The 288,358-nt window shown below is 41.7% G+C and overlaps 7 protein-coding genes and 6 long non-coding RNA genes across 17 annotated transcripts in view; 3 read left to right on the top strand and 10 right to left on the bottom strand.

Annotated features, from left to right (window-relative positions):
• The window catches only part of LOC116495002, a 17,191-nt gene extending 2,528 nt beyond the window's left edge, over positions 1-14,663 (bottom strand). For both annotated transcript variants that reach the window (XR_004253911.1, XR_004253910.1), the window contains exon 1: positions 14,622-14,663. This is a non-coding gene — a long non-coding RNA (uncharacterized LOC116495002). The remainder of the gene's footprint in view (positions 1-14,621) is intronic.
• On the bottom strand, positions 5,424-7,456 carry LOC116495003. Of its 2 annotated transcripts, XR_004253913.1 has the most exons (4): positions 6,228-7,456; positions 6,013-6,062; positions 5,863-5,913; positions 5,424-5,623 (listed from the first exon to the last, which is right to left on the bottom strand). It is a non-coding gene; the product is annotated as an uncharacterized LOC116495003 (long non-coding RNA). The 2 variants fall into 2 exon arrangements; XR_004253914.1 differs by lacking the exon at positions 5,863-5,913.
• Positions 11,958-12,833, bottom strand: LOC116495004. The gene is made up of 3 exons (XR_004253915.1): positions 12,763-12,833; positions 12,166-12,231; positions 11,958-12,077 (listed from the first exon to the last, which is right to left on the bottom strand). It is a non-coding gene; the product is annotated as an uncharacterized LOC116495004 (long non-coding RNA).
• A 4,749-nt stretch (positions 14,664-19,412) lies between the features above and the next one.
• LOC116495031 lies at positions 19,413-20,707 on the bottom strand. The gene is made up of 2 exons (XR_004253919.1): positions 20,166-20,707; positions 19,413-19,694 (listed from the first exon to the last, which is right to left on the bottom strand). It is a non-coding gene; the product is annotated as an uncharacterized LOC116495031 (long non-coding RNA).
• A 9,427-nt stretch (positions 20,708-30,134) lies between these two features.
• Positions 30,135-31,630, bottom strand: LOC116494910. Its single transcript, XR_004253903.1, has 2 exons — positions 31,397-31,630; positions 30,135-31,199 (listed from the first exon to the last, which is right to left on the bottom strand). It is a non-coding gene; the product is annotated as an uncharacterized LOC116494910 (long non-coding RNA).
• A 3,154-nt stretch (positions 31,631-34,784) lies between these two features.
• EGR1 (early growth response 1) lies at positions 34,785-37,646 on the bottom strand. The gene is made up of 2 exons (XM_032197045.1): positions 37,406-37,646; positions 34,785-37,080 (listed from the first exon to the last, which is right to left on the bottom strand). The coding sequence occupies exons 1-2, from the start codon at positions 37,638-37,640 to the stop codon at positions 35,783-35,785; spliced, it is 1,533 nt and encodes a 510-aa protein (XP_032052936.1). The 5' UTR covers positions 37,641-37,646; the 3' UTR covers positions 34,785-35,782.
• Positions 37,647-42,439: 4,793 nt separating this feature from the next.
• Positions 42,440-45,946, bottom strand: LOC116494909. Its single transcript, XR_004253902.1, has 2 exons — positions 44,359-45,946; positions 42,440-43,007 (listed from the first exon to the last, which is right to left on the bottom strand). It is a non-coding gene; the product is annotated as an uncharacterized LOC116494909 (long non-coding RNA).
• A 23,403-nt stretch (positions 45,947-69,349) lies between these two features.
• REEP2 (receptor accessory protein 2) lies at positions 69,350-84,562 on the bottom strand. The gene is made up of 8 exons (XM_032196873.1): positions 84,443-84,562; positions 84,064-84,136; positions 77,953-78,029; positions 76,211-76,331; positions 75,547-75,660; positions 74,989-75,136; positions 74,539-74,696; positions 69,350-71,556 (listed from the first exon to the last, which is right to left on the bottom strand). The coding sequence occupies exons 1-8, from the start codon at positions 84,472-84,474 to the stop codon at positions 71,482-71,484; spliced, it is 798 nt and encodes a 265-aa protein (XP_032052764.1). The 5' UTR covers positions 84,475-84,562; the 3' UTR covers positions 69,350-71,481.
• A 5,765-nt stretch (positions 84,563-90,327) lies between these two features.
• On the bottom strand, positions 90,328-143,502 carry KDM3B (lysine demethylase 3B). Its single transcript, XM_032196780.1, has 24 exons — positions 143,332-143,502; positions 132,018-132,185; positions 130,520-130,633; positions 129,933-130,038; positions 128,291-128,415; positions 126,878-126,946; positions 125,356-125,934; positions 120,350-121,595; positions 119,492-119,693; positions 117,890-118,104; positions 116,690-116,842; positions 114,562-114,669; positions 114,346-114,473; positions 112,920-113,199; positions 111,694-111,950; positions 110,091-110,357; positions 101,487-101,658; positions 98,650-98,740; positions 98,434-98,564; positions 96,652-96,771; positions 96,031-96,170; positions 94,428-94,604; positions 93,781-93,915; positions 90,328-91,674 (listed from the first exon to the last, which is right to left on the bottom strand). The coding sequence occupies exons 1-24, from the start codon at positions 143,500-143,502 to the stop codon at positions 91,594-91,596; spliced, it is 5,235 nt and encodes a 1,744-aa protein (XP_032052671.1). The 3' UTR covers positions 90,328-91,593.
• Positions 143,503-149,152: 5,650 nt separating this feature from the next.
• Positions 149,153-158,001, bottom strand: LOC116494706 (C-terminal-binding protein 2). 2 transcript variants are annotated; one of them, XM_032196739.1, is made up of 9 exons: positions 157,867-158,001; positions 157,145-157,299; positions 156,909-157,053; positions 154,437-154,643; positions 153,587-153,801; positions 152,683-152,813; positions 152,423-152,550; positions 151,713-151,833; positions 149,153-150,720 (listed from the first exon to the last, which is right to left on the bottom strand). In XM_032196739.1, the coding sequence occupies exons 1-9, from the start codon at positions 157,913-157,915 to the stop codon at positions 150,549-150,551; spliced, it is 1,323 nt and encodes a 440-aa protein (XP_032052630.1). In that variant the 5' UTR covers positions 157,916-158,001; the 3' UTR covers positions 149,153-150,548. The 2 variants fall into 2 exon arrangements, with proteins under 2 accessions (XP_032052630.1, XP_032052631.1); XM_032196740.1 differs by lacking the exon at positions 157,867-158,001 and adding an exon at positions 157,578-157,596.
• Positions 158,002-171,912: 13,911 nt separating this feature from the next.
• GFRA3 (GDNF family receptor alpha 3) lies at positions 171,913-180,775 on the top strand. Its single transcript, XM_032196753.1, has 8 exons — positions 171,913-171,999; positions 175,598-175,873; positions 176,576-176,668; positions 177,082-177,427; positions 177,506-177,615; positions 178,721-178,855; positions 179,653-179,783; positions 180,091-180,775. Exons 1-8 carry the CDS (start codon positions 171,957-171,959, stop codon positions 180,223-180,225), a joined length of 1,269 nt encoding a protein of 422 aa, XP_032052644.1. The 5' UTR covers positions 171,913-171,956; the 3' UTR covers positions 180,226-180,775.
• Positions 180,776-207,063: 26,288 nt separating this feature from the next.
• CDC23 (cell division cycle 23) lies at positions 207,064-220,242 on the top strand. The gene is made up of 16 exons (XM_032196812.1): positions 207,064-207,179; positions 207,259-207,331; positions 208,998-209,135; positions 209,430-209,472; positions 209,833-209,938; positions 210,024-210,156; positions 211,744-211,921; positions 212,015-212,112; positions 212,346-212,427; positions 213,003-213,156; positions 213,309-213,428; positions 214,310-214,385; positions 214,687-214,748; positions 215,584-215,662; positions 215,757-215,876; positions 216,707-220,242. The coding sequence occupies exons 1-16, from the start codon at positions 207,064-207,066 to the stop codon at positions 216,875-216,877; spliced, it is 1,749 nt and encodes a 582-aa protein (XP_032052703.1). The 3' UTR covers positions 216,878-220,242.
• A 1,931-nt stretch (positions 220,243-222,173) lies between these two features.
• On the top strand, positions 222,174-271,768 carry JAKMIP2 (janus kinase and microtubule interacting protein 2). Of its 2 annotated transcripts, none has more exons than XM_032196811.1 (22): positions 222,174-222,263; positions 238,761-239,030; positions 240,889-241,386; positions 242,786-242,995; positions 243,898-243,996; positions 245,955-246,101; positions 247,888-248,028; positions 249,117-249,173; positions 251,274-251,393; positions 251,851-251,979; positions 252,967-253,050; positions 253,337-253,399; positions 254,969-255,067; positions 256,220-256,318; positions 256,652-256,705; positions 257,600-257,665; positions 258,557-258,625; positions 259,670-259,747; positions 260,658-260,861; positions 261,934-261,999; positions 263,557-263,629; positions 269,122-271,768. In XM_032196811.1, exons 2-21 carry the CDS (start codon positions 238,902-238,904, stop codon positions 263,605-263,607), a joined length of 2,463 nt encoding a protein of 820 aa, XP_032052702.1. In that variant the 5' UTR covers positions 222,174-222,263; positions 238,761-238,901; the 3' UTR covers positions 263,608-263,629; positions 269,122-271,768. The 2 variants fall into 2 exon arrangements, with proteins under 2 accessions (XP_032052702.1, XP_032052701.1); XM_032196810.1 differs by lacking the exon at positions 222,174-222,263 and adding an exon at positions 222,799-222,929.
• Positions 271,769-288,358: the final 16,590 nt, after the last annotated feature.

The raw sequence follows: 288,358 nt of genomic DNA, 5'->3' as shown, positions 1-288,358 counted from the left end.
CCATGCTTTTGCTACAGCTTTTAATATTGAAATAACAACACGACCAGTCAAGTAACTGGAACTTTTTCAAATGGAATTACGTCAAACACGTTCATTATCACTTGCAAAAACAGAGAACCGGCAATCACTAGCATGCCAGAGTGTTGTCGACGGAAGGAAGACAGGGACACTCAATATGAGTGATCAGCAAGCTTCGATTTATTGGATAGCTCAGATGCCTTTTATTCCTTAACATATAATTAGCTCATACATATTACAAAAGTTAAGCTCATGATTGGTCCCCCTACGTCCTTATCTTATCAGCTTCTTCCTCATCCTTTCGACCGAAATAACACAGTCGGTACTTTCCCAAACCGCCAACGGATATTGTGTCCTTGTGTCTGATTGGCTCAGACAAGTTGTGTGCGATGTTTGTCCAACTCGTGAAGATTCAGCTGTTTTATGTCTACGTGACCTATCTCAGTTAACCATCCCTCTACAATTCCCCCGTTTTTATTTTGGACTACTAATACCTTTTCTGTGACTTGTTCAAGCTTCTTAGTTAAGCAACCAAAAACTATTCGCGCAGCTATTTTTATCAATATAACTATAAGCAGAAAGCGAAATCCCTCTTTGATTAGACTCACTAACCAGTTAGACAGACCCCCAAAGATGGACTGCGACCAATTGTCAAGCCAACTAGGTTGTACTGTAATTTTCTTTGTGTGCTCCATCAACCATTTCAACTGGTCATGAATCCATCGACCATGATCTGAAAGATTGAAACAACACATTCCTTCAAAATCTTCACATCCATGTCCTTGCGCTAAAAGCAAAAAATCAATTGCAGCCCTATTTTGTAACACAACATGCCTAAGACTATCCATATCTTGTGCCATTTCAGTAATAATTTCAGTTGTTACATTTGATTGCTTAACAGCCCAACAAGCAAGCTTATTAATGCTAGCCAAAGCATGTGCAGTTCCCACTGCTGGAACTAATGAAGCAAATATTCTCTCAGCAGCGCCCCATAATTCTACACCATCGTCACAGTCAGAACCTAAAGTCTTAAGAGCTCGTTTGGATCTCTGCGACAAGCTCTGGTTCCGGAGACTGTGTAAGTCCGGGGCGAACAATGTGAGTCGCCCTAGATAACATGGACCCCCAAACGCGTTGGCAGGTATTCCTTGCCATGCACGATCCCCGCAAATCAAAAACATGCCAGGTGGCAGAGCCTTTGCAGTGTCATTATTCCACATCGGATTGTTATTAGATTTTGCTTCAGCTCCCAAAGCCCCCAGTCCTTGACTCCATACTTGTGAAATATGATTTTGCTCGACCGATCGCAACTAGTCCTGCTAGTTGCTTACAATCGACTCCCCGTTTTTCTAAAAAGCACTGTAATGAATCTAGGGCTACTTCGTCCTTCATTTTCCTATGATTTTTTTGCCGGCACTAATTTCCTATGATTTCAGCCTGCACTATGGCAACCTGCACTATGGCAATAAGCACGCTCTCACTAACACAGTACATAGCACGCTCGCACACACACAGCACAATTGCACACCCAGAGGCCTCTGGCACATCTCAATCTCAATCATACCACAACCTCAATCATACCACAAGAATATAATTTAGAATGATAAGCAAACAATACGTGCGGCCAATATAATTTAGAATCATAACCAAACAAACAAGTATTGTCTCTCATTGTGTTCCTCGTGAAGTGACTTGCAACACTTGGTTTTAAAACCTTACCCTTACACAAATACTTTCAACACAAAATACCTGGACATTTAAGAATAACACATACAATTATTAACACTCCAGTTAGTATCCCTCCAGCAGCTGAAAACATACTGTTTGTCTGCAGCTTCAGGAGATCTTTGCTCCTGTGGTGAGCAGCTGAGAGTGGAGTCCCCTCCGAGCAAAAACGCTCAGGGTGCACCTAGGGGCGTCCACGCCGCAGCCGATCCCCGCAGCCGAGCAGTGTCTCCTCAAGTCTGCCGGTGGTCATTTGGCAGTGTAATCTGCATCTCTGCACTCCTGCCCCGCAATAGAGCTAAGTCGTCATTACTAATCCATAGAATGTGGCAACCCCACGGAATCTTATCCAGAAACATAGTTATAACACCGATCTGGGGACGAATAGTCTTTTTTGCATTGCAAGATAAACCTCTTATAAAATGAATGCCAGAGAGAAGCAGCACAGCCGCCGCTGCTTCCATGGTTACGTCAGACAGTCTGCAGGGTCCTGATGTCCACCCCTCTGCTCTGTGCCGACTCGCGACACGGTGAGGGTCGGCTGCCGTTGTCCACTGATGCCTCTGGTCTACTGTAGCAACTCGATCTCAGATGTCCCACATCGCACCGCGATTACTTCAATTTCCCGCGTCCCTCCGCAATTCCTTTTTCTGCGTCCCTCCGCAATTCCTTTTTACAGTCTATACCCTGCGTGCTCCGCTTTTCTGAAAAGTACTTGAGCAGATCATACGTCGCTTGTCTCTCCATACCATTGTTTACGTCAGCGCTGTTGCAGCCTTTGCAAGACCTCGGCGACGTGTGGCCGGCAGGACCCTCTATAGGTGCTCCCGGGTGCAAGGATTCAGCATTTTCGTCCCTTCCACCTCCTGAGCTGCATAGCAGGACCGGTTTCCTTCCCTTATTACATCGATCCGTGGCTCGCAGGTTCACCGCCAGTGGGGTCCCTGTTCAGGCGCCATTTGTTGTCGACGGAAGGAAGACAGGGACACTCAATATGAGTGATATGATCAGCAAGCTTCGATTTATTGGATAGCTCAGACGCCTTTTATTCCTTAACATATAATTAGCTCATACATATTACAAAAGTTAAGCTCATGATTGGTCCCCCTACGTCCTTATCTTATCAGCTTCTTCCTCATCCTTTCGACCGAAATAACACAGTCGGTACTTTCCCAAACCGCCAACGGATATTGTGTCCTTGTGTCTGATTGGCTCAGACAAGTTGTGTGCGATGTTTGTCCAACTCGTAAAGATTCAGCTATTTTACGTCTACGTGACCTATCTCAGTTAACCATCCCTCTACAAAGGAGGTAATACCCACCTCCTGCACAACGCTGACTACTACTGATGCAACATACAGTTGTGCAATACCTCTCTGTTCCCAACTCCTTTATCTCACCTGCTCAGTAGCTCCAACTGAGAAAATGGGCCCGGGCGGCGCCGCGCCGAAATGGGCCCGGGCGGCGCCGCGCCGAAATGGGCCCGGGCGGCGCCGCGCCGAAATGGGCCCGGGCGGCGCCGCGCCGAAATGGGCCCGGGCGGCGCCGCGCCGAAATGGGCCCGGGCGGCGCCGCGCCGAAATGGGCCCGGGCGGCGCCGCGCCGAAATGGGCCCGGGCGGCGCCGCGCCGAAATGGGCCCGGGCGGCGCCGCGCCGAAATGGGCCCGGGCGGCGCCGCGCCGAAATGGGCCCGGGCGGCGCCGCGCCGAAATGGGCCCGGGCGGCGCCGCGCCGAAATGGGCCCGGGCGGCGCCGCGCCGAAATGGGCCCGGGCGGCGCCGCGCCGAAATGGGCCCGGGCGGCGCCGCGCCGAAATGGGCCCGGGCGGCGCCGCGCCGAAATGGGCCCGGGCGGCGCCGCGCCGAAATGGGCCCGGGCGGCGCCGCGCCGAAATGGGCCCGGGCGGCGCCGCGCCGAAATGGGCCCGGGCGGCGCCGCGCCGAAATGGGCCCGGGCGGCGCCGCGCCGAAATGGGCCCGGGCGGCGCCGCGCCGAAATGGGCCCGGGCGGCGCCGCGCCGAAATGGGCCCGGGCGGCGCCGCGCCGAAATGGGCCCGGGCGGCGCCGCGCCGAAATGGGCCCGGGCGGCGCCGCGCCGAAATGGGCCCGGGCGGCGCCGCGCCGAAATGGGCCCGGGCGGCGCCGCGCCGAAATGGGCCCGGGCGGCGCCGCGCCGAAATGGGCCCGGGCGGCGCCGCGCCGAAATGGGCCCGGGCGGCGCCGCGCCGAAATGGGCCCGGGCGGCGCCGCGCCGAAATGGGCCCGGGCGGCGCCGCGCCGAAATGGGCCCGGGCGGCGCCGCGCCGAAATGGGCCCCAACAGACTTATTCTTTAGACATGAAGAAGGTGAGCCTGCTCACCCTCTAGGCACTACTGCACTCATGCGGTCAAGAAACTGTACCCCACGGTTTCCGAAAAACAACGTACCTGGCAACCCCTCATAAAAGGACTTCTAATATGTGAATTCCAAGCACTTAAAGCTTAGAAGGCTGCAAGATACAAAGACTTAACAGACAGCAAACACACAGGCAAAAGCTCCAGAAATGTAACAAACCGCCCCTAAACCTGAAACAGAATACCCCTTACATGCCCACTGCTGCCATTTTCAGATACACGCTCACACAGGAAGCCTCCATGATACATTTCTCCTAAACCCTGCTCCATCACTTTGCCACCAAGGTTGTGACTTCGATAAGATTTGACATATAGGCAAAGACTCTCAAAAAGCCCTGTAATTCTGCAAAAATCATAAGGGACCCAGAACCACAAAGCAAACACACAAAATAACATCGCCATACTATCCGTAACACTGCGGTAACAATTACTCACCTGAGGAAGAGCTGCATGCAATACAGGCACCTACTACTAGATTGCTTTATTATGACAGATCCTACCAGTTGCCACCTCGAAAAGATAGGAGTACCAGTTTCTACTTGAAAATGCATCAGTCCATAGACTCTGACCCACCTAAAGAACCCTGCAACTGACTGAAGGAAAAACAAATCACTTACCTCAAAGAGCAGCCCAAGTAGAAAGAACTCTCTGATGACATACCTGCAACTCAGTTACTATTAGGTCCAACCTGGAACCTGAAGCCAATCACCTGGGAAAGTGCAGGGGGAAAGCACAAAAAAAGCAGAAAGAGGAGGAGCAGCAGCTGTGGTTTTATTAACTTACTTATAAGGCTTAGCTCAACAGCATGCAGAGGGCACACAGGAGAACTGGGGTGTTTCTAGAAGAAACAATCCCCATGCTTTCGCTGCAGCTTTGAATGTTAGAAGGACATTACCACCAAGCAAGTAACTGGAGCTTTTCCTGCTGGAATTACCTCAAACTTTTATTTATGTAGAAAGAAAAATCTAGGAGCAGAATAGATTACATGCCAAAAAAAAAGTCAATTCCATTCCACTCACAGGAAAAATAACTTACTTCAGCAGGCTATCTGGGAACTAAAAGGCTATGCTGATGGGTCAAAACACACTACAGGACACTGGGGCCGGGCCCTCCGCTGCACCCACTTAAAATCCATCCCTACACTCACCAAGGTGCAACCCCAACCCAAACACAGACGCAGCATTTCAGCTTCAACACAGTTTTCAGAACTGATAGAAAGGACGCCTCATCCTCAGGGAGGAATGCTCAAGCTACACAGGACGGGGCTTCGGGCACCTCTTTGCCTACCAAAGAAGACAGCCATCAGCACCTGCTTTGTTCCGATTCTAAAGACTAACATCACAGCCCACATTGCCTGGGACACCTGATAAACAGAAGAGAAAGCAGCCATACCCTTTTCAAGCCATCCCTGCACGTGTCGCTCCTCGATGATCTGCAACCTCTTCTCAAATCCTCAACCGCTTCTGTGGAGAGCCTGCCATGGCACCTGCAAAGCAAGATGGATACCCTTCGCAGTCACCTCGTGCTACTTGGCAGTTCTGCTCCAATCCAGCTCACAAACAGCCCGCCCTTCTCATGCTGCTCTTCAGAGTGCAGCTTGGCCCCACTCAGCCTGTGTGAGACACCTGTGAAACAAAAAGAAAAGCATAGGCTGAAGCAGCATCCAAAGACACAGCACAGCTAGGACAGTTACTCTCATCTGCTCCCTTACCTCTGCTCCCTCACCTGCCCTCGAGGCAGGTGCTTCCATCTGCTCTTAGGCCAGCTACAACACCCCTGAAATATAAACAGGATTTTTACTGTATTTTGTGCAGTTAAGTAACTGCAGTGACAACTGCACCCCTAAAGTACCTGCTACATCTGTTCATCGCTCACCTTGCCGAAAGCAGCTATGCTCAAGTCCCGCATTGTACACTGTGTTGCAGCTTTAACATATGAAAACAGTCACAAGATAATCATTCAGCGGCCAGCATTAGAACCCATCCCTCAACAACACAAGGAACCCCCTTTACAATATTATCATTTCTAAACAGCAGCCCCCTTGCCTCAGCACCTCAGAAGTAGATCAAGCCAGTCACCGAGTTGCCTACCAAGTGCTGGACAGTTCCAGAAGGAGCTCTTTCCTATGACAGGTTCCTCCTAAGTTTTACACTGCACTGGGGGACAGGAAAGAAATAAAAATAAAAATTTCAAAACCCCATATCTGCAAGCTTTCACTATTCGACAGACCTTTTCAAGCACACAATTCAAGCACTATGCAAGCAGCTGCTCGCAAGCAGCTCAACTCTCCTCCCCCCCCCACATCTGCCAAACACCACAGAGATGACTGTGCCAGCTGCCCTTCAGTACGTGCCCAGAGGCAGACCAGATGTCTTTGCCAAAACACTCCAGACAACGTATTAGTACACCCATGCACTACCACGTTAGCTGTCATCACTAACTGCCAGGCAGGACAGCTCCAGACCAAACACATACACACACAGCCACGCCACAAACACTACAAACAAAACACACAACACAAGGTGCAAGAAAAAGTGACCCCCAGAGGGAAGCCCTACGGCAACAGCAAGTCAGAATAGGTGCTCTGCACCAGACCCCAGGAGAGACTCAAATGTCATGACACACGACTGGAAGCAACTGCCAGAACTGGGATGATGGAGGCCTAAAAAGCCTGCCTTCAGGACAACAGACCAGAAGGATGGGGAGCGAAAACCCCATAAGACAATGCTTAGGAAATCAATTCCCAAGCAAGAGCTCCTGATGCGGCCCAGATGACTTCTGCAAGAGTGAGGATGGAAACAGATGCGATCTCAAACAGAATATGATGCACGAGACCTGAAACAGACCTGCTCTTTAAGCAGCGACTGCAAGACAAGAAGTGCTCAGATCAGAGCTATAATGACAAAACAAGCATTGAGGCCCTTCAGCACCGCTACCAAGTCGCCTGTCTAGTCAGTCCAGTGCAAAAAGCTAGGAGGATATCAAGACCCGAGAAGCACAGAACAGACATTGCAGAAGCAACACAAGACAGACGAACTGAAGAAAACTGTCCTGCCTGGCGCACGCACTCACGCTACAAAATAATCCCGCCTCTTCTATTAGGCTGGTGACCCAGCCACAAGCAGCCTGAACGTGACCCAGCCTGAACCACCCTCACCGTGGCACCAAGTCTAGTCAGCCAGCTGGTTCCACGCTGCTCTGACTGCCAGCGCCCATTAGCCACCCCAGATATGCAAATACCAGGTGCCCCCCAACTTAGCTCTCAGGTTGCTGCATGGTAAATTCCCTCCGCTTCAAGAAACGCACAGGCACTGATTGTCATCTTAGGCAACTGCCAGGCTCATCATCAGCTGCAAAAACAGAGTAACAGCATTCACTAACACGCCAGCCATGATGCCCCACCTGCTCCACAATGCTGACTACTACTGATGCAACATACAATTGTGCTCACCTCTTCCTCTCCAAATCCAAGCTCCAACAGTGCAGCCAGTGTCATCCACACCACCTGGGAAAACAAAGGGATTAAATGATTGTCGCATTCACAACAAATCACCCAATGGTGGTTTTTTGTTGTTGTTTTTTGTGTGTGGTTTTGTTTGTTTTTGTTTTTGATATCTGCTTTAGCTCAAAAGCATGCAGAGTGCAAACAAGAGAACTGGGGTGTTTCTAGAAGCAACCATCCCCATGCTTCTGCTGCAGCTTTGAATATTAAAAGGACAATACAGCCCAGCAAATAACTGGAACTTTCTTAACTGGAAATAGCTCAAACTTTTTTTTTTTTGTACGTAGAAAGAAAAATCCAGGTGCAGAACAGATTATACACCAAAACAATCAAACACCTGCCACACTGCTCCTCTATCCCAAACAGCTTCACCTCGGACCCTCACAGGGAAACACCTGAGCGTCTTCCCTTCGCTTCGGATAAGGGATGACCAGGCTGAAAACACAAACCTTCCCTCAGTGCTTCGTGACATGAGGATTTCCCTTCCCTGTCCATGACTGCACAAAGCACTTGCAAAGACAGGAGAAAAGCACACTCTGAGGCACCTCACAGCCACAGCGTACCTGCTTGTGGTGGTTTTACCGTGCTGGGCAGCTAAACCCCACAACCGCTCTCTCACTCCCCCTCTTTTAGATGAGGAGGGGGAGAAGTAAAGCAAAGAACAACTCACGGGTTGAGATAAGGATAATTTAATTAAAGGGAAATAATAATAATAATTAAAGATTATTATGAACTAAACAATTTAACTAAAGGAAAATAAAAAGGGAAAAGTGAAAAGGGAGGGGGAAAGGGAAAAAATAAAAAGAAGGGAGGAAAACAAACAAATAAAATAAATGAAGGCTATATGAAAGTGCAGAGGAAAGAAATTACTCTCTACTTCCCACAAATGAGTGATGATTGACCACGTCCTTGAAGCAGGGCCTCAATGCACGTAGCCGGGGTTCGAGAGGAGGACCGATGTTTTCCCAACGAGAGCCCACCCCTCCCCTCCTCTTCCTGTCTCCACTTTTATTGCTGAGTATGACATTACATGGTATGGAATATCCCTTTGATTGGTTTAGGTCAGCAGCCCTAGTGATGTTTCTCTCCTCACTTTTTGCCCACCCCCTAGGAGGGTTAGAGAAAGGCCCAATGCTGTGCCACTGCAGCTCAGCAGTAGACACAACACTGGTGTAATACCACTGCTGTTCCAGCTATAAGCGCAGAGTATGGCACTGTAAGGGCTGCTGCCAGGAAAGTTAACATTCCAGCCAGACCCAGTACACTGCTGCAATACCTCTCTCTTCCCAGCTCCTTTACTTCAGTTGCTCAACAGCTCTAACTGAGACTCTTTGCTCACAGCACCACAGCAAACTCTGCCCAGGCCACACAACACACACTACACAAGCTACATTGCTTAACACACACAAGCTAGAATGTTCCCGCCCAACAATCAGTCACATCGCACAGGAAGGCTGCCGCACACTCCGAGAAACCAAACCTACCAGTCCTGAGCAGCTCCCCACCTCCTCCTGCCAACCACGCTCAGCACACACACTATTTGCCCCTCAGAAAAACAAGAAGTTAGAACATACACACACAGAAAAAACAACTGAGTTCCACAAATGCCAAAAAGACACGCACACAGAGCAGCCCCGGCAGGGGTAATCACAGACTTACCCTGTGCAGAGGAAAGAGCAGACTGATACAACCCTGCTCAGTCTCTTGGTAATGCTGCATCTACGCTGCCAAGCCATATGTAGCATGTAATCAAGCTGGCGTAACTCTCCAGGGAACTAAAACAAGTGGTTTTATACCTCTAGAGATTAAATAATATCTCAAAAACAGGAGCATATGCCACCATCCCAAAAAAAAGTGAGCCAGCAGCCTCTACTAAATATCCCTCTATTTCAAGCACTTAGAGATCTAGAATTCCAACCACTTAGAAATCCAGAAATTCATAGACACCAGCCTGCCTAAAGAACCCTGCAACTGACTGAAGGAAAAACAAAGCACTGACCCCAAAGAGCAGCCCAGGCAGAAGGAGCACTCTGATGCCATGCCTAGGGCTCATATACCTTTTGGCCCCGCCCAGCACCCAAACCAAATCACCTGGGAAAGGGGAGGGGCAAAGCACAACAAAGTAGGAAGAGAGCAAGAAAAGCAGCTGGGTTTTTTTTCTTTCTTTTTTAAAATCAACTTTATCTCAAAAGCAGAGAGCAGACAACATATCTCTGGTGAATCTAGAAGCAAAAATCCCCTTTGCTTTTTCTGCAGGTTTTAATAATGGATTTACAATATCATCAAGCTAATACCTCTCTGTTCCCAACTCCTTTATCTCACCTGCTCAGTAGCTCCAACTGAGAAAATGGGCCCGGGCGGCGCCGCGCCGAAATGGGCCCGGGCGGCGCCGCGCCGAAATGGGCCCGGGCGGCGCCGCGCCGAAATGGGCCCGGGCGGCGCCGCGCCGAAATGGGCCCGGGCGGCGCCGCGCCGAAATGGGCCCGGGCGGCGCCGCGCCGAAATGGGCCCGGGCGGCGCCGCGCCGAAATGGGCCCGGGCGGCGCCGCGCCGAAATGGGCCCGGGCGGCGCCGCGCCGAAATGGGCCCGGGCGGCGCCGCGCCGAAATGGGCCCGGGCGGCGCCGCGCCGAAATGGGCCCGGGCGGCGCCGCGCCGAAATGGGCCCGGGCGGCGCCGCGCCGAAATGGGCCCGGGCGGCGCCGCGCCGAAATGGGCCCGGGCGGCGCCGCGCCGAAATGGGCCCGGGCGGCGCCGCGCCGAAATGGGCCCGGGCGGCGCCGCGCCGAAATGGGCCCGGGCGGCGCCGCGCCGAAATGGGCCCGGGCGGCGCCGCGCCGAAATGGGCCCGGGCGGCGCCGCGCCGAAATGGGCCCGGGCGGCGCCGCGCCGAAATGGGCCCGGGCGGCGCCGCGCCGAAATGGGCCCGGGCGGCGCCGCGCCGAAATGGGCCCGGGCGGCGCCGCGCCGAAATGGGCCCGGGCGGCGCCGCGCCGAAATGGGCCCGGGCGGCGCCGCGCCGAAATGGGCCCGGGCGGCGCCGCGCCGAAATGGGCCCGGGCGGCGCCGCGCCGAAATGGGCCCGGGCGGCGCCGCGCCGAAATGGGCCCGGGCGGCGCCGCGCCGAAATGGGCCCGGGCGGCGCCGCGCCGAAATGGGCCCGGGCGGCGCCGCGCCGAAATGGGCCCGGGCGGCGCCGCGCCGAAATGGGCCCGGGCGGCGCCGCGCCGAAATGGGCCCGGGCGGCGCCGCGCCGAAATGGGCCCGGGCGGCGCCGCGCCGAAATGGGCCCGGGCGGCGCCGCGCCGAAATGGGCCCGGGCGGCGCCGCGCCGAAATGGGCCCGGGCGGCGCCGCGCCGAAATGGGCCCGGGCGGCGCCGCGCCGAAATGGGCCCGGGCGGCGCCGCGCCGAAATGGGCCCGGGCGGCGCCGCGCCGAAATGGGCCCGGGCGGCGCCGCGCCGAAATGGGCCCGGGCGGCGCCGCGCCGAAATGGGCCCGGGCGGCGCCGCGCCGAAATGGGCCCGGGCGGCGCCGCGCCGAAATGGGCCCGGGCGGCGCCGCGCCGAAATGGGCCCGGGCGGCGCCGCGCCGAAATGGGCCCGGGCGGCGCCGCGCCGAAATGGGCCCGGGCGGCGCCGCGCCGAAATGGGCCCGGGCGGCGCCGCGCCGAAATGGGCCCGGGCGGCGCCGCGCCGAAATGGGCCCGGGCGGCGCCGCGCCGAAATGGGCCCGGGCGGCGCCGCGCCGAAATGGGCCCGGGCGGCGCCGCGCCGAAATGGGCCCGGGCGGCGCCGCGCCGAAATGGGCCCGGGCGGCGCCGCGCCGAAATGGGCCCGGGCGGCGCCGCGCCGAAATGGGCCCGGGCGGCGCCGCGCCGAAATGGGCCCGGGCGGCGCCGCGCCGAAATGGGCCCGGGCGGCGCCGCGCCGAAATGGGCCCGGGCGGCGCCGCGCCGAAATGGGCCCGGGCGGCGCCGCGCCGAAATGGGCCCGGGCGGCGCCGCGCCGAAATGGGCCCGGGCGGCGCCGCGCCGAAATGGGCCCGGGCGGCGCCGCGCCGAAATGGGCCCGGGCGGCGCCGCGCCGAAATGGGCCCGGGCGGCGCCGCGCCGAAATGGGCCCGGGCGGCGCCGCGCCGAAATGGGCCCGGGCGGCGCCGCGCCGAAATGGGCCCGGGCGGCGCCGCGCCGAAATGGGCCCGGGCGGCGCCGCGCCGAAATGGGCCCGGGCGGCGCCACCCTCACAGTGGCACCAAGTCTAGTCAGCCGGCTGGCTTCATGCTGCTCTGACTGCCAGCGCCCATTAGCCACCCCAGATATGCAAATACCAGGTGCCCCCCAACTTAGCTCTCAGGTTGCTGAATGGTAAAGTCCCTCCGCTTCAAGAAATGCACAGGCACTGATTGTCATCTTAGTCAATTGCCAGACTCATCATTAGCTGCAAAAACAGAGTAACAGCATTCACTAGGACACCGGCCCCATTGCTCACCTGCTCCTCAATGCTGACCACTACTGATGCAACATACGATTGTGCTCACGTGTTCCTCTCTGAGTCCAAGCTCTAACAGTGCAGCCAGTATCATCCACACCACCTGGGAAAACAAAGGGATTAAATGATCATTGCGTTCACAACAAGTAAGCCAATGCTGTGGGTTTTTTTTTGTTGTTGTTGTTTTTTGTGTGTGTTTCCTGTATTTTTTTTTTTAAATCTGCTATAGCTCAACAGCATGCAGAGTGCAAACAAGAGAACTGGGGTGTATCTAGAAGCAACAATCCCCATGCTTTTGCTGCAGCTTTTAATATTAAAAGGACAATACGACCCAGCAAATAACTGGAACTTGCTTAACTGAAATTAGCTCAAACTTTTATTTACATTGAAAGAAAAATCTAGGAGCAGAACAGATTATACACCAACAAAATTAATTCCATTCCATCCCCCAAAAAAAAATCACATACTCTCATCCCCTCCTGTACCTCAGCCGCTTGCCTGCCCCACGTGGCAGAGGCTTCCATCTGTTCTCTTTACCCACTTATAGCACCTTTAGAAAGCAAACTGGAATTTTACTCTATTGGATGTAGGAAAATAACTGCAGTGACAACCGCACCCCAAAAATAACAGCTACCTCTGCTCATCATGCACCAGAGTTACTCCAGAGGCAGCTCGGGTCAGTACGTCCTGCACTGCACACTGCTTTTCAGCCTCAACAAAGGAAAAACACAGGCAGAGGATAAACATTCAGCTGCCAGCAGTAGCACCCATCCCTCAACAACAAAAGGGACCCCATCTTGAGTTTCATCCTTTCAAAACAGCAGGCCACTTGCCTCTGTACCTGCAAATTAGGTCCAAGCTTGAAAGGAGCGGCCAGCATCACCCACACCACCTGGGAACACAAAAGGACAAAATGACCACTCTTCTTGCGAGCACACACCTGCCACACTGCTCCTCTATCCCAAACAGCTTCACCTCAGACCCTCACAGGGAAACACCTGAGCGCCTTCCCTTCGCTTCGGATAAGGGATGACCAGGCTGAAAACACTCACCTTCCCTCAGAGCTTCGTGACATGAGGATTTCCCTTCCCTGTCCACTACTGCACAAAGCACCTGTAGAGACAAGAGAAACACACACACTGAGGCACCTCACAGCCACAGCGTACCTGCTGCAATACCTCTCTCTTCCCAGCTCCGGTACTTCAGCTGCTCAACAGCTCTAACTCAGATTCTTCGCTCACAGCGCCACAGCAAACTCTGCCCGGGCCACACAACACACACTACACAAGCTACAATGGCTAAGACACACAAACTGGAACATTCCTGCCCAACAATCAGTCGCATCGCACAGGAAGGCTGCCGCACACTCTGAGAAACCAAACCTACCAGTCCTGAGCAGCTCCCCACCTCCTCCTGCCAACCACGCTCAGCACACACACTATTTGCCCCTCAAAAAAAACAAAAACTTAGAACATACACAAACACAAAAAAACAACTGAGATCCATATATACCAAGAAGACGTGCACGCACAGCAGCCCCGGCAGGGGTAATCACAGACTTACCCTGTGCAGAGGAAAGAGCAGACTGATACAACCCTGCTCAGGCTCTTGGTAATGCTGCATCTACACTGCCAAGCCACATGTAGCATGAAATGAAGCTGGTTTTAGTCCTCTGGAAAATTACACAAGTAGGTTTATACATCTAGAGATTAAAATATAGCTCAAGAACAGAAGAGTATCCCACCATCCAAAAAAAAAAAAAAAAAAGTGAGCCAGCAACCTCTACTAAATATCCCTCTACTAAGTGAATTCCAAGCACTTAGAAATCCAGAAATGCATAGACCCCAGCCTGCCTAAAGAACCCTGCAACTGACTGAAGGAAAAAAAAACACTTACCCCAAAGAGCAGCCCAGGCAGAAGGAGCACTCTGATGTCATGCCTGGGGCTCATATAGCATTTGGCCCCGCCCAATATCCAAACCCTATCACCTGGAAAAGGGGAGGGACAAAGCACAAGGAAGTAGGAGCAGAGCAGGAGCAGCAGTCGCTTTTTTTTTGTTGTTGTTGTTTCTTTGTTTTTTTTTTTTAAATCTGCTTTACCTGAACAACATGCAGAGAGCAGACAAGAGACCTGGGGTGTTTCTAGAAGCAACAATCCCCATGCTTTTGCTGCAGCTTTTAATATTGAAAGGACAATACGACCCAGCAAGTAACTGGAACTTTCTTAAATGGAATTAGCTCAAACTGTTATTTACATTGAAAGAAAAATCTAGGAGCAGAACAGATTATACACCAACAAAATTAATTCCATTCCAACCCCAGAAAAAAAATCACATACTCTCATCCCCTCCTGTACCTCAGCTGCTTGCCTACACTAATTGACCCTCAAAAAAAAAAAGGAACATGCATACACACAAAGAAAATAACTGAGCTCCACAAAATCCAAAGAGACATGCACACACACAAGCCTCGGCAGGGGTAATCACAGACTTACCCTTTGCAGATGAAAGAGGTGACTCTGATACAACCCTGCTTAGGCTCTTGATAATGCTGCATCTACACTGCCAAGCTACACGTAGCATGAAATGAAGCTGTTTTTAGTCCTCTGGTGAGTTACACAAGTGGGTTTATACATCTAGAGATTAAAATATAGCTCAAAAACAGAAGAGTATCCCACCAACACAAAAAAACAGTGAGCCAGCAGCCCCTACTAAACATCCCTCTACTAAGTGAATTCCAAGCACTTAAAATCCAGAAATCCATAGACTCCAGCCTGCCTAAACAACCCTGCAACTGACTGAAGAAAAAACAAAGGACTTACCCCAAAGAGCAGCCCAGGCAGAATGAGCTCTCTGATGGCATGCCTGGGGCTCATATAGCATTTAGCCCCGCCCAGCACCCAAACCCAATCACCTGGGAAAGGGGAGGGGCAAAGCACAAGAAAGTAGGAAGAGATCAAAAGAGGCAGCTGTGTTTTGTCCCGAGAACTACATTTCCCGGTATGCTCCGGGCACCCAACATGGCCTCCCGGAAGTTCGGAGTCCAAGAACTACATTTCCCGGTATGCTCCGGGCACCCAACATGGCCTCCCGGAAGTTCGGAGTCCCAGAACTACAATTCCCGGTATGCTTCAGGCACCCAACATGGCCTCCCGGAAGTTCAGAGTCCGAGAACTACATCTCCCGGTATGCTCTGGGCACCCAACATGGCCTCCCGGAAGTTAGGAGTCCCAGAACTTCATTTCCCAGCATGCTCTGGGTACCCAACATGGCCTCCAGGAAGTTCAGAGTCCCAGAACTACGTCTCCCGGCATGCTCTGGGCAGTCAACATGGCCTACCGGAAGCCTGTTGCCGGAAAACTACACCTACCAGAATTCCCTGGACAGCCAACACGGCCAATCAGAGGCCGAGTTTTCGAGAACTACATTTAGCAGCACTCACTGTAACCCTAGCCCTTACCGCCCTTACACAAAAAAGCCTCAAGCCCTAACCCTAAAAATCCTGGAAACCCCTACAGACCTAACCCAAACTATTTACCACACTAAACCCCTGAAGATCTATGCCTAAAACCTTTAACCCAATAAATTAAGATGCTCAAATCCCAAACCCAAAAAATAGGAGGCTCAAATCCCAAGCCCTCTTCCAAAAAAGAAAAAGAAAAATCAAGGAAAAAAAATCAAGCAAAACAAAAACAGCAAAAGGGGTAGATCTGGTGGCATCTGCCCTGTAACCCTGCAAAAATCACGAGGGACCTAGAACAACAAAGCAAACACACAAAATAACATTGACATCCTATCCATAAATGTGCTATAACAATTAATCACCTCCAAAGAGCCTCAAGCAATAAATGCACATACTACTAGATCGGTTTCCTCTAACAGATTATACCAGACTCTGACCCACCAAAAGAACCCTGCATGTAGCTAACAGAAGAATAAACAAAGCACTGACCCCAAAGAACAGCCCAGGCAGAAGGAGCTCTCTGATAGCATGCCTAGGGCTCGTGTAACATTTGGCCCCGCCCAGCACCCAAACCCAATCACCTGGGAAAGAGGAAGGGGCAAACCACAAGAAAGAGAGCAGGAGCAGCAGCAGCTGTGTTCTTTTATTTATTTTTTTATTTGCTTTTTTTGTGCCTATCCCTAGTTTACAGCATGCAGAGTGCAGACAAAAGAACTGGGGTGTTTCTAGAAGCAAAATTTACCGTATTTATCCCTCAGCTTTGAACATAGAAAGGACCATACCGCCAAGAAAGTAAATGAAATATTTTCCACGGGAATTAGCTCAAACCTTAGAGTTAGGTAAGAGGTTGGACTCAATGATCCTGAGGTCTCTTAAAACCTAGAAGATCTGTGATTCTGTGTGATTTACATATGAAGAAAAATCTAGGAGCGTAGGAAATTACACATCAAAAAAAACAACGACGTAATAAGCAACGCGCATGCAGGGCCCCACGGCCGCCTGCAGTACTCGTTTTCCGCCAGCAAGTGGCGGCAGAGGGCGCCACCGCGCATGCGCAGCCCCCGGCCGCATGCAGTACTCGTTTCCCACCAGCAGGTGGCGGCAGAGGGCGTCACCGCGCATGCGCGGCCCCCGGCCGCCTGCAGTACTCGTTTTCCATCAGCAGGTGGCGGCAGAGGGCGCCCGCGGGCGCCACCACGCCAACGCGCATGCGCGGCCCCCGGCCGCCTGCAGTACTCGATTTCCATCAGCAGGTGGCGGCAGAGGGCGCCCGCGGGCGCCACCGCGCATGTGCAGCCCCCGGCCGCATGCAGTACTCGTTTTCCATCAGCAGGTGGCGGCAGAGGGCGCCCGCTGGCGCCACCACGCCACCGCGCATGCGCGGCCCCCGGCCGCCTGCAGTACTCTTTTCCCACCAGCAGGTGGCGGCAGATGGCGCCACCGCGCATGCGCGGCCCCCGGCCGCATGCAGTACTCGTTTTCCATCAGCAGGTGGCGGCAGAGGGCGCCCGCTGGCGCCACCACGCCACCGCGCATGCGCGGCCCCCGGCCGCCTGCAGTACTCGTTTTCCATCAGCAGGTGGCGGCAGAGGGCGCCCGCTGGCGCCACCACGCCACCGCGCATGCGCGGCCACCGGCCGCCTGCAGTACTCGGTTCCCACCAGCAGGTGGCGGCAGAGGGCGCCACCGCGCATGCGCGGCCTCCGGCTGCCTGCAGTGCTCGTTTCCCACCAGCAGGTGACGGCAGAGGGCGCCCGCTGGCGCCACCGCGCATGCGCGGCCCCCGGCAGCCTGCAGTATTCGTATTCCATCAGCAGGTGGCGGCAGAGGGCGCCAAAGCTCATGCGCGGCCCCCGGCCGCCTGCAGTACTCGTTTCCCACCAGCAGGTGGCGGCAGAGGGCGCCCGCGGGCGCCACCGCGCATGTGCAGCCCCCGGCCGCATGCAGTACTCGTTTTCCATCAGCAGGTGGCGGCAGAGGGCGCCCGTCGGCGCCACCGCGCACGCGCGCCCCCTGGCCGCCTGCAGTACTGGCTTTCCACCAGCAGGTGGCGGCAGAGGGCGCCCGTGGGAGGGCTTGCCAGGCGGATCACAGCTCGCCTACTGTGCCATTCGGAGCTTGTGGCTGTATTTTTTCCAACGTATTTGCTACCCACACCCCGCGGGGCAGCTTGTCTTACAAAGAATTCTCTCTGTTAATATTCTCTTTAAGGCGGGCACGAAGCATCCACTGCTCTTCTAAGCAAGCAACCTTCCTTCTGTGCTCCCTTCGGGATGCAGGACTTCGTGCACTCAGATTTATTCCACTCATTTTTCTTCGCCTTTTCATTGGCACAGTCTCGAAGGACGCCTGGCTTTCTTCTCACAGACTCGCGTCCGTTTCAGTGTAAGGCATCTTTTCCCTCCGCTGTTCAAATTCAAATTACCCAGATAAAACAATAGCGAGGTAAGAGAGAACTGTCTGAGTTAAAATCACCATCTTTCTGTAACTAATTTAGCAGACAGCTGTACCACATCAGAGGAGGAGGTTTAGATGCTAACCAGGTCACAGGCCCTGCTCAGGCACATCACGGTCAAGTGAGTGCCCCCAGAATCACTAAAGAAACTTAAGTAAGAATCTACTAGAAGAAAGCTGTCTCCTCTTACCACCACCTATTTAAGAGAGAGCGTAGTACAGGCAGTTCTACACGCATAAAACCACATACACACAGTATACCTGACCCAAGTAAATTCCCTCTTAGAAGTCCACCATTAAGCAAAAGAGGCGTATTGTGGTGACATACAGCTGCCGTGTAATGATCCTGAAGGGATGAATCGCCCTATGTATTCCAAGGTACTACTGTGGTTTGTTTTTTTTTGTTTTGTTTTTTTTTTTTTTTCCCCAAGTACGTTCAACGGTACAGATAAGTACGTTCCCGCTAAGAAAAAGAGTTCAGAATTGTTTATAACGAGTTCGTTCCACGTGTCACTTTCTCACTTAACGTAGTAATAAAGATATGCTGCTGCTTTTGGATTTCATTTCCTTCTTGAATCTCACTGGTGTAATTCCAATGGTCAAACAACCTCTTCCAGAAAGACCAGCCCACTGCTTCACAGGAGAAGGAAAAGATGTCTCACACACGCTGGCTAGTACTAAAAAGAGTAATAGGAAGAGAAGTTCAGGCCATCAACGTAAGTTTGTTTCCCTGCCTCTTCTGCTGGCTGGTCAAGTGGAATCCTCAGGACAGCCCCAGTACCTTGTGAAGAGCTTGTTAACGCCAGCACAACTTCAACCTGTCTTTTAAAAGAAAGCTGTTAAAGGAGCAGGAGACTGTTTTTAAATGAGAACAACCGAAAATAAAATTATCTGAAGAGCCACTTACTACTGGTATATTACCGTTTAAAAGGAAAATATTAATTACGTGCAGGTGCTCCAGTCTTCGTTGCATTTTCTGTGATTCACAACATTACCTTTGAACAAAAGAGGAACGGAAGGGAGGATATTAACTCAGGTAACCAAGGATTTGGTAAGCTGGAACTTGGTGTCTTTAACACTTTAGCCTTGGAGCAAAAATGTACACCCTGTACAGGCTGAGCTGACTGATGAGGCAGGTGCTCCAGGGTACGTGCTACCGGGAGGTAAGTAACAAACACATTCCGCAGCTATTACCAGAAGTGGGGTTTCAGGATATGCAGACTGGTTTCACAAAAAATATTAGCGGTCTGTTGGTGACAGACAATTCGAGGAATTCAGCGCTGCCCATTACAGACTCCTCAGATCAGCACTTAACGAGAATTAATAAAACGGTTTATTTTTTATATATATATATATATATATATATATATATATATATATACACATATACACACACACACACACCTATGTTCAAAAAAATGTATACAGTTAAAATATCAAATTAGTGATCCGGTAACAACACTGTTCATAAACAATCTCTTTTGTATGAACATTAAAATAAATGCACACTTTTAAAAGCATTTCTTTTTAGTGCTTCCAAAGCACAGCGTGTGCCAAGGCAAGGCCACCTGAAGAATCTCCGTCCTCCTCACGGGATGAAAGAGAACTGAAGTCAGGGACCTGGGAAGCCTCAGGTGCGCTTTCATAATGTCTGCAGATAAAAACAGAAGAGAGTCTGAGGTAGATTGGTTAGTAACCACCAAGTGGTAACAGTCACAGGGCTGTCTTTAGCTTTCATTAACACAACAGCAGTTTCTTTACTCTCGATCTACGCTGAATCTCAAGTTTAAAGGCATGGCTAGCAGTTCTCAGGAACAAGACCCTCGTCTCTGTGCTGGCAACATGCAATATTACCAGTGCAGGTGTTTCTGGGAGTTTTTTTTGGTTGGTTGGTTGGTTTTTTATTGGGGGGGGGGGACAACAGATGGGATCTCTCCACAATGCAGACACTGTGTGCATTTGACAGTGCCCCATTTTAGTGCGATCCACTGCCTATTGCACGTAAAACGGCTAATGACAGTATTCAAGTGAGTAAATTCTCACCACCTGCAGGAGGGGCAGCAATGGTTATTTTTTTCAGCCTGTTGAGCAAAGATCACCCTCCACAGGAAAAAAGCCACACCTTTCATAGCACGTCCTTAAGGTTACAGCCCAGCTTCTGCCGATAGAGGTTCGTAAAGTTAAAGCTCTGCTGCTTCTTCTCAGACTCTGACAGTAAGATCACTTGACCGCCAGGATGGCGAGGGCAACAGCTACGTCCTCTTCCACTCTTCTGCGGCACAGCAAACTCATTCCCGGTCCGTATTCCTCTGGCTGGTACACTATTATCTACCGTTCACCTGATTAACTCTGTTGGGTAGGCTGTTGAACTCTAGCTCCTCTAGCGTTCTCTCTAAGTGCTGTATTAAGACACGATTTTTAAACCTAGGGAAGTAATTTCATTTCTTCTTCCAAAAACAGCAGTTAAATAACTCAGTATTATTTTGCCACGACAAACAGTATTAGCAGAGGCTCTCTGTTTCCAGCATGGAAGAGCTTCCCTCATTTCTGACATCAGAATGGCAAATTTAATTTGATACAGCCACCTTTCCCCAACCCACGCAAATTCTGGGTCTTTCTTCCATAACCACCCGTATCTTTCTATTTCACACATCAGCTCTAGGTAACAACCATTTACTTCAGAAAATACAACGGCAGTTTGACCACTAAAACTGTAATAATTTAAGTATGTCAAAACAAAATACTTGTTTTGGAAAAGATTGAGATTTGCTATCATGAACAACGTTAGCGTTTAACTCTGAATCATTCATATCTATACAAACCTTGCTCCTTCCCTTATAGCAAATTCAATGAAATACTTCTGAATTTCCATTGGTCCTTGTACGTACCTCCTCAAGAAGAGAGATTTTTTCACGATCTTAAAGAAGAGATCCAAACAGATATTAGAAACAGATCTTGTAAATGCATTTTCAATAAATCTTAACAGCCAAAGGAAAAATAACAAAGCCTAGAGTTTCCTCTTTCTGCATACAGTAATGCACATAAGAAAAAAGCCAGCATACCAATAATTCGAAGTGATATCGATTAGCTGATATTCAAATGTAGCGCTGAATTTTGTTCTCTTAAAAGAGCAGTATCTAGAAACACCTGCCCTTGGAAAATGCAGTCTAGGTTTAATCAGCAGAGAAGCCTTGTATCTCCACGAACACACTGCCATGATTAGCAGTTAATAGAAACAAAGGGATACCAAGCCATGTTTCAACCCAGAGCTGTCATTTTTGAAAGCAGAGGTTTAAGATAACTACTCTAAAAAAAAAAAGTAATAATAAAAAAAACGCCACTCAACAAGGGCCCATGATTTTTGTTTTTACTGATTTTGCACTGCTCGTCCCATTTTCTTAGCTATCCTCCTTATTTTGGGACAGCGGAACCTTCCCTTTATTTTCTTACCATACACCCTGCTGCTATGCTACTGCGAATAAACACCTTCTATTGCAAAAGCACAACTCTGTTTCTCACAACTACTCTCCCCTCTTCTTTTCTTACTCCTATTGTTTTTTCACCTTTTCGCATCTCCCACCCTTAAGTTTTTCCAACATTAGGGCACACTATTTTTCTTTGGACATCTCAGGGAATGACAAATACACAATGCCATTATTATTATAACAACAAATAGTTATTTGAGCCAATTCCCTTCAGGTAACCACGAAGTTAGTTTCTCCCATTTCCTAAATCCCCAGGAAGCATCCTTTTCAGCTGCTCTATGTAGGATCTTTTTTTTTCCCCAACATTTTTGAGATCAGTCACCTTTGTCCCGTTTGATCTACATGTGTACAGCAACTAGCATTAATTACAAACATTAATTGCATGCTCCTCCTTGTGAGGCTGGTAATAAATCTAGTACCATTTGAACCCCTCCCCCTTTCTTCTTCTCCCATTTCCAGGGAGCGTTCTGCAAACACTCTAATTCTGTGCAATTCAATTCCTTTTACTCATTAATTCAATAAGAACTCTTCTAAGGAGAAGTCAAAGGTTTACAATAGTTAGTTTTAACAGTTTCGACCTTAAAAGTCTTTGTTAAGGCAGTCTCTCAGGTATTACGGTTCACCAATGCTTTTACCCAGGTATAAGGTTGGTCCAGCCTTTTTCAGCCACTCTTACTGTCGTTTCAGTACTCAGGAGCACTCGGAACAGTCTGTCCCACTCAGGTTACAGCTTCTATTCGCTCAATGTTCATATCAGAACCCAACCTCCTGCTCGGAATGGATGCATTGGGGCTTCAAGGATGGGGTTTGAGCTAATGATCCACAGGTCCCAAGAGAGGACAAAGAAGACGACAGCCCAAGCGCATGGCTCTTAAGAAAAGCATGTGGTGTCTCAAATTGAGGTAATTCATTCCCTTCGTCCAGGTACAGCAATCCAAGTAACGTTTCATACAGTGAAACTCCCTCCCACATCTTTTCTTGGTGCAGTTTGGATTTGGAGAAGTGCTGAAGGTAAGCACTTTTTCGTCCAGGGGAGCCGAGTTTCCAGAACTTAGTCAATTTCTTCTTTACTGTCTGATCCGCTCCACCCTTCCAGAAGAGGAAGGACGTGAAGGAGTGTGAAATTTCCACTTAATTCCTGGAGTCTACGTTAGCCCTTGTACTATTTGTGGCGCAAAGAGACTTCCTTGATTGGAGTCAGTATTTTCAGTGACTCCGTAACTGAGAATCATCTGTTCCAGAATTACCTTGGCTACCATGCTCACAGTAGCAGATACCGAAGAGAAAGCTTCCACCCACCCTGACAAGTGATCAACCAAGAATAATTAAGTATTTAAACCTACCTATTCTAAGGAGTTCTGTAAAACCCACCTGTGCACTTTGGAAGGGTTGAATTCCTGGTTAACACCCCGCTTCAGGCTGACTGTGGATAATTTTCCTATTTACTTTTTGACGTACTACACAATTCCTGCATAGCCTACTTGTTTAGCCGAAGTATATATATTCCTACACATACACATTTCTGTAGCACAGCGTCACACATTCCTTGAATTCCCCGATGGCTCTCTGGAAGTAAAACATTAATATAAAACTAATATTTGCCTTTTCCGATCCACATTTCTTCCACCGGACTTCCTTCAGGTGCTGCAAAGACCTGTATAAGACCAAGTGTTCTAAGAGGTACAAAACAATTTTTTTCTCAGATGCACCCAGATGGTACACACAAACACGCAGATGGAGAATAAAAGCACTATTTGTCTTATCTAGCTTAATTGGAGAGGGATGTGCATCCCAGGCTCCAAGGTACAGTTAAGGTTATTTAGTGTTGCTTTGTGCCTTTCTCAAATATCAGAAGCTAGCTTGACTCCTAAAAAGCTTCTTGAAAATAGAAGTGACATTTGCTTTCCTCCAGTGTCTGGGCACTTCTAGTCTCCTTGTCAAGAATGGCCTCACAATGCCATCTCTCTCAGCACCTGTGGGTGCATTCCATCAGGGCCCAAGTGACCAGTTTGCTTAAGTATTCCTTGTTTGGATCTTCTTTCAAGAAAAAAAGTCCTTGCTCTACATTGCCTCCTGGTCTCCATCTGGAACCTGGGATTCCTCTCTTGTTGCCACTCCTGTTGGTAAAGATTAAGGCAAAGAAGATGTTCAGTATTTCAGCCTTCTCCATTTTCTGTGTCACTTGGTCCCCCATCTCATTCAGCAGTGGGACCCCCCCCCCCCCCTTTTTTTTTTTTGTCTTCCTTTTGTAACTGATGAACTTACAGAAGCCCTTCTTGTCTTCAACCTGGCCAAGCACATCCACCTTAGCTAGGAAATAAAACAGCTTACTACCCATTGAAAATTCAGACGGGAATTTTGAAGAAGGAAAATACTCGAAATTAAAAATAGTACATATACATACATATATATTAATCCAAAAGCCTTAGTCTCAGTTTCCTTAATTAAAGTAGTAAAGTGAAGGAACCCTAACTGCGTAAATAGATATGATAGTATTCATGCTCATGACTAGGGATACAGTTACAAGGTCACCTAAGAATTGTTAACATAGATATTTCCTAATAAGAACATCCAAGTTGCTTTTGTTTCTAAACATAAGGTGGCAGCATAGGGACACTAGTATCTGAAGCCTATTAGCATCACCACAAAGAAAGATAAACACCTGTTAGACAACTGCTCTCTCTAAAGCTGAGAAATTTTATCAAGAAATCTCTAAAGCTTGTACAAAAGAACTTTGAGCATAATTCTTTCATCTAATACCACTTGACTAAGCCTATCTTCAAGAGCAACCATAAGCTACCATCTTCCTAGAGGAAAAACACAAAGTCCCTGCCACAGCAAAATGGGAAAGAGATGTGGCGTTTACTTTCCAGTCATTGCAGACAGATACCCAGACTTTCAAGTCCATGAACTGATGGCACACATTAGTATAACTTTCCTTCTTCTCTGCTTAGAATCACAATACTCCCTGTTACAGGAGGCATAAAAAATATGACTTCTTCTGTCTAGCATTCCTTCTTCAGAAAATGAAGCATTTTCCCTGCTTCTGAACATGTCTCCTTCAGACAGAAGGAGTTTCTAAAACCCACCTTGCAATAACACTGTGTATTTCTATTGGAACCTATATGCACTTACACTATGCCGAATTCTGCTTAAGCAAAAGAACATTATTGGGTAGATCCAGATGCATAATAGCAAAATAGTAAAATCTGTAGCTAGCTAAAAGAAGGAGACATTCAGTATTAAATACCTTTTCTTATTTACTTTACTCATTCTGGGTAGAACTAGTTTTGTGATCAGCCCTCTTCTCTGTAGCATATTCTTTCTTAAGCACTATTTTATAAACCACCCACTTTCTCTAAGACTTATGGGAAAAACCTTAGCTGTGTTGACAAACTTCCATTATCATAGCTTAATAATCCAAATGACTATGATGCAAGACAGACAGATGCATGTGCAACAGCAAAATGGTTTATTACGACTCTCAATATCATCCCCATCACCATTAGCTGGCAGAGGGATCCCCAGTCTATTGTACCAAGGGCTGTTGGATTACAAACCCCAGGGGCACTAAACACAGACAGTGCAGGTTTCCCAGGAAAAAGTCTGTGTCTTGAGGCCAAGGAACTCAGGAAGACTATTCAGTGACACCTTCAGTGTCAACTTGAGCTGGCAACACCTGTGCTGTGAAAAAGGGAAAAGTCCACAGACAAAAAAATGCAAGGCTCATGACAGGGAACAGTTCTGGGGCAGATCCTCCTCAGAAGGTAAAGGCTTTGTCACTGAGGATTACACCTGAGGATGGATGCTATCCTAAGGGAGATTTAGGCTCTAGTGATTTGCAACGTGTTTATCAGCAATGTGACTCCCTAGGATTATGACTTGCCAACCAAGTGCAGGAAATAGGAACCAAGGAAGAGTTGGGCAGACTTTCTAGAAGTGCAAGGAAAGATGCACAAGGTACATCTGTGGTGATATGAAGGACACAGAGAAGAAAAAAAAGTCTTTGGAAAGGAAGCTTGCACTTAAAAAAAATGTCAGGGGTGACTTAGTCTTCAATTTTTTATTTAGACCAAAGCCTCCATGACAGTTTTATTTTTTTAATGTTCCCACCGCCACACAAAGGAACACTGAGGCAGAGTGACCATGCATAGCTAGAAAAAATGGTACAAGGTAGAAGGATTGAAAATCACTAGAAACTACAGGCATCTTTAAAAATAGAAGGATCCTATACCATAGGGATACCCTTTATAATAGACCACATGCAATGAAACTGCTGATGTTTAATTTTTTATTTTTTTTTAAAAAGACAAATTTAACCTAAAAATTGTAGAAAAAACAACAACCCCGTGGTCTGGGGTAATGCGTACCACAAGGATAAAGATGTAAAGCCTTTACATTTTCCTAAGTAAAGCACAGAACTGCATTCGAAGCACAAGAACAGTTTAAGAGCCCTGCAACAGACCCCTCCAAACAAACAAACAACGTATCTACTACAGTGGGTCATAGCTCAAAAAGAGAGTTAAACTTCCTTACCTTTACATAAAGACAAAGTAATGGTGCAGCTAAAAAAGTAAAAACATTTTCTATTGACAGGAAAACATTTAAAGATGTCACATCAGATATCGTGTTTTATTACCTGTTAGGAAGGGCTGAGAACAGATCAAAAATAAATATTTGGATTATGGTTTGAAGGGATGATATCTCTTCGGAAGTGGAAGTTACGCTGAAAAGCATGAAATGGAAGCAGTAACAAACTGTCATATTAAAACACAATAAAGCAGTCCAGAAATACAGCCTGGGGAAAACAACTTGCAGACAGCAAGAGAACTGAAACTCCTTTTTCTCAGTGTTGTGGTTTAACCCGGCCGGCAGCTAAGCACCACACATCAGTTCGCTCACCCTCCCCCCTCCATTTCTCAGACGGGGGAGAGAAACAGGAAAATGAAGCCTGTGGGCTGAGGTAACAACAGCTTATTAAGAAAGGAAAATAATAATAATAATTAATAATAATAATAGTACTAATAATAATAACGTGTACAAAACAAGTGATGCACAATGCAATTGCTCACCACCCGCTGACCGATGCCCAGCCTATCCCCGAGCAGCCGCCCCCCCACCCTGGCTAGCCACCCCTGTATATTGTTCAGCATGACCCCAGACAGGATGGAATACCGCTTTGGCCAGTTTGGGTCAGCTGTCCTGGGTCTGTCCCCTCCCAGCTCCTGCTGCACCCCCAGCCTGCCTGCTGGCAGGACAGAGCGAGAAGCTGAGACGTCCTTGGCTTGGTGTAAGCGCTGCTCTGCAACAACTAAAACATCAGTGTGTTATCAGCACTCTTCTCATCCTAAGCCAAAACATAGCACCCTACCAGCTACTAGGAGGAAAGTTAACTCTATACTAGCTGAAACCAGGACACTCAGCCATATCAGGAACTGTGAGACTGTCAGAGAATTTGTAAGAGCAGCTGATGTTTAAAACAAAAGAAGGGCACCAAAAAAAGTTAATTTTGTACTCATTTTATTTCAGACAAACTTGGAAAAGTTCCTGTGCCAAAAAATTACCTTTAAAATATTATGTAATACAACTCCCATATACCAAAGTTTCTGTAGGATAATTACAGAAGGGATTAAGTCAACAGAATGAGTAACAATAAATCACTAGACCATATCATAACCCCTCAAATGTGCAATTGAAAAAGCATAATAGCTGCGATGTTTTACCTCAGTACCAGGGGACTGCAAGTTAACATACATGACAAATTTTTATACATGTTTCAGAAAGCATCAGTCCAACTTCTATTTCCAGGTATGCTAGTAGAAGCAATTCTGAAAGTCAAAATTAGCGTGTATGTGTGTGACAAATTTATGTCTGACAAATGCTTTAGAATTATTTGGAAGAATCAATGGGCACGTGGACATGTGAAATTCACCTGATGTACTATATCTGGATTTCCATAAACTGTTCTGTACAGACCTTGCCAAAGGTATGAGATGACAGGAACAGCTCTCCTCCAGAGAAGCAACTTACTAAAAAGCTGAAAGAACAGTAATAAATGTTCAGTTTCAGTTAGGCAAAAATCACCAACAGAGATCTCTGTCCAGCACTAAGAAACAATATTTAATGAGTATTTGAAAAAGCCAGATGAATACTGAGATGGCAGATTTCTGACAATGCTTTTGTTCTGAGCAGTTGTTTAGTAATAATAATAATAATAATAATAATAATAATAATGCTCCCATAGAGTACCTACAAGAGATAACAATGTTGTGGAAACAGACAAGGAAGTTGCAGATGATTTTCAATGTAGGTAATACAACAAACAAACAAGTCAGGGGTTGGGGGTGCAAATTTTTAATATTATACATCATATGATGGTCTCCAAGAGAACTGTTATCACCCAAAAAGATCTTAACAATAAGTAAGACTAAAAGGTCAGCTCACTGCTCAAAAGCCAGACATGACGTTTAGAAATATTCGGCAAATAATGAAGAAAAATAGGAGAAAAAAAAAATATATACCACAATAAATCTACGTTCATCCTGCATCGCAGAATCACATAACCAGAGTGGTTGAAGTTAGAAGGCACTTCTGGAGGTCATCTGGTACAAACCCCTGCTCAGGCAGGAAACATTTTGAATATGATGGACAGTGCAGGCCTCTACTCCTCAGAAACAATAAAAGAGAATAACACAAAGTACAGAAAACAATGGATGATATGAGGTACAAACCACCTGGTGTACAAAACAGATTCTGCTTCTTCAACCACAGAGAGTGCAAAGAAGGGAAGGAGACAGTTCTGTAGCTGTCGTGGAAATGGTATTATTCACCATCTTCTACAATAAAAGCCTTAACAGCCATCAAATTCAGTTACAAAATAGCAAGTTTAAACACCCACACACCTCTCTCTTCGTGCAGCACATGGATACACTAAAATTCACTTTCCCACCAAATATTGTGAACATTATAATTTTGTCTAGCTTCACAAATCACGTGGACAGAAGTAGATGTGCAAAGACATGGGTTCATGAAACGTGTTACCCACAGGTCTCAACTGCTGGAAGAGTACTCCAAGACTACATCTTACAGTGGACCAGAGACTGGATTCTTTTGATCAAGTACAAGACTTCTTAATAAACGGCACCAACATTTGCTTACTTCTTAACTACTGTATTTTAATTCAGATGCATTTTTTAACATAATAAATAAATAATAAAAATACAAAATAAAAATCAGCATGTGTTCATTTTATGTCATGATCTCTGGCATGTTAAAACTACAGTTGCAACCTCTCAGGTGGCCTGATTTTGTCCACAAAATGCCCTTCTCCTTAGGGCAAAATGCCAGATGTGCAGACAGTTTTTGCCTTTAAATTCAATACCTCATTGCTGCTTTCTAGCCTTTTGAATACACATGGAGTTCCTTATAATCCTCAGGCTTATTTACACAAAAAGAATTTAAGAATCATGGCAATGACCTTTAATCACTAGAACCTTCAGATCAAAATGCTGGTGCTGTGCATTTTCTTAAGATTTGTCAGATTTCCACATATATATAAATATACTTTCATGTCCAGTTCTCCAGCTAACTAGGTAAGAAATCTCTCTCAATCTATTATGAGAACTACTGCTGACATTTTATTCTAGGAATTTTTTAGCAAGATTTACTCATTGAGCCTGTCCCTTTACTTCCTTATGCTCCAACATTCTTCCAGGTATTCCAAGGACAAATGCAGTCAGAACTGTTAGAAGTGCTAGAATTACACTCATTCACTGCAGAGCATTTGTTTTCCAGAATTTACTCACATTTCTTTCACTGACACCTACGTTTTAGTAAGGTACATTAACAGTATCTTGAGGGTTCCCTGAGGCTGCCATAACTGCAATTACTGTATACACCAAAGTGCCTATATACATATACAGGCACCAAACCTGGAAGCATAGTTCCATTTCATAAACTCAGCTCATAGAATGCCACGCATTTGAACACACCAGACAGCTCAGTGACTTAGTACACAGCTGGGCACATAAGCTACCTGAGAGCTACCAATATCTGTTTTATCAAAGGAGTACAGCAATTGGGATAGACACATTTTTGATGTTAATTATGTAACATGTTTTGAAGAATCTCTATAACCATCCCTAACGGAATTTGCTGGATTGAAGAATTGCCCTTGTCAGATAACAAGTAATGTTCAGTCTGCTTAAGAGTTGTAACTGAGCCTGCTTAAGAGTTGTAATTGCATCTTTACAGGAGTCTAAAGGCTTTCAACCTTTTCAAGATCAAATTAAACCTTTGTCTCCCTGCCCTGACTCTGATGTCTGAAAGCCTATTTGTGACGAGTAGTTTTCTTGTTACAGACAAATCACAGTAGCCAGGCTACATGGCTAAATCAGGTCATAGAACTCAGGTCAAACTTACAGCGGACATTGGATAGCAGAACTTATAGCCACTGACATTTTTACTCATAGTGTCATTGTGTATCATCATTTGTGTTCAGAGGGACAAAAAGTAGTATGAAAAGATTACAAAAATTAAAAAAGCACAAATATAAGCCTATTTATTGATTTAAAAAAAAAAAAAAAAAAAAAGTTCCAGAAGCATGCTTTATTGATTCTTTTTATAGTTAAGGAAATGAAATGTGCATGTTAAGAATAATACTGCCTAACCATCTGTCATTTTCATTACGGCAGTGTCAAAGGACAAAATCAAAGCCCAAAGAACACTAGATACTAGGCATATACATTGTCTTCTGTTCTTTAACAGGAGTAAGTTTCTTTAGTCAAGATCATAAATCATTAGCCTGTAAGTCAAGCCTGTGCTTTTAAAAACAAAGACATTTTGATTATAGCAGAACAACTTAACTATTGACAAAGTTCTTGTTCATTTGCTACAGTTCGTATATTATCATCCTAGAGCCTCAGAGTACTTTAAAACACACAGCCTTCCCTCTAGGTGTAACCAGCACTATGGCTACATGCAGATAACATACACATGTAAAAACATGCAACGTATAGCTCAAGAATCACGTATCTAAACCCTCTTCATAAGTATTTTTTACCTACACACACATAGCTTTTGAGAATTCTGGTCTACTGGGCCACAAATAGAAAACTTTTGAAAGAAACAGATACTTATATCAAAAGTCAACCAACATAGCCTTACAGCCCTCAGTTACAGTTCTTCATGAGCCAACCTTGGACCACTTCACCTGTCTTTAGTCAAACTCAACAATGGTGAAGGTGTGTTTGTGGGCAGCTCTCCTAAGGGTGCCTTCTGCAGCTCAGATCACTTCAGTCCATGGATGTCAGGTTAGAGTCTAAAAAGTTATTTGCCTTGGGGGTTACTTAAGATCTTTCTCAGATCCTCGGTGTTCCAGACATGGACCAGTGAAAGCTGCCGAGGAAAGAACGGCCCATGATCACATAGCTCTTCACTCCAAAATCTCTTCTTCAAGCTCTCTATTCTCCCTGCTAAGTCTCATCTGTTCTGTCAGCCAAGGCCCATGGTTAAGAGCAACTCACAGCTGCAACAGAAACAGCTTTAACAATCGTATTTCACCAACAGGGATTCTCTAGTAGCATTCCCAGGACATAACAGGGCACGCAGCATATCACAGGAGGGAGTTGGGTTCTTTAAAATTGCCATAGCTGATTTTCTTCCCTTTATTTCTAAAAGGAAATGAATGGATCAGTTTTTCTTCTATAAACATTCCAGGGCCGAGTAGTGTAATTAAAGAGCAAACCAACCATGCGGGCAAGCATTGCCTGCACTTCCCCAAGCAAAGAGCGGCTTATGGAAAAGCTCTACAGACGAAAAACACGGGCACAGGACTCTTCCGTATTCCCCGGGTTAAACTGCATCCTACCTATTTCTGAGGCGTGCAGGCAGAGCGACTCACTCCCTATTAAAGAAACCGCAGCAGCAGCCGGCAGCGAGGGAAGGCAGAGGCCTGCCCTCCAAAGGTCGCAGGGAGCACAGCCATTCAGACGGCAGCGCACAGCCGCAGCTCCTTTGGGCCGCGCCGCGAGCGGGCGTCCGCAGTGCGACCTGAGGGCCCCGGACCCGCCACAGGAGCCCGCGTGGAGCAGACGCTGCCCGGGCCCGCAGCCGCCAGACGAGCAGCCCGCGGCCAGGGCCGGGCGGGGCGGGGCGGGGCCCGGCCCGAGCGAGAGACCCGCCGCGGCGCCCCAGGGGCGGGGCCGTTCCGAGGCGGCCCGGCGGCCCCCGGAAGCTCCGCGGTGCGGCCCCAAGAGGGCGTGAGCAGGAAAAGCCTTTTTTGGGCCTCGGAAGCGCCTTAAAAGGCCCGGAGGAAACGCCAAATATGGTGGCCCGGTTCCGGCCGCCGCGAGAGTAGTGTTTCCGCTCGGCCTTGGCAGCCTCGCGGCCGCGTGACACGGCCCAACCCGCCGCCGGCGCGCTCCCGGCGCTGCGGCTCCGCCTCCCGGCCCGGCCCGGCCCGGCCCCGGCGGCGCGGCAGCACGGCCGCGGATCCGCGAGCAGCCGCGGAGGGGCCGCGCGGTGCCGTGCGGTGCCGTCCGAGGGCAGCTGGGCTGCTGCCAGCAGTGACGCACGTCTTTTCCTGTCGGTGGTGGTCAGATCCGAAGCTATGCTTTAAATCACAAACAGCTGAGGTTTAAATCAGCCGAATGGATTTTCTGCCATCAACTGGAAAAGCAAGAGGGCGTTTGTTGTCCCCAGGGTGCTTCATGCACAGCTCTGGGCCTTACCAGCGTCGGAGGGGGTGGGTTCCCCAGCCGCTGGCAACACCTGCGGTTTCCTGGTGTCCAACCTCCTTGAGACGCCCATCTAGCAGTGCTGTGGCCTCCTCGAAGGAAGCTTCTCCTGCTCCTAATTAGCAGACGGAGCACACTTCTTAAGAATCAGAAATACTGTCTTTTTCAGAACACCATAAATCAGTAAGACCTCACAGAAAACATACCGAAACTCTGAAATCTACTTTCATTTTGGGGGATAAAGGCCTCAAAAAGAGCAGGAGCAAAAGACCATGCATATTCTTCCCTTTATGTTATACATACGGATGGACAATGTAAAGCAAAAGTTGCAGCAATTTAGACCAAATGCCAGAGCTTAAATTATGAGCACTTTCTAAGCAGTTACACCGAAGGGTATCAGCATGAAAGAGATCCTGGCTGGCGTATGTCAATTTTTTTTAACAAAATACAGTGTTTTGTTGTTGTTTTCTAAAACAGCGACGCCATTGTACCAGGGAGCTTCCTGCAATTAGATGCAATTCAGACAAGTGACACCCCAATTAGACGGGAAGTGTCATCTGCCAGTTCACAGGCAGGATACAGTGCATGTTTACTGTTCCCTCAGGACACTGCTGGCTTGCACCACTTGACTATACTGCTTTCCGAGTTAGGGTTAGCATGAGGCCAATGGTAACCTTACATACCCTCCTCAGTGCCTCTGAGCATCCCGTCCCTGTGACTGGACACTGCTATATGGGGTTAGTGGCTGTGGTTAGTGTCCACATCTGTGGGAGGCCAGAATTCTTTCAGCTAAGGGATGCCTGCAGCACTCTCAAGAAAATGCCTAAGGCTGAGGGGGAAGGAGGGGACGACACAGCAGATTGGGGCAGATTTCTGGAGGTGTCGTCAAGTTGAAAGGATCTACCATCACAAAGTGGAGAAAGCATGGGGTCAAGGGGGACTAAGATTTCTTCCAACTAGAGAGGAGACTTGCAGACCCCTCCTTCTCCCTTGCACCATGCCTTGGCACCTGCAAGCTATTCCTGCTTGTAGTCGTGTCCACCAGGATATCATGGTCATGGTCTGCTGCTAGAGGGGTTCTTTTGGCTTTCATAACCTTGCAACACTGCCTGACTCAAGGCACTTTGCATAAAACACAGCAAAGAGCAAAAGAGCAGCTATCTTCTTTGCTGCCTTTTTAGGCTTGTTGATTACCATCAGTGCCCATTTCTGAATGAAGTGCTCTGGAGAACCTGAGTCACACTCAGGCTCATCGGACACTGCTTGAGAGCCTGCCTGGTCAGTTTTTTAGCACAATCTTAATTCCAGCAGGCTAGATCAGGAGTTAACAAAACAGCAACACCAGAGCCAAGCTGTGCCCATGGATCAAAAGGGCTGACTTCAACTGTTTAGGAATTGGAGTTGGGAGAAAGTTTTGTATTGAGATTTATATAATGTTTTCTTCCTTCTTAGAAGCATCACATTCAAAAGCACTTCTTCACCATCTCATCTCATATAAACGAGTTTCTCCAGCCTCTGACATGGGTTACATGCTCAGACAGTGTGAAGTCCTACATTCTCCCCAGTCAGTCAGCCTAGGCAGCAGACTCTTGAAATGAAAAGAGCTAATGCTTTTCTCTGAAAAGGCACAGAAAACCACACAAACTGGAGGGCCAACTGCAAGGTCACTGTTAGCAGCTCCCAGCCTGCACCCAGCACTGCAGGCACAAACCAACACAGAGACAGAGCGGCACAGGCCCTTCCTCACAGCTTGTTCCAACCCGCTGAGGAGAGTCATACCTGAGAGAAGACGGACTGGGATATACCAACTATTCTGCTTTCAGGTACCTTCAAGAGCTGCTTCCATTTGCCAGGGGTGGTCTGTATCCCCCAAAAAGAAGAACTAGGTGAAGGTGCTTCAGAAGGTTGCCCTTCCTAATCAGTAGGCTGAATTTTGGCAAACAGTAGGGCATGAAATGTCCTACAGAGACTGCTTACCAGTTCACATTATGTCAGGTATGTTCATTAAGGCCTGTATTTGCATCGCAGCTCCTCATGACTATAAATATTAGTAGTTTGTAGAGAAACCACCAGGAAAGACTGGCACTGGAACCCTCTTTTGTACCTGAACTGCCACTTCTCACAACAGCAAACTCCTTTGAATTCACTACATAGAGAGTTCACACACACTCTAAAATGTATTTTAAACCACTAAGTAAGGAGGCCTGTAAATGCTAAAACATTTGTTCTAAAGGATATCCAGCAAGTGTACTTTTACAGCCTATGTTGTTTAACTTATGTGAGGAACTTATAACAGTCCTCAGCTGTTCAGAGCTACCTCACATTGCTAGACATTTGGACTGATCTTATTTTCAATAGAGAAACTACTTTATTACCTTGCCTTTCCTCTCTTAGCACCCAGAAGGCTTTCTGACTATCTATGAGCACGTAGTTGAGATCTAAATTTTGAACCTGCAGCTGGTTGCTGCAGCACACTCTTCCTGTGTAGCAGCTTAAAGGAAAATATGAAAGCTTCCATGATTTATATTTATTTATTTATTTTTTCTGAAGGGTATTGTACACCAAATATCCCATTGGCAGGAAAGCGCATTCAATGTGTTTAGAAGCCAAACAGTCACTTTCATTTTAACAAACACAATTACAAAGTAAAAATAAAACACAAAATAATGAACCACATGTTCATAACATACAAAAATTGCTGCCTACTCAGTAGGTAACTACAACATTCCAACTCCTGAATATATATATATTTATAAATTTACATTCTTGTAACAAAAATAGACTTTGAGAGTTTTTTGTTTTTTGTTTTTTGTTTTTTTCCCCCTTACATTCTGTCTCCCAGGGCATTCTCGTCCTCCCCTCCCCACCCATTCCCTGCTCTCCCTTACATTCTTTGCGTAGCATCCCTTTCACTTTAAGGCAAGATGCAAAGCATCCATTCACACAAATGCATGACGTCAGCAAGGCTTCACAAAAAGGCACCAAGACTTGTAACTCTAAAAACAAAACTTCTGCCACATGTGAGTGTCTCATCAGGTGATTTTTACATAGCATCACTCTTACATGCTCAAATACAGTAAGTGCTGTTCCCAAAGAAGTTTTAAATTCATTACAGCATTGTCACTAAAATAGAGTCAACATTTACAAAATATGGCCCTGCAAACTCCAAATAATACAATATGGATATGCAAAGATTTTTCACATCAATAGTACCTAAAGGAAAGCAAAACCATGGCACATGTACAAGTTACATCAGCTATGTACTTAATCAAAGGTCCCTTCTTCCTAATAAAATACTATTGTTTACGGGGAAAATTATACTGAACTTATATCCACAGTCCATGCAAATTAAGTCATTCAACAGAGGTGGAAAACTTAAACAGCAGTTGTTTCAGGCAGCTGAAGTTTGAAGAAATGGTAGATAGCCTTGCAACATATAGGGTTGGAGGAGTAATTGGAGACTCCATGTCTCCTAGTACCAATGGAAGAGGTAAATGCTCCTGCTCCAGAAGGTGATCTCAGCAAATCTCAATTGTCCTTGGAGAAAAGGTTGATGTCATGTCTGAAAGAGCTGATGTCACCTGAGAGCTGAAATTATTGGTGATCCCTGGAGATGGGAAGGAAGTGGCCACTTGGGTCTGAAAAGTGACAGTGCCAGAGGGGTAAGTGGTTGCTATAGATGGAGATGGGAATGTTGTGTGTGCAGGGGAGGGATAGGAAGATGGGGCAGGGGAAGAATACACTGTGCGCACTGGTGAGGGGTAAGTGGTGGCAATGGAGGAAGGGTAGGATGTAGCCACAGAGGATGAGTAGGCAGCAACTGGAGAAGTAGTTGAGACCGGAGCTGCCTTTTCCACTTTCTTGTCCTTCTGCCTAAGGTGGATTTTAGTGTGTCTCTTCCTCTCGTCACTTCTGGCAAACTTTCTGCCACAAATGTCACAGGCAAATGGCTTCTCTCCTGTGTGCGTGCGGATGTGAGTGGTCAAGTGATCGCTCCTGCTGAAGTTCCGCATGCAAATGCGGCACTGGAAAGGTTTCTGTCCTGTATGGATGCGAATATGACGAGTTAGCTCATCAGACCGTGAAAACCTTCGGTCACAGGACTCCACTGGGCAGGCATAGGGCCGTTCATGAGGAGGTGTCTTGCTGGGGCGGTTGGGGTATTTCCTCATTCTGCTGGGCTTGATCAGCTGGGACTGATAGTTAGTGTTAAGGGTCTTCAACTCTTGGGAGCCAGTCTGTGTGGCAAATGCCTTGATAGTGGACAGCGGCGTGAGGGAAGGCTGCTGTGCTCTGTTCTCAAGGGCTGGAAAGGGCTTCTGATCAGCTGGGATAAGGCTGAGCTCACCCTGTTGCTGAGGGAACAGGTAATCCGGAATCATTGGCACCTGAAAGTTGGTTTTAGCAGTTGGATAAGCTGGAGGTGGATACTGCATGGGAGCTCCAGAGGGGTTGGGAAAGGACTGGGTCTGCGGTTCAGGAAAAATGTCAGAGCTAGAATTGGGAAAAGTTGGTGCAGCTGAATAAATTGGACTGTTCTCGCTGGCTTGGACAGAACAGCTCAGAGGGGGGCTCTGTGAGGAGGAGGAGGGTGATGATGAAGAAGGTGTTGAGGTGGGAGGTGCATTGGCCATGCCCACCAGCCCACTGACAAGGCTGAAGAGAGGTTCTGGCCATAAGGTGTTGCTACTGTTGGGGGCTGGCTCTAGGGAGAAGCGCCCCGTGTAGGTTATTGGTGGCAGCCGCGTTGTTTGGTTGGGGTAACTCGTTTCTGGCAGGGTTTTCTCATTGTTCAGGGAGATCTCAGGAAAAGTGTCTGAAAAGAGAAGGGTGGCGATTACTTCCAGCAGCCACTGCAGCTCCGGAGCTGTTGCGAGCGCTTTGCAAGCTATCCCCACGCAGTGCAGCCCCAGATCCTTGCTTCTGGTTAATTAATAATTGAGTGCAACATATTGCAGCGCCGCTGGCAGGTCTCCAGCAGCAGCGAGCCCAGAGCCGCTGACGCACACAGGAGAATCCCCCCGCGCAGCCGCCGGGACCGGGGCGCCGCTGCATCGCGGAGCCCCCGCGGGAGCTGCTGTCCCCGCGGCTGACCGAGACCGCCCCTCCGCCCCCCTCCAAGGCGAGGCCAGCGCTCTTACCTGCCGCGAGATGCTCGAAGTGTTGCTCTCCGGGCTCCCCGGCCGCGGCGAAGCCCGCGCTCTCGGGCGCCCCGGGGGGCGCGAGGAATTGCGGGCCCCCGCCGCTGAGCAGCATCATCTCCTCCAACTTGGGATAGTGACTGTCCATGGCGGGGGGCGAGTGCGGGAAGGCGCCGAAGGGCTCGGAAATCTGCAGCGGGGGCAGGAGCTGCATCTCCGCCTTGGCCGCAGCCATGAGGGCGCCGGGCTCGGGCTCTGACGGGTGGCGCCGCCGCCGCGGGCCCGGCGGACGGGCCGGCTGCGGCGAGGCGGCCGTTGCCTGCTGCCTGCCCTGCGCCGCGGTCGCCCCGGCGCTGCCCGCTGGAAGCGCTCGACTCCCCGCCCGCCCGCCCGGGGCTCCCCCCGGCTCTGCCCGCTGGAAGCGCCCGGCTCCCCGCCCGCCCCGGAGCCTCCTCTATATATCGGGTCCCACCGGCCGCGGCCCGCCCCGGCCCTGACGTACATGGCCATATATGGAAAGCAGGAAGCCCTAATATGGATGCGGGCCGGAGGACCCCGCCTAGCGTCAGCGCCTGGCACCGGGGAAAGCCGGGCAGCGGGGACCCCGCCCGCCCCGGCCTGGGAGCCCCGCGCCCGCCCCGACCCTGTCCCCCGCCGCGGGCAGGACCGTCGCAGCGCCGCCGCAGCGTCTCCGGCCCAGGGGCGAGCGGTGCCCGGCCCCCGCCCGCCCCGGCCAGCCCGCCGGAAGCCTCCGCTGCACCTTCCATATTAGGAAACAGCCTTATAAGTCTCGGTTCCGGCGGAGGCATCCCGCTCCTTATTTGGCGATTCCGGCCCCGGCTGCGGGAATCGGGGGGGCGGGCTCGGGGAGCCCGGACGCGGGGCCCAGGTTGCCGCCAGGACGCGCGCGCGCCCGCCCGCCCCCGTGCCGCGAGAGCGCGCGGCTTCGTCGCCGGGCGGGCGGGCGGCACCGAGATCGCGGGGAACACCCGGGTGGCTACAGCCCCGCCGGCGGCGGCGGCATCGCGGGCAGAACGGCCCCCCCCCCCCCCCCCGCTCGCGCTACCCGCCTCCACCCCCGTGCCCGCGGAGGGGCCGCGTGCCGGCAGCTCCGCAGCCGCGGATGCGGGGGAGTTTCCCGGGCGCTGGCAGCGCGCCCCGGGTGGGGGCTGCCTGCTCCCGGAAAAGGGAATCTCTGGGACTCCGGAGCTCTGCCGGGGGAGTCTTACTCCGCCCGCTCCCGCCGACAGCGGCGGAGCTCTCCCCACCGCACCAGACCGGGGCAGACCCAGGCGCTCCGCGCCGCCCGCACGCGACGGAGAGCGGGGCATTGCTAAAATCAGAGCCCTGGGCACCGCACGGCCGTAGCCCCCGCTGGCTCGGCTGCGACGGAAAGTGACACTGCTCGGGACGCTGCTCTCGCACCCTGAGGGTTGCCCCTTAGCGCGGCCGCAGCTCCTGCTTGCCCCGCGGGCTACTCTCACACCGGCTCCGCGCGGGACCGCCGGCCACCTCCGGAGGGGCCGAGAGCTCCGTCTCCCTGCCCGAGGCGGCACATACAGCGCGGAAACACCGCAGACGACTTCCCCGGGCGGCGGGGAGCCTCCCGCCCTATAAATAGGCGCTCGACACGGCCGCCACTCCGCCCCGCCCCGCCGCCAGCGCGCCGCGGCGCGGGGCTCCCCTGGCGCTGGGCCAGGCGGCAGCGACGACGCAGTGCGGCCGCAGTGCGCGTGCGCGGCCGCCGCCGCCGTGCCGGGGGTTTCCCCGCAGTGCGCGGCACCGTGCCGGCCGGCAGCGAGGCGTCCCCGCACGGCCCCTGCAGCCCCGCGCTCCGCCTGTGCCGAGTCCGGGATGCCGCCCGCGTGACCGCCCCTGCCCGGCTGCGGCGGGGAGCTGTCCGGAGCGCCGCCTCGCTGCCGTCCGTGGCCCCGGTCTCTTGCCGCGGACAGCGCTCGCTTTGCCGCAGAGGTGGAGGGGAACAGCAGGTGCCGTGGTGCCCGTTCGCGGCGCGGACTCCCGGCCGGTCCCACTCGCGAGCGCTCGCTCGGGGCACGGCCCGCGTCCGGCGGGAGCGCGCAGCGCTGCCCGCAGCCTCCACCGGCGCTGCGTTGGGACAGCTGCCCGCCCGGCGCGAAGGTCAGCCACGCGCTTCGGGAGCCGGGCAGTCCGCCGTTGCCACGGGAAGGCGCTCGTATAACTCAGTGCTAGGCGCTGCTGTCTTCCTGATTTCTATTCAAGCTGCGAGCAACAGCAGGGCTCTGTCTGCCCATTTTCATAGAAACTTCACACCTTCCTCATGTACTGTTTTAACCGAGTTGCTGTATTTTGGGTCATGTCTTGTCAGTAACAGCGTGCAGTGCTTCCCGCACGGGTGCATTTCCACCCTCGAATCAGCTACGGGTTGCAGTCACACAGTGCCTCCAGGAAAGATGTGGAAAGCTCCTTCTCATCTGCAGCCTCTGCTACTCAATGGTAGCTAATATGCATTTGTTACTGACCCTCCAGGGAGAGAAATCACATTGTTTTTCAAATGTTAGTACACTAGGCCAAAAACATCTGATTCATTGATTCTCATTTTTTTTGAATAAATTCAAATATCTGCTGCAGGTTTTGATTACTCCTATACATAATGATTACAGCTGGTCTCTGTTTTCTGCCAGCCTATTGCATTTTGAAGCCCTGTTAGGAAGGATCATTCTAATGCTATAGGCCTGCTATAGAATCAAAAAATCACTGAGGTTGGAAGGGACATCTGTAGATCATCTAGTTCAACTAGTCCCCTCAAAACATTTTGCTTTGAGCAGGCTGCCTCTGGATGTTGTCCAATTGGATTTTAAATATCTCCAAAGATGTAATCTCCATAACTGCTGGGCAACCTGCTCAACTGTTCAGTCATCCTTATAGAGGAAAGAAAAGAAATTAAGAAATTAGACAGGGAGGGAGGGAGGGAGGAAGGGAGGGAGGAAGGAAGGAAACATTTTTCTTATGTTTAAAAAGAATTTCTTTTGGTTTGCGCCCACTTCCTATTGTCACTAGATACTACTGAGAAGAGTCTGGATCCATCTTCTGTACACCTTCTTGTAGGATATTTATGCACACTGATGACAGTCTCCCCTGAGCGTTCTCTCTTCCAGGCTAAAATGCCCTAGGTCTCTCAGTTTCTCCTATATGACAGTCCTATAATTGCTCCAGTTATATAACTGTTAAAGGCCCTTTGCTGAACTTGCTCCACTATGTCCATATCTGTCTTGTTCTGGGGAAGAGACCTGTTTCAGAGCTGCAGAGTGGTGTAACTAGCTTGAGCTGCACATAAATTATAGTAATAAAGACCATTTTGCAAAGTCCCCTACCATTCTGGTGAGGCTTCTTGGCTTCACTGAAGTACTGGAAAGGCAGCCACATTTTGGCCAATTACTGGGATGTATGACCTCAAGTGTGCATACTGAGCTAGGAAATCACTTGTTGACTTTCACACACTGGGACAGACAATACTTGCTTCTCCAAACACATGTTCTGTGTTCCATTTTCTTTTTCTCAGTAATAATAATAATAATAATAATAATAATAATAATAATAATAATAATAATAATAATAATAATAAAAAAAAGCAGGTCTATAGAAACTGTATTAAGAAAATTGGATATTTATAACTGAACAACAAGATTTAGTTCAGCCCAGTCAGCTACTCAATAGAGTGAGGAATGTTGTGGTGAGACCGATTAGAAGCTGTGAATGAAAGCTGTTGTAGTAAGCAGAACCATTATCTATTACAATAACATAATATCTGCACTTCTTTTTCCAGGTACCTCCAAATAATTTGTTACTACAAATCAGTATTTTAAACTTTTTTTTTTTAAAAGCACTATTTTAATAAATTCTTAACAACTCGCTTAACAATAGTAGAAGCACAAAACTGTATGATTTTATCACAGTCACAATTTTATTTGAGAATTTAATAATTTTGGTTGCAATTTTCTAATGAGTAAACACATGCAATACTCTGAATATCCCTGAAAGTCAACCATCATTAAATGTGCTTGCTGTCTCTTGTTGTATTTCCACAACAGACATGCTATTCCAGAGTGAGGGAGGAATGCAATGGGGTGAGGAAAAGAGAAGAGGGAATGGGATATTAAGTGTCATGAATAAGCCATCCATCTCAACTCAACAGAATAGGCAGTCTCTGCTTCAAGTTTACAGAACATCATAGAACAAGTTTACGGAACCTACACTAACATTTCTCTCTCTCTCTCTCTCTCTCTCTCTCTCTCTCTCTTTTTTTAATCTGATATTGTAATACTAGTGTTACTTTCTGTTTTCTGAATCATAGGTATTTTTTTCAGCTTAATTTCTTTTCTGCAATTGGACAGAAATTATTGGTAATATACATATACAAATACTCCTGTGGTAGTAGCATCAGTCAGTTTGACAGGTTACAAATCTCCACTTAATAATAAAATTTACTGAAAGGTTCAAGTTATTTCTATATACTTGTTCAATCACTTGTCTTCTGTTCTGTTAATTTCAAACACAATGAGTAGTAGAACTTAAGCTTTTCTTCAAATACCATGGTTTGGTTTGACTCCTCAATGACTTGCTAATATTGCAGAATACTCTTTCCTTCTTTCCCTCTTTTCTTTTTTTCCCTTCTCTTTCAAGACCAGAAAAAACTGTATTTCAACTACTGTCTGGTTCCCAGTTACAGAATTTCACTCAAAAAACTGGCATATGTTAGGCTCAATATTCCATTTTAGCTGAAGTACATCACTCAGAAAATCATCTTTTTATCCAAAATCTGAAATCTTGAAGAGATGGGAAATCTAGTGCTTTCTTTTTTTTACCTTATTTCAACAGCCATTTATATCAATGCAATTCTAATTTAAGAATTCTAATAAGAATCAAAACAAAGTAACAAAAAAGAAATTGATTCTCTAATTTACATAATCCATCTTTAGATATAATATTTAATTTTTTTTTCTGATCTTTCATTTTATGTCAGAAAGAACCTGTCAGAACTACTCTCTCTCTCTCTTTTTTTTTTTTTTTTCCCAATTAAAATGTCTTGCATATTGTAATCTAGTTACAATAAGCCACCCAAAGCAGGTTGTCCAGGACCATGTCCAGACAGATTCTGAGTACCTTCACGGAGGGAGCTGCCACAACCATGCTGGGCAATGCATGCCAGTTCTCTGTCACCTGCACTGTAAAGAAGTGCTTCCTGATGTTCAGGCAGAGCTTCCTGTATTTCCTTTTTGTGCCCACAGCATCTTGTCCTGTCACCGGGCACTACTGAAAAGAGCCTGGCTCCATCCTTATTGCAACCTCCAATCATGTATTTACATACATTTATGAGATCCCCTGAGCCTTCTCTCGTCCAGGCTTAACAGTTCCGGCTCTCTCAGCCTGTATCATGATCGAGCAAAGATTATCAAGTGGCTTCACAATGACTTTTGGACTCGATGATCTTGAGGTCTCTTCCAACCTAGAAATTCTGTGATCTACCAGCTCCAGCGGGTAAATTACTTGTTTCCCCTTGGCACAACAAGGCACTTCATCTGCGCAACAGGACTCTTCACCTATAGGGTACATTATCTTATGCCTTTAAAATAAAAATATATAAGAAATTAAACCTTTGTTAATTTGATACTTTTAATACTGGCTATATGAACCATGAGCCAGTGGTTTTGATAGTACTGTGGCTCAGTGGTAGTACCTGATGTTGATTTAAGAGAGAGACCAAACAAACAGTGTCCTTCCTGTCTACAAGCACTACATCAAACAAAATGTCTATTGCAATATGATGCACAGCACCTGCATGACTGCACAGCAGTTCATATGATTACACAATTTGTATCACAGCAGTACCTGTCCATGAATACAGTTTTCCATTTTTTTAATTACTGGCAATATAAGACCTCCTAACTGTGACAGCATCTTATATTTCTGCATATTTTTAATTTTTAATGCATAGATATATAATCTTTTTGGTGGATATAAATTAGTTGATATGAATCTTGAGTTTCAGTTTGCCTACTTGCTTAGTAGAAGCTCATACAGACTTATTTTCAGCTGTTATGTAACTTTCAGTATTTTATTTATTTATTTACATCAAAACCACTTGTTATATTGTTGTGCTAGTAAAAACATCACAGTCCTTTTAAAATGTTTCTATATAACTAGTTACTTCCAGGTCTTGCCTACTTGTGCTATGACTAAATGTAAAGTGGAAGCTGTTTCTGTTTGCACTGTCTATAACTGAGTTTGACTTCCAGTGCCAAAAAATGTTAATAAACTTTCCTATATTTCAAATTTGCCTAGTGTTCTAACATACATTTTGCTTTAATTAGATGCACTTTTCACTTTACCCACAAACATAGTTTTTGTGTGGAATGCACATGCACTTTTGGCAAAATTCATTCATTTTCTTTCTTTAACAGACCTTATTTTTCCTGAATATGACAACAGTGACCATAATTTCTCAGGATCTTTCACTAGTTGTTCAAATACACATGCCTTGATTTTCTTCATCCCAACCCTCCAAATACGTCATCCTGTTCCCTCTTCTGTTTCTCCCTGCACTGTTTTTAATAGTCCAGACTGTAAAACAAGTTTATATAGATATTCCCTTTAACAAGTTTTATTATTTTCTATTTATCATGTTGTATTATACTATATGCTTGAAGAGTTACAAACAGGAGGGAGAATTCCAGCTTTGTAAACAAATGCTGTAGAGTTGTTTCTCCCCTCCTATTCTCCAGAAGCAAACTATCTGATTTAAAAATCTGCTATATTTTTATGTATTGCGCTGTAGGATCTTTTACAAATACTTTAATTTTATTTAACATTCTTTTTCTTTCTGTGCAGTTAATTTCACTACAAAGTCTATTGCTTTGAGATGGAGGCCCAGAGGGAAGGAATATAAATGTAATTTAAGATCTAAAAATACTTACATGTAAGCATCCTTTCTAGTCCTATGAACAGCGAGATAGATTTTATCAGCACTTTTTGAATGCATACCTTTGCTCTAAGGACTGGGGTGGACGTCCTTGTGTTTGCTGCAAAATTCCTACCCTGTTCCGGCACGTGACTCTCCTTCGTTTTGTAAACAGGCCTGAAATTCATTACACACATCCTTTGTAGTGGTATTATCTAACCGCAAGAGGGAACTCTACCCTGTGATTGTTTCAGGACCTGGGCGTGGTCTACCAGATTAGCTAAAGAAAGGGTTTTGTAAGATTTAGTTTACTTGCTTGTTTTATTTATTTATTTATCCATCCATTGATCTCAGATATTATATATGAGCAAAAAGGTGACAGCACATATTTTTTTTTTTTCTCAGAAATCTAAGAAGTCTGAGCGTTTTTCCTCCAAGCTTTGATGCTTTAATTTAAACAAATCCTTAAAAATATTTAATTTGGGATGCATGACTTAATGGACTTCAAAAGCCTATAAAACCTGAATCGTTGCAAAAAAAGAGTTGCTACACACTACTTGAAGTAACCTCCCCCTCCCATCCCCAAGGATGTCTCTGCTCTGATAAATTCTCATCTCCAATTTCAATAATTTGACTGAGGTTGCTAAGAGATTATGCTTATCTTTGTTCACTGTTAACACTGATACAAATGGTATTAGGTCTACCTATGGTATCAGGATGAGTAAGAGTATTACCCATATATAAGTCTCTCCTCTATGATCTCTGCAGAATTATTACATGAAAAATATTACCAAAAGTAGAGTTAAGTAGATGAAGAAAGCCAAACCAGGTAACAGTTGTGAACATGGTAAGATTCAACACAAATGAAGAAGACAGATGCCTCTAGAAGTTTACATAAGAAACATAAAATTTATATGTGATTTTGAGCTGCAATATAAAAATTAACTGAATTGCAGATGGTCTATCTAGTGGGGCAGGAGGCATGAGCCATATGCAAATGCTCGTTTAAAGATGCTGAGTCCTAGAAACCATGTTCAGGATACTACTGAATTGTAATTTTGTTCCTAATTTATCCTTCCTATATCTTAAGAACGCTAAATTCACATCTACCACTCAGAAAGGGCAATGTAGATAAATGAGCTAGATCCCAAAGTGTTCAGCCTATCAAAGGAAGTAGTACTACTTATTGCTGAACTTGAATGACTGTGGATTAGTGTAGTTGACAGTAAAGACTATGTAACAACAAGGTAGCAAGAGTATGCAGCATCTGATAAAAAACTATTCTGTCAAGCAAACAAACAATCAAAGGAACAAAATGTTTTCTAATCTCATATCTGCAGAGTGGAAAGCTATGTTCATGGACAGGTACTGCTGTGATATGAACATGGGGCTGTGCAGTCATGCAGGTGCTGTGCATCATATTGCAATGGACATTTTGTTTGATGTAGTGCTTGTAGACAGGAAGGACACTGTTTGTTTGGTCTTTCTCTTAAATCAACATCAGGTACTAACACTGAACCACAGCACTATCAAAACCACTGGCTCATGGCCAGTATTAAAATAAATAAATAATCCTTTGATAGTTTATTTATTTATTTTAAAGGCATAAGATAATGTACCCTATAGGTGAAGAGTCCTGTTGGGCAGATGAAGGGCCTTGTTGTGCCAAGGGGAAACAAGTAATTTACCTGTAGGAGCTGGACTTCCATGTCTACCTTGGGATTATGACTGATTTTAGTTGGTATTAGCAAGCAGAAATCAGAAATATTCAGGAATATAATTGGAGTTTCAAAAAGCAGGAATAATTTCCTGGTAATAAAGAAAATAGCTTGTAAAATTTATGAGGAGGCAAAGTTTAAACACACACACACAAAATAATGAAAATGAAAAGTTATTTCAAAGATGTTTACCAGATAGAAAAAAGTAATCAATAATACAAAAGGACTACTGTGGCTAAAAGCTCCTACCACTTAAGAAATGATATGAAATCACTGTTAAGAATAATAATAAAAGGAGAAAAGAAATAGATTTTTGTTAACGCATAGTGACATATTTGTCAGAAGAAAAAATACAGCTAAGTAAATAAATTCTGAGCCTGTAGGAGAAGATTATCAAGACAATTTTAAATATACCAGTGTAAAAGATAGCCCGCTCCTGGTATAGCTCTAACAGTAGCTGAAGTTAATAAGTTATTAATATAATGAATATGTTTGCTGTGAATTTATAAAGAAGCATGTTGAAGTACTTGTTTCTCAGAGCATGATGCAGTACTTTTTAGGCTACTAGAAAGAAGGAAAGTTGATAGGAAACAGGTATTATGAATACTTTTTTTGCTTAAAAAAAAAAAAAAAAAAAAAAAAAAGTCACAGGCACCTTGCAAGCAAGACTCTTATAACAAATGGCTAATGCATCTGCAGCTATGACACATTTTAGAATATAAGAGAAATCCCAGCCAGGATATACAACAATGTCATTCAGTATTTGCAAAGGACAAGCAAGATGACCCAGCTAGTACATCATAAAACCTCAGCAAGGTAATGCAAAAAACCATTTCATCTAGTAAAAGATGAAATGCTGGAAATACAATGAATACCAGTCAGTAGGATTTAGTTGAAATTGAGTTTGACAAACAATTTTATTTTTTTTTTATAATGAGACTTCAAAGTACAGTTAACAATAATACAATATTAATGCAAGCAACGTGTACATACGTAAGTCCATAGGCCCTGATGGGAGTGCTGAGGGAACTGGTAGATGTCATTGTGAAGCCAATCTTGATAATCTTTGCTCGATCATGATACAGGCTGAGAGAGCCGGAACTGTTAAGCCTGGACGAGAGAAGGCTCAGGGGATCTCATAAATGTATGTAAACACATGATTGGAGGTTGCAATAAGGATGGAGCCAGGCTCTTTTCAGTAGTGCCCGGTGACAGGACAAGATGCTGTGGGCACAAAAAGGAAATACAGGAAGCTCTGCCTGAACATCATCAGGAAGCACTTCTTTACAGTGCAGGTGACAGAGAACTGGCACGCATTGCCCAGCATAGTTGTGGCAGCTCCCTCTGTGGAGCATGGGAGACTTAGAATCTGTCTGGACATGGTCCTGGTTGGTTGGCCCTGCTTTAGCAAGAACAGAATTGGACCAGAAGACTTCCAGAGGCCCTTCCAACCTCCCCCATTCTGTGATTCTGTCACAATAATGATCTAGATCTTTCTAGAGAGGTTCTCTAACAATCAGTAGTAGACCTGATGCTATTTAATGATGGTGCCATTTAACATCTTCATTAATGATGTAGATTATTTGGCATCGTGTACCCTTAGTTAATTTGCAAATGACACAAAACTGTGGGGAGTAGTTGATTATCTAGACACATCTTGACAGGCTAGAGAGGTGGGCTGTCCCAAATATCCCAGTATAGAAAATATCTTTCTCTCTCATATATCTTAAATGTTTTGAATGAGCGTTCACCACCCGTCCCTATGTTAACTTTTAAGGAAGAAATAGAATTTGGCTTTTCGGTATTATATCTTTAATTGGCAGATATATTTCCACTGCTGCCACCCAGTTTGCTAAGTGCTAATGTATGCATTGCTGCAGTCACCTGGGTGACTAATAGCTATACTGAAACCACCTATAGACCTGCACTAGAATAGATACATCCTTAAGTACAAATCTGTACTTCTAGTGGTCCCGTTGTCATTGTAAGTAACTGTCAGAAACTCAGTAAGCTACAGACTCTTCTCTCCCCTAGTTTCAATATAGTTTGTTTTACTCCTAATTGTAACTTAGAAACGTGCAAGCCTCGCATTTATTTTACTCAGTTTTCTAGATAAGGGGATCATACTTTTTCATTTGTAACCCATTCCTCAAATGTCTGTTTGCACCTTTAAAAAAATACAGAATAGAACACTCTGAAGACAAAAACAAATAAACAAAAAACACCACCAAACTCTAACAAAATAACAACAAAACCCTCCTTAGGAAGCAAGCTGTACCAAAACTAAGCTTACATTTCCTATGAGTGTCAAAGTTGCTTCTGGTTTAGTATCCATGGAAACCTGCTCTCCCATCCTGCTGCAGGAATTAATTGAAGATCCCAACCACTTGTTCAGGGAATCACCATGATATTAATTCACATCACAATCCCCTTTATTATCTCAAATAATCTTTTGTGCTTTATATCAGAACAAAAGGTTAATTTGCTTTCACCAACTTAAACAACAAAGGGCCATCTAACTCTTTCACCTTCTCAAAATGGGGTACACTGCATAGAGGCTATGTGTTTTCATCTTGGAAAATGGTGATTTTGAAAGGAGCTTGGCCACAGTGTTGATATCAGGAGATGTCACAGTTGGGAGTGCTCTATGCAAAATTCCTTCCCATTTTTGTGCATTAAGCACTGTTTTTCACCTATGCCACCAGCTTGGTACTAACTCAGGGAAAAAGTTGCCACCCTTCAGTATCAGGACATACCTTCCTCTACAACAGTGATTCTGTCCTATAATGATAATGTGCAAAGCTACCAAGAGAAGAGACGAAGGTGGACTTATGTTAGGAGTATTGTTTCTAGACTTTTCTTTGAAGGTTTTTCATTAATTACAAACATAAGTGTGTCATGTTCCCAATTGCTTTGTTCCAGGATCATCCATCTCTAGGCATCTACCTTTGAACTTTCATTTCTTTTGCTTTCATTTCCTGCTTATTTCCCTAATTGCTGTCCCTACTCCCTGTATTTCTCCCTAGCCTCCAAATAATATTTTCTACCCTACTTTTCTTCTCAGACATCGATTTTCCCCCATTTTCATCTTTCTGATACTTTGTATTTAGCAGCTGCTCTTTTTGTAACCATGACAACCCTATCATGATGTCAGCAAAGGATCTCACTGCTACCTGAGGAAATGAATCTCATTAAATGCAAGTTAAGCTGCTTGAGCTGACGTTTACTGTTCTGTACCCAGGGGAAGAGTTTTGTTTGGAGGCTCTTGGCTCTCAGTTAAAACTTAGAAAGGAGCGATTTGTTACACTGACCAGTATACAGAGCCTTTTTCCACCTCTAGTTCATGCTACTGAGATACAGTCCCTCATACAGATATGCACTGTCCAAATAACATCATTGCAAGAAAGATGGCAGGGATATTATAGACTGACCATACAGTCCTTGGTTAGATCCAAGGATAGATCCATGCTGTGTTGACCTCTTACACAGACGTATATCCAATACACAGGATGCATGTTACAGAGCTGGAAAAGGACAGCAAAGGACAATGCTCATGTGATCCAATAAAAAATAAAAAGAGACCTGGTAAAAGGAAGAAGTTTTAACGGAATAATTTTTTTGTGCATTTGATCTAGACTCTCTGCTTGTAGTGACTGTGGGTACATTGCACTTAGGGAATAAATTTAGTATAAAGTGCTGTTTATTTGTATAGAACCGATTCACCATAATGATGTCTTCAATAGCGCTGACTTCACCACCCATATCATCTGTCACAAAAATTAAAAAGGACTGTAATTCCCTTTACTCTTCTGATAAGAATAAATTTTAATACTAATTGCAAGCATATGACTTTCAGAGACTTAGAATACATTATGCTCAACTACATATCATATTGGAGCTGAAAGCAGTATACATTCTGTACAATTCCCCTCACTAACAATATTCATAATTTTGCATTTCTTAATTTAATGACTTTTTTTTTTTTAATAGCTGAAATAAATACTGGTTGCAATCAATTCATTTGACCTTTTCCCCACCATGGGTAGAAACTTCAAAGTTCCTCAAAGACATTGAGAAAAGAATTTTCTGAGCCTAGAAACCTCATCCTCATGGCTCCTCTCTGAAGAAAATTGTACAGGCACATTTAGGACCCGAAGGATATCAGTCTTGCACCTGTAGAGTTCCTTTAGTTGGTAGTCCTGTAGAGCAAGGTCACTATCAGCAAGGTGGAACCAGGGTTAGTTTGGGGGGATAGAAAAAGGAAAAAGCCTGAATAATTCATTATGTGGTTATGGAATACAGAAATTGAGAATCAAGAGGATTTTTTATGTTTATTTTTCCCCCGAAATCCTTTAGATCAAAGAAAACTTGTAAACAAATTTACAGTTTATGGAAGCCTCTCCAGCAATTTGAGGTAAGCCTAGAATTTTCATGGCAGAATGGCAGGCTCAGAAAGAAATACTAAATAGCTTAAAGTACATTTTGCTTGTATGGTTTCCTATTTCCTCATTTCCTCTGATAGAAAAGGCATAACTAAGAGGTGAACACATGTTAAGTGTACAGGCAGGCATGCACGAACAACCTGAACATCTTTCTCTCAAACGTGGTGGTTTGAACGTGACAAACCTGGACAAAAATGCAGATGCTTCCACTAAGAACTTCTGAACTATCATGACCAATGAACATTGCTGGGTTCTCTTTGATGTGACAGTCCACAGACCTACTGTAGTCAGACAATCACAGAATCAATTGTTTAGGTTGGAAGAGACCTCAAGATCATCGAGTTCAACCTCCGACCTAACACTAACCAGTTCTCCACTAAACCATATCGCTAAGTTCAACATCTAAACATGTTTTAAAGACCTCCAGGGATGGTGACTCCACCACTTCCTTGGGCAGCCTATTCCAATGCCTCACAACCCTCTCAGTAAAGAAATTCTTCCTAATATCCCACCTAAAACACCCCTGGTGCAACATTAGCCCGTTCCCCCTCGTCCTGTCACCAGGCACATGGGAGAATAGACCAACTCCCACCTCACTACAGCCTCCTTTAATGTGTTTATAAAGAGCAATAAGATCCTCCCTGAGCCTCCTCTTCTCCAGGCCGAACAAACCCAGTTCCCTCAGCTGCTCCTCATACGACTTGTTCTCCAGGCCCCTCACCAGCTTTGTCGCCCTTCTCTGGACTCGCTTGAGCACTTTGATGTTCCTCTTGTAGTGAGGGGCCCAAAACTGAACACAGTACTCAAGGTGCGGCCTCACCAGAGCCGAGTACAGGGGGACAATCACATCCCTAGACCTGCTGGCCACACTGCTTCTTATACAAGTCAGGATGCCGTTGGCCTTCTTGGCCACCTGAGCACACTGCTGGCTCATGTTCAGCCGACTGTCCACCAATACTCCCAGGTCCTTCTCCATCTGGCAGCTTTCCAACCACTCATCTCCCAGCCTGTAGCTCTGCTTGTTCCTGTTCCTCTCAGTGAATGAAAGGCAAGAAATACTGCTTGCATTAGAGAAGCAGCTTTATTCCACAGGCATTGTGATTATAATCATTATCTTAGACCACAAGGACCAGTATTTTAAGGGAAAATAATTTTCCCTTCAAGATAGAATTAAAAATTACACATTGTGTTGTATTGTTAATTACCACCAAGACTGAGGATCCCACCTGTGATTAACCAGTCTTCCATGTCATGGATGCTCAGGGTACAATCTCCCAGCCCCATTTTTTACATGGGGACTTTAAGAAGAAACAAAATGACAATCTTTCTCCATTATAACAGAAACTTCAAACCAATATCTTCAAATCTGAAATCCCAATAAGAAACTTCTGCTGCTACTGCATACTGCACATAGCATTCTGGCTCATTTCCTATGAGAAATTACACTTCTTGAATGTAAATCAGATATTGCCATAACCCCTTCTTATTTCTACGTTCATTTGCATTTCTTTGTTGCTCTTAAGAGCAACAAATAGATTGTTTCTCTAGAAACTATAGGCTAGTTCCAGTTCAGGTGCTCTATTTACCTGTATTTATCAGGTAGGTCAGATAACATTATCATTGAAGTTCCTTCTGGCTCTCAGATGTTTTATAAACAGACTTCACACTCCATCCTGCCTCCTCCTTTTTGCCTCTATAGGCTTCCATTTTTTTGCTTCTCTACAACCTTTTAGCACTGCTAAAAGGCTAGCTAGACACCTCAGTAAATAATTTGCTTTTGCTTGGAAATATTTTGGTGTAGCAAAGCGTAATACCACAGGTCTACCAAAGCTATGTAAGATTTTTTTCTATATCACCATGGAGAGTTTCCCTCCCCTCCCCATGAGCTTATTTCTCTATATATTTACAGTGCTGTAAAGCAAAAGAGCAGTTGTAATATCAAAGGGAACAGCATCTGAAAAGGGACAGGAGCAGCAATGATTCCTTGGGCACTGATCTAACCTAAATCTGAGTGTTACCGTGTCTCTATTTCCCTTCCCCTCCCCTCTTGTTTTGCCAAATGAAGTGTTATTTTGCTGGGCATTTCTTAGTCTCATATTCATCCTCCTTTTCTGAAGAAACAAACATCTAGTATTTTCAGTATTTTGCATGGGTTTTAAAAAAAAATCTTTGGGACCTTCAATGTAGAAAGGGCTCAAGCTGATTCCAAATTCCTCTAAAGCACAAAGGAATGCTGCCAATTTTCTTCTGCTTGTAAACATGTTTTCCACACTACACAACTCCAGCAAAAGCCACTGAAGTGACAAAAATCACATTTTCCAGTCTACGAAGCACAAAATCTTTGTTTCTGCTTTTACATCTTTTTTTTTTTTTTTTTTTTTTCTTTTTTTGAAAGGCAACTTCAAGAGTTTAATGCATTGGAGGGGAAGGTGAGGAGGACTTTTGTAGTCCTTAAAAAAGGGAAATACAGAATAGGTCTGGATTCAAAAACACTTTTATTAGGGATATAGCTAGTAATCCAATGAAAGTTGTCAAATTTGGGATAAATCCTCAGATTTCGTTACTAATGAAGGTTAGGATACAATAAGTGTTTCAGAATATATATGCTAGTACCTGCTTTCATTCATCAGACTGAAAAGTTTATCCCCAAAACCATTATCTCATAAAATGACAAAATGAACTGTGATCATAAAACAATCAGCTGAAAATTAGTAGTTTCCATTTCAGTTTTCTTGCTGAGAAAAGTATTTAAATGAAAGGGTTTACAGAAAATAGAAGTGTGTCAATAGTCGGCATTTTAAACTCTGGAAATGTAGCACGTTTCTCCTCCCCTATTATAGGGAAGGAAGCAGGTCCCTGCCTGCCATTTCTGTTTTTTTTTCTATGCTGCTGTTTTTAAATTTGTCAAAGTTTTGTCTTGTGAAGATTCAGGGGAAAAAAAAAAAAAAAGGAAAAAAAAAAAAGAGAGAGAATAATATAGTACAGGCAGGAACACAATTAATATAAACTGTGCTACATATTAATGGAAAATATAAATGTTTTCCTATCTTTCAGAAAGATTTAAAAATATCTCTAGCAAAGGTTTTTATATTTTACTCATATGGGATCATACATTTAATTATATGTAACATTTAACTGACATTTATTTTCAAGCTCATTTTCTTGCAAATCTTTAAAATATACCTGTCTTTGCATATTTGCACTTGGCAATGTAAACACTTCCTCAGTTAACTCTAGATCTATTCTCAAAACCAAAAAAGCAGGTAACTACTTTCAAGCACAGCTACTTTGAGTTAAATTTGAACCTGTAGCAGTCCTAAATGCTATTCTTAGTTAACAGAGGCAATCATTACCTCTTGATTTTAACATATTCTAAATTCTCCAGATATTTTACTTTATAAAAAATGATTTGCTAAATATTCCCCAAAGCTGTTTCTGCTAATAAAATATGCTTTCCTTTACATTCAGTATGGTTTCATGTAGGTTTTTGTCTCTTCAGATAGCAACATATTACTCTTTGATAGCACAAGACTTTCAAATTCATCTGTGAACTGCTTTGGGGAACCTTCAGAGAACACTGGATGCAACATCCGTCTCCAATACATAACGATATGGTTAGTGTTGCCTAGTGCTAAATTTAAGCTGTACTGAAATAGTATGTCTATATTCTTCAGTAGCATAGGGAATTTATTATAATTGTGTAAGAGTGTTTCAGATTAATATTAGTCTTGCAGTTAAAAAATAAATCCTTATTTCATATTGCATATGCAGAGCACAGTATAGGCAAACGGACTGATTGACCCACCTGACTCCCTGACTCCCCCCCCCCCCCTTTTTTTTTTTTTTTTGAAAAAAAAAAGATAAAGAGATCTGGGGAACTACAGGCCAGTCATTCTCATCACTGTGCCTGGCAAAATCATGGAACAGATCTTCCTGGAAACTGAGCTAAAGTACACTGAGAACAGAGAGATGATTGGTGACATGAAGCCAACATAGCTTCACTAAAGACAAAGCAACGCTATGGAGAAGGATTTAAGGGTGCTGGTGGATGAAAAACTGAGTATGAGCCAGCAGTGTGCACCTGCAGACCAGAAAGCCAACCACCTGAACTGCATCAAAAGCATGACCAGCAGGTTGAGGGAGGTGATTATCCCTCTCTACTCTGCTCTTGTGAGTCATTAATGACCCATGAAAAGGGTCGTTATCTTTTCTTTCTTGTCATTGTTGCCTTGGTCTCTTTCCAAAGGTTTAAGTCAAGGAAAAATGTTATTTTGGTTATTTTAGCATATGTAGATTAGCCCTATACCTTTAAAGTTTCCACTTTGTCTTTTTACAACTGCAATAGAAGTAGCATTGTTTACCACTTTATCAGGACCAAGTTGAAGTCAGACAATCCAGAGCTCCACCCACTGAAGTGATAGCGAAGTTGTATCTGTGCAATTTGGAAAGCAAGCAATAAAGCGTTTAATTTTTGAAAACCAGACAATTGTAATTGTCCACTGTAATTATAAAGCTGGTGAAAGGAAGATTCAAGACACTTTGCCATTACGGAAAAAACTGCTAGAGATATCTTTCTGATACTTTTGATTTACAAGTTGTTATTGTCTGAGGCAAGAAAGATTCATAGCATAGGACACTGTAGCTACACTGTATCAAAACTATATTGAATATTTGTCCTGAAATTTCCCATTCACCTCAGTTAACACTCTGCCATTTCTGCTTCCTGGTGGGGTGTGGGACAGAAAACAGTATTCTGCTCTCTGACATAATCTTCAGGAAATGGCCAGACTGCTGTCACTTGTGGTGACCTCATAGTTCCCTTGTACTTGCTCTTGCTTGAATCTTTAAGTCCTTTGGGAAAATACTACATTATGTACTTGTGGAGTATGAAGGTTATGCAGTTACGTGTATGTTGGTTATGCCTCTGTGGATTCCTAAATGCTCACTGGGCCTGCTTTTTCTGGAACTGCAGCAACTACATGTAGGTAATATTGCTTCTTGAACTCCTGTAATTTGCTGGTGAGTAGGGAAGGGAGTGAAGAGGAGTGATTGCTTTACTTGGGATTTTTTTACTTTATTATTTGCCATAATTTTTTCACCTATGAATAATCATGTATGCCATAAAAACTAATCAAATATTTAAATTGAAATCTGAAAACCCCTTCAATTTTAGATGTTTTTCAGTAATTAATTCCATAGGTTAGCAAGTACAACATTTTAAAACTCCAGTGTTTTAGGAACAACCTCTGGCTGTTGCAACAAAAGGAGCTAAATTCACTTTTTCTTATTTCCAGGTAAAGAGGAATTCATTTGCATATTATATGAGTTTAATAGCATCTCCCTTTGTATTTTTTAAGTAATAGCACAGGATGAAATGCAATGTGGCTCTACAGCATTCACTCTGTTAATTTTCATATTTGCATTTCCCAAAACTTTTTTATAGCTATTCAACTTTTTTTTTTTAATAGCATATAAACAGCATTTTTATTATTGTTATTTTCCTTTCAATAACATTTAAATTGCTTTGAAAATTTAATGTTATAGACAATTTAGCTACCTGATCTCCATCTCTTCCTTTTAGCAGGTTATTGCTCAAGATTGATCTATGTTGAAAATTTCAAAATAAAACATAGGTCTTGTTTCAAAGAAAATTTTAAGGAAAAATGACCTTTGGTATTAAAAGCGAAATCAATGCCTAAATCTATAATAAGTTAAAAAAACAGCGTCTGTATAGAACAGGTCTTACAGATGTGAGAATAGTGGTAGACTTACATGTACATGTTTTACTGAGTCCAACTTGTAAAAGCTGAGGAAAGAACTGTGATTGTAATACAACTAAAACACACTACAAACAAATCACCAGAGGCAAGGCTTCTCTCGTCCCCATGGCTGAAATAACTTAAATCCAGATTGTATTCTTATCTTAATCCTGGGTTTGCTTGAACAGTCCCATCACTGGATGCTAACAGTTTTGATCCCAAGCTGAGCAAGAACTCTAGAATCAACCTGTCTGGAAGTAGGAGCTTATTGCTGCTTCCTGATTAATATGCCAGAAGGCCTGCGTGACATTTCTACAGAATGCCTCTGTGCTCTTGGGACTTGATGATTCAGTGCAGAGCTGCTGGGAAATTCTACAAAACTTCAGCCCGCCTCACTTCTCAAATGGTCTCCTTTCACCAGTCTGTCAAGCTAAACTAAAAATAATTACTTTGTGTGCAATAATAAGGGGAAGGATGAAAATTTTGCAGCACAGCATGTGCTGTGCAGCTCACTAGAAAGTGGAAACTGCATTTTCAAAGGGCAGCATGAAATGTATCACCCATGGTTAATATTTTTTTTTCCTACAGTTATAAAAAAATAATTTTAAAGTAGTTGCAACCCTTACAAATTTTGATGAGCAACACCCAAGCTAAAGGAGCATGCAATTAAGATCTCTGCCAGGTCAGTTTGATGAAATTTGTTCCTTCTGATAGTCCTGTGAAAGAACAGAGATCAAGGAAAGACTGTATTTAAAACAGTAACAGGTAAAACACATATGAAAGAACTGGAAGTCTCATTAGGACTATAAGAACACAGATTAATTTTGTTCTTCAAAATACTGCACGATTTGGGAAACTAGCCTGAATCAATCACCACAAAGTAAGTGGTATTCAGTTGAAAAGACCAACATGAAACATCTCATCATACCTCCCCACTAACCTGTTCTGTGCATACGTGATTCTGCTACAAGTCAGTCATCTTCCAATTAACAGTAAAACAGAATAGGGACAAAGACAAAACACATAATGGGATCTCCGGGTAAGCAGCAAAGACCATACAAACATTCTTCCCAAATGAGATTTATTATTATTATTATTATTACTTCTAAACAACAGATATAAACATATTTATTAAAGTAACTAGAGTGGAGAGGAGCCAAAGTCATTTGCCTGTGTTGAACGCAGAGAAGAAACTGACAGCATCTACTGCAGGGAAAAGGCCAGCAGTATCCTCAAAGAGACTGTGGAAGACATGGTACTTTTGTTTAAATTTTAGTCACAGAGCAAGCACCTACCACATTAAAGTAAAATTTCTGGAAATACTGGGATAAATGCATTTTATGCATACTTGACATGATATGGAATTATATACTTTAAGATCCTTCACAGTCAATTTCAAAAGGAAAGTAACAGAGCAATACTTATTTTTATGGAGAACTTTTATCACATTTAATTGTGTCTAAGAAAATTAAAAATCTGGATATAGCACTTATGTTGAGAAAGACCTACAAATATAAGAGAAGTGTGGTCGAAAAATTATCGAGTAGAATACCTTAAAAACCTAAAACATTTCAGAGTCATTAGTGAATCATATATCAAATCCACAAATAATGTGGGCTGAGATGCAGCGTAAAAGCTGTTGAACATAGGTACAAAAAACAAGGAAATCTACTATATCTAACAGCTAAATTCATTTTGATTTCAGGCATGCAGGATCACATCAGAGAGCTAAAGGAAAATCAAGGCAAGAATTGAATTGTAACAAGCAAAAAGAAAAAAAAAAAAAAAGTTGAAAGTACTGTTCTCACTAGAAGAAATAATGTTTTTAATGACATGGAAAGAACAGCAAAAAACTGTTAAATCCATATTTGACATGCGTCACAGCAGCAACAAAAGATCACTGTATGTGGTTTTCCTTCGCATAATCTCACACACAAGGAAATGGGCATTCTACTTTTAAGGAGACTGTGTTTGTTACTGAACAGTTCTGCACAAAAAAGGATTCAGTCAGAATCCTCAAAATTCAAATGAGATTTTATGAGAAGACATTTAAAAGACTAGTTATATAAAGCTTAGTAAAATACCATCTTCTATATCCACAAATTCATCTGAGATGCATGGCTCCCCAGTACTACAAGAATAAGAGTGTTAATCTAGGATTAAATGAATATTTAATCTAACCTATATATTCAATTATTTCCTTCTTCTTCTACTTTGAGTAGTTCTAAACAGGCCAGCTGCTGTTTGTTTGTTATTCATAGTTTCTGTTTGTGCTTAACAACTTCCTTTGAGTTGCTTATTCAGGGTGGGTGTTTTCTTCTACCACAGACATGAATATGTGTGCAATGACTTTCCTCAACTAATGTATGTCCCTCTTAATCATTTACTTGATTTCACCTACATGCTGATTGGTAACACCTTTCCCTGCTTCTGGCTTTTGCTCTTTTGCTGCATGGAAATTTACCATAAATCCTGGCATACAGGTTAGCTCATTTTTTGAAAATGAACTGAATTACCTTGATGGGACAGTTTCTCCTACTTCACTGCTAGAACATATTTTTTAATTAATTCTGTAGAAATAAATTAAAGTTATGATTTTTTTTTTCTCTCCTGCAAGCTGAGTACTGGCAGCTTTTGCAGTGTTGTTAACTATGATGATGGCAGAAGCTCCATAGCAACAACATATTTGCATTCCTACAGGAATCATATTGCTCCTCTACCGTCTATCAGAAAAAGCATTTTAATATGTATAATCACAGTTATTTAGTTTATGTACTGAAGGATTTATTCTCATTAAGATATTAAAGTTTTAACTAAAAAGCTGTGTTTGTTTCAGATTTCACTGTTTCAGCTTTATTTGAGCTTAGAACAGTATTTCTCTGATGCTAATTGGAAGTTTTGACCTCCTTCACCTTCATTTCACTAACACACAAACATGCACAAGAACTGCTTTGATGGCTTAAACAGGTATTCCCTGAAACAATTCTTCATCTCTTCTGCAGAATTTCTGATTCTTTTCTTTATATGTACCCATTTCAAAAGGGCCTTTACTCATTTAGTGCAATCCAAGAAAACCTCATGAAGCGCACACAACCAAACCAAACGAGAAAAAGCAGCCAAATGGCCAGACACAATTATATGAAACATAACAATTAATACATTGAATATATACATTTAAGGCTGAAAAGAGAACATGTATATATTCTTATACCCCTGATAATACCACTTATAACCAGTGGATTAAGAACTTCTAAAATGAAACTTAGCCTTTCATTTGTCATCACCTGTAGCATGGTCCAGTACAACGGTCTGGTTTTACATGTCAAATCAAATGGCAGAAGCACAAGTACATCATACTCAATTCCCTTCATTTATTTGTGTCCTTGCTTTCACATTGATCTCTTGCATAGCCAAGTGACATTAGTAATTCAGAAAATTCTAATAGTTTCTTGATACTTGTAAGCAGACAGATTATCCCCTCTCCATCAAGTAGAAAAGAGCATGCCTGCTCAGGACAGGTATTTGTACTCTCACCAGGTTGAACATTCCTGACCAGATGATAATCTCTGGGATCCATAAAGATTACTTCCATTTCTGTGCTAGCAGAATAAGATGCCTTCCAATCATCTCTAAACTGTTACCTACAACTCTGAAGTTCAGTAGTGCTTTACGTTTGAGCCCACAAGCGCAGAAGAGAACACAGAAATTCAAGAGCTACCAGTGTTCAAACAAATACAGTAGACGGAATGCAATTCAGAATCCAAACCAGTGCAGCTCATTAACTGCATCTGTAATCATTGTGTATAGGTCATGGTGTTATACCATATTTAAGTGTACACCGAATACATGAATAATCCACTTGTTCTCTGGGAGAAGTGTGGATATGAAATGTCACAGACACAAAGAGCAAAATAAACAATTTTGCATATGCCCAGAAATAGAGACAAACACCACCTATTTATTGCATACACATTTCAGCTTCTAGATGATAGGGTTGGGAATGTCAACTCTGAGCTGACTAAAACAGAAGCAGCAGCAAATTTGCCTCCTTCGTGAAGATATCCATGCAGGCAGAAGGCTAGTAGGTCTGACGTTAATAATACAGTCAAGGAAAAAACAACAGCAAGAAGGGAAAGGATCCACTTACACACAGTCCCAAAGAAAACGTGTATGTGTTGGAGGTATAGGGGAGCAGGCTGGCTGAATTTCAGCTGAAAATGAGACTTGGTTACTGCTGTTATTAAGTTCCAGCTGCAGACCACAGTCCCTCAGCTCAAAACCTCAGTACTACCCAAAGTGTCAAGTAGAAAGATGCCAGTAGAACCCTGATAACCGAATTCCTCTCTTATCCCAGTCACTATAACTACTAGCCCTGTCTGCCCACTTTATACACTACCACGGCTGGTAGAGGACAAATTATTCATTTCACATACCTTCTGTGCCTGTTTTTGTTTGTTTGTTTGTTTTTAGCACCACAGGCATTTCAGTAAGTTGGTTGAGTTCTTGCCACCTGTACTGTAGGACTGCAACTTCCTCACCAGTCTAATATTTCATACGTAGGTGTTCAAACTATGTAGTGTTTGACTAATAATTCATGCTTCTGCACAGGCTCTGCACATAATATTCACCACTCTCTAACTTTGTACATAAGAATGCCCCCCAAGTCCCTCCTGAAGTTATTTGCAGTTGCAATGTAGGTGGGTCTCTTAGCCCAAGTAATCAAGCAATAGTACTTGATTCTACTGTGGGCAAAAAGGCCACTCAACACATATAGTTATGTTTTGAACCCAAGTCCTCAGTTAACAGATGGAAAGTGGACACAATTATTGACAGGCAACTTATAAATGAGGAAACAAAGCCAGGACAAACTGGATTGTTAAGAATTGCCTTGATTTTTAGATGGCAGAAATAGTACAGCTTTATATCAATTTTCATATCTTCATTCAACAATGGAGAAGGCATAAAACTAAACACAAATGAAGGGCACGGAGATAAATTAAAACAATTTAGGGCAACAGTTTGAGAACATAACAAAACATAAGCCTTTTAAAGAAAATATCCACAAGCATAAGAAGAAATCAAGGGTAGAGAAAAAAGATACTACGTAAGCTTAGTAGCAAAGAACAAAAAGTCATACCTGCAATTCATAAATCTATAACCTATTCTAATAACAGGCAGAGATTTCAATTAATATTTCCCCAAACATTTATTAAAACATTTGTCTAACAATGACACCATATACTTGTACTCAGTTATGCTTGGAACACCAATATCAATAAGCAAGATTCAAAACTTAGCCTTTGATGCCGCCTTTTTGTCTTGTCAGCTACAACAGTCTCCAGAAAATTGATACAGCCAGAACAAATACAATATAACGAGCTGTTGTGAAGGCTCAACAGAAGGGGTTCAGCTGTTCTGAACCCCAAGAGAAGTGCTGAGTTGACAGATTCATGACCCTTATGCCAGAGAGGGGGACTTGGCTGGGAAAGCTGTTTCTATTGGAATAACCAAATGGTCACCTAGTTGCCACCCCGTGGAATGAAAGCACAACTACAAATGAAAAAACTTGTACCATGCTCTGTGAGGAGAAGGAAGGAAAACAACAGGTCCTGTGAAATAGGAAAAGTAAGTGAAAGCAAAAGAGAAAGATATCGAGAATATAATAGATGATTTTCTTTAATATATATATAATATATATATATTTTTTTTTTAAACAAGAGAAAATTTCTTAAAAAAGCAAAAAACCAAACAAACAAAAAACAAACAAACAAACAAACTTGAAAGAGTCCAGGTAACAGAGTAAGCACAACACAAGACTCTGATGCCTTACAGTTGCTACATTTAAGTCATTGTACTGCAACATGTAAGCAAACTTTTCACAACTTTACAAAAAATTAATGATGGAATTCAAACATCAGTGCCTTCCCCCAAAACCAAGAAACCAGGCATTAAACACCACAATGCCTTAAAGCACAGGTAAAAAGATAACAATGTCAGGAACAGGTTTTTCCAACATGTACCATTTCCACACTGCCTGCTGGCCATCACATGGAGTGAGCAGTACCAGAGGCAGAAAACTGAACTAGAAGAACCAATTCAGTTTGGCTGGACATCCCCCCCTCTCCCCTCCCCTTTTCCAGAGTAATGGCCTTAGATCACCATAGTGACTCTGCTGATTAGCTACAGTATTCCTGGGGCAAATACAGAAGTAAGAACAGCTGACTTTTACAAAAGTTGGCTTTTAAATTAAACTTGGATTCTATTTATTTCAGGCTCTTCACAATTAGTGAGTGATAACTGCAATGCTATAATTTCCATTCAGTTTCCAGACTCGCCAACAATACCTAGGAAAAAGAGAAAGCTTGAAAAACTCTGATTTGCCTTTGACTAAACTCATATCCAGTACATTTTCCTATAAAAGTTACACTGAGTGTTGCTAGTATAGAGTATTTAAATTATCTCTATGCTGGCATAGAAAGCCACTTGCTACATACAAGATTTAGTCATGAGAGCCCATTCTCACTTCCTTCAATAATATATTAATATTTATTGTAAACAGTCTTTAAATTGTTACAGCTTTCTCCAATGCTATACAGGCTCTTGGGGTCTGCACTGCTTCAAGGCAATTCATAATACATAGCTGAAACTTAGCACTGGCCTGAAGGCACTACATCATTTAACTCTGATCTTATGATGGAAAAATCAAACAGAAACATACCAAATTTATGTTACATGTTTGACAACAAGAAGTCTTTAACCATGATGTTCTAACCTTTTCCTCTTTCCTACAGTAACTTCCTGATGTCTTTGACCTTTCTTCAGCAGACGAGACCTCTTTCTTAATATCACAAGGAATTGCAGGCAGTCTTGATATGTACCTAGGATTTCTATATATTTCGAGATGGAATATCAAACATCCTATATACCTCCTGCTTCTTCCTGTACAACCCACTGGTGTATAAGCCATTGGGAGCAGTTATGTGGCATCTGCAAACTTGCTGAGGGTACACTCTGCCCCATCATCCAGATCATTAAGGAGGAAATTATTAGAACTGGACCCAGTATTGTCCCTAGGATACTCCACTTGTTACTTGCCTCCAACTAGATTTTGTACCGATTGCCATCCTCTGGGCTTGGTCACTCAGCCAGTTTTCAATCCACCTCACCATCTGCTGATCCAGGTCATTGTACATCAGCTTTTCTATGAGGATCTTAAGGGAGACACTGCCAAAATCCCTCGTATTCATAAGATCCTATGTGGTTAATAAATAAAAAAGTCAGTATTTTCCCTGAAATACTTGCACTATCAGTTAGGTCGTTGTCTTAAAAGAAAAAAGTCTATCAATTCTTCAGAGTACTACCTCTCTCTGTTGCCATGGTCACAAGTTACCATAGTAACCATTAGATTCATCTGTATTTTTAGATTAAAGTTGGTTCTATTTTCACAGAACATAGATCCAATTGATAGAAACAACGCATTCTTACCAGGAAATTCTACAGGAAATACTACAGAATTCGAAGTACAATTTAAGGCAACACTACTGAAATATGCACACACAAAAATTGTTTAATTGCAAAAGCAGCAAAATTAGCCACAAACACTACCATTTACAGGGCTGCTTCATGAAGCTAGAAAATCGTTTGGACAGACATTGAAAAGATTTTAAGGCAATTATTCTCTAATGGTGTTGGCTCACTAAGCCACACTAGAAAATATTTAAATTGAAAAGCCCAGTAAGCTTAAATGGCCTTTTTGAATAGGGGCTAACTGCAGTAATACTTTATATTTCTCCACTAGAGCCCCGTTTGTTGGTTTGTGTTTGTTTTTGAAGTTTTCCTCCTCTCTGTCTTTCTAAGTGAGATGTTCACTCTCAAACAGAGGAAATATAAACATTCAACCAGTCACAATTCACCTATTATCAGACAAGTCTCTGCTCTCTCACTTTCAGTCATTTTTATGTTGTATTATACCCTCTGGTGGACAAAAAGCAATTCACAACTGTGAATTAAGTACCTTTAGATCAGCACTATGCTAACTGGAACTTCGTCATGAAAATGTTGAATCAGAAACAAGCATTATTATGTAGTCTTTAGTTTGTGCACTTCAAGGAAGGTCTTTCAGCCACCTTTGCCTGGCTAGATCTGACTCAGCTTCTCCACGTTCTCTCATTCAACCAATGTTAGCTCATACATAGCTTGGCATGCCATTTAGATGTGAATTCAAAATAGAAGTTTAATGTATCACTATGTGACAATCACTACATTTCAGAAGTAATATAAACAGAGGAATCACAAGTGAGGAGTCCATCAGCTCAGTGCTTTCCCCAAAAGACAGCAGCATGAATACAAAATTAGATTTGAGGATCTGTACAGTTTATTTCTAATTTTAGAAAGCCATCAAAAAATTTCAACTTTCTTTCTGGTAAGTCACTAAGCATCACTTAAGATAAAAACTTAGTTTTCTTAACTATAAAACTTACATAACCTGTAAAATCTGGAACTATGTGAAGCAATTGTAGTATAGGTTATCAAAGAAAGACAATACATACATTGCTGACAATTTTTCCATTTATTAACTGAATCCTGCTATTTTTTGTTGTTTTACTGATTGTAAACTGACTAGTTTAATTCCCTATTGAAAATCCTTGCAGACTTTTGTTATCATTCTTCAGGGTAAGCTGCTACAGTTCTCTTAGTTTTATCTTTACACAATCACTTTTCTGACTTTGTAATATTCCAATAGAATCCTCTATTCCTATGCTTTCCTACTGAGATGTAGCATTAACTCAAGATTCCTGCTAAGGCTTGGCAGCATAGCATCGTGGGTGCAGACGTGCACTGTGAACAGAAGTTTGCTTTACAGCACTCTGCAGCATTGCCTACACCCCTGCTCCTGAAAGCTCTAAGAATCACTTGACATCAACTAGTGTGAGCAAGAAATTAAAAGTATTCTCTCAGCTAAGTCCTCTCTGATCTCCTTTTGGCTAGACTCCTCTTGTGTTCCACAAAATTTGATCTATTTTTGACATTTTTGCTCTGCTTGCACTGGGAATTTTTGAAAATTTAGAGTTGAAAGCATTTGCATTATAATGAAAACTGGTCTACAATATTCACACACTTAGAAATCAAGTGCACGTACAGGCAAGACACTATTCAAAAAGGTGATATTCAGTAAAATAGTAACTTCATCTGGCAAGATATTGTTAAATAACTAAACATCTATTTGAAAGAGGTGGTTGTACTAGCTTTCATTCACGCATGAAAGCCAGTAATTTGATAGGGAGTAATCATTCTGTTCTTACAGTCCTGACAGCTTTCTCTAGAAAGTTTTAACACAGAATTAAGTTGTGCATCCTTTAGTCTAACTTACCTCCTCTGAAGCGTGTCACCTAGGTAGCAAAAAATCTTTAGTGCTCATTTATGTATTTCTGATACCCATTAACAGGAATATAGATACTACAAACCAGTTACACTTGTCAATTCTTCTACATGGTAAGGCAAAAACCCTCATTACGTTGTACAAGTTAGAAGCAAATAAGATAAAAAAAAAATACATAAGCAAAAGTTCTTTTTACTGTATATTTCACTCCATTTTTCAATGCATTTTGAACACACACAAACACACAATTTGCATGCCAAAGGGGCGTTTCCAACAAAGCTCCAAGAAAAATACTCACCTCCCACTCCTGGCAGTATAGGCATGCTTTAGACCCATCTCCTGTGTGGCAATACAATATTTTGTCCAAACTCTGGATAGTAAGCAGAAAGCTCATCTTCCCCTACTGTTCCCAAAGCAATAAAAATATGTAGAAAGACTGTTGTTGGTTTTTGTTTGTTTTTGTTTGGTTGGATGAATATGTGGAGGGGAGTGTTTCTTTAGAGATAATGAAATTGTCCATCTTGTTTGAACCCATATAGTGTAGGTACCTATACATGGCTTATTTACGTGGAAGTGTCAGGCTAATCTTCTTGGACAAGAAACAAGGTAAATCAGCAGGTTGAATTCTGCTGCAGGTTGACTACTTCATGCTGGTACTAACTTATCTGAACCCAAGCAATTACTCCTACAATACTGCAACGAATCATACTCTGACAGTACTGCCTATGGTTATATGCTTGTCATTCAGCTCAGCTGGCCTCCTGCAAAGACAATGACTAAATTTCCCATCTTTAATGAGTCAGTATAGCAATGCATTTTGACTGTTTCTGCAGATATTTTTGATACAGTCTCAGTTGCATATTATAGAAGCCTCAGGCTCAGTCATTAGGAGTACATTCATTTTTGCAGCCCTCCACTAACGTTACCTCTAATGTTATTTGGTTAAATGCAGAATGCTCCTGTCCAAAGGGTGTGTGGTGCAGTAAGCCTATTTAAAGTGAGAATGTGCTGCAAGAGAAGGCAGATACATCACACTATGCTACTGGTAACAGTTGCTCTTAAAAGTTTTGTTGTTTTTTTTTTTTGTTGTTGTTGTTTGTTTGTTTGTTTTTTAAATGTCTCCATAGTAGGCAAAATGGAGGTAGTCCTCTGCTTAATAAAAGAAAACATAAGAAATATAGCCAGGTAATGAAAGGATAGGAGCTGAGAAACAGAGCAAGGAGGTAATGGTTTACTTGCAAAGGGGTTATAGAAAATGTTTTAGGAGAAGCAGCACCTTGAAATGTAAATTTACCTGCAACACTGCAGGAAAAACTGTTTGCCACTGTTTCTCTTCATTTCATATTATTTTGATTCCTTGCATTAGCAGTTCTGGCATTGAGCGTTGGGATTCTACAGATAACTGGCATATGAGTGTAACAAAGTCCAGCATTTAGTTCATCCAAAAATGCAGACTTTGTGCGTGCATCCAACTTCACAGATTTATCTGTCCCCTGGAGCTCCCTGCTGGTGCTTCCTCAGCATAACACATCTATTAGAAAATGCTGTGAGACGCCTAGTTCATCAGATCCTCCCCACAGATCAGCTGACCACTGAGGAAAAATTCAAACTTTATTGTTCTGAAGTGATGAAAGGTCCAAGAATAAGTGCATGTAGGTCAAGCCCAGTTTAGAAAGGTAAGACAGAGACAGAAGTTCCGTAAAAGAAAAACCAAGCTCTAATCTGTAGGGTGCAGAGTTCAAGTATAGCTTGAGGCTCAGAAAAAGTCAAGAGTATTTCCTGGACAACTTTGTACTGTACATAGCCCGTTTTCCACCCTACCCTGTCTCACAGGACAAGTTCTTAGCTCCTGTGGAAATTTACTGTCTTCATTTACCATTAAAAGCAATTGTTCTCAAAAGGTACTCTGCACACCTCTTTAGATCTCTTCTGAAGCCTACAGGCTTCAAAACAAAACCTAGAAATAACATAAAACTGAGTTATGTTTACAGCATCTTCTAATAGTGCCAAAATCAAGATGAAAGGTAACCAGGAATCCTTTTTCCTCAGTTAACACTAAAGCACAGCCCCATACAGTACAGCGTATGTATTTATACATATACCAGGTCTTAAACATTACATTCAATAGGCTCCAGACCACACATAACAGAACTCCTGGGCAACCAGCACTAGGTAGCCCTGCTTGAGTAGAACAATGGGACCAGATGAGCTGCAGAGATCGTCTTCCAACCTCAAACGTTCTATGAAATCACATAGCTTCAGAATATCTTTCCACACATTTGGCTTTACACGGCAACTCAGAGAGCAGCACAAGATGATTCAGCCTGGTGGCAAGTTACAAATTCATAATGGGTCAAGCAAGGAAGTCTATAATACTGAACAGTTACAAAGAGCAATGTGATTCAGCATCTCCCCAGGAAGTTGCAGAGTCATGTGGCAATACAATGTCCCCATCAGAAAGAAGGCCATTTTTTTTCCCCCTTTTTCCAGATTTGTGTCTTAGGCAATAACCCATACTTTCCAGCATTGCATGCAGTTTTGGAAGACAGATAGGAAAACAGCTCAATTCAACAGCTGTTCTCAAGCATACCTTGCCACTTCACAGTTAACAAACAAGTCTCCTCAACACAATGCTCTGTGCAGCCAGAGAACCAGCAGTGTGTTCTATAATCATTTCACTTTCCTCCTAAGGCACGTATCTCCTGCTGATTAAGATGGCAAAGGAGAAGTAAAACTCAAAAGTATTGATTTCAATACTTTTGAAATTCAATACTTTTGAAATTCAGGGTTCTGTAGAAATCTTTCTGTGTTTCTATTTGTGCCTGGGCATATTAGGAAAGGGGTATAAATGCTTACTGAACACAGTGGGTTCTACTGCTAGGTATGGATTTAGCCATTTGCTTCACTGCACAATCAAGCTCATAGAAAATACTAGATGGAAACTACATTCCAGCATTTCCTGCTGAAAACACAGAACAGCTGATAGAAGCATTTTACCAAAACAGCACATTCAGCATTCTCATTATCAAGAGAATTTCTATGCAAGACCATGCCATCCAAAGCAGAACTACATCTAGGAACTCACTGAGAGATCACATGGGTGGTGGCAGATTTGCAGAGGCTTTGATTAAGCAGAGCAAAATATAACGGTCACATTTGTACTAGAAGAAAATCATGTCCATACTAAGACATTTTCTTGCTCTAGGTAAGTTCTGCTGCCTGACATCATCAGCTTCATATCACCCTTAATGGAGTCCATAACTACTCCAGACTCTCTTATAACAAAAGTCATTTAATTTCCCTGTACAAGAAGTCAGGGCAAGACTGATCCATTCTTACCCACAGGCTAATGACATCAAGCATCAATGCTGAGTAAAAGATACTTAGTACAGGGTCTAGTTCAGGAGAACAAAGGCAAATCAAAATCCCAAAATTGAGTCTTCAGAAATTCTTCTTATGCTTCAAAGCAGGAGGAGTTCCTGCAAATGAACTGATTCTAGAAAGCATTCTGGAAAGTCACTGTATGAAAATTGAGTAATCCAAGACTATCACAGTACACGCACAAAGAAAAGGCAGGAAGATCAGTATAAGGACAGACTAACCCATCCTTGGCCTCCAAATCAAGCCCCTCACAATGAATTAGATAATTAATTTGCTACAGAGATTTTTAGTTTAAAAAAAAAAAAAAAAAAAAAAAAAAAAAGTCCAGAAATGTGGTCACGGAAGTACTTAGTGTATAAAGAAATAAAGAATAATGGTTTTGTCTTGTTCAATACAGTAAAGTCTAGTAAGCAGTTTCTCACAACTGAATCTTTCACATATTCAGCAAAGATCTTTGTTCCTCATGGAGAGAGGAATTTCCATTGGAAACAGGAAGAATTCTTGCTTTGGTACATGCCTTTGCATGTACTAGCAAGACATGTATACAATGATTGTTAATGAACTAAAAAAAATTACAAAACTTTTTTTTTGTTTGTTTTAAACACAAATCTCAAAGTCAGATCAAAGGTTTTCTACTGGATCCTGGGTAAGGACTTGTGGATACTTTAGGACAAGTATTTCTGATATGGTTGGTCAAGATTTAAAATTTTAAAAGCTACAAATAAAAGTAAAAACAACTTAATTTGTTTCCACCCAAAAATGAAATAATTCATAAGTTTGCCACCAAGACAATGGGAAACAATACAAATTTCAGTCCCAGTCTTAAACATTATAAAGTTTTGAAGTATGACTCTTTAGGACAGAAATATTTGTGAAATCTTACTTGCAGTAGGGCTTCTATACATTGTCAACAAAATACTCAGCTTTGTGAAAAACCCACTGCAATGCTGTCAGAACTGTAATAGCAAGAGACATGAGAAAACATGAGTGTCTGCACCTAGAGCTGTAGTTTCAGTAAAGATTAAAACCACCAAGTATTCATTCCAACAGTCATGTCCATAAGGGTACTCCCGCACTAAAAGTTTCCACAACAAGAACTCTACTTGTTTCGCATGGGTGTGCATACAAGGGATCTCCCCTTACCAATACTCAATGGATTAGAATCTATGGCATGCATGAAAATTTCCTCTGCAGTTTCACTCCCACAATACATATTCCACATACAATGTGCTTCTGTCCCAAATGTTGCATATTGCTCAGGTCTCAGGGCATTGATAAACAAGGCTAATGGTCACACAGAGAAAATATGTGCAAGGGCTGGAGTAGGACAAAGCAAGAAGATTGATAAAGTACAATAGTGTTCACTGGTCCCTGCAATTTATAATCCATAAATGTAATCCTAGAACTAGTGAAGTTCATACATCAGGCTCAGTTCCTGTGCCCTGAGGAATGGATCTCCTAAAGCTAAGAGACAAGGGCTTCTGAAATTCTCAAGTACACTTGCAGACTAATGAACCAGATTTTCCCCAGAAATCTTCTAGAATGAAAGAATTTGTCTGTATTAAAAAGCACCATGATGACATGGAGTTACACAATTAAATGGCAAAGTAACGCTCTCCCTGCCTTTACCCACTACACAGGACTCCTCTCACTGTCGTGCTATTACAGGAATCAAAGTAAACAACAGAACCTGAAATAAAAAGCAGCTTCAAAAGCAACCAAAATCTTATGGATGAGCAACTTTCCTTCTCAATAGTTACTTCCGCTGGATATCTCTATCTACTCTTTCACATGTGCATATAACAGCACATTTTCTTCATAACTCAGCTTTTCAATTTCCTCAATTAACCTTCCAGAAAAAAATAAAATAAAACCCAATCTCTTCATTTTCCAGTACTAGGAACTAGAATCTGGCACACTCCTCCCATGAGCCAGTCCTTTATGTTCAAAAGCACTCAACAGTCACCTTCTGAAAGGGGAAGGACATAACAGCTATGGTCCATTTTTAAAAAGGGTGAATTGTTGTGGGCACTTCCAACAACACACAGCTGCAGAAGGATACTCAGAGCAAGATAAGATATTCTAGGGAACCACCCACCTCTGTGGAACTCCATTGTCTATTTTTCCAGCTTCTGTTCAACAGGTGTCTCTAACCCTAGCCTGTTCTCCCAATAAAGATTCTTCGCAACTAGGATTATACAGAGGGAATTCCAAAGCAACAGGTTATGTACAGACATAGTGTTCCCTCCAAGAGAGGAATGAAAAGGAGAAAATTCCTGAGGATTTGTATCCTCTGATCCATGTTCTGAATCCCAGCCTCCCCCTTGCCTTGGAATGAGCTCTACTAAGCAGCATCTGTTATGTACATCAATCTCAGCTCCCTTCCTTTGGAAGAGTTTCCACTCAAAAGTGACAGGCAAATCCTAGGACAGAGATAGGTGCTGGGGAGGGGAGGTCTCCTTAGGATGACTCGCCAGAAGCAAGAGATCCTGCAGCTTTCTTCCTAGGGCGGGCTTTCACACTTTTTACTGGAAGCTGAGGAGAAAGAAATAGAGGCATTTTATGTTAGTTTACTGTAGCACCTAAATGTCAAACAGAAAGAGATAAGGATGCAAAGTGAAAATAGGACAAAACAACTACAACACAATGACCCTATTTCTGTCCCTCATCATTTCAAAGAGGCTATTTAAAAACTCCATTTGTTTTTAGTTAACAAACAAATCACGCTGAGCATATCCTTCAAATAGCAACCTGTAGTGGGTTTACGTGGCAAGGTTTTGGTAGTGGGGGGACCATAGGGGTGGCTTCTGTGAGAAGAATCCGGAAACTGCCCCATGTTAGATAAGGGCCCCGCCACTGGCCAGAGCCGAGCCAATAAGCAATGCTGTTTGTGCCTCTTTGAGAGCATATTTAAGAAAGGGGAAAAAAAAATGCTGCTCAACAGCAGCTGGGAGAGAGAGGAATTAGAAACTGCCTTGCAGACACCAAGGTCAGTGAAGAAAGAGGGCAGAAGGTGCTCCAGGTGCTGGAGCAGAAGTTCCCCTGAAGCCTGGGGAGAGGACCATAGTGGAGCAGGCTGTCCCCCTGCAGCCCATGGTGTACCATGGTGGAGCAGATTTCCATGCTGTAGCCTGTGGAGGAAAACACGGTGGAGCAGGTGGATCTTCTCTGAAGAAGGCTGTGGCCTGTGGAGGACCCCTCCCAGAGCAGTTTCTAGGCTGGACCTGTGGCCTGTGGAGAGGAGCCCACACAGGACTAGGTGACCTGGCAGGAGCTGCCACCCATTGGGGACCCATGTTGGAGCAGTTTGCTCCTGACGGATGGACCCTGTGGTACAGACCCGTATCTGGAGCAGTTTTTGAAGAGCTGCTGCCTGTGGGAAGCCCATGCAGAATCAGTTCAGGAAAGACTGCATTCCGTAGGAGACCCCACATTGGAGCAGGGGAAGAGAGTGAACATGAAGGACTGGCGAAGACAAAGTGCTATAGACTGACCACAACCCTCCTTCCCCCGTTCCCCTGTGCCACTCAGGGAGAGGAGGTGGAAAGAGGGTGGATGGAGGGAAGGTGTTTTTGGTTTCTTTCCTTTGTTTCTCACTTCCCTAGCTTGCTAGTAAAATTTATTGCCTATTACTATCTCCCTCCTCTGAGTCTCTCAACCCTTAAGCCCTTTGCGTCATATATTTCTATATTCACAATAATCAGCATAGAGTCTTTACTGCCTTTTCAGAATTGTGTCACTTAAATTCCTCTCTAGGAAGCTTGGAATAAAATTTTATTCCTCTTGCCTCCCTGCCCCTGTCTACTACGCTACAAAAGGAAGAAGGGTCAACACAAAAGTAACTTCAGGGGATTTAAAAGAGATCTAGGCTGATTTTGAACGCATCTTTAGACATACATGTTACAAAGAGTACCTATTCATATACAAAAGTGTCCTGGATGCTGTAAAATCAGATTAACAGTATGAATTAACATGATGCTCTGAGCAAGCACTCTCCTCCAAATTATTTAATGTTTAGCCTGAAAAGCTCTACAATGTGATTTGTTAATACACCACTATATTAAATAAAAATTACATGTAAATAAAATCAGGAGTCCAAGTTGAACCAAGAAAAGAGAATCCCTACTTCTCAAAATGGAGAAGCACTTTATCATTTATAAATCAAACCAGACGAAATGTTGAAGTAAGACTCAAAAACTAGAAGGCACTGTCTCAAAAAGCATATTCTACAAAACACACCAACAGCTGAAAAATATCATTAATCTACCATAGCTCTTGGACACTATGTAATTTATTTTCATGTATAGTTTGTTTTAATATCGAGAATACAGACAATTCATGACAATCTGAATTGCTGTAAATATCTTGGATCAGCACATGGCCATGTGGTGTGGATAAACTCAACAATGACTAGTTATCTCTGGAGCCCCCAGCACAAGAATGATGTTGATCTATTAGAGTGGGTCCAAAGGAGTGCCACAAAGCTGATCAGATGTCTGAAGCACCTCTCCTACCAAGAAAGGCTGAGAGAGCTAGGACTGTTCAGCCTACAGAAGAGAAGGTTCCAGGGTAACCTCATTGCAACCTTTCAGTACTTAACGTGGATTTATAAAAGTCCACAAATGGAGAGCGACTCTTTGCTCAATCAGATAATGACAGGACGAGGGGGGATGGTTTTAAACTAAAAGAGGGAAGATTTAGATTAGAGGGTAGCAGGAAATTCTTCACTCAGAGGGTGGTGAGGCACTGGAACAGGTTGCCCAGAGAAGCTGTGGATGCCCCATCCCTGGAGGTGTTCAAGACCAGGTTGGATGGGGCCCTGAGCAATCTGATCTAGTGGGTGGCATCCCTGCCTATGGCAGGGGGGTTGGAACTAGATGATCTTTGAGGTCCCTTCCAATCCAAGCCATTCTGTGATTCTATGATCTAAACCTCAAGATGATGAAAACCTACAGAGGAGAAGAAAGGAGAACGTGCAGATAAATTTCTTCAAATCTAACATGCAGAACAGTAGAAAGGCTTAAGAGGGAACAGAACAGCTGAATTTTAGATGAGGAGAAAGTTGCTGTTACAGGGATAAAGGTCACATAAATGTTATATACTGTATATATAATATATACATATATATAGTATTATATACTGTAACAGACAAGAGGGAGAATCATAGAATCATTAAGGTTAGACCTCCAAGATCATCTGGTCCAACCATCCAAAGGATTGGAGGGTAGAGCCAACAGTAGACATTAAAAATACCTAATGCCCCCACCCTTAAACACAAACCTAAATGAAAGCAAAGCTAGGACATGGCTTATGACAGAGGCTTACAGACAAAAACACAAAAGCAAGAGACCAGTATAGCATATAGACAGCAAGTCCTTTGATATAGGACTCCAGCAGTAAACGGTCCAACAACATTTACATAAACAGCTTTTAAACACACAAAATACGAAGCCAGAGCCTTCTGACAAAATTCACAAATCAGTACCTGTGCTGGAAATAACTTACACACCAGCTTACCTCAGCTTTTGTCATCTTCTTGGTAGCTTTGAGGCTTTGAGTACGTTTTGGCAGTTTGTCTCCTGCATCTTCATCTGATGGGTCTGTTCTGGTTTCTGTCAAGGTTCCATTAGACCTCTGTGCCAAACTGCTCTCCTCTCCTGAGGAGTAACAGGAAGCTAAGGAGTAAGAAAGTTTTTTCAAATACTTTTGAAAAGACACATCTAGATCTAAAATGTTCCATCCTTAAGGGCCACATAGAAGGGAGACATCAACAGTATTTACGCATAATCCAAGAAATCCATATGTTAGTATATGGGAAAGGACTGGGAAAACAATACAACTTCTCCCTGATAATTTGCAATCTTGTAGTCCTTCTGAGACCCCTGCATGAAGCCCAGGGAACCCTTCCTCGCCTGCTGGGTAACCATGCAAGGCCTCAAACAGTGGCCCAGCAGGGGTGTTCTGTACCTGAATCCTCAATGGTTTCAAGGAGACTTGCTCCAGGGGGTTGCAGCTGTGGCTCATGGCTTCGCAAATGGACGGTATCTTCATCCCGGATAAGAGTGAGATCCTGCATGCTGAAACTTCGTAGCTTCTCAGACAAAACTCCTTGGCCCTAAGAGGACATAAGAATTATGGTGAAGGACACTTCACGCTCACCCAGATCATCCCACATGGGATCATTCAGAAGACAGAAGGTGCCCCATTCCTCACTAGGGTACTCTATAAAAAATAAAAATAAAAAAGCAACACCCACCACAGAGAGAAGGGAAAAAAGAAAAGTATGCTCCCAAGACCAACACAAAAGAGGCTAGAGCAAAACCCATTCTCCCTTCACTTTCCATAAATCAAAGGATTAACTACAAACAAACTGAAGGAAAGGTAAAGTATATCATTCTGAACAGGCACCAGCATCCCTAACAGACCCATATCACTAATTGCTGGTACACAAAACTAAACTATTGGGGAATTCCTGAATGTTACAGAAGGTTAGATTGTGTTTGTAGTGCACAGGTGTTGCATTACCTTTGCAGCTGCAGTAACTGCTGCATTGGCAGCCAGGTTTAACCCTCTCTTGCCAACTCGCATCATGGTTTCATAGCTCTTGTCACGAGCCTGAGTAATGTATTCATCAATTTCCTAGAAAGGCAGTGTGGAACACAGCATTTAGCTTCTAGTTACAAACATGCTCAAAATCTCCCCCACTATCACCTTTAAAACCCATAGCTCATAAGGACACCTTTTTTTCCAGGCTGTCAGCACAAGCTGTGCTGCATTTTCTCTGCTACTTAGAGAATGCTTGCAAATGCAACCTTAAATTAAAGAATGTTTTCTCCAAATTGCAACAATTGAAATGAAGCAGTTGCTTATACTGAGAATGTGAAAAACACAGCCTGACTACAGAACGTGCTGCTACTATCATGATTCAAAGAACTTAATTACTGATAGTGACAATAAAGGCTAAAGATACTGAGTTAAGCAAACATACTAAGCATTAGGCAAGATAGTGGCTACATTACAGTCTGTGGTCGGCTGTACACAGCCCTCGTTGTCAGAGACATTATCATTCTATACCCACTAATGTCAGCACAATCATGATTCATGCATTTTAATTTTCATTGTAGCATAACTGAATCAGAATTCAGTCAACTTCCAGACAGATCAGTCTCTTCCAACAATAAGTGAGTACCTTCTCCTTATTGGAGAGCGTTGGGTGCACAAACTTCCTGTAGAGGACACTGGAGCCCTTGGTGTAAGGGGAGAGCAGCCAAATCACAAATGCGATTTTCAACTCAAAATAAAAAGGAAACCTGAGAGAAAGAGAGAAGGAGAGAGAGAGAGAAAGAGAGAGAGAGAAAGAGAACGAGAACTAGAATCAAGATCAGCACAGAGACAGAGATAACCATTAGAGAGCAGCACAGGCAAAAAGAGTAAAGAGAAGGTAAGGACTCAGAAACATAAACGAATCAATATATCAGGTCAGAATAGCACAATCCTCTCTGGAATCCTAGAACATACCTTCTTTGAGTCTCATTTAGTCTTTCATCCATAGCCATGAAAACTCCATAAACAGGGCATCTCTCAGCCCTGCAAACACACCAAATTAAAATCTGACAGCTACTCTCACCATTCTTAAGTTTGTTCAAAGACTATCCACTGGATAATAACATTACAGCCATTTCCCTCTCTTTTTCCAAAGTTTTCAATTAAATATCTCAAGAGAGCTCTCAAGTTGCTGCTAAGGCTGATAGCTAAGAGCAGGCAGCATGCAAGTCTTTCATTGCTATCCCTTACACAGTGAAGTCTCTGGGAAGGGAGAGTAGTAGAGACTCCAATAAGCAAATGTAAACTTTCTGATGCCTGTTAGTACTAAGAGACTTCTGTTTTCAGTGGTTCACTTTTAAGTAGGTGAATGAGCCAAAGCTCTTGTACTTTTTAGATCCTGACTCTTCAATTTTATTTTCAGGAATAGGCAAAATAGCTGAGCACTTATGTAAGGTACACGCAACAATTTCATGTTTCTTTAAAAGATGCAACTCTGACTAGACTGTATTCTTTCAGAGATGCGTGCAAATCACAAACATTAAAGCAATGAAGAAACTGACCAAAAATTAAAGCATAGAAGAAACCCTGTTCTAATGGAACAGCTAAAGACACATAATGACAATTTGTCATTGCTGAAGGCCTCCATTTGATTATTGCCAAGTGTGACACAGCTCTGAGAGAATTAAAATCTGTTTTACCCCAACCCAACCCACATCCAGCAGTTGAAGACATTTTCATCATGCAAAACACCACTCAGAGCAGAGATGTATTTGATCTGCTCCTCTGTACAACGGGCTTGCAAAGCAAAACAGGTCATAGAATTATAGAATATTCAAGTTGGAAGAGACTCACAAGAATCATAAAGTCCAACTCCTGGGTCCCTAAAGGACCACACAATAAATAAAGAAATAGATAATGCGTCTGAGAGTGTTGTCCAAACACTTCCTGATCTCTGACAGGCTCGGTGCCATGACCACTTCCCTAGGGAGCCTCATTCCAGTGCCTAACCACCCTCTCAATGAAGAACATTTTCCTGATATCCAGCCTGAACCTCCCCTGGTCCTTTACCATCTTTTTAAAATGTCTTTTAGATCATCATTTCTCAAACCTCTTTACCTAATAGCTTGTCAAAAATATATGCTATGAATGGATGAAGACCCTCTGACAGAGCCTGTGTACCTACATGTATCTTAACTGTCTGAAAGCACAGAATATGAACCAGTTTAGACAGCAGCTTAGACCTACAGTGTCTATAAACCCATAGACTCTCCATGGGCATAAAAACTCCTAAATGAGAGAGCTTATCCTTAGGAACCTACATGACCTTAAAAACATTAAAAAAAAAAACAAACAAACAAAAAACCCACGCACCAGCATGGTACTCACCAAGAAAGAACAATGTCTGTGAGTGTTTCTGCAGTGGTGAAAAAGGCAAACACAATCCAGTACATCATCCACTTCACCTGCAAAAGAGCAGTCACTCAGTAGACATCCATCAGAAACAAGAAAAATAGCAAAACAGCTTCTCAAAAATGACTCATCATTTTCACACACTGAGATGAAGTCAGCAAAAAGAAGGCATAGATAATCAGCATTAGAGAGGGTCACATATGAAATGTTACATTATAGTTTAGGGAAATATGTAAGATTAATATACTCTAAATATATAAATATAGCAATCATCAGCTCAATGTCCGGGTGGAGACCAGTGATGAGTGGTGTCCCTCAGGGGTGTGTACCGGGACTAGTATTATTTAACACCTTTGTCAGCAAACATGAACAGTGCGATTGAGTGCACCCTCTGTGAGTTTGCGTATGACACCATGGTGAGTGGCGCTGTTGACATGCTGGAAGGAAGGGCCGCGATCCAGAGGAACCTGGGCAGGCTTGAGAGGTGGGCCTGTGCAAACAAGACAAAGTTCAAGAAGGCCAAATGCAAGGTTCTGCACTTGGGTCAGGGCTACCCCAAACATGAATACATGCCAGACAATGAGTGGATTGAGAGCAGTGTTGCGGAGAAGGATTTAAGGGTACTGGTGGATGAAAAACAGAGTATGAGTCGGCAGTATGCACCTGCAGCCCAGAAAGCCAACCACCTGAGCTGCATCAAAAGAAGCATGACCAGTGGGTTGAGGGAGGTGATTATCCCTCGCTTGTGAGACACTACCGCGTTCAGCTCTGGGGTGACCAGCACAAGGACATAGACCTGTCAGCGTGGGTCCAGGGGAGGGCCACAAAAATGATCAAGGGGCTGGAGCACCTCTCCTACAAAGACACGCTGAGGGAGGTGGGGTTGTTGTCTGGAGAAGAAAAGCCTCTGGGGAGACCTTATAAGCAGCCTTCCAGTACCTAAAAGGGGCCCACAGGAAAGATTCTTTATCAGGGAGTGCTGTGATGGGAAGGACAAGGGGTAATGACTTTAAGCTAAAAGAGGGTAGGTTTAGATTAGGTGTTAGGAGAAAAGTCTTCACTCAGAAGGTGGTGAGGCATTGGAACAGGTTGCCCAGAGAAGCTGTGGATGCCCCATCCCTGGAGGTGTTCAAGGCCAGGTTGGATGGGGCCCTGGGCAAACTGATCTAGTGTGTGCCACCCCTGCCTATGGAAGGCGGTTGGAACTAGGTGAACTTTGAGGTCCCTTTCAAAATCATAGAACGATTTGGGTTGGATGGATTGGTTGTATGTCTGTCCTGTAACAAAATCATGACACAACAATAGCGTTATAGTCCCAAATAAACTAACTGTCTAAAACCAGTAAGTAGTTCACTTTGAGTATAGTTATATTCTTTAATATATAATGAGTATGCTAATAAATACATGTGCACTTAATTAGTTTCAACTGTAGCCCTACTTTTTCTTCATTTTAAATGTTATCTTGGGGGCAGGAGAAGAACTACAGATGTAGTATTTTGCTCTAACTTATTAAGGTGAATTAGAAGCATAGGACCACTTAGGTTGGAAAAGACCTCTAGGATCATCTAGCCCAACCTTCAACCTAGCACAGCCAAGTCCACCATTAAACCATGTCACTAAACTCTACATCTACACATTTTTTGAAGACCTCCTTCAACTCAACTACTTCCCTGGCTATTCTTAGTCTTCATCAATGCTCTCAGAAATTCCTTCAGCATTTCTCTTTTCTTTTTAAGGAAAGACCCAGTAAGAGAGGCAAGAAAGCAAAGAACATAACATATAAACGCATCTTCTTGTTTAGGCTCTTGAATGCAGTTTACAAACTGTACTTTGTGCTATTATGGCACACCTATATACCTAAACCCTATCTCCCAACTTCCATCTTTTCTATGGAGCAGTAAACGTCTTGTTTCCTTTGAAAAAGAGTAATTACACCTTTCCCTCTCTCTCCCCATCTCTGTCATTTTTGTAGCAAGTCTGCCAGCTACAGACCAACCAACATTATTATGTAAGAGGAATCAGTCAAATTATGAAAACCGCTACCCAAACATTTCCATTAATAATAGGGCCAACATAAATGAAATTGACTGTTTTCTGTGCCATCAAGAAGTAAAAATAAAGTAGGAAATAAATGGAAACAAGAGGTCACCTTTGCTAAAAGCAACTTAACACTCAGTGTCATCAAGAATGAGAAAAGGAATAATTTGAACCACGGAAATCTCACATATTAAAACCACACGTTAACACACATACTAAAGTTATGTGAACAGGTAAGCGAGGGTCTTACTATAGCAAATAGTGTTGTAAAAGCAGATATTTCCCCAACTTGTACGTGATGGAAAATAATATGATCTGTTCTTGAAAGACCCTCCAGAACTTTCCAAAAAGGCTTAAAAGGAAAAGAAATGCTGCCTCAAACCCTGAAACAATAGCCAGCTTTTAAAAAGGTGATTAGTGCTTCAAATATTTTCCATTTTATTGTGCAACTTTTCACAACAGAAAGTAGCAAAACATGAATTTTATGGTTCCCCTCTCCTCCTCCCTATAATCATCAATTCAGACAGCACAGGTGTTATTGACTTGAGTTCTAAAGCAACTCTATGAAATTAATGATCAACTCTTTGATGCAGCAACATAATCAGCTCTTGTACAAAAACAATTGTGAATAATGACAAATCAAAGGTGGCAAATGGGGATCCAAGTGGGTGAGAGATTTCAGAGACTCTCTGTACCAATAAATCTTACTTCAGTATTATGCAAAATTAAGGCAATCATAACAAAAGTAAGCATTAAATACATAGATATATACAACATAATACAGAATTATTTTTTTATGAGGAAAAAATAACTGTAGCAGAAGTCTTTGACTGTTTCCATTAGCTCTCACTATAGTGGTTGGCTAATGGTAATGGAGTTTTTACTAAGTTTCCAACAAGCCTACATAAACATTCAAAAAAACTGAATTGCTGAAGATAAAAGGTAAAGGCACTTGAGGACTAACAACTAGTCCAAAGGGAGGAAATGAAGTGTAAAAATAAATGGTCACTTTTCAGAATGAAAAGAATGTCACAAATATTCTCGTTACATAAATTAGTTCACAACGCTTGAGTGGTCACAGTAGACAGCCTGATGAAACTAAGTTCCGCCCCATCAGAGTTTTTCAGTAGTAACACAATGTTCAGGAGTATTAGAAAAGGAAGAGAGAAGAACAGAAAACATTGTTATGTTACTATTTAAGTGTACTATATGTTCACATCTTCAACACTGGGCATGGGTCTGGCTTGCCCTGTCTCCTTCTGCCATCCGTCATCCTACCCCCTACAGCCAAAGAAAAAAGAAATATAGTTAAGTAAGCGAGAGGGACTCAACTTTTAGCTCTAGAAGTCCCTGAAGTGCAGATTACCAGATGCTAAAAGAGCAGAACACAAGTGGGATGGTGAAGAGGGAAGCATCACTTTTTTTCCCCCCGCTTATAATTTTTGTTATCCACAGATTACTAACCTTCTAAAACTAATCCTGTGCTGTATTTGTTTTTCAATCCATTAAAAAAGAGTCAAGTCTCTGTTGCTCAGCAGTTGATCACCAATTTCAGCTAACTTGCACCAAGAACCTAAATAAACTCTGTAAATGTAAACATATTATTGGAATGTAGATTTGACCAAAGCTGCAGACCACATGTGAAAGGAAAACAGTTACTTTTAAAACAGCCTAAGGTGCTAGAAGCAATTTGTCAGGGCTGCTCGAAGACATAAATCTATATCACAGCATGGCAAAAAAGTGTTTGCACTGTACTCTGATGCCATTTCTGGACTGCTTGTAATATCTTGATCCGTATCAATGCAGTCTGCAATACATCACACTCTCTAGCATATATATACACCTGCAAGATCTTTCTCCCCAACTCGCGTTTGCTCTTAGTAGTACACAGCTGGCTTGAAACTATGGACCACAGCTTTCAAATTTTCCACTGCCTTGTCATACAAGAAGCAGTTTGAATAGATGTTGGCCCCCTTTCCTGAGTTTAACAAAACCATTTTTCCTGTCTTTCTGCTTCTGTCGAGAAATACAAAGCTAAGGACTACTGATTTGGGCAGTTGGAATCCAGCATCTACATGTTTAATTCTCATGTGGTCCTCTTAAAGAAAAATAATTCACATATAAGATCAGTTTTAGCAGTACGAATATATTTTCTTTAACTAACTCCAGTATTTTAATTGAAGACAAAAAAAAAAAAAAAGGAAATTTTCTATTGCAGCTGTCCAGAACTATCTACTTCAAGAAAACTATATCAATGAAGTATTAAACAAAAGCCAAAACCAGATGTCATTCTTTTCCATATCAGCCCCAGCAGGACTTACAACCAGGTGATTAGTTGACATTCATGTTATGACAACTTTATGATACTCAAGTACCAGACCTCATTTCTTTTTAATCATCAGATTAATAAAGTCCTGCTGCAATTAAGGTGACGTCTACCAACACAAATTCAGATTAGTATGTTTGTATTATGCAAGACACGTTGCATTTCTGTACCTCAACAGCCAACTTACCCTAAGAAAATAAGCATGCTTTTACAGTAAAGCATCTACAAAGTCAAAGGCTCTGTATTTACTGGGCCTTTGAACTCCAGAACAAGCCATGTGTGGTGGCTGTTTTAAAAAAGGAGAGTTTTTGTTTTTAAATCCCTCAAATTCTCAACAACACATTTCAACACATTTTCAAACTGTGAAAAATGGGCCTGCCTTACAGCTAACACAACTTCTGTAACCGGAAAACAATAGTTCCATGACAGACACTTAAGAGCCAAATAAAAATTCCAAGTAAAAACCTGCCTTTGATGCAACAAAGATCATAGAAAACTGGTCTAAAAGAAAACGAGGAGAGAAAACAGCAGCAGTAAGACTACCAGATAATTATGAAGTCACGGGATCATTCAACTACTCAGTTTCTTTTATGCTTTCCTTTTGGTTTTTAACGTTATCATAGTATATAGTATTCCTGACTATACCTCTAATACTCACTTAAAACACTGCATTGATTATCAGTGCCTACTGAACATTCACATTTTGACTTCTCTGCTGAAGGCATGAAAAAAAAAAAAAAAATCAGCCAAGCTAGATGATGTAGTTTTAAAAGCTGTCCACTATGAATAGACTCTACCTCAGCTGCTCTCTCCTTCAAAAACCAATGTGCTGAATTTTAAGCCGGTGCATAGGAAACACCTAAAGCAATTCTAGAGGACCGAAGCAGAATGAGACATATCCTGCAATATTTACTATTGACACGTCATTTTCTAAGCAGCAAACAGAGCCAATTGGATCAAGAGTCGCAGACTGCACCACAAAGAAATACTGGCAAATTATATTCTATTCGGCCATGTTACCTCTCTTCTCTATCTGATTATTCACTGCTCTAAATACACAGAAATTCTTCCCATCCATAAAACAAATAGCTCATCTCCTCTAATCGTCTTAGAACAGTGCTTCTGTAAGAAACCAACACACTGCATCACTGAAAACTATTTGGTGTTTTAAATATGGCAATTGCAACAATGACGTAGGCAGAGAGAGAGAGAGAGAAGGAAATGTTTCCAGGATGGAATGAGAATGAAGTCTTGACCAACAGGAATTGCTGATCACAAGCAAGGTTGATAGGAAAATACAAACCATGCATGATTATTTAGGTTTTTAGAAGAAAACAAAAGCAGTACTGAAAAAGCCGTAAAAGGACACAAAGTAAGAACAAAGTTGGAGAAAAGAACTTGTCCCTGGACTTCCATATGCTTCCAGACCACACTGTTCCTCCTATTTTCCCATCCTCAGCCAATATTTCCTGGAGGGGGAAGAAAAAAACAAAACACAGAAAACCCACGTTTATGGCTCGAAACCTCCCATTTCAGAAAGTGTCCTTCCTCGAAACATCTCCAAAGTCTGTCAGGGCTGCTCTTCAGGCGGCCCGTCCGACCTGACACCGCTGCGGGCCGAGCAGCCCCTGACACTGGGCCAGGGCCAGGACCAGGCCGTGGGCTCGCAGGGAGCCGCGAAGGATGGGGCGACCACCGCGCCCACACGGCGAACCCGTACTCACATATTCCTTCACGTTTTTCGTCTTCACGGCCTTGTAGGAGGAATACGCAGGGTAGAGGGTGCCGAAGATCAGCCTGCAAAAAGCGCAGAACCCTCAGCGCCTCACGGCCCCGCAGCGCCCCGCACGCCGGCTGCCTCCGCCCTGGGCGGCTCCCGCTCCCCCGCCCCCTGCCAAGGCGCTGCTCTCGGGCCGCGGCGGCCAGCGCGGACCCGCCGGGACGCGGCCGCGGGCGACCGCGAGGCAGCGCCCGCCCCGCGGCCCCTCCTCGCCCCGCGGCCGAAACCTGAGGTCCCACCGGGGGCGGCCGCGCCCCGCAGCGGCTCCCCGGAGCGCCCCAGCCCCGAGACGGCCCTGCGCATCCCCCCGCCCCGGCACTCACACCACGAGGCGGGAGATGATCCAGGAGACCATGGCGGCGGCGCCGGGTTCCGCGGCGGCGGGAGCCGACTCTTAACGGGCAGGCTCCTGCAGCAGGCGCAGCCCCGCCCCGGCACTGACAGGGGCGGAGCCGAGGGGCCGCATCGCTCCCCGTGCCGCCGCAGAGACCCCGCCGCCCCGCCCCGCCCCGCCCCGCCGGAAGCGAGCCGAGGCGGCAGCGCCGAGGCAGCCGCAGTGGCTCCCGTGTCTGCCCGCTCCGCTGGAGGGGGCAGCGGCGCTCCCCGGGGGACAGGGCCGAGTGCAGCGCTGCAGGAAAGGGGACCTGCTGGAGAGACGGCAGCAGAGTAACACGCACAGCGTAAGAAGATGACAGAAGCGTGATGACTGAAGGCGATAGGCACTTCAGGAGGCAGTAATAGAGCCGGCGGAAGAAGCCATCTTCCAAAATTAGAAGTTACCTGTTCTAGGAGGCCCTACACAACAGCCATCAAAATGATGCAAATAAATGGGCTACTTAAAATCTTACCAAAACTCTCAGCTTCACCGAAAAATGTCTGTAAAACAATTAACTCACAGATACAGCAGAGGTCGTTATCCTAAGGGATGAAAACTGTTCGTTGTAGTTTCGTGGATAACTCACTGTTGCCTAGTGCCCTCGCTCCTAGGAATCACAGATGAGAGGCCTAGGATTGCTTACCTGTACAAACACATCTGAATGGGGAGACAAGTAAATATTATTCATGTGTATGTTTAAACATACTAGTGTGCCAGAAAACTGAGCAGCAAAAGTTGTTATAGTGACTCAGCAGAGAGTACTGTTAAGAGAATCACCCTTTTCGGTCGTTGCAGGAGTTAGTTAAATGTTTTGCCACCCCTAAGGAAACTAGAGACAAAGACTGATCAGGCTCAATACACAGACCTTTGAATCACACGAAGATGACCATTACACAAGCTGAATTTCAATTTTAAAATATATTAATTTGCTAGAAAGCCTTATGCAGTTCTTTAACTAACAAAAAAGACACCCCCCCTCCCCATCCCCCAACAACATAAACATCAAAACACTAAGGAATGTACTATGGCAAAATCTCATTACTTGCCAAATAGCCTTTCTGAAAAATGAAAGAAAGGGAGCAAGAACTGTGATTTGCTAGGGAACAATTTTCTCACGGATGCATGAGCCTCATTGGTAATGAGCAATGATGAAAAACACACAACATCAGCAACTTTCCATTACATGCAAGAGCTGAAAACAAAACTGTCACTACAGACAGTGACAAAGAACATTTTGTCACAGTCTGCTTTTGGATATGAATGGCCACAATATGATGCATAAGGGACTGCACAATTTACACCACTGATTGCACAATTGACCTACAAATAGGATAAAGGTAATCTGCTCTCACACATCCAAGTAACACAAACCTGCACTTCCCTCATCAGAACAATTGCATTTCTATCCCCACGAGTTTTGTGCCAGGGATCAGGTAGAGAACAGCTCTGTTACTTGAATAATACGCTCATGTTCAGGTGAGTGAAAGATGCAAATGGAGAAAATTCAGAGACTTGTTGAGTACAATGTATGAAAAGACTGTGAGTGCTGAGTAACTGCAGCATGGGTATGTGACACACAAAGAAAACGTGCCTTAGTGTTCTGAACTGTTTAATGTGCCAAGGAATAGCAGGAACATTTTCAATAAGAGGTATAAATAGTGATAAGAACAACAAAATATGAACATCAACATTAGCAAAGCAGGTGGTCTTGTGAATGTCTTAAGCAAGAGTCCATTATAAAGTGGCAAATTAAGCTTTAGAACAACTCCAGGAAAAGTATTTTAAGCTAGTAATTTACATGTATAGTTAGCAACAAGGAGCTCTATTTCTTTCCATATCATGAAGAAGAATGAGAAATTAATTACCTTCTCACAAGGAGAAGCTGCTGGTACTGAAAAGCTATTTTTGTAACAAAAGACTGCTGTAGGTCAAACTGAAATAGAATGATTTATTATTAAGTTATTAGTAATGTTGCATAGTGTTGTGTAACTAAGATTGTAAGACTTATCCAGGAAAGCAATTCATTGATTGCTTTCAAATTAAGGCTGTGTATTTTCTACCACCAGATACACTATTGCTGAAGTAACTGATCATAGAATCATAGAATCATAGAATATCCTGAGTTGGAAGGGACCCTTAAGGATCATCAAGTCCAACTCTTGACACCGCACAGGTCTACCCAAAAGTTCAGACCATGTGACTAAGTGCACAGTCCAATCTCTTCTTAAATTCAGACAGGCTCGGTGCAGTGACCACTTCCCTGGGGAGCCTGTTCCAGTGTGCAACCACCCTCTCTGTGAAGAACCCCCTCCTGACGTCAAGCCTAAATTTCCCCTGCCTCAGCTTAACCCCGTTCCCGCGGGTCCTGTCACTAGTGTTAATGGAGAAAAGGTCTCCTGCCTCTCGACACCCCCTTACGAGGAAGTTGTAGACTGTGATGAGGTCTCCCCTCAGCCTCCTCTTCTCCAGGCTGAACAGGCCCAGTGACCTCAGCCGTTCTTCGTACGTCTTCCCCTCAAGGCCTTTCACCATCTTCGTAGCCCTCCTCTGGACACTCTCCAACAGTTTCATGTCCTTTCATGTCCTGATGACAAATGTGTGTTCTACAAATGTTTAAAATGGTCGAATAACAATCCATTTTATGGCCTAAACAGTGAGGCAAGGGAATCATATCTTCCTTGACTAGAGAAACTTGAGCAAAGCTACATTTACACCAATGCCAGGTCAGATGTGGAGATCCTACCAAAACTGAGGTTCAGGCAGAAGCTGCTCTAATGAACAGAAATGACAATTACTCAGTGCTGAAGAACACAGTAGCTCTGGAAAAAAAATAGCACAATAAATAATGGTCTTAGGAAGAAAGGTGAAGTGGAAGATCTCAATAGAAGCCCCACCTCTGAAATTTAAAGGTGCACTTTGTAATGTAAGAGTATCAAACCTTGAAAGGACTAAGGAAAACAGAGACAAAGTGTAAATTGACAATGTAAACTGACATCGTAGAAGTAAGGCCCTAGAACTGGATAAGATTATTCTGAGAACATTTCCTTTTCTCACCTGTTTTGCTTTGTGATTGGAAGCCATTTAGTTTAGAAGAGACCTTCATACTGAAAGCAGCTTTATTTTATTAATTCTACATCTTGAAACTCACTTTACCATTTTTTGTATGAGTCTGTATATAAGCACAAAGATAAAATAAAAAGTTCTTCCAAGGGGGGTGGAGGGGGAAGATGGATATAAACAAAAGTAAGATGAGTTGTACCTGGTTATTTTTCAAATGCCTAGTGGGAGTATGCAGCTGTTTTTCAGTGGTTGAGATTACGGATCTTAGAGACACTGCCACTTAAGAGGAAAGGAAACTATGGGCTGATTTCAGACTCTGGGGTGCAATGGGAGATAGTGACCACAAGCAGGTCTATGCAACCCAAACAGACGTGGCTTAAGTTAGGGGAAACACTGAAGGTGACATTAAGATGAGTTTACTTACCAGTAAGATGTATTGTCCACAGGTGCTTTCATGTTATGCTTCACTTCCATGCTGTGTAGTTCCATGCTCATTTTCTACTTAAACAATACTTGTAAGACATGCTAGATGCATGAGTAATTCACTAGCACATAATACATTTCAACCAACACCTCACAACTAAAGAAGTGAGGAAAGAGAAGGGAAGTCCTATATGCAATACATTTTAGAGAATATCTGTGCCTGAAAACTTTTCATCTTTGTATTGCAGGTAAATCCAACTTACTGTTTAACACCTAACTTCCCTTCAATACTATCCTGATTCCACATCCCCAGGTTCTATAAGAGGTGACGTCAGAATCTATCAGAGTTTTAAATGAATTATACATCCTTCAATGTATTACTTTTTTTTCTTTCTCATTTATGTTGCCTTGTTCAGTTTCCTCAGAGTACTGTTTATAAACAGATAAATTATTAAATGTTGTAAAATTAACCTTTGTGGACTGTGGTATTTTTAATCAACATCAAATAAGGGATGAAGTTGTTAGGTTGAAAAGGCATTTCTTTCCCTTCATCTGAGACTGAGAAAAAGAGATGAGTGCGTCCTGTGTAATGCTTTGAAGTATCTGTGAAACTGTTAAATGACAATGCTGCGTATGCCCTCTTGCATGGTTGAACACACATTAACCTTCTGTATTGTGAATGGAATCTAAATTCACTTGGGCAGGTAAACAGCTGTAACAGCCTGAATCCCTTCTCTCATTTGCCTGTAGTTCCACAAGATACCAAGACACAGCAAGGTTTTAGCTAATATTAAAAAACGCTGCCCGCCCACTGTCTTATGCAGTTCCATTTAGTAATAGCAAGACCACATTCAGTAGAATAAATGTCATGTAAAAGCTAAGGATGTTTGAAAGAAAACACAACCAAAACAACCAACCCCTCAGTTGTCTGGGATTTTATATATAAACAGACACATATATAACTACGCATATACACTTATAAAAACATATACGTCTCTCTCTCTACATGGTTATATATATGATCTACATATTTTAAATTAATATACAAAAATGTATGTTTGCTGATACATGGTATATGAAAATTCTATTTCAAACATTCTGAAATTTTTGTACAGTGGCAGTTATATTTTAATTAGTTGGACAGAGTTCTAGGAGCTGACAATTCATTTTTAATCAACTGAAAATCTTACGTTGGTAGAAAACAAGCAACAACTGGTAAGTGGATTCTGAATCTAGCTAAATGCCAATCTGTACCTCTTATAAAAAAATACCTACTTGGAAAAACTTGCCAAAGGAAGTGGTAGCCTCTACCTCTTGATCTATACAATCCAGATAAAGGATAAAAATGGTCAAATATAAGTTAGCGCTGATTTGACCAATCAATTTACATTTTTTTCCTGTCTTATATGATCTAAAATTTGCTATGTATTTCTTAATTCTAATCTGTAATTTTTGTGCAAATCATTCTTCTGTTTTTGTTTGAATATTGCCTTAGATTAATTGTACTCTACGATTGTTAAAGAGGAAATTCAAGAGTCAAAAACAATGTTTGATAGACTCAAACCAAACAAAGGCTCATTATGAGATGCAGAACTCTTGCTGTAAATCACCGCACTGCAGATGACCCAGCTATTGTATTACACACAGCTAAGTCTTTGTCCTTATGATCTTCATCTAACTCCCATAATTGCTGATACATATGCAAAAACGGGGAAACATCTCAACCAGAACTAGACATTGAGAATGGATTGTATGCACAGAGTCCATTAGGAGAGCACAAGGAACTCTGTGTAACAGGTATAATACTGATGCTGAATGTTTAATGGCTCTGGGATAATCCTTTTAATCTGCAGAAGACTGGCATAGCCCATACTTGAAGGACAGCTGCAAGGGTATGAATCCAAGGATTAAACTACTCGAATCAAGCAATCAACCTGAAATGCTGCCAGCCAACAGGTCAGTGAAAAGAACTGCTACTGACATCACAATCTCCAAGGCCAGAAACCAAGAAATCTTTACAAGCCCATCTATTTCTTCAGTAGAGAGGGCAGCTCTGAATCCCAGCCTGGTAGAAAGATTGCAAGAGGCAAGGAGCACAGCACAAGAGATGTGGTTTATGACAAGACAGATACTCTGCCAAAATTAACTCATGAGTTAGTTTTAATCAAGAGCCTGGAGACAGCTTGGTATGCTGCCTGCATATACATATTTGGGACCCCATGCCTAAAATACCCAAGCCAGACCCAGGGCAAGAAATTATCAGCTAGCCTACACTACCACTAGCAGAAACTGAGATAACTTCAAAGCAGGCGTATCAGTGGCCAAAACTGAAAGAAATTGCCCAGACTGTTACAGTAAATGACTTTTATTTTTAAAAAAATGAAATAACCGTGAACATATTAACAGGCCTGCAGGTGGCACTACAGTACAGCTGGATATAAGGTAGATATATTTCCCCATGTACCCAGACAATGAAATCCATTGCATCAATGCTGACATTAGCAAATTCTGAATACAGTTCTATCAAGCAGAAACATTTTACTTAAAATAGTTCTGGACAAAATTGATTCTGAAAGTTAACATTTCCTTCACTTTTGGAAAGGATAGATGTTTTCAGCAAGCACTGGTTTGGGGGTGAACTATTGCCTGCAGTTACCAGTGCAGGGAGAGATGTACAACATCTCTACATGAGAACAGAGTTCATAGTTCTTTTCACTTCTCTTTCTGAGGAAGCAGCGGAGACATGGGGATAGAGAAAGTGGGTGAGGAATATGGGTAAGGGAGGTGGGGTGTCAATTTCTATTCACTCTCCTTTGGCTGTTTTTGTGCTATTTTGGACTGCTTTCTAAAAATCACTTCTTTATTTTATTGAAAGGAAGACTAAATGTAATGCGCCTTTCCTTGAAAATCCAAGAACAGTTGTGGTACTTCAAAAATACTAAAAATATCTACTTTCATGAAATATTAACTGTTTCACTACAAACCTAGTTTTTCACTAAATACACAATTCTCCTATTTCTGGAGTCTTCTGGGGGAAAAAAAAAAAGTGGGTTCTCCCTTTATTTCTGCAACTCTACAGTGTATAGAGAAATGGCTACAAGAAGGGGAGTGCAGAGAATAGCTTTGTCTTTTTCCTTGGCCTGTATTTCACATGGGAAGTTTACTTAAATTTCTGCAGTTGGGCTACTGTTGGTCACACTCCTTTAGCAGCTATCAACTAAATCTGCAGTAGGACAACCCACCTCCAGCAAATTCCTTCTAACTTTGTGGAGACTAACTAGGCATGAGGAAAAACATCCACACTCTTTACACCATTTCTATTTATAATATGCAGGAACACCAAGTGGTTTCCATGTTCTTCCAATTTGCAAAAGGCCACAAGAAAGGGACATGGCACCTTTCATTAGAATCTGGAATTCTGCATGTAACAGTGCAACCTTCCATTAGACCTTCAGCATTGAGGCAGCGTAGAAAACAGTGGCTGAAGAGTGTGTGTAATACTGACCACACCAGCTCTTAGTGAGAAGCCTCTGCTCCTGCAGAGGCAGTCGTGCAGTCCCTGTATATACTGTGAGCAAAAGGCTTACTTCACAGGGCATTTGGAATTAGCAGTTCCTATGATCTAGCTAGTTTGGATTCATGAGCCTTCAGTGTGCCAACAGCATCTTTCACTGCGTGGTAGATAATGTTCTTCACCTGTAAAAGGAGAAAAAAAAATCAACTTCTCCAGACTAACAAGGAGTCTAACGTACCTATGCAATCAATGCTGGCAGCTGAATTTGTGATAGTTAGCAAGTATACACAAAGTATATAATGTTACTGCTTTAGTATATCAGCACACATTTAAACTGTCACAGCTAGACTACACAAATATTTCTGAGACCTACATGCAGCAATTTGGTTCCACAGCAACTGACTTACTCATGTTGTTTTAAGATAAAGTCTCTACTTTATGAGAGCTATGAGGAAGTACACTTTTAAGTCATTCAAAGGCTTTACTTTGAAGAAGTCCTTTTGATCCAAGTCACTTATAGATACATATGAATCAAGCCCAAAAGGAACTTCTGCATCTTACAGAAAGGCAAGCAAGATTAGAGGTGAAAAATCCACTAGTAACCACAGTATTCTGTTCTATGTTGAGCTATCTAACAGTCAAAGCTATATCTTGTTTCAGATTTATTTGAATTCAGTTTCAAGTAGTTTAACTGTGCCAGTTCAATTAACTGTGAAGCACCAATATTTTTCCCCAATATACACATGATCTCAGTCTTGTGTATCATTTGTGTGACAGTTAAAGGACTTGAGTTATTCTACCCCATATACATACGTCTATCACAAAAACATACATACATATAAAAATATTATAATACATTAATACTATATTACAGGAAAACGAGGAAAAATAAGAAAGTAAACATTGCAAAGATCGCTTATGAGGCACAAATCATAGAATCACAGAATCCTTTAGGTTGGGAAAGACCTCCAAGATCATCAAGTCCAACCATTAACCTAGCACTGCCAAGTCTACCACTAAATCACATCCCTAAGAACCACATCTGCACATCTTTTAAATGCCTTCAGGGATAATGACTCAACCACTTCCCTGGGCAGCCTGGTCCAATGCCTCACAACCCTCCCAGAGTAGAAGTGTTTCCTAATATCCAACCTAAATGTAACCACTATTCATTTTCACCGGGCTACTTTGTCAGTAAGTAACCAGCTTTTATATTATAATTTTTAATCTATAATTTTTAATGAGCATTCTTCATTTTTTGCAACCTATTCATTTATAGGCACACTACCTCATCTTTATAACTACAGCTGAAGAGCTGCAGTGTTCGAAGATGAATCCTGACAACGTGTGTTTAGAGTACTGTTTTACTTTAAAATCCTGTGCAGTGAGAGTTGAGAGTTCTGCTTTACTTCAAAATCTCATGTAAAAACATATAGAAGCTCACAGCAAATTTTCACCAAATTCGTTGAGAGAATCAACATGGGAAGTCCTGATGTTCTTGGGTGACATACTGGAGCATGGTTACATATTGAGTAGTCATCTTTTCAAGAAGAGCCATTCAGCAGATTTCTGCTCCACCTTCATTTTACATGCATGAGATTGCTAATACAAAAACAATGCTGACAACAAAATTTGTAAACTACACAAATATTAACTCTTTAGAGGCACGTATCAGTGAAATCAAGAAAGGCCTCCTTACAATCTTCCTTATGTATGACTTACTGCCTTAAACACAATGTTCTATTTCTTTTTAGTGAACATAATATTCTGTGTTTAGTTACTGGTTTAAGCAGTTGCATTTCTTCAAAGCCAAAACACACTTCATTTTCCTTTTCAGGATTAGTTTAAATAAGCAAGCCTTTCAGTCCACAGCAACTCTCTTTCAGGTAATACAAAAACAAATACAGGTGTTGTTAGTGAAATAAACATCTCTTCAAAACAAAACATTGCTTTTTGCTTTTTTTGTAAGGATTTTTTCCTGCTATACATCACTGCTATTCAGGATTCAGCCATTTATAAACTAATTAAAACTGAAACATGCACTAGTCCAATAGTGGGATAGTTCTTTGGAAAGTTAGAAGTTTATTACTAATTTTTGTTTATATGATACTGTAGACATAGATACACAATTATTATTTGAAATACTTATCAAATGAGAACCTCCGAAGTTGTGTAAAGTTGTTTTGTTGTTGTTGTTTGTTTTAAATCTTTAGTTGCATGTTTCTAATACTGAACAAATGTGGCCAAACACAGGATGTATTTAGTGACTACCATCATAAAATGGTTACCTGCAGTTTATCCTCATGGTTTGTATGTGTATTAGACAGATGCCTGAACTCCTGGGTCAGACGGAAGCAGTGCTTCACATGTTCTGGAGATACAAAATCTTCTGCCACTTTAATGCAGCTGTACAAATTATGGACCTAGAACAAACCATACAGAATTAATACAAAAAATAAAAACAGGATGTTTGGTTCTTCTGCATTTGCTTACCAGAAACAGGCATTGAAGCCTATTCTGGTTTCAAATAAAATTGTGTCTCTAATGTTAGAACAAAATACATGACATCTCAGATGTTCCCTTGTCCTCCCTCACATGCTACTCTTGCAAAACATAACTTCCCATCTCTTCTCCACACTTTATCAGAATTCTCTTCCCTAGTCTTAAGTTTTACCATGCAGAAATGTTTTCCAACTATTTGTTCTAAATATTTTCTTAATTCTATCACACTATTGTACACATCATTCAGGTATTTGTACCATTTTTACTAACATAATGATGAAGATTCAATTCAAATAAATCCTGTAAGAACTGCATGCACAGAAGAAGGAACATAAATCAGCAACAATAACTAACAGTTATTTGGAAGTCACAGTTCTACTGTGCTTCTAATTCAATTCCATTTGTCAATATGGCATAGAGTTGGCATACTTACCTGATGGGGAGCACCAGCAGGAATGAACACAGCATCTCCTAGGAACTGCACTATTGCCCAACCTTGTACACCATACTCATCATAGAGTCGCTTTCGTAAGGTCTGGTCCAAGTACCAGCTTTGGTCATGAATAGGGTCATGATCTGGGGGATTTTCTTGGCCTTGCTCTTCTCCAACCTAGGGCCAAGATACAAGATTAATAACAATAATAAAAAAAAAAGCCATGACACAGTACCTCAATACTGCTGTCTCACAAAAAGCTCTGTACCAAAACACATACCAAACATATCCTTAAACTATTTCAAAGTGGGATGCTGTAGTGGGTTTACGTGGCAAGGTTTTGGTAGCAGGGGGCCATAGGGATGGTTTCTGTGAGAAAGATCTAGAAGCTGCCCCATGTTTGGGAAGGGCCCCATTGTTTTCCAGATCTGAGCCAATAAGCTATGTTGTTTGCGCCTCTGTGAGAGCATATTTAAGACAGGGAAAAAAACGCTGCGCCACACAGCAGCCAGGAGAGCGAAGGGAGTGAGAAACAGCCTTGCAGGTGCCAAGGTCAGTGTAGAAGGAGGGGGAGAGGTGCTCCAGGTGCCGGAGCAGAAGTCCCCTTCAGCCTGTGGTGAGGACCATGGTGAAGCAGGATGTCCCCCTGCAGCCCATGGAGTACCACGGTGGAGCAGGGTTCCACGCTGCAGCCCGTGGAGGAGACCACGGTGGAGCAGGTGGCCCTGCACCAACGGAGGCTGCCGCCTGTGGAAGACCCCTGCCAGAGCAGATTTCGGGCCAGACCTGTAGCCTGTGGAGAGGAGACCACGCAGGAGCAGGTGACCTGGAAGGAGCTGCTGCCCGTAGGGGAGCCAGGTTGGAGCAGTTTTCTCCTGAGGGATGGACCCCGTGGTACGGACCCATATCTGGAGCAGTTCTGGAAGAGCTGCTGCCTGTGGGAAGCCCACGCCGGATCAGTTCATCAAGGACTGCATCCCGTGGGTGGGACCCCACAGCACAGGGGACGAGAGTGACCGAGAAGGAGCGGCAGAGAAGAAGTGCTGTAGACTAACCATAACCCCCATTCCCCCATTCCCCTGTGCCGCTCGAGGGGAGGAGGTGGAAGAGGGTGGATGGGGGGGGGGGGAAGGTGCTTTTGGTTTCTTTCCTTTGTTTCTCACTTCTCTAGCTTGTTAGTAATGAGCAATAAATCTTACTATCTTCTTATGCTGAGTCTGTTTTGCCCGCTACAATAATTATTGCGTGATTTTCTCGTCCTTATCTCAACCCTTGAGCCCTTTTCACATATTTTCTCCCATTCCTCTTTAAGGAGGGGGAGTGAGAGAGCGGCTGTGGTGGAGCTCGGCTGCCCACTCGAGTGGAACCACGACAGATGCTACTTCATCAAGTTCATCTAGGTCTTAACTAGCATGATATACATTAGTAATTAGCATGAAGATCCTAGACCAGGCTAAAAACCTGTGGAAAAAAAAAATAATGTCCTCAAAGACAGTTTAAAAATATGTATGCACTCGATGTCAATAGCAATTTGTATCATTCAGCTGCTATAATTAAGCTTGTCGAGATAACATGTAGGCTCAAGACTTTGTCAAAAACATACCTTCCGGAGAAGTTCCCTTATCTTTTCAGCATCCTTGGCAGCATAGATATGCCACAGTGCTCCAGGTTTTTCTCTTCCTTCATGGATTCGCTGCTTTGTTACATCATCAGCATCTCCCTCATCAATTGTTTTCAAAACTTCTGAAAGGGGAATCCACATGAAACCAATATGATTGTGAAGCTTACAGGAAGTAGACTTTTGAGACACAAAGTCCAGCCACACTGCAACTGCTGCATTAGAGCACCCTTTCTAAGTGCCTCAAGCTTCACCTTAAAATTCAGGAAGTGTGACAATTGACAGCTAGTCAGAAAACTCAGTCATGAATTCAAACCGAACTAGCTATAATTATTCAAATATAAGGAGAAGAAAAAGTAACCTTTCTCCTACTTTCTTGAGGCACATGTGTCTAATTTCCATGAAAGCTCTGCTTCTTTGACAGTTGGGAACCAATGAAATATTACTGCACTTCTAAATATATGCTGCAGATGTAGCAAACTAAATATATAACAAAAATATTTGGGTTATGTCTCTCAGTTACGATAAGCTTAAGCAATAAAAAGTATAGTTTCACATACACAATTGATTTTTAACGGACTGAAAACATCTTTCCTCAAACATTACCATCATCATGGGTTCCTTCCCCAATGGGAATGCCAACGTACACCATGACATTAACAGCATCAGACACATCCAAATGCAGGTTTGTAGTACCCACTCGTCTATCTTCTGCAGTGATTAAGCCTATAAAATAGTGTAAAATAAAATAAGATCCTATTTATGATTCTAAAAAATTAACCTTACTGAAAAAGCTCTCTAATCTGCTGCCTTTATGCAGCAATGAAAGCAGAAACCAATGTCAATGAGCAGCTGTAGTAATTTTCATGTCATATATGGCATAAGTAAAAAGTTTACTGAAAATTAGTATTTTTATTTTTAAATAGAAGCAGCAAGTATAGTTCAACCCATCATGAGAAAACAAGCATTTTAAAAACAGACTGAATTTGTACTCAACAATTTTGTCTCCCTGAGGGTCATTTATAAAATCTACAGTAGGGAACTTTGCTTTTGTAATACAGGTAGGTAGTATGCATTCTCTGGCATACTACCTACCTACGTGTTCTCTGGCACTGACTTCCTTTGCTTGGTGGTACAAGAGAAACCTCAGCTGCCATAACTAGCATTAGCAACATCCTGTGCGTATCACATCATTGGACTGTCACAAGTATACACCTCCAGCAGTTAAGGATTTTTTCTTAGCTGTAAAATCCATGTGGTCCACTGAAGTTACAGTAGTTATTGTCCAAATCATTGTTAACAATTCAGATTACAATTGAGTAAAGGAAAACACCTGTAGACTCTCAAGTGCTTATACCTTTATACTCATTCCTCTAAAGGGGCTATGAGTAATGAGACTAGAATGAGACTTCAAATTTTTACTGCTCAATTCTTTCACTTTCTCACATAAGACTCTCTCTTCCTCTGATCCTTCAATGGCACTCTCTCTACTTTTGGTTTTACCATCTCCTCTGGGAGTATCAAGTATCAAAGAAAAATTAACCTTTACTTACTGCTTTGCTTCTTGCTGCACTCTTAGTTTTATATTGCTTAACTAGGTGTAGGCTCTTTGGTGTAGAGCCTTCATCACTCAACTTATGGGTCAAATAATACATAAACCAAAACGTTGGACACCTTTAAATATTGAAAAAAAAAACACTCAATTTACCTAAGGTCGTAATCCCCCCCCTCCACTTCTTAAATCCTTTATTTGTAGTCATACAGTTGTGCAAAAATATGAAACGATAAATATTTCATGTCCTCAGAGGACTTGTTACTCGAGCCATATATATACAATTGGAATTCAAAATCTTAAAAAACACTGCATCCCTGTATCTTAAATACTGAAAGAGCACTAAAAAAAATTACTGAGTTTACGTTGCAAGGTTTTGGTAGCAAGGTGATGCAGGGCTGGCCTCTACGAGATGAGACCAAGGGCTGCTCTGCACTACTGACAGTTCTAGCCAGCTCCAAGACAGGCCTCCCTCAAGCCAAAGCTAAGCCCATTTAACCACTGGCTAACCCATTTTCCTTTCAACTGTAGCACTTGATCTCAAAAATATACTAACTTTTCATTGAATCCTGTCTCACTATTACGCTTATTACATGTACTGAATAATAATTGTTTGCAAACTTATATCACATTGCTTGGTAGCTACAACACAAAAAAAGACACACATAAGAATCAGAGGACTAGCATAGGAATAGATCACAGGAAGAATGCAAAAAAAACAGAAGTGTGCTATAGGATAAGTTCTCAAAGTTTTGATTAATGCCACAGTCTTGCATATGCCCCAAAAATAACAGAAAGTCACAAAAATCAACATCTTCAGAAATACTCTCACATACCATAAGCATTGTACATTTTGGGACCCAAGTCGGGACGGACAAAGTAGCTTGGCAGCCTAGAGGCCAAATTCAATCTTCCATCCCTCTTGGTATATTCAGGAAGAGGAAGATTTTCCATCAAGTCCTCAAACCTAGAGAGCAAAGAGAAAAAAAACATGCTTTCCTATGCTCTACTGTCAATGTATCTCTAGTGCACTGCTGCTAAGGTTTACTTACCTTGTAGGCATCATATCTCTAAAGTCCTCCCCTGGAGGCCAATCCTTTAACTTTAGTACCATTGGCTGACCATCATCTGACCTGAGCCTCTCTGTAAGAAACATATTAAGATTTATTCGTGTCGTATCTTTTTTTACCACAACACATGACCCTGTTTAAGCTACTTGTTTTTTGTAGCAAGATCTTTTACATTGCACAGCAAAATGAGTCCTGATTTTTTTTTGGGGGGGCACTCCCAAATATTATCATAATACAACCAAATAACAGTGTAACAATTAGACAGCAGTCATATCATTATCTACAGCAGAAGTCTAACAGATCTTGCACAGCTACTAAATTTTAAGAAAGTTTTTATTCAGCTCTGAAAAAAAGCTTTTCAAAGCATTTTATCTTACTGTCTTTAACAAAGTCTAATGCTCTGAAATCAATCCTAACCTCAGTATAAAACAAGAAACCACGATACACCATGCTTAAAGGCTAAATACCAGGCAGTTACGGAGGAAGACAGACTTTAGTTTCAGCATCAAATGCTATTTGCCTCAGATGCTAGAATGGCTATGAAAGCATTAAGTGCATACATGTTGCAGCTTAGAAGACTAAGCATAAAACATACAGAGGAATCAGAGTTCACTCTTTACCAGATTCTTCACAACTCTAGAAGAAATCATCAGATGGAAAACAGGACTGATTGCAGTCTGCTACCTCCACATCTCCTTTTTCTACCATAGCAAGGTAGATTGTCAGACAAACAAAAATCAGACTGTGTAAGCTAGCAGAGCTGCTGACAGCACTGGAAGAGAAAGTATGTAAAAAGAAACTAGGACTTGGAGACCTGTGAATCACTTCTGCATAATAAATTAACAGGCTACAGAAAACAGCACTAGTTTGCAATATAAAAAAAAAAGATTTGTTTTAAATGAAGAACTGCAAATATGTAAAACAAAATGACAGATGTAAACAAAATAAAATTTTGATGAGCTAGGCATTTTAGAGAGGCAAGTGAACTGAAAAGCTCAAGGACTTAAACATAAAGATGTTTCAGAACTTCCCGTATTCGAGATTTTGAATTCATCAAGGATCTTTGTTCCAAGCAAGGGTAAGAAACTTGTAGGAAGGCTACCCGGAAAGGACAGAATGAACAGCTACCTGGAGAACATAATGATCTGATAAATTATATGAAACAGAAAAAAATCCAGAAATCTAATCAGCAAAGAAAGCCGAGTCTAAGAATGGTCCAAACAAAGTTAGAACTGCCAGAAGTCCACTTAGAACTCACAGATATTAGAAGTAAGTAGCAAAAGATTAAAATTAACTAAAATAAACTATCATATAGCATAATTAAGGGATCATCTCAAAACCAGCTCCAAATTAATAGGCTGTTCTGCATCTCTTCAATAGCTAAATGACAGTACGAGAAAATAATCCACATATTTGAGAAAACTATAATTCATGTAATGCAGAGAAGCCAAAATCATTATATAATTCCCAATTTTTCTGTAAGTCAGCATCTTCTAAATTGGAGATTGCATTTGGCTGAAAAAAACAATAAATAAAACGTATTTAAAATAAACTTGCTAAAATAATAAGGTTTTCCAACCTGAATCCCTAACTTGTCTTATACAAAGTATGGTAAAGGCATTGTCTGAAAGGAATTCAACAGTTGATTTTGCTAAAAGGGACCTATCTAGAGACAAACTAGAAATAACATTACTTGAAGATAATTCGACTTTCACAAATTACCCTGGCAAAAAAAAAAAAAAAAAGTTTGTAAAGTTTGCCAATTACAGTTAATACAGAGAAAGACTATACCGTTATATCCCTCTAGGCCATTTACTTCTGAGTAATAATGGGAATAGCATGAAATTTACTGATACAAAATACAAGACTGTATACTTGGAACCATATTTTTAAAAGCCCAGAATTGTCAATTCTTTGACTAGACATGACTAGGGAAGGGAATATTGGTGGTCTAAAAATCTATAACCTTGTTTGCTGTTGAATAAGCATTCCATTAAACTGTCCAACAGTTCAACATATTTCCTATGTACACATAGCAGTGAAAATGGAAACCACTTTATAGATAACGGTTCTACAATCAACAGCATTGCAACAAACCGTCACAACAAATGTGCAAATATAAGACCACGCTGATACAGGTGTGTACAATCTAAAACAGTGTTCCCTGCTTTTCAGAAGCTGTTTAATCTGACCAGCGGAAGATGGACCAGTTTTATCCCCAGGAATTTTAACTGGTTAGCTTCCACATGCACACTTGACAGAAGGATTTCTCAAAGCAGAACTCAAGCATTAATAATGTGTTATCACATGAAACACTCATACAGCACTGCTATTCATAATTTATATAAACTTAACATTACAAAGTATTTTATTTAGTTGGTGCGATGGATCAAGTCTAAGTTTTAGTTTCAAAACCTTCAGTCTGTTTTAGCTTTGCAGATTTCCTTTAGTTTTAAAACAAATGTTGAAGTTGGAAGTGGAGCAAGGGTTGTCAAGTCACTTACTGTCTTCGTAATGGTAAGTGATGATTACTTTCACTGAGGAAAGTTCAAAAAAATAGTTTCCCATTAAATGGATCACCTTTTGACATATCAAAATAACATGTCAGAGTTTTCTTTAGCAACCCGGACTTCATCTTCACTAAAATAATTTCTAGGGTGTGCAACATCTAAGGAGCAATGGCTTCTTTGGATGAGATTTATAACTTTTTTTTTTATTATTATTTTTTTTTTTTTTTAAGAAAACATGTGGAAAAGGGGCAGTTGAAGGTAGCAAGACAGACTGCTCAGTTCAACTTGTCAGCCATAGATATTACTTACTAGATATTATTTCAAAGCCATCCCAGAAGTCACGCACTTTCACGTCTGAAATTATGGCACAGTTCCTGCAGTTCACCAAATCTACATCTTGATCTCCAAACTCCAGGCTGAAAGCTTCTGGTTTCCAAAGTTCTGACTTCAACTTCTTATGGACACCAGATACCAGCACGGGCTGAGAATACAAAGATGCATGCTTACTCCACTGTAACCAAATTTCTTACACATGCAGCCAAACGTTCTTTAGAGCTGAGACTCCTGACTACTATTTTATAAAGGACACCACAAATCTGTTTTCACCCATGTCTGTTTTTTGTTCATCAAACATACAGCCAGAATCAGAGCAAGCTTCAGTTCCAGGCAATGTGCAGTTACCTTAGAAGCAATGCTCTGTTAGACTTACTAAGGGAAGTGTCTTGGGTTTACAAGCCAAGACTGTGGTAGTTGGGGGACTGCAGGGGCGGTCTCTGTGAGATGAGACCAGGGGCTGCCCTGTGCCAGACATGGACAGTTCTGACCAGGCACAGGACAGGAACACTACACAGCCCATCAGCAATGCAGGTGGCACTTCTGTGATGTATTTAAGAAAGGGAAAAAAACAAAACAAAACACAATACGCAGAGGTGAGAAAGGAGTGAGAAAAAGAAATGTGAGGGAAACAACCCTGAAGACACCAAGGTCAGTGAAGAAAGATGAGAGAGAGGTGCTCCAGGCACCGGAGCAGAAATTCCCGCACAGCCCTTCGAGGGGACCATGGTGGAAGCAGGCTGCCCCCCTGCAGCCTGTAGCGTACCATAGCAGAGCAGATCTCCACAATGCAGCTTGTGGAAGAGCCCACAGTGATACAAGTGGATCTGGCCTGAAAGAAGCTGTGGCCTATGGAGAGCCCAAGCTGGTGAAAGCTCCTGGCAGGAAATGCAACCCGATGGAGAGGAGCTCATGCAGGAACAGGCTTCCTGCAAGGAACTACGGCGATAAGGAACCACCACACTGGAGCAGTCCTTAAGCAATCCTTAAGGATTGCATCCTGTAGAAAAGATCCATGCTGGAGGAGTTCTTGAAGAACTGCAGCCCATGGGAAGGACTTATGTTGGAGGAGTTCATGAAGGACTGCATCCCATGGGAGGGACCCCACACTGGAACACAGGAAAAGGGTGAGGAGAAAGGAGAATCAGAGATCAAGTGTTATGAACTGTCTGTAATCTCCGTTCACTGTCACCCTGCACCACTAAGTGTGGGGGCAAGAGGTAGAAGAGGCAGGAATGAAGGAGTGAAGTTGAGCCTAGAAAGAAGGAGGGGTGGGCGCAGATAAGGTGCTTTAGTTTTGTCTTTGTTTCTCATCACCTCACTCTGTTATTAATTGGCAATAAATTATTTTTTCCCAAGTTGCATCTGTTTTGCCTGTGACTGTAACTGGTAATTGATCTCCCTTGTCTTTATCCTTGACCCACAAGCTGCTACATCTTACTTTCTGCTCTTGTCCTGTTGTAGAAGAGGGAGAGCAGCTGGGTGGAGGCCTGGCAATCCTAGGTCAATCTACTTGTGGAATTGTCTTGAGTCCCACCAACCCTGCTGTTTAAGCACAAATGCCACTACCACTAGAAATTGCATTTGTATTAAAACAAACTGATATGAAACTTCCATATTCTGATATGATTTCGTTTCCTTTTTTTTTTTTTTTTAAACTAGTTCCCTCATTCCTTACATACAATGATGGTTCATCATTAACTCTCTAGTACAAAATCAAGGGGCAGAAAAGCACCTGTTTACTTGCAAAATGAGTTTTAAGATATTTAGACTAACCACATACACACAATCCAAACCAAAATTTGAGTGGCCTCTCCCCATAAACGCTCAAGGCGTTTCCTAAACTAACAATACTAGGAAAAAGGTATATCAGACAATCCTCCGAACAGTGGCCAAAGACTTTTAAGTTTAAGACGACTTGGGTCTCAGTCTCTTTACTGCAATCACTAGAGTTGCAAGACTTAAGAGGGGAAAAAAATAAACTGTACATGGACTATGCCACCTGAAAAACTTTAGGTTTACTGCTACCTACGTTCAAATGACAGTTCACGTGTCTGTGAAAGGCTGAATTAACTTCAAGCTGGGCCTTACACATTAGCAATGATTCGAAGGTGGACCTTGGTTTTATTTACATGAAGAAAGAGCTAAGTACAATCCTGAGGAGCACATGACACTAGACATTCTAGTAGCATCAGAGTTCTAGGCAAAGATATCCAAAAAGCTAGAGGCAAGCACCTGTAAAGATACACTGTTTTAGAACACCCCAGTAACTAAACACTGCTTCAGCTGGATTGTTCTGTGAAGGCCTCTAACAGGATGGTATCCCATTTTATTCCCTAAATGACAATGCCTATTCATTCAAAATTCTCCATGAAGGAGAAAAAAAAAAACAAAAAACAAAAAACAAAACAAAAAAAACAAACAAACAAACAAACAAAAAAAAAACACCCTTTGGGAATAACACAAGTGGCTTTGTTTTTCAAATATATTATCACGTAGCCTTTAAGATCTAGAAAGCAGCAATGAAACCTCAACTCCAGAAGACTGAAGGTTAAGAAAACAAAAAGGGCATGTTACTTCAGTCCTGCCAACTTCTGAAAAAAAAAAAAAAGGAAAAAAAAAAACAAAACAACAAAACCACAGAGTCTGGAAAAGACCTCTTGAAAACATCTAGTCCAACTCCGCTTCCCTGCTCAATCAGGGTCAGCCACAGCAGGTTGCCCAGGACCATCTCCAGTTGGGCTTTGAGTATCTCCAAGAATGAAGACTCCACAAATTCTCGGTGCCACCTCTTCCAGTATTTGAGCACACTCACTGAAGAACTGTTTATTGTGTTCAGGTTGAGCTTCTCTTTTTTATAATTTGTGCCCACTGCATCTTGTCCTGTTCATGTGCACTACTGAAAAGAGTCTAGTTCCCTCTTCTTCATTACATTCCCATCAGGTATTTATACACATTGATATGATTTTCCACACAATCCAGCAAAACTTCTCTTGTCCAGCCAGAATAATCCCAGCTTTGTCAGCCTCTCCTTACCTGAAAGATGCTTCAGTCCTTTAAATCATCTTTGTGACCGTTCACTGGACTTGCTCCAGTAAATCCATGTCTCTTTCATACTTAGAAACACAGAAGTGGACACACTGCTCCAGGTGCGGCCTTACCTGTGTTGAGTAGAAGGACCACCTCTCTTGACACTGACAAAGCTCTTCCTAATGCAGCCCAAAATTGCTATTGGCCTTCTCTGTTGTGAGGATGTATTGCTTGTCATCCACCAGGATCCCAAAGTCCCTCTAAATAAAGCTACTTTCCAGTTGGTCAGCCCACAGCAAGTACTGCTACATGGGGTTACTCCTCCTGAGGTGCGGGACTTTGTATTTCCCCTTGTTGAAAGTCAGAAGATTTCTCTTGGTCCAGTTCTCTGGCCTTCAGGTCTGCCTTAATAGCAGCACAACCATCTCATGTATCAGCCATTGTTCCCAAATTTTTACTGTCTGTAAACTTGCTGAAGTCTGTCCATGCATCTAGGTCATTAATAAGGATGTGAAACTCAGAGGAGTGGCTGATATCCCAAAGGGCTGTGCTGCCATTCAGAGGGAACTCAACAGGCTGGAGGGCTGGGCTGAGAGGAACCTCATGAAGTTCAACAAGGGCAAGTGCAGGGTCCTGCACCTAGGGAGGAATAACCCCAAGCACCAGTACAGGCTGGGAATGACCTGCTGGAGAGCAGCTCTGCGCCCTTGTGGCCAAGAACGCCAACGGTATCCTGGGCTGCATTTGGAAGAGTGTTGCCAGCAGGTCGAGGGAGGTGATCCTCCCCTTCTGCTCAACCCTGGTGAGGACACAACTGGAGTATTCTGTCCAGTTCTGGGCTCCCCAGTACAAAAGGGACATAGAACTACAGAAGTGAGTTCAGAGGAGGGCTACTAAGATGATTAGAGGACTGGAGCACCTGTCATACAAGGACAGGCTAAAAGAACTGGGGCTGTTTAGCCTGGAAAAGAGAAGACTGAAGGGAGACGTCATTAATGTACACAGATTTCTGAAGGGAAGGTGTTGAGAAAATGGAGCCGAACTCTTTTCAGTTGTGCCCAGTGACAGGATGAGAGGCAACGGGCACAAACTGAAGCACAGAAAGTTCCGACTGAATATGAGGGGGCATTTCTTTACTGTGGGGTGACAGAGCACTGGAACAGGTTGCCTGTTCTCTTCTGTATCTCTTCTCTGGAGATATTCAAAACCCACCTGGATCCCATCCTGCACAAGGTGCTCTAGGTGATCCTGCTCAGTAGGGGGGTTGGACTAGACAACCTTCAGAGGTCCCTTCCAACCTCGTCCATTCTGTGACTCCATAAAATAGTACTCAACCCAATACTGACCTCTTAGTGTACACCACTAGCAACTGGCCTCCAGATGGACTTTGTGCTAGTGATCTCGAATCTCTGAGCATGGCACTTTGGTCAGTTTTAAACCCACCTCCCTGCCCACCTATCTAGTTCGTACTTCATCAGTTTGTTTGATGATGGTATGAATGTCTGAAGAAGGCCTCATCACTTCCTTTTGATCAGGTGGTCTATAGCAGATATTAATAATCATGTTACTCATGTTAGTCCAGTCTACCTGCTAACCCTGACCCATAAGCTCTCAACTGGCTCATCATCCATTCTCATGCAATTTCACACATTCCAGCTGGTCTCTCAAACAGCAATACTCCTTCCTTGCTTTTCTTGCCTGTCCTTCCTGAACAGTCTGTACCTATCCCTTGCCGTACTCTTGTGTGAGTTATTCCACCACTTCTGTTACACCAATGAGACTGTGGCCCTGCAACCCCATGCTAATTCTTCCTCGCAATGCATGCATTTAGTGTGCAGGCACTTCAGAAAGGTCTTGTTGATTTCCAAGAAATGGTATGAGAGGTTTCCTCAAAATGCTGTGATATAGACATTTCCTTATTTGGAACAGGTTTGAGGTGGACCCCCTTTCATTTCTGTTTTGTTGAGTATGAAAGCCTTCCTGTTCACATCACCCCACATAGCTTGTTTGACAACCCAGCCAACTAAGTCCTTTCTGTGTCTCAAAGCTATCCTCTCCCTCACTTGTCATTCCTAGTTTGTAGCTCTCCTAATCACAGTGGCCAGCCTGTTAGCAAAGATGCTTTTATCCTGCTAGTCTTCCAAGAAGTCCTTGATGCTCAAAAACGTTCCTGTAACAATAAAACCCCAAAGCCCTGTTGTCAAAACCAGACACACAAACAACGGCTTGCAGGATCAGTCCATCCTTCTTCAAGTACTTCTCCCTCACTGGCAAGACTGAGAGAACCACCTGGCCCACATGCCTTTGACCAGTAATCCCAGAGCCATATATTCACTCTTGATACTGTCCAGGTCTCCCCAGTACTGTTTGTGCCAATATGGAAAAGCAGCAGGGGGGTAAATGTCTGAGGGCCAGATAAGATTTGGCAGTCGTTCTACCATGTCCAATATGTAAGTCCCTGACAAGTAGCAAACTTCCCTAAAATGACAGAGCAGATTATGTTAATCCCAAATTTAAATATATTCCCTGATCCCAGTAAGGGCTGTAACATTTGGATAGACTTCAATCATATTCTACAGAAAAATAAGGATCATGGATGAGGAAGAAATCACAGTACCTTTCACAGGATGGGTGGAAACTCCTGCCAGGTAGACTTTAAGCTGATGGATAAGCTAGTTTTCTTCAGCCCAGGCAAATAATGACATATTTTGTTCCCTGCTGTATTCACTTAAGCATTTGAACGTAATAACAAGAAGAACAGAAATCTATTTAACCTAGTAGAACCCTTCCAGCTATTAAGCAGAGAATTTCCCATGAAAGAAAGAAAATGCTCTCCCTCAAGTGAGGAACACTGGTAGGGTTGCAAGATAAAAAGACAGTAGACTTGTTTGGAAGACATTTTGTGCCATAACTGCTCTCAAAAAACAGGCAGAAAAGAAAAACCTCCAACACCACCTTAAAGGGAGAGAGGGGGCGAGCGGGAGAGAGAGAGCACCTAGTACAAGAACTCAGAAAAGAGCATGTTTCTATAAGGATAAGAATCATGTGACGGTATCCCCAGTTGAGCAAGAACTGCGTTCAGGACAGCGAAACGCTCTGGAAAAGCAGCTCCAAAAAGAAGTAATCCTATGGTCTTCTGGTAAAGCCTGGGATAAGACATAGTTTAACTTATCTCTGACGATTTCTAAGACAGTATTTGAAAAATGTTGCTCATCTTGAATGACACTAGGAGTGCCATTTGTTATCCAAACATTAAGAAAAAATAATTTTCTGTTACCAGTTTGGGATGCTACCATGGCTAAGATTTTCATATGACTCAGATCTAGTGCCTAGGGAACATTTATGGGGCCAGGGGATATTTAAGACTTTCCAATTAGCCTTTTTCAACCCACAGAACAGGAAAAGGGAAGGTGATTTTTTTGGGGTGGAATTCATGTTCTTTGACTTCACTTTCAAAGGGGCACCTGGGCTGTGGATTCAGCTGAAAGAGAACTGTGATAAAACAGTTTGTTAAGAGAATCTCTGCTCTCAGAAATTCTGTTTAAAATGACCTTGCTAAAACAGCAACACCTGGGTCACCTGCTCTGTCTGGTGCAGGAGTAAGAGAGTTCCAAGTAGCTTGCTTTCTGCCTTTGAGCAGTAAACTCATGTGAATGCAACATCACTGGAGAATCCCTGAATAAGGATGGGACTGCTGCTATGAAAGGGGCCTCGGAATGATAAAATCATGCAAAAATCATCCCTAGCACATTTGGGGGAAAAGCCTAAAACAGAGGTTCACAAACAGTATATAAACGTGACTGTTGTGGCCAAAGTCTCAGAGTCTGCACCAGCTTAGAAGGTGATGCGCACTGGAAGTTACACATTCATCTGACAGCAAATCAGTAATCCCATCTCTAGACTCCATCAGGAGAATCTCAAGATTCATTAACAATTAAGGACCTCATGGACACATGCAGCATCTTGATTCTGGTGATAAAGCCAGTTTAATCTGCACAGATACTGATGAGCAAGTGTTTTGTCAGTAGCTGCCAAATTATTTAGGATCCTCTTCAGGAGGAGAATATTATTTGCTGACAGATAGAGTAGAGAAAATTGCCAGAGCATACTGACCAGAAATTTAACAGCTCTTAGCCAAGACAGGCAGATGACTGACAACACAGGAGTGCAAAAAAACTGATCAGAAATTATAATTCAGAATGATGCAACAGGTTCAAAAAAGATGAGGTCCCTGTGCACTCTGGGAAGAATCCAGGAGGACAAGAAGACAACTGCAATTAGAGGGAAAGCTGGCAATACCACCAGCAGGCTGCATTTCTAGTCAGACAAGGGAGGTACAGTAGCCCCTAACACTTATTAGTAGCTGACTAGTGAAGTCAACAAAAGAACTGGTTGACCTGTGGTTGGTGGTGGCACAAGCCTCTTTGCAGTTCTCATGGGTACATGCTAGTTATACATGTGCCTAGTGGATGCAAAAATGTCCCCATGGGACATGCTAAAGTTAACTGGGAAGTACTCTTCCACTGGCAGGAATAGACTCTGAGTTCCAAAAGAGGAATGTGAAGCCTGATCTGCTCCTCTGTCACAGCTCAGCAGCATGTATGTCTTGCGAGCAACACAAAATAAGTAAAGAACGTTAGTTCCAAGAATATTAGAACAATAACAACAGAACAGCTGTCAACAAGAACCTCCCCAGAAGAGAAGATAAGGGACATACCAATCTAGCACCAAGGGTCTCAATTCCGAGTAGTAAGTGAAGGTAACAGTGTCAGAGGTAGCTTTGGAACCAAATGCTAAGAACACAGTTTGAACACTAATGGACACCAGAATCTGTCAGAGCTACGGGTACGCTTCCCGAGTAGCAGCAGTTACATTTCTTAAGCTTCAGCTTGCCTGACCAGGCCAATATTAATGACTCTCTGGAGAAGTCTAAGAACTGCAGCACTATGGACTAAAATCTGAAACAGTGGCTATATACTGGCAGCAGGTCTAAGTCTTCTCTCTTGACTGAAGACCTCATCAGTCAACGACCACTCAGTAGAGTGCTCAACACATGAGATGCTGAATCCAAACCAATACTTGGGTTCATACAGGCTGCAGGCTAAAAATGAGTCACTGCCATCACTATACCCCAAAATTCTGGCAGAACTTGTTTCATGCAGCACCTGTATTCTTGTACATGCTGCAGCTGGAAAGAATGGACCTTTTCCTGAGGCTATAAAGCATCAAGTATGGGGTAGATCCCTGCAGGATGCATGCAGGAATCGAAATGGATTCACTAACGTGCTGTGGCAGAGCAGGTTCAGCACAAATCACACTACAACTTAAAAGGCTGTCAAGCTGAGAACAACACATGTACTTGAGTCAGTTCAGCATGGAGTGGACAGGGCTGCTGTGTCCCCTGTTTACAGTGCTACGGTTGAAATCCTTGTTCATCATATGCACCCAGGAGCAACTGGCCAAAGTTTGAATGGATACATTAACAAAGGTAGAGATTAAACTGTCAGGATACTTCTAAGCCATAAAGGTTGGCAATTTGTCATCACCCACCTGGCCTTGTTTCCAACACTCCCTGAAGATCTTCCAGTTGTTTTTGTTGCTAGGATCATGAAGACAAAGGAGCCTACCATCACAAAGCCAAGAGTGGGAAGTGTGTGGATCCAGAACATTTAAACCCATTACCATTTCCTTCACATCTCTTTGCGTGTCAGCTAAATTACTAGCTCGTTTTGCAGCATCAGATGTCTTCTTATTTTCCACCACAGAAGCAATGATATGGTCTAAAAAGTTAGGCAGGCTGGCTTTACCTTTGGCCCCCTAGAAGATGTAAACCCAGAGGTAAGTTTCATCTTGCAACAGCAGACATTATCTGCTCTCATTCAGCTTTCAGTCATGAACATTTTGCTATCAAAAAAATATTCAGCAGTAAACAAATCAGCAGACACAGGCATATATCCAGTAAGAACAGAAACAGATATGCTCCTGTTTTACTATGGTAAAGTTTAAAATAACCTGCTACAAGCAGATTGTAGGATTCCTGAACAGGAATGTGAGTAATAAGAAAGTGATGGGGGTCGTAACAGAAACAACTTAAATGCCTTTTGTTGATAGAGGCAACAACTTAACTACATCTCTTATACTGGAAGACCAGAGGTCAAGAAAGTGAAAAAAATAAAGCATACAACAAATCTGATTAAAGGTGATGAGAGAATGCATACAGTTGCGAGGACAGAGATACAAACCAAGACAGGCCCTCTCATGCCTTGCAGGAATAACTTGCTTTAAAATGTGATCACAACATTGGAGCTTGTACTCAGGGATGAGAGGAGAAAATAGTATTTTTGGATTCAATTTCCTGTAGCAGTGACATGTTTTCCCTTAGAGCTGCAGTTCCCTCTACTAATAGCAAACAACATGAACAATTTTTAAGGTTCCATTCCCCAAATTTAACATGTAGGAAAAAAAATCTGCTATGAGACAAGCCATTTCATCATCTTCCCTCATTCTATCTGCCTGGGCTTTTGGAGTAAGTCTTCTGGGAAGACCTAAGTCTTAATAAATCCCAGGGGACGTTCCCTTCTCTTGAACTAAATGTTTTTAAGCATTTCAAGCACCATTGATTTGTTGGTTTTTATTTTTTTTTTTTAAGGTTATTTCCTCCAAATCAAATTAAAGAGAAACAAAGTGTCTTTATTCCAAAACAAGCCTCTAGAAATACTAAACACATCTTACATTCATTTACAATCTTATATATACTTGGAAGGCATTTAAGCTTTTTAAGGAACTGATTTGCTCACAAGTTTTTGTCTTTTTGGAGAGTATGCTCTTGCAATGCTTTTAAAGATCCACTTTAAAGTGAGCTTTTACAGGGATGCTGATCATCAGTTAAACAATTTAAAGGCTATACGTAACTCACTTTCTTGGTCTCTGGGAAGAAATAGCTTCTCCACCACATCAGCAAACCAAATTACAAACTAACAATGAACATCAAAATTCTCTACAACTTTGTGGGGTGGTGGACCTGGCTAGATATTACGTTTGTTTCAACATTTGAGAATAAGATGATATAAAAAAAAATTAGATTAAAACTGTTAGATCATCACAAAATTCTTTTCTATAACAGACATTGTTGAGGGAATACAAAATCGCTTACCGTAGAAGCTGCAGAAAAGACTGGAGGAAAGGGAATTCCCGTGTCTAATGGGACCTGAGGAAGCTTTCCTGGCCCTGTGTGTAGCAGATCTCTGAGGCTGGAGCCTTCTGCTTTGTTGCTAGATGTCACTGGGCCCAACAACAGGCTATTAAACAGCTTTGGGGTTAGTGGGGAAACCTTTGTAGTGGAGTTGAAGGAATCCAATCCAAAGGGTGAGTGGGATTCTTTACTAAGCACTGACCTCAGTGATCCTGATTCTGCAAGAAAAATATCAAAATGAAGGGAAAAAAAATGCAAATTTCAAATGACCATAAAGTCCTCTGAAATGAGTTCTTCTTGCATTAAATATGGTATTGACATAATTTTTTGGTACATTATCACCACAACAGTGAATGGACACCTTGAAGAGAATGACAAAGACATCAGATCAGACAGATTTTACTCTTAGCAGCCTGTTAGTTAAGGTTTCGAGTAGCACAGTAGTTTATCTGATCTGACAGTGTTTGATGTACAAGAAGCCATAACTTTGTAACAGGCTTAATTAAAAATATTTCCTTGACATTCCAAATTAATGTTTCGATATAAAATATTTCAAATTTTAACTACAGTCAAAATATTACAGTTGCTAGGCACTGCAAAAATTCAAGAGCATTTAAGACTGACATATAAAGCAGTTTCTACTAGACATGTGGACAGGAATAATTCTGTTTTAGTCATGCTACCTTTGACAACTCTGAGGTGTATATTATAAAGAATTACTTTCATACTGGAAATCACACTCTCAGTCTATCGAGTATTTAAAGAAGTTCTAAGCTTTCATTTGACTCAGGTAGGCTCTAATCTCTATATTCTTAGGAAATGCACTCTTCAGATTGCACATTGAACAGCTTTGTTTACTTCAATAGTTCATAAACTGACAGATCTACATCTGAAATTAATTACTGTCACTTTACATCAGGATACCAGCTGCTTATTACTTAGAAAATAAACTCAAGAACCAGCACTGAGATAAACTGGGAGTGACAAGACAGTATTTTTTATTTTCAGCAATATCATCTTCCTAGTTTTCCATATTCTTAAGCCTGTAAAAAAAAATAAATCTGCTTCCAGACGCAAAGAAAAAACATTCTATTTAAGAATGTACACTCTCACAAAGAATAGCAAGTAAGCAGCACATTATTGTTTATTTTTTATTTCCAACCCCATAATGCACGTGTTCTGCTCACCTTTTGTTTCTTCTTTCGCTTTTTGTGTTGCTAAGTCTGCAAGCCAGTGTAAGGCAGATGATGGGGCTGTTTCTGGACAAAGTGGTCTGTTAGTCTTTGTTTCAGCAGTGTTATTGGTTGATAATGTCTCTGTTTTTGCAGGTTCTTCTGTCCTACTATCATTTGCTTCAGATTTTGGTACACTGTCCACTTCTAGCTGCCCTGCTCCCGCTGTCCCTGCTCCAGTGGAAAAGGTGCTCTCACTTCCAGGGACTGATGCACTGGCATTTACAGTCGGAAGCTAAAACAAAGGTATAAACATCTGCTAAATGCTGAACAAAGGGAAGAGTTCAGCTTGAGAACATTTTATTTATCTAAAGCACTGTTTTTTTTGTGGTTTTTTTTTGTTTGCTTCAAGCTAACAGAAGAATTCCTTTGCGCTTATGTAGCAGCAGAGTACAGAAGCTTGTCATCTCTGTATATTAGACCTTGCACTGTGACATGAACTTTACCATGTACTACTAAGCAAATTTTTTAATGCAAGCCCAGACTTTTATATTTTCTTTTTACAGGAGGATTTTTGTGTGAGCAGTAACAAAACTCCTCTAGATTCAGCATAACATTCACGAAACGTAACAAAGTATACTTTGTAAACTGCAAACTGCTCACACTGGATTGTTTTAAGATAGAGCATCAATATGAATGGCTTCCTGCTCAAACTTATACATAAGAAGGATTAGATCAAACCCTTGCTACAAGAAGGACATCAAGGTGCTCAAGCGAGTCCAGAAAAGGGCAATGAAGCTGGTAAGGGGTCTGGAGAACAAGTCTTACGAGGAGCAGCTGAGGGATCTGGGCTCGTTCAGCCTGGAGAAGAGGAAGCTCAGGGGTGACCTTATTGCACTCTACAGGTACCTTAAAGGAGGCTGTAGCAAGGTGGGGATTGGTCTATTCTCCCACATGCCTGGTGACAGGACGAGGGGGAACGGGCTAAAGTTGCGCCAGGGGAGGTTTAGGTTGGATATTAGGAAGAACTTCTTTACTGAAAGGGTTGTGAGGCATTGGAATAGGCTGCCCAGGGAAGTGGTGGAGTCACCATCCCTGGAGGTCTTTAAAAGATGTTTAGATTTACAGCTTAGTTATATGGTTTAGTGGAGGACTTGTTAGTGTTAGGTTAGAGGTTGGACTAGATGATCTTGGAGGCCTCTTCCAATGTAGATGATTCTGTGATATCCATTTGGTAAATAACAATTACAGCATACGCCCCTGAAAAGCATCCTATTAATTAATAAAAAATTAATCCCATTAATTTTGCTTAGGCAAGACACTTCTAACACACACCAAGAAAAAGTGTGTTTCACAGTAGATTAGCCTAAACAATCTAACATTTTAATAGATCTTTAAAATGTAGTGTCAAACAAAGTGATTACAGCCCAAGATTACATACCTGTGATATTCCGTTAGTGACGGCTGGTCTCAACACTGACTTGTTCTGCCGATTAATACACGGACAATTGGCTTTAATACCCCATTTGCCTCGTGCTGCATGAACCATGTCTCCAATATTATAAAGGGCTGGAATAAAGTTTAGATTTTTAATATCACATGTAAAGAAATCTAAAAACAAGGCCTTAACTATAAATTTTCAAGTTTCAAGCATTACCTGTACCAGGAATGATCTGTGTTGGCATGAGATTCTCTGGTTCATGAGATTGACCCTTTGCACACTTCAGCCATGAGAACACTTCCTCATCACCAATCTCCTCTGTCTCTGGAATAAAGACATACAAAGAAGTAAACTTATTAAAAAAGTCACTAGAACTTTACAATACAATGCATCAATATTGTTTCTTCAGATTCTTTACAGTGCAGAAGATTAACCTGGGGATCTCAGAAATAAATTATAAAAACAGATCATTAGCACATGATACACAGCAACTTCTTTGCATCCAGATAATGAAGCTACCACGTTAATTTTCCCTTCATCACAATCAAAGGAGTTCACTACTTTCTATCACCTAGAAGTGTTTGCTTCTTTCCTCAATTTTTGAGATCACCATTGTTCTCGTATCACTCTCCTAAGTTGTACAGTAATTCTAACTTTTAACGTCATCATCTCCCAAACTTTTCCACAAGTATTTGCATATCAGTTTAAGGAAGAAGAAACTAAGCCTTCTTGTGACTATATCTGCTTAATAAATCTAAAAAGTAACAAATAAATAGATTGAAAAGCAGCCTGACAAATATATATTACTTCAGATTCTAAACCAAGTTGCGCCTACATAGACATTGCTGCATAAACTGCACACCATTCTCTTCCTTTAAAAATGCAGTAAAAGGGGAGTAGAAGATTAAAAGGATCATATTAGTAGTGGACTTGTCAGTACTAGGTTAAATGTTGGACTGGATGATCTTACAGGCCTTTTCCAACCTGAATGATTCTATGATATACAACTTCATTTCAGGGTCCCTTTAGACCTTTTATCTGCACAGGTTGTTTCTACATCACAATGTTCTGAAGCCTCTTGAGGCAAGTAATTGTATTAAGGTAATGCCTCTGTTGTCCATTTTGGCCCATCCCAAAATTTCAGACTTACTAATAAACGAGAATTAGGATACTGTTTTCAGGAAGCTGTTCATAAGCAATACACACACCACAATTATATGTCACTGTGAAATATCGATCTTTTCTGTACTGACCCTCCTCTGTACACCAACAAATACAAACTTCCCATGTGCCCAAGACATCTTTATTTTAACCTAGCATGGATAAGGATATATATTTTATAATGTGAGAGAAGGTGTTAAAGGACCACTGCCCTTGAATCATGAAAATCTTTATACCACATTCTGTCAGTGGCATATTCAGTCCCAAATGCTTTTTCCAAACATGTACAGTGCCAAAATGCAAAAAAAAAAAAAAAAAAAAAAACACTATTCTACTTACTGTCTTTCAATTATTTCCATTATACCCTGGTTAACTACATCTTAAAGACTGGTACACTCTTTCGCACTTTTCCGGTGTGTTCTGGCAGTAATTTCTTCCTTATACAAAAATAGGGGTGAAGTTTTATCTAATTTTAAAACCCATTGCTTTGATAATTCAGTGCTTTCAGGAATCTTTATTTTAACAGGCAGATAGCAGTACTCACTATCTTTAGTATTTTGTACATCTGCTTCATAGAGTCACGTAACTGTCAGTAGTAGATTTACATTTATTAAGATTGGCCATTGTCAGCATCCATACTACCAAAGCTGTCTCAATACAAATATACACAAAAACATCTGATACTCACTTCTGCAAAAACATTATCTCCCTATTTGTTACAAATCAAAGTTACTGAAGTTTTCCTTAATTAAAAAAGCATTAAGGAATCAAAAAGAGAAAACATTCCAAAAACTCCTTTGTACAGGAAGTGGTTCTCTATAGTGTGTGCTTACTAGTCCATCTTGTGATGGTTCAGACCAGGCATACATAGTATTATTTAATTCTTCTTTAGCTGAGGAAAAGATGGAACTAGACAGCAGTCTTTCTCAGTACACAACATATGCCTACTGATGTCACAATTTTAACATAAAACTCTAACCAAATAGATAAAATACAGTTATTTAAAGAAATAGAGAATGGAACAGCAACATATAAGGCAGCTGTGCTAAAGTTCCAAACTTACAGACTCCCACATTGATACTTACCAACTTTCCTACAAAAGCTTAATCAACTTCCCAGAAACTATCCCCACAGAAAGCCAGCTGTTTTGTAGATGACAGTAAGGAAAAAATCCAGTACTCACCACTACGTGGACGATTCTTCCTCAGCCGGTAACAGTCCAGACAGACCCCAAACCCACACTTGCGACAAACCCAATGAATATTGAAGAGTGTTGTCTCACATACATCACACATTTCCCTCACACCACGTACTGCTCGCTTCCATGCCACTTTCTCTAAAAATAGAAGGAACATTAGGAATCATTGCTTTGACATTTTTCATTTCTCTCATCTAATTTGAGAATATCACAGTAACATTGACAAGCAATTCACAGAAACATGACTTGGGGGCAGAGTATAGAAACACATACTTCTTACATCCAGAGACACTCTTTGAGTTGCTAGTCCTTTGACACTACCAAAATCCCCATTTCTAAGAGGTTGTAAGGTTAAATCCCAAAACACACACTACAGAGAAATGGGGCACCTCACAAAGCTCTGTAGAGTCTGAACTTCATGGAAGTTACAGGAAAATTGTAAAACTGCTAGCTTTATGAACAAATAACGTGAACATATAAAACTATAAGGAATGAGTCTTAAATATCATTAATTGGATGACTATCAGTTCTTTGGATTCTGAACTAAGAAATCTGCTGAAGTAGTAGTCCTCTCCAAATGGATGCCCTCATAAGTTCCAGGAACTAAAGTGAAAAATCAGACAGAGCAATCAATATGACAGGCTGAACCGGATACCTTGAGGAAATTTTTTCCAAACACACTACCCCTTTTAGTGGCAATGCTGTCAACTAGTTCCTTAGCTGAGTACTTGCACGCTGAATGTGTGTGCTGTTCTCTACACAGAAAACCCTGTGCTTTTATGTGATGTCCCTGGAGTATAATAAGACTGAAGTATTAAAAAAAGATGCTCATTAAAGTGGAGCTCGTCAACATGAAAAGTGTTCACTTCTATTTTCTTAGGAGCATGGGTCAGCTAATTTCTGCACTTGTTTACTGAACAATCAACAAATGATGTCTCAGAAAGTTACCGTTAGCTTTCCTTGTAGAAAGGCTGCACTGATCCAAACGAAAAATCCCAAATTCTGGTGGGATTACATAGCATTTACAAAATTACACACACCCAAAAGAAGTGAATATAGCCTTCTTGTTTGAAGAAGAGGAGAAGCGTTTTGACAAAAAGTTATATTACTCATTTAACTCTTCCATTGCATGGTATATGTCACACACAGAAGATGGATAAAAAACACATCAAAAACCCAGCTTACGATGTGGCTCCACCATCATCATTGCCTCTTTTTCTGACATAACAAGCTGGCAGAACTGGTCTCCAACATTGGCCAGGATGTATTTTGAAGTCTCCAAATCAATCCCCTCTGCAGGGGAGGAGGAAGGAATCCATAGACTCATGGCATCAGGGTCACTCTGCTGTGGGTTCAAGAAACCCTCTACTCGTAGAATACCTTTCCGGGTAAATATCAGCCTGCAGAAAAGAGGATAAAGTAAGCTTGTTAACCACCTTTAATTAATTTATAATGCAATCTATGTCAAAATATAGATCCGGAAAGGGGAAAAAGGCTTGAGTTACAGTACAATAATTTACAGCCAGTAAAATTATTATGCAAATCCAAATAAAGAAGAGAATAAGGTACATGAAGGCAATGGCTGCAAAACCCACCAGAAGGGATGCCCAGGTCCCAGTATGTGTTGGTGTGAAATTCCACATGAGAGATTGTTACAGATTGGTATAATTCTATACTGTTAATAGAACGAGATGATAAAATTAAAATTATTTGGGCTGCTGCATGATACTGCTTGTAAAATTGTGCATGGTTCGTTCTCTATTTTAACTCAGTAGAAAGTTATTTCCCAACTCAGGGAAGGGTCCCTTCCAACTCAGGATATTCTATGATTCTATGATTCTATGAACTCTTGGGAAACCAGTATTTCAATTCTGGCTAGTAATGCTTGCACTTAACAACTGCTCTAACAGTTCACATTAGAAAAGACAAAAATCCTTATTGTACCTACTCTTCTTGACACTGTTCTCCCCAGATATGAGACAACTGTTCTATCAGTAGCAGTTGATGCTCCTAGTCTTCATGTGGTAAAAGGTATAACAATGTAACTTAGAGAAGCCTGAATGTCTCCTGACATTATTAAAAGTAACTTTATTTTTCAGCAAAAAATATTTTTGATTTTAATCGCAAAGATAGTTTATTTTTTAACAAGTTCAGGAAGAGCAGCAGCTATAATCCTTATGGGTGGCACATACTAAAAATTTTCTTCATCCTTTAAATGTCCAAAAGCGAGTAAACATCTTTTTTCAAATGATGCCTTGTGCTTGCTACAATAGGCAGATAAGGAAGATGAAGAGAAACATGAACTGCAAAGGAACATACGTAGTACACAGAGAAAATACAGGCAGCAGCCTGCTCCTAGAAATCAGTTTTGTACTCAACTTACAAAACCTAGTCAAACATCAGCCTCGTTCATGCTGGCAATATCACATCACTTGACTAAATTAAAATTTTCTCTCTGTTCTGAACTCCTTATGACAGAGCAAAAGAACAGTTACTGCATACAAAAACTATTACCCAATAAAGCAAATTCCATCTCCTAAGGCTGGATTTAACACTTCTCCTACTGTCACACAGCTGTAAGCTGTACATTCCAGCAACAGCTCTTCCCTCACCTCTCCGCCTGAGCAAGGAAATACCAGTCAGGTGATGCAGGGAAATGCAAGATACTCAAAATCTTCACTATTGTACCCAAGCAAGTAAATTAAATAAAACACAAATACTTTGTGCTTGGACATGGTCCAAGCTCTGCGTATAAACTACATATGAAGGAAGGAAGGATTTGAGCACCTCCGGAAATGGAAGAAGCGACATGCCACAGTTGAGTCATCCTGCTCTTGCTCCTTAAATTTGCGGTACCGCTCCAGACGGCACTCCCGGCACTTGTGCAGATGTGGGGCTACATTGATGCAAGAGCCGTCCTGGAGAAAAGGCTCACCTGACTGCTTCAGCTTCCTCACCTTACTCATGTCTTTCAGTACCGACTGGCCAACTGGGTGAGGCAAAGTAGAAGTAAAAATTCATTAGTTAACTGAAACAGCAAAATGATACTGGCCCCAATACACGTATTTTCAGAAATCTGTACGTTCATACCCATGACAAACCAGTAAGACTGATCATTTCAGCAGACAAGCTTCTATTAGTCTTCCATGCACCAGAACCACAGTTATTTTAAAAGTAAAAAGCCTTTGTAAAAGGAAGGGTCATCTGGTTAAATTGGGCTACACAAAGTACCAAACAGCATTTACTTACAGACATTCCAGCTTTCGCTCTCAATCCCAACACAACAATCAGCTGCTTTAGACAACACCTACAGCCCATTATCATCAAAGACTAACAGTTGGTACTTTTAATTAGGATGTAAGTTAGCAGTAAAATTAACAAATCCACACAAAAAGAATCTAATGTTTCCAAGTCTGCAGTGTAACAGTTTTGTCCAGACATATATATGCTTAAACAATTCTCAAAGTGAACACATTAATTTGCATACAAGAAGTATTAAACTTTAACCTTGTAAATATCTTGTATGTTGGCTACCCAGCATAAATGAGGTTTACACCTGTGGCTATTTCACATAGTTCATCATACAGGAGAAATACAAGTATCCCACCCCTTTATATCCAAGACAACCTACATTCAAGCTATCACCTTTTAAGGGAGCTGTGCGAGGTCGGCCCTTTGGGGCTTGTTTCCCTTTTCCTTTCCCCAGCAGCAATTCAGCATTGCGTTCTGCATTGGGACCTAGCTTTGCCATCAAGTGGTCTGGGATTCCCTTCATACAAGCCTTGGCTTGCAACTGTTCTTCAGAGTCACTCAAATCTGATAGGTCACTATTGGTACTGGAGTCTGAGTCCTGTTTGGATGTCAAGCTCCGCTCATCCAGAGAGAATCTTTTCACAGCTTCAAAGGGGGCTTTGTTCTCTTGTGGAAATTCAGACTGTGAAGAGAAAAAGCCAGGTGGATGCCTGCTAAACACATTAGAAAATGTTTTCAGAAGAGGATTGTCCTGCTGGCCAGGCCCAACAGCTGGTTTTTCTTCTGTTGGGCTGGAGGAAAGTGTGGGCATCTCAATGGGCTGCGTCAGGTTACTGCTTGGTGAGCTGGAACGGCCATTCCCTATGGTGGAAGGACTCTGAACACCAACAGCAACTGTTGAACAAGGAGTACTGGAGATCATCTTTGAGGAATCAGTTGTTATAAACAAGGTTTTCTTCTTAGCTAGACAAGAGTCTGTAGATGTGAGTGATTCTGGCCAGCCAGAAGTAGCCTTATGACCCACAGCTGTAGATGGAGTAGAAACCCCTGTCTGAGATGAAGATGCAAAGCCACTGAAAGGACTAAGTTCTGTTTTCTCAGCAAATGCCAGGAAAGGATTTGAGGGTTCCTCTCTTGATAGCTTTGGGGGCTGTAAAAATAAGTTTTCATGACTATCTGAGGGGCGAGTATTCAACAGGCCTCGTGAAAAGGCTGGAGTAAGGGTGGGCATGGATTCCACAGGCAGCTTCCGCTCCACAGAACTGCCAGACTGGGCTCCTGGTTTAGTGTCCGCTGAAAGAATTTTACCTTTGCAGGTCCCAGCACCCACATTCTCTGTACACTGCTTGAATGAGTCCCGACTGGAGGCATCTTCAGTCAAGCTCTCTGAAACGACTGTGAAGTAGTTACTGGAAGGTAGATTTTGGGACATGCATTGAAAAAACAAGTTATTGGAAAGATCAGAATCTTTCTGAGCCTCTTGTCCAGTACTACAACCAAAAGTAAACCCAGAAGACTTGCTTTCTGGAGTCACTACTCCATTTGATTGGCCTCTTCCACCCCCAAATACCAAGGTCTGGGAAGCACTTGGGAGAGAGACTCCAAATCCAGAAGAAGCCAAAAGCGAATTTCGAGAATTCTGAAACAAAATTAAAAAGCATTAGCCTAATAAAAGATTCTTATTTGATTCAACAGTACCTTGGTTGGTCTAATTACAAAACTAGTATTCTTCTTACCCACCTGCAGTAAAAAAAAAAATTAAAAAAATCTAGTAGAAGTACTGCTTACAATGAACAGACTTCTTTAATGATTGTTAGAATAATTTTTCCTACTTACAAGCTATTGAAAATAATGAGGTAAGTGTCTGTTATGTACTGAAGACACATGGAAAAAATGAACACATAATGACTTGTGCTTTAGAACAAAAGTGAGACACAAGATGCATTTGCCTAATTCACGGAAAAACAAGCAATTTAAAATGCTGTTTTGTTTCAAATCACTGGAGAGTTTTAATTGAAAGTACCTTTCAGTCATTCTCCTACAGCAAATTTGTCCTTTCAACCATTCACTGTTTCAGTACTCACCCTCCCCCACCCAGGATCATCCTGATAAGCTTCTACTTAACCAGCACCCTTAAAATACTTAACTTAGTTTGTGAAGTTAATTAAATAAACACCTCTAGCAGTTACTGAATAGCCTGTTCCTGATGACAGCCGCACATCTGTTGACTGGCACACAGGTGCTTAAGTGGTGCTCTCTAGGGGATTTGCTCAGTAGAGGTTAAGCACAACAGGCTTAATTTTTTATCATCTTTAAAAATTGAAAAAATTTCTTACTTGCAAGTTTCCATCACTGTGAAACAGAATATTCTATTGTTCTCAATTTATTCAGATTTTTCAATTCTCACAGTCAATCTTACTGTGATTATATTCTGTGACTAACTTGTTGGTTCTCTTCCTTTTCTTCAAATTTCAACTTAGAAATCTCATCAGTCATAGAGAATATTCACTGTAAGAGTATGTGGAAGGAGAATGTCTCCTCTTTTAAGAGTAAAGGCCCTTTTCCAATGCAACGAGGGATAATAAGACAGGGAGGATGCCATAAACAACAATGCAAGGGGACACAAGGCTGACCAACAATTGATACGTGATGCAGTGATGACAAAACCTGGGCAGTCACAGTAATTGATGAGGGCATGTGAGCGACAGTGTGAAGATGCTTATTCCAGTGAGGTTATCTGATGAAGAGCCTCCTCAATTTGGAAATTAAGGAAAAAGGGAAAAGCCAGAAAACAAAATACACAGATCTAACAAAAGAAACAGACAATTAAAAGAAACAAACCTCCCACTCACAGTAACTGACAGACTATATAGAAACTGCAGGAACATCAAGCAGCACTTTGCACCTGGTAAGACTGTTAACCAGGGGGTCCCCAACTGGGAAGGGTGTGAGAGTTGGTAGCGCTCTACAAACCCACAAAGGGGTGTGCAGGCAAAGGGGGGGGCAAGGAGGCACAAAGAGGAGGGGTAGGAGGAAAAAGGGCATAAGAGCTTTTAAGTGCACTTGTCTGGCTGAGCCCTGTGCCTGATCACTGCAGTCTGTCCTATCTTATGTTTTCTTATTAAATCTTAAATATTTCTCTCTCTGCATGCTGTAAGGACTAAGTGACAGCTACTGGTGAGACCTGCATGCATGCAAGTGAAAACTGGTGCCAGTTACCAGAGCCAGATCGGGGGGCTGGACAACCCTGCCCTGTGGCAGCAGTTCTTGGAGGGAGTGTGTGTCTTTTATTCCCAGACACTGTTTCAGGCATGTATCTTCCCCAAGAGTCAGCAAACTTCAAGCTGGACCAGCCCATTAGAAAGGGGGGCTTAGGTTGGTGCCAGGGTATCTTTCAGACACCAGCTCTGTTCTGGTACAACCAGTGGAATTTGAGAATATGGAGAGCTTGTGGCATGCGTGTGAGCGCCAACCAGAAAGCAGCAGTTGCATCCCTCGGCCTGGGCAGAAAACCTGGGCCTGGCCCTGGGGCACCATGCTGTGCTCCAGGAGCCAGGCAGCAGGAGGAGGTGGTGTATGCTCTTTACATCGTGTAACACTCATGGTTAACACTATTTTATTCCAAGGCCATGCTAAATAAAAACTACAGCCTCTGTGTAATATATATTACTGGTCATTAGTGTCACTGCACACCTATTATGCCGCAAACTCATGTTTAGATTGTTCCTCCTTATCAACCTCTTTTTAGTAACTTTAACAAGATATTAGTGTCCTCCCTTCCAATTCTTCCAGATATTAAAATTGCATTTTTTTCTTTTTTGAAGTCGAAGTTGTTTCAATAAACAGGAATCTTCCTTCTCCTCCCAGCCTTCCCCCCACCTCCCACAAAGCAGAAGCAAGCAGGGGTGGAAGCTGTCTCAGCACAAATAGTTTGTACTAATGTTTAGAATTACCACATTAAACATAACAATTTTTAAATGGCATATGACTATGAATGCAAGCCAAGCTTATTAAGCTCAAGGTTCCAGATGACACTGTGATAAAGTGGATAGTCCAAAGGAGTAACACACAAAATATCGACAACCAGTTTAAAAAAAAAAAAAAAAAAAAAAAAAAAGTAGTTGTGGGTGGTTTTGTGTGTGGTTCCCTCCCCAGCTGTTTGATATGGTGCTTAGTTTCTGGTCTAGTAGTCTACCTTCAGATTATAAAGCCATAGTATCAATAATGATTTAAAAGTGATTTGGTGTTGGGGAGAGGAAGGAAAGGAGAAGTGGTACCAAAATTTCTCAGCACAATGAAAGTATTTCCTTAATACCAATGACGACAGATACAATTTTGACAGTTCACTTATGCACCGTGTAGTTGATTACAACTCTTTGTTTTTTTTCCTCTGGGCAGGGAATGAGAGATGAAAATGAATAACAAAGGTCATATTGTTATCTAACAATGTTATTATGCAACTCTCCTGTCTTCTGCAACTTAATTTCTGCTTTATCCATTACCATCTATGAATCCTTGTCTTGAGGTAAACATTTTGCTTTCCCCCCTAATTCCATTAGCCAATACAAAAGATAGAAGAAAGCAGCCCATTTAAACTCCTGGAAATCTCATTGGAATCTCTAGTACATCTTCTATTATATTCACTTATTTATACAGTAGAAAAAGCTTTTTTTTTTTTTCCTGTACTCCTTACTGAGTTGGGGTTTAGTTTTTGTTTTTATAAGCTTTCCTTTGATTACTTAAAAATTAGAAGTTTCCTTTCTACTTTTCCGATTGAAAACAAGGATATGCAACTGAAAAATCCTTGAGCCACTTCCCTGCTGAGCTCTTAATACCTAAAGATACCCATCTCAGATGTTTCAATTACTTCTTTGCTTTCAGCATCAGATAGTATATAATGCTATTGGCTCATTTTTCTACTATGTACACATCTTTGTTCTAAGAGACAAACTGGGAATCTATGAAGGGTTCTCAAAATGTAGCCTCATATAACTTAAATGTTCATGTTCTCATGCACATTTGTTGATATAAAGGCAAGATATTTTAAGTAGGTTATCTTCCATGTGACATGACAAAATGAGTTACATAAAGTACAGTATTCAAAGTCATTTTAGGGTTGCATTGTCTAATTTCTCAGATTAAGGCTGAATAAAACCAGAGTGCTCAAAAGTTCACTAAAAAGTTGTCTCTTACAAGTTCTTTATCAAGCATCACTTTCTTTTGGATCCTTTCTTAGATCAGATGATAGAAAGGTTATTTTCTTTGAAAAGAAGGGATTAATCAAAGAAAAAGTAGTCCAGTACAGTTCCATGTACACACTTTGTACCAGGAACATGTTGCAAAAGATCTGCTGGCAAATACACATTTTTCTTGAACATGCTGGATCATGAGCTACTCACCTCTCCCTGGGCTTGTGATCGGTTTGTTTTCAATTTGTCCTGTCCAGTAACAGCTGGCAAACTGGTATCAGAGATTCTCACAGTTGTTGGTGTCAAAGCAGTTGTAGTAACTGTGGTTGAAGAAGTCACTGTGCCTTGGCCAACCTGTTCCAGTGATTTTCCTGCCTCTTTACATCCAGATCCAACTAGTAACGCTTGTCCAGCCACAGCAGAAAATGGAGTGAAGGGTAATGCTGTGTCACCACCAACTGGTTCATCTTGGACTACTAGTGTTCGACCATTCTCTTTGGTGTAAGTGGCAAAGCGAATATTGCGATTAATTTGAGGAATGAATGAAGGCAACTGCTTGGCCCTTGGATCCAGTCCTGTTTCACTGTTGGAGCCGCCTTTCCACAGACCTCTGCTTGCCTCACCTCCATCACTGCCATTGCTATCCACCTCACCCTTCTCCTTTAGCTTCTTTGTTGCAGGATCACACCCAGAATCTGAAGCATTTTTTCTCCTCCGTCCATCTTTTCCCTCCAAACTTTCTTTCTTCTTTTTCCCTTTAGACGATTTAGCTGCTTTAAGGCCCCCTCCCTACAACAGACAAAACCATACAACCACTGAACAGAATAAACTAGTCTACATGTTCAAAGACCATTTTCTCTATTAGAATGAGGAATAATGATGCTACCCTAAACTTAGAAACGTTTATTTTAAACAGATCTAAAAGATACAACACAAACACAGAACACAAGCATGAACGATCTTTTTTTGTTTGTTTTGTTTTTGCTTTTGTTTGCTATCGTTTTTTTAACTAGCATAGGATCTACATAGCAAGTCTTTTAGCTGAGCTATTTTGCTGCAGCACATGCTGTATCATAGCAGATTTTGGGGAACACAAAACACGGCCAGCGTAATTCTTGCTAATGTATGAAAGATATTTACACACTAACTTATGCAACAAGTCTAATAATCCTGATGGTTCTTTTCAGGGGCAAACATCTTGTTCACTACCCAAAGTCTGTAATTTTTAACTGCAGGATATAACATGCACTTTTAGACTAGGGTAAAAACAGGTCCAGAAGTTATCATGTAATCTCTCAACTGAAGCAATGAAATGCCACAAGCATACAAGTCTGCTTCAGAAAGGACAGATAATATATATATATTTTTAAATGCCTAACATGATCTGTGGAAAAGCAAAGGGTGATCCTGTTAAATGAAGGCACTGAGCACACAGACATTCTTTGTTAGAGAACTACCCCTTAAAATGGAACACAACCACCCTGATTACTGAACTCCTTCAACACCCATGCTGAACTTAGTATAACAGGCCTAAGCTAAAAGAAAATAGATTGTTTAAAGGAAGGTATGACCATTTCTCAGAGGGGTAAAGAAAGTTTTCCTCCTTCAGTTGCATTACCAAAAGCCTGCAGTGAACACATCAGTATTCAGTTGTTCCCATGTTTAAATGTTTTATATCTAGATCATTACCAAGTTTCATATTATATATACAAGATCTGAACTGTCGCAGTACCTCACTTGGAGAAGTGTTATCCATCACCACATGAATCAGTCGAGGATCCACTGACTTTATTTCACCACTCTAATTTTTATGCAGATTGATATTGAGGAGGTAGGAGGAACAAGAGAAGAGGTTAGTTTTTAGTTCAGAGCATACAATATCAACATAAGAGACCTTAAACTCTCTGCGGCCCATCTCTCATCTGCCCTTTCTTTTTGTCCATTCTCTCACCAACAGTACAACCTTTCAGTTTACCTTCTATTCTTTTGCTCCTTCTCAGTCAATAAAACTTTCCTACTGTTTTGATTTGATTCCTACTGTTATTTTCTTATATATTTGTTCTACTGAGCAACTCTATTTGCAACTCTTGTTGCACTAAGCACATCTCTCTAAATCCATTTTAGTATTGTTCCAGTATTCTGCACCTTCAATGTGCCAGATGTAGAAAAGTCTACTGGAAGGAAACACCTCAGTTTATGCTAACAATCCCCATTGGTATCTCCCCAAAATGAGCAATGACTACCCAATCTTTGTAGCTGTGCATGAAGGTTACCTTTTTATCTGACAGTAGATACACAATAAATTGGCTTCTTTCCTGGCATGCATCTGTAGAAAGCATATACTCCACAATTTCAATGTCTCTCCAAAGTACCAGAATTATTAACCATACACGGTATATTTTTTTCCTGTGCATGAGCAATAGATCTAGTACTCAGAGTGCAAGATTACTGCACATGCATACAGATTCAGTGCATTTGTTCTGCATGTATTTATTGCATATGGAAAAGGCTACAGGGGAAAAAAAAAAAAGAATGTTCCTATAGTAATTTCCACACAGACCCACAGACCTGTTCCTAGTTGCTCCTGACAAAGGAAGCCACTAGGAGCAGGCTGCTGGTAAGGCTGAGCAACTTGTCAGACTCCAGAATCACATAAAGCAAACCAAATACTGATTGTAACAGGGCAAACAGCCAAAACTAAACTACACCAATCAAATCTGTTTAGACTAAGGCTTCATCTTCTGTGATGCACTTGCTTCAAACTACTTCTGCAACCTGTCAGATACAAGTTGAGACATGGAATAGAAAAAACACAGCATTACAGAACCAGAAAGGAGCTTTCTCTACAACATCAAGCTCTCAAATTTTTTCAGTAGTTAGTATTTTCTCACATAGAGATCATTTTCAAAGGAGTTCCTACAGATTCTTTTATATAAGTGGGCTGTATACCATCATTTATTGGGAGAAGTCATCACAACAGAAAAAAAATAATCCATAAAGCCCACACAATAAAACGCACACACACACAGTAAAAACAACCAAGTAGCCAAGAACCAAAAGTTCAAGTTTTGGTGAAGCTGTCATTCTCCATGAAACACTCAGAAATAGTATTTAGAATGCTCAAAGCAGTGCTGAATATTTTTACCTCAGTCACAGACACTTCCATAAGACGAGTTATTGGGTCTTGATGGCTCACAACACCACAGAGCCAGCTGTTCTCATCCTCTGGTTGGTAAACCTTAACTCTTTGGCCTTGGATGCTGTAAGGAACTGGAAAACAAGCACTTTGAGCACATCTTCCAGACAAGCTTAGCGTCATACAAGGATCATACGTGCACAGAAGTGCCAGCTTTCAAGTTGAAGAAAATTAAAATGCTAGGGCTTCTGCTATACATTTTGCATAAGCAACTCATTCTACTGTAAGATGTCAATAAGCCCTCATAGCTCTAAGTCCAAATTACTGTAAAGGCAAAATTCATTCAGTTTACATATTTTATTAAACCAACAGACACCAAATCCCCATTATGTTCACCTTCAAAAATAATACAGTGGCCTACCTCTAAGGTGGACACCTAACCTATGAACCCAAATTCTGGATGGAAAAATGATTTTAGCACTCGAATTAGAAGATCCCAATGGATAACCAAAAGCTACAATCAGGCTTAAATCCTAATATGCAATCCAGATAATAACTAGGATATTAACGCTGTGCTCAACAGCTTTGGTAACACAGTATTTGCAACTTAAATGATTCATGCATTAATTATAAAAATGAAGGAATTCGATGTAACAAAGGGAAAATTTCTCTGGTCCAAAAAAATCAACAAGTACAGAGCAACTTCATTTCTAAATTTCCAGAATTATAGAACAGAATCATAGAACAGCACCAACACTTTTGTCCTGGTTTCAGTTAGAATAATTTTCTTCCTAGTAGCTGGTAGAATGCTATGTTTTGGCTTAGGATGAGAAGAGTGCTGATAACACCCCGATGTTTTAATTGTTGCAGAGCAATGCTTATACTAAGCCAAGGACATCTCAGCTTCTTGCTCTGTCCTGCCAACGGGCAGGCTGGGGGTGCAGTAAGAGCTGGGAGGGGACAGACCCAGGACAGGTGACCCAAACTAGCCAAAGGGGTATTCCATAGCATCTGACGTCATGCTAAACAATATATAGGGGTGGCTAGCCAGGGGAGGGGGCCGGACTGCTGGGGGTTAGGCTGGGCATCGGTCAGCGGGTGGTGAGCAATTGCATTGTGCATCACTTGTTTGAACACATTATTATTAGTAGTACTATTATCATCATTGTATTATTGTTATTATTATTATTTTCCTGTCTTATTAAACTGTCTTTATCTCAACTCATGGGCTTCACTTTCCCTTTCTCTCCCCCGTCCCAGAGAGGGAGGGGGGAGGGTGAGCGAATGGCTGTGTGGTGTTTAGCTGCCGGCCAGGTTAAACCATGACAACTTTAAAAACTCAAAACAAGGAAGATTAAAATCAAGAAAGTTGTAAATACATGCACATTATCAATAGTACGATGTCCTACTTTAACCAGATCTTCAGTGATCATACACAGCAGGTATTTCCAGTTGTATCTCAGCAGCATACTTACTGGCATTCATCTCAAAATATTGCTTCTTTGTAAAGAGCTTGCAAAAAAACACAGAAAACCAATCTTCCAAACCAACAGTAACAGATACTATTACTATTTCCCTTCACAAATCCCAGAATAACATAATCGTTCCCCAACAGTCAAAGTAGTTCTGAGAAAGAAAAACACAGTATTACCTCTACTAAATATCTCCTGAAGTTTCTGGTCACTGAACAATGCATTAACAGATTCTCTTAGTGAAGGCTGTTCCTGGAGAATCTGATGCTGACTCTCTGTTCCCATCTGCCAACAACAAACAGTTTTAATATAAAAGTAAAGTGCTTTAAGGTAAAAGAGGCATGAGTTTGAGGGAGAGCTCTTCTTGGACTGCTTTCAGACATTAAATAAAACAAAAACAAGAGTACAATTCAGAAGAAACATTGCTGAACATGACAGGGGAAAAAAAAAAAAAAAAAGGGACTAGCTATGGAAAAGCTGTTGTTAAACTTCCATTGCAATTATCATCTACACAACGCTTAACGGACAGCTCTCAAATTGACCAAGATAGGCAGGAACCAGGACTTTTAGAATGCAGATGAAGTTAGTATAGGTACCTGGAATAGCAGAAAAGGAAATCCAAAGACATGATAGGGCAGTGAGTGGAGGAAGACAAGAATATGGAAGTGGAACAGTACAGAAGTTTTAAGAAAAAAAAAAAAAAAAAAAAGATTGTCACACAGAGCATGAAGTTAAATTTGCACTAATCTGAACACCATTCAAATACCTGAAACAAACGTAATCCACTGGCATCAGACAGGAAACGTAAGTGTCTGTCCAGAAGAAACTCCACTGGGACCACAGAGCCTAAACCTAGCTTATCCACTAGAGGAGTGAAGGTCTGTGGTAAACAACAGAAAATGAAGATTATACAAATGACCAAGCACACATATAGACCAAGAGCAGTTGTTTTCATATGCTATTTAAGTATCAAAAAATAAAGTTTAATTTTTCAACCTGCATTTCCTAGTACCTGAGTTTTAATGCAAATTATTACTCATTATGTTTAAGCAAATAATTCTTGCAAGTGTGTCATATAACAAGACAATATATTGCAGAAAATCGGCTCCATATCTTCATTACAACTTAAAGCAGAACTGAAAACTTGTTTTGTGATATTTGATTTTTCATAGGTAAGCACCTTCTGATGCTCAGGTTAAAAAAAAAATTCCTGAGTTAACAGTTCAAGCTATGCTATGCATTTCAGGTATAGCCTTCTGAAAGGAGCGTTTTCATTTCTGCACAGAAGTGCAAGTACTTCGTAGGCATGTTAATGAATGGGAGCATTTCTTGCTACTGTTCTGTGCAAAGATGAAGTTCATACCAGGTGTGCTATTGATAGCACAAACTGTAGAACAAATTACTAATGGAAGAATAATATCTAGCAGAATCAGAATGATAACATTACAATATAACTTGCTGATGCAAGATGAAGATGCCAACCACTGGAGTCTTTGAAATGTGTAATCTGTCTCATGCTCACACTTAATCATGTGTTAAAATCACGTTTGACATTTTTGCCTTAACAGATCATCAAATTTGTTCACACTCTAGTCTCCTGTACATGACAGTATGAATATCAAATGCAGTGCACATTTAGTCTCCCATTGAAAGGGAGAACTCACCTATAGGAAAAACACTGCCTACAAAACCTCTGCTATAAAGGTCTGGCTTTCTTCTGACTTAAGACAACTGCAGTAAAGAAACCCTCAGAGCGAGATGCAGTGCTGAACTTGTTGCTTTGAGCTCAAGTGTCCATTTAAAACAACAAGTTCAGATTCTACCAAGGCACAAGGTCCTTGATTGGCAAATGCATTTCAATGGTCTCACACCCTATTAAAAAGCATAGAGTAGGATCTCAAGCAGAGACCCTACTTATTCTCACAATTTAAAAAATCCTGTCACAGTCAAAGTTCTAAAATAGGGAAAAATAATCTTTGATGTATTTATCACATTTCTGTGGACATACTGGTAAGAGATACTTCATTTCTGTGAGGCAACAGCATTCAATTTCTGGGGCATGAACTAGAAGCAAGTGCCTCTCAGATGTTTTTTCCACGGGCACTAAAACTCCCAGTTACTTACTCTCCTATTTACCATTTAAAAAACCTGTCTCCAGGCAATTTTTGGTACCTGCAGAGTGGTGTACTATTCAAGCCTTGTGTTTCATTGTACTGCCCATGCAAATCTCTGAGGATACAAGAACTTTTTGGTCAAATACTCACCAGTGCAGGCCACTGTGTAGGTGAGACTCGAGTCCCCTGAAGCATAACTGGATCATTTCGAGGTGCCCAAACCAACGATCCTTCCAGCAACAACACTATAACTTCTTCAGCATGGACTTTCACCCAGGCATGTTGCTTCCAGTTACAGCCATCAAATTCCACAAAGATCTGATTAAAAAAAGTAATTTAGTCCTTTTCAGACAGAGTAGAAAAAAATCAGTTTTTACAATTCCTATTGATGAGAATACAGCAGTTTTAATCAGAAAAATTGGGGTTAGTATTTTAACGATAACACTGAGAACCATCACATCTGCATAACTATTATGTTTCAAAAGAAACTGGACTAGAATTCACAGCAACTACTAAACTATGAAAATTCATTTATTCCCCAAACACACACTACTAGTTCCAAATGCTGCATTTCTCTGCACAAAACTAAAGATCTGAAACTTATTTATCCCAAAATGCAACTGATGACCCAAAGCAAGCCTCTTGTACATTGGGATTGCTAGAGAATTTACAGACTCCTACTTGGCATTTCAACAGACAGCCTGTATCAGTACAGATAGCTTTATAACTGACATTTACCAAATCGAATCCTTCAGACAGGAAAGCCTGTGTTTATGAAAACCACTCTCTATCAGAAATTTTGTGTCACCTTGAACATTAAACTTCCTGAACCAAATGCAAGTATTTCTGATGGCATCTAGAAATACTTACTAGATTTTTAATGACGTTTTAAGTACAACACAAATTGTACTACAATTCTAAATCACTGTTCTCAGATACCATTCTCATTTCTCCCTGTCACAAAGGGCAAATACTAAATCCATATGCAAGAATGCTAAGAACAGGAACAGGTTACAGGTCTCATTCCATGCCCTAACAATTAGTGCTATTAAATGTTAAAATGAAGTTGCATTCCAATCTTTCAGATACAGAACTTACATACTACACACATGTAACCAAAAATAAGTCAGGTGAACAGAAAGAATTCCTAGTCAGTTAAGAAAGACCTTAATCTGAATAGTCAAAACAGAGTTTTGTAATAATTGCAAGATCATTGAGGGTAACAGACCCCTCTCTGCTTTACCAGTAATCCTCATTAATAGAGGTACTGGAGACCACTCATTCTCTTCTTCCCCACCCCTTCCTCCAGACTCAAAATCTGTCCAGCAAGAGAGGGAAAAAACATGAAGCAGCTTTCCTGATGAATTCTTTATCTCCATTACTTCCTAAGCTGCCCTGCAGAGAAAGACAAATGTGTTTTACCACATATCTTTCCTCAAATTCAACAAGTTTCAGCAATAAAGAAAGTTTGACTGAACACCTTTTCTGTTTCTGGGCCCGTACCTTTCTTAATAATATATCTGTGCTACTATGGTACCTATGTGCTACTATATGGTTTATGGCAGTAAAATATGACATGAAGAAAGGACTATCATGTTAAGAGTAGAAAGAGGAATTGCTTGTTTGTATGTATGACATTAGTCAGGTAATCATCTTATAATTCTCTTATGTTACATGAAAAAGTTGGCCAAAATGAACTTCTGGAATGATGCTAGCTAGATGCTAGAAATATACTTCTTCTTTTAAGATACTCAAGAATTTGATGAAAAGGAATAGAGGTTTTATAAACAACTACACAGAAAAAACACTTCTTGCTAGCTGTCCTGGTTTCAGTTAGGACAGAGTTAATTTTCTTCCTAGCAGCTGGTAGGGTGCTATGTTTTGGCTTAGGATGAGAAGAGTGCTGATAACACACTGATGTTTTAGTTGTTGCAGAGCAGCGCTTACACCAAGCCAAGGACGTCTCAGCTTCTCGCTCTGTCCTGCCAGCAGGCAGGCTGGGGGTGCAGCAGGAGCTGGGAGGGGACAGACCCAGGACAGCTGACCCAAACTGGCCAAAGGGGTATTCCATCCTGTCTGGGGTCATGCTGAACAATATACAGGGGTGGCTAGCCGGGACAGGTGAGGCAGCTGCTTGGGGTTAGGCTGGGCTAACTCAGCGGGTGGTGAGCAATTGCATTGTGCATCACTTGTTTGTACACATTATTAGTAGTACTATTAGCATCATTATTGATATTATTATTATTTATTATTATTATTTTTCTGTCTTAATAAGCCGTCTTTATCTCGACTCACAGGCTTCACTTTCCCGTTTCTCTCCCCCATCCCAGAGAGGGAGTGAGGAGGGTGAGCTGTGTGGTATGTAGCTGCTGGCTGGGTTAAACCACAACACTAGCAAAACTCCTTAAAGTAGTTGGCAAGGATTAATAAAGGCAGCCAAATTCAAACAAGCAGTAAAGCAAAGCTTACTGCCCTGACCCAAAGAAATAAGGATAGCTATTTATTTCTTTATACAAGACTTGAGTCAACTTATCTTGTGAGACACATGAAATCAGACTATACGTAAATTTCTTCCAGTCTTAACCTATGAGGCACCTCACATTTCTATGAATCATTATAAATTGATAAATTGGAAAAGCTCTACTTTTAGCTCCAAATTTAACAAGTTACTCCTTGGTTTAAAACACAAAACAATGCAGAACAAAAACAAATTCACCACAGTGCTAGAAAAAATAGTATTTGATGCACTTCTAGATGGGTGTTCCACATTTCTTTAAGATGCTTACTAAAAATTGTGAGAAATACTGCGACTGTCAGCAATAGCAATGCTTCTGTTACTTAACTCAGAAAACAGACTTTGCATTTTTTGTTGTCGTTTTGTTTTTTGAAACCTCAGATCCAGAATCTGGGTCAAAAAGAGAGCAAAGTAGAACAACATTATCATATTAAGCTCATCTCTCTTCCTTGCAAAACAGAGAAGTCATGGCAAGTTTGTTTTACACGCTTTATGTCCAATACTCAGTTTTCTTCCACTTTGGTATACAAGAAGCAACAAATATCACATACATGTATATAATATATATATAATATATATAATATTCTTTTATACAAGAAGGAATACATATTATATGCATATTATATATATATACACACACACACACAGCCTGACAAACTTTGATTTACAACCAGCAAAGGAAGGCACTATTAATTCTAAACCAATACCAGGTAGAGTATTTTCCTCAACACAGATACAGAGAGCAGATGTTCCAATCCAATGCAACATCACACATCGTATTAGCAAAAATTACGCCAGTATTTTCCAAAAGATCACACCAAAGGACTGCAAGCCTCAAGACAAACAGCTACATTTTTACTTCCTGTTTCCAGAATCTACAATTGAAACTGCTTTCTGTGTACTGGGTATGCAAGAAGCAGAAGCTGACTTGCAGAGCACACTACACATACATTACTTTTTACGACTACTAAATATAACTACAGCGTATTCTTCAACTGATGCCTCATACACTTAGTGGGTATGAGAAAACCACTAAAGGAATCCTGAAAGATAAGCCTAAAGCAAGGACAGATTAGACAGACTCGAGAGCAAATAACAAATATTTGCTTTTGATATTTAAAGTGGTATACAGCAATACTCTACCTTTGTTGTAAAACTCAGAAGCTTTAAGCAAAGCTGTTGCATTATAGATTAAAAAAAAAAAAAAAAAAAAAAAAGGAGGTTCTCAGTTTAATTTGAAAACACTCTAGTTTTGTGTCAAAAGGGAAATGTCTGCATGCTAAAGCCCTGGAAACCCTGGAATAAATTATCTCTCCAATATATCAATGGCCCTGCAATTTGTGGGGTCACATATACTACCAGCTGCTGGCCCTTCCACGTTTGCTCACAACCAGTTCAGACAACCCACTGATAACAACAGCAACTGCGCTTTTCTAATACCAAAACTTTTGAACAGTGATATTGATGATATCAACAGGATATGCAATTAGTGCCAGTATGTCTGTATTGCATAAAAGAAAAAAAATGATGCTGCTTAGACAAAACGTGACTGCAAGATTTCCCAAGTTCTCCTATACCAAAAAATGCCTTCCTTAGTCAATATTTAATTACAAAGAATAACAATTTTAGTATTTTTTTTTTTTATCTACAAAAGTGTTGTTGCAACTCAAAAAAAACAGAGGGTACACGAACACCTGTAATTCTCCTAGCTTCCCCTCCTTTTATTTAGTTGCCTGTCCGTCCCAAGAAAAGTGATGCCAGAAAGCAGAGCTGTTGCTCTACTTTATTTGATATACAACAACAGCCTGAAGTGTTTGTCTAGAAGGCAGTTTTGTGTAGCTGCTACACTAACACTCAGGTCTTAATACACTCTAGAGAACTATAGCCTGGTTCAAATAGAATTTCTCCCCAAATTTTCTAACACCAATTCCACTACAAAAGTAGTAACAAAACAAAAGACGTAGTATAGATAGGACGCAGATATTGGTCTTTTTCATCACATTACACAGGCTACAAACATGGTATCTGATAGAACTACTGGAGTTTATTGCATTATAATTTGCACAAAAGACTAATGTAGATGCTATCTACGATAAACATAAGAAAAACTTTACATTTTAGGGCTTTATGTAATTAGGAAAAAAAAAAGGAAGCAAAAAAATCCAAGTTCAAAAATATCCCTTAAAATGGTCTTAAATTTTACCTAGTTTTGAAAGGAAGGGTGGTCCATCAGTTGCTAGAGAGTAGCCAGAGACCCAGGTTCAATTCCCTGCTCCATCAGAGGCTTCCTGCATGGCCTTGGTCAAGCCATTTATTCTCACTGGCTGAGTTTCCCCATCTGTAAATTGGAATAATAGTACTTATGCCCAGAAAGGAGGCACTGGTAGGAATCTATTGCAGGCTACCAAGTAAAACTGGGTAACAGGTCTGTCCATGACCTCTTACTCATTAAGATGTTGAAAGAAAAGAACTCCATTGTCAACAAGTAGGAGGGGAAATAAGAAGGTAGATATAGATACTGAGATTTCAACTTGTGAGACATCTGAGATCTCATGCAGCTAGTACCACCATTACTTAGATCTACAAAATTAAACTCTAGCAGTATTCTAATAGCTAATCCATCCAAAGAGTTATTTTGGAATCCATTATGGCAGACAACAGTTAAGTTTACACCTATGCACAAAAAAACTTTGAAGCATGATTACTGATTTTTTCTTACAAGAAAAACATCTACCTGAAATATATATTTGCTATGTGTGTTTAGAATGGCTGATTCCCAAAACAAGGAAAACTAAGGAAAAAATCAGGGAGAAAAATCTACCTTTGAAATAATTTATATTGAGCCAGATAACAAATGGATTTGAACATATGGCCCAAAACCCCACAATTACTACAAGAAACAACTATGCTCAAAGCTGATACTGATTAATAATTATCACAAAATAGTTAGAATCATAGAATATCCTGAGTTGGAAGGGACCCTTAAGGATCATCAAGTCCAACTCTTGACACCGCACAGGTCTACCCAAAAGTTCAGACCAGTTGAGGTTGTAAAGGACCTCTGGAGGTCATCTGGTCCAGCCCCCTGCTCAGGCAGAGATATCCAGAGCCAATTTCCCAGGTCCATGTCCACAAAACTTCTGAGCATCTGCAAAGAGGGAGACTCAACTACCTCTCTAGGCAATCTCTGCAAAAGTCTGATCACCCTCACAGTGGAAATCTGCTTCCTGATGTGCAGACAGACCCTCCCGTGTTCCAGTTTGTGCTCATGGTCTCCTGTCCTGGCACTGTGCACCACTGAAAAGAGCTTGACTCTGTCCTTACTGTATCCTCCCTTCAGGTATTTATGTACATTCATAAGATTCCCCCATGCCTTCTCCTCTCCAGGCTGATGAGTATTATCCCATGGTACTGTACCACGCAGACCCCTGAAGAGGCCAAAGTCTGCTCTCCCAAAGTCCAGGGCTGTGAGCTAGCTATTCACCCTTTTCACTGGCCTACAGATCTTGAACTCCAGCATTTCATGGTCACTGCAGCCAAGGCTGCCACTGACCTGCATATTCCCAACATGTCCTGCATTATTGGTGAGAACAAGGCTCAGCAGAGCACCTCTCCTCATGGGCTTCTCTACTGCTTGGGGAAGGAAGCTGGCATCAACACCTTCCAGGAACCTTCTGAATTGCTTATGTCCTGCTGTGTTGTCCCTCCAACAGGTCTCAGGGTGGTTTAAGTTCCCCATGAGAACCAGGGCCTGCAAACAGGAAGCTGCTTCTATCTGAAGAGGGCCTCATCTGCTTGTTCTACCTGGTCAGGTGGCCTGGAGCAGACCCCCAATATATTGTCATCACCTAACCCTGTCCTCCCTTTAATCCTAACCCACATACATTCAAAACCTGAAGGAAAAGAAAACTGTACAAGGAAACTTTCCCATCTTTCTGTTCCTTTTGCGAAACATCTTAATCTAGTGTAGGCAAGACACAAAAAAGAGACTCCTGGCAGCAAGTATTGACAACACATAGCAGTCGCTACCAAGCAGCACTACCTTGCAAAAGCATCGTCAGTTAGTTAATCAATGACAACAAGAGGTAAGTAGTAACACTTTTTCCAACTACAAGTAAGTACAACAAAAACGGTTTCAAAAGAAAACATACTTGCAAACTACAGAAGAAAGTAATCCTGCCACTGACAGGAAAGTCCAATGCCTTAACTAGACAGGGCGTCTAATCAAAAGGAAGTAGCACAAGCTATTAGGTGTAGACAACGATGGTTTGAAAGTAAAAGCATGAAGCATCGTGCAACTGAAGTCATAAGCACAACGACCTTGAAACAATAACCATGCGGAGTAAAAACAGAATTTTGTTTGGATTCTTTAATCAACAGTTGAAAGTGGAAGCAGTAAGCATCAAGTGTAGTGAGTACTCTGGCACTATCAAGAGAAGTTACTGTACAACCAAGCACAGCTTATGACCGTTTTAAAAGACTATACAAGGGCCAAACAGAGAAGGATACACAAACTTACACTGCACTTACTAAATCTTATTGGAAAAACATTTATCCAAATGTTTCCATAAGAACATGACATGGCTGCACATACATGCTGGGCTGGGGTAGTTAACTTTCTTCACGGTAGCTGGTATGGTGCTGCATTTTGGATTTTGAATACCACTGACAAGAACACCAATGTGTTAGTTGTTGCAGAGCAGTGCTTAGACAGAGCCAAGGACTTTTCAGCTTCTCGTGCTGCCCTGACAGTGAGGAGGCTGGGGGTGTACAAGAGGCTGGGAAGAGACAGCCAGGACAGCTGAGACCCAGACTGACCAAAGGGATATCCCATACCATGTGGCACTGTGCACAGCAATAAAAGCTGGGTGGAAAACATAGGAGAATGGAGGATATTTATTGTTACGGCATTCGTCTTCTCAAGCAACCAGTACACATGATGAAGTCATGCCTTCCTGGAAGTAGTGGCTAAACACTGGCCTGCCACTGGGAAGCAGTGAATTAATTCCTTATTTTGCTTTACTTGTACATGCAGCTTTGCTCTAGCAGTTACACCATCTTTATTTCAACCCACAAGTTCTTCCAATTTTACCTTTCCTATTCTCTTCCCTATCCAACTGGTGGGGAATAATTGACTTGTACAAGTTACAACTGCAGAGGCATTCCACCCCCCTTGTTATATCTCTGCTCCTTGCATTTCACTGTAAATGAGTAGTTACAGAATCCCTCGTGACACTTGATTCTTGAGAAAAGCAGTCAGTGGAGACAAAAAAGACGCTGTTCATCAGATGAATGCAGATTTTCCTGTGCTGATGTCTATCTTTCACATCTTGGAAGACAGAAAGGCCATCAGAAGAAAATGTGGCATAAAAAGCATTCATAATACTTTGTACTTAGGCCACCAAGAAAGTATCAAAGAGTGAGTGGAAAAAATGTACATCTGCTGCTTTGCAGTCAGCTCTCCTTCAAAGAACAGTATTTCACTTGCAAAGCAAGTAAAAATGTATTAAAAAAAAATAAAAATCAACATCCTGTCTACAACTCTCTTCCATTGAGAAGCATTACAGATATGCCCTACCTACTGGCCTGAACAACCTCCATCCAGCCCAGTATTCTGCTTTCAACTGCAGCAATACGAGACAGTGAATGAGACAAAGACAGGAACACCTTCCATGGTCTATTGCCCCTATATATCCATCTGACATGCAAACTCACACAAGTAACTTGCTGACAGAACAATCACTGCAGGACAGAAAGTGACAGTGACTAGCGTGCATAGAAAGCAATCGATACCATAGAATCCCAGCTTGTTGTGAACCTTCCTGCCACTTGCATGGTGTCCCAGCTTCAACTCCCCACACGCAAACTCTTCTCTCCAGATCTATTGCAACCTGAATGCCTTTACAAGCTCCCTACTCAGTCCCAATCAGGTAACATGAAAATTCTGCAGCAGACGTGTACCCGCAGACACCCTACCCCATACGGGCAGCATATGTATTTTTTAGCCACATTCTTCCCTACTGCCAAGATGACTTTCAAGTAGCATCCCGAAACTGCTTGAGGGCACACAGATCTAAATCCAGTCCTGTAGAGTTGCAGCATTTTTCATCTACAATCTGGAGGATGCATAAAGTGACCTAGAGAAATTAGTTGAAATAGCCTGATATCTATGGTTAACTCAAATATTTCTGATACTTGCGAAGTAAATTGAGCTTATTCTGCAATTCAGGTAATTCCTAAATGTCAGCTTTATTCCATGAAATTGCTTATGAAGAAGACACCACAAAAAACATGTAGTAATCTAAAGTAATACTGCTTTTCCAATATTAAAAGACTATTTTAGCAGCTTTCTGAAACACTTTAAATGTTATACTTTTTGCCTGTTCTCCGGTTTCCTGCCTTGGAAATGCATAGATATAAAACTGTTTTATATTTCTTAAAAGCCAACAAGAGACTATGGGTTACTAAGAGAAACCACCTTTACAGGACACTGCAAGAAAACACAGACTTAAATAACTCAGAGCAGAATACATTTTATTCTTGCTTTCTTCAGACCTCATCCACATTATTACTTAATCTTAGAACAGTAATTCCTGAAGCATGGTCGACTGCCCAGTACCAAATCCTCACTTCTGGCTGAGTGAATTATAAAAAAAGACAACTTTTCTGATAGTATATCTTAATTGAATAGTTCAGTTGAAAGGGACTTTCACAGATGATCTAATCCAACTGCTCGACCACTTCAGAGCTAACCAAAGTTAAAGCATGTTACTGAGGGCATTATCCAAACACCTCCCGAATGCTGACAGGCAAGAGGCCATCAGGTACCTCTCTAGGAAGCCTGTTCCAGTGTTTGACCACCCTTATAGTAAAGAAATTCTTTCTAATGTCCAGTCTGAACCTCCTCTGGTGCATCTCTGTGCCATTCCAATGCATGTGCTGTCACTGGTGACAAGGGAGAAGAGACTGGCACCTCCCTCTGCACTTCACCTCCCCAGGAAGTTGTAGAGAACAGGGAGGTTGCTTCTTGGCTTCTTGTTCCAGACTGGACAACCCAGGTATCCTCAACCTCTCCTCACAGGACATGCCCCCCAGCTCTTGTACCAATTATTGTCAAAGTGGTGTTCATTTTGTATGGAAGGTTCCATGACAACACTAAATATTCCACATTACAGAACTATGAAAGATCCACCTAAAGTATTTTACTCAGTTCACGTTTAAGAGTTCTTTCACAGCTTTGGAGAATACAGTGTTTAGAGACAGCTGCATCACTGAAACGGTGCTAACTGAAAAATTACTGATGAGAGGAACTAGGTTAGGAACAGTAGTACTAAAAGTTATAAGTTTACACAAACACACACAAGAAGAAAGCAAACTACTTCCTATGCGATCAAGCACAGTTGTTGATCTTTTCCTTTGTCAAAACAGTCTAACAAATGTCACATGGTTGAACAGCAATGACTAACCAGGAAACAAGTGAATACCTTTTGTTGGGCAGAGATCCATCAAAAAAAAAAAAAAAAACAAAAAAACAACCCACAACCAAACCAACCAGTCAAACAAACAAAAAAAAACCCACACACTCCACTAGTCCTTCCACCAAAACAGTAGTAAGATCAGGAATAGCAAAAATTTATTACATCATAGTCATATTTGAGTCAGATGGGACCATAATGCAAATGTACCAATACATGCCAAATGCAGTCTTCTACAAGAGTAGCTCTTCAGATCAGGTCATAGCCCCAGTATGTTTCCACACTTCAGACGGAGTCTCCCACACCTCTCCTAATTTACTTTTGAAGATCCCCTCTTCTAAACTTTTTTTTTTTCCTCCTTTCTCCTCCTCAGACAAATAAGGCATCTGCTAGAGTGCATCACCATAATTCTCAGCCACAGCTGGGGAGTGCCAGGCCAGACCACCAGGAATTTCAAGGCTAAAACCAGCATGCTCCTTCTTACTCAACGCTTCAGTTGTCTGTTCTAACCTGATCTCTGCTAAAAAGGCACGGTCTTCCCCAGTTTTATTCTTACATGAACTAAGGCACCTTTAGATAAAAGAGGGAAAAAGATGCTTGTCCTAAAACCAGAGCTAAGAAAGCAACATCATTTTAAGAAGGCAAGAAAACTTCTCAGTGTTGGAATTTTGCAAAGAAATCCAAAGAACTTGTTGCGACGACAACAAAATTAAACTAATCACAAAGACAGCTGACAAGACTCTTCACGAACACAACTGCATTTCCGTACTATGGGTCATTTTAAAAGCCAAAGTTCTCAGACACCTCCAGAGCACGTCTTCAGTCCCAATGAATACTTGGAGAACTGGCACACACAAAGAGAAACAGCATAGACGTCTTTTGAGAACTCTTTTGCAAGTCTTCACCTGAGTTTTAAAGCGCCTACTAGAAAAAAGCCAAATGAAACCACGAAAAGCGTTGAAACGCTACACGCAGCACAAATCGCTTCTGTTGGAAACAGAAACGAAGACGACCGAGCCGCTGAGCCCAGCTCGGAGCGGCGTCTCTAGACACGGGGCACCACCGCCGCTGCCCGGGAACCCCCGCGACCCCTCGGCGGCCTCCCAGAGCACCGCGGCCAGAAGCCGGGCGCACACACGCCGGCGGCACGCCGCAGCAGCGCGCACCCCCCGGCTGCGGCCGCCCCCCGCCCCGCAGCCCCGGCGGCGCGCTCGCCGCAGGCCGGCCCCGCCGCTGCCCGGCCCGCGCGGCCCTGCGGGGAGCGGCGGGCGGCGGCCTCCGGGGCGGCGCGCGCGGGGAGGCCAGCGCGGCGCCGCCGCGACCCCCCGGGGAGGCCGCGCCCCGGCGCCTCGCCCGCCCCGCAGCGCTGCCCGGCGGCGGCCCGCACCCGCGGCCCGCGCGCGGCCGGCCCGGCCCGCCAGCGCCCCCCGCCCGCGGTCCCCCGCCACCCCCGCGCCCGCCGCCGGGGCCTCACCGCCAGGTCCTGGGGCACGGCCCCGCTCATGGCTCGCACCGTGCCGCTCCGCCAGGCCCGGGAGGGCAGCGCAGGCCCGGGCTCCGGCCCCGCCGCCTCGCCCTCGCCCGGCCCCGCCGCCAGCAGCAGCAGGAGCCGCTTCCCCACGGGGGAGGCCGCCACGTCCGCCATCCCCGCCGGGCAGGAGCCGCCGCCGCGAGCCCACCGGTCGCCGCCGCCCCGAGACACCGAGCGAGCGCCTGCCCCGCGCTGGGCCTCCGAGCGCCGCCCGCCCCGCTCCCGGCATGCACCCGGCGCAGGCCGCCCTCCCCCCTCCTTCCTCTGCCCCACAGTGCCCCGCGCCGCCCCGCCTGGCTCCGGCGCCGCTGCCGGGAGGGCCGGGGTGGGCCGGGGCTCGCGGTCGGGAGCGGCGGCGGCTCGGGAGTCGTTACCTGAAGCACGCGTAAAAGGCAGCGCGACGACAGCCGTGGCTGCGGGGGCCGAGCGGCGGTTTCGAACGCGCCAGGGGGGCGTGGGCTGGCCGCGGAGTGATGGCGGCGGCGCTAGCCCGGGCCCCTCGCCGCGGGGTGCGGCGGGCCTCGAACGGCGCTCGGCAGGCGGCGAGGGACGCTGCGGGCCGAGGCGGTGCGGGGGTGCTGCTGGCAGCATTAGCCGATACGTTCGAGCAGTCCTCGCGTAGAATGGTGCGGAGCCCCAGCCGCTCTCCTTTCGAACGTCCTCAGCCGCGGCATCCGTAGTCCTGCACCGGCAGAGGTGGGCAGCTCTTCGGTGTTCTGCTCGCGCACCCAGCAGCACTTACAGACTGCAACGAGGAGTAGGCGCTTTGCTCAGTATCAGAACAATGATATTGAAGAAATATATGTATTTTTTGTCTTTACTGTTTCCTCACTCTGGGAGAGTGACGGTTAACTTGGCTCTGCATCGTCAGGAAAGGCAAGTTGTTTGCTTTTACCTCCGTGTATTCCAAATAACTGTGTCAGGCTGTTTTCAGAAGACGACTGTTTTATCTTTGTTAGTTTCTGGTTACAGAGATACAGTTTACTGGGACATGGGTAAGACGCTGAGTTCAAGTTTGTATTATGTGCCTGTCCTCAGAAGTCTACTTATTCATTTCATCCCATTATCTGTACTTTCTATTATTTTAGTCATCATGCGGGATGCAGATAAAATACGGGTCAGGGTCCAAGACACATTATTAAATCTAGAGAAGCTGAGAAGACTGTTTTTTTGGAAGCTGTATCTGCCTGTAGGAATTTCTGAGATAACTCATAAAATACATACCTATTCACCATGGCTGAGTGCCAGGTCCTGGACTTTGGCCACAACAACCCCCTGTAGCATTACAGGCTTGGGGCAGAGTGGCTTGAAAGATATGCAGAGGAAAAGGATCTAGGGGTGCAGATTGATGCTTTGCCTGAACATGAGCCAGCAGTGTGCCCAGGTGGCCAAGAAGGCCAATGGCATCCTGGCTTGTGTCGGGAATAGCACAGCCAGCGGGGAGGTGATTGTCCCCCTGTACTCTGCTCTGGTGAGGCTGTACATTGAGTGCCGTGTTGAGTTTTGGGCCCCTCACTACAAGAAGGACATCGAGGCCCTGGAACATGTTCCAAGAAGGGCTCTGAAGCTGGTGAAGGACCTGGAACACAAATCCTGTGAGGAGCGAGCGGCTGGAGGTTGTTTAGTCTGAGGAAGAGGAGGCTCAGGGCAGACCTCATTGCTCTCCACAACCTGAAAGGAAGGTGTGGGGAGCTGGGGGTTGACCTTTTCTCACAGATAACCAGCAACAGAACTAGAGGGAATGGCCTCAAGTTGCACCAGGGGTGCAGTTTAGGTTGGAAATTAGGAGACATTTCTTCTCAGAGAGAAGTCATTGGAACGGGCTGCCCAGAGAGGTGGTGGCATCACCATCACCATCCCTGGGGGTGTTTAAGGAAAGGTTAGATGTAGTGCTTCAGGACATGGTTTAGTGTGTGACATTGCTAGTGGGGCAATGGACCAGATGATCTTGAAGGTCTTTTCCAACCTTAATGATTCTATAATTCTGTTCAACCTAATAACTTGCCCCCCATCAAAAAACAAAAAACAACAAGCTTCCATTAAAGAATACCTGTGCCTGTAGTAAAAGAATTTCAAGTTAATCTTACTGTGTGTTCTTCATAATTCTATAAAAGTATACATCACCAGATTGCTAATACACCAAAAAGCAGCAAGAAGTTGGACAAGCCTTTATATTTTTTCCTTTAAAAGTATTTCTTGAACTCTAAGGCAGTTGTTTTAAAAATAGATTCAAAGGAATCCTGTGGCAGATGGAATCCAACATGAAGTTTTCATGAGGTCTGTTTAAATGGCCTGCTTTTACTTCATTTCAGAATTCCTTCCTTCAGTAATGAAGGCAAAAAAAACCCTAAACCTTAATGTGTGTATGTACATGTTATTTTTTTAACCTTTATTTTCTTTCATAATAGCCTAAAGTAATACTGCTTGATAGAAGGAATCAAATAGAGAAGAGGAACACCATACGGAACACTAGACAAGTTATAAAAAGCAGTTAGGTAACTGTGAGTCTGGATTACATAATTCAGATTAGGAATTTCAAAATAGTCTCACCTAACCAAAGTAAAAATTTAAGCATGACTGCATAAATGCTTAGCCAAGGAAGAATACTCAGTGTAAGTACGTGTTAAATCCAGTTGAAAAAGGCATCTCTATTGGCTTAATATACCACGCTGGAAAAATTCAAGCTAACCATCAACAAGTGTACCTTTTTTGAGGGTGAAAAATGACTACATGCATTCTCAACAGCTTTACAACTACCTTGTTAATTATGTTTCCACCCTCGGATATCTAGTAATGTTATTTTTGCTTCGGTAAGTACATTTTTCTTCAGTTGTCTTTGAAGTATTAAACTCTACAAAATAACTCAAAAATGCACAAGCAACATATTGGGTCTACTTTGTTGACATCAGCCAGATTAATCCCATCTCTTTAAGAAGTTCATTCTTAGTAACCAACTAAAATTTGCACTCATTTGCATAGGATGTTTGTAGTTAACAACTGCAAAACAGATTCTCCACCCTATGCTGCTTATGTGTTTTACTTGAATACTCTTCATGAGAATGCTTGATACTGAATGACAGGACAGGTCATCTAGTCTGAGGGATACACCCCTGGGCTCAGTGTTGAAGTGTAACAGTTAACATCAACTCTTAAGAGTCCCAGCATTTCAGTGCTTTGTCTTTTGTTAATGTTCTAAGGCCAGTAATCATGCAAACACAAACATTACAGGCATCAGGACTCCACACTATGCTCCAAGCAAAGGAATGGTTTTCCAGACTTTCACTGATAATTGATACAGGGATTATAGGCCATCAAATTTCAGTTAAATTTAAATTCTCAACTATAGAAATACCTAGTCATTTTTCTGTTGCTAATTCTGTGGCACTGACTTTATAGTAGAAAATTGTTTCACTGGTTGTATCGTGTACTAACTTCAGAGGTAAAAGGGTAGAACTAGCTACTGCTGTTAACATGTACATACAAGCTACAGACTTGGAAGCCTACAAAACCAGTTACCACAATTTCAACTTAAGAGAATTCACTTAAGTAAACACTGGGCTACATTCAAAGTTATCCCTTAACCACCAAATATCTGCTGCTTCAGTCTGTTACCTCCAGTCTTTGTTGGTGATCCACTGTCCAGAATCCAAAGGAAATTAGTCGCTAGTGTGGCTGATGTAGGAAGTGACTGTGTGCAAGATCCAGCCCATTTATTGTGAGGAAAGTGTGACTGATGCAGACACACCTGTAGTTTCATTCGTTTTTTTTTCACCCCCTCCCCTTCAATATATGCTGCATTTCAGGCCACCCCTTCCACAGACAGCAGCCATGTTCTTTGGAGAACTTTATTAAAATATATCCAAGAAGTAATCGAACATTTTCTAACGAGTTAGGAGAGAACTGAAGTAAGAATAACATCTGTACAGAGGACAGTGCTATCAGTTTTTGTTTACATGCTTTATTTCAACATTTCACAGTTTAGTTATTGTCTACAAAAATATATTTCTGAAACTCTGAGTCCTCTATAAAAAAGCTGGTCAGCAGCAGTGACCCTGACAAACAGAATGTACCTTGGAACAGTATGAGCACCTCCTGTAAGCAGGTTAGTGCAGCTAGGGCACTCCTGCCTCACCCTGGGAAACTTCTATTCTTTGGGATTAAAGCTCTGCACTAGTCCTGAAGGAAGGCATTTTAAGAGGGGAAAAAATAAGAAAATCAAATCCTTCCACTTCTATATACTGTGCTAAGATTGGGAGGAGGAGCTGCAAATCAGTGTATCACATAGGAGAGGGTGCTATCAAAAGGGATTGGCACTCACAGGATGGAGAAGACCACAGTGTACTTCAGTATTAGTAATTTTTTCTCTGAGCCGTCTGTTCAGAACAGCCTTGGTCTGGTGATGATAGGTTCAGTCTATAAAGCAGGGGTACAAATGGCATATACGCATAGTAATTCTACAGGCACTGAGACCCTTCTGTGAGATCATAGTCAAGGTTCTGTTCAGTTTTATCTCATCATTTTCTGCTGAGGCTTTCATCAAGGGGAAAGTTGTCTTATATCCCATCCCAAGTCTACATGGTGTTGAATAGACTGTCACTATCATCAGTGCTGTATGGGTACAGTCCTCAGTACCTATAATGAAGTATTTCTTATGCATCAGTTTTTTTACTCCTATTCTTACTAGTCGCCAAATATAAGAATTGAGAAACTCTCATGTCTTTCCACTCTTCCTCTGCTCAGAGCTGCTTGACTGATCTTCAGAGACCACTGCAGTTACAAAAAAAAAAAAAAAAAAAAAACTGCTGCCTTTTAAAAATGTACCTTGCATTGTGCTTTAGAAGAGATAAGATGAACATACTCCGATCCCCTGCATTCACAAAGCTCGTAACTAGAAACCCCTTAACACAAAGTAATCTGCAGACCTGAACCTCTAAGCAGGACAGGACTTTTCAGCAGAAAATAAGGAAACGGTAGTTATGGACAGACTGCTTCCCTAATGCAGTAACAGACAGAAGGATCAACTCTCAGTCCTGATTGAAACTTCTCTTCACCTGCCCGTCAGAATAACAGTTTTCTGAGCTAGTAGCTTGTAAAATTTAGGTTTTCTAGAAATTAAGAAAACAGAAAAGGGCTGCTGGTTATTTTTAGGTACAGCTCCAACTGAAATGCTTCTGAACTCTAAGCTTTTCCTCAAAAAAACTCCTGTAACTTGTGCCTACCACCAGTCCCAGTCTGACCTGAGCAGCCAAGGAGGTATATGAATTTTAAGTAGAGTATCATCCATGAAGAATGGAAGTCAAGAATCTTCATTAACATAAATATCTTATCAAAAAAGACACTCAGCAGTAGAGAACTAGAATTTCACTAATGCTAAAGTGTAAAATCTATAAGAAAACACCTGAAGTTTACTTCTTGCCTCATTTTCTTTCTTGAATTGCCAAGAGTTTTTTTCTGTTGTTTGTGTGTTTTTGGAGGTTGGGGTCAGAGTGCAGGCACACATGTGGAGAGGAATATATCACTTCACCGTATCACTAGTTAGCAATTACACAAATGCAGTACTGGAGAGTAACTTAAAACCTGGAAAAAGCCTGAAACCTTTGCGACTCTGAAAGCTTTGTTCAGCTTCTCAAATTGTAAACAGCCTAAGCAAATAATTTCATCCACTCCTCAAGGTGTTTTTGCAGTCTGTTCCCACTATTCAGCTCCCAGTCACAGACACACAAAAGAGGGAGGAATCAAGGGAGACAGACAAAACCACACCATATATGCCTCCTGTATAGCACCTACTTTAATGTACCCACACAACAGAAATAAGTCATCACGGATTGTTACATCTTGTGCATGGAAAGGCTGTAACTGAAGTGTAACAAGATGAAATTTAAAGGAAAATCTCCTGTGGAACCCATTTTGCTGAAGACTCCTCTCCCCTCAAAGAATTGATTCATTCTCAATCATTTGGGACAGAGAAATTGGAAAAGACTTCAAAGACTTCAGAGTAACAATCCTGCCTTGGCTTCAGGTGATAAGCTAATTGTATTCTCTTTCTCCTTTAGTATCACAAGGCTAAAAAGCTCCATTTTACTCTACCCACTATTGAAGATGCAGTATATGCTAGCAGAGCTACAGCAACTAGAGTAATTTGGTCAAGCCTTAAAAGCTGTGTTCTCCATGAGCAGAGACAAGGGTCACCAGCACTGGTATGTTACTTCTAGTTGATGCAGTTATGCCTACAAAATTCTGTAGCACAAAGTTTAGAATTATAACATACCCTGTGAATAAACAGCGCCATTAGACTGAGGTACGTGTGTGCGAGGAACCAGCAATTGCAGCTGCAAATTATTGCTACTTGCTGTCTCCCAGTGCAAGTTTTTCCTATTTCTGCATTCTCTTGCCTTCTCTGAGGTATGCAAACTCCACAGTGAATTATTCTGAAGCCTCACAAACAGCGGCCACCAGAACACAGTTTGTGACTTTTTAATCCATTCCAAATGTTTTACAAGACTGACTTTGAATCTGCCACTTTTACTTTTACACCTACTACTGCATAGAGAAAACTTATGGTCAAGAACAAGCAGTGCCTGCGCTGTTCTCACAGAAAACCTTGATTAAAACAAGCAAGGTAATGCACAGAGCTGAGGCTGCATTCTACCAACAGCGTAATACAGACAAGAGTCACTTCTCCGATTTCCATATCTTTTTCTGGTATTTCCCATGCCTATTCTTTGAGAGGATCAGCCAAATGGAACATAAGCTGCTACAAGTCATAACTGAAAAATGTGCGCTGGTCTGGTATTAGGGGCACTGAAGGCCTTTCCTGATCAGGCAGCTCTACCTCTCCCATTTTCAAGTGCACTACAGACAGTTCCCTGTCACAGACGATCAAGGCAGACATATAGGAAAAATCACTGGTTAAACCAAGTATTTCCAAGGGGAGGCAAGGTCACTGCTGCCCTGCCCCAGAGAAGGAGAAAGATTCACTGAGAGATAATAACTAAAAGGGTTATAAAATAAAGGCAAGAGCTAAAGTTTGCCAGTAATGAAATGCATCCTCCTGTCCTATATGAACAGGAAACAGTCTCTGTATGGTGTTAAAGAAGGTCCTAGGAGGAGATATCCTCCTATTTTTTTCAGCTGACAGAGGAAAGGAGAGAGAGATGCTGCTACTGGTCAGCAGGAATCTCTCTGTCTGCATCCAGTTTACTCGTCTCTCCTGGGGAAGGGGTACGTGGTGCAGAGAGGGAAACAGAAGGGATCCCATGAGCTACAATCCCTTCCACTACTGGTGGTTCTGGTAGCCCGGGGGTGGCTACTCCCACTACTCCTGGAGGAAACCTGAAACCAACAGAAACATGAATTACATGCTTGGTCCAACAGTTTTGCAAGGGAAAGGGAGCTGTGCCCTTAGGCACCTGCTGAATACAAATCCCTTTTTCTAGCAGAATTGCTCCAAGGTATAGAATATAGGAAAAGTCTCCAGAGCCGAAGAGTTGCAGTTACATCCTATTACCAAATGACACCTGTTCTCAGACAGACAGAGACAGTTTCAGGTCACGTGCTAAGCATTTGGAAGGCAAGTACAAACTTTGTTTGTATATCCTGTGGGAAACAGCATGAGGCACAGTATGGAGATATCCTGAAGAGCTGGAAATTCCCCCCCCATCAGCAAGAAGAGTACAAGCTACCAGCTATGCTTCACTGGGATCCAAGATAGAAAAGTAAGACTGTTTTCTTAGTTTAGCTAGGAAATAAGATAAAAAAAAAAAAATAGTAGAGACATACTTACGAATTGTTAAGAAACCATTTACTTCCATACTGCCTCCCCATGCCTTCTCAATAAATATATCTGAACCTATCCACAATCATTCTGCAAGCCTGTAACAGCCTGAAATACACCCTTATTTAGGCCACTGCCCAAATCTACCAGACAATGTCTTTTTGAGAGTCCTCATCTGAGCTACTGATAAGAACTGTGCTTTGTTTATACAGACATAGTGATATGTGCACCTTCTAAATGTTAAGATCTAGTTGTCTTTTCAGGCACCCAGCAGGCTTTCTTATATCAAAAGATTTCTTGGGCAGGTCTTGCAAGGATTTGGAAAAAATAACCAGTATTCAGTTTGAACAAAACATAACCAGGCAAATGCTAAATCCTAGTATGGTTTCAGTAGTGCTGCAGTTAACTTTCTGGAAATTGCTCATTTACAGAGTATATAGGAACAGAAACACATCTGCTTGCAGGTACAAGTAGTTCTCAAACCCAAAGAGGAACGTTGGCCTATTTCAGCAGGAAAATCTGCTTGGAAGCAATAACCTATATATCTCACCTGTATGCTGCAGCTCCATTGAGTTCTGGGTGGACACTTGCAGGATCAATACTGGACCACTGTGCTGCTAACAGCAAATACTCCTTATTAACACAGTTCCTCAGAGCATCAGGTATGTGACCTGCAGGAGCACCAAGAATGACAGAAAACAGAACAGAACAGAAAAACGAGACAAATAGAAGGTGCTCATCCCTAGCAGTATTTACAAATGAAAGTAAAAAGGAAACATTCGGTATTCTAATTTCACAGGATAACACTGGACAGGGGTGACTCCTCTGAACAACTGGTCTCTGAAGAACACACGAAACGGATCCTTCCTTCCCACTTTTGTGATCTTGGGGAAATCACTGGCCATGTAAACTGCAATCACCAGGGCTCACCTTTCCCAGGAGACAACATGTGCTACTCCAGAAAGAGGTGTACAGAGTAACTGTCAAAAGCAATTACTGCAAAGGATTTAGAAGATGTAGTTTCAGTGAAACTCAGCAAGAATTTCAATGCCTTCCCAAGGAGGGAAAGTGCCATTCCAGCATTAGTTACTACATTCTCAAAAGGCACGGGGACAATTACCAACTTACACTGCAGTTCCAGAAACCAGTTACTGAGTCTAAGAACAATCAGCAGTTCCAAATCCGTAATCCTTGCAGTGAACTAACAAAAGAATCCTAATCCAGCAGCAGCTGCAGATCAAACACAGTCTTCCTCATTACCTGTAATAGCTCTGCGGATCTCTTTAGCTGCATCTTCTCTGGACTCAATGGAAGCTTGCTCGCTGTACCAGGCAGTGTGTGGGGTGCAGATCACATTGGGTGCATCTTTTAAGGGCCCCTGAGCAAAGCTGTGGGGGGAAAAAAAAAATTATCTCCAGAAATGATAACTCCATTTGTCCTCTCAGGTATCAGCATAACATAAACATGAAAGAATCATCTAGTGCTTGAGTAACATAACAGGCATGCAGGTGTAGTGATACCTGAAAGGCTCAGATTCATGTACATCCAATGCTGTTCCTCTGATTCTCCCCTCTTTCAAGGCTTGAGCTAAGGCTTTCTCATCAACCAGCCCTCCCCGGGCTGTGTTCACTAAGAAGCAGCCTTGGCGCATCTGAAAGAAGAAAAATATTAAGTGGGTTGATAAAGACTTCCCAGGGGAACAAAGTGAATCTTGGGAACTCTACTGAAAATGAACAGGAGCCTGCAGTGATTAGATGAGGCCCGGACGAACTAGGAGTGCTCTCACTGCAAAGCTAACCACAGGGGAAATGCCTGCAAGCAATGCTTGAGAAATTTGCTTTAAAAATGAACAAAGAAAACCACAATACAACAAGGGCAAAACTGGAACTCTCAAATTTTGCACTCCATATTCATCCTACTAATTTAAAGAAGAGGACATGAATCAAGTATGCAGCTATACAAAACTGGACTATGATGTCCAGATGTCTCTCATGAAAGCACTGAAAAGCATTCAGACTAGTGGAGTAGAGCCCGAGACTGGCTTTGCAGTGGGCTTGGGCAGAAAGACTTTGACAGAGCTGTGTAAAGAAGCTTACATAGTTCCATCCACACCAGATCTGACTCTAACCAGTACAACCAGTTATGCATTTTAAAGGTAATTTTAAATTATTTAATAACATAAAACATTCTTAATAAGTGAAATTACTTGGTAAAAAGAGCCAATCATATTTTTCTCTTAACAAGAAATTCTATAAGCACAAAGCACAGGCACCCAGATCCACATGCTCCCAGCCTCCGAAGGCAGCAGGAGGCACACAGCAGAGGCAGCAGGATTCACACGCTCTCAGCCTCTGTGAAAGCAGCAGTTTCTGTTTGCATTCATTTCCACAGTGCTCTGTGGGGGAAATCAAGCTCCTGCTGCACCTGTTTAATAGTGAAGTCATTGATGAGGTGATGGTTATGTTCATTCAGGCTGCAGTGCAATGTGATGCAATCGCTGTGCATTAGTAGATCCTGCAGGGTTCCTACTCGTTGTAAACCCAAGGATCGCTCCACTCCATCCGGCAGATAGGGATCATAGAAAATCACGTTGAAGCCAAAGGACTTGGCTCGCAGAGCCACTGCCTGTCCAACTCGGCCTTCACAAAAGAAAACCCACAATCATCAAGGAAAGGTAAAACAAACTTTTAAAACAAGATACTGGGGTAGACTGGGAGCCTACACTGGAGTTTACTGCCAGGCCCAAGGTACTGCAGCCCTGGACATTCCTAGGATTGCCACAGCAATCCAAAGGAGGCTGGCTATTTATTCAGTGCTGATCTCATTTGACTAATTCTAGTCATTCCCTGTGCAATAGACGGAGCTTACCCTAAAATAAGCTGTTTTTCAAATCAAATCTGTACCCTGTTTCAGAGGCAGCAATAGTCTGATCACAAGAACTTGGAGAAGGAATTGGTAGCTTTCAGGCAGTTTTGTTACTGATACAGAGGCTAGCACGCAGGGAAGCAGTCACTGAGAACAGCTGTCTGAATGTTCCAATTCATCCAACCATCTGAGTAAGAAAAAAATCCCCAATCCCATGGTATATACTCAACTCTTGAAGATGTTCAGCTGCACTGAACAGGACACTAGCATTTCTTAACAGTCAGTGTGTTTCATAATGAACAGCTGTAAAATTCTTTTTTTTTTTTTTTTTCTCTCTCCAGTCTGTGACTCTTAGGTTCCCAAAAACATTCACAGTATGCTTTTCAGTCTAACGATTCCCATCACTTACCTAGTCCAATGATGCCCAAAGTCTCCCCACGGATACGCACAGCACCTCCAGCCACCTCTCGAATCTGCTCCACACTTGAAGCTCGGTTCCCCTCCCGCATAGCCTGATGTAGCCAAGTAACACGGCGATAGAGGTTCAAGATGTGGCAGAGGGTAGAATCAGCAGTCTCCTCTACAGAGGAGGAAGGGATGTTGCAAACTGCAATACCTACAAAACCACAGAGTTCATACGAGATTTTTAGCATCACAACACTAAACCAAAATTATGCTCTTTAGGCATAAATGCTGAAACGTAATTCAGTGCTCCAGAACTACTGCTAAGAAACACAGGATTCATTTCAGAAGCTGATTCTACTATCAGTCAGGTTTTTAACCCCAAGGAAATTTCATTCCTTCCTTATACATATCCATTTGATTGACATCCTCACCAGAAAAAAAAATAGCTGAAATGCGAAAACTGGATCACACAAGTGACAAAAGAAACCTACTGTTTTAGGAGGTCTGCACTGAAGAAGATGCACTCATTCCAGAGATACTCCTGACAGATTAACTGACAGATTGTAGAAGAATTAAGAAGACAGATGGTTGTGCTCTTTCATGCTTCACAGTCCAGATGCTCACTCAACTAACAGCTTCCCCAGGAGCAACACTAAGTAACTACCTCATTAAATGCAGAGAGAAACCACAAGAGTTTGAAGTTACATTTAAAAATAACAACATATAACACTCCCACTCTAGAATAATATACAGCCACAAGAGACCATAAAACCAAAGCTAGAACTATCAGGTACATCACTAATGCCAGCAGAGTAAAGGTGTTGGAAGCACAAATTACTGCCAGAAAAAAGAAAAGATGCCAGAGCACTGCAGCAATATGTGGTCATTCCTGAGCTGTCTATCCAAAATAAAAACAAAACTACAAAACAAAACAAACAACAACAACAACAAAAAGGGGAAGAGGAGAAGCAGGCAGCATATCACTTCCCTGCTGCTATCCTCCATTCAACAATTTACTGCTCCTAAACAGGGGTAAGCACCACTTCAGAAGAGATTTTTTTCATTTTATTTTTAGCAGCCAAGAAATAAAAATAACTAGATAAAAAAAGGGACTCTGAAATGTAATGCTTGTCAAACCAAGCAAAATTTTCCTCCTCAAATTCCATCATCTATCTAAAAACTAGAAATAAAATATAGGTAATGATTGAGGACACAAGATTCAGCAGTACATCACTCTTTGTAAACCTATTACATAGGAGACATTGAACTAAATTCAGATCACACTTTCCTCCTAAGTGAACTACATGAACAGCCCTGCACAATCCCAGATATCCAATACCTTTTCTCTATCGAATCATTTACAACTGTGTCATAATGCCACACAGATGATTTGGAGAAGATGAAAAGGGAAAATGGGAAAACCTAACTTCTTATCATCTCACTAGTTAACATCTCATTCAACTTCAGACAAACCGGATACATTCATCTCTTTCGTAAGTAGGCACAAATTTGTGTTTACGTGCAATATGATGCTTAAGTGTAAGAAAACACAATGACATGAGCCTTTTGCACCAATTTGGGGATTCAGAACATACAAGGAACAGTACCGTACTTTGGAATGAATTAAAGGGTCTGACTAAAAGCACAGAAATAATTGTTAATTGTTCAGCCAGAAAGCGTAACGGCTGAATAAGAGCCAAATACCTTGCCAGGAATTCTTGGGAATCTAGACAAACATGCATTCTTCATTTGTTTGCAGTTCATCTGTTCTTACGGATCTTGAAATTGTATTGCCTATTACAATTTTATATATAAATACTTGCACTTGGTTTAAGCTTAATCTGATTTGTATTAAGTCAGGTTTCAAATAACTGTCACAACCTTAAAAAAAAAGGCATGGGGTTCTTAGCTGATCCACCTCCTTAAGGAGACTAGAGTCTAAAAGCCTCACTACCATATGTTTAATAATGAATAGCAGCTTTGTGTCACCTGATCCAGAGACCCTTCACATGCCTAAACTTCTGCTGGGATCTACAGGGATCCATAAGATATTGAAGCAGTACCCATATATAAAAAACAAACAGAAAAAAAATCACTAATCAAGCATTTGCAGTGAGTTTACCCCTTGTACGCTGCTTTCAGATGTCAGTTTGCTCAGTTGTTTCCCCACAAACAACCCAATACTGCCTCACCAAAGAGAGGTTATCTAGACATCATATATAGCTTTCTGAACCTTAGACAATTGCAAAGGGTCTGGTATCTATAGCAGAGTAATTTGAGAACTGAGATTCTTCCTTTCAGGCCACCTACCAGCTCAGATATTTCTCTGCTTCCTGATGATGCCTCCTACTAAGCAATTCAAAATCTTTTCACATAAAGATTTTTAAAGCACATAGTTATATACAGAAAAACACATGCAGTGCTCTACTTCTCATTCAGTTCTGATCACATCAGAACCCTAATGGTATCACCATACCTAATTCTGCAGCAGATTTGATGTCAACATTGTCATAGCCACTGCCAATACGCACAATGACCCTGAGGGCTTTGAATTTCTCCAGATCCTGACGAGACAGCGTAATGGTGTGATACATCAGAGCTCCTACTGCCTCATTCAGTACCTACAACAAAAAGCAGTCCAAATCAATCTCTACCTTGATACACAAAGAGACAGAGCTCAATGTCCAAATGCTCGTATATTTTCTTCCCCACCTTTTCATGGATTTCCTGAGTTGACTGAGCATCGCAAAATGCCACTGTAGCAACATCCTTCAGGATGGGCATCTCCACAGTGCAATCTCTTCCATCCAGGAGCGCAACCAGTGGCCGTGCTGGCATCGGGCCATTCACAAGAGGAGGCCGTATGCCTATTAAGAAAGTCAGCAGAAGCGATTGTATGAAATACAGCATGTATGAAATGGAGCCCTCATCTGCTAGTCCAATAAATCACTAGTTCTTCTGGAACTCTACAGTATTAACGAAGGGATTACTTAAAGCAAAAGAAATAAACAGGAAACCAACGAGGAAGTGAACCTGGGGGGTGGGGGGGAAGCTCTCTGTCATTACTAGACATTAAAGAAGAAAAAAAAAAAAGCCTGATAGAGAATAAGGTAACAGAGGAGACCTCACAAGCACGTATGCTTACTCTAGACTCCCAAAACCAAGAATGCAGTCCGTTCGGGCCTACTGCCTCCTCGCGCCGCCCGTTCCCAGGCCCCAGCTCCGCTTCCTTTCGAGGCGTGCAGAGGAACCCGCGCACTGGCGGCGCCCCCGCGGTCCGCCCCCGCGAGGCGCTGCCTCCGCCTCAGCGGCGCGGAGCGCGCGGCTCCCGGCAGGGAGCGCCGCAGCCGGGCCTGGGGCCCCGCCGCACGAGGCCGCGCTGCCGCCGGGGGCCGGGGCCGGGGCCGGGGCCGGGGCCGCCCGCCCCGCCTCACCTTCGCAGATCCGGTCCAGCCGCTGCCGCTTCACTTTGTGCCGGTCCATGAGCCGGGCCGGGTCGCGCCGCTCAGCGCCGCGGAGGAACGGTGGAGGAACGCGGCGCTGCTCGCCGCCGGCTCCCGCGGCAAAGCGGAAGGGCCGGGCCGCGGCCCCGCGGCCCCGCAGCCGTGGAGGCCTCGCAGCCGCAGCGCCGCTCGCTTCCGCTTCCGGCTGCCGCCGCCGCGGCCCCGCGCCCCGCCGCGGGCCGCCCCACAACCCTCCGCGGCGCAGCAGCGAGCGAGGGCCCCAGGCCAGCGGCCAGGGAGCGCGCAGCAGGGCCCAGCGCGCCGCCCGCCCCGCCCCGCCCCGCCCCGCCCCGCCCCGCCCCGCCGGGCTCTCGGCCCGCGCTGACGGGGCCGCCTCGCTCGCTGGGGAGTCGGTGTCGCAGAACCGGCGCGTGGGGTCCTTCGGGCAGGCAGCTCCTCGGTACTGGACCGAGGGGCTCGTGTAGTACCCGCGAGGAAACGGCCGAAAGGAGGGCGGTGCGCGTGAAGGGCTTGTAGACGTAGCGAGCTGTTCGCAAACAGCTGTCACCAGAAGGGGCGATGAGCAAGGCGAGAGTGATTTCAATCAATCGCAAGCTACCTGCTTGACTACACCTTTACAGGTCTTTTGGGAGGGGGGTGGGAAAAACTGCTCTGGGCACGAATGCTAAGCCACGCAAAACTCTAAGGAGGAAGGAGTCTCACAACAAGTGCTGTCCTAAGCTGGTACTACGCTTTCCTCAGGTATATGCGCTGCCAATAGTGACAAAAACACCAAGATCTCCACTTCATCACACCGGAGACATGAGTGGTGGTCTTTCTTCCTGCCTATCATTTGTGAGATTGGGTGTTTTTCTTGCTATATGCAAACATGCTGCCCTATTACTTCTCTGCCTTCCTCACTAATATGCTTCGCTGTTTTATTGAAGAGTTTAGTAAGGCCTGGTGCTCTGTGTCATGCCTTCTCTCTCTGCTGTTATAAGACCTTGGCTAAAGTCATGGGTGCACTTGTGTTAAATCTAGTGAGGTGGCCCCTTCACAGATGGTTTCTGCTGTGCATCCGGAGCTTTCCATCTTGGCCATGTCCCACCTACTCTTCTGACTGTTAAAACTCCATGAAACTGTCTATTGTGTATTTTACAGGTGCCTGCTCTGCTCTCTGGGCAATTTCAAAGCCTGATTGACAAGTTCTACATCCTTGACTGCCACTATCTCTGTGAGTATAAGGGGATACAGCAAGATGAGGGAGCTGGGTAAGTTGTGGTGGTTGAGGGGCTGGCTGAGGAGGCAAAAGGGGTGTGGATGAAGACACTTAAAGATGAAGCAAAATTATGGGAGGTAGAGCGACTGGGGTATTAGATGATTTTTTAAGAGCAGGCTGTTGAATAAGGCAGTGCTTCTGGCTGTCTTCCCCAGAGAAATACCATCAGAATACTCTGGCATAGTATAGCTTTCTAGCCAGTTTCTCTGTGTTACAGAATGGTATAAAAAGGTGGCAAACATGGACTGCAAATTTCACAGAGTATTCTACAGTGTCTAGCAGTTTGTGGCATCTGTGTATATAATAGTCCTTGGTAGGACTTTCTCCCATAAATGTTTCCATCTTATTTTTTTTCAAATTTATGTGATTTTCTCACTTTCATACTTCCCCATAACAGAGTTCTGAAGCTTTTCCTTATCCTATGTGATCTGAACCTCACACTGTTTTTTCTTTTGGTTTCTACAGTGTCTATACAGAGACGGTCGTTTTCCATTTCAAGGCACTCAGGGGTCTATAGACCTATGTCAGATCCTCCTTAGTCATTTCTTCATGACTGAAGAACCTCTGTGTATTCACCTCTTCCATGCTGGGAAACCATTTTGTACTTTGATCATCCCTGCCTTGTACCTCTTCCATCTCTGTAACATTCTTTTTAGTTAGAGGACCTAGAAGGTCTTAATACAGTTCCATTATGAACTTCTCTGTTTTGTTGTTTGTTCTTAATATTTGATTAGGTTTTAGTTTGGGTTTTGCCATTACTGAGTTCATGAGAACAGATATAATAGGCAGTTCTGTGAAACTCTGATTACCTTCCTCCCAAATAGTCTGTGTGATCACTGTTCATGTAAAGTTAGCATCACTTTCTCCCCATCTCCCTGTACAAACTAACATAGATAAAGGTACTCATGGAGTGCTGGACTCCTAGTTGTTTCAGCCACTAGACTATGGTCCCTGTCTCCCCTGTAAGTGCTGGCATGGAATCAAGAATGATTCTGGCCACACTGAGAACATACTGGCTTCCATGATACACTGTCTAGTTTTGTCTGCCCAGCATCCCACAGTAATAACCACTTGACATAATGCATTTTCCTTCCATTCACCAGGAACTTTGTGAATCCCAGAGCTATTGTCCAATGCAACATCAGGACTTCAAAGCAGAGTTGCTGAAATTCTACACCACAAGCAAGTCATAGACTTTGTAGTGAAGGAAGCGGGACCAGATCACTCACCTCATGAAACTGTGAGCACCAAAGCAATAGCTGGAGTGGAAGCTGCCTAAGAGAGTTCTGCCTTCCAGAGCAAAGTTTTCTTCCCTGAAGACAACTAGACTGTGATGGTGAAAGAAAGAGAACCTTCCTTGTTCTACTGACAGGGCTAGGACAAATTAGGAAGTCTGTTTAAAAAATCTCAGTGCTGCCTCTGTGGGACACTGGCTGAGCATAAAGTCTCAAATGAAATGGTACCATAGCTGCTTAGGGAAAAGAACAGGCTTTGTTCAATAAATACTAAGCCAGCTTTCAGGTTGTCTTGTCTAAAGCCTGCAAGGTAGTGTATGTCATCAGCTGAGCTCAGCTCTCCTGCTTCAGACAGCACTCCCCATGTTTCTTTTTAATACTAAACACTGCTGTGGATTTTTTTGTTAGTTTTCACTTCTCACTGGTAAAATAAGGAACTGGAGCAGACTGAAGTGTATGATAACTGAACCTTCTTTCCTGTGGCAATTAAAAAAGCTAGGCATGCAGGTGCTAATGGATATCTAAAATGATTTCTCAGCCCATCAGTAGCCAGGATCAGGTATGCCCAGCAAATAAGTCCCCAACAACTGCTTCTATAAGGATCAACAGTGAGAACTGGAAAAATATTAATTTCTCTATCATGTCTGTTAAGCCCTTATTGACATGGTTTTCCCAACCTGTGGCTATTAAACCACAGAGACATTTTTTTTGGAGTACTGGCTCAGTGTAATTGGATTGTTGGCATCTCGGTTTAGATTCTTTGTGGTGGGGATGACAAGTCTGAAACTGTTATCTTTATGTATATTTAAATAGCACTAGCCAGCAGATCAGGTTAGTGAAAGCAGCTTTCTGTAAGGGAAGTCTGTTCAAATTCTGGTTTTGGGATGTTTTTCCAGCCCCCTGTGCTGCAGCTGAGAGTGGCTGTTTTCAGAGACAGACAAGGACTAGGTGGAATTCTATCCAGTGTCTTTCTGCCACTCCAAAAGTTTGCATAGTCCCCAAGACTGTATCTAATACAAAAGATCAGACTAAGCTTTCTTACCCCTCAAATTAGAAAATTACCAAGCTAAAGAAATACTAATGTTAATTGTATCATACACAATGAGATTGTATGTTCTGTTTTACAGCTGACGTGTTGCCACTAAGCTCTTGACAAATAAAAAAAGAAATTAAATATGGGTGGTGATAGTAGACAGGGTGGGGGAGGGCATATTGCTTTTTCAAATTCTGTTAGAATTTGAAATTGATCACAGAATTGTCTAGGTTGGAAGAGACCTCCAAGATCACCTAGTCCAACCTCTGACCTAACTATAACAAGTCCTCCACTAAACCAAAGTTAGGAACCAGAATAAAACAAATTATAATCTACCAGCCATGTATGTTTTAACTTTCTCCTGCCCTAAGGAGTAATACTTCTGAGGGCTATAGTTCTCAGAAGATGGGTCCATATTAATTTGTCAGCTCTTATCAGACTTATTTATGTGCTCATATCTAGCAAAACCTATCTGAGAGCAACAGAGTCTGAAGATCGTGTACACTAGGAACAGAGAAACAATGATTAACACAGTACTGCCCCTAGCAGTATTTTCTACACAGCACTGCGCACACTTGTTCATAAGGGCTGAGATGACTGACAGAGCTGGCTTTCCACTGCTGTTGTCCAGGGCTTCTGGACACCCTGTGAGGAAAAGACCCACCAGGTGGCACTCCTGCAGCACTACTTGAGGACTACAGTCAAAATTCAGTGCAGCCAACTACTTTTCCAGCACATCTCACTCCTAGAAGAAGGGAATTGAGACAGGTCTTTCCTGAGAGATGTCACAAACAGGAACTGCAGAGTACTGTAGAATATCTAGTGTTCCTGAGCCTTTTTAGGGCTGCATGATGGGATTTTTTCCCCAGGGTGTTAGGTGGGATATAGACTCTACAGGAACTCATGTATGTGTATGTTCATCAAGCAGAGATGGTTCTGTACTACTTTGTGTTACTCCCCAACCATGTGACCTGCCAGTGAACAGGGCCCTGGGGATCTAACTAGAACATCTTCCTTATTTTTTTCATCTTCTATTTTTCGTTTACAGTTATTATTTACAAATCATCTAGATCATTGTGGTAAAAGAGGTGCATGAGCACGCCTGTGATGGTGCCTCAACTATTGGCACAGCTTCCCTTCAGAATGGATTAGTTAAAAAAAAAGTCTATAATGCTACTAAACGTTAAAAAAAAAAAAGTAATAAAAATGGACAGCTTTACCCATTTGGCTTGCATGCAAAATCTCACCTTCTCACCTACAGTCTCCTTTTACATTTATACTGACTGATCATCTTCTCTATATAAAAACCTTGCTTAAGACCTCTCTGGTGCACAAAGATAGCCTCCTAGGTTGTCAACGTTATCTCACTGATAGCTTTTAAGGCAAGTAATTAGTTGGATGCTTAAAAAGAACAGGAGAGAAAGGAGGGAAGATGTAAAGAGGACATTTCTGAGGGCAAAGAATGAGACTGGAAATCGTGGAGGCCCTGTTGCCAGGGGCAGAACTAGAAGAGAAATCCTTGTCCATCTGGGCACAGCAGCTCAGTGTTGTGGTCCAAAGTCCTGCCATGTGGGAGTGGCTTGTCTTTCCTGGTAGTTTCTAAAGCACCTAATGCTGTTGATAAGATGTAAAGTAAACATCAGCCCCTGCACTGCTGCTCTGCCATGTGCCCATCTCTTTTACGAGCAAAAAGAGGAAAATACACAGGAGCAATTAAAATAAAGCCCTGCTGCAAGCAGACAAGCCTGCTGCCTCCAGTGCTGTTTTAAACAGGACTGAAAGGTGGTGAAGGTGGCAGCGGCGTGGAATCACTGATCTTTCCTAATGTGCCCAGGGGGGTCCTCTGTCTCATAATTTAAGGAGAATGGAAACCCAGTCCATTTTCCCCTACTGAATCAAGGGAAAATAATCTAATGCATGTCCTGTCACTTAATTGCTCTCGTATCTGTTTAAGTACCTTGCCAACCTACAGGAACAGTAAAATCTTGTTTTCAGTTCCATTATTTTTCTGTTACCATAGTCAATATAATATGTGCCTCTGAACAGCTGCTACCCCTAAGGCATTACAGTATCTGCCTGGGTCTGTCTTGCCATTGCCACATCCACTGTCCTGCATGCTAATTTAGATTCACTTGAGACAAGGAGAAAGCAACTATCTGCTCTGACAATATGCAGCATGGATATACTAGGATCTGGAAAAATGGGCCAGCATTTGTAGGGCTGTAGATTAGTAGGTGCTAGTAAGTGCATCATTTAAATGCTTTTGAATCAAAATATAGTGGAATGTATTACTAAAGCTACTTGTTCCATGTTCTTGTCTCTGAAAAAAAAAACAAACAAACAAACAAAAAAAAAAAACACAGTACTGTTAGAAGGAGCTCCTCTTTTCCTCTCTTGAAGAAAGATTTTGGCTTTCCTCTTACAATTTTTTTTCTTTTGAGCTGCTCCTGACTTGGAGTGCTTCACCCAAGCATATGCACTCTAACCACTGCCCTGACCAGTTGGCGGGAAGGGTTTTTACAGGGTCTCTCATCCAATGTCTGTTCCAGGCAGTACTACCACCAGCACCAAAACAAGTCAGCTATAGCTTTTTCTACAACTTTTGAAAATGTTTGAGGATATAGACTCCAACACATCTCTGGATAACCTATTACAGCACTGCACCAACTTCTTGGTGAAAATGTTTTTCACAATATATAGTCTGAACCACCCAAGTTACAAATTATGGCCATGATCACTTCTTATGTCACCTGCCATTACCAACATGGGTTTGGCTTTGTCACCTTTGCAATTTGCCTTCATGTAGCTGTAGGCTGCTAAAAGATTGTCACTGAGACTCCTCTTCGCCAAGCAAAAAATCCCAGCTCTGTTCACTTCTTTGTGGGTCTTATGCTACTGTCTTGGTAGCCCTCCACTGGACTCTGTCAAGTTCCCACATATCCCTCTTGAACTTTGGGGTTAGGGAACTTCATACAACATTCCAGGTGTGGCCTCAGCAGTGCTAAATAGATAGGAATAACTTCCCTCAGTTCTCTGACCATGTTCTTCCTAATACAGCATGGTGCATGGATTGTCTTACACAGGATCAGGACACACAGGTGTCCAGGTCCTTCCAGAGGGGCTGCTCCTCCGCCAGTCCCTAACCAGAACAGATGCATGGGGCCAGTTCTGCCCTGTTAGAGAGCTCCACTTTTTCTAAACCTCACAAGGTCTCTCTTGACTCAGTCCTCAGGTTTCTCAAAGTCCCTCTGGACTGAAGCTCTGTAGTTCAGTATGTCAATCACTCCCCCTAAAATAACATTATAATAAACTTGCTAGTTCCTTTTTCCTGTAGGATGACTCTTTTTAAGGAGTTAATATCACCATAGATACAGTCTATACATTGAGCTACATGTCTTTGTACCTATCCGTAACTAAATGTCTCCAGTATTCCTGCTGTGAACCACACTGAAGTAAAGTACAAGAGCAGCTTTGAGTGCTTTATTCATAGGAACAAAAGAATAAAACTATATGAGCCATAAGTGGCCAAATGCCACAGGTACTGAAGCAGAAAACTATGGGTAGCTGCTTTAGATGTCAAGACCCTGAACCTTCATCAGCAATGAGCAGCCAGAGCTGTTTAGGGACCCAATACTCATGCTACGAAATGAAAGAGGTTTTTGTTTGCTTTTCTGTGAATACAGACATTAACTTCTGCTGGGCTGTTTGCATTAGGTTAATATTTCTGTAGTGTACAGGTGTTAATATGAGATGTGAGTGTCTGCTGTCTGTCTCTGGTCCCGTAAAGAGCAGAGTGTGGTGCTGTAAATATTAGCCCAGGCAGAGAAGTGTTTGCACAGCCTTCTTCTGTGCTGCCTCCTGCAGTAGAACTCTGATAGTACTCCTTACAAATAATGCAGGCTCAGCTGTCAGAGGCTCAGCATCTTCTGCATTGTGCAGTAACATCCTCTGGTTTTGACTAAAAAAAGCATTGCAGCAATCAAATCCTGAAAAATGCAGCAAAAGCAATGGAGTGCTATAATCTTCAGAAGATCTACGCTAGACAAAGTAAGGTACAACTAAGTAACTCAGCACATACAGCAATCAAAGTACTTGTTTGGTCTAGTCCAATGTTCCTTGGCTGTGGCAGTCCCAGATGCAGAGTCTGGCACATCACTGAAACTGCTACATGCATTAGTACAGTGACATAGCCATTTCAGAGGGAAACTGCAGACTTTTGTTCTCAGTTTGTTTAAAAGAGCTCCCTAATAATAGAAGGGAATGACCATTGCTGTTGATTCGAACAAAAGAGGAACATGAAACAACATCCTCTTGCAGATACCATAGGGATCTTCCTGCCACCAAAGACAGGAACAAATGAGACAATGGCACCAGCATAGTATATGGATTCCTCGTTCCACTGAGAGTCCTGCCTCACACATAAACTCTCACAGTCTATGATGACAAATAACTCAGATGTAGCCTGCCATGTGTCCAAACATGCTGAATGAGTTGTTACTTGATAGAGCAAAAATTTTCATGCACTTTACCTAGTCCTTCATAACCTGAAAGCAAAATGAAGAAGATGAACTGTGATAGCTTCAATGAATTTCAAGAAACATCACAAAGGCCTGGCTGGACTTTCTTCAGTTGAAGCACAGAAGCTGAGTTGTACAGTTATTGCAACAGACACTGTCTGGGCTACTCTGCTCAACCTGAAGTATGCTGTCATTGCCATCAGGACCCTCATGAAAGTTCTTGTTGCCACAGTAAGTCCAAGTGGAACACCTTAATACATGCTCTAGTCCTGACTTCCTGGAAAGTATGGACATTTTTGATGAGCTATTCAACACAGCAAAGCAAAAAGTAGGCAAGCTGTATGTCAGAGTTGCAAATTAATAGTCATAATGATCAGCAACGTTGGCATTATCAGCCACCTTCATAGCTTTGCATATGAAGACATTTGTCTGCCTTAGGCTGAAAGTGGATCAACACCATCCATTCCCTTATGGGCCGCAAAACAGAGAATACAAAGGCCCTTTTCCCCAAGGTGAAGTAGACCAGGCTTTATTTATTCTCCCGCACCAAACCAATATGAAGCATTATGAGCAATGGGACTCTGAAAGGCAGGGATTGGGTGGATTGGAAAGCTGAAAGTTTCCAATTTTCCACATTTTCAGAGGTGCTGTTTGTAGAAAGAGGAAAACAAACGCAGTATTAGACAAAGACAACAATGTATGTGCTATAAAAAGTCTCTGGGTTGAGCGCTTGTGGTACACACAGCCTCACAGAAAGCACGTAGCCAAGCACTCAGAGTGGACATTCAGTCTAAGATCAACTGCTACTCAAAGCATGCATGAGCTTGAAGATGTAACAACATTAACTGTATGCCAATATCTACAATACTGAAGTGAAAAGCAGCTAGACACTTCAGAGAACTAAAATCCAGAATTCATGGCTTTTGCAGTCAGTTCTTATCACTGAATGACCTTGGAGCAGACATTGCTCTATGTCCAAGCTGAGTTATCTGTAAAGCTAAAAGCATATTGATCTCTCAGTAGTAATGTAACAGTAAACTAGCTTTATTAATGACTTTTTCTATGGAGCTGTGGACACATAGTTATTTTTACAGAGTTAATTTTATGCTAATTAATTTATTCTAATAGCTACTACCAAAATATTAGGAAAGTCATTACAACTTCTTATCAGTACGTCAGCTGAGTCATAGAGAAAAGCAACCGAGATGCTGTATGTTCATGTCCATACTGAGAATAAAATTATTTGTATTGCAGTGGATTGGGATGCTTTCTGCATGAGGTTAGGTGCTAATGTTTTCCATTAGAAGCTGTTGGATTGTAAGCTACATTGTAAGGACCAGAGGCTCCTCTGGACTTATGAATCATGAAATAAAAATGAGAAGCAAAGTAAGGCTCTATATCAGAGGGAAGGTGAGCGGGGGAAGGGAGGGGAATAAATGTACAACACTCTACTGGTTTTGCTGCCTATAGTGTACCAGTGTGGAGAGAGAGTTTCTATGACTGTTGTTAAAGCAGTTGCTTTCTTTGGCTGATTATTTTCAGTCTAACAGTCAAAACCACACAACCTCCCTGAGGATGAAATAGTAATGAAATAGGCAATGCAAACCTTATGCCTGATCAGCTTGCATACAGGTGCCCTCTTCAGTCTCAATGCACATCAGGAAGGGCAGAATTTACCTCAGAGAATAAAAGCAGAGGAAAATGGTTCACTGGAGGAGTCAGACAGCAAGTGCTATCTTCAAAGGATTGGGATTCAGAAGGGAAACGCAGCTCTGTAATAACATTGGCTCTGGTTCTGCAAAGTAACTCATTGCCTATTTGATCATGACAGATCATTTACGAAACATTTCCCTCAGCTCTTTTGAAATGACATCCCATCACAAGTATATGCACAGGGATGACACCCTCCAACTAGCTGATGAGAAGCAAATGCTCTTTAGACTCCATGAAAAGTCACTCCATGTGTGATTACATGAATGGGGCTATATAGCTCTGAACTCAAAGAATTCAAATGCAAATTGAATTCCTTGATGAGTTTCAGCAAGTCTGTTCCTCAAGATCCTATGTGTAAATGGTAACATTTTATAGGAGCTTGTGTTCGAGGGTGGGCAAGTACTTGAGTGATGGTATACTGCCCAGATACTGCTGAGCCCTATAAATAAAATGGTACTTACTGCAATAGGTGATGACAAGATCATAAAATGGCTTGGGTTGGAAGGGACATTACAGATCACCCAGTTCCAAAGTTCCAACCCCCCTGTCATAGGTGGGGATGCCACCCACTAAATCAGGTTGCCCAGGGCCTCATCCAACCTGGTCTCAAACACCTCCAGGGATGGGGCATCCACAACCTCTCTGGGCAACCTCTTCCAGTGCCTCACCACCCTCCGAGTGAAGAATTTCCTCCTAACACCTAATCTAAATCCTCCCTCTTTTAGTTTAAAACATCCCCCCTTGTGCTGTCACTATCCGATAGAGCAAAAATTTGCTCTCCATCTTTTTTTACTAGCCCCTTTAAGCATTGAAAAGCTGCGATAAGCTCACCCCAGAGCCTTCTCTTCTCCAGGCTGAACATCCACAGCTCTCTCAGCCTTTCCTCATAGGAGAGGTGCTCCAGCCCTCTGATCAACTTCTTGGCCCTCTTCTGGACCTGCTCCAACAGGTCCACATCTTTCTTGTGCCAGATGCAGCATTCCAAGCAGGGCCTCACGAGGGCAGAGCAGAAGGGCACAATCACCTCCCTCAACCTGATGGCCACTCTTTTGATGCAGCCCAGGACATAGTTGGCCTTCTAAGATGCAGGTGTGCACTGCTGGCTCATGTCAAAATGATAAGGACAAATCCATGATGACAAGAAGTAAAGAACAAGATGTCTAATTTCTGCAAGTGTTTAATTCCCATGCAACCCTGAGACTATGCACAGGATTAACACTTCTATTTTGGGTAAGATAAGATAAGATATTGGCAAAGATCTGATGAGAATTTACTTACTATGCTCCAGTCACGTCTGTTTCATTGCAGGACCTTGTTGACATCACTAATCCAATTCAGCCAGGACTTATATGAAGATACAAAGAGCAACACAGATAACATAAATGATGGAACTGATGCTAAAAGCTGAGGAAATCAGATCAGTGTTGATCACAGTTTCTACAGCTGCTTGAGTAGGTCAAAGGCCTGGACCTTGCAGGGAATTAGTGAAACTAATTCATAAGATATTACACAGTACACTGTAGATGGTCCTCATAGGTCAGAGATGCCTACACAATTTCAAATAGAAAGAGTGATGAAAGCATTGGTCGTGAGAGACTGGTAATTATCCAACTCTCTGAGACCTGTAATGAGGTTAAAGTGCTTCTCTGTATGTGTGCATGTGAGAATAAACAACTAACCTTATATGTCATGGGTCGAAGGCAAAGACACGTATAAGTATTAAAAAGTTGAGAAAGGGATAGTTCCATTGCAACAGGTGGGCTGTTCTGGCTAGTGAAGCAACTAGCACTTCACCAGATACTAAGACAGAATTCCTCTGCTTGGCCACTTGCCAAGGCAACCTGAAAGCACAGCTGCAACATTCGCCTTTAGTATGCAAAAAAGATTTTTCCCTTTCCATTTTTATTTGCTTCAGATCATAATTCAAAACTGACTTAATTAAGTTAACTAAGTTAATGCAGTGGTGTTTGGGTGAAGATTCATAATCACTGAATCAGAAAAATAGTCTGGAAAGGATCTTGGGAGATCCTCTAATTTATTATGTTTTACCAAACTGCACTGATTTACCAAGAACTGTTCTTACAGATCCCAAGTACAGATGATCTCTTCTTTTTCTCCCCTCCCCACAAAAAATGTTATTCTGTTAGAAGAGAAGAAATAGTACTGGTCCTTGACAAACTCACTTTGGAGACAAATAGCAAGCCTGTTATTTTACACATGCTAACAAATTGTTTATAAATGCCATAGTTTTTCTAGAGCTTGACATTAAGATTAATAGTTTATATCCTTTTCTTTCTCAACATACACAGACTTCCTCTTCAGGCTTTTCTCCTGCGAGTTGCTTGCTACCAGTCCACTGAATTTACTGAAATCTTTCTTTGCTTAGAAGGAGAAACATAAAACCAGCAAAATAGAAACAAGAGACCAGGATTACAGGCTGACAACCACTACCATCCAAACCGCCCTTTACATTCATATCCTCAAAAAGCTGTACCTGCCAGTACAGTCAGGTCAAGCAGATCTTCCTCTCCTGTGGCTGTCATTAATTATCATCTTCTGTTCTGAAAAAAAAAAAAAAAAAAAAAAAGTAATGCTTGTCACAAACTTACTGAACCAGCTGTACTCCTGTACTGAGGGGTGCCAGGGCAGCTATAACTTCCCACTGCTCTGCACTGGATGATTCTACTTGGTTTTACTTCTAGGCAGCCTGTGACATAAATGGTAATGCCTAGTCTTCCCTTTTAGCAGTCTCTCAAATTGCATAGAAAAGATCCTCCTACTGTCTCAAAGCAAGTATAAAAATCCATGACATAGAAAACATCTCTTCTCTTGCCTGTTATTTCTCACATGTTGCATACTAGTGCATCAATATTCCAGACATAGCAGTTATCCAAGCTGGTCTCTACAGTGCCATAGTCAGAATTTTGATCGTGATTAAAAATTTCCAGCTCCACTTGTTTATTCCTCTCGCAACATACAGAAGTTCACAGCACCAACTCACTTTTCCTCTTTCTTTTTTTTTTTTTTCCACATCTTTATGACAAGTAAACCTCCTTGCTCTTAGTTTTTTCATCAATATGGCTGCTCTGTTTCCTCTCTGAAGTGATAACAGAAAACACCTCTTTACGAAGTTAAAAAGTTATGTCCCATCCATCATTTACCTTAAGTTCCCCGACCAGTAGACGTTGATAAGAATTTAAGGAACGGTGAGAAAGATCTTCTCTCCTCCTTGAACAAGAAGCAAGAGGACAACTTGTGGACAACTTGTTCATATCCAGAATTTTCTCATGGCAGCTCCCTCTGGTAAGCTGGACTCATCTTCTTCAAAACCCAAGAACAGGACGGCAGCACTGAATTGGATTGAGAATACTTAATGTGTTTGCATAATTATTATCCTTTCTGTTGGGCTTTTTGGAGTAAGTGTCTCTACTTGTACAAACAATTGATCTACCGAAAGTTCACCTTACTTTCATGTACTACTGTTCGATGTGTACATGTTGTTCTGTTACATTTTCACATTGGTTAACTAGATCTTGGGATGGAAACTAAGAAGAAGGACCTGTTCAAAAAGAAGCACGCCTGCCTTAATTTCACATAGGCTCTTGGAAACGCCCTACATAGTGGGGATGTAGAAAAATAGCTCAATAAAGGCCAAGCCTGCAACAGGTAAGTTTCTGAAAAGATCCTTCACAGCAAAGCTAATGCAAAGGAGCCAAAAGCTCATGCCATCCTTTCTGCAGACTAAAGAAGCATCAAGGGAATTTATTCAAGAGACAGCCAGCATCTTTTTTTTTTTTTTTTTTTTTTTTTTTTTTTTTAGCAAAGCGCACCCCTGTAGGTGCTCACAGTTATCACCGACTACAGCTTCGCCCTCAGTGCTAGGACTCAGTGATCAACCCAGCAAACGGGAGTTTTACACGGCATCCTTCGGAAGCGCCGCTTCTGAAACATCCTCGCCGGGCTCGCCTGGGCGCACGCCCCTGCGCGGCCCGCACCGCGGGGCCCGGCGGCTCGCCGGGTGCTCCCGGGACAGCCGCGACGGGCCGCCCCCAGCCGCAGCGCCCGGCCCCGGCCCTCGCCCCGGCCCGCCACGGCTCGGAGCGCCGCCGCTACCCCCTCGGAGCACGGGGCCGGGGCCGGGCCGGGCCGCGGGGCGGCGCTCGCCGCCAGCACCTCGACGGGGCCGGGCCGGGCCGTGGTGTGGCGGGGCGGGGCGGGGGCCGCTCCCAGGCTGGCGGGCTGCGCGCAGCCTGCGAACTGCGGACCCGGCACCCACAGAGAGCGACCGCTGGCCGGGCTGCAGCATGCGGCTCGCCCTGCTCCTGGGGCTGCTCCTGTCCCGAGCCGGTAACAGCGCGGGGTGGTGGGCGCGGCGCGGGCTGGGCAGGGCAGGGCAGGGCAGGGCTGGGCTGGGCTGGGCGGCCCCGGCCCCGGCCCGCTGCCGGCAGAAGCTGTGCCCGGGGCTGGCGCCCCTCGCTGCCCCCGGCCGGCCGGTCCGTTTGCGCTCTCCTGGCGCCGGGCGAGCCCGGGGCGCGTCCCGGGCTCGGGGCTCCCGGCCCCGGCAGCTGTGAAGAAGCCGTGCTTCAAACCGGGAAAGACGTGCTGCTCCTTTGACCCGAAACGTGAATCGCAAGCCCTGATGTGACCAAGGAGGGATACTCTGGGGTGGGGGAGCGGATTTCATTGAGGCGAAGCTCGCGGAGGCGAAGGAGGACGACTTGCTCCTCCGACTCGCAGCAGGGAGCGACGGATGTCAGGAGCTGATCCCTCAACGCAGCAGAAAGGGCACAAAGACAGTGTCCGTTCTAGCTCTTGGAGGAGACGCTGAACCTGTCTGAGCTAACTTTGCTGAGAGCTTGTTTTGATAGCAACCTTCCAGGCAGTACCCCTCTGAAATGCTTCAGGCTGATGGTTTTCTGAGATGAGGCTCAGTTTGCAAAGACCAATCTAGGGTGCTCCTGCGGAGATGCAGCTGTTTGTCTTACTCTGCCCTATACTACTGACAAGTCACAATGGCTGAGGATGGAAATGGTTCCTCTTTCCAGTTCATCTCTTTCTTGGGCAGTCGTCATGGTTGAAGTGGCTAGAAATAGAGAAACTACAGAACTTATCTGAAGCACTCCTAGACCCTACCTATGGGATGTCAGTGCTTTACGTTCAGAAAAAGGTGCAACTGGTGAATATCATGACTGCTATAAAGAAGAGCTATTGTGCTGAGATCTCAGTAGCATTTACAGCCACATGATTACAGTAGATTTCCCACAGTTTTCCGTTGTCCAAATACTAATGCCTTTTTTATATCTGTTCTTAATAAAGCAAAGGCTTCCTTTCTGCAATTGTCCTCTCTTTCAAGAGCTAGGAGCACTAGGGATATTTAAATAATAATACTATTAATTGTAACTCTATAAATACATATAACAGAACACAGAGTCATAAGGGAGAATAATTGGCTGTTGTATTAGCTCTTAATTTCTCTAAGATATAAATAATCATGTTTTGTGAAGTTAATATTATTTATTTATTTATTTTGTAACTGCAGAAGGGACTCCTGTACAGTCCCTTTAATGCTTTCTGCAAGTTAAACTACAGAGCTTTCTAATTCTTCCACCTGACTGCCTGTAATTATAAGTTTTTGTTGTTGGCGTTGTTTGTGTGTGTTTATGTTTGTGTTTATGTTTGTTTGTTTCTTTGTTTTTACGAAGAAGAATGTCATGTATTAGGGCTTAACACCATGCATAGCTATTATATGATGTCTGTTAAGGAGGATTGTTTTAAATTTTTCTGCTTTGAGGTTTCCAGCAGCTTCACCCAAAGCGTCTGGTATAGGCCTGTGGCAAAAACACAGTCCATCCATTTATAATCAGTTTTGCTCTACCCTGTCAATAACTATATCACTTTAAAGTTTTGAAAATGTCACTTAAACCTCAGGTGCTTGTTGAGCAGAATTCTTAAGGCTAGGAAAGTATGTCCTGTCCTTTAATGAGCTTACTACAACAGCTACTACAGACCACTGTTGGAGATGGTACTTTGTTCTGGCCTTGTGAGGTAAATCAGTTTGCACCTCTTAGAATTCCAAAGCTACTGAAGATAATAGAATCATAGATTTATTTAAGCTGGAAATTTTGCTATTGGAAATTTGCCCTGCTTTTGCAACCTTACGGGATGTAATCAAACTCAGAATGTTCTTTAAGGTTGTGCTGAGGTGGAATGCCTAACCAAAACCTATTGTGCCAGATGCAAAGCATTTCTGGTGAGAGATTGTTTTTCAGAAAATTTACAGTCATATAGTTTTTATATAATAGCCAGATGAACAACAAAGTACAGGAAGTGCTAGAAAAGCCAAGAAATATATATGATTGGGACAGAGACACCTAGATAGCATTACTGGGCTGCAGGAAAACTAGGAAGTTTGAGAAGCGGACTAGTATGGAATTAAATGGCCTACTGCTTACAGCAAATAAACTCATGAAGCCAGCAAAAGTGAAGGAAGTGAGAAAACAAATTAGATAGCGAAGACAGTATACCACATAATATAAGCTGAACCTATATATATATTTAGCTTATAGTCAAGACAGACAGAAATAGTAATACAGCACCTTCTGATCAGGAGAATGACAGGTGAGATCACATACCCAAAGAACATCAAAGATAGGCGTTAGGCTAGGCATAAGTTATTTCCCCAAAACAGCCAAGCAATATTGTCCTGAAGGGAAGAACCATACTACTAGCCTACATAACAATTCTGTTAGCAAATAGTCTTGTTCCAAGTCTTCACAAGTCTAGGTTGGATGGGGTTTGGGAAACCTGTTCTAGTGAAAGGTGTCCCTGGCCATTCAGGGAGGTTGGAACTAGGTGGTTTTAAGGTCCTTTCCAACCCAAAACATTCTGTGATTCTATGGTTGTACCTGTACGGTAAACATAGATTCATATACTATAGAAGTGAAGAAAGATTACAGACTGAATTCACCTCCCTGTGAAAATGTCAGCTCTCCCTCTGTATTATCCTTAGGACAGAACAGTCTATATATTTAAAACAAACAAACAAACAAAAAAAAAAAAACACCAAGTTTTAAAGATTGTATCGTTAAATTAAGATTATTTAGTACTTCCATAAGGTGGTGGGATGTATATAAATTCATATTTTATATATATATATATACATAAAAATTAATACATGTGTTATACAAATACACACAAATAGTTATACTCAGACTTCACAAATGACCAAAAGATGAAAGCTGACAGGTTTCACCTGCATTCCAGCATTTTTGGCAGAAATTTCAGGGATTCGGTTCTATGTACTGTAAATTGATTGCATGTCAGCACTTTTATATGAAACTACTTGCATCTAGTGATAAGGGTTTCTTCTGTTATACAAAGGATACGTATATTTATTCTTACGTTTGCAAGCTCAGTACAGCAGTTGCTTTTACACCCTGGAAATGGCTTTCTCAGTGCATCTCTTAATGACCAGTATATACATAGCAATGGCACTAGCACTTGACTTAATATCACACAGTGTCGTGTTAGTACTTGTTTATTTCACTGAGCTTTTCATTACCCAGATAGGAGAGTTTCTTCAAAGCAGGCCTCAGGAAAGCCAAGGTTTCCATAGGGATTTACTGCTTCAGGAAAATACAGAGCCATCCCTGATCCTGGCCAAATTGAAAGAGTGAATGGTGATGCGGGGGGGGGGGGGAGGAAGGCTTTATTAAACAAAATATTTTTTGAGATTTTTCATTAATCTTTTGTTCTCCCTTTAATACACTAATACTCATCCTTTTGTTTCTAAATGGAGAAAGCTTTTGCCCCTTGCTATGTATATGAAGGACCCCAACCAATTCTGCTTTGAGTCCTTACTAGGAATGTCAACAGAACAATGATAATGAGGTTGTGTGGCATTCTCTTGACTGAAATCCTAACAATCTTTTCCCTGCTTGACCAGGAGACCTCCTGTCTCTGCCAAGGAGTGATTGCATAGCAGCGGAACAGCTGTGCCTCTCAGACTCCACCTGCAATGCCACCTACAGGATTCTGGAAGACTGTGCCCTTGCAAAGACTCGCTTCCTTCCACTGGATCATGACAGCAGGGTCAGATGCCTAAATGCAGAGCTAGACCTCGGAAACAGCTCTTTACTGCACTGCAAGTGTCACCGACGCATGAAGAGACAGGAGCATTGCCTACGCGTTTTCTGGACTGTTCACGCCAGCATGACAGATGGTGAGATGAAATAATATGAATTTAGAAGGTACTAGTAAAGCTCAACCCTGCCCCACCACCTGAAAAAAAAAAAACGTGAAGGGCCACTTCCCAACACTGCAGATATCACTTTGGAGCCACATCTCCTAGTAAAGAGGAGTCATTACTTCTCTGTTTGATAAGCATAGAAAACTGATCTGGTCTGAGACTGGCCCTTCAAATACACCAGGAACCTTAAGAAACAAAGATAGCTAGTTTGAGATATTTACTTATATTTAGTGCTGTGAAAATCACCTCAAAATGGTCACATCTGTCCGTCACTGAAAATGGATGTGAGATTATCACACACACTGTAATGGCATCTATGAGCACGCTACTTCTCTCCAGTTTTAATGGGATGCTTGTACTTGGCCTCCCACCAGGGACTGCCAATGCTGCATATCTCCTCGCTAGCACTGAGGCTGAAAAAAAGCAAATTTCAACATAGACTAAATTCCAGCCAGAGGAAATCTAATGACAAAATGTAATGCTGTTACTATACAGTAACAGCTTTGCATCTCCAGCAGAACCATTCTTGGCATTTGGCTTTGAGCATGATAGAACATCTCTGAACCCCAGCCTGAAGAATCACAAATAAGAGGAAAAAAAACAAAACAAAACAAAAAACTGGTCACAACACATTTCTCCCACTGCATAAAATAAAATACCTTGTGTCTTGCCTAGGCTATTTCAGTTTGGAGACCTCTCCTTATGAGAATCCAGCAAATGAAGAACACTGGAAGACAGACTATAATGAACTGGCAGCTCTGCTATCAGGTAGGGATTGTAATGGCTATATGATATGCTACTGCGTGTTTTTAACGTTTCAGGGCTGAAAATTATTAAGAAGAATGATTTGAGGTAATTGCCCTCAGAGGAATGTCTGCTCTGGGTACATACCTATATTTGCACCCCTACCAAATATAAATATAGCTACAGATCCAGGCCTATGAAACAGGCAGTAACCCACAATGATGCATTCTTTGGAACATCAACCAATAAAATAGGTGACTTTGTAACTAACATCACTGCAGTGTCATACCACAGGCACATAGCAGGGCTAAGATGCTTTTTTCATTTTGATGTTAGCAATTAGACCATCAAGTAAGGGCTACTCCTATTTCCATGTAAAATCTTTTCTGAAGACTTGCTTCCTTGTTTACGGTGTGGGTTTTTTTTTGGCTTTATAGGGTCACAGTTAGCAGGAGATGCAACAAATCCATGCCTGAAAGCAACTCATGTCTGTAATCTGAGCAAGAAGTGCGTTCGGCTGCGCACAGACTATGCCTCAATCTGCACCAAGGGAGCAGGAAGTGAGGACATGTGTGACCGTCGCAAATGCCACAGAGGGCTAAGAAATTTCTTTGAGAAAGTGCCTGAGGATTTTACTAGAAGGATCCTGTTCTGTCCATGTCAGGATGAACTTTGTGGAGAACGACGCCGGAAAACTATTGTTCCTGATTGTTCCTTTCAGTATAACACTAAACCCAATTGCCTCTGGCTTCTGGACTCCTGCTTGGAAGACCACATCTGCAAGTAGGTCTGGCAGCAGCAGACACTAGCCACAAGACGAGAACAACATAGACGCTGATAGTCTTATTTTCCTTCCTACAGATCCCGACTGGCTGACTTCCAACAAAACTGCCAACCTGCAGATATGTCCCCAGATGGTTGCTCTCAGCACAATCATGCTGCATGCCTGCAGGCTTACATGGGGATGATTGGTAAGTGATACCCAGGGGAACACACAGGGTGAATGCCTTTAGGCAACAAACTTGCAGTCACACTGCTATGCCGTGAGGGACTGTCTTGCTTTGATGCAGGTAATAGTGCTCAGTATGCTCATAAACATGCCTTAGCCTAATTGATGATAGTGTTCTCACTTGCTTCTGAGGTAAATGCAGCCCAAAGAGAGCTCCTTCATGGCATTTATCACTCTGTTTTGTCCTATTCACTGCTGTCAAAGCAGCAGCATTTTCCTGGGATCCTTGCACTCCTGTTTGCATCATCAGCTGATGCAAAATGCTCGAAATGCCTGACCACTGGGACTCTCTTGGCTGTATGAACTAAGACATCCCTGCTGTAGGAGCTACATCATGATCACAGGAGAATCCAATTGTAGGATTGTTATTATACATGCCCTCATTTCTTAATGTTTACATTCCTGGTGGTTTAACACTGTGTACATGCTGTCTCTGAGCCAGTCAGAACAACAGGTACACAAAGCACCATCAGCTGTTGGAATGAAAGTTGTCTTTGCTTACAGACATTTGCTGTCAGCCTGCTAATGCTTTTTCAGAATGGTTCAAAGGAGAAGCTGCAAAGTGCAACAGTATCTCAGAAGCTGTAATTCTAGACTACAACTTCTGTTTTTCCAGATGGTTTTGCTATTGTCATCCCAAATAAACTGTGCTCTGAATGGCACGCTACAGTGCCAGCACTTATTTGGCCATGCAGTATCGCCTGCTATGTGAGAACTGAGAGAGCCTTTTGCTGTTATATGCCAGTATTGCAGTTGAATCTTTGTAAGTGCTTCTCATCCTTCAGTCTAATGTTTTCACCATGTTCAGTTATCAGTATACCTCACCATCAGATTGTCTGAGTCAGGATTAGCAATCTCCCCACTTTCTCACAGTATAGCAGACTACACATGAATTCATCAGACCTGGGTCACCTTGCAGGGGCTTCTGATCTCTTTGAGTAACAAGCACATCACAATGGAAGGCTTCTGCCTCCAGGGTAGCATTGCCTTTAACATAAGAGGACTGATCATGCTTCTTTCATTTAGTGAAGTAAATCTTGATTCCCATTTCTGGGGATTTGGGACAGGCACGCCTATGACACCCAACTACATCAGTAACTCCAGTGTGGAGGTCTCCTTGTGGTGTACCTGTGAAAGCAGCGGCAATCAGAAGGAGAAGTGTGACCAGATACTCAGCATGTTTGAGAGCAACAAATGCCTTGGTAAGCATCACATCATGGAACTGGGGAAACAGCTCAGCACACGGAAGTTAAAATCCTGTTCCTTTCAAAATCCTACATTGCATTGCTCCTGCATATAGTTCTGTCTTCTGAAGTGTTTCCATGATCTCCTAGCCAACCTGTGGGACCAGCCTGGATCTGCTCACACAGGTGATTTTGTATCTTTTACCAACACAGACACCAGTGAAGCTATCTACAAACAGCATTCAAATGAGGGATTACAAAGAAATCGGGGGGTGTCAGACATGTTGTATCCATAGGTTGCTGAGTAGCCCCATCACTGCAGAAGGATTATGGGGTTTTGGTTTCCCCTCCCCTTATTAGCAACATTTAATAAGATTTAAATACTTTGTTTGTAAAAGCTTCCAGAAGATATCAAACAAATAAATCAGCATAATTAGATAAATGATTATTTAAATCTACCTACTGCTATACTGAAAAGACCTGTGCCCAACACTGTAGATGCACCTACAACCTAAACATCCCACCTGAGACACTACATACCTGCCCCTTACAAACAGACAGCTGGCAAAGTCCCAAAGAAATCCAAAGGTCTTCAGATAGAGTGAAAATTGGCTTTGTAGTCTGTTCTAAAAGTCACAAGTAAACCCACAAAGTAACATGCAATTTATTAAACACAAAATATGTATTTTCTAAATCAAATCCATACAGACTGTGAGTGCCTTTCTTAAAATAGCTACCCTAGACTTCTGTTCACTAAACTCCAAGGTATGCACAAGAAAAGTATAATAAGACTCTTGCTTTACTTCTGTTTACAGAAAATACTATTTGGTCTCAAATGCACCAGAAGCAGACAGGTCTGGAAAGACAGGAAGACTTATTTTATTCATCTTCCCTAAGCTTCCAAGGAGACAGTGCCAGCACATCTCTTGCTTCAGAAATGTCCCAGGTACGTATTGCTTTGTTGCCTCCAGCAAGTGGTGAACCAAGCAGCATAGATACAGTTGTCCAATAAGCCTGGATCTGGAAACATATGATTTTGGACATCAAAGTGAGGGATGCCATATGCATGCAGAACCCTAAGCTGCTTTAGCTGAACCTATTCCTTCCACAGACAAGCAGAAATAGGAGGCCTTGCTGCTTGGCTGCAGAAGTTTCCCATAGTCTCACAGCTGTGCCCAGAATTGGAGGCTCTACAGAGGTATTTGAGCACAAATAGGTCTAACTGGGATTCATTCCTCTTTTTCATTTCCTAGGTGGCTGAAGTGAAGACGCATCGAGAGACCTCTGAACACAGCAGTTTGCCTATGGTCTCCTCTGTATATTCTGGAGCTGCTGTTTCTTGGTCATCTCTGTCTCTGTTCCTGGCCCTGTTGCTGAGTGCACTTTAACTTGGGATAAATTGCATCTTTCCTTCCCATATTATTAATCTTATTCCATGTCCAGGCACCTCCCACTACTGATTTACCCTGGAGAAACAAAAGGCTTCTGGAAAAGAGGAAAGGAATACCCTTAATCCATAAATGCAGTCACTAGAAACCTCTCCCTAGCTTGGACCCCACTTTCCCCCAGTCAGTTTGCACTAAGAACTGCAGATCTGGAGCACACCATTGCTTCTGCCATGTTAGTATTTTGAGTAAAAGTCCAGCTGATATTCATGCACTGTATTTTAAAACAGAAGCCTGAATTCTGTCAGAACTTGTGCAGGGTTAGGTTTCTGAATAGAGAGAGGCACCTTTAGTCAGAAACTGCATGAAGCTGCTTCAGCATGGAGCTGTAACAGAGGAGGCTCAGGCTGGATTTTAGGAAAAGGTTCTTCACTGAGAGGATGTTCAGGCACTGGAACAGGCTCCCCATGGCAGTAGTCACCACACTGAGCCTGCCAGTATTCAAGAAACATTTGGACAATGCACTCAGCCATATAGTTTGATTTTTGGGTGGTCCTGTGCAGAGCCACGAGTTGGACTTGATTATCCTTGTGGGTCCCTTCCAACTCAAGATATTCTAAGATTCTGTACCTGACACTGTATCCTATCACCCCACCTCCTCAAGCTATTCCTCAGGCACAGAGTACAGCATACCATTTTTTAAGATTTAGTGGCCTCACTCCAGGGAGAGTTGCAAACAAAGCTAAGTAAGTGTAAACATAAAGTCCCTGTCAAATACCAGTTTTGTATTACTTTCAGTTCCTTTTATTTTTATTTTTTTTCCAAATCCATTCTTTTAAATATATGAAAAACACTATCCCAGCTCAAGGATGCTATACCCCAGATTATGTTCTTGCTTCTTTCAGTTTTGCCCCTTGTAACTATACATAACATCCATTAGCATGGCTAGCAACAGACTTGTATTTTGTGGGTTAGTAGAAATTTCTCTACTCAACCCTAGTAAATTTATCTAGCCAAGGATGACCTTGCCAGGCCTCAGGCCAAACCTTTTTAGGAATGCTCACAGAAAGCGCATAGCTCATTGAAGCTGTATTCACTACATTGAAGTGGTATTCTCGTGGCACATTCAGTTGCAGAAGCCTCTGAAAGATGGAACTAGTTTGTAGCTTTCCACATATTGAAGTTACCATTTTCCCCTTTCACTCCCTGCCAGCCTCCTCCTTTGCCAAGCTCTATTTCATAATCTGTTTATTCTGAGTGTAAACATGTGCACTGTATAACTGCTGTTATTTTATGCTGCATTGGCCTGTTAAAATGTGGTGTTAAGTAAATATTGATTTCTGAGCATAGGTTAATAGTCCACAATCAATTGTGTGCAAGAGTTGCCTCATCAGCCATCTTATGCTTTCAGGATAGCTAGAAACTGAGTTCAGTACAGCTTCTCTACACACTCATATAATGCCTCTTGTTCATCCTATGAGGCACAACAGATCTGAACAATATTATGCACAGCTAGTACTGTGTGAGCAATATTAGAGTCCTGAATAGATGCAGAACAGGTTAGCATTTCCTTTTACCTTGTGCTTTATGTGCTCCCAGAAAGGTACCAGCTAGGTAATGTGCTGTGGTTCCCAGTCACTGTCAGACACCTTCTTACTGGAGAATCTTCCATTGCTAAATGTATCAGAGTAGCTGTCCTTCTGCAGCGCTAATATTTCTATTTAGAATTCCAGCCTTCTCTTACCTTCTTAGGCAGATAGGGCAGGAAAATGATTGCAGGGAGCAGGACTTTGTCTGTTGCACAGAGAAGCAACACCTTATTTCCATGCAGTAGGAACAAATATCATGTTATCTTATTTAAGAGGAATACGAATGCTGTTATTTACCATTGCCTACTGAAATGTGACTATGTGAATCAAAATACAGTATTGTTTCCACATGTTTGTTACCCCTCTTTAATGAAAACAGAGCCCACATTACCACAGAACTCTGAGATCCACATTTGACCATCCTCCATAAGCTGAGGCTGGAAATGTGTGTCAAGGCTCCTTATTGTAGCATTGTAGGTTCTGTTATCTCCAGCAATTGCTGGAGAGTGACAGGGAAGAGGAAAACACTGTGCTTTACAATATTCCACAAATCAGTGAGAACGTTTATCAGACGAATAGCTTTCCCTGAGCCATCTCTACCACATATACAGCCTACAGCATCCATCTTCCACTCATCTATGCTGTGAGCTTTCCTCTTTCTCCACTTCAGTGCTCTGAGACAGGTGGATATGGGGAAAGGCATTAGCATTTTGTTGTTCATATTCATGGCACTGTGGACTTTTAGCCCCTAATAAGAAGGTTACTGATTGCAACTGCAGCCTCCTGTTGTGCCCTGGATTACATAGGAAAATGCTTTACAGTCAGACAAAATCCTGCTCTAGACAGAAATTAAATAGAACACATCAGTTGGGATTTTTGTCCAAATGTCTTTTTCCAAATGTCCTTTTTCCATGTACATATGCACTTTTATATATACAGCTGCCTCCTAAAACTCATTCATCAATAACTGGAAACAAAATTTTCCTATAAATACACCTGCACTCACAGGTACGCACACTGATATGTGTACAAATCCATTTTTACTTAAACTTTCTTAATACCTAATCTCCAAATATCACAGTTGTTGAATGACACAGCATACATGCATGCAGAAGTATAACTGCTACTAAGAAACATCATGCCAGTATCAGTCCAGTTCTGCTAGCATCACAACACACATTCAGAACAGTTCCTACTATCTGTACTACACGGTAATTTACAAAAAACAACAACAACAAACCCTCAGCATCTATTCACTAGTAACTGCAATACAACATCTACCTAGCACCTTTGCTCTAAATACAAAAATAATCTAATAGAAATTCTCTGTCTTGTCAGTCTTAATATTGAACTCTCCGCAAGCATATAAAAGGAAGGAACCTTCTAATTGTTGTAATGTAAATTATTTTTAAGAGTATAAAATAATACCAAAACTCAGTAATAAAATTTATCTTGCAACTCTAGAAGTCTCCTGCCTTTCTGTGCCTTTAAGAGAAGCTACACTCCTTTGTGTCTACTGCTGGACACACTATGGGAAAGAAATTTAAAGAACAGAGACAGGATCTCTTACCAAGCAATCTCAACATTAACTTTTTCACTGTCAGGGACTTCAGATATGGCTACAGAAATGTACATCTGATGTAGCTTTAGATTTCTTAACATGGTTTAATGTATTTACAAAGGGCATTCACATAGTTCTTTTTGAGTAGTGAGCTCAGTCACTGTGTTGGATGAGTTATTTCTTGTCTGACAAGTGAGAGAACTGATAGGCATTTCTTGCCAAAGGTCACAAGCAAGGTTATGCCTGAGATAAACCTTGGATTTGGAATCCCTGAAGCATCATGCCCTAGCCTCGTTAAAATCAAGTAGGAACTTCCTCCGGCAAATGCACAAGCTTAAGGAACAATCAAAGGAACATGTTTTTCTTTTTAAAGAGGGACACCATTTGTATCACAGATATGGAAAAATTAAGCTTTACTTCAAACACTAATTCTTGGTTACTACCCTGGAATGCCTTTTAAAACCTGCTGATGGTACAAGGTAACTTGGAAGTTTACAAGACAACACTACAGGTTCAGCACCCATAAAGAACAAAGGTATCATTTTCAATATATCAGAAACGTCACAAGTTGCTCTATTTGCTAAAATGGAAGGCAGCTTTACACAAGAACATGAGGAAAAACCCTCCAAGTAATCTTCGAGGTGTCCACACACCAGACAAAGCTTTTGGGGACAACAGTGAAGAAGCAGGAAGCCAACCAACACTGTTATGGAATCTGAACCAGCTGCTGCTCTACAGCTGCTTCCCCCATTGAAATATGGTAAATATGATCCACGGCTAATCACTTCTACCTAAGGGATTTTGTGGCTGAACCTTTTTTTCAGATGAGGGAGGGTCAGTTGAGGCTGAACTTGGTTTTGCCTCTAATGGAAGCTTTTCTTATAGGTGATTAGCTCTCCTCCAGGAAGTGATTTGGTGTTTGGGTTTCTTGCAAACCCTAGGGTCAGCAGAGGTCAAAGAATACAGCAATTTCTCCAAGTGCCTTCATGAAAATAGCCCCACATACTTTCCATTTACAGCTGATCACCTCCATTATCTGCAGGCTAGGAGGAGATGATCAGCAATTGTTAAGTGCTTGAATCAGACTAATAGCTCACTGCTAATTCCCCCAGTAATGTGAATCTAAATTCCTGGTAAACAAACTGACTGCTTTTCACGCACAGGGATGCATGCCAAAAGCCTAATATTAGAGCTCTGGAGCTAAAGCTTTTAGAGCAACTCAAAGATGTTTGATAACATTATATTATGTACTAAATAATTAGAAAATGAAGGCCCACTTGGAATCAATGAGTTACTGTCTAATTAAGATTAAAAAGGGGCTCTACCCTTTTTTAAACAAGTTTATACTAAAATGGTGTACCTGATAAATGGCGCTGATAGCTAGGTCTTTACCTTTGGGCAGAACACGGCAGCCATTAAGCTAGTAGAAAATAACTGTGATTTTTGGCTCATCTCTTACTCTTATTGGTCCCACCTGTTTTCCTGTAAGGCACAAGCTTCAGCAGTTCTTTCTCTCTCCCCATTAGATGACAAATTTTATTAAGCACCATTCAAATAGCTTATCTTGACACAGAGAATCGTCGTTACCTTTGTTTTACTGTTGTTATATATGGAGTGGTAATTCGTGTCGAGAAAATGGTTGATATTAATAAAGAAGGGGGAGATTTGGGAGTGTGGCCACGGGGGTCGGAAAGCTCCGTGGTTGAGATAACATTAGACTCTTAACGATGAGGCCATCAGGAATGTAAAAGAGTTTAGAGGGAACAAAGAAGGGTGATTCAGGAGACTCCATGCAGTCTTGGGTTTCTTGTTCTCCAGCCGTTAAGGCATGGAAGTTTCTGGGTGTTTGCCGTTGCTGTTATTTGCAAAGTTGTTTGACCAATGAAAAGTTGTTTTTGAAAAGGACTGCTGTGGGGAAAAGGGTATAAGAGGGGAGCCTGCTCTCAAGATTAAAAAAAAATAAAAAAATAGCAATACGATGCAATGAAGTTATGTCATCAATAAAGAAGTAGAAAGAAGAAATGAAAAGGAACAGGCTAGCAGAACGGAGACCAGGATGGGAACAGGCACATTGCCTCATGAAGATAGGTTCGGCCAGACTCAGCAAAATGCTCAGAGAAGCTCGTACTGAAAGTCGCTGGAAATAGGTGCACCGGAGCTGGGAAGAAGCTCAAGCTGAGAGAAGCGGACCCGTGCACACAACTGCCCCTCACTGGTAAGCAGCTGTGCATTATGGGGAATCATACGTCCTTAGGAACAAAGACTGTCCTGGTAACCTTACGGCTTATTCTCCTTGTTAACAATCGGACAGATTATGAGCCTGAAATATGGGACCAAACTGAGGTCAAGGTGTGGGACTCTGCAACTAAAAACAACAAGGTTGCAGTGGGATTGCTTGGCACCTGGCGAGCAATCTCTGAGGTCTTAAAGAGCCATGTGGGGCCACAGTCAGAAACGTGTGGCTTGCCTGATAGTGAGGGATCTGCAGGCTCCTTTACTGATCCGACTGCTACGCCATGTGCCCCTCTGCTGCTACATCCCTCGAAAGCTTTTGCTGTTATGCCCCCTGCTGACCTGGATGTGCCTTTTGACCCAGGCCCTATTGGCTTTGAAAAGGAGATGGATATGCTTTTCTTCTATCCGGGAAGAACGGGATACATAAGGCCTGAAGACCGTGTTGCTTGACAACTTCAAGCAAGACATATTGTTGAAAAGGAATGGAAAATGGAGACTTGTTTGTAATCAAGAAAAGGAATGGAAAATGGAGACTGTTAAGTCATGGAACTTAAAGGATTGTTTGTTACCTTTCCTGATTGTACGTATGTATAGGCATACTTGGGTTTAATATGTAAAAGCGACGTTCTATATATTTAGAATGTTTGATGTTCGTGTGTGCGTGTTGGTGGAGCATAGACTCCCTGCACACCCAGTGCTGTTTACTTGCCTCTTTTACCTTTTATAGCTTTTATACCTTTTATAAATATAAATATTACTAAATTCAGATTGAGTTGAGACTTCATTTATAACACTGTGTGGCCAGAATCTCTGACCTCACACCACTAGATGTTTGAAGAGCTAAGAGATGCAGACTGGAGCCCCTAGAAGCAATCTGCAATAGGAATTGCTACCGAGCTTGAGAACACGGGAGAAGATTAGTTATCTCTTTGTTTAGTTAGAAGATTGAGAAATGTTCTATTGATTATCTGGTTAAATTATAATTAATTAGAAAATTAGTCTTCAACTAAATTATATTTCAGCAACCTCTAAACAAAATAAAGAGCAACATTTTAGAAAAGCAGTAAACAGAGTAGATGAAACTGTTTATTTTTTAAAAAAATTCTACTTTCATTATACAACATGTACACACAGACACTTCTGTATTTATCATCCCTTGAAGAACGTGCAAGTCTTAACACTTCAATATCAGTGACACTGACAGTGGGATTGAGTGCACCCTCAGCAAGTTTGCAAAGAACACCAAGGTGAGTAGTGCAGTAGATACCAAAAAAGGAAGAGATGCCATTCAAAGGAACCTGGACAAGCTTGAGGAGTGGGCCCATGTGAACTGCATGAGGTTCAACAAGTCCAAGTGCAAGGTGCTGCACCTGGGTCAGGGCAATCCCTGACAGGAATACAGACGGGAGAAGAACTCATTAAGAGCAGCCCTGCAGAGAGACTTGGGGGTTCTGGTGAACAGAAAGCTTGGCATGAGCCACCAGGGTGCGCTTGCAGCCCACAAGGCCAACTGTGTTGGAGTGGCCAGCAGGTTGAAGGAGGTGATTGCTCCCCTCTACTCTGCCCTCGTGAGGTCCCACTTGAAGCACTACTGTGTCCAGGTCTGGGGCCCCCAGCACAAGAAGGATGTGGACTTGTTAGAGACGGTCCAGAAGAGGGCCATGAAGTTGATCAGAGGGCTTCTGAGAGCCATTCTATGATTATAAGAACTTGGGATATTCTATGATTCCAAATGTCAAAGCCCTAGATTGCACATATCTGAGTAATGCTGACATGTTTCTTCTTCTAATATTGTTATCTTATAAATCTACTTGTTTTTTATCCTTAGTTAAGTAAAACTTTTCAGAGGAAACACTTGGCTTCAACTCCTGGTACCCAATCCACTGAGCAGGAAATTTGTAATATAACAGCTATGTGCTACCTGTAAAACAAAGGTAAAATTCAATACAGTAAAAATAATTTCCTGGTTTGCTGATAAGACAGTATTGCAATTTTTCTTAGGAAATATGCACAATAGAAAGTGTTTTAAGTTTTTGCCATGAAAAGCATGTGCTGCTACGTATGTATATATCGCCATGTGACATTTCATACCAGTTACGAGAGTTATCAATTGATTATTTTTTTACACTCGCTGATTTCAATATTGATATGTGTTCTTTGCAGAGATTATAAATTCGGGGTAAAATCTGTCAGTCTAGTGTAACTGACAGGCTCTTGATTAATAAAGCCTAGGACTGAAATTTCAAAAAGGGGTGGATCTGCTGTTGGCAGAATGGAGATAGAGTTTCACAGGGTGAAGCATCTGTATGTAAGGATGCTTTTCAGTCACCCTTGCTTAAGATAACTGTGAAAATAGTACTATTAATACATAGTGGAATTGCAGTAAGATTTTAATAGAAGTAAATGTAGTTTCTCCAGACTGTGGGCTGCCAGTCCCATTTGGGAAGGCTTCTACCTTTATCTGACATCTTGTTTAGCACTGATAACACTAGAGTCCAATTAAAGTATTTCAAGAAGACATCCCCATAGAAGACTACATTGATTGTTCGCTAATGTGTATTGAATTTTAGCTAAATACAGCCCCGGGGTGCTGTGCTGGAAAGCAGAGGAGCTTGCTGTCCGAGCTCTTAATTCCTTTTATATCGATTTGGCTACTAATGATATAGCCTTCTACTCTAATTAACTGACATCTGCATTAGGCTGAACAAGAGCCCCCTGCTTGAGGCTGTCCACTTGTTTGTGTTATGAAATGTGTCCTTTTGTGTTCAATTTTGTCCAGATTAGCTCATTCTGTGCAAAACAGTTTATCTAAAGGATGACTTTACTTTTAAATATCTTGTGAAGCAAGTTTGTCTTTCTGCTGTCTGCATTCCTACCTATGTGCCCAGGGCTAAAGTTGCTGGTGAGTCTAGCCAGAGTTGTTTCACTGACGGATGCTTTTCTAATCCTTCACAACAGATTATTCGCCCCTTACAACGATTTGAGGCTGCCAAGAAAAGTGTAAATTCAAATAATGATGCAGGCAGGGTATGAAGACCTGAAGATGAGTATGAGTATTTTGTATGCCTCAGAACATGAAACAAACATCTGATTTAAATGAGATTTAGCTAAAATTGTACAAATTTGTTGGAAAATATTTGAAGCTACACATGATTTTGATTTAGGAAAGTGCTACAGCAGTGTACTGAAATAATTATACAAGCACAATATAGCAATATATTCTTAGATCAGAGTACAGATGTGATTCCCTTTATGGGTCTCTACATACTCACCTTCACAGTGCTGGACATCCCCAGTGGCCATGAAGGCCAGGTTGGCTGAAGACAGCTCAAGCCTGTTGCTCCCTTCAATTTTTTTTTTTTTCAGCTGTTTTTTTCTTACACTTTATGTTGGGCTGAGTTATGTATTTGCTCCCTCTATGCTGGTCTGCCTAGCTCAGGGAAACATTCATACTCTTTAATGACCTCAGGGGGAAACATTTGCACCACCGGTTGATCCATTTAACTGTTGATAGCTGTTTAGCTAAACCAAAGGCCACCTTCCATCCTCATTGTGTTGGGTCAGCTTCTTCCAGTGGCTGTGGTCAGGCAATCCCTTCACTATTCCCTGAACTTCATGGGCACATCAGCCTTGCTTGCCTATCTCTGCTGAGCCTTCTTCCATTGTAGGGCTTTAATCAGTGAATCACATTCCAACCCAGGATTTTAATCAGTCCTGGCTTCATACTCAGTGATATATACTGCAGGAAGATTCAGAAGTTGGTTTCTCTTGCTCTGTCTGTAATGTCATGTGTTTTTTTTTTTTCTGTGAATACTATGAGAGCCACTTGTTTTTCTATGTTGTTTGTGGGGCTAGACAATCTCCTGAGAAATAGACCTATATATGATTGCATTTCCAGTGTTTGTTTGATTGCTATTCAGCCAAACTTGACACATAATAACTGTTTGAAGGTTTCTGTTTTGATGCACTTCTGAAGCTAGCAACTATGAAAAGGACAAAAAGTAGCACTCAGAGAAGAAATGGACAGAACTCAGCTGGTGAGACTATAGGCTTCTTCAGTCAGCGTTTGTGTATGTCACTTAATGGTCAGTATGTACATAATCCTGGACTGGCTTACAGTATCTTCTGTTTTTTGCTTGATGGGGATATTGTTAGGAATGCAGGCTTTTTATGGCTTATATACATTCAAAGACAATAAGTCTGTGAAAACAGGCTTCATTAGTTCCTTTGCTTAGGGAGCAAATAGTTTTCCATGCCATTCTAGTCCTGTAATGGTAAATTTTATTTTATACTTTATTCTGTGTGTTATAAAATAATTCTAGTTCTGGTTTATTTCCACTAAAATGATGTTCTCACTCTGGTTTTGCGAAGAAAATTTACAGCTTTGAGTTGTATTTGAAGTTTTTATTAACAGCACTAGAATTACTTTATCTCTTCCTTCTTTTTTTTTTTTTTTCTTTTTTTTTTTTTTTTCTTTTTTCATCCTATTGAATCCTACTTATGTTCTGGGGGACATAGAGAGTAATTAATTCTATTTAAAGCAATGCAACCAGTCCTGGTTTAATTCTTGATCCATCACTTTTGATTTGTCAAAGTCTTGTGCTTGTAATTAGTGCTGTCACCTTCTGTTAAAAGAAACAGTCTGTGTACATGCCATAGTAGCAATGACGATATATTCCGCTAAGTAGTGGCACTGCTTTTCCTTAATCTGGTTTCTTTCCAGCCACTGGCTGTGAGCAGCAGAGGAAGGAAACAACAGAGGAAAGGTGGAAACAACAGAATCCAGAAAATAGAGGAATAGCAAATATCATTTTTTTCATGTGGCTAAAGGTTAACATAAGTGAATCTCAAAAGGTGGCAGGTGTGTTAAACAGCAATTTTAGAAGAAATGTAATTGTCAAGGAAATGAGCAGTAGCCATAATCAGACAAGGTGCCTGAGATCCATGGTCATCAAAAGGATCTAATGAAGCTGAAGGAGTAGGCAACATAATTACAAACGGAATTTGGTGTTGGCAGATGTTAGAGAATACATACAAGAAGGAATGATTGAAACACTCATGATTATGGTGCTTTCTGTTGCTTATGACCACTTAAAAAGATCCAGGTGTCACTATGGCCATGATGATAAAGACTTCTCTTCAGTGAACAATAGTAGGGGTTAGAAGGTGGTCCAGCTCTGGGGCCTCTTGAATGTTAGTCCTTGTTAAGTCTTCTTTGCTTCTGTCATATTAACTGTCATATTTTAGGGTGAAGACAAAATGCAAATTGGACATTGGTATTAAATTGCAAAAGGCACAGGCCAGAGGAAAACGTTTGAGTCTGGGTTTCCATCTTTGTGTTCCACACTGATACTGGACAGACCAGTGTACTGGATCCTGAAGCCAGCTTGCAGAAGCACCCAGTACAAGGGCACTGAGCTCTTGAGAGGAAAACACAGTCTTGTGGAGAGTTCATGCAGTCTCCAGCAAGATGGAAAGCCCAGCCTCTGCTAGGGATGACAACACCTGGGTAGAAATAACACTGACAGCCTAAAATGAGTCATCACAGAGCCATTGATTCAAATCCACACTTCAGTTGGCCTTTTCTCACAGAATGTTTACTGTGTAATTCATGGAGGGATCTTTTCATTCCTCTCTCCTCCCTCAAGCATCTGGGTTTATTCCAAAGCTGAGAACAGAAGAATACAAGAAAGGTGTTTTATTGGCAATGGGATTTTCTGTTCCTTAAAGAACCTTTGCCTCTTTCACTAGAAAAGTGACCTCACATGTAAGAAAGTCTTGACACATTAAAGGCTCTTTAGTTGATGATAGTTTTACTTAAGTGGAGTTCTTGAGGAATACTGAAGATCAGTTATACCCTGTTGCAGAAGGTTTTGTAACTTTTGACAGAATGTGTTTCTTAGTTAGCTAAGAGCTGTGATGTCAGAATGTGATATGACTGAGCTTTGTTTGAGAACTTCTGTTTGTATTTCCTTACAACATATGAGAATATCTAAGATTTACTCATCTCAAAAGCAGAACTGAATTATTATATTACCAAGTGTGCAGACCATTTTTACTCTTGTCTGTGTCACTGCAGATTGAAGACATAATCACAATTGAATTGTACAAGACATTAAAACATGTCATTAGGCTAAGTCTTGGAAATGCTAAGTTTTTAAGGCTAAGGCTAAGTCTTTAACATAGGCAATAGACTCGGAATTGAAAAGTTCATGCTTAAAATCTGAATTAAACAGGCTCAGGTAGATACATGAGTAATACTGTGCTGTCAAGAATGATTGTAGGATTTCTGCTGAGATCTGCTAACTAAGCTGAGATCAACCAATCAAAAAAAAAAAAAACAACTATATATATATATAAAATCTAGTAAAGTGTTCAACTCATCATCTTTTCTCTTTCCTTACCATTTGATTGTGCATGACTTACCAGATGGAAGATATAACTCGGTGATGCTTGAGAACAGAAGCCAATCTTGAGCTTCTAGTGACAGCATTTCAGTCCTATAGAAGGAATGTATCTCCTATGTAGTATGAATATAGCTGAGATTTTACTAACATCTTAGTAAGTCCCTTCATGGCAAGTCATAATCTCTCTCTGCCTCAGGACCTTTCTGTGTTTAAAATACATATAAAGCTTGCATCTGCACTATGATTTGCAGTTCCTTTTGAAAATATGCATATAAAGAATGAAGGATTCAGTGAGCTAAAAATGTGCTTCTGATGTGATGCTACTGCTGTTCCAGTGCTGTTGGATGTAGAATAGGACTAAATTGTGTAGTAGATTTAAGGACCTGGACAATTTGTTCATTAAGGATTTTGTACAAGGCTGGATTGAAAATTGAGAGACAAGATGACAAATCTCTTTAACTGTTTCTACTAGAATTCACATGTTCTCTGATTTGGAATGGTGGAAGTGAAATCCAAAAAGGTTGAGGCTGGAAGAATTAGTTGTTAATCTCACATTTCTACAAAAAGACTGAGTGATTCCTTTTTTATAGTCCTGAAAACATAATGGACCCCTGGGGATTACTGACACAACAAGCTTCTGCTAGCACTTAGCAAAATTGACCTCAGTTAATCAAAAAACAAACCTTACCAAACAACAACAACAACAAAAACCTGCTGATTTTGCCCTCTAGCCTGGGGGGCTACAAGGCATGTAACTGTGTAGATGGTTAAAGAAATTTAATCTCCTTGAAGTGGGTGTCAGTGACCTGTAATGTCAGCACGTAATCGGCAAACTCAAATGGAAAGTAATTTACATGCTAAGGTGGTGGAATAAGTGAAAGGAAAGAGAGTAGAGCTAGCAAAAGAATGGCATTTTGCTCACCTTTTATTAAAACATTTATTGAGCATAGTGTTTATGAATCTGCAAGCACATAAAAGACTATGGCACTAATAGGAATAAAGAGAACAGAATTAAGCATGATCTGGAATACTAACATACTCTATTACAGGGAATCAGTTGCCATTATTCCGACTCACGTTCCAGGGACTTTTGAGTCATTTTCCCGTAGTCCTGTTTTGTGGCCTAAAATAGAGCCCTGAGGAACCCCACTAGGGACTGGTTGCCAGCCTAATGTAACCCCATTTACTATAACCCTTTGAGCCTGACCTTTTCAAAATAAAGGAAAGGCTGTAGCAATGCAATCTGTGTAGATTTCAGAAATGTTATAGAACACTTTCATAGTGTATCTTGGAGAAACCCAAAGTTATTTTTCCCCAGTAACAACTCATGTAGGCCATGAGTACATTCTGTAACAGAAAAGCTGCACACTGCATCTTCCATTACCTTCCAGTTTAATTAAATGTTCCTTGAATAAATCTTGTGTTTACATTCTTGTGACATGCTCCCAGTGATGACTTCTCCATTTATAAACTGACTGGATTCAGTCCAATCATTGCTGCTTATTGTACCTGTCACTCAAAGAAAACTCCAGACTCTTACAGTCATTCCTCTTTGGGTCCCTCTTTGCTAGTTACTAACTTGATATGCCTGTGAAACTCAATTATTTAGATGAGCTATGTAACAACAGACCTCTTTTAGTTCACTTGCCTGGAGTAGCCGAGAGGTTGAAGGAGGACAGGACAATATTCCTTAAACTGGAACTACTATAAAAATTGTAAGTTATTAGTTAATTAAATTTAAAACATGAGTATCCTCCAACTGACTACACATTTCTATGCCACTGCAACACCACGGTGATTTAAACTAACGTGTTTTATTTAGAACAGATGAGAAGAGAATATATGCTCAATTGTCGTCTTTCAGCAGATGAAAGGGTATCTTTCAGAGAAGATGCAGTAATTGTTTAAATCACCATTAGCTTAATCATTAATCTGACCAAACACCACTATGCAACCTGGGAAGAGAAGGCATCAAGTGCCACAGAAGTCCTTTCAGATCACGTCTGCACTTAATAAGACAGAATGAGGATAAGCAGTAAATCACATACCACTGGCATTAAACTTGTATTCTCTGATGTTCTCCTCTCCTGAACCACGACGGTTGCCAGAATTTTTTGTAATGTTGCATTTTAATATACATTCCATGATGACTGGGAGTCATCCTTACTCTTTATGATGATAAGAAAAACAAAGTTTATCTACTTACATTAAAATAATCCCTACAAATTGGAAATTTCCTTATATTGCAGCTCCATTATACTAAGGTAGTGGTGTTTGTAGGGTTTTTCATAGAATCATGGAATGGCCTGGGTTGAAAAGGACCGTAAAGATCATCTAGTTTCAACCCTCCTGCTCTGGGCAGGGTTGCCAACCACTACAGCAGGCTGCCCAGAGCCACATTCAGCCTGGCCTTGAATGCCTCCAGGGATATATTGGGATTTTGTATTTCTTGCTCTTAAAAGGGAAGAAAAAAACTTTTCTGGGCTTCTAGAAGAGAGTCACCAAACTCTCAGAATCAATTTGCAAGCATATATTACTTGAAATTATTAAACTAAGTACTTCAAATGCCTAGGCTAACACTCAGCATATCAATGTTGGAGTTAAAGCACCAGTTCTGAAGGTTCTTAATGCCCCAATTTCTGGTGACCTGTAGAAGATTAACTGGAAATAAACTATGTCACAGAAGTCACTATTTGGCCTCATGGACTTTCTAATCCATCATAATATGGCTAGCACCAGACAATTTAGAAATACTAAATTCTGTTTCAGAACAGCATCACCCTCAATTAAAGAAAAAAAGGCAATTATGTGCATAACATAATATAGTAATATTTAACTTCATTTTCCTCAGGATGTCTAGTATGATACACTGTTATATCAAGGAAATAAATTTTGCATCTTTATCAGATCCAGTGACAGCAGAAACCGCTCCTGCAGCAATTCATCAACATAGCACAAGTGTACATGTGCACTACTTTATCTGTCATCTGAAACAGTACAGCTCAGTTAAAAAGCTAGGAATTTCAATATAATTAACTCAAGTGAAAAAAGCCCTGTAATTTAGTGTTGCTGTTTACTTGGATATTCACAATGTCCCCAGACATTCGTAATTCAAGTAAGGCTTACATATCACTAAGTTCCAAAAGAACTGAGGAAATCTGAGGAGTAGTTGCAACTGTCCAAGAAAGTTAATTAAAATTAATTTTATCATCACCACATTAGAACCTAACTTCCAAAAAAAACACTTTGAATTTTTATTCAAGTAACAGGTGTATGAAGCAGAAAGAGCATTACTTTCTTAATGCATGTACCAGTATACATGATGGTGGCCACTCAGCTGTAAAGTAGACTTGGGGGCCCTGGTGGACACCAAGCTGAACATGAGCCAGCAAATGTGCCCTTGCCACAAAGAAAGATAACAGTGTCCTGGGCTGCATTAGCAGGAGTGTCACTGTAGATGGAAGAAGGTGATTCTTTCTACTCAGCATTGGTGGGGCACCCAGAGACAGGACCAGAGGCCATGGGCACAGACTGGAATACAGGAGGTTTGGTCTGAACATCAGGAAGCAGTTTTCCGCTGCGCAGGTGAGGGAGCACTGGCACAGACTGCCCAGAGAGCTGGTTGGAGATACTCATAACTTGTCTGGACATGGACCTGGGCAAATGGCTCTAGGTGTCTCTGCCTAAGCAGGGGGCTGGACCAGACTTCCGGAAGTCCCTTCCAACCTCAACCACTCTGTGATTCTGTGAATTTTGCAGATCTGTAACTACAAGACAAGTTAAGTAACTTATCCAAATGCAAACAGATCATGCACAGAATTGGTACCCAAACTCATGTCTCGTGTTCCAGTCCAGCATCTGAGCCACATGAGGAATCATACAGCTTTAGGAATCATACAGCTTTACCGCTACAGATTAGAAAGACTTGTCAAACAAACAAACAAAAAAAACACAGTGCCGTTTCTTGCACAACTCATTCTGCTCTGCTTATCAAGCTTAACTGTTATTGTCTTTCTGAACCAGAAATATTTCACATATAATGATGTTTTTTCTAATCATCCCAAGATTCTTCTAATATACCATGTTTTACTCAAGTTCCTTCCTATCACATTCTTTTGTTTTTAATATTTTTTCCTGCACATAGCCCAGAAGTAACACCTCAAAAACTTCCCAACTATTCTCCATTTTCTGCTCAACTTTTATTTATTCTGGATATTAAACAAAACAAAACAACCAAGAAACAAACAAACAAAAAACAACCCAAGCTCAGTTGAAACTGCAATTAAATAAAATATCTTTGAAACAGAAAATACATGGCATGAGTAAATGGATTTTTCAAATATAAAGAAGTGATTCAGGCAGAGTAAACACTTCTGCTGCATGACTCCAGAGTCCTCAGAGGCATTTTATGTCACTTCATCACAATTAACCTCCCAAGAAAGCAATTCAGATCTGAGCAAGAGAGAAAAAGAAGACATTACTGACAACACACAAAGTGTGTTCTGATGTCATAATGCTATATTACTTGAGTCACAAGCAGATTTCCCGGTATTCAGTTTCAAAGCAGAAAAACAGACAATGGGGAGCATATAGAAGGAAGAACAGCTACCTGCTGTGAATCAGATGCAAAATGATTTAAGCTACTGGCCAAATGCCGATGAAGTTATTTCTACTGCTGAAAGTTAAAGAACCACACCTGAACACATTATTTGGCTTCGAAATGTTCTCCAATCTCAATTGGGCACATGCTGCAAATGAAGAATATAAATTCCAGCTCTCCCACAGTATCTTCGCGGTTAGAACATGCTCTTCTATCTCCTTATTTCTGAAAATGACAATTTACTGTAAACTCAACTTATAGCTCCAACTACCTCTTCTGACGTTGTTGTTCTAGCACCACCCTTTATGTATCAGCACCACCAGCTGTCAGTACTCTGTTACCTTACTTTAAGACACCTCTTTTTTTTTTTTTTAATTGCACTATATTGCATTCCACACAGAAAAATACGGTACTTCATGAAACAAGAAAGTATTTCAGCTCTAAAGAAATTATCAGTCTGTGATAGGGGATCAAAAGGACAAAACACAAGGACTGCTGTAGCTATATGCACAGGTCTGTAGGGTTCTAGTAATACTGAGAAATTCTTACTAGTGAGACCACCTTAAACATTAAGTACATTGGTCATAAAATGAGCAACCTTAATAAAACTAGGCCTTAGTACTCTTTGGTCAAAACAGATGCTCAAAATTTCTATAGCAATCCGATGTTATACAACAGCACTTTAAAATAAAAATAATTAAAAACCCTCATATGATGAGGATACATGAACACGTATTTCTGCAGTTCTTACACAGATCTTTACAAATAATAATTGCAGGAGGAAAAATACAGTTTTCCATACTAAACCGCTATGTCAGTTCCAGCAGGGATCTGTCTCAGCTTGACTGTCATCTGGTACCTCTCTAGTCCATAAACTCCTAGCACAGAGATATCTGCACTACAACACTCTTCACCATCAGTAATGCCTTCCTGCTAGCAGACGAAGCACATGGATTCCAAATCAGTTGAGAGCAAACTAAGCCCAAGTTGCTTCTGGTGCAAAGGACAGTCCCATGCTTCTCATACATTCTTGTAAACTTTTTGCCATCCTTGTGAGCAGCCCTACAGTCTCTCTACAAGCTGGACAAGGCAATTGATTCAGTTGAAAACTGAAGCACCCTCTTTCATACAAAATTTGTTTAAAGCTAGATCAGTTTTACAGTCCAATTTATTCTGTGGTTGCATAATTGTTCCAGTCAGCATGACAGACCCATTAGGAGAAAGCAGCCTTGAATAGGTGAAGAAGGATCACAAAACAGCAGTCTAAGCAATGTGGTAAAGGAAACTGAAGGTGTTCAGACATTTTTAAGGTATCATTTCAAGACAGCCCAATGACAGTTTACGTACTGCCACTCAACTACTCGTCTTTCCCTTGAAGAGCACACAAGCAGAAGAAAACACTCACCTAATTTTTTTGCAGTATGAAATCCATCTGCTTAGCCTACCACCAATAAAAGTTTCTCAAGGAGGTAGAGTGGATTTTGTGAAAGAAATATTAAATCCTTCACTACCACAACCCCAAGTTCTCTTCTTGATTTGAATGGTAATCCCTGTAATGCAAAACACTGATGTGTGAATGAATGCTTGCTGCCTTGTTACCCATGCTATCATTTCATGGACAAGGACTATGTGCTTCCCAGGACTATCTGTGTCCTGGGAAGGACACTGTGCCTGTTTTTAAAATTCTGGTGAAGAAGAATGTGCTGCTGCAGTAAACAATTTTCTTCTATCATGTTTGTAATGAAGACATGTCTGCTTTCAATCAGGACAGTTCTAAGCCTCCCTTGCTGTGTATTTTATCACTGCTTGTCCCCTAAGGGAGAAGGATAGCCAGCACTGCATCAAACAACTGCAGAAAAAAAAGATCATCGTATTGTGTGCTCCATTACTCATGTTAACACACTCTCTGGACATCAGACATTTTAGATTGTGCTGGTCATTACTATGACTGGACTATAATGCACGTTAACCACATGAGATATTCCCCAGTCAATTTCCCATAATCAGTAAATGACTCCTTTTTTTCTTTTTGCAACATATTTGATTTATGAGATTAACAACAGGTCTATAAATAGAGAAGAAATAACGGGGGAAAAAAAAAAAAACATGATGAGAGAAAAAAACAAAACATGATGAGAGAAAAATCATATTAAAATCACTCCTTCCATTCTACCTGAAGACTGCAAACCCTAACATCCCATTTTTCAGTGCATTTCAATTGACCCACAGCATGAAGTGTCTATTTTTGTCACAACAAGATCCCTGCCCACATTAATGCACCTCATTAATCAGTAGGTCTTTGTTCTGTGTTTTTGTAACATTCTTAATTTCGGATCAGTTGCCAGATCTCCAGTTTATACTAAACAATTTGTCCACGTCCTGTGGGTTTGTGCTCTTTCCACATTTATTCGTAGTGTTCCCACTTCCTCCACTCACAGATCTCTGTCTTGGACTTAAGCAATTTACACACGCTGAAACAATTGTTAATGACCTCCAGAACTACTGGGACTAGTTTCAGATTCTCACTTTCACTGCTGTAATAATCATGCCAGAACCAGTACGAAAAGTTTTCCTACTAAAAAAGCCAAACCTGTAGATTTCACCAAGGACACAAAACTGCCAAATCAACGATCCCTGTAGCCCAGTTTCTCCTATGTGGTTCTGACAACTGTTTCTCAAAAGGGTGCAGAAATTCTTAAAATACATTGAGAACTTCCTAATAGCAGATATACACAACAGAGTTACCTGTTTCAACACAATCACTACTTCATATTGACCTTACTGAAAACCCCACAGTACCCCAAGGAAAGATGACAGAGGATGACAGCTGTTTTCCACATAGATGAAATGTTCACTCCCTATATCCTACTCTTCTCCATACCTTGCAGAATCCCTGACCCAGGTGCTGGGGTCCCTCTAATCCTAGGGTCTAATAGCATCTGCAAACATTTGAGTTGTTTAAACATTTCTGTACCAGACAGATGCCTCCATGTGTTTTGACATCCATTCTGAAGAAACGATGGTGTTCAAAGAAACACCATCTGAAATCAGAAACGCTCTAGAAATACCTAACCAGGACAAGGGTTGCAAAACCCTACCAGCTGCTAACATTAAGAGAAAGTTGAATTGGTAGCACTGGCATGCCCTTCCCATCACAGCTCTGTCACTCTTCTCCATGGTGCACCCTCCCTTACAGGGACATCTAAGAGGGAAATCCAAGAGATCCCAGTCCTACCATGTCAGTGCTGCTCTTATCAACCTTTTTGTATATCCTCCCAATCAGCCTTCCTCTCATTCTCCGTCTTCCCTTTCACATTTCCAGAATGGTTCTGTCACTGCCCTGCTGTACTGTACTATTTCAAACAACTACAGCAGGAATCCATGTATTAGCAGTACAATGCAGAGGAACTAGAGATGGGCTAAAGTTTCCTCTTTCCACACAGACTAATGATGACTTCCTCTAGCCTACACCAGGGCAGACCCACTCTTGCCTAAGAGGCTCCATGCTGCATTTCTCCGTCCAGTACCAAGTTAGAGGAAAAATAAAAAAATAAAGAAAACCACACCTTCTTAAAAGAAAGTGTACAGTTGAATTTTAAGTTGGATCTTGCTTTACAGCTGATCCTGCTTTGTTCAGGGAGTTAGACCAGATGACCAAAATATGTACTTTAAACTGTCTTCATTGAATAACCAATGCCTTTCAACAGCTATGAAACAGCTATGAACAACATTTTGTTTTGTTTTGTTTTGTTTGTTTTACCACATAAGGTGTCCAAAGAGAGGTGGTTAAATTAATGTTGCTTAATATGAACAAAAACCTAAACTCACACACCTTGCAGAATTCTATGCATATTACTTCTCTAACAACAATTTTATTGATGAGTCTGTAATCTCAAAGAATGAAGCACAGTTTGATAATAACTGCTTTTCAAGAGATAAATAAGTAAATAATTAATTTACAGGATTATAATGCCAGGATCTTATACAAAAAGACAGGAGTCTCCTGGAAAGAGTCCAGCGGAGGGCCACAAAGATGATACGGGGCCTGGAGCATCTTCCTATGAGGAAAGGCTGAGAGAGCTGGGGCTGTTGAGAAAAGAAGACTGAGAGGGGATCTTATTAATGTTTACAAATGTCTTAAGTGTGGGAGATGGAGGGATTTGGCCAACCTCTTTCCAGTGGTTTGTGGGGACAGGACAAGGGGCAATGGCCACAAAATGGAGCACAGGAAGTTCCACACCGACATGTGAAAGAATTTCATGGTGAGGGTGACAGAGCACTGGGACCACTGGGACAGGCTGCCCAGGGAGGCTGTGCAGTCTCCTTCTCTGGAGATACTCAAGGCCCGTCGGAACGCCTACCTGGGCAACCTGCTCTAGGGAACCTGCTTTGGCAGCGGGGTTGGACCTGATGATCTCTTGAGGTCCTTTCCAACCCCTACAATTCTGTGATTCTGTGAAATCTATTGGATCTTTGATTTTTTTACTAACAAGAGCCAGCAAGAGAGCTGATTATTAGCAGCTGTGTGATTACATGATCATTTTGTAACTGAACTAAAATACTACAGTTTTATTTGGTAATGACTTTGATACACAAAAGTCAAAATGCTTTTGCTTTTCAAGCTGCATTAAATGCCCCATAGGGCTGTGTCTTTCAAGAAAAAAGGGGACAAGGGTTAATCCCAGTGAATTTACTTTGGTCTTAGATTTTCTCGTCTTTTTCTTTTAAGGAGGGAAAAACACATTACAAAGGAGTAAATGTTCAGATATCTAACGATAGAATTTGCCCTGAAATCTAGATAGTTAAAAAAAAAAATAAATCAAACAGTTTCAGGACAAGTATTTGGTAGTTTTATAACTGCTACAAATTGTACTGGTAATCTGACTATCTGACTACAATTAAATCACAATAAAGGCCTCCCACTAACCCTGGAGGTTATATACATCTCTCTACAGGCCAGGAGTGTAACAGCAGTTAAGAACCTCTTACAAATGCAAAGAGTGAAAATCAGAATAAAAATTGCTATTTGGGTCTAATGAAGCTACATACAGACACCCATTTATTCATATGATTAACTGATTTTTGCAAGAATCTACGTATCAGTACTGTACGTGTACAGTACATACAGATTGTACTTACTTATATGACCTTACACAGAAATCACACAAGACTGATGGAGTTCATTGAATATGTGGTGTGGAATACATACTAGAAGATTAGATCAAACAAACTCTTTTAGAGCTCTCCACAAAGTGGTTACAAAAATCTGCTAAGTACCTACCAAGTACTTGTTTCCTAGCAGAGAACGAAATTTCCTTGAAAATGTGCTGTTGTCAACACTTAGACCTTCTGAGGTACTAATTTTCACTAGGCAGGAAAGAATGACAAACATCTTGACTGCTATGTGGGCAGAATATTTATATACATACATGTGCATGTGTATATACTAAGCCTTGTAGTTCTAAAGAAGTTACCATTGAATTTCAACCAAATAGTACAAATTTCAACTGAAAGTTTAAGTATCCTAAAATTAATTCTAGTGTTGCCAGGGAAGGAAGACTGTAGTCCTTTTTTTTCCTAAACCAAAGGTCACTTAAAGAGTTCTAGTATAGCATGCACAGACAGTCCAGACATAAAAATAACACTCATTTCTGGAAGCAAGAACACTAGTAGAAATAGGAGATATAAAGGATATTGGAAAGAGATGGTTGTCTCCATGGGATGAGAAATTTGGTAGGAGTCCACCTAAAAATAAACAGCAGTTCCACACTCAGGAACTCAATAACTGCATCACAGAACTTGATACAAATCTCTCGGTAACCCTTCTCACTTCTGACAGGCACTCTCATGTCCTTTGAAACTATTCACAGCTTGTGAAAATTTATTCTTTGGTCTTGGTGTAAATCAAGTATAAATGGTTTCCTTTACATTTTAGGGTCACATGGTTTCCCAGCTCTAATCTTAATGACGTCCTGGCAGACTGTATAACAAGCAAAAGTAGGAGTTGGATAACTGTGTTACACAGAGAATATAACCAATAGTGGAAGAGAATTTCTTATTACATGAAGTTTCTAGTGTAAAATTATAAAACAACCTGTAATCATTGTTGATTTAAAATATTTTTAAAAGCACTGTTTGATAGACTTATAATGAAGAAACTGACTGAAGTCAGTTTCCTGACTTATTCATTATCTTTCAACAGATAATGAATAAGTCAGGATTTTCTAACTGGCTGAAATGTCTGCCAACGAATGAAATTCCCTGTATTGGTAAGACACTTCAGCATTACACTGGATTTTGTTGGAGAAGAGTTGTACTTTTCAAGATTTTTCTCCTTGAAAATATTAATCCTCTTAATATAAGAGTATCTGCACTCTCCATTTGCATGATGGGTATATTTTTGTTACCACGTTTCTGTGAGGGACCAGAGACCAGCTCATGCATGTAGGTGTGCAATGACATAGCGAACAAACTGCTGCTCTTTCAGCAGCACCCAGTTAGTACAGCCAAGTCAATCTGTGTCTCTCTGAGATATTATCAGTTTCATGCACAGCGTATTTAATTAGTCTCCTGCTCTAAAAGCCAGCCCTGGGTGTCACTTAATAGACGCATCTATTACACAATGGAATGACTGGAAGAATTATGCCTTCTCATTATGAAGCAAGTCTTGAGAAATTGAATTACTGAACTCTTAGCCACCGTAAGTACCCTCCCACCCTTTTCATGTTGCCTCAAGGAAGAGCCCAGAGCGCCACCTTCTGTTTAACGGCCAGAATCACAATTTCAGCTGCTGCTAACTGCTGCAGTAACAGCCATTCACAGCCAAGTCGATCGGATTGGGTACCAAAAAGAAAACCGTTTTCTTATTAAACAGCTCAGTATGTCATACTTGTCAGACCTACAGCTCTTCTAGAAATGCAACCATATGAACAGCTAGAGCATAGCTGCCCAAGTGGCACACATCCAGATGCTGACACAAAGGATATTTTTCATAAATTTCAGCAAGCATCCAAATGAGTAGCACCTCATACATTTTTTGCAGAAGGTTTCATATTTCTTACTTAAATCTCACAGAGCACTTGCAGCTATTGTCACAATTTCCACCCAGGAAAACAACACACAATACCCAGCGTGACCAAGGCTGAAGTGAAGATAAACAGACTTTGATAAAATTACTTCACAGACCTCACTGAAAATCACTCACTGGATTCTTGTAAAACCTGAACAGCCTTAAATTAAAGCAGTGTAATTAACAAATAAATATCAAATACAAAATCTGAGAGTACAGAACAATTCACTCTAACCACTCTAACCACTCTAATCCCCAAATATAGAGAACACAAGAGAGACTGTAAGGACAACGAAAATTCATTTTTAGATAAAAAATAGGAGTCTCTTTTCATCTGTGTTTTGGAGCAGGGCAAAGAGAAGAGGAACAAGAAATGAGTCATAGGCATTTTGTGTGTTGATTAGGCATCTTTGTAACAAGAAGAATAACAAAGAACTTTTTATTTGTATCTTGGACATCTGGGCTGGCAGAGTATTTTCTGTCAAAGCTACAACTCAACTTGCAATATGTTTGGCTATAATCAAAAGAGAAATAAATGCAATATTAATTCAGACCTTAAACAATGGATTAATTTGCTTTGTTTATTTGAAAGACCATAAATAACTCGTCACTGCTCACTTTAACAATAATGTGAGCTATGCCTATTTCTGTAAACCTCTGCAGAACAACCGTCATTTCAGCAGGCTGCTCCAGAACAAATGGATCCAGACCAACATAGAGTTACAACCTAGAAACTGTTGTAGTAATTGTCACCAAACTGAAAACAGGTGGTGGCCTTAGAATTCAAACTGGATTAAGTGCAATCAGAAATACAAACATTCAGTGGTTCACAACAAAAATCTTTCACTATGATAATAATGAATCAAGTATGGTGACATCATACTAATCAATTATACTCCTTTTATTACCAGTGACCTTGAGGCCAATTCAAACACAGTGTCCTCTCATTCAAGTCACTTTTGTAATAAAAGAAGCAATTGTGAAGGATATTTTCATGATACTGAGAATAATGTGCCTTCACAATCATTAAGAGAAAGAATAAAAAATATAAGCTTCAAACTACATAGAAAAGAATTTTAACATTACTAATTCTTAATTACTCTCTTAAAAGGGTCATCACTGACACTCTGATACTGGAATGAACACAAAAGAAGTATTACCACCTTTCTATAAATGCTTAAAAAGCAGTTGGGTACAATGATCCTAAAATAAGTCCTTAAATTTCTGTATTTGAACCAGATACAGAAATTGAATCAAAAACCAAACTGAAACCAAAAACAGAAATTGAAATTGAACCAAATACAGAAATTGAATTAAACACCATAGAAAAGATACAGAGCCAAACTACATTCTAGCATAATATCAGTGAAGTCCCCAAAGCATTGTAACAGAAATGCAGTGGGAAATTGAAGAGGCTGAAGTGAATAGGAAAAAAATGTGTTAAAAGTACAGCCCCGAGATACCAGTATTAGAACTGATTCAACTTGTTTTCAAGTTACAAGCCATAAGTCTGAAAGCGTTGTCCAAATGCTTCTTGAACTCTGCAGGCTTGGTGCAGTTATCACTTCCCTGGGGAACTTGTTCCAGTGCCTGACCACCCTCTCAGTGAAGAACCTTTTCTTAATGCCACCCAGCCTGAACCTCCCCTATCACAGCTCCATGCTGATCACTTTGGGCCTGTCACTGTCACCACAGAGAAGAGATCTCCACCTGCCCCTCTGCTCCCCTCTTGAGGAAGCTGTAGGTTGCCATGTTGTCTCCCCTCAATCTCCTCCTCTCTAGCTTGAACAAATCAAGGGATTCAGCTGCTCCTCATATGTCCTGCCCTTCATCATATTTGTTGCCCACCTTTGGACACTCTCTAATAGCTCAAATCTGCACACAGTACTCGAGGTGAGGCCGCACCAGCGCACAGCAGAGCGGGGCAATCCCTTCCCTGGACCGGTTAGCAACACCATGCCTGATGCATCCCAGGGTATGGTTGGCCGTTCTGGCTGCCAGGACACACTGTTGGCTCATACTCGACCTGCCATCAACCAGCGCCCAATGATCCCTTATCGTGGGGCTGCTCTCCAGCTGCCTGTCCCCCAGTCAGTATGCATATCCATAGTTGCCCCATCCTAGGAGAAGAATCTGGTGCTTGGTCTTGTTAAACTTCATGAGGTTGGTGATTGCCCAGCCCTCTAATTTGCCAAGATCTCTCAGCAAGGCCCCTCATCCCTCAAGGGAGTCAATAGCTCCTCCTAATTTAGTGTCATCTGCCAACTTACTTAGTATGCACTTGACTCCTGCATTCACATCATTTATGAAAACGTTCAAGAGAACTGGGCCTAAAATTGAGCCCTGTGGAGCCCCACTAGGCACTGGTTGCCAGCCTGATGTAACCCCATTTAGTACAACCCTTTGAGCCCCATCTGCCAGCTGATTGTTCAGCCATTGTATAATGTACTTGTCTAGCTGTATGCTGGATATTTTGTCCAGAAGGATACCGTGAGAGACAGTATCAAAATCATGACTGGTCTTTTGTCCCTGGCTTTCATCCTACAAGAGCCACCAACAGTCTAAGACCCAAAACAGCTAAATTTTAATTATATAAAGTGGGAAAATTCAAAATATGTGAAACATTGAGTCAGAAGTGAATGAAACTTTCAGTTGCAGCTAAGTTCAGTAAGACCATGCAAGAAGTCTTCTTACTGTACTAACCCTTCCTCAGACTTCTCTGAATGGGCTTTCTTCTAGTTTTCTCTCATCCTTGTTTCTCCTCACTCTGTAGCTTCAAAAGACATGAGCCAATGTGTCGCAGTACAGGTACCTGTTAAAGTAAGATAGTATTAATCTACCTTAGACGAAAGGGACAAACCCCAAACATTTATCAATGTTCTGTCAGTATGCAAAAGTCAGGTGTAAACTACTTAATTTAAAAAACAAAACAAAACAAAACAACGACTCAGAAAACAGGGAAAGAAGGATGACGCTGAGATACGCAACCCCACACCTCCAGAAGGTAGAGGGGCATTTTGAACCCTTACATTTGCCTAGCCTTTGGAAAGCACCTGCTTTTGCGGGTACTTCCCAGCAACGGGCCCGGCTGCGGCCGCAGCAGTGCGCACGGGAGCCCCCGGGGCGCCGCCCCCTCGAGCCGCCGGGGGGCGCAGCGCGGCACAGCGCCGCCAGGCCGCAGGGCGGCGCCCGCGGGCGGGGCGGGGCGGGGCGGGGCGGGGCGCCGCCGGGAGCTGCCCAGTCAGACGCCGAGGCTTCGGCGAGCCGCCTCGGATTGGGAGCGAGGCTCCCCGAGCCCGTCCAGTGGCCAAGCGGCGCCTGCGGAGCGGAGGCGCGCGGAGTGCGCGGGGCTGCGATTGGCGGGGACGCGCGCCGGCGGGATGGCGGCGGCGGGGCTGTGCGGCGCCGACTTCTCGGACCTGCGGGAGATCAAGAAGCAGCTGCTGAGCGTGGCCGCGCGCAGCCGCGAGCGCGGCCTGCAGCACAGCGGCAAGTGGTGAGCGCCGCGCCGGGCGGGCGGGCGGGCGGGCCCCGCGCCGGCGGCTGTCCGCGCGCTAACGGCTGTCTCCACGCAGGGCCTCCGAGCTGGCCTTCGCCCTGGAGCCGCTGCCGCTGAGCGAGCTGCCGCCGCCGCCTGCGCTCACGGAGGTACGCGCCGGGGGGGGGGGAGGCCCGGCGGGCCGCGGCACCGGGCTGGCGACCGGGCTGCGGCGCCTGCAGCGCGCGGGGCGGCCCCGGGCCCGCCGTGTCCGCGGGAGCGGGAGCGGTCCCTGCGGCCCTTCCCGCGGCGGGAGCCGCGAGCTCGTCTTTAGCCCCGTCTAAAGCCGTTAAGGAAAAATGCGATAGAGCTTTATTTATTTTTTTAAGCCGTTGTGCACGAGGTAGTGCTGAGTGCCGATCCTTGTGCGGCGCTGTGCAGGTCCCGTCCACCTTCCTTTTTTTGCGGTGGCCGAGCCCGAGTAGGCCTTGCAGGCGAGCGCGTTCCTTTTCCCACTTTGCCCTGTGCTAAGTGAGAGACTCTGTAAGCAAAACTGGAAATCATGCCACTTAATTTTGACTTTTTCACCTTCACTAAATTGTTGTAATACAAATTATTTTATGCCAGTAAACTCGTCCTCCTTAAGACACAGGAGAAGTAAGTTGTATCATCCCCGCCTCCACAGTGGTCCTGTACAACTCGTAGGTATAATCCTGCTGGGTTAAGTTACTGCAGTGTAACACGTCATAAATGCATTTCACAGGATGTTCTAGGTTGGGAGTGACCACTGGGTCCATCTGGTCCCACCCCACCCTGCTCCAGCAAGGCCACTTGGAGCAGGTTGTCCAGGACCACGCTGAAGCATTTTTTAGTATCTCCAAGGAGGGAGACAATGCAGCTTCTCTGGGCAAACTGTGCCAGTGCTCTATCACCCACACAGTACAGAAGAGCTTCCTGTTGTTCAGACAGAGCCTTCTGTGTTTCAGTTTGTGCCCGTTGCTTCCTGTCCTGTCACTGGGCAGCGCTGAGAAGGGCCTGTCTCGTTCTTCTTTGTACCTTCTATTCAGGTACATTGGTGAGATCCCCCTGAGCCTTCTCTCCTCCACGATAAACAGTCCCAGCTCTCTCAGCTTTTCCTCATATTAGAGATGTTCTGGTCACTTCATGTTCATGATCCTTCATTGAACTCTCTCCGGTATGTCTATGTCTCTCCTGCATTCAGGAGCCTGGAACCAAACATGGTTCTCCAGGAGTAGCCTCACTGGTGCTGAGTAGAGGGGAAGGATTGCCTTTCTCGACCTGCTGGCAATACTTTGCCTAATGCAGCCCAGGACACTGTTAGCCTTCTTTGTGGCAAAGGCACGTTGCTGGCTCATGTTCAGCTTGGTGTGTACCAGAACTCCCGGAACCTTTTCTGCCAAGAAATTGTTCAAGGCATAGGTTCCAAGGAAATCTTTGCATTTAAATTGTCATGTTAATACTGTCCGATGTAGAATTCCTGAGTAGTTTTTTTTAGTTGTTCATACTTGTTGAACAGCAAATTCTTGATGTCTGTCAACTTGCCACTGTGTATTTCCTAGAACCACTCTGTTTACTTTAGATGTTTCTAACCAGTCTGTATTCATTATGTCATAACTAGGAATCCAATCATATGAGGGAGTGGAGAGACTTTTTGGATGGTACTTAACTCATCCTTTGAGAATGAACAAAACTAGTGTTTTTTGTTTTGTTTTTGTTTAGCTTTCAGGGCAGTTTCATTTATACGCTTGTAACTAAGTGATTTTCATAAAGCATGGCAGAGCTTCTAAGGTCTTGAACTCTTCTGTGTTCCTGCAGGAGGATGCTCGTGATCTGGATGCCTATACATTAGCCAAGTCCTACTTTGATCTAAAGGAATATGATAGGGCTGCGTATTTTCTTCGGGGCTGCAAGAGTCAGAAAGCTTACTTCTTGTATATGTATTCTAGATACCTGGTAAGACAGAAAGAAAAATTGCCTTTAAGCACTGAACTCCTCTGCTTCCTTTCCTTCCCCCATGTGGAATTTGCCAAACCTTATTTCTTTGTCTATACTGTTTCATATGTTCGCCTAAAAATCCGAACTTACATATATATAGTGGGGGTGGGGAAGAGGAGAATGGGGAGGGTTCTTGTTGGAACTGTCTGTGACGTTCATGAAAATTCAGTTCACGTGCTGCTACCAGAACTGCAGCAAACGTAAGGGATATGCTGTTGTAAAATAATCTCGGTTTTCCTCTGTTTTCCACAGTCAGGAGAAAAGAAGAAGGATGATGAGACAGTGGATAGTTTGGGTAAGGCTCTGGTGTCAAGAAATGCAAGTTAATATAATGAATCTTGCAATAATGCATCTTCATTTAAATCATTTTGGTTTCATAACTTTTCCCTTGATATTTGGGTAATAGCGGGCTGTAACATAATTTGCTTTCATTCTCTTTGTTGGCTTAAGACAGGTTAAAGATTTTCATCTTTCAGTTCTTCTGTTAAAGCAGATCATTGGACTAAGTGATTTTATTTTTAAAACAAAAAACAATAGTGACATGCTGGGAAGTTTTCTGGTCATGTCAGTGATGATTCTAAATATACTCTAGAGTTCATAGTTAATGTGGAAAGACTTGAACAAAAGCTTGCTGTTTGACTTGCTCTTCATGCAGGACCACTGGAAAAAGGACAGGTGAAAAATGAAGCTCTACGAGAACTGAGAGTTGAGCTCAGCAAGAAGCACAAAGCACGGGAACTGGATGGGTTTGGCCTTTACCTGTATGTGTCTACAAGTATTTCTAATGTGTTTCTGTATGTTTATGTGGATCTGCAGGGTTTTATGACTGATTAACTTGATTCACAGGTATGGTGTTGTGTTGCGGAAGCTGGACCTGGTTAAAGAAGCAATAGATGTTTTCGTTGAAGCTGCTCATGTCTTACCTTTGCACTGGGGTGCCTGGCTGGAACTTTGCAACTTGATTACAGATAAAGAGATGGTAAATGTTGGGAAATAACAAGTTGTGGTAACAATTTCTGGACTGTAACCTGATTTAGTAACCAATGATTCAGTTGCTGAAAGATTGGTGTTTCCCACTACTTTATTCTGTGCGGCTGTGTCCGAGAAGGCAACCCAAGATCATAAATTATATTGTTAAAGTCTTTTTCTTCAATTGCTTGCTATACTGTTGCCTGCGAATCTTTATACAGGCAGGATTATTTCCTTCACATTCACACACAAGGTGGTGTAAGAAATGGCTGATTCACACATTCTGAAATAGTTGTCCACTGGATTATTGCTTTGTGTCACAAAACAGATCCTCCTAAGGTACTTTTTTGTCTGGATCTAGTACTGCAGTTACTGAGCACTTTTGGTGACTTGGTATTATATGTAGAACCACTGCTTGTAGTGTTTTCAAATGACTGAAAGTTTGTGCTTTTTCTGTCACATACTACTATGCAAATTATTTGCAATGATACAAATGGTTTGGTAAGCAGTCATTCATCCAAGTAAGCCTTTAATAAGTCTGTTCCTTCACTATTACCAAGTAAAGTATAGTAGTCTTGAATCTGTAATTGGAAATAATTGACTTAGAAGACCCATTGTTTGCACTGGATATGACTTGGAGAGATTACTTTTAACATGCTGTTGTCTGTTTTTGTGGCTTAGACATCTATTAGTAATGGGAGTGTGTCTCTTGAGTTTAGCTTTATCCTAAGAGAATCTAGATTGCATACTCTGATAGAGGTTCGTGATGTGAAATAAAGCGTGCTTATGGGGGTGACTGAGAGATTTGCTTCTGAAGTGCCAATCTAACTCAGACTAAAAGGTATTCCCTTCATTGAATATAGAGCCACATGTATGAGATGAACTGAACTTTGATTATTTTGTCTTTATGCATGGGATTTATGAGACCACTCCTGTAATTCTTCAGTCAATTCTGGCTGATGGCATATTTTAAAAAGGAGAGGTGGCACAGAAGAGTCTTACTGATCTTTGAAGAACAGGAAATACATTTTTGGTGAGATTATTTAGAGTTCTGTTCATTTAGCTCATTTAAAAAAAAAAAAAAACAACAAAACAATTTAATATTGATGTTCAAACATGGGAAGAAGGTACAGTCTTTTGAAGGACTCTTGAATTTAAAGTAGAAATAAAGCCAGTAACCAAAGCAGAAGCCAGATTTGAAGACAGTTGTTTCTTCACTGATTGGGCAAAGCAAAGGCTTCAGTTCTGATTTCAATCATCATAGAATAGATTGGGAGTGACTAAATGGAATTACATGGTCCATATTTTACTGCTTTTTAGAATGGATGTCTTAATGCTCCTTTCTTGTTCTAATATTCTTAATTTAAAGGCATTATTTAGCCTTTCCTGTGGACAAAGCTGATATTAATTTTTGGACTTAACCAAAGCTCTTTCATAGCTGGTGTTATGGCCTTAGAAAGCATGATTACAGGAAACTCTCCTACCTCAAGACTGCCTACTAAATCATGGGAGGGAAGATAATGGGTTCTTTGCCACAGGTGGCTCTTAGAATACTACTGATTATCATCTCTTCCTCCTCTTCTTTGTTTCTTGCTAGTTGAAGTTCTTGTCCCTGCCAGATACATGGATGAAAGAATTCTTTCTTGCACACATTTATACAGAGCTGCAGCTGATAGAGGAGGCTCTGCAGAAGTATCAGAGTCTCATTGATGCAGGATTTTCCAAAAGCACCTACATCATCTCTCAGATTGCAGTTGCCTACCACAATATCCGAGGTCAGTGGTATTTAATAACACAGAAGAATGAGCATCTTAACACAAGCATGGCATCTGTAGTTGTTGTTCTCACATCTGCTGTTCTTCCTTCAGATATTGACAAAGCTTTATCCATCTTTAATGAGCTAAGGAAACAAGATCCTTACAGGATAGAAAACATGGACACTTTCTCCAACTTGCTGTATGTCAGGGTAAGCACCCTTTCTATTCCATGTCCATCATGAGGCTTTTTATCAGAGGTAAGTTAAACACTGGTGAAGCAGCTGCTGTTATCTAGCTTCTCTGAATATAAGCACTCAGCTTCTGTTTTCTGCTCCACAACTCCTTGAAATAATATGATCTGTGCATTGTCAACTGCTTAGGTTTTCATTGTCTGAATCTGTAACATGATCCTTTCCTCATCACGTTCACTTTGTTTCACTAGAGCATGAAGCCTGAGTTGAGCTACCTGGCTCACAATCTCTGTGAGATAGACAAGTATCGTGTTGAGACCTGCTGTGTAATTGGTGAGAGCCAGCCCTTTTACATGTTCTTACTATGCTGTCTGCAGACTGTAGGAGAAAATCTTATTAACACTTGTGAAGATGATCAACCAGCAGGGCCATCAAAAACATTTGTTGAATGTAATTTCAGGCAGCCTAATAAGTGTACAGAATGAGGGTACCCCTTTGTCTCATTTCTCTCTGAAAGAACTGCTGTAATACTATCAGTGCAAAAAGTAGTTGAAGAAAACATTATGAAGGTCTATGTAGCTGATAATGCCTTTATTTATAGTCCTGAAACTACAACAGAAACAATTGTGTGTCAGGTCTAGGAAATCTGCTTATTAGATCATGACGTAAGTTTCAACACAGATAGATGAGATCTTAACTGATTGGTACAACCGGAGAAGCATTTGATCAGAACACTGGAGAACAGACTGCCATTAGGTCTCTTGAGGGTTGAGTCAGAGACCTTTAATATGTCTCTTCTTAGAATCTGAGTTAGGAGGTAATAGATAATACTTCTTCCATCTATTTTTTTTTTTACTTCTCTGCTGTTTTTTTTCCTATTTATTTAAATACTGTGATTTTTGCTTTAGGAAATTACTATAGCTTACGTAGCCAGCATGAAAAAGCAGCACTCTATTTCCAGAGGGCTTTGAAACTGAATCCTCGTTATCTGGGAGCTTGGACACTTATGGGACATGAATACATGGAAATGAAGAACACATCTGCAGCTATCCAGGCTTATAGGTATCACTCATGTGCCATACAAAACAGTGTTTGAGTTTGCACACATTTGAGTTGGATTAGATCTCTTTTTTTTTTTGTTGTCTTTTGCTTAACTCTGTCATGTTTCTGATTATAAATGCTTTCTGACTAATTTGTCTCCTTTTCTTTGACAGACATGCCATAGAGGTGAATAAAAGGGATTACAGAGCCTGGTATGGCTTGGGGCAAACCTACGAAATCCTCAAAATGCCATTTTACTGTCTCTATTACTACCGACGGGCCCACCAGCTCAGGTAGAGTTGAAAACATAGCCATGTCTATTGGTGTTCACCCAGACCTGGTGGCTACTAGCTGAGGAATTTGCATACAGGAACTGAATTGGGGAAGGGGGAAGAGCATCAATGCCATGTGATTTGTGCAGTCTCTCTATTACAAATTCTTCTAGTTGTATTCATTAGCTGTTAGCGGCTTTGTCACTTATATCCTGAGGAACACTGGTCAGGAATCATAGAACCATTAAGGTTGGTAAAGACTTCCAAGATCATCTTGTCCAATCGTTCCATCATCTGGCGAAACTTGAGGCCATTCCCTCTTGTCCTGTCGCTAGTTGTCTGCGAGAAGGGACTGATCCCCAGCTCCCCACAACTTCTTTTCAGGTAGTTGTAGAGAGCAATAAGGTCTCCTCTGAGCCTCCTCTTCTCCAGGCCAAACAACCCCAATTCCCTCAGCTGCTCATTACAGGACTTGTGTTCCAGACCCTACACCAGCTTCTTAGCCTTTCTCTGGACATGCTCCAGGGCTGCAGTGTCTTTCCTGCAGGGGCTCAAAGCTGAACAACATACTTGAGGTGCAATCATAGAATATCCCAAGTTGAAAGGCACCCACAAGATTCACCAAGTCCAACTTCTGGATCCTCACAGGACCACCCCAAAATCAAAACATATATCTGAGAATGTTGTCCAAATGCTTCTTGAATTCTGGAAGGTTTGGTGCCAAGACTACTTCACTATTCCAATGCCTGAGGAATGTAAGTGAAATTTTATGTAAGAGAAGACGAAGAACACTGGCAGATATAGGTTCTCTCCCCGCAGCCCCTTGAGAAATCAGCTGACTGTCCATTAAACTACATTTATTTTTATTTTTATTTTTATTTATTTATTTATTTATTTTTCAGACCTAATGATTCCCGTATGCTGGTTGCTCTAGGAGAATGCTATGAGAAACTTAATCAGTTGGTGGAAGCTAAAAAGGTAAGTGATGACTGGCATGTGGAGTAAAACATTAGGATGTCCCCCTCGACACTAGGTAGAGATGGAATAAAATTGTGTGGCTAGAGCTACCAGAAATGCATGCAGCATGTTAGGTTATGGAAACCCTTTCTGTTGCAGTTTAAAACAGGCAAAGTTCTGCTGTGATGTAACTAGAATAGCTGTTAAAGAGAGATGTTTATCTGATATGTGTCCTTTTGCTTTAAAGCCGTGCAATTTTCTGTTTCTAAGTTGCTTGCCTGAGTCATTTTTCTTGTGTGCTTGACTGACTGTTCTTTGACAGTGCTATTGGAGAGCTTACGCTGTGGGAGATGTGGAGAAAATGGCATTGGTGAAACTAGCAAAGTGAGTATGTATTAGTACTGAACTGTCAAAAACGTTGTTAAATGCAACTAAAGCACTTTTATACCTAGTGATAATTGAAAACAAGTGGAATTGCCATTAGGTACTATTATTTTTGAAGATGCATAATAACTACTATCTTTAGAAGGTTTACAGCAACTGCACACTCTCTGGTGTCCAACTTTAGCTTTAATTTTCCCTCAGAACAGCTACAGAGGAAATGACGGGATAATAGGGGTTGCAAGGGATTTCCAAATCCTAGGGTGATTTTAGTACTAGTAATTGTACGTCTTGCAGTGAAACTTAAACTAATCCAAGCAATTTGTGGTCCTAGATGCTATAAAAAATTGTAGATCGATTTTTACCCCATTTTCTTCCTAATATATGGATGTGACATTAGAGAAGTGTCTAATGTGAAATAAATGTGAACACTGATGTTAGCATCATTTTTTGGTGGGGGAAAAGTGAAGGGGAAAGAAACAGGCAGGTGAGAGGTGAAGCTACTGTACAAAGATTTTTGGGATGTAGGGGGGAAGAAGGAGCACTGGAAGAAATAGCCAGTTATAAAAGACTTTTCCTATCTTATTCCCTGCTTTGGTTGTATCTGCAGTGCTTCTATCAGTTGTTATCTGACTGGTTTCCTTCCTGATAATGTGACTGTTCTCAGGCTAGATCACTTCTTTCAATGCGGGATAGTACATGATGCATGGCTTGCAAATTCTTAAGGAAAAGACCTAGCTCTAGTTCTGGTCAGGCTTAGTAGATACATTCTCATTGACCAAGAAGGTCTTTGGCAATGCAGTGTTGTTCCAGTGGCCCATTTTTTCTCCTTTTCTAGGCTGCATGAACAGCTGAATGAATCTGAACAGGCTGCTCAGTGCTATATCAAATACATTCAGGATATCTATTCCTGTGGGGTAAGATGGTATCTTGGGAACAAAAGGAAATGTAAACGTGATGTACAGCTACCTTGGAAGATACTCAAAGGTGGTTTTTCCTCCCTTTCTGTAGGAGATAGTGGAGCACCTGGAGGTCAGCACTGCCTTCCGTTACCTTGCCCAATACTACTTCAAGTGTAAGCTCTGGGATGAAGCCTCAGCTTGTGCTCAGAAATGCTGTGCATTCAATGATGTGAGTAGTTGCACAATCTCTGGTGTCTTGGGGGATCTCTAACGTTAATCTTGGCTATACTTGTAGGTATGAGTAGACAAATCACTTGTTGAAGGAATGAGGACTGTCTGTCATGCACGTGAACAGTCTCATTCTGAATGTTTTTGTATACCTGATTACTACTGCTGCTTGTGATTAACTAAAGTCAGGGAATATAGTATAGATAGTAAACTCGAATCAAGTATCGTTGGTTTGTGTTGACTAAGTATAAGAATTTGAGACTGCAGTCTGAAGACTGCTGAAAATCTTGATGGTGGGAAGTGGTTAAAAGTTACTTGTTTTTTCATCTTGTATGTGTAGACAGTACAGAGGTTACAACAGCACTTGAGTTCTATATATGACTCCATGTTCTGAGCTTTTCTGTAGCTTGTAAGGGGGCAATTTTGGATTTTTATTTCAGACTAGTAGCTAACAGCCACAAGACAGGGTGTGTGTCCTATCTTTAATAAAGCTGTCTGGAACGAAGAACCTGAATTCAGCTTATTTGTATCTTCTCCTTTCTACTTTTTGATGGATTATGTAGACAGTAGCAGTTGTTGATGGTACCACTGTCACAAGTAACATGCAAATCAGATGAGTAAAAAGATTATTAAAAAAAAAAAAAAAAGTAGCACATTATTGTTCTTGATAAGTAGCAGAAAAAGAACCGAGGACACTTTTTTATATTTTTCAGAGTGACAGTCTTACTGAGCGATAAATTGGTATAACTTAGGTTGCTTACATACTGAGTTTGACCCAGAGAAAATCCATACATAGATGTGTTGTTTTGTTTTTTACAAATTATTTTCCAGACTAGAGAAGAAGGAAAGGCCCTTCTGCGACAAATCTTACAGCTTCGCAACCAAGGAGAGACCTCATCCACAGAAATTGCTGCTCCCTTTTTCCTCCCTGCATCATTGTCAGCTAATAGCACTCCCACACGTCGTGTCTCCCCACTCAATCTGTCTTCTGTTACACCTTGAACAATGCTGATACCTCTAACTTGTGCATTGAATGTGATGTTGCAGATGGGGTTTGCAACCACACAATTCTTTCCGGTGAAATTTTTACATTCAACGTTGCCTTCATGTGAAGGGTTAGGAGTTACCAGAGTCCACAGCTGAAGAAAGATGTGTCCAAACAGGCAAAGATGCAGCCTACGTGAAAGTGCCTATGCTGAGATGTGAGCATCTGCCGTACTTCTCACAAAGTCATTCCAGTCAGTGGGCAGATGTGTTCTAATATACTGGACTACTAACTGAGGGACTGGGAAGAAATTGTCTGCTTGAGTTAAAATGTATTAGAAGTTTGACTGCACCCTGTTGACTCTGGTCTTTACTGAACTTTGGATGACCTCTTAGTGGTATTGTTGCTGCATACATCAGAAACTGTTACCTGCCTGGCTGCTTAAGAACTTTTGCCTGTCTCAAACTACACAGAAGTTCCACTAAAGTGTTATGAGGCACTTAGATATAGTTGGCATTTCTGTGTTAAAGGACTGAAGTGTCAGGAATCTCAAGTAGCCACAAGTGACAGCTGTTTGTTCTATCTGTGATTTTTGACAGATATTTTGACTTTGAAAAGATAGCCAGTGGGATAGCACAATTAAAAAAAAAACAAACAAACAAAAAAAAAACGATTCAGCTACTGTCGTTGGGCTATTTTGTGATGTAGCTTTGATGGGTACTGTAGCAAATTAAATTGGATGAACCATCATTTTAGGACTGCCAAATGTGGCGGATGGTGTGATGCGGGGGGTTCCTTTCTTCCAAGTCTGCTGAATACCAGGGTAATGCTTGTCCCTCTTCATGCATCCAGCCAATGGTAAGGCTAAGTGATTATCAAAGATGTATGCATATCCCATGTAGTACAGATATGACCGTAAACGAATGGTTTAAAGCCAATAAGAGGATAGTGCCTTTAGAGATGCACTTGCTTAAGTCACAAACCATAGAAATGGCCCGATCCTCTTCCTACTTGCTGGTTTATCAATTTACTAGTGGAACATACATATTTGCTTTCAGTGTCTCATGCACATTCTCTGTTCTCTTCAGTCCCTGGCCAAGACCTTAGGTGTCTTCAGTATCCATATCTAGACCTTTAAGCTTTTGTTCCGTCTCAACCCTGGAACTAGGATCTCTACAGATTCTGGTTTTCTCCAACTTGCCAGCTAGTCCCACTTGAGATTGCTATTGGAATTATTGCACACACATGCACACAAATGCATCCAGTGCAGAAGACAGGTTGCCCTAGGGTTTAGTAAGTGTAGAACACTGTGGTGATGGGATGCAAGGCTCAGTTAGACAAAGCTTACTGATCAGCAGCCTGCTTGCTTGCAGTTGTTAGCTTCTTCTCCCCATTCCCAACACAGTTACTCCCTTCCATTTTCCCATACTTGTTGCTTCCTGGCCTATCTTCACCCCCCTCACTTGATCTGTGGTTGTTCCCTTAGACATTCTATGATACATTTCATGTGGTCCTGCAATCCCCTTCAGACATCTTAACATAAATTTGCTCTTGCCTGTGAGACCCTTCCTGATAACTGAAACCAGTCTTACTGGTTACAAAACTCCTGATTGAATCTCTTCAGAGTTACGCTTTGGTGGTTCCTTTAATGGCCAGTCAACCTATGTCTTAGAGCGCTAACCATGATTATCTGTCAGGAGGTTTTAAATACGTGTGCTTCTTTTGCTGCATTTCATGTTTATTGTCCTGTCTTTTACACTCAGTAGCTGTTACACAGATATCCTTACATGTGTATGTGGTTTGTTCACACTTTCACTAATGTAATGAAGGATAGAAGTTAATAACCCTGCTGACTTTGACTTGAATCGTCTTGCTCATTGACAGTTAGTACCCTTCAAAAACAGTGTTTGTGTTTTACCTGCATGGGAGGAATGTCATGTTGCTTTGAGAAGTGAAGAACAACCAACAGTTCAGGGTATCAGTTTGATTGATGACCTTGAACGACTTCAACTGAATCTTTCAGTTCTATTCAGTTTCACCTTGTAAACTTGATATGACCTGGAGGTATTTTTAAAAGTACTTGAGACTTGTGTACATTTTTGACTATGAATATATGTTATGAATAATCTGCAAATGTTCTTTTTCCTTGCTAAACAGGCTCCAGTTTCCTCAGGGCTATCGAACAGTGCAATCTCCAATGTATTTTGTAATTGTTTGAAGATTTCCTTACAAGGAAATTTTCACAAGTTTCAACTGACTGTCTTTTAATGAGGATTGTCCAATCTCTGGTGCTTACTAAGGTCCTGCATTAAATTCACTGTCTGGTTGTCACTGTGGGAGTCTGCCTATAAGGATTAATTTACAGACACCAGATCTGAATACTAGGATTGCACCGAGCTGATACGATGCTTGCTGAGTTTCTAGAAGGCTTTCAACACCAGGAAGATTAGTAATCTTGGTTTCTCTTGATGTGGAGGATATTTCTTCCAGATCCATGTATTTTAAATACTTACTTACAAAAGGTGCTGTAGAGTTGCGGAATTAATGTCTAAGTTTGGTTGTGAGGATACTAAACAGCCCGGAAAGAACTGAGCTCATCATTTTGTCTCCCTTATCCCTAACAGAGATAATGGCACTTATTGCCAAGTTCAGAAACTTGTATTTGGTGAAGATGTTCTGATTGATATGTCTGCTATGCTATGCCAGTTCTGGAAATATGAAAATCCTTGGTGATAATGACATTAGTTGTGCAAGGTGGGAGTGATTCCTTAAAAATAAGGCATAAACTACATATAGGTAGAGGTTACTGTCTTAAGCCTGAAAATTCAATGGGACTTCCTTGTTTTGGAATATGGCCTATCAGTATGTTTAGAATCCCAAGCCAGTCTACTAGTTTTCTAGTATAATACGTAGCATTAAAGCGTCCAAGTTGCAAACATTGGTGACATAAGGAAAATCAGTAGTTTCTAGCAACAATTAATGATCAGTTCTTGTGCCACCTAAACAGCAAGTTTAATGTATGTTACACAACTCATGCAGCAGAACAAATGTGCTAGTTCTGTCTTTCCCTTCTGGTAAAAGAAATAAGCTTTATATTTATCATAAATAATTATTACCTTGGAAAGTATTATAATACAGGAGGCATTGAAGAGCAACTTTCAAACTCTACATGCTTTTGAGGAATGATCGTGATTATGTAGAGCTATTACTGTTTGTTTCTTGATACTTTGTGAGCATCTGCATGGAAATATTTGCATTTTATTCTGTTACTATATTCATAGATCTCTAAAGGAGATACTGGTTTTTAACATCAGTCACATCTACAACTTAAAGTCATGCATCATAGGATTACATTTTGGAAATAAACTGGTTTCTAAATAGGTATGAGTGTTCTGCAGTACTGACTTGCACAATCTTCCTTCTACATTGTTTTTGTCCTTGTTCAGTCATAGTACTGAACTGTTCATCTCTCCTCAAGTACTGTGCTTAACATGCTTGAAAGGTTGTTACTGAAATCAGCAATACTATTAGTAGGTCTAACTATATCTCTTCAATTTATCCTCATTTGGGGGATCACCCTGTAAAACAAGCCATTTTGTGTCTTGGTGTTCAGCTTCAAGTGTTAGGATGTAAAGCATGAGCAACCCTGTAAAATGAGGGTAGGATGTGGGCTCATCAGACCAGGCTGCCTTTCCTGCCTTGGAGAAGTTTAGATCCATAGTCTTGGCTTGCCTTGATACACTGGTATTTCTTAGGAGAACAGTACACTAGACAATGTCTCTGACCTCCAGCCAGAGTGAGAGAATGGGGATAGAGCAGCTGTGACAGTCCTGGGTGTCACTTCCATATCACCTGTACCTCCGTTTCAGGCCTGTGGAGCAGCAAGAATGGGCAATACTGCAGCCTTGCCTCCTAAGAAGCCCACAGACAGAAGGGGACTATTTTGAAGTTATTTTGCTGTTTGCCGCAGGAGCCCATAGGACACTATGGAGCCTGCCAGATCCTGTTAGGCTAATTTTGTAGACTCTGTGCTTGCGGGCCCAGAGGAGTCATGCTGCTTTATACACCTTTATAATGTTTGTAGTAGTTTTTTCCCTTTTCCATATACTTCAGACCTTCCATTTATCTAGTACAACCACTGTACTAGTCTTTAAAAAGGCCATTTCCAGAGCTATATATTCAATAAAAAAAAAGTCATGAAAAATCAAACATTTATGCTAGACATAATCAGGCAGCAGCTTTTAAAACTTTTTAAATGGGACTTTGCTTTATTTTGGGCATTGAAGTTTTCTTCAGCCACTGTATGTGTTAACTGCCCCTGGGGAATTTCTTATGAAAACACTAATTCTGTAAAGCCTGTTTATAGCATCTTCCACTTAGATCTCTTAGAGTTTGTCATATGGCAAGTGCTTTTCCTTTTGAGTCAAGCTCAGGTGTGTGAGGACATAGTTCATGTGAGGTTGAACTGAGGAGCTTATTGCATTATTTGGTAAGTGTAATGCTAAACTATATGCATCTAATGCTCGTGTCTTTAGTATCATGTTACAGATCCCACTGAATTAAAGGAAAAAAATCACTGAACCTGTTGCCCTGCTCTGAGGAAAATTAAATGCCACCACTTCAGAGTGAGGAAGCTGAAGCTGGGACTGACTGCTCTGCCATCAGCTGGGCATACGCTGCCTGCCTCTTTACTCTGAGACCTTTGTTTCCATGTTTCTAGTGCTGTTTTTTCCTTTTTTCTTCCTGAAGGATTTCATGGTAGAAGTTGGAAACACTGACACTTAAAGTAAGGATTGGCAGCTGGATAGTAGGAGCTCTGATGGAATTGGGTACTAAGGGTGGATGACTCAAAGTTCAGTGTCTTTGTCACTATTTTTTTTCTTATTTTGTCACTGATTCACCAGGAAGCTGCTTCATAGAGTGGAGATAATCTGCAAATCCAGTAGCCAACTAAGCCATCTTCTAGTTTTCAAACATCTTTGTTTCCTGCGCGTTGGTGTGCTTAGCAAAAACAAACAGACCAATCCAAGCGTGTTTGTCTTCAGTTGGCCCACAAAAAGAAAAGCCTGTTTTTGCAGAAAAGCTGATGCTTTATCTGACCAGGCTTAGCAGCCACGTTTGTCTTCTGTGTAAAGCGCCAAGAGGATAACGACTGGAATTCTTGATGCGTTTACTAGCAGTAGCCTACCGACCTCTTTCAGGGATACCCCTGTCAGTATCCGGAAGGATGGAGACGAGGAAGCACCTGAAGAAACCGAGGAGGATGTGCTTCCGCGCCCGTTGCTCTCACGACTGCCTCACCGAGGCTTGGACCGCACACAGAAGCAGGAGAGCGGGCGGCTTATTCGGGCGTGCGGACAGTTCCCGTTATGTCAGCCTGGGCCGGAACGCGGTACCGCCGAGGTTCGTGCCCGCCCGCCGCACCCCCCCGCGGGCAGGCTGCCGGTGCCTGCCGTTGGGCGGCTTCCCAGCCCGCGGCGCCGTTCCGCGGGGGGAGGCTGCAGCGGGGGGCTCCGAGCGCGGCCGCCCGCCCCCGCCGAGCCCGCGGCGCGGCGCGGACGCTGCCCCGCCGGGCCGGTTGCGCGCGGCCCCGCGCGGCCCAAGCAGCCGGCTGCGGGGCCCGCTCCGCCAGGGAGCCCCCGGCCCGCGCCCTGCTGCCGGCGCGGGGCCGCTCGGCCGCGGCGGGCGCCGCCGCAGCCCCTTCCCGCCGCTCCGCCGCTTCCTCCCCTCGGGGCCGCTCCCGCGGCTCCTCCGCCGGCGCTCGCCGGGGCCCGCGGCCCCGCGCCCCTTCTGCCGCGGCGTTGCCATGGCGGCGGGCGCGCGGCGCTGCGGCGGCGGCGGCGGCGGCGGCGGCGGCGGCGGCGGCGGGGCGGTGCCTGCCGCAGACCCCGGCCCGGCAGCGCAGGCCTCCGCCGCGGGGAGGCGGCGGGGCGGGCGCCCGCCCTCAGCGTCGGCGCGCAGGAGGCCGGCAGCGGCCGGGGCTGGGCGCTGGAGCCGCCGCGGCAGCGGGAAGATGGATGCGCCGCGCCCGTGCCTCGCCGCTCAGCATCCTCCCCGGGCCGCGGCACGGTGAGCAGCGGCGGCCTCCCGGAGGGGCGCCGGGCCCCGCGCAGGGGCTGCCCGCTCCCCCGCCGCCGGAACAATGACTTCGGCCGGCTGCGGGGGCCGGGGCGAGGGCGGCGGAGCGGGGCCGGGCCGGGGCGGCGCGGTGCGGTGCGGTGCGATGGCGGTGAGACGGAGGCCGAGGTGATGGGGAGGAGGCAGGCGGAGACGATGCAGAGGAGAGGAGGCAGAGATGGAGATGGTGGAGAGCAGGCAGAGGGAGAGGTGTGGCGGGATGCCGCCGGCAGCCGTGCCGAGATCCACCTCTGCCGCTCTCCCGTCCTGCACCATTGTGTGCCAGGTTGGTCATTGTCTTGCCTTCCTCACTGCATAGCGCGGCGTGCTGGGCGTGATTCTGCTTGCAGCGGAAGGAATTTTTCCAGGGCTGAATTTGATGCGCGGAGAGTCACAGCCAGCAGAGCCTGGGCTGGGCCTCAGTGAGATGGCATCTGCGGGTGGGCAGTAAGCGCAGCTGAGCGCAGAGCAGCTGTAAAGGCACTCCCCTGGTTTATTTTTACTCGCGATGCATCTTTAACTATTCCATTTGTTTGTATAAACGGTATTGCATAAGGCTTCTTTCTGAGCAAGCCTTTTCAGAAAGGCACCTGTACACGTCTTGGACTCTCAGGGTTGGTGTATTTGTGGATGTGTGTATGAATACATGCTCCTCTGCATACAGAGACCCCACAAGCTGCATCTCTTTGTATGTGCAACACGTCTTTTTTTTCCAGTCATTAACCGATGAAACATGCCACTTGGGCTGATGTGCAATTTATTCTTAAATTACTGGATGCTGTCCTTCACTTCATTATGGCTACTTAAGACAAATCTAGGTCTTGCATTTGGGCTGCTTTTTTTTTTTTTTTTTTTTTTTTTTTTTTTTTTTTTTTTTTTGTGGCATTGAATAGTCATTTGTAGCCTGTTTCTATTTTTTTTTTTCTGTGAATATGTATAAATGTATATATATATATAAGGTGCTGAGTATCTTATAGGCTAGAAACATAGAGAGGTATATGTTTTAAAAGATTAATTTGACCTTTTGTAAGGAAAAATATAATGGGATGCATTGTTACAACCTTTGCGTTGTGATACTGCCCTATGCATTACGCTGAGGTGACATGCTGCAATCTCATTCTCTATGTCTCTCGTTTGCTGGGTCAAATTCTTCACTTGTGCATATACTATGCCTAGTCTTACTAGACTTACTATGCCCAGTTTAGTAAGCAGAGCATTTGTCCATTTCAGGAAATGATGTTAGGTTTATTGCTTCTGCTCTGTCTCAGGTTTTGTTTCTATTGATCTGGCCTGCTGCTCCACAATATGAATTTCAAATCTGGATCTTTTGTGCTGTAAATGCAAGCTTTGCTGGCACTTGACCAGATTTAAATTAGTGCTTGAGTGAGGTAAATCTGTGGTGATTCTAACAGGTTTTCTGGGAATGGTTGTGGTATTGGTGAAGTCTGAGAGTAGTTAGCTATTAATTGTTGAAGAGGAAGTAGGATATGGGTGCTCTATAAATAGATTTGTAGCAATCAAAAGACACCATGGACCAAAGAGATGTGATGAAGTTAAGGGGGCTGCAGCCAGTTCCACCCTTACTTACACAGTGAACAAAATCCTGAGAAGGAGGCCCGGGGCGAGGAAAGGCTGGGAAGTTTCTGTTAGGATTTCCATTGGAGTTGCCTGGTAGAGGTGGCTGCCAGGAGCTGTTGCTCTGCTCTTGGGCTTTGCTGCTTTTCAGCACTGGGGCAATCCAGTATACTGCTGGGGTTGCCTGGTCATCAGCAGAGCTGAAGGAGCAGGCTGCCACTGATGGATGCTACATCATTTCTGACTTGCTGATCTTGGACTGAAAATCTGTTAGTGCCTCAGGTACAGAAACATGGTCCTGACCTTGGAGATGAATTTGAGCCAGGTATTTTTACAGTGTCCATCCAGAGCTTAACTTTAGTCTGTGTGATATTGCAAATACTAATGAACTGTCTCAGTCTCCCTTCTGATAACCTTCTTCCTGTCACCTTTCAGTGGTTTGTGATGATTCCTCTGCTTCCGTTGGCCATTTCCAGCTAGATCTTTTGATTAAGAACTTCTTTGCGCTACTTATTAGGAATTGAACATAAGGTACAGCTAAAACATGGTTGTGTGTAGAGCAGACAAGTGGCAGTTGTCATTCATAAATGTATGGTGGGATATGCTAAACCATTTATTTTCGAGGCTTTAATGTTGCTGGAAAGATGCAGCATAACTTCTCTGCCATTACAAAGGATGAGTGACCTCAGGGTATTCAAGAAAAATGCCGTGAAACATAACTGGCAAAATGAATAATTTTCAATTTTGATTTCTATTCATCCATTCAAGAGACAGTTGCTACCGTGGTTTCAAAACTGTATAAAAGCAGCCTTCTAACTGTAAAAGTATGGTGTTGGATTGTACTCTCATACGATATAGCTCAAGTGTAGCTTGAGTGGTTGAAATCCAAGTAGTTGTAAATTATAACTTTTTTTTTCCCTTTTTTTTTTTTTTTTTAACTGAGCTATGGGACTGAACGTGTTTACAACTAGTCTTTCACTACTGAGTCATGGTCAGTGTGCACTGTGGTTAGCGTTTGTGCTTTCTGTTTTCTTCATGAAATTGTGACAAAGCAAATAGTCCTTACTAGATACCTGAATTTTGGGTCACTTTTGAGTTTGTCGTATTTTTGGGGTTCAGACAGGTTTCTCTGTCATCTTTGTGCATGGCAATGCAATATTTGAGTTACAAGATTACAAAACAAATGCTTAAATTCAAGTAAAAAGGTTATTTTAGCTGAATTGGCAATGGCATGTTTGCAATGTGTGTTTCTAAACTAATAGCTCACTTTAATTCCCAGGAAGTAGCTTTTTCAACGTTCTCATGTACATCTGTATCACTGGTCTATACCAGATCACAACAATCTTGTCCTCCCATCCTCAGAGATGGATTCTCTGATGCCTTCTCTTTAGTCATCATCTACACCTATGCAAAGCTGAAGTGTAACTCTGTGTCATCACCTTTCAACATTCAGCATCCATGAGGGCATTAAAATGTCATTTATGCAGTACTTCTAGTTTCTGTATCTTTAAGGTCTATTTGAATTTCTTCTCTAAAATATGAGGACTAAAAAACTTTTCCCGATTTAATTTCTTTGCTCCAGGAGGTGGGGCTCTAAATAGAAAATTCATCAGCATGTCATGAGAAAACTCTGTGGTCTATCCACACTGAATGCTGTGAAGTTGAAATGAGTGTATTTGGCAATGTCTTTGTACACAACAGAAAACCTGTGTTGATCACAGCCTGCAGATTGGATTCTGAAATATCCAATGAACTTTAAAGGAAAAATAACAACATGCAAGCACTTTCACGAATGTAGGCTTTCAGTTCAGATCCCTAAAATTCCTGTTGTATGATTTGTTTGCCATGAATTTGGATCACTGGCGGTTAGTTGAGAAACCATCACACATCCTGGAAACTTTAGGGCCTGTTTTGTTTATTTGGAAGATCATATTTGGACATCACAGCCTGTTCTTATGTTAAATAGTCTGAATCAGCTATTGTCGGAATAAAAGCAAAGTGAACTAATTGGTGTGACAATCTACATAACATAGTTAAATGAGAAAGAGGCAAATGCAGAAACTATTTTAGTACATGGCTGCATAATAAGAAACCCCTCAGTTAACTGTTTAACAGATGCCAACAAATAATGAATACAAATGAAGACTGGGTGGACCACATTCATATCATATCATATCATATCATATCATATCATATCATATCATATCATATCATATATCATATCATTTCTAACTAGATAAAATATCCCTGTGATTAACAATAAAGCAATCTAAGGTACCTGAGGAAATGGTTTAGATAGAACAGCTGCTATGGTAAGCCAGGTCTTCTGTAATGTTATAATTTGCATCATCATTTTCAACATGACCTCAGATTGAATATATTTTATCAAAAATAACGAAATGACTGATTTAAATTAATTGATAACTGCTGATGCTAAAGTGCAAGTTTTCTCTCATTTTCACATTATGAATTCCTCCTATCAGCACCAGGAAGGTATTATCTTCCAGTTACTGGTTGACACTTGTACTTCATTTGTTAAACTATTTGTTGTATTTTGTTGAAAACATTTATTATAAAATTTTTTTAAGCAGCTAGGGGGAAAGAATTGTTAAGCCTTACATTGCATGGGCTGTAAATAAAAGCCATCCAAATGTCCAACTTAAAATTGCATTGAATTCCCAAGTTAGCTTAGAGTAATCAATTATGAGTGCTCAAATGAAGTTGAGAGAAATGGTAGAGTCAGAGCTTCTGGGCTTCTTTTTCCTCCATGTGCACTAGTTTACTGAAATTCACTAAGTTGATTTTCTTTTAAAATTGATGCAGAAATATTTTTCATTATTCATTTCTATAGTGCATGCAAAATCCTTAGATTGCAAGTGATAGATAGAAATTAATTATAATCAATACTGTATTGTTTTGCATGTATTTGTTGTAGGATTGGTTTACAAATATTGCAGTGAAGAATTAAAAAAAAAAATTGTATTAATACACAATATGCAATTACTTTTTAATTATATTTTCATGAACCCAAATGCTATTTTTGTTTCTGAAGTTCTATTATTCATAGGTAAAACTTTTTTTTTTTTTTTTTTTTTTTTTTACCCAGTGTTTATTTGTACTTAATATTCAAGGTTCTCTGAGCTGCTATTTTCTGCCAATGTGTATTGGTGAGGAACAAAATGAGATGCAGTCATTTTTGGAGAATCATCTAAGAGTATCTGCTCTAATTTCATGTGACACTTAGTAACGTCCCTTTTCCATTTTCTGTCCGTGACTGGAAATTATAGTCAGTTATAGTCACTTTCAGAAAAATGAAGAATGTTTGGGCACTTTTGCACTTGAAGAACATTTAATAATCTACATCTGAAAGGACAATTGTGTTAGTTACTATTTGGTTGCGTGTAACTACATGAATGGTTACTTTAATTAAATTGGCAATGTTTTTAAGAATTAACCTGTAAGATGAGAGAATGCCAAGTGTTTTAGACTCACAACTAATAGCAAATAAGCATCCATGCAGATTCAGTGGTAAGTGTTACTAACTGAGTGGAGTTTGGCCTGTGGTTGCAAGATTCTGTGTTAGCAGATCCCTTTTGTACTGCTTCGTGTACTTTTTAGGTCACAGAATGACCTACATGTTGCCTTTTTCTTGGAATATGCAGTCAGTGTCAGTGATCTGCCTGTTAACCTGTGTTAGGTGAAGTCAGTAAAGATGTAAGCATTGTCCTTGGAAGTTGATTTGAAATGTTATACAGTAGCTTAATGCCTATTAAAATCTCTATGAAATTGCCATAAATATTTTTTCTGGTTTCAGATGCAGCCTTAATGGAAATCTGGGTGCTCAAGACAGTATCCTGAATGTCTTATAAATGAGACCTTTTTGTTTTTTCTACTTTGTCATGTCATGTATGAACCAGTATCTCATTTGGGTTTAATGGGTGCTGTTTCATGCTTACACTTTTGCCAGCTGAGAATCCCACCCATCTCCTGCTTACATAGGTGGAGAATGCCCTGACCAACATTAGCTGATGCTTCCATATTTAAAGCATCACAGTTCAGCTAAAAATCTTCATGTAAATTTCACGAGCAGCTTCTGATTAATAAGCTGTAAAGAGTAATTCTACATGTGATGCGAGTTTTGCTTTTTCCTGACTTTTATTTTATTTTGTATTTGTTGAGTTCTATTCCTCTCATTATGAATAGAGCTACAGTATGCATGATGAATCATGGTATGGTGTTCTTTAATTTGTTTTGTTGGGAGGAAGTAAATAACAGTTCCTTATACCTCAGCTGATTAATGACATTGATGGAAAAGAAGATTTCTAATGTTACCTGCCTATTAAGGGCCACTGTTAAAAAGCTCATAGACTGTAGAGGTCTTGAGGGAGTCTATCTTGCAACATACAATAGAAGAGTATGATTTACAACAAATCAGAAATGAAAAAGACCAGCTGTGGTAACAATATTTTCATAAGTTAATAATCTGAGTGTTTCTAGTGAATATTGCTTCCACGTTTTTTTAATTATTATTATTATTATTATTATTATTCTTTTTAAAGGCATTTTGACTGTTAAAGATGAATAGGAATGGCTAATAGGATGTTCACATAGATATTCACATTTCTTCTGAAAAGCTGATCTGAAGAGACAAGGTGTAGTTCCAGTTGGCTTAGGTTTTGCATAGCTTGGAGTATAACCCATGGTAATGGGAACATTCAGATTATTTTCCCAGGCAATGTAATGAAAGGCTAAGTGGGATACAGGACATGGGAAATTAGAGAACTGTGTACATCAGGTTCTGCAGGACATTGACAGTGATATAGTGGAAGTAGAAAATACATGTTTTGAAGATATATTGAGCTGCAAGAATGTAGTGATCTGGTCAGAAGCAAGGTATTCAGAAAAGAAAAAAAATATACCACAGAGGTCCACATTGTTAAATGTTAGAAGTGAACACAGGAGGCCAGAACACTGAGTTTTCTTATGCAGTCTGACACCTTATCTAAATCTACCTTCATCGGCTGTAGCAAGAGTTGAGCTAAAAATGACAAAAACTCTTACAAGTTATCTGGTGCTTTTAATAGAAAAAATACTTAAATATCTCACAATTTTTAATAGTGAAAACAAAATATCCTCCTTTGATGTTTGTAAGACAATAGATAATGAGGGCTATGACCATGGAAAAAAAACGAAGTGTTTCTACAAGACACGAATGGGACATGAACACTTCCCTCACTGTTAGTTCTTTTCTTGTTTATATGCATTTTGATTAAATAAAAGATGGTTTTGCTGGCTTATTGAAATCAAAATCAAAGGAAGGAAGGCCTCATACTGTAAGTTTCGTGATTTGCAATATTTCTCTTTCAGGCTCCATGTGTTGTCTCTGGAGTGCAATTTTACTTGTATAAAATACCTTTACAAAATGTCTTTTCAGTAAACCAAGAATGGGCCTAGAGCAACACTAAAAGTACAGAAACACTGAAATGTTTTTTTAGACCCTATCTTCCAATGACCTGGGCAAGTTGATGGAGTGCGTAATTTTCCTGATAATTTGATAATTCTGTTATTCTTCAATAGTGTGTCTGATCCGTGTCCATGTATATTTCCCTCTGTTGAGTCTGGGAAATTTTTATTTCCTTTCAGGATAAGGAAGGATTTCATATATTTACTGGTAGTATGCTTCATGGTAACTTCTAGGAAAACAATTGTTTAAAAAAGAGACAGATGGTATTTTACCCACCGAATAATACAATATTGGTTTAATAAATCTGCTCAGCTTTGCTGCGGATAACAATAATGCTTCTGCCCCCTTTTGAATGTTTCCATGGTGCTGCCAGCAAGTTGGATAGGGATTTTTGGTTCATGTTTTAGAGCAATAGCCAATGGCAATTTTAGCAGCCTAGCAGCACCAGATTCATCCTGTATTCCTTGTGTGGAGCCTGAATCTGAGGGATATTTTGAGTATAGTTCTGAAGACATTTCAATATTCGTGACAATTATTGTGGTATTGATAAAAAAAAATATCTATCACACTATGATTTCTGTATAGTCAAAAGCCAAAGTGGTTAGGATTTGTTCTGAAGAGCTATTTATCACCATTTGGTAGAATAAAACACATTTAAGCTGCTAGCACATGAAATTTGTCATGTTCTGTCTATAAAAAAAATATAGAACAGAATTGTATAAAGGCATGCAAATATTTGTAGGAAGCCTGAGCTAAGTTTTTTCTTTGATCTTGGGATGCTGTATTATGATTTCATACTAAGATAATACAGATCATGCTTTTAATCGCAGTTTCCATTAATCATTTATTCCATTATGTGACATAGCATACACTGCATGGAATGCAATAATTCACACTTGAATTTTATTCTGAACCAATGTAAAGCATACATGAAAACTGGTAAATAAGACAAAGCAAAGACTTAATTTTGGATTTATTCGAATCCCACTAGAAAATGCAAAATAATGTGCATCCTGACAATAATGCAGGAAAGCTTGTCTGGAATCTAGTATCAGAGCACTGATTGTTCCTGCAAAGCTTCACCACTGTTGAGGAGTCTGCCCTAACCCTTCTTTGCAGTTTTCATCTTTCAGTTCTTTGCCCATATCCAAAGAGATGTATTGACATTTGCCCCAAACATCAATCATTTTCTCTGCTAACACCCACAAGTGGGAATAATAATAATGCTGTCACATGAAAGTGATGATTATGATGTTTATCTAATGTCATGAAATTTATTTCATACAGTTAACAACCAAATCTTAGTGTTCTATATGTTAGTAGAACCAAAGTTAGAAGAACCAAAACCGTAATGGTTACATTACAGAATAATCTTGCCATTCCCTGCACCATTTGTATGCCAGGTTCTTATCCTTCTAAAGTGTTGGTGGAATTTCTCATCCTGTGGCAGACTGTAAGATATTACTCCTTAAAAGTAAACACTTGTGAATAACATCTTGCATTGCCTGTGCCTTCGATTTAATGGTCAGTATCCCTCCTTTGTGAAAACTACTTTATGTAGCTAAGCACAATTTATTTGGAAGCCCAGTAGCCTTAGCAACTTTCTAGAATTATGGATAGATGGGACTAGATCCTCAAATGCAATGTGTCTTTGTCACTTGAGCATCCAATATGTGAGTTATAATTGGTGAGACATCAGCTGCAGATGCATCAGATGTGGACTGGAAAACAGAAGAAGCTAAACAAGGGGGTGCGATACTAATCTGCTGCTGCTGTCTTAGTTACTACAAGGAACAGAGCTCAAGGTTTCTAGTTCTGAACTTTGAGATGTTAAAAGCAGAAACCCAGGAGTGCAGGGTATGTCTATATATTTTAAAAGTACTTAGTCCCAAATTCCACTGAGTGTTTGGGAACAAAATAGGCAGGAGTAGACATTCTTAGTGTTTTTTGTTGTTGGTGGTGGTGGTGGTTTTTTTTTTGGCGGGGGGAGGGGGGACAGGGAGGTAATTTCTATTGTGTGTTCGAAGTCTAGATGATCAAAGAGTCATCAGGATTAGACGATTTCTCTGTGCAAAAGGATATTGTGAGCATATGCTTGGTTTCAGTTTTACCTTTGCCAAATGCTTGCACTCTGGTCTCTGCCACTTTGAGGGAATGTATATATACATGTACTTGTTCCTCGGGGAGACACAGCATGTGTTTTGGTTCACTCAGAGTCAAGGTTATTCCTGTGTTGAGATTTAAGGGTTTTGTATGCAAACCCAAACAGGCCAACACTCTTATTCAGGAGTACACCAAATCTGGCACATGAGACACCTTGCTTTGCTGAAAGGAAGGGTTATACTTTAGAATATGTTTTAAAGGATTTTAATTGATTTTCTAAATTATGTGGAAATTGTCATGTTATTGCTTTTCTAAAAAAACACTCATCATGCTTGCATTTGTATCAGTTTGCTAAAGATAGCCATAAAAAACTGTGCTCTTTGATCTTTGAGTAAGAACTCCTGTGTTTCGCATGGAGCTCACTGCTGCAGTCTTAGATGTCTTAGTCTTGTATGTAATTCGTGCAAAAAGTAAAGTCATGGTTCAGAAGACAAAAATGGTCTGGCTAGATTCCTCTAATCTTTATTACAGCAAAACAAGATAAAGTGGTTAAGATTCCTGTTCCAAATGGGGAGAGTAAAGAAGGGAACTGTTAAAACACTGTAAGAGAATGATGGCCTCAGCTCTTTTCCTGATGAGGCCCAAAGCAGTTTCCATGATATAAATACAGGCTTGCTTGTCATATGTGCAAACTGGAGCGTATATGCCTACGGCTGTTTGATTAGTGTGCACTCGTGCCTCTTCATACTTGGCTGGACATCCCCCACAAAGAGTGTGCTGTTTCTCCTGCACTTACGCTATTATTCCAGTGAGACTAGAAAGGTATTTTGTGCAATGGGTCTCATTCAGCAGAAGCCCAAACAGAGAAAGGAGCCAATTTTGGACCTTCAGCTGTCATGACAAAGCCTTACCTAAAGACAGATTGTTTTGAAATAGCCTGACCCCAACCTGTCAAATTAATTTTCAGTATGACAGTAGTGATTTTTTGCATTTTAACACGGGAAGACAGAAGTGAAGGCTTTATACTTATTTTATTTTATTTTATTTTATTTTATTTTATTTTATTTTATTTTATTTTATTTTATTTTATTTTATTTTATTTTATTTTATTTTATTTTATTTTATTTTATTTTATTATTATTTTTTTTTTAGAAAAAAATCTTCCATATAACTGTAATGGTCTGCAAACACAGAGTACTTCCCCTGGATTCACCTCTGGACCATGTCAGATATACGACTTGCTCAGTGTTGCTGTTTGGTTCTAAGCCCACTTGGTGGTCATGCTAATAAGGATATCCAGTGAAATGTGTCTGAGTCTAGTTTGCATGATATTCTAGCCATGAAGAATACAATGAGAAGGCATTCCTTCAGGCTGCTGAACTCCACCACACCCCAAATTTCAGGTATTTTTAATGGGACTGTTTTATTCTATATCCTTTTAGATAAGGGGTGTGATGTACTTTAACAAGAAAGCATATCTGAACTGACTGCCAAGGCAACTTCAGGGACAACTCAGGCAGGAAGCCTGTTACCAGATATATTCTGCCCCTACTAATCTGTTCTGGTTGGCTTCACCAATTTAGAAGTTAAAGACAGTTTGGATTTGCCATAGGTTGTCATTAGGAGCAAAATCCAGAGCAGTTTCCTCACCACTTCAGATAAAGGAATAATCACAGAATCACAGAATTTCCCAAGTTGGAAGGGACCCACAAGGATCATTGAGTCCTGGCTCCATACAGGACCAAAACCAAACCATATGTCTGAGAGCATTGTACAAACTTATTTTGTACTACATTTACTGTATGAAAAACAGTAATTGATTACTGCTTTGAATGTAATATATTTGCTATTCAGAAGTTTGATTTTAAGACCTGACCTGCTTTTCATAACCTTATTTATTTTGCCTTTGGTACGGATACAGAAATGATACTGTTTGAATCTGGAAAATTTATCTGAACTTTTGTGTGTGTTGAGTTCTGAGCAAAGTTTTCAAACCAACATGCGCAATATCAGCATCTTTTTCCATAACATTAACTACACATAACACATAACAAGGAAACAGTACAGAAAAAGTCACCCTATAATTATTTTACATTTGTTTGCACACCCTTTCACTTACAACTACTTGCAGGAGAAAGAAATATGAACTAAAGGTGGAAAATCTACCAGCAAGCTGTAACTGGAGACAGATTTCAAAAAGTAGTTTTTTTGGCTTGGAAGAATTTTCTCCTCTTCCCATCTTCAAATACTCAGAACCCAATGAAGTTCATTCCTTTCAGTGATAGTTAATCGAACAGTTAATATGAACTCTAAGACAAGCACACTTGTTCAGACTATTAATACCACAAATATTAGAATGTAACAATCACTTTGAGATGAAGTACTGGATCAGAAACACTGCTCTTATGCTCAGAACAGCTTCAGAGTCCCATGTTTTCTGGGATCAGGAGTAGGAATTTTTCCTCGCTACTTTTGCTAGCATATGACCAAACCCACACAGAAAGTTAGCCTAGAATGCAATGGGAAAGGAAAGGAAAGGAAAGGAAAGGAAAGGAAAGGAAAGGAAAGGAAAGGAAAGGAAAGGAAAGGAAAGGAAAGGAAAGGAAAGGAAAGGAAAGGAAAGGAAAGGAAAGGAAAGGAAAGGAAAGGAAAGGAAAGGAAAGGAAAGGAAAGGAAAGGAAAGGAAAGGAAAGGAAAGGAAAGGAAAGGAAAGGAAAGGAAAGGAAAGGAAAGGAAAGGAAAGGAAAGGAAAGGAAAGGAAAGGAAAGGAAAGGAAAGGAAAGGAAAGGAACAACCACAAAACCAACCAACCAACCAAAAAAAAAAAACTGGACAAAGGGAAATTAAAAAAAAAAAGGGGGCGGGGGGGAGGGGAGGAAATTAAAAAAGGAAAGCATGGAAGAAAAAAGAAAAGTAATAGCAATAAGTGAAATTTGTAGGAAGGGATGAAAACAGAAGATTAAAGAGACTAGGTAAGAAGCTTTCAGTGCAATTGCTCATCAAGTTGCACTTGTCTTTTTAAATATAATGTTAAAGATTACAGAGTGCTTTCCTTGAAGCATTTACTGGAGAACAAGTCTTATGAGGAGCGGCTGAGGGAGCTGGGTTTGTTCAGCCTGGAAAATCGCTCTTTATAAGTACATTAAAGGAGGCTGTAGCAAGGTGGGGGTTGGTCTATTCTCCCATGTGCCTGGTGACAGACAAGGGGGAACGGGCTAAAGTTGCGCCAGGGGTGTTTTAGGTTGGATATTAGGAAGAACTTCTTCACTGAGAGGGTTGTGAGGCATTGGAATGGGCTGCCCAGGGAAGTGGTGGAGTCACCATCTTTAAATGTCTTTAAAAGACATTTAGATATTGAACTTAGCGATATGGTTTAGTGGAGGACTTGTTAGTGTTAGGTCCGAGGTTGGACTCGATGATCTTGAGGTCTCTTCCAACCTAGACAATTCTGTGATTCTGTGACTTCTTAAGGCATGTTCTGTTATGGGACAAAGTACAGTGTTATCTGTGCACTTGCTTTGAACCTCTGGGAGTGTGAATATGAATACACTTCTACTATGTGCTTATATCATGCAGCTAAGCCTGAGTTGATCTCAAAAACAACAACAACGAGATTCAAACAACGTACTTTTTCCATACAGGAGCAAATTTAAGTAAGTTCAAGTATTCAAGTATAGCCATGATTTCTTGCTGATAAATTCTTCACAGCCTGTAGCAATGTGTTGCTTCTTCACATAAACAGTGTGGCACATTCTTTAGGGAATTCATTTAGACTGTCATTGAAGGTGCATCTCAAAGAAAATTTGCGGTACTTTTACTCAAGAATTTAGTAGATGGATTTTCTAGGGAAAGGAGCAAAATGGAATCTCTCATGGTGGGTTCCAGTCTGAATTTAGTATGCTTTAGGAATGGACTTAATCCTGTTATCTTGGATTGAAATCTGCCCCCCCTTTTTTTTTTTTATTTTATTTTTTTTTTTTTTAAGCAATCTTGATTAACTAGGTATTTTAATGGCTCTGAGGGCTCCAATAATTCCTACGCATTCTACTAGCAAGTGCTGAAGAGGGCAAAGCTGATAGGAGATGCTCCTGCTGCTATTGTACTTGGCAGCCATTCATCATAAGCAATTCTGATGGTCTTTTTGCCTACAGACATCTGACAGATGCTTCTTGCAATCTCTAAATAGCTGCATGGCCAAATATGCCACCAGAATTTGAAACAGTTAATAGGGTAACATTATTCTCACAATCTGGGAATGTTATGATGGTTATGATGTTTTTAATTTCCTTGAAAGATATGCCTTATGATATCAGCACTATGCACTGTGTACTTCATAGGGAGATCTATGTACCAAAGGGTTCATTCCACTAAAGTCAAAGGAGTTTGTTTACCTAAAGACTGAGGCTGTTTCTTCTCGGTCTTAAAATCTAGGGTTTGATCATGTGTGCTGCTGAAAATCAGTACATCTGCCTGGCTTCCTTCACTATTTTGGAATTGCAAGTACTCAGTGTAGTAAGGACATGGCAGCAGGTGAAATGAGCCTCCTCACTTGCCTAGATTTCCACAGCAGACTGCTGGGACAGTGTTCTTCATTAATATAATTAGCACCCTGTGGGGGACATGGTATCCCAGGGATTTATAAGAAAGGTTATTACCTCATTGTAGTCTGCAAGGGTCTGCATGCAAGCTTTGGTAAAGCAGATATTTGGAAATACTAATAATACTAACGATTTGGCATAAATATCAAGCTTTGTGCATTAAAAGCAATATGATCCAATATGAAGAAACTCACTATGCCCTTCCATCTCAACGGGTAGGTAGCCTTGGTAGGTTTGAAAAGATACAGCTTCCCAAAGAGTAACTATATCCCTTTTAATTATGCTGGATGCTGAGGAGGTCATTTTAAGATGGCAATATCTTTCCTTTTTGCCCTGGCTTTGGCTAGGATAGAGTTCATTTTCCTCCTAGTAGCTGGTATGGTGTTGTGTTTTGGATTTAGAATGAAAATAATGTTGATAACGTGCTGATGTTTTAATTTTTGCAGAGTAGTGCTTACACTAAGCCAAGGACTTTTCAGTTTCTCATACTGCCCTGCCAGTGAGGAGGCTGGTGATGCACAAAGAGCAGGGAGAAGACAGACCCAGGACAGCTGACCTAAACTGGCCAAAGGGATATTACATGCTATATGACATCATGCTGAACAATTAATATGGGATGGCTGGCCAGGCTGGGGGGACCGCTGCTCAGGGAGGGGCTGGGCATTGGTCAGCAGGTGGTGAGCAATTGCATTGTGCATCACTTGTTTTGCACACATTATTATTATTATTATTATTATTATTATTATTATTATTATTATTATTATTATTATTATTATTATTATTATTATTATTATTATTATTAATTTTCTGTCCTATTAAGCTGTCTTTATCTCAGTCCACAACCTTTTACTTTTTTTTTGATTCTCTCCCCCATCCCACCGAGGGGGAGGATGAAAGAATGGCTGTGTGGTGCTTAGCTGTCTGCTGGGTTAAGCCATACTTTCCACTCCCCCTTCAGAGGCATGAGATAAATCACACTCATAATGAACTCTTAATCATACCTATTCCATGTGCTTATGAATTTACTCATTCACACAGAAATCAATATTGCCTAAAGGAATATGTCTGGCCTTGCAAATGAGGCTGTCAATGAAAACAGACACCTTGCTGATGAAAAATATATTTCCCTCCTACAGTGAAAAACTGCCCTTCATCAAGTACAAGTCCACATTTATTTTGTGGGTAGACAGAATATCTCTTTATCCAAGGCTGTCAGTCTGTGCTAATAACTAATACGAAAAATATTAAAAAAAAAAAAAAAAAAAGTACATGGGACATGCAGGACAGAGGGACACTCATATTCCAGTGATATGGGAAAAACAAAAACAAAACGCCACAAACAACCCATCTTAGCTTTCCTATCTGCATATCTTGCTGATGTGCCTGGATTTATGCTTACCATATCATTTTGACTTAGGACAGAATTTTCCCAAAAATTTAGTTGACAGGAACTGTTGGTTATTTTTTTTACATTCCCTTAAAAATGGCAAAGGTGACAAATTCTGGTCTGATACAGGCTTTTGCATATCATTAGTTTTCTGCTTCTACAGAGACCCAGAATGCTAATGAGGACTTCAGCGCTTCTCTCTTCTTGTAGTAGACTGTAGGAATGTTGTATGAAAGTCAGTTTGGCACAGGATCTTGGGAGAGTTCAAGGGTTGGGAAGGATAACAGGAAGAGATTGTAGATAGATTCTTCAGACTAAAATGCCTGCTTTGTGGTTATCCCGGACTGTAAGGCTTGGGTTAAATGACCTGTCCTCTCCAATCCTGTAGTCTCAACATCATTAATCCTTATGGTAAACAAACGTGTATCTTCTTCGCATGGTGCCCCTTTATGAGAAGAAGAAAAGGGCATGTATGAAATTTCCACCACTATGTCAGACTTGCATAAAGAAGCCTGGTTGTGCTGGAATCTCCCTTGCAGGTTTTCAGACAAAGATTGCAGTGTTTGGAGAAGTGAGCTATCTTGTGTTCCATAACCGTGTGAGCTGTCATGTTGCAGTGTCCACTGATAAATAATAGTATGTTTTATTTCTCACAGAGCTTGCAAAGCTGTTGAGGACAGAACCTTAAGGATTGCCACCCAGTAGGCGTTAAAGTAACTGGTACTGAAAGGAACAGAAAAAGATGGCAGTTCACATTTGAAAGAAGTAAACACATGGACTCTCACTGATAAGAAATCATGTCAAAAAAAGGACGTAGCAAGGGCGAAAAGCCTGAGGCACTGATTCTTGCCCTACAAGCTGCCAATGAGGAACTCAGGACCAAGCTAACAGACATTCAAATTGAGCTGCACCAGGAGAAATCTAAGGTGAGTGAGGGTTTGGTTTTAAATAAAAGTGTCTGCACTGAAGGAAAGAAACACATGAAAACAAACAGCATCACAGAAATCAACAGATGCAACTCTTCTCTAGAACAGTGGTATGATGCGCTGCTGCTTCAGTGGAAAAGACCTCAGTGAAATACCAAGGTACAAGTTTAATAAGACTTTGGCCCTCAAATGGAACGGTATACTTTTTGTAACATCTTTGGCCATATTCCAATTAGTGTTTTTCATACTATCCACTCAGATTGTCTCTAACTATATTATTATTTTTTTTTTAAATTTCCAGCATCTAGAAATTGTGTACTGTTGCTGTTTTTGAATAAGTGAATTTTTGAATATATTTCAGCAAGATATGTCTTTATTTCAAAGTTGAATGAAGTAGTTCTTAAATGTATAGCATGAAATTCCATGTGGATCCTTGTAATCTATCTGCAGTGTAGCTGAACTGTATTTTGTACATTAAGGTATGTATATATTATTTCAAGCTTGTTCAGGTACCAATGGTCTGTCAGCATATCAGTCTGATATCCAAAGTTAGTCAAAAGCCAGCTGAGTATCACGTGTAGAGGGTACAGCCATGGCCCTGTCTATACATACCTGTGAAGGTTTGAGGTTCCTCACATAAACTTTAGAAGTCTTTGGTACCACCTCAGGGCTGTGGGCTGCAGCCTCAACTCTTCCCTACATCATCTGCTGATGTCTTGACTCATTTCCTGCATCATCTGTACTAGGGCAGCCCTTGAAAGACACCATGATCTTGTTACACTATTTCAGCCTTTGTAGCCTGTAAAAAAGTAAATGGGCCAGTTGTTATCCAAGAATAAAATACTAGCTGTTATTTTACACCTATTCTGCATAAACCCCACACACCTTCTGCTAAAATCCTTGCAGGCAGCATCAGTTTTCCCACAGGTGATCCTCATACGGCCTTACAAAACAGTGTCAATTTTGCTCTCCAAAGTGCTGCTCCCTCATCATTTAGGGATGCTTCTAGTAGCACTCACAGTGCATCTGTGTTTTATACGCAGAGTGCATCTTTTGTGCAATAAACCCTTGTACGGTAAATGCTAAAGTTGCATGAACAAGAGTGAGATTAAGGCAATCTTCAATATGTCTTTTACAAGCAGTGAAGATAAGGAAGCGGATACCATAATTCTTTCAAACTCATTCTGCATAATTTTCTTTCATATGGTAAATGACAGACTTGGAAAGCAAAAATACTTCTTTTGTGTATTCCCTACAAGCTCTGTCATTCATATGTTGCGCGTAGGCAAGACTCGGTTATTCTCTTAAGGAGCCATAGGAGGCCAATAAGAAAACTGATAGCCAAGGGAGATTCTGTAGTGCTTTCCAGTATATTCTAATTCTTGCTGTTTGTTTTTTTGTTTGTTTGTTTTTTTTTAGCATTGCAGCTATGGAAGGGTCTAAATAATGAGAGCAACAAATGTAGTAAAGCCTTCAAAACTGGAAAAAAATATGTTATCTGAAATATATTTAAATGTGCTTCAGAGTAACAATGGAAAGGACTTGAGCAGAACATGAACAAAATAATGAAATAGTTTGTGCTTCAGTATCTCTCAGGAGGTCTATCCGTAGGTCCATCTCATCTGTTCCTGTGACCAGATGAGACTGAGTGCTCCAGATATCAAAGGAATTATCATCATGGAGGAGCGAGGGGCTAAATACAGGCTAAAATTGGCCGGTGTTTTGTGGTAGGAGGATGGAGGAGCATCTAGGGTCTGCAGCAGGGTCTTCTTCAATTTGATAAGGCTGTGTGCCTGGGTGGGCTTGTTTTGATAACAGCATCTTGGTAGCAGGTGACTTTCATTTTGTCTCAACTTAGGTTGCTAAACTAGAAAGAGAGAAGACTCAAGAAACTAAACGTATCCGTGAAGTGGAGCAGCGCAAGCAGACTGTGCAGATCACGGAGCTAAAAGCCAAACTTCATGAGGAAAAAATGAAGGAGCTGCAGGCTGTGAGGGAGAACCTCATTAAACAGCACGAGCAGGAGATGACACGGATGGTAAAAGTCCGAGACAGTGAAATCCAGCGCCTCAAGTCAGCATTGTGTGCGCTGCGGGATGGGAGCAGTGATAAAGTAAGGACAGCGTTGACTATTGAGGCACGTGAAGAGGCCAGAAAACAGTTTGACTCTGAGCGCCTTAAGCTTCTGCAGGAAATTACTGAACTGAAGTCTGCAAAAAAGCAGGTAGATGAGGCCCTTAACAATATGATCCAAGCTGACAAGATCAAGGCGGGTGATCTTCGGAGTGAGCATCAGTCCCACCAGGAAGCCATTTCTAAGATCAAATGGGAGAGTGAGAGGGATATTCGCCGCTTGGTTAGTAGCCCCTCCTTGCACCAAAACATTTCATGTGTTGTTTTATGCTGTCATGAGTTTGCTTCCTGTACCTCTCAGGTTTTTGTTAATCACAGAACTCTGCAAAGCACCTCGGTTTGCAAAAGTAATAAAAATGTTGCATTATCATATCTCAGCATCAGATAGATCACGGTGAATCCATTAGAGTGACCCACTAGGAGGGCAAATAACTCCATAGAGTAAGAGTGATTGGTCCAGTCCATAAGGAATTGATTTGCTGAAATGCTAATACATCTGCCATGCAAAGTATTAGAAAAAGAAGATGTTTGCATTTGCACTGACAGCTTATTAGTTTCTTTAACCATTATGATGGTATCTTAAACACCTTAAACACAGAGCATGGCAGAATAAGAGAGATCTTTTGCTTTGATATTCGTATAGCCTTCAGTAATTATTGGAGAGAATGAGCAAAATGAGACCCAAAATTGGCAATGGTGCAAGTGTCCGTGTTTCCCTATCATACGCGAGCTGAGCCTGCTTACGACATTGGAAAGTGTAGCTTGAAAACTGAAATTCAAGATTTGACAGTTAAGTAAAATAAATGGTGATTTAAACAGTGTGAAGAGTGGTATTTTTGAGCTTAAAGCATTGTAGTTGAACCCTGGTAGGTGGCTAAGCACTCCGCTGCCACCACTTACCTCCCTTCATCCTCCTCCCCTACAATGGGAGGAGGAAGATAATTGGATGGTAAAAAGTTAGAAAAATCATGGGTTGAGGTAAAGTCAGTTTAATATGTTTAAAACGCAAAACAAACAAATAATAATAAATGTGCTGATCTTAATAGAAGCTTTAATTTAAATTTTTTTTCCCAGTCATCATTTGCACTCAGATGAAGATTAAGAACATTGTCAATCAGCTGTAAGAAATAGGGGGTTTGCACAGAATTTGTAAGAAACCGTCTGTACCCTCTACCATCTCAGCTGTTGTAGCTGAATTTATTTAAGCAGGAGCTATTCTAAACTATTTTGTTTTTGTTGGGGTATAGACTTAGTTTTCAGTATTATAAATAACTGACCAAGATGCAAGGTGAAAGCCTGAACTGTTCATCCGGTTTTTGAAGCTTTGTATCTTATTACCCTGTGTCTGTTGCCGTTACAAGAGCTGAGACATTTTGCATATTTCGTCATGCTTGGTTCCAAGGCTTCACTCTGTGAAAGGCTGCCGAATCTGTTACTGTATATGATAGCATACAGTTGTGTCCAAAACTTCAAAGAGTATTGTTTTCAAGCTTGTGTGATATGATGTAGCAGATTTAAGTGGTGAGTGCTGGTGTTAAGTAAATCATATAGTCCTAGATTGGACAAGGATGAAATGCTTTTGCATTTATGCACTAACATTGTTGCTCTGTTTTTCTCATCAGATGGACGAGATCAAGGCTAAAGACAGGATCATATTTTCCTTGGAGAAAGAACTGGAGACACAGACAGGCTATGTGCAGAAGCTGCAGCTACAGAAGGAAGCTCTGGATGAACAGCTCTTCTTGGTGAAGGAGGCAGAGTGTAACATGAGCAGTCCCAAGAGAGAGATACCAGGAAGGGCTGGAGATGGTTCAGAGCATTGCAGCAGCCCTGTACGCAGGTTTTACTGGATGCTGCAAAACAGAAACGTAGCTGGTTTCTTTTGCTTAAAAAAAATTCTTGGTCCCTGGGAAAACATTCCCACTCTTATTCACTACAGAGAAGTTATAACTGTAGCTTCTTCTAAGAAAAGGCCAGTTGGACAAAGCTTTGTAATTATGTTTCTTCATTTGCTGTATTTACAAAAATAAGACATCTTAAATAGTAAGTGCTATTCTGAAAGAATCATAACTATCTGGGTAGTCTGCATCCCCAAAAACAAACATAAAATTGGGAAGACAGGTAGGGAGAAGGCGGGGGGGAATCTAGGAAGCTCAGGAGTACCTCCTCTTTCTCTGTCTTGCCCTCTACACATGTAGCTGTTGCTTTCATTTACAAGGCATGCAACTTCCTTAGTTGAGTGACTAAACATGGCATTTACACAAAAAAATATGTATATACACATATTTACACATATGCAAAGAAAGAATAAGAAGGTAAAGGCAACTGACAGTGAAAGGGATGTCCTTACTTTTTCATGGCTCAGCAAGTAGAAGAATGTGTAGGAGAAGGCAAGAAAAGCTAGAAGCTTTTAGCTTTTTGCTTTTTTCCCCTATCAGAAAGCATATGAACATCAGTTTTGTGTTTTTTGTTTTTTGTTTTTTCTTTTAATTTTGTTAACAACTGGAAATTCTCAATCTTAAAATTTTCCCCAAACTAGATGATTTCTTACAAACAAACGAGCAAACAACAACAAACAACACATTTTTGCCATAATAGTAAGTATCATTAAAAAAAAAAATCACTTGATGATGATGACAGCTTAAATTGACTAGTATGTGGTTTTGGGAGATTATTTTCCGAAATGTATTTTGGAAAGAATTAGTAACGGTATTATGTTGTTACCAATAAACAGGACTTGCGCAGAAACCAGAAGAGGATAGCAGAGTTGAATGCCACAATTCGGAAGCTGGAAGACAGGAACACGTTGCTCGTTGATGAACGAAATGAATTGGTGTGTGAGCTTTGCACTATCAGACAGAGGGGGCCAGGAGCCATAAGGAAGGCAAAGAGAGGAGTCTCCAAGCATGACATTCAGTGATAAATATGCCTTTTTGATCCATCAGGCTTGTCACTAAGGAAACTGAGGATGGTTTTTTACTCTAGAATTAAACAATAATTTCAGTGAAGTTATACAGGGACAAAAATCACAACAGAAGCTGAGACAAAGAGTGTCATATCTTTCTGTATGATTGATTGTGTTCCTTCCTTGACCTTTTCAGGTGTTTTGGGGCATGCAACAGTGCATGATGAGACTTATCTTGTAAATCAAATAACGTCTGTAGTCCAGTATATGAGAACAGCTAAGAATCAGATCTAGGGAGAACAGACAACAGTGAATTGATCCCTTTATCTGATTTACTGTTAGGCAGTGATATCTGTGTGTTGAGGTCAGCACCCAGGCTTTTTGACTACTGCATGTTTCTGCTTCTGGAAAAGGGTGTTGACATTCAACTCATAGTATTTTTTATAATTCCTGAGCTAGGAGTCTTAATGCACTCCTTTCATATCAGTGTGGCTGGCTTGGATATCCTCAATGTTAATTAGTTTAATATTTGCAAAATAATACAAAGTTTGTAGTAACATTACAAATGTGTTCACATGCCTCTCTTCAGTTACGAAAAGCAGCTCTCGAACTCCAAATTTCTGCAATACTGAGTAGTTTGTAGTCTGATGAGTCAGCTTGACTAGCTGTTGCATGTCATTAAATACTTAGCCTGTTTTTCCACAAGAAAAAAATCCTTAAAAAAGGCTTCAACTTTGTATCTTGCACAATGTGACAACAATGAATACATTTTGTTAAATGTGATCCGGTACTGCTAGAAATACCATGTACCTTAAGATACATTTAGACCAGCAACAGCTAACTTTGTACTTAGGGTAGGACAGACAGTTGTTTTGCCAACAATTGTGCTGATTGAAGACCGCTTATGGCAGCTCCTCCTTTTCCTGTTAGCAGAAGGGATCTTCAGGTGCTTGTTAGCCCACTTGGGGCAAAATTTAATGGATTAGTCTGAATACCCTAGTAAAATGATGTGATGATGTAAACAAATGTGGTTAACAGTCCTTAATAGTTACAATAAATTCTCCTAGTCCTTTCCCCAGCAGAAATGTAAGGGGCAGGAACCTCCCAGTTATGAACAGTAACTCAGAGCTGGCACAGTGCCTTCATTAGGTAGATCATCTAGGCACAAAGAGGATGTCTTTCCACAGCCACACATAATTTTCTTTGTCCTCCCTAAAAAAAATAAATGTCATGTATTAACACTCAGTTTTACCAGATGGAACTAGTTTTGCAAAGAAAAAGAATTTGGTTAAAACTCTAGCTGTGCCAATACTGGAACCTACAAATGTGCCCTAAAATAACTTTTAATCCATTGGGATTTGTTGTTTAAATGATACATGATTTGTTGATTAAAGCAACATTCATTGTGCATGTGCACAAGTATTTTACTGTGTTACATTAAGAAACAGGTTTACATATATGTTGTTGCTGTGATCCAGACTGAGTAGGTACCTATGCAACTCTGTCTTTCAAAGAAAATCAATGGGTTTCCTGAAGATTAAAAAGAGGTTTTGGCTTTGTTCAGGGCTTTTGTAGCAGTTTTGCAGTTGCCTGGTGGTTTGTAGGATGGCTTCGTTCCTATGTATGAGTTTTCACGTAGGTAAAGCCATCTTTCAGAAATAGATGTGCAGAATTATGCTTTGAGATTTATAGATAAAGTAAGTTTATAGAAGCTGTAAGCATTACTAGGATTGCTTTGCCAGTTCCATTTGATCATTTTGTTTGGCATTTTATTGGGACAGTAGTCCAACAGGGAAGATTAACAAAAATATTTCTAACAAATGAAAGAGAAAAAAAAATATTTTATTTGGATTGCTTACAATTATTAATTGCTATTATCAATTCAGTTGAAGCGTGTCCGAGAAGCTGAAAAACAATGTAAACCTCTCCTGGAAAAGAACAAGTGCCTCACGAAGAGAAACGATGAACTGATGCAATCTTTGCAGCGCATGGAAGATAAACTCAAAGCAGTTACTAAAGAAAACATAGAAATGGTCAGTATTGAAGAGCAAAATGAACATTACTGCATTACACATGTCTGTTTTGGTGTGTATGTCTGCACAGTACGTGCATGTACAAAGTGTGTCTGTGTAATGCTATTGATAAAATATATCAATATTTAGGTTTGTACATAATAGACTTACATAACATTGTGGGTTATGCATACATGTGTAATATTTTTAAGTGAATTCATAAAATCAGTCTTTAATACTATCTTTAATACTGAGGTGTATCAGTGAGTCATATTCTACTCTGCCATTTTGCATTTTTGCATTTTTTTATAACCCACAAGTGCAACCAAACCACAGCACAATCAAAAAGGAAGCTGTTAAGAACTATGTTTTCAGCCAGCCTGATTTCCTTTTTAGAATGCTTAGAATGTCCATGTTCTGTACAAAGAACATTGTAGAGCTGATGATGGCAAAGTGAAGTTCTGGTCTGCCCCTGAGCAAATATAATATTCCCATAAAACACATGCATTGTACATGTATATGGGAGAGGAAAAATGGTGTTGTGATGGCTAGGGTTATGTATTTCATATATCAGGGCTATATGAAGTGGGAATAAAGCGGTTATGTCTGTAGTTCCTTCAAATGGAATCATCCTTAGTGTCAGTTAGAATATGATTCCTGCACATGCATCGATGTTGCCTTGACGTTAATATAAAAAAGAAAAAGAAAAAAAGGTGGAAATCTTGGGTTGCCAGATGCAAACTGGCAAGCTGCTAAGTGTTTGTGTCTCTTGTCTTTGGCTCACAATAGCCATCATCCTCATCTTGAGCAGGCTGACCATTCTACAGTGGATGCAACTCTCCTGCTGATTAGGATGAGAGTATCAGATTCACTTTCTTGTCTTATAGAAGAAAGGCTTCAGAGTTACAAGGTTAATCCACTTTAAGACTCTACCATTCACTCATGCCCAGAAGTCAGATAAACTTACCGCAGACATCACAAGTCAGAATTCTTCTTCCACAGCTGTAGTAGATCACAGATCATGGCCCCTCAGCAAGCAGAAAGGACTTGAGTGTCTGCATGCATTAGGCATCAGTGGGCAGCACCCTTGGTGCATATGGGCGCACACAGCACCTATGTTCTAATTTAGCTCCCTGACATCTGCTCTTGATAGTGTAGATGCCCAAATTATGGAAGCTAGCAAATTGTAGGTGGCTAGATTGATTCTCACAGGCTGTAGACATCTCTCCCACATATGCTCTGAAACAGGCAGGATACAGAATTCTAGTTAAAATAGTTCTGATACCCCATTATTTACCTCTCCTCTTGTTCTGACTGGATACATGTCTTTCACAAGTCTAAAATGTCCGATTCCTCACTGTATATGGTCATATGAGGGGTATATGCAAGTGCATGGGGTCATGGGACCTCATGGCATACCCACTAGGCACACGGGAGATACAAATATATTTGCCACATGGTGGACATCTAGATGCATGGTGCAGAAAGTTATGGTACATGACCTTTAAAGGCTGCTGTAGAGGCTATATTGCCTCTAAGTAGAGAGAGAAATCTTTGTTGTTCTGCTTGAAGGACTTGGCCTTGCAGTGCTGCTTTATTATTAAGGAGAGCTTCTGGGTTATAAAAAATATATAGCTGAAATTATGAATTACAAAATGTTAAGTTATAGGAATTATGTAGTTGAAGCATACTTAAATGGCTTTACATCTTAAATTAAGAACAATGCCTAATTTTTAGCTGAAAGGTTGTCTTTTTCTTTTAATTGCTACATCTTATTTTATCTGTGTCTTTCTTCTTCATACCACAGAGAGAAAAAATGACATCACATCCTCCTCTAAAGAAATTAAAATCTCTCAATGACCTTGATCAGGCTAATGAGGAACAAGAAACTGAATTTTTAAAGCTTCAGGTCATAGAACAACAGAACATAATTGATGAGTTAACAAGGGTATGTCCAGAGCACGAGGAAATTAGCAACAGCTCCTGTATAGAGTTCGCCACTGTTAGTATTTTTTTATTATAGAGGTCTGAGAGTTCATTTCTTCCTTACTTTTAACACCTGAAGATTTTTAGATGTTGGTGAGTGTGGGTGTGGTGTATTAACTAGCTTTCTAATGGGTCATCAGCCTTACAACGAAAAGGTGTAACCTGTGTGTGTGAACTGAGCTCTGGAAATGAACACAGACTAAGAACAGTGGAGCTCACCAAATTACAGATATGTTCATAAGGCAGGGCTGTGACAAGCTGTCTTTCCATTGTAACTAGGCTATTATTAAAATCTTGATATGTGGGCACACAATGCAATATCCTTCATGTTCTAGAAAAGAGCATGCTGCCAGTTGGTGCTCGTTAGTTTCTCATCTTTTTATTTTTTATTTTTGGGGAGGGGGGGGAGGGAATTGGTGGTGGTCCTTTGAGAACCCAGGAGTTAGACTCAATGACTACTTTTGGGTCCCTTGCAACTCAGATATTCTATGATTTTATGATTAGTTCTTTTGTCATATCCTTTAATACAATTCTTTTTTATCTGGCTTTGTATTATGATGTTGAGGGGAAGGAGAGAAAGACTCCAAAGCAGGCTGTTGCTTCTCCTAAGATGTCATTGCTAGGAGTGTTGAAACCAACACTAGTTATCTTTTAATGACTCTGAGGCAGCATCACCTCTGCAGTCAAACAGTTTGCCTCCCATATAAAGCCCAGAACAGTCCCCTGCAACAGGCCTCCCAGTGATTTTAACAGGAAATCAATCAGCGCCTGTTGTTTGACAGCCTGTCAAAGCAGCTGCACAACAGTGGGGTTTCTGTTCTGCTATCCCCTCGTCCCTTCTTCAAATGTTTTTCTGCTGACGCACGGACACAGATTAGAATATGAATCCTTCCTTCCACCTGGAATCAGATTCCTGTTTGAAAGTATAAACACAGTCAGAGGAAGCCCAGTGTTTTGTTTTGTCTGTAGATTTGGCATTCTAGGACTGCAAACCAAAGGAGAGCAAGATACAAATTTTAAGTCCAGTACCTTTTTAATCTTATTTTCCAGGACAGGGAAAAACTCATTCGTCGCAGAAGGAATAAAAGGAGTTCAAAGCCAATTAAGGTAAGAGGAAAAATGTTTTCTGTTTATAAAAATGCCAGTAGGCTTTGTACGAAAACACATTTTAGCAATCTGATTAAAGAGAGTTCTGTGGATTATAACAAGCTGCTTTAATGATTGGTCTTATAAACACCTGTTAGCCTGGGATAGCTTTTCGGGTCCATTTGAAATTCAATTAAGGGTGCATAGCTATTTTATTCACAACAAAATGTGTCTTTTCCCTTCTCTCTGAAATAGTAATAATCTTCCTTCTATTTTCTATAAATATTGATCTTAAGGCCTACTATGCTGAGATGTATTTATGTTTCCAGAGACCTTCCCATCAATCTTTTGCTATTTTTTGTAGTCCATCTAGGCCAATCCTGCAATTCTCACTAATGCAAAATCCTTATCCATCTAATTTTTCAAGTGGAAGTCTGTCAGAAAAACTGTGTGTTGTTCTCTTCTGCTCAGTTCTACAGGCTACCCCTTATGTTATTCAGTATTGTTTGGATACCCTTTATGTTGTTCAGTATTGGATCAAGTCAGTTAGGCATTAGTTAGGCATTGGAATGGGTTGCCTGGGAAGGTGGTGGAGTCACCATTCCTGGGGGTGTTTAAGGAAAGCTTGGATGTGGTGCTTAGGGATGTGTGTTAGTGGATGATATTAATGGTAGGGGGATGGTTGGACCAGATGATCTTGGAGGTCTTTTCCAACCTTCATGATTCTAAGTCCAAAGCTGGTATAGTTTAGGACAATTATAGAGCTGAGTAGTGAGCAGTGGTTCAAGTAATTTTTTATCAGCTGGATATGAAGAATTACTCTGCAACAGTCATGTCCCATATCCAGAGAGTGGAGGTACAGTGTATGACACACAGTTTGGTTGCTTTTTGTCCTCAAGAATGTTCCTTAGGTGGTCAGCCATGTTCTGTGAAAGTAATGCAACACTTCCCTGCATACAAGACAGAAATTCAGACCAGTATATCCTAGATGTGTCGTCACATTGTTTCTATATGGGTTTTGAGGCAATATGCAGCAGAAAGAACTGTGAGGCAAGGACTAAAAAGTATTTTTGTCTGTTAACTTTATTTCTAAGCCAAAAATTGAAATGTGGAAGGATATGTCTATTGTCTTCACTTGTAAAAAAAATAATAAATAAGAAAAAAGATAATGTATGAAAAAGTTTATTGTGCTTTATTTTTTGGGGGGGTGGGGAGGTGGGGAGAGGATTCTAATTCCAGGTTTAGAAGGTTGTAACTTGTCAGCAAAAAAGGAAAATATTGCAAAGCAGAAATGCATCTAAAATGCTCATTGATCAGCTTTCAGCAGAGTTACCTATAAAGCAAGTTTTAAAATGCTCATCTCTGTGCCCTAAAACCCAGCCCTGCAGGTCACGCACCTATACTTTCATAGGTCATGACTCAGTTTTCATTTGATTTGGTGAATTCATTTACCAAGACTGGAGACAATGAGGCATCAGACATACAAAAAAATCTGTATTGTGTGAGCAGTCTCTTACAACATGTGTCAGTTACTATATGACTAGAAAAATATGTGAGATAAAAGTCACATTAAATTGTTTTGTGTTAGCATAACATTTACTCATTTTCTTGAACAGCACTATCAGTGAGAGAAGCACTGAAATATTCAGAATATCATCGGTGTCTGTGAAAGAAGAAGAAGGTTCCCTATTTCACACCTTAGACATTTCCTTTTCTGGCATTGTCTCGTCTTTGCACATTATTCTGCATGTTGACAGATGCCTTCTGAACAGCTTTGAGATTAACAAATGATTCTCCTGACACTGTGTGGGGCAGAGACTTCTCCTTAGTATGTTGCTGCTACCATTATGTTTTCCAAGTTTTAGACTGAGCCAGATCCTCAGTCTAGAAGAATTAATCAGCAAACTCATATTCTCCACCAGCACAAGACCTAATATTCAGTATGATTCGCTTTGTTTTTGTTTGGAGGGGGTAGTTGCAGGGGTTGTACATAACTTTTGTCATTTCTTTCCTTTTTTAAATAGCTATCAATGCGGTTTGGAATTAATCTTTCCCCCAGTCAGAAATGCTCACAGCCCATTTTCAGGGAGATTCAGAAATCACATGTTTTTCCTTCTTTAGAGACATGTAGTGGATACAGTTTTTGGGTATGATGATGATTCCATGGACTCTGAAACATCCTCTGTGGCCTCATATAGAACAGACAGAACACCAGCAACCCCAGATGATGATCTGGATGAGGTAAGATCTGACTATTTCCATAGGTAAGGACAGCTGTTCATGAGATTTTGACTTTCAAAGGAAGTGGCCAGGCTCTCCAGGGTTTTATTCCTGAATATTGAAAGACAAGTTCGTCATAGTTTGGCCTCAATTTCAGTTACTGATATCCTGAAATGCTGAGAGGTTCTTTAAAGCTCTAATCCATAGAGTCTACAGCTATGACTTCATTGTGATCTGAGAAGAGTTTCTTTTCTGCCTCAAGAAAATGAACTTGTTATATCTCTTTTAGCTTAAAGACATACAAATGGTCTATAAAGTCTATATTTTTATTACTTCTTATTACAGCAAGCTTACCAAAAAGCTGTTTTGAATCAAGATCCATAAACCAACTATTGTGTTTAACAAGTCACACTTGCATTCTTTGCTTTGGCAGTGCACTGCTGTCTGGTGCTTAGACATGTCCTTTCTTCTCCCTCAGAGTTTAGCCGCAGAAGAATCAGAGCTGCGGTTTCGACAGCTGACAAAGGAGTATCAGGCCTTGCAGAGAGCTTATGCACTACTGCAGGAACAAACAGGAGGCATCATAGATGCTGAAAGAGAAGCCAAGGTCAGCATTTGTTTGAGGGTAGAAGCATTTCCTTGCTTTCAGAACATACAGATATCTCAAAGTGGCATACAAAGAAATGGAGTGGCATACAACAGAAATGTCCGTTTCCCTCATTGGCTACGTTTATTTTAATGGAATGATGATTACCGATGGACACAATAACTCAGTTTACAAGGGGCTGTCCTCCAGCTGAGCCCCAAACCCCTGTATTTAGGAAGGCATACCAAAGCATACAATTGTGCAGTTTGGCACAGAATCACAAGAATTTTCTCATGTTTTGCCCAGGTATGAAGGTGTTGGATTTGCAAACGTAGATAGAAGCTTGTGGTTTTGCACAAAGGCATAGATTGTACCAACCTTAGGAATACTCACCTGAATGTTTCTAAAAAATACATCCAAATTACATTCAAATTTGAATGTGATGCAGATTAAAGTAAACCTTCCAAGGCTAAAAATGTTGTCCATCTAATAAAATCCTAAAATTGTTCAGGCTAGAGGGGGCCTCAGATGGTCTCCAGACCAACCTCTTGCTCAAAGCAATGTCAGATGTGAGATATTACCAGGTTGTTTACCACTCTAAGTCAGTTCTTGAAGAATTCTCAGGCATTTCTGATTGCTTTTTTCTACAGTCCTTTGCCAGTCTCATCTGCTAAGCACTTTTCTTCAATTTAAGGACTGTCCCATACCAGGGTCTTTGAGCAGAGTCTGTCACACTGAATACCTGATCTTGGGTTTTGCCACTCTAATACATGTTACTAACAAGCTTGGGTGGGGAGAGGGAGATGATCTGCTGCTTTGTCTCCCTGTGTCATCTATATGGTAATATGTGAGGTGGCAGAAAGTATTGGTAAGCCAGAATCTTTGTAATGGTTACTTATTCAGTGGAAGTAACAGCATAGACCATGATTCTTCTTGTGTTTGGTTTCCTTTAATATCAGCCTCGTTGCCGGTTTTGTTGTTGTTTAATGCTATACCTGACTTCAACAGGCTCAAGAGCAGCTCCAAGCTGAAGTACAGAGATATAAAGCCAAAATAGAAGATCTGGAGAAAACTTTAGCACAGAAAGGGCAGGTAAGCACTTCTTGCATATATTCTTTTAACTCCTCTGCTTAGAATATGCCTAGTACAGTTTCAGCTTAAACTTCCCTAAGATACAATGTCCCTGTTTAATAAGCAGGCAGGTCTAGCAGGTTCAGAAATTTTTCTAAAGCTTGGTAGACTAATATGCTGTTATTTTGTAATTTGCAGTCTGTTCATGTAAGATTTTTAATCCTGAATATTGTGGCTCCAATTTTCAGTAAACATGCCTGACATAATACAGTTTGATTATTCTGAATAGTACTGCTTCATCCAACAGGACTCTCACTGGGTGGAAGACAAACAGCTTTTTATTAAGAGGAACCAAGAGCTTTTAGACAAGGTATGTTCCCAAGTTCTGTGTGTTCACTCTGAAAGGTAACCTGGATGCTGCAATACAGCTTTTGGATATGCAGTCTGGTGTTTATAAGTATAGTATATGAATAGAACAGCATACTTGAATATGGATAAGATGTATGGACAAGATGACATATGGATAGACACAACCTCTCTACCTGCTTAGGCACTGTTGCTGATGCTCTCAACCTGAGAGCTGGAAGCTCTGCTTAGCATTACAGCTCTGCTCCAGCATTGTGTTCCTGCAACATTGCACTGAAGAGTCTTCTGTTGCAGCCCTGGTGGGACATTTTGAACTCAGCTTCTGGGTGTGAAACAGCAGCAGAAATGCAGTCACCCTGTAACACCAGAACCCTTTCATACCCTTATTTTCTGTATGTTCTGTATATTATAAAGGGCTTGTATCATCCCTAGGTCCAGTGCAACTTGAACTAATATTTCAATTGGTGCATGTGTGCATATACACACATGTATAGATATATATGTGTGTATGTGTGTGTATATATATTTAATCATGGAATATAAGGCCATGAAGGACCTCGGCATTGCTTGAATCACAAACAGTTACAGCAGTGACTGTATGTACATCTGCCATCAGCAAGAGATCATTAACTCCCAGCAACAGCTTCTCTCTCTTCCTTCACCCCCCCAGATGAGGCTTCCTAGCTGTGTTTCTCCCCTTCCATAAACATGCCTAATAAGTCTCCATCCCTGTGCCATGCTTCTCCATACAAACTGATCTATGGGGGCTCATTTGACTTCAGTCTTAACACACTCCCTAACCATCCTTGTCTGGGCCGTACTCAGAGAACCTCGTTGCAAAGTATAGGTCCTGGCACTGGCTGGAGACTTGCAGAAGAGAGCAGGCTGAGGAGCCAGAGGCTGTGTTGTTGCCAGCAAGGAAGTTGTATCCAATTGGCCAATGCATGGTATTCATGTCTGCTAATTGACAGCACTATTCATGTGGAGATGCTTGCTGTGCAGTTCACAGGTGTGCTCATGTGGGATAGGATGACTGCACAAGTAACTGCCCCACAGAGACAACTGTCCCTGCATGCCAACTGTGCTTCATGTGCCACACACTGGGAATCTGATCCAGCCCAATATTTCCTCTAAAGCAGGACCAGCTATTTCTGTGCCACTCCTGACAGATGTTTATCCAACTTGTTTGCAGAGTCCTCCAAGTATAGTCTTCACAGCCCTTCCCAAAAAAACTATCCTAGCACTTTACTATGAGATCAGTGCATTTAATAGTTAATGTAGAATAATCTAATAGCTAACTTGATATTTCTGTTGTGTTAACGTTCCCACTGATCTTCACTAGGATTGGATTGCTTTAGGAAAACCTTCAATCTAAGCACTTTACAATGTTTAGCAAGCTGATGAGCAGAAGTTCACATGTAAACTAAAGACTCGTTGAAGTAACATGGCAAGTAGTGAATCCTCTCCAGAGCTCGGATCTTGAGCTGTCCATGCTATCTGAACTGTTACTCACCAAATATTCAACATTTCTTGTAACAGTCACACAGATCATGAATTTACATATTTCTTTTAGATAGAGAAACTGGAAGCAGAAAACAGCCGTCTGCATCAGGAACTGCAGGATGCTCGGGACCAGAACGAACTGCTGGAGTTCCGCAACCTTGAACTGGAGGTGACAAATGAGCTCCTTAAAGTAGACAGAACCAGGGCACTTGCACTGAACACCAACTTGAATTAGGTGTTTACACCAGCGCTGTAGTGATATAATAGAGTAACAAATTGGGCAGAGCATGTTTAATTGTGGGCTGTGGAGGTATGTCAGCTCTAATATGCTGGAAACAGTAATCTCTATACTTAAATGGTTCACTTCTGTCTGAGCTAGGTGCCTAGTAAAGTAAGGTAAGTTTAGCTGATTAACTTCAGCATGACTATGCTAGGTTACCATGTTTTTCTAATAATTTGGAGCGTTCTGTTGTCAACATGCTCTGTTCTTATATCTGCTCTGGAGTACAAATGTATAGTGCTGGACAGATTATATTAAAATAAACAGAAATTAATTAAATCTAAATGACCCAGGTAAACAAGGTTTAAATTCCATCTTCCTGTACTTTACTCAGAGTTGCACCATAGTTCACAGCTAAAATCTCTCCTAAGAGTGAGTACCCAGGTTATTGTTTTGTTTGTGTTTTTGTTTTGTTTTTGTTCTGTTTTTAATGAAGGTAGACTGAGCAATTGAATTAAATATTTGTAAACCAAAAACATATTTGAAAGCAAAATTTGACTTTCACTTTTTGTACTTGCCTGAATACCTGAAAGGGATAAGAAATAACATTTTCAATTTTTTATTTTTGTCTTTGGTCCTTTAATACTGGAAAAAATTTATAAGTTTTAGGTAATTAAGGTATGAAACTAGCTAATTATTAATTTTCTTGAATTTATTCCTTTCCACGGATAATAGAACATATGACATACCAGGATGAGCAAGCATGTAATCCGAGTATCCTAGTAGTCTTAAGTCAAATACCCCTTTTCCACAGACAACTTGCAAATATATATAATTCATGAAATTAATTTGCTGTAAAACAATTCACTGGATTTTAAAACCCCTATACCACTTGGCACACTGTCTTTGGCCTGGAGTCTTTCCATTCAGTTTTACCAGCAGTAGTTAAGTAGTGATGTAATGTTTCTTTCTTTTTCTGTTAATATGAAGAGCTTAAGTTTGTGAAGCATGATATAAACAGTAGATATTGCATTTATTGAGTTCTCTACACATCTCATTCATTCTAACATGTTCTCTGGTGTCTTCTGAATTAATTTTCAGGAAAGAGAGAGACGATCTCCACCATTTAATCTCCAGATTCACCCATTTTCAGATGGTGTGAGTGCTCTACAGATCTACTGCATGAAGGAAGGGGTTAAGGTATGTCAGTTTTATAAGGCAGGACTTACTACAGGAGTGGTTGATGCTCCCCATGTAATCCATTACATTAATCGCTGCTAATAACTCCACTATATTTTAAGCATTTAAACTCGGTCTAATATAAAAGTGTATGATGACTGATGCAATTGAATTGGACTTGTAAGTTTCATCATAATGATAAAACCTGGCTCAAAGGCGATTAAAATCAGTGTGTGATGCATTTCTATGGGATACTACAAAATGTTATGTCTTGCTGTTGTTCACAGGAGGGACAAATATTGCAGCCATGATACAATGTGTATGCAAAGCCTTTATCTTATTTTCTCTTTGCAGGATGTCAGCATACCAGACCTCATAAAGCAGTTAGATATCCTAGGTGATAATGGGGTAAGTTAAAGTGGGAGGTATTTTCCCTCTACAAAATACATTTTGTACAATAGGGAAAGTGAAATCTGTAACTATGATGTCTATTTTCTAAGATATTTGTTAAAATTATGTAATACCGGAAGTCTTCATTTAGAGAGTGTCTATCTCCTTAAGTTGAGCATTTGTGAGATTTCAGTAATCAGAGAACTAGTAATGAAGTAGCAACTTTAACATGTAGTTTAGCAGACTGGGAAGAGCTCATGTCCAATGGCCACTGATATTTGGAACTGCTTCTGGCTGTACTCCAGTCATTCAGTGAATCATGTGAATTAGCTTGGCAGTATGAGCCCACCACATCTTCATCAGGACTAGGATTCCTCTGCAAGCAATTTCATAAACAGACAAGAAATACCAAATGCCCTGTGGCTTTCAAAGTGGGCATTGCTGCCCACTTTAGTCCTCTATGTAAAAGAAAATATCCCTTATCTCTGGCTATCAGATACATTTTAAGAAAGTGTATAAGAAATAGAAAAAGAAACATCATTATTGTCTACACATATACTGGTGTAAATTAGCTTTATTTATTTATTTATTTATTTAAAAAACAATGGAGATTCAGCTTTGCAAAACTAGCAAAAAGAGAAACAAATCGGTCTAACTTCAGTTTACGTATCATATAAGATACAATGGTATGAAAACATACAGTCAGTCCATATCATGTAAAAAGACAAAAGCAGTGGTCTTTTTTTTTTTTTTAATTACATTAGCAGCTCCTGAATATTTTTTTGGGAATCGTATAATCAGTAATATGTGGTTCCCCTAAAAAAACTGTAGACCTAGCGTGCAGTCTGGATAATCTGTATTCATGCAGGAAACTGCTGCTATTTTTTTTCTTCCGTCTCTTTCTCTTCACAGAATTTAAGAAATGAAGAACAAGTGGCCATAATTCAGGCTTCCACTGTTTTGTCCTTGGCAGAAAAGGTAAAATGTGTGCTTGCTTTTCTCAGTGTTATCTAATCCCTCATCTAATGCTGTACATTTTTTGGGTCTGTTATATCAATATTATCAGACTTTCTAGTGTAGTGAGCATTTCCACAGACAAAGTAAACTCTGCTATCTGTATGTAAATACTATTGTTTATCAACTAGAGATTTTGCAAGGATAGAAATACCTTAATGTAATCACAGTCCCAAACACCTTGCTAAACAGCAAAAATGTCAAACCTACCTGGCACAAGCTATGTAGTCAGGACAGTTGGAAAAGCAAAAAGAATGAGAAATGAAACATGCAATTCTAAAGTCAATTAGAAAATACAAAATCAGACATTTAAGCCATAATTAATCATAGACAGAGATTTCTACTCTGAAAGAAACTGTATGCAAAATTTCCACTGAAATTATGTGTCTAGGTTCCTTGTATGGGAAATTGAAAAAGAAAATAGGCATTGGTTAAAATTGCTTTCTATGGTTCAAATACAGCACACAATTGTGTTAATGTGACAGCATCCAAGGATTCTACTCATCAATTCTCCCTCTCCAAAGGGAATTGCCATCTACTTAACTAAGCTGTTTCCAGATCCTAGAGACCCATGGGTCCTCATTCATGGGATGAAATGGGGTTCCCTATCCTGGAAAGTGTACTTTTCCATCTTCCAGTGATCCTGTAATGGTGATCCTCATAATTCCTCCTTATGAAGTTTCACTTGTAGCCATCATGTCACTGTACTTGTCACTGGAGAACCTATTAAGACAGGCCCAGAACTAGCAATAGGTTACTATAAATAGACTAATAAGATGCTGTAGATGTCCCATTGCCACTGCCTCTGTGCCTAGAAAACACAGCAGTTTACAGCTTTTATTGTCTTCCCTACAGTGGATCCAGCAGATTGAGGGAGCTGAAGCTGCTCTGCACCAGAAGATGATGGAACTGGAAAGTGATATGGTAGGCAAACTTTCCTTAGTAGACATTTTAGGAGCATGTCACATTTACTTGGTGTGCCAAAAAAATAATTAAAAACCTGGTCTTTTGGCAAATTAGGTATGTAGGCTTTCTCCGATAATTGCTGAAACCATAAAAATGTTACTAGACTGTTCCATATGCAACAGCAGATAACACAGAAATGGAAATAGTTAAGGTTTGAGAACTTTCTCTCTTTCCATGAGGATGACTTTACTAAAGTACTGAGGGCTCAAAGGCTGCTCAGTGATTTTCAGATATGAAAATAATCACACTCTTTGCCTACTAAGATTGACACTATAAATGTTAGTAGTTGTAGGACATTTTATTCAATACCTGTAAGTGAGAAATTAATTAATTTTCATACTGCCTTCTTTCATTACATTTTAAGCCCGTATCATCCTGAAGCTAAAAGCTTCATAGCTGAACTTCCTATGGCATCAGTAAAGCTAGGACTTTATTCTTATTCTAGTTAATGGAAGTAACTTAAGAGATGAACAAGCCTAACAACATGAGTTGGACAGCTGTAGCATTTTACCTTTTGTTCCTGTGGTATGTCTATACTCAAGTAAATTAAGCTTTAAGTATGCCGAGAAGTTAAAGCACAGCATCTTTCCCCAAATAACATGGACATGAAAATGCCTGTTTAGTTCCTGTTTAGTTTATTGCACTTTCTCCCAAAAAAAGAAGCCACAGAAGGAGTTGTCTGGGATGCCAGAGGTGTTATCTTTAGAAAAATCACACAGAAAACCTTAAATACTACTGAAATGCCAAGCAATATTACTGAAATCAACAAGAGATGATGGATTTTGTTTCATGTAGATCAGACGTATCATCATACAAAACTAAACACAGCTATTTTCCCTTCTTCCTTTTCTGGCTGAGTCAGATAGATAATAACTTTGCAGAGTGTCAATTAAGACCAGTCTCCTAGTCCTGCTCAAGTCAGATGTCTGTAGCTGATTCAATAAACCTTCCCACAGCATTTTGGTAACTGAGTCACGTTTCTGTCTAAATCCTTCATTGTAGGAGCAATTTTGCAAAATAAAAGGTTATTTGGAAGAAGAACTAGACTACAGGAAGCAAGCTCTTGACCAAGCATACATGGTATGTACAAAGGAAATGCTACAGTACATATTAGCCAGCACTGTGACAGGACATGGGCTTCAGTTGGATCACGAGAAGAGGTTTTTGCTTTCTTCTTAGTATCTTTTTTTTTTTTTAATTATTATTTGCTTTCCCATTCTCCTAACAAACTACCATGCAATGTGCACAACTTCAAAATGGCACCTAGGTTTTGCAAATCAGGAAAAGGTAGATCTCCTGAAGTCTGAAACTCTTTTACTCTTTTGTCATTTATACGCAGTTGTTGCTCATTAGTGTCAGCTTGTCCAGCTGGAGTCAGTGAAACCAACTGGAACTCAGATCTGGAGTCTTAGATGGCCCATTTTAAGCATATCATAGCAAGTAGAGGATATGCCACAAAGAGCACAATTTCCTGATGTAAAACCTCTGTGTCAAATTCTGATACATAGGTCTGATAACTGGCCTTGCAAGTTCAGCACAATTGGTTTGTCAGTTAATGGGAATGCTCATTGATTAGCACAATTAAGAGCAAAGTAATTTGACACTGACCTTCATTTTTTTTCTCTTTTTTTTTTTTTTTTTTAGTACAGTGGGTCAAAATTTTAGAATTGGTGAAATAATCATCTTTTTAAATTACAAATATAAAATAGGTATGAAAGTTCTATCCAACTCCTGATCACCTCTGTAACTGCTTAAAAAAAGTCAGCGAGAGATTTCAATAAAAACTAAAGTTGAATTACCATAAAAATAAAAACTTTTTTTTATTTGTCTAAACAGTGAACCACTTTATGAGTTCTGTTTGTCACATTTTTGCACACCTGAGCACAGGGACCACCATGCAGGTGCCTGAATCTGCCACAACCTCCCCAGTCCCCATTGTGTTTTAAACAATGTTCCATCTCTAACTGGCTTTTGGTATTGCATCGACCAGAGGATCCAGGAGCTTGAAGCCACCTTATACAATGCTTTGCAGCAAGAAACGGTAATAAAGTTTGGGGAACTTCTCACTGAAAAACAGCAGGAAGAGCTGAGGACAGCAGTAGAAAAGTTAAGACGTCAGATGCTGAGGAAAAGCAGAGAATATGATTGCCAGATTCTTCAAGAGAGAATGGAGCTGCTCCAACAGGCTCATCAGGTAAGAAAATAGACTGAAGCACATGCAGATCTACTCAGCTTTGCTGGGTAAGAATGTAAGCTGAGGTCAAATTTAGGCAAGCTCTTGGTCATGAGTGTGCCTGGTATTTCTTGGGTTGTTTTATACTTTGAGTCTTTACTGTACACACAAACTCTTGATATTAGCTTGTGAAGCATTGGTTAGTCATATTTTGACTAACCTTAAAATTCCAAACCAAACAGTTTTCATCCAGAATTCTGTCCACATGAACCTATCTCTTTGATTAAAGTGGTCACCACTAGTTACTGGACTTGGTTCAAGAGGAACTGTATGAATGTGTCTGGCTATTGTTACGTAGGAGAACTATCTGTTTTTCCAGCCACTTCTGGTCTGTCCCTCCCAAAGTGGGCAGTTGTAATGTTTTGCTGATGAGATAGAATACTATATTTACATTCAAAGATTAATGTGACAGCTGCAAAATGAACAAAACTTACTCTAATGTTTAAGGGAATGAGAGAGAAAGCATATGCCCAGCGGTCTTTCTTCTCAAGGTGCCAGAAGTTTAAGTCACATTACACAGTTTTTGTAAGAGTACCCAGTTTTGCTAGAAATGCACTTTGGCTACTATTTATGCATAACTGGTTCACCACAGAATTAGTGTTTTCATGTTACTATAAACATTTATCATTTCTAATAATAATACTTTAGTCCTCTTTCAATACATCAATCTGTGAGAAATTTTAATGAATTGTGATATAATTCTAAGGAGTATAATTGTGATCTTATGCTTTCCATCTATTTACCACAAGATTGATAAGAAATCAACACTTGATCCACCATTGATACTAATTTCCAGCATTTGAGGATGCAGTGAAATACACACAACAGCACATTTTGAGTAGTCGTGCGTGAGGTAAAGTATATGGTTAGGCAAGGCTAGTCGATGTAGTCATGATACTGCACAGGTTTATCCCTGCCAGAGAAGTGGTTTTGTTAATTAGTAGGCTGTTAGCACTTTGAACGTTTAGTCGCTTTTCAGGCAAGCAAATTTATTGAGAATTTAGTCTAGATTTCTTTCTTTTTTAATTTCCAGAGGATCCGAGATTTAGAAGATAAAACTGACATCCAAAAGAGACAAATTAAGGATCTGGAGGAAAAGGTTGGTTCTGTTTTGCTTCTGAAGCAGGCTGATCCACTTTTTTTGAAAGTAATGATATAATTCTTTTGAACTACATGACCTTTTTGTTTAGCTTAATAAGATAGACATGTTAGCATTTTTCTACTATCCCATCTTTTCAATTCGTGTCTTTCAGTATACCCAAACTTTAATCTTAAGAGTCTCCTCCACAACAACCTCTGTTTCATTTTAGGAAATAAATGCTGAACACTTTTAATTATGGTTAATGACACTGAACCAAATGATGAAGCCTTTATTTGTCTGTCTTGGTATATAGACAATACATCCACTAAAGGCAGGGTGATGGTAGGAAGCAGGAAGGAATGAAGGAAACTGAGTGAAGATCTGAAGATTGTCCTTAGCTGGCAGGACTAGGGAACCCAGGTTCTGATGTCATCCCATTTATTGAAGGTTGCAATTGATTATACAATATGAAAACAGTACTAGAATCTTGCCCCTAAACTGACCTGTCAAAGAACTATAGAAATATATATGCATATTCTTTATAATACATGTTTATAAATATATGCAGAGCTGTTCTGCTTTTTTGGGGGGAGGGGAGAGAGTGGGGGGAGGGCGGTGTTAAAGCTGCTCTGTCATATTAAGTTTTCCTAGTTTTAGATAGCTAAGATAGGATTGCTGAACAAAGATCACAGCATGGGCACAGCACAATGCTACCAACAATGTATTTTCTAGAAATGCTAGACTGATATAAGATACATATCCAGTGGCAACTTTGCCAATATAGTCATATTAGTGAATATCAATGTACATGCATTAACTGTAATAATGATTATATCGGTACAATGGCAGTAGTGCCAATGAGACCTTTCTGTACATACATTCCTAAAGTGAAACAACTGTGCTTAATGTAAAGCTTGATAGACATAATTCTTTCCACTTTTCTGCCAATATTTTTGTGACACAAAGACTCAGTGTCTTTCTATTATATATAACTTGGAAATAGATCATAATCTGTGATGAAGATTAAAAACAAAGCAAAATTTATGCCACAGTCATATGGAGACCTTGAGTATGAGACTTCTCAGTGTCAATTTTCAAAAGAGTTTTTGATTCACAGAAATTTGCTTTCCAGAAGCTGTTGTATTCATGATTAAAAGGGTCCGTCCAAAAATTAATTATTCAACATATAATAGTTAGGGCTTAGCATTAGGCATATATATTTCCCAGGCTATTTACAGTATGGATAGCAGGCATTGTTTTTAACCCACTTTAAAATACTACCCATGCTATTTTTGATATCCAGCTCTGTGACTAACATCAACCCGTGGTGGTTTACAGTGAAAGCTATATCTCAGGCTTTCAATATGGTGCCAATTCTAATTCATCACCAAAATTAATGGGATCTGTTTTCTAAGCCTGGGAGATAGTGTGGCACTCAGAGAAGTAACCAGGAAATACAATGTCTTCTGAATGAATAATTATTTTATTTGTCCTTCAGAGTGCAAAAAGAATGAATCCTGATGCTTACAATGCCATGACCTTTTGTTTTTATGCAATCTTCTTTTTCTTCTGCAGTTTCTATTTCTATTCTTGTTCTTCTCTCTTGCCTTTATTCTTTGGCCTTGATGTCAATGTGCCTCTTGGAAAGGTAAGACTACTTCATTTATTTCCTCAAAGCTAGCACTTCTTGCAGAGCTGAGGATCAGATCTTTGCATGTTCCTGTATGTGTCTGGAGTCATGGAATTCAGCAGGCTCTTGTCAATAATAGTTCACAACAGAGAGTGGTTACACTGCTGAGCTGACACAGGGTGTTCCAGTCAGACCAGCACTGTCCAATATACTTTTAAGTGAATTGTAAAAGCTTGCAGATGATATTCTGCCATTCATAATTGTGAAAATAAAAGCCAACAAGAGTTTCACAATATCAAATAGTCGAGAGAATTGCACGTGAAATTCAGTATTAATGTTTGAAAAGTGATACAGCCTTAAAACTGTTAAACAAGTTCTGAGCTGACTGCTCCCACTCAGAATATAGCTCAGTGCCCAAAACTAGGAGAGGTATAAAGAAGAGTAAGGAAGAATGATCAGCTGCTGAAAGAGAGAAAGAAGGAGACAGAGGGAGAGAAGGATTTTTTTCTGATTCAGAGAGACACTGTTAAAAGGTGGCATGGAAAATTTGTCAGTGTCATAGAATGGATGGATAGATTGCTATTATTCTCCACCAGTATGGCAATTACCATGTTATAAATTTAAAATAAACAAAAATTGTTAGGTAATGAAATAGAATGTAAAATAGAATGTAAAGAAGCCTCTGCCAAAGCATGCTTAGCAGCAGAAAGTTCAGAGTTCAAAAAGCAATGCGAAGATGAGGAGATAAATCAGGTAACTGCAATGTGCACAGCCTTCGTATTTTTCCTTCTGGCCTAACCACATTCAGAACTAGGACACTGGGATAAAAGGACCTTTCTTCTGATCCAAGATAACATAAATAGAACATAGCCTGGCTAATGTTATATTAAATGCTCAATAATGTTATATTAAAGACATGTAGTGACAGATCTTCTGATGTGGGGACAGACCAATACCATAAAGTTTCTCTCTGTCACTCTTGCCTCTGGCTTGAGCTGTTAATTATTAAATTCTTCTGACCTGCACTTGAGGCAAACTGAGAACACAGTTTTGTGTGGAAGATGTTCTGCCATTCTCTTCCACCATTTTCACTAGCTTAGCCTTTGTTTCTAGCTACAGCACAAGATACTGAACTAAGCAGCATGGATCCGGGTTCTGCTCCCCCTCATGAAAAGCCCCCTACTTTATGCTTTCTTTCAGCTAGATCAAGACTTCCTTTTGCAGTTTTATGCTGTTGCAGAGAAAACTCACAGAATTAGTCACATAAACTGGAATCCATTGCTTCCTCGGATGGTCAGACCTTAAAACGAATGTTTTAATGTGCTGAGCCAGCAACATACATGGAGGTTAGGCTGAATGTGGAATGAACCATAGGAAAGAATCAGAGGAAGGTGGCTAGCTCGGTGATCATGGCTCTTGTAAATAATGGCCAATATCATTAAAGAGTTGCTGCTATTTGAAACATACTGCCTTAATCCACTGAACATTAAAAGAGTAAATTATGACTGCATTCTCACCAATGTCCCTGCAGCAGGCTTTCTGGGAACCATGACACAGAACAGAGTCTGCAAGATATTTTGAGTTAATTTGACTGCACTGTTTCTTGCTCATTCATAGTGGGGAAAAAAAATCTGAGAGTCTTCTGAAACAGCCAAATTATGTATAGGCTAGTTTTAAGAAGCTAACATTTTCAAAGTACATAGTAATAGCAAATAATTTCATATGACTGTGTCTTTTGCTGTGTTGTAGAATCATAAGTGCAGAGCTAGCAGCCAACCTATAGGGAGATTAAAAAAAAAAAAAGGACACTTGGATTTAAACTGCACCTTGAAAACTCACGGAAACCAATACTGACGTCTGCAAAAGACTGTCTCTCTGAGTTCTTCCCATTTTCTTATAGTGTTGTCTTTCATTCAGTTTCTATCATAACTGTAATGAAGTTCTTGTGACTCATACAAGAAAAACAGGTGCAGTAAGAGGTTCTGAATTTTCTGTATACAATTTTCACCTATATTTTCCACCTGTATAGGTATGGAATTGGTTTTCTAAGGATTATTTGCCCCTGCTGGTACAGCTACAGCGTTAGTAAGAAGTTCATACATCCTAATTTTGTCAATGCTATTATCAGCTATGGTGGAAGAAAAATAAGAAATCAAAAAAATCTTGACCTCCAGTTCTTTGCAAATGTGCCTCATAAGGTGTCCCTTGCTCGGTTTCAATCAAGTCCCTTGATTGAAAATACATTCATCATATTAAACTACTGAACAGCTTTTCCTAGTCCCATCTCTTTTAAGATAGAGCACCCAGTAAAGTCTTCACATTAGAACATGCATCCTGGGAAGTGCAATTTACACTTTTCATAGACTCATCAGGAAACATTGTCTTCCTGATTTTTTTTTATTGTTTTTAATTTTGAAAGTATTTTTTTTTCAGAAGTTTAAGACAAAAAGTTGGTGGTAAACACAAGTTACAAAAAGATCCATAAAAATGCATTAAAATGATTTTGGTTCATAGATATGACATTTTTCATTAGAAAAGATGATTCACTTGAAAAATTGAATCCACTTGTAATTGAACTTACAATAGGAAATCCCTACTCACAGCATAAAAAAACTAGTGCACCCCTCATATGACTTTACGCATGGTTTTGGTATGCCAGAGCAGAAGAGAAGGGAAGGAGAACCATAACATGGATGAATTACTTGGCTTTTCGGGAATTGCAAATATATACCAGTATCTTTTGAAATACGCATTTTCCAAAATAGAAAAATCCCTACAGTTCTGACATATGGATTCCAGTAGTAGTGATTAAGTCTTTTTCTTGCAGCCTGTGAAAATAGCTAAAGTGTTGTGCAACATCTCAATGTCTGCATGCTAAGGAAAAAAAATAAAAAGCCTTCAGATTGAATCTGTGTACATGGATTTCATGGTGACTTTCAGGCTGCTGTTTTAACAGCCTCCTAATGAGTTCTGCCATGTATTCAAAGACAGACTGAATTCTTTATTGCAGAGGATCCATTCCTTCCCTCTTTTCAAAGCAAGAAGGGGAGAACCACAGGAGAAAGGAGAAAACTCAGGAACATCAAAAAACATAATAAAGCCTCCACATTTTCAGGCAGGTTAGAAAAACTAATGAGGTGTTTGAGATCAGAACTCTTCTATCCTTCTAAAATTCTAGCAGATTGTTATTATCACCTGCAGCCATTCTTCTACCTGCATGGGTCTGCTGGGTCATATCTAGCACAAACTCTGCTAATTTGATGCACTGTGTTGACTCCTCATTGGTCCATTAATTGAGTAGGACTAATAATCAAGAGAAAGCTAACTACTTTTGTACCAATTTCATTGCTGGGGGGTTGTATACCTCCCTTAGGAGTCACTGAGTCCAGACTTCATCATGTCTCCCACACACATCTCCTTCACTAAGTTTCCTGCTCATTTTAAACAACACCTAAGGTTTAGTGGGTGTAAGTCCCTCTGGAGCCTAGGAAGTCTGCTCTAATTACAGCACTAAGAAGAGTTTCACTCACTGGATTTACTGTTGCTCTATAGAGGCTGGCCCCAGGAGCACATGAGGGTCTATTTTAGAAGACTCGTGTCTGTACTTTGGATAGAGAGGAAGAGAAACATCAAGAAGAAGTGAAGTGTGGTTTACAGCCCTGGAGAGTCTGCTGGTGTGTTGTGCCAGTCCTCAGTCCTCCACATAGCTCCACACAGCACATGAACAATTCTTTTGCCGTTTTCATGTACTGCTTTTGCATTTTGGACAAAGAGTGTCAGGCAGGGAACAAGAAGATGGATTACTGTGAACTGAAGAGCAGAGCAAGTAGCCACGACAGTTGTGCAGATGTAGTGTTGTCGAGAATGGGACATAGACTGTAGAAATGGAAAAATCTTAAGGGTGCAGGCGTGGGGTAGAGATATAAACTCAGTGCTTTCCAGGGGTTCTGCACTGCTGTGAGCTCTCCTGAACCATAAAGACAGCTGCAGCAGGCCTAGCTTCACAGCAGGCATGATATCTGATGAATGTTTTACCAAGGCAAGTTATTCTGTAAGTGCAAATCATCAAGTCTTGTAGCAATTCCTCAAAGCAAATGCAACAGTAAGCTCATCCCCTGCCTGATCCCAGTTTTCACCCACCCCATTTCCCTCCATGGTATCCTTACCTCTTAATACCTGAGGTGAAATCTCCAAACAGAATCAACTTTGGAATTGTGTTGGCAAGATTGACAGGAATTTTATCATAGACATATTTTCTGAGGCTGGAATACATGGGAACATACAATAACTACTATTGGTTTGTGTTTCCTGTTCACTTTACAAACCACCTGCCTACCCAGGTGACTGACATTTGAAGTAACACATCAAGGGTGAGCATGACAGAGGGAGTATGCCATCAACATTCCTGGTTCTTAGAACTACTGAGATGCATATCATCAGGGGGATCTTTGCTAAATTGCTTTCCTTCCAATGGATGCAAGTTGGCTTTGTTAACCTTATAGGAGAATTCATACAGATCTGTGATAAAACAACAACAAAACACAGCGCATCCTTGAAATGTGCCTAGGGAACTATCTGATGATGAAAAATCTTTGATTTTGTTAGTGTCTTTCTGCAGTTTATCCTTTAACAACCTTTTAACTCCAAGAGCAAACTATGATACAATTGCAGATGATTCTTTCTGATTTCTTTCTCTTGCAGGATTAGCACAGCACTCACTGCTGTACTTTTCAGATTAGGAAGGAGAAGCATCTGAAACAAGGCTAGAATGCAATGTGTGTGAATTAAACCATATGCAGCAATATTTAGCATCAAGACCAAAACTTTGTAGTTCCTTCTTACATGGGAGTTTACTATAGGCATAGTTTTCTATGCTTGTGAATATGTACGTTCACTTATTTGTGACCAAATAATGAAGTCTAGTCTGCATGGATTTCACACTCAGTGAATTTTACCATGTGGATTTTAATGCTGAGAAAGCAAAGAAAAACTATGCCATTTTGCCCCATGTTTCAGATCTGAAACCCAGAATTCTTTTCCATATATATGAAAGGCTTCCTTGGATTAGGAGCAGTCTGTGTTTGCCTTAGTGCTGAATTAGCCAAAATTCTGGGGTTGCCTTGAAACCACAAGCAAAGCATATCACCTGCTGTCATGTCTGGTGAAATTTAGGCAGCTGTAGTACAGGAGATATTGAAACTCACAGTTTTGTATGGGCTGGTGCATAAATTCATCTGAAGATACTTGTGGGAACTTCTATGGACCAGAGACCTTTACCTTTTAAGGTTAAATGGACAGGCCTGGCTGGTGTTACTGATTAATTCATTGTCAAAATATGAGTAATTTTCACAAATGTCTTGCATGGAAACAGAAACAGTCTGCCCAGTTAGCTGATAATTGTAAGAGCAGATCTTTTCAACTTTCTGACTCTATTTTGTCATCTGGATAGGTAGGTAGAGGAAATTATCACTTATCTGATACAGATGTTCTTCTTTTTGTTTTATTTTTAGAGCACCTGACCACACAGATAAGTCCTTAGAAAGGCAAATGCTTCCAACCCCCCGATGAAGAGAACATTGTTTACACCAATTTAAAAACAAATATACAAAAGAACAACCTGTAGCCAAGACTGCAACCACCTTATATTTTAAAGCCATCACTCAAGATTTGTTACTTGACAGTTTCTGTCTAAAGCTATGATATATGCTGCATCTAATGAAATCCTATATGTTGAAATTACAAAAGGGGAAGAAAAATGAACTGTGAACCTACATCACTTAGGAAAAAACTTAAAGGGAATCTGCAAGGCTCCACTTTCAGCTGATCAAGTCAGAGTGTGTCTTGGGCATGGAACCAAAGTTACAACAGAAAAATATATCCCTGCTATGCAGGGCAATCATTTAAATGTGACACTGTCATCCCATGAACAAATCAAAAGTAAGAAGACAGAGCAGGAGAAACACTTGAGAGCTGTGGAGAGATACTGACAATAAAGCATTCGGTTTGAACTGTCTGGCTTTCTCACTACAGGGACTCTTTCCCTTTGGTTTTAGCCTCAGGAACAATGACAGCTGCAGTGTGGGGGCAAAAAAAGGGAAAATACGTTCTAGTTTATTGCATGACAGGTAGGACAGGGCACCACGTTTTCTGTTTGAGATCATAACAAAGCACCATTCTACATGGCAAGGGATGGGAAATGAGGGTGTGTAGTATAAGGAAGACTTCTGACAGAACTGTAGCCTTATCTCTTCACACTCCCTGCATGAAGAACAGCCTGCCCATTGTCAGATACTTTTTATACTCTTTAAAGACTGACAGTGAGATAATAATGCCCATACTTAGTTTCACGATTGGAATAACATACTGAGGATCACTGGATTGGACCTACAGAGTGGCTGCTTAGAAAGAAAAAAATGTGTTTGAGGGAAAAGGGGAAGAAAACATCCCCAGTATTCATGTGGTATAACCCACAAAGCATCATCTTCCAAATGTTTTGTCTCAGCTTGGATCCTACTGAACATGCAAAACCCTTATAAATGTTTTGGTTTGGCTTGTCAAACTGATTTTGTTAGCTGACTTCCTGACCAGTGACGCATAAACCAAAAACCAGGGAAATGTGAAAGCACCCTTATTAGACATGAGAAGTATTACTGGCTTGTTTAGATTTTTCCACAATTCAGAATAACTAGTAGTAGTTGTTTCCATTTCAGAGCATTACTTACCTCTCCCATGACAAAGGCTGGAACCCAGTCCTGGTGGCTCCCTGAGGCAAGGAGTGCCATCACAGCTGCATGCCCCTGTAGTCAGTAAAAAACAAACCCTGAGGAGTGTTGACACCTGCAACAAACATTGCCAAGTTCATGTCTGTTGGAAAAAAAGTTGCATCCATCTTCCCTTTTCTCTTTTTTGTGCTGTATGATCTAGGCATGACAATGCCCTTCTCTGTGCTTCTGTTTTCATTTACCTGGAAATGGAGTCCTTCCTGTATAGACTTCAGGTTCCTGTGGCAAGGCTCCTTATTTGAGCTGTGTCTTCCACAATGGAGTCTTAATTTTAGCTAAGAAAAATGGATTTCCATTTTCCAAAGTAGAAGACAGCCTGTGCATTACTTAAACCTTCAAAACAGGGCTCACATGTTCAGACTTCTTAAGCACAGACTCTACAGACTCCGCACACCAGAAGCTTTAAAAGTGCTTTACAGAGGGTGTTGCTTCTTTTTGCTTATTTTTTTGCAGATGAAACAGCTGAGGCAAAAAGTAGTGAAATAAGTCAGCAGGGCAAAAGCCATTCCTTAGCCACAGCAGGGATGAAGTTCATCTAGTATAGGGGATGCCTGCCCCTTACAGATGTTTTTCATCCAGAATAGCTTTTAATTATTAATGTCCATACACTCAGACGGATTGCAATGCTGGGCTCAGTTTCTCCACAGAGATTTTAAATATGCTCACTTCTTTCATGCCTGAAGATTGTGTTGAGCCCTCTGTTGAAGGTTGGAAGCTATTAGAAAATTCGTCCTCCTTAAAATTAATTTAAATTAAAAATGACCACAGCTTCTGGAACCAGTCTGTTTTAGTCAAGGAGTTTACTGAATTCTGCACCAGTTGTATGGTTTTTTTTTTGTTTGGTTGGTTGTTTTTTTTTTGGTAGAACAAACAAACAGACTTGTAGGCAAATATGTTAAATGAATGCTAGTATGTTGCATGCTCTGTGGTTCAATCTCTTTGCCCCCCTGCAGAGGAATCTATGGGTAATATTGGCCCAAACCTACCACCTTTGCTTTCCAAGGGTGCTGCTACCAATTCAGTCCTGAAGCTTTGGAGTCATGCTCCTTCCACACCTGACATATTGGGATCACTTTACAACATCTCGTTAGCTACAAAAAGTTTTTTTTTTTCCTCCCTGGTTGTTATTCCCTCTTCCCCCTTGCACTGTTTTTTCCCTTGCTGCAGCACAAATTCACTTCATACCACTTGGCAGCAGTGGTATGTGGCAAGTCACAAGTAAATGCAGGCTAGAAACTGTTTTCTGTAGGTATTATGGCCAGCAATTAAAGTGCTGAGCGCATCTTACAGAAGTATGAGCAGCATCTATTTTCTGTGATGTTGCAATAACCTCCTTCTCTGCTTTCGTTAAAAAAAAAAAAAAAAAAAAAAAAAAAAAAAGAGTACTAGAATGTTTGTTTCGGGCAGTCACAGGGCAGAACCACAGCACAGATATAAATACCTAGTTTCAGAACATACTGGACTGATTTTGTGGCAGACTGTATCATTCAGGTCTTCTCAACTGTGCTGTGCACACTTTACTCTCATTTGTCTTGCCTGATTTCCCCTCCCTTACTCTTCCTTATTGCATGTGCATTTCCAAGGGCTTGGGGTGAGGTGAGAGATGGCAGATGATTACCATGGTGTAACTTGTAAATTGTCTGCAAACTTTTAATGCTAGAGTTCCTCCAGAAAGCTGAACAACAGCTGCTTTACTCCTCTTGAAGCTTAACATAAGCCATGCCTAAAACACACTGGCTGGTAAAATACAAACTTTCTACTCTCAGCTAGATCAAAATGAGTTTGTTTGTATGCATATTTATGTATATGTATAGTATACTATATATATGCATATATATATATATCTATTCTCTACTGTATATAGTAAATCATTGCTATAGCTTATGAAAGTTTACTTCCATTCTAGGTATGGGGAATTGAATCTAGACTTGTTTAGCTGCCACAACTGGTAACACTCCTCATGGTTTAGTTTTACATCTCATGGGCAACTAGTCTTTCCCTCCCTCCCTCCCTCCCTTCCTCCCTCCCTCCCTCCCTCTCTTCCTCCCTTCCTCCCTTCCTTCCTTCCTTCCTCCCTTCCTCCCTTCCTCCCTTCCTCCCTTCCTCCCTTCCTCCCTTCCTCCCTTCCTCCCTTCCTCCCTTCCTCCCTTCCTCCCTTCCTCCCTTCCTCCCTTCCTCCCTTCCTCCCTTCCTCCCTTCCTCCCTTCCTCCCTTCCTCCCTTCCTTCCTTCCTTCCTTCCTTCCTTCCTTCCTTCCTTCCTTCCTTCCTTCCTTCCTTCCTTCCTTCCTTCCTTCCTTCCTTCCTTCCTTCCTTCCTTCCTTCCTTCCTTCTCTGTCCTGAAGCTGTTTCTCCAGGGCTTTTGTTGTTCCTGATATTCTTTGAGGCATGCTATTAAGAATTCTTCCTCAAACTTCACAGCCAACTTCCCCTCCTACAAATCAGCTAGCAAAAACAGATCAATTTATTTCAATCTTTGAGGAAACATAGCCCTGGATTCCTCCCATTTATCTGTCCAAGGCTGTAGCAGGACTACCAGCACTCCAGGCTAGCCATTCTGTCAAAACATTAGATGAGGCACGTACATCGTGCAAATCAAACAAAATCTGACTTGCCGCTTTTTCTCCACTGACCAAATCAAGAGAGTTTGAAGAATATACTTTCAATGTAAGTACTTCAGACAAAGGCCTAGTTAGGCGAGATGAATTTAGGCATTTGGGTCTGCAGAAGGGAATAGAGCTTCTTGCAGTATTATCAGCCTGGCTTACAGCTCCACCCTCTCATTGACATGCCTAGAGGACCATGGAGACCTTCTTTTTGTATACGTGCTCTATTTTCCATCTCCCTGCTGTCATCTCAGAGGGGAATATCTGCTGGACCTCCAAAGCTTTCAGTTCCATGGCACTGCATGAGGACTGGATAGGCCAGGCTCTTGCTCTCACTAGGGTAAGTTTCAGTAAACAGCCACAAAGTTGCTGGAGATTCAAAGTTTTTGTTTTGTTTTGTTTTTCTGCCCTCACTCACATCAGCACCTGTGTGTTTTTATATATACTTTTAATTCCCAATTTCTTTGGTGTTTACTCCAGAACAAAACTGTAAATGACTTGTCAGAATGACCCTTTGATAAACACTGGACATGTATCTGTACTATATGTATTAACGTGTAGAAGAGAATCCTTATTGTATGTAAAGTTTTATGAATGGTTATTTTTTAATTTATGTATTTAATATAGGATTCGATGACCTCTGGTGTTTTAGTTTGTATAAAAAAAAATAAAACTGCAGCATTTTTTTTAAAAAAATCTCACTTTACATTCACAGAGCTATTCGGTGTCTGTCTGGAATCTGTTCAGAAATGTCATGTTAAAGCTGGGTAACCAAGATGCAGGAGACACTTCCTTGCCTACTCGCTCCACTGATGTGCTTGCAGCTCACGGCGAGAAAGACTGGGCTGTAACGTATCACACTTGGGAACATAAATCAATTAAAAAGCTTCAGTGGACATCTTGAAGTAATTAGTTGATAAGAGGTGGACAGTTAGCTTTCCCAGCATGTGTGCAGGTTTGAATTTACTGGCTTTTTACTAGGCCTGTGTAGCCAGAGGAGAAAAAAAAAAAAAAAAGCTCCTGCCTGTTTGCTGGAGCTAAGGAAGGAATCTGCATGGGGTGCAGCCTTATCAGACTGTTGCCACAGTTCGGGGAAAAAAAAAAAAAAAAGAATAACGATGTCAGAATCTCTCTTGCACGCTGTATTCAGTCTCCCAGTGCTCTGAGGTGCCGATACTCGACGAGCTTCACGAGCCCCGTGTCCGGGCACCTCTCCCCGCCGCCCGCCAGGGGGCGCTGCCGCCACGGGAGCTCCGACGGCGCCGCCGGCCCTGCCGGGGCCCCTCCGCCGGCGCCGGGGGCGCGGAGCGCTGCGAGCCGGGGGCGCGGCGCGAGGCTCGGTGGAGACGCGACCGCCCGCGGGAAGCTCGGCCGCTGAAGTCAGAGCAACGGGCGGGAATAGGTGTGGAAGGCAAGCTGCCGAAAAACACGGGCAAACCGCGTCGGAAGAAGACTTCGTAGTAGCTAAGCGAAGTTAAAACAAGTAAGTAACCGAAACGATGGAAAACGTTATCTTTTTGCCTGACTTCAACTTCCTCAGGTGCCAGTAATACTTTCCACTGTCCTACTCAGACACTAAATAAATGTATTTAACGTTCTAGGTCATGCTCTTTAAAAGCCTCCTCTTTAGAAATACGCTCCTAGACAAATCTATGCAATTTCTCAGCTTGAAATGAACTTTAAAAGGTCATGTTGATCACAATGTGACTCCCATATATGAAAAAGAATAAAGTTGCTGTTATGGACTTCTTCATAAGCACTGGGAGAATCAAAGACATCCAGCTGGCTAAGCAAAGCTTTTGAAATATGAGCCAGCTCTGCCAGGAGAAAGGAGAATGACTGAAATTCAAACTTCTCGCTTTGTGGATTATTACACAAAACTACTAGTCTGGCCAGAAAAATAAAACACTCAAAATATTTACAGAGCTGTTTGCTGCCATTAGCTACAAGGCTAATGAGAAGCATCCATCTTTGGGTTCAGAACCAGAGAGTAGAAAACTAAATTGACTTCCATTATATTTCAGCCATTGTAAGGGTTATGATTTGGGTGGTAAGGTTTATGATTTTTCACTGCTAGAGGAAATCGGTGAACTGTGGTTGCGGAACTCATACGAGCTATAAAGAGGATGAAATCATGCGTGAGCCTTTCAGCTGGCCCCTTGAGCTCACAGCTGAAACTCATTCATGGCACAAGTGTGGTGTAAGAGGGCTAGAAAAGTAGTTCTGTACTCCAAAGTTTTCACAGATTCCACACAAGGGTCACACAATGCCACCTTAGAAATGCTGCTTTGCTGCACTGGACTTTTTCATTTAAAACACCAGCAGTGTGCTAGCTGGCCATGGATGCTGCAGAACTTCTGCAAAACATATTCCCCCCTAGATGGTTGTCAGCAATCTCTTGCTGTTATATTACAGAACTGGTGTGGCCTCCTACGAAAGACCGCAGATCCTCCCCAGATAAGGGAGTAGAGTGCAGCTCCTGTGTCAGTACAGTACTTACCTCTGTCAGATAAGCACAGTGAGGTTATTGCTGTGCTACCACCCAGGTAGAATGGGTATACAGAGTAGAATGTTAAAAATGTACTCCTTTAATCATCTGTGATAAAATTAGGAATATATTTCAGTCAGTGTGCTGTTTATTGGACCCAGATCAATAGGGGTATATGAAAGCTACCATGTCAGCCCTGAGTCTGGACTTCTGCCGATGTAAATCGGGAGTACTTTGCTGAAGAAATGAAGATACAGGGCAACAAAACCAGTACCCACCTAATACAGCTCAGAATGGAAGGGCTAGGTGTCAACATTTGTTATCATGTCTGATTTTGCCATCTCCAATGCATTCATGAAAGCATGGCCATCCAAGGTACCATTTTTTATGATAATAGCAAGAAATCTGACACGATGTTGAGGGTCCAGAACTGTCTGGATGCTTCTCTGGGACAGCTAGCTGCAAGTAACCATCAGCTACAAGACAATAGCAAGGATGCAATAATGAAAGGGAGTCCCAGACTATGCCTACTATTGTCAGGAGATGGTAAGCTTTGTGTTAGTCTGTCCCTGGTATGTGACAGTACTTCAACCGGTTCCAGTCCACGGTAGAAAATACCCTAGTAAGATGGCAGCCTGAATCAGGCTGTAGCTGTTTAAGCTACCCTCGAAGCACCTTAATTTTATCAAGGCTTCTGTCATCAAACAGGCTTTGGTGAGTAAAGAACTGAGCTGTGTTACAGATTGTGCATCTGTCAGGGGCAGCCATGGCCAGTACTCATGGCTTGTCTAAGAGGACATACGGCCGTCTGCATGTTGAAAGGTTTATGTGTCATCTTGGCAGCCCTTTTGGATGGCAGTAGTTTTCCATTGTTTGGGAGACTGTCTAAATATAATAAAAGCCCTAAGAGCTGGCAGTATGCCATCTGCTATGTGTCAAGGGGGGCTGAGTCTCTGAGCACAGCAGAAAAATACACTCCAAAGCCCTGGTTTTGCTTGGATAGAGGAGCATCCCACAGCCTGTGCCACTGACAAGAGACCATTGTGCAATGTCTGCCACACTGCCTGGCCACCAAGTGACATCCACAAACAGGCTGCTTTGCACAACAAAGAAAATCCTGCAAAAACTATTTTAGAAGCCTGGAGCAGGACCGAGACTAGACTTATAATGATTTCAGTGTGCACAACAGATGGAGACTTTAGAGTACGGAGCTACTAATCTATGGATTACAGACTCCCTAATTATAGACTGACACTTACCATTTCTGTCCAGTACTACCAGCTGACAGAGGGATCTTGCAAATCAGTGCTCAGTGACAGAATACATTGTTAGGGATAATTAGGGAGGGAATAGAGGATCAGATATTGTCACTGTACTACTGAATCAACCTCTTGCACATTTGTGTCTCTGAATGCTGCATGGAGTTCTGGTCCACTGCAGATTTTGAAAACAATGATACTAGTGCTTGGAAAGGTCCAGAAAAATCTGTATGCATGATCAAAGACATGGCCCACAGCTCTACTCAGCCAGGCTCTTCAGTGACAGGCACTTCCTTGAGAATTAAGCGCATGTCATTCATACATTTCTAGACACGAGCAGGGGAGCCTGTAAGAACCAATAACAAAATGAATTCTTCAGCATCTCCAACCTTAAACTTTAATTTAATCGTGATACTGATCCCAATGTGGTCCTACCTTACTGACTCTTGGCTTTGGAGCAGACGAAAGCTTGTTATTCCTTTACACATTGTTCTTAATTCTTTCCCAGTCAGTCATACAACAAAACATAAAACAAGATCTACAGATTACTCAATACCGAACCCAAAGATTAACACTGCACTTAACTGAAATAATTGAACCCTGAGACACAAAAAACAAAGCAATCTGCAACCAAGCAGAGACCCCACTGTCATTGTCATGGGCCAAGCAAGAGCCATCAATAAACTGTCATCAAATCTTTTACTCCAGATCCCTAGCCCTAAGAACAACTGTAGGCCAAGCTATTATTTCCAAATTTAACCACACAATAATAGCAAGAACAGAAAACAGCTTCAGTATAGACAAAACTAGAGGGCCTATCTAGAATGATCAGTGCTTTAAGTTCAGAGTCATAACTGAGATGCAGTCATTCACCCTGCTTCCCTTCATATCCATTCATGAAAACTCATTTGCTTACTTCTGTAGGATAACACAACAATCCACCTAGTAAAGTTCAGAAATTAACAGCTCCATAGTCGTCACTAAACTGAACAGCCCTAGCCTGTACTGCATCCTAATGCTATTGGTCCCGAATTCCTCAACTGCATCAGACACAGAAAAAACACCAGTCAAACATGGGCCCTCGTCTATATTCAAGCCCTAACAGAGCCTAGCAGAAGCAAGAAATTCAAGCTCTTCAACTTTATACTCCAGTATACTGTCTATACTCATGCCTTGGGGACATTTGCTACCCACAGAAGTAAAAGCAAAGCAATTGCAGAGATTAATAACAAAAAACTGGGATCTGGTGAGTTGCTGTCATCAAATTAGGCTTTCAGTGCCTCCAGTCAAAAATGCTGACTTTAGCAATAAGCCTGACTTAATTATCCATACTGGCTCTAGACTGGTGGGAAGCTAATCACTCCTGTGCACACTAGGCCATGTGCCACCTATCAGCCATCTGCAGCAAACCCCATGTTCCCAGGTTCCTGGACAGCTAAACCCTACCTGTAGTGCATCTCGGAGGTTACCAGCTCCCCAGCTCACAAAAAATGACTGCCAGGCCAGCTTCCAGCTGGCCGTGGACACCACACTTGAATACCTTTGGGAATTCCTGCCCCTCCTTCATGGATGGCCCTCCCAGCATGGCAGCCCAGCTCTCGTGGCACCTGCTGTGCCATGCCAATGGGTCAGTGCCAGGTCCCCTGCTGGAATAAGCCCAGAAAACCTCATCTGTAACAGCACTGGCAGTAGCTTCCAGCATGTGGAAGCTCTGTGGGGAGTAGGCTCATCTGAGCTCTGCCCTGGCAAGGCGAGGCACAGCAAAGACTGCTCTGGGGGATTTAAAATTCAGTGACGGAAAGAATCATGGAATCATAGAGTATCTGACTAGGAAGGGAACCAGAAGAATCATCGAGTCCAAGTCCTGGGTCCCCAAAGGAACACCAAAAATAAAAAATAAAAATCAGACCATGTGTCAGAGAGCATTGTCCAAACGCTTCTTGAACTCTGTCAGGCTTGGTGCTGTGACTATTTCCCTGGGGTGGGGAGCCTGTTCCAGTGCCCAACAACCCTGTTGGTGAAAAGCCTTTTCGTGTTATCCAGCTTGAATCTCCTGTCACAGCTTCAAGCCGTTCTCCCAGGTCCTACCGCTGGTTATGAGAGAGAAGAGATCAGCGCCTGCCTCTCCACTCCCCCTTGTGAGGGATTCGTAGACCATGATGAGGCCTCCCCTCAACCTCCTCTTCTCCAGGCTGAACAATCCAAATGACTTCAGCCATTCCTCGTACGTCTCCCCTCTAGCCCCTTCACCATTTTAGTTGTGCTCCTTTGGACACTCTGACAGTTTTATATCTTTATTATACAGAAAGCATCTGTGCAGTGCATAAGGCTGCAGAACTAGGCAGTGTAGGTATTAAGTTTTCTAGATTGGAGCTCAGGAGAATTAATTTTGCCCAAGTCTCAGTTTTAGTGCCAAAAGAAATGCCCACACAATAGCATAATGTACCCCAAACTAAAAATGGGCTTGGAAAGCCAAGCAGGATATGCCAGTGCTGTGTGGATGTGCCTGCTGTACTCCAGTCTGTATTCTCTACTGCCTTTCTGCTTTCTGCTTTCTATAGGGCAGAGCTATTTTAGCAATAGCTGTTCTGGGGTTAGTTCAGCTACACCTGGACTGAAAGGTTTCCATTGGGTATGGCCATCAAAATGGAAACTTTTTGGAGTGTGGACTGGCTTCTCTCTAGTAGACTTACACTGTCAGTGGGCAGAAACCCCAAAGTGAATTATGATGTCTGGTTGTTGCTTGAATGCAATAATGCATTTAAAAACAATAATATTAACAACAATTAGAATAATAATTGTTGTTTTAGAGCCAAAATAACTCTGAATTGGAAAGAAAATGAACCATTTTCAAAATAGGGAAGAGATGGTTTTCACAAGTAGAATTCACTTTTGGTTTATTAGGAAAACTATGAATAGTCTAACATTTGGTTTAGATTTAAAACATGCTATGACTAGAGGAATTATGAAATTGTAATTTTGTTGCTTACATTAATGCAGATCTCATCCTGACTGATAATACAGGGAGTTATCATCTGTCCACTGTAAGGAGGTACACATTGTCCCCTCACTACAGATAGCAGAATGATTTATAAATATCAGTTCAACTGAAAAACACTGCTGTGTTTCATATAGGTGGGTTTTGTACAGGTGAACATCTATCTGTATTGTTCAATAAGTCCATGAGCATCTTCACCAAATAATCCTTTCCTAAAAAGAAAAGAAAGAGAAAGCCAAAAGAAAGTTCAAATTTCAAACTATGTGACTGTTTTGTCATACTTTACAGTTCACAAATGAAAATTCACATAATTATCAATTCTAAAATCAGGAAATGTTTAGGCAAAAGTCTGGGGTGATTCAGGTTTATAATCACTGTATTAATACACATCTTAATATTAATGAATTAATAAATGATATCCTCCTCTCTGCTGAAGGAAAGTAAATACAAAAGAACACGGTGAACTAAGATGCATATTTAAGTTTTAATATAAATATATTTCAGCATTTGCTTGGCTATATGAAATGGGAATTTGAGGTCCAGTAACCTGCTGAAGTGAAAGCCAGCAATCATGAGATCTACAAGAGTACACTATTCAAGGTGGACATGGCCCTATACCACCAAATAAACGCGTGAAGATTATTGCATGCTGAAGCTACCAAGGAATTATTGTGGCAGGCTGGGTTAAAAGCTGAGACTTTGTAAGTGAATCTCATTCTGCTCATAAGGTGGTTTTTGCTCTGTGAATAAAAGACATCCAGAGCTCTCATGCCAAGCCTAAACTAAAAAATCACGCAAATATGCACAATTATTAGATTCTGATCCTCAGAGGACTCGGGGAGAATGAATATTTATGAAACAAGGTGACTTGCGGAAGGAATCTGGGTATTTTAAAAAAGGCTTAGCTTCATCTGGTTTCCTTTAGACGCATAAAGCAGATTTGCTGAGTTACTGCATTCTTGTTTGATGTCTTACATGAAATCATATTATTAAGTCCAGAGACACAGCTGACTCTTCACACCATCCTGTTTAGCATTTCACCATTGCCACAGCAACTGCCACAAACAGCATGCTAACCCTGAGTGGCAGCATGTCCCAGTGCTTGCCACTCTGGTCAGGAGAGCAGAGCCACAAGCACAGCCTGAGGCGCTGCCCCCCTGGTGATGGCCAGGGTGAATTTTGGGGGGAGGTGGCAAGTGGTGGCAAAGAGTGGGGAGAGTGAGGGAAACCTTCAGCATAAACTCAAGCAGAACGTAACTGTACCAGCATGAGTGCTTACCAACAGGCAGACGCTGGAGTATTTCCCAGGACAATAATATTACCTGGTGATCAACCTCCCCTCAGGCCCTGAACATCTAATGTCAACTGAATATTTTGATGTTATTGGTTTTCAGGAAGCATGCAGAACAAATTATTATCAAGATGGTATTTCAATTTTGCTTAAACCAGAAGTAACGGCTTAAATGAGTGTTGTTACCCCTGATTTGCAGGGATATAACAGAAAGCAGCCTAGCTTAGGAGTCCAGAGAAAGCAGGCAGAAAGCAAAAAGGTGACGTAATCCTGCCTGACCCTGACAGTGGTGAAGCCAGGAATGAAGGCCCAGGTTGGAGGGGCCTGTGTCTATCAGTATCAGTTTTGTATTTGAGTGCAAAAAATGTGATAGGAAATCTGTGATTTTACAAATTAATACCAATAATGGTACAGGAAAAATATGCTCACCTCCTGTACCCATTTTGAAATACAACCGTGAATGCGAAAGAAATCTTGAGCTGATCTGATTTAAAAACAAACAAACAAACAAAACCCTCACACTTTTTGATGAAAAATACAGCAGAAATGTGAAGACTGACTGCAAAAACTGTGAGAGGCAAAACTCTCCCATTCTCAGCTTTAGAAATTGTAAGATGTTGACTGAAATGCTGGAAATCTGACATTAGTTTGCAAACTGAAAAAGTCACTAAAATTGTGACTGGAATTGGTTTCCTAGCAATTTTCTAAATATGTATCTCAATATGTATCGTAAAGAAGTGTGACATAGTATTAGAAGTAGCTAAAGAAAAGCCCTCTCTATTCAGAAGAGACAAAAACATCGATTAATGTGAGCAGTCTCACCATTGAATGGGACAGACCATGCTTTATGTCAAGGACACATAAAGCTCTCTCTGCTCTCTGATTTTGCCCCTCTAAGTACATTAGCTATGGTTTGCTATACAGATGACACTTGGGTCATCCAGCAATAGAGGGAGGGAGTTCATGACCACCGTTAGACACCAGTCTCCTTCCTGCAGTCAGCCAGCCACACAGTGGTGATCTAAGTGCTCCAGAATGCCTTCAAACTGCACATGAGCAGACTGGTACCCACCCACAAAAGACATCTGTTCCAGAGAAAGTCCTCTTATGTGGAGAACTTGCAGTGCTTTGCATGAACCAGTGCAGCTCTGAAATGTTTCAATTAAAATATCCAGCATCTACTCCCAAACACAGAACTGGCTGAGGCCTTCTGTCATCACTTCTTGGAGGGGAAGATGCTTCTCTCCATCGCTAAAAAGGCAGCAGAAACTCTTGGTGTGCTTTATCGCTGCAATCTTTATTCAGGCTCTACTGAAACTGTGCTCACATGTTAGTGTCTCTTTGGCTGAGCTACATGTCTGCTCCTTAGTGGTTGCTAACTCCCAGATGCTTTAGAGGCTCAGGTCTTTTGCAGACTATTTCCTGTATGAACAAACTGGAGTATAAATTCAGCGATAATCATAAAGTAGTGACTCATTAATTCCTATATTCTTATAATAACTCTAATTAGGTTATGTGCATTGAAAGATTTGAATGAGTAAGCTTCTGGAATTTAAAGTCTCTTGCTTGTACATTCTTTGTATGTTTTCAACTATCCTAGAAGTTCAGTAATGTTAACCTGACTGAAAGCATACATTATAAAACAAGATTATTAATCTGCTTTTCAAGGTCTGGAGGAAACATAATGAGCTTCACTTCCTGGAGACAGATAAGGGAATTCTGAAAGTAGGGCCTTTCCCTCTCAGTGGGGAATTCGCTGCCCTTCCAGAAAATTAGCTGGCAATAGACAACATTTTTCAACAGCAGCTTCCAAGTTAGAGATCTGAACTTATGTCCAGGCATGAATAAAATACAACTAGATTTTTTTTTTTCAAGATTAATGGCGAGCATACACTGCAAAAGAAGAAGGGAAGTTGGCAGATTTGGAAATACTCAGCACACAGGAAAATCAGTCCATTTTCATTACGTACCTAAAAAAAGATTTTTATGAATGAAACCCAGCCAAATCCAACATTCAGACAGGTAGCACTGGCTGCAGTCATCTTGGGTCCTGAATTTGCAAGCTGTGATACTATCTTTAACTTAAAAGCATGGAAACATTCTTAACTATATAAAGAGCATTAATCCTCAGTCTAAAATGTGTAATGTGTTTTCAGGATGAGAACCCTAGTATCTTGTAATTATCTCTCTCTCTTCATTCTCATGTTATATGGCCTTCTTTGCCACATTCCCAGCAACTGTTCTCAGCTGTGGTATACCTTGATGACTCCTACAATATCCCTGGCAATCCACATCTTCTGTTTCTGCCATAGGGGCCCTCTTGCTAGCAGGGGAAATATGGACCTTTCTGGACCATTCCTCATCATCATGGAAAGTGCTTTGCAAGCCTCAAAGAAAAATGCTGCTGAGCTAGAAACAATTACTGTGCAAGTGTAAGTAAACAAACTGTAGTTTTAAACAAAGGAAGTACAGAAAAATCACACATTCCTAAGCAGGGCTGAAACATACATATTACATGTTTATAGGACAAGCCAGAGAAAAGCAGTGGGTAGCTATTTGAGGTGGAGTTCATGTACTCCTGACCTATTCCAAGTTCCAGAATTGCTGTTCAGAAAGCACTCTCCTACATCTCTTCATCCAGAACCAACACACACTTAAACAACAGTGTTGTTTTTAGACATAGTTTGAAAGTATCTGTATAATGTTTTTCCTGTAACTTCAGAGAATGTGGATTTAATGAAGGAGATAAGAAGCTTCCGGGACATTTTGAACAAGCTCCTAGGAATGACAATATATACCAAGTATTAAAACAAAAAGACAACAAGCCACAATGGTTTGGATTCCTTTGTATATGAAACAGAGAACTTTGAAATTGACTAGTTTGTCAAAGTTTATTCTTAAGCTCCAGGTAAACCAGTCAGTACAGTTCCAATAGCTTAACTGATATGGGCTGTGAAAAGAATTTGAGCATTCCAGCCTGGCAAGAAAGAAAAGCCTCTATTTTTACGTTCTCAACAGAGCACTCAGAAACTTCCAGAGTTCATCATGGTATCTGTTAGTTAGGTTCTTATCAGTTAGCTTAGGCATTGAATGAAGAATTTGCATATTTTAATACTGACAGTCACTTAATCTAAACCTGTAAGAACACACCATGGACATTGTTCATAAGCTGTGTGAGTATCTGCACATATTTGCTTGACAAGCTAACATCCTCACTTCCATGTCAGAACATACACATCAGAAATAGTGGAAAGGTAAAAGAAAAACACAGTGAAGCAGAAAGACGACCCTGCAAAAGTAACTTGCCATGTTCTTACCCACACTTTCCACTTAGAGCAATCTGTAGTAATGGGAAGATATAGGGAAAATGAAAAGGACTTTAGCTTCTTGGTTTACAGACTCAGAAGAATGGTACATTTGGCAGTAACAGGTATGAAATTCCTAAAATATTTTGTGTTTTGTGGGATGCAGGAAAGCTATGCTGCAGTTAAGGCATTAGCACATCTGGGGTGCAGATTGATTTCAAACTCAGAAGTTCAAGGTTTATCATGAACAGATACAACATTCATATGCTTTTCTAGGGAAATGTCACCTTTTACAATTTTCCATTCCAAGACACCTCACTCTGTTCTGAAAGTGCACAACCACTTGGCATTCATATCTTGCCCATACTTTTGTAAGGGCCCACATCAAAACGCTGCAATTTGGACCCTGTGTTCCAACCTCTCTTTCTTTCTCCCAGCAAGAAAGCATCTGTATCTTTATCTATTCATCTCTCTCTTTGCTCTTTATTTTTCGTATTTAGTAATATTCTGGTGATGACACTCAGCACAATGGTATGCTGTGGTGCACAAGTTACTATTAAGCAGGAATGAGCCTGTGGTGTGGTAAGTCTTTCTGATTCCTTTCACTGCAATATGACTTTGGTATGATACTCACAAGCCATTGGTTTAGAAGTAAAAGCAGATGAGATGAAAGAACCAAGCAGGAAACTAGGAAAATCTTCACACTGAACAAAGGAGGGTGTGAACATGTAATATAAAGACAAAAAATTGATGTTGATTTAGTGTATGTGATACATGGTGATCCTGTGAGCCCACATAATACCCCACCCCATCCAACCTATTCTTCCAAAATTGTTAAGAGATTAGGTAGCAAGATTTTTATTGCCTCACCCTTTCAGCTGGCAGTTAAACACTGGCAAAGGCTGGAATGGACTATCTTCCTCTGCTGCCTACACTTTGCACTTCTTTCTGCAGAGGAAAGCAATGCCAAACCAGACCCAGAGACATAACAGCATCCTGAAATGAGGATGAAATACCTGGGGCTTCCACTTCCAGCTTCTGACATGGGGTCCCAAATTTAATCCTAGATGTGCAGCCATCCAGGGGCAATTTGATACTTAAGTGCCTATTGTCATCACAGAGAAAGAAAAGAACAATATATTAAGTAGAAAACAGCAAAAGTTATAGCATATTGGGGAATAGTATATTGTCTCCTTTTTGGCCCCTAAAGCAAAAGTTGCTAAAAAAACTTAGTGCTTGAACCTGGGAGCATAACCCTACATGCACATCCTGCTTGTTTTGAGGTTCACTGCAGAGACCTTTTTTACAGACCAGTGGACTAGACCCTTAGCAGCTATGCACGTCACAGTTCAGATGGAAGGATCACCTATTCAGATACAAGGATTTCCCTGGGAAACAGGAATCTACCAGGGGTGGTCTGAAACTGGCACAGTCTGTTCTTCTTCCCCACCCCCTGGGTGCATCGTGGGCCTGACATTGACCTGAATGTGGCAGGATTTACTTTTGACTAAGTCTGCCTTTCTCAGATGACTTTTTCTAGGTACATTCAATGCAGCTGAGTTTGGGTTCTGGCATTCTGACAGAGTCTTAGGTTTCACGTGAGTAGCTGAAAGTGAGTTCAGGGAACAACTCATTCCAAGACCACGTGTAAAGAAGTGAAGGGCAAGATGTGTCCTGATGATGGATTTTAGTAATACAGAACTTTTTCTGCCATAAGCTCTGCTTGCTTTTTTTCTCTTGGACATAATTAGCAAGCAACATAGTTGGACATTAACTGTTTTTATCTATTTCACTATCTCTATTGAAGGAATAGCCCACTAGTCCTTAATGGTTGTCAGATAATGTGGCAATAATTTCAAAGGGAAATTATGGGGGACAGTGAATACAGACTGAACACAATTACTAATGTAACTACATAAGATGGAGGTGTGGCTTGCTGGTGCTGAAGCTGCTGAGACTCTTTTCTTTACTGCCATACTATCTTTGTTCTTCATATGCAGTGGAACTTGCCTTTTTTTTTTTTTTTTTTTTTTTCCCAGCAGATGATGGTATAGTATCAGCTTCAAGAAGGTTCTTAAAGTGCTTTGAGACTGTTAATTTCTTGCCCATCTCTTCTTAGGGCATCTCAGAGACCTGGTTGATATGCCTGACTAATGGAGTTAGACATCTTTTGTTTGCCAACACTATGACAAAAAAAAAAAGCAATTTTTTTTTAAGCTCTGTTATAAACCGTAGCAAGCCTGAGTCTGATTTCTGCACAAACGTATCTCCAATGATGTATGTTCCAGTTAATCCAGCTTTACACCAGGTGTGTTAAGATAAGAATTTGATAAAACCAACTCTTCTAGCTAAGATGAACACAGCAAGATGAAACTATCATAATTCTGGATACTTTTGACAGGAAGCAGTACTAAGTAGAAATGGAAGTAAAATGTGGATGGGTAAATTTTAGCACAAATGACCTTTGTAAGTCAGTCCCAAAGAGAAATGTCAGTATCCCCTTTCATCTTGACTCCACCACAAAGACAACAGACAAGTGCCTCATGTGGGTCTTGTCAGCAACCCTTTATGCAAAAGCGGTGTGAGAGGAATGGAGCCACAGATGGATCAGATTAGACCTGGCACTTCTTTGCTGCATGTGGCAGATTGCAAGAACAGCTACCTCTGCAAGGCAGACAGCATGTCTATTAGACAACTCAGACCACTGGCAAAGTGCCTGTGAACAAAGACAGCTATCTCAGACACTTCTGTCATGCTACTCTGACCTGACTGTGCCTACCAGATGCATAATGAAGGCATGAGTGCTCTGTTGCAAGCCATTACCCCTCTGCAGCAGGAGGCCTCAGAACCATAATCCCATCATATCTTTGCTTCTTTGCTGTCTAAACAGTGCAAGCATGTAATACACTGGAGTGGAAAACCAAACCACAGAACAGTATGTGATTGTCTAATCACATCTTAGAAACAAAACCTGCTTAGAGTCCCTAGTATTTATCTTTCCCATATCCCTTTATGGGTATAAGCAGAGTCTTATGCGAAGTTGCAGTGAAAAGTGCAGTTTCACTGGATGCAAAGCACTTTAGAATTAGGGTTCTATTGCCCTGCCAACCAAGTGGTAAAGGGCAGAGGCAGAGGAGATGATCAGCACACTTGCTCACACAGTGCCCAACAACTGTCTTACAACGAACAGCTCCTCTTGTTGGTTATCATGAGAGGTGAACGCCAAGTTCAGCAGTGCTGTCTGTTACATGGGTTACCAAACACACGAATCAAACAGTGCGTGGACAGCCCACATGTCCCACTGCAGTGTCCCTGTGAGCTGCATGCCAAGGGTGGGGAGCAGCAGGTGTGCAAGAGCTGTGTGCCCAGGAGAAGAAGATTCCCACAAGGTTTTTCTGCATTGCTGTCACTGATTGCTGTCTGTGCTGGAGGCTCTTATTGGACTCCTAGAACTCTGCAACTGTCAGATGAAATGTGCTAATTAAATGAATGCAAATTATTTTCACGACGTATTTTGGCTGTTACTGACCTGGTTAGAAACACGTAAGTATATTAAAACTGAAAGCAACTGTAGATTATTGTTCATCCACAGAGCTGTCTGCTTACCTGAAAAAAATACGTGCTTTAGAAAGCTTTAAAGCACATTCAGCTGATTAGAAGGTGACATGTCTGGGGTGTAAGTACCTAACATGGATCTTTGCATTTGGGCTCTTTTTCTTTTTCACTTCATGCATAAAATTTCCAGAGACACTGTTTTAGTTTAAATAAAATCTACAAAACTTTTTTTTTTTTTTTTTCATTGGGACACCCCTCTCCTGCAGTGTCTTCCTTCAACTGAGACTTCAGCCAGGACTTAGGTTCATTCTCAGGCCAACAAGGATAAATTTCTGTTATGATTACTCTCCCTGCTTCTGCTTGCAAGCAGATGGAAGACAAACCTTTACTGGTTAGTACATGGTTCCCTGGTGTGGTTTGGAAAGAAACAGTAATAATTTCAGACTTTCTCTGGACTAGCAGCAT

Source organism: Aythya fuligula, chromosome 14 (assembly GCF_009819795.1).
Source record: "Aythya fuligula isolate bAytFul2 chromosome 14, bAytFul2.pri, whole genome shotgun sequence".
In the NCBI taxonomy this organism is placed as follows: Eukaryota; Metazoa; Chordata; class Aves; order Anseriformes; family Anatidae; genus Aythya; species Aythya fuligula.
Note: the sequence above shows the minus strand (reverse complement) of the source record. Positions and strands in the feature narration are given on the sequence as shown.

Excerpts from the sequence above, each read along its gene's own strand:
- LOC116494706 (XM_032196739.1), bottom strand. The coding sequence starts at position 157,915 with ATGGACCGGCACAAAGTGAAGCGGCAGCGGCTGGACCGGATCTGCGAA. Across the intron at positions 157,054-157,144 it reads CTCAGGAAATCCATGAAAAG|GTACTGAATGAGGCAGTAGG; the intron begins GTGGGGAAGAAA and ends TTTTTGTTGTAG. Across the intron at positions 150,721-151,712 it reads AATGGAGCTGCAGCATACAG|GTTTCCTCCAGGAGTAGTGG; the intron begins GTGAGATATATA and ends TGTTGGTTTCAG.
- EGR1 (XM_032197045.1), bottom strand. The coding sequence starts at position 37,640 with ATGGCTGCGGCCAAGGCGGAGATGCAGCTCCTGCCCCCGCTGCAGATT. Across the intron at positions 37,081-37,405 it reads CTTCGAGCATCTCGCGGCAG|ACACTTTTCCTGAGATCTCC; the intron begins GTAAGAGCGCTG and ends TTCTCTTTTCAG.
- CDC23 (XM_032196812.1), top strand. The coding sequence starts at position 207,064 with ATGGCGGCGGCGGGGCTGTGCGGCGCCGACTTCTCGGACCTGCGGGAG. Across the intron at positions 215,663-215,756 it reads AGGATATCTATTCCTGTGGG|GAGATAGTGGAGCACCTGGA; the intron begins GTAAGATGGTAT and ends CCCTTTCTGTAG. Across the intron at positions 215,877-216,706 it reads AATGCTGTGCATTCAATGAT|ACTAGAGAAGAAGGAAAGGC; the intron begins GTGAGTAGTTGC and ends ATTATTTTCCAG.
- KDM3B (XM_032196780.1), bottom strand. The coding sequence starts at position 143,502 with ATGGCGGACGTGGCGGCCTCCCCCGTGGGGAAGCGGCTCCTGCTGCTG. Across the intron at positions 130,634-132,017 it reads CTACACAGTGGCCTGCACTG|ACCTTCACTCCTCTAGTGGA; the intron begins GTGAGTATTTGA and ends TGTTTACCACAG. Across the intron at positions 110,358-111,693 it reads TCTTTTCTGCAGCTTCTACG|GGGGCCAAAGGTAAAGCCAG; the intron begins GTAAGCGATTTT and ends TACATCTTCTAG.
- REEP2 (XM_032196873.1), bottom strand. The coding sequence starts at position 84,474 with ATGGTCTCCTGGATCATCTCCCGCCTCGTGGT. Across the intron at positions 84,137-84,442 it reads ATCATCTCCCGCCTCGTGGT|GCTGATCTTCGGCACCCTCT; the intron begins GTGAGTGCCGGG and ends CGCTTTTTGCAG. Across the intron at positions 75,661-76,210 it reads CGCTCTCCAATAAGGAGAAG|GAAATTGATGAATACATTAC; the intron begins GTACTCACTTAT and ends CTGCCTTTCTAG.
- GFRA3 (XM_032196753.1), top strand. The coding sequence starts at position 171,957 with ATGCGGCTCGCCCTGCTCCTGGGGCTGCTCCTGTCCCGAGCCG. Across the intron at positions 172,000-175,597 it reads GCTGCTCCTGTCCCGAGCCG|GAGACCTCCTGTCTCTGCCA; the intron begins GTAACAGCGCGG and ends CTGCTTGACCAG. Across the intron at positions 177,616-178,720 it reads GGCTTACATGGGGATGATTG|GCACGCCTATGACACCCAAC; the intron begins GTAAGTGATACC and ends GATTTGGGACAG.
- JAKMIP2 (XM_032196811.1), top strand. The coding sequence starts at position 238,902 with ATGTCAAAAAAAGGACGTAGCAAGGGCGAAAAGCCTGAGGCACTGATT. Across the intron at positions 248,029-249,116 it reads TAATTGATGAGTTAACAAGG|GACAGGGAAAAACTCATTCG; the intron begins GTATGTCCAGAG and ends CTTATTTTCCAG. Across the intron at positions 253,400-254,968 it reads ACCAAGAGCTTTTAGACAAG|ATAGAGAAACTGGAAGCAGA; the intron begins GTATGTTCCCAA and ends TATTTCTTTTAG.